We start from the raw sequence: 285,361 nt of genomic DNA on the forward strand, positions 1-285,361 counted from the left end.
CCATGACCGTGGGTGGTGCAATGGACTGAACGTTTGTGTCCCTCCCTGAATCCATATGTTAAAGCCCTAACTCCCCCTGTGTGGCGGTACTTGAAGGTGGGACCTTTGGGAAGTGATTAGGCTGAGATGAGGTCACAATGGGATTAGAAGTCATGTGAGGACACGGCAAGAAGATGGCCGTCCGCTAGCCAGGACGCGGGTCCTCACCAGGGACCAAAGAGGCCAGCACCTCCATCTTGGGCTCCCAACCCCCAGAACTGAGAAATAACTATCTGCTGTCTTAGTCACCCAGTCTACGATACTTTGTTATCGCAGCCCAAGCTGACTAATACAGATGGGGGTGGGGGGCCAGGGGGATAGGCTTTCCTTTTTTCTCCTTCAACTTTGTTTATTGATGTACTAAACATGAAATAGTACAAAGAATCCAAACACAAAAGAAAACATGTGCAGCCTCTTAAATAAATACTCAACAATATACTTTCTATTCCAACAGGTGCAAATGAAGTCATGCTGTACAACTTCAAATACCAGCCTCACATTTTATTCAACGCTCTGACAGTCACTTTAAAGTGAATCCCAATTCACACGCCATCTCAGCAATGCCTTGCTTTGCTACAGTAGTTGTAGGAACGAAGAAAGTGGCTGCTGTTTTCCTGAGAGGGAAACCTTTTTGTAAAAAAAATTTTTAATGCAGAAGGGTAACTCTGAAACATGCTTCCCCTTAGACCAGGCAATATGCTATGCCTAACATGGTTGTACATTATCTTCACGGTTGTGTTGAGTTTTAATTTTTATTATTTAAAATTGTAGCTATAAAGTCTTTCAGTATAGTATAGTATATGTACTGCAAGGTACGTGCTACAGTGAATAAGCAAGTTCTCATGCTGACCCACTCAGTTCTACTTAGAATCCGTTGGCTTAGCAAAATTACGCCTTTATTTGCACCACCTTTTAGCCAAAATTTATCATTTCCTTCCATTATGACTGTAGGCAACTAAATACAGGAGAATCCACAGGACCTGTGACTCCCCCGCCCCACCTTGAAAATCTCAGATGTGTTTGTATCACATCATACTTGTTGCAGATACCTCACATGTCATGGACCCTCATCACTATGTGGAAACCCTAGTGTTACCAGACTCCTTGCTAGATCTGACTATTAAATATGTTATTAACAAGCACAGGTATTATATCACAAAGTTGGATTTTTATATCTTGATAACTGTATTCAATATAAGTGGTTTGCTCAAGACTTCTTTGAGTTTATTTTTTGCACTTAAAAATATCATTTGGAGAAGAATGACACAGGCATAGGGCCAGAGGAAGCCTGGCGAGCAGACTGCCCTCTTTTTTGTTACATGTCTCAAGGGAAAAATTACTGACAGAACCGGCAAGGTTCTGCTCAAAGCGAGCCATCGAATCCTAAGGGGTAGTTGCACTGAGGAGCTCAGACTCACAGAGGGAGCCACAGGGATGCTAGTCTGAGCTTCCCATGAGCAGGCTGTCCCTCACCGCCAGAGTGACCCCACCTGCGTGAACTGCTCTGTGAGGTAACACGCTCCCCAATGCTGCAGTCACCGACCTCCTCGCTCGCCCCCGACGCCTGCTGTTGCCCCTGCCAATGAGTTAGGCTCACTGTAGCCACAGCAACCTTTTGGAAGATAAATCAGATGGCTTCACCCAGTCACTGTCCATCCCATGGCTCCCCGCTGCCCTCAGAACCCCAGCCGGACGCTGTGCCGCGGCCCTGAGGAGCGCCCCTGCCCAGCCTCACCTTGTTGTCCTTGCCAGCCGTTCGCTCCCTCCCGCTCCACTGGCCTGGGTGCACCTGGAACGCCCCTCGCTCCCTCCAGCCCCCTGCCCTCTGGCCACGCAGGTACCTCTGCCCAGACTGTGCTGCCTTCTTCTTTTGTCCGGCCAACCACCGGTCCCCCCACCATGTCCTTTCGAGTCCTGCCAGGAGACAGGAAGCCGGCTGGTTCTTAGAACAGAGAAAATGTGATGTAAAGAACTGTTGACCAGGTATTGAAAACCAAAAAGGTGACATGGGGACACTAAGGTGCCACGGGTCAATAATGACAGAGCAGCCACCACTCCCAGAGCTTGAGGAACAAGGCAAGCAGGTGGACTATGAAAACTTAGAAGCGTGGGCGCACCAGGCCTCTGAGGAGGGGCTGGCCAGCCCGCCCAGGCCGCCTCCGTGGACAGGCAGGCAGCCCCCGTGGGAGAGCGCCCGGCTTTCCTCCCAGCCGCCCGTGGTCTGCAGCACAGCGTGTGCTCTTCTGGCCTCCGTCCGCCCCTCCCTCCACCAACCACCAAGAGCAGTAATTATGCCACGTTGTACGTCCCTGTGCTAAGGGCCATTTTTGACAGAATCACTTCTCCCTGCCCCGGCTGGACTGGAACTTTGCCAAGTTATCTAAATTCTCCTTGACCTTGAACCTGGGCTGAGACCAAGAGAGGCCCCAGGGGTGCAGGACTTAATGTGGCACTCCCTCTCGGGCCATGCAAGTGAGGGGGCAACCCTGAGAGTGAGCCCCCCCTTAAATGCTGCACCCCGAGCCCCTGGTCGTCTCGCCGTGAGCACTGGCTGGCACCCAGAAGGTGCTCAGTAAATGCACTGAGTGAGTGAACCGTAGCTTCTCTCTTTTCCAGTGGCACTGGCCCACTTGGAGTGATGACTGCTCTAGGTCATCTTTTGTCTGAGAAGGGCTGTTCTGCCTTTAAAAATCCACCCCCCTTTTAATGGTAAATTTTATGTGTTTTTTACAATTAAAAATTTTTTAATTGAAAAAGAAACAAATCCCTGCAGGTAATAAGCCACTTGGTACAGTGGGAAGTGCCCCTGCTTTGGAATCAGACCGCCCGAGTTCAAGGTGAAGTGATTCTACTTCCTGGCTGTGTGGCCTTGGGCAAGTCACTGTACCTCTCGAAGTGTAGTTTGCTCACCTATAAAATGCAACTAAAATAACAGCAAAGCCCCATCCAGTACCTGGCACGTGACAGGAATTTCACACAAGTTTGTCTCCTCTTGCTGTGCGCCCGGATCACAGCTCAAACCCAGAGGCCCTGCCTGCCTGAGTGGGTCAGGGAGGCGGCATGGGACTGGATCGAGGCGGAAGCCGAGGGTTCAGTCCCTGGGAGAGCGGGACGGCCTTAGGGGCACCCCCATGCTCTATGGGGCAAAGAGTGTGTATGATTAGAACTCTGCTCAAACTCCTTAAGCAAAATGGGAGATTGAGTCTCACGCATCGAGAATCCCTCAGAGGCAGAACACTGGCTCTGGCTAGGCTGGACCCAAGGGCTCAGTAAGACCTTCGCCAGGTTGGTCTCACTTCCTGGCCCAGAGACTGACTGGTCAGGGCAACAGGGGGCAGTGATGGGCCTGGCCTGTCTCTGAAGCTGCTTCCGGGAGGGCAGGGTTAGTGACTGTGATTGACAGCCCCACTGAACCAGCTCCCCAGGGAGAAGGTGTCACCAGAGAAGGGAGGAAAGAAGGGTAAATAGTAAACCTTACTACCTGCCACACCGCGTCCTAAGCACTCCTACGTGTTAAATCATTGAATCCTTGTAACCACCCTACAAGGCAGGTATAATTTTCACCACTCCCCTTTTACAGATTGAAAAAACGCCTCGGATCAGAGCTGGTGAGGGGCAGGGCCAATATTCGACCGCAGAGTGTCCAGCACCAAGTCCAAGAGCTTCCCCACTTCCCCAGGTAGCCTCCCCTCATGGAACAGAAACAAGAGCAGGCAGTCTTCGGGGGTAGCCCCGGAGGAAGGGATCCCGGCTCCCCGGGGCTTGTATGGCCAGCCTCAGCGGGAAGCCTGCCTGAAGCGCCTCTGTGTCCGGAAAATGCAGGGGTCTCCCAGAGAACTTTCCAGAAATTGAGAACACTCCCAGGCTCCACCCCAGGAGCAAAAGTCCTGGCCTGAAGACTCAGACAAGCCCGCTGTGTGACTCCAGGCTAGTCTCTACCCTTCTCTGGGCCTGTTTTTTCCTTTTGCAAATGAGCAAGTTGCGCCAAATCCCCGTCACTCGGGGCCTGAGTCCTCTCTTGGGAAAAGCTGGGGTTGAACTGCTCCAAATTGTGGTCACCCACAAACTGCTCTGTCCCCAACAGCCCCAGGTGCTGGGAAAACAAGGGGGCCCCTCCCCCAGCCTGGCCCTGAGCACATCACCCAGAAGGCCCAACTGGGAACCCAGCTTCCGCCCCGACAGCGGCCCCCAGTTCAGCGCCCCAGACGGCACCTCCGGCGGCGCCCGCCCCTGCTGCCCTGTCCCCATCTGGCATCTTCGCCTCCTCAGCAGGGTCAGCTCACCAGGGCCGGGGCTCTGGGTCAGGGTGACTTCCTCCCCCAGGCAGGGTCTCCAGATGTAACAAATAAAAATGCAATCTCTGGGACATAATTATACTAAGAAGTTATGAACTGCTTACCTGAAATGCAAATTTTAACAGTGAAACCTTCCACCCAGGGGACATCTGTCCATGTCTGGAGACACTTTTGACTGTCACAGTTGAGGGGTTCTATTGGTATCTAGTGGGTCACAGGGACACAGCTCAACACCCTACAACGCATAGGCCGGCTCTACCACAGGGAACGAGCCTGCCCCAAAGTCAACAGCGCCTGAGCGTGAGAAGCCCCGCCCGCGTCCTCCCCGAGGCCAACACACACTGGCTTGCCATCTCTGGGACTCGTCAGAGGGAGGGGCGGTTATCCTTGCGTGAGAGCCAGGAAAACTAAGGCATAGGTTTAAGGGCTTGTTCAAGGTCTCCCGCCTGTCCATGCCTTCTCCTCCCTAATAAACTCATCTGTTCTTCTAGACACGGAGCCAAGCAGGGTCAGTCAGGAAGTACAATGGGGGGCGGGAGACAAGTAGAGCCTTGCAGGCTCCCCAGATTCCCGGGATCAGCTGTTTTGAAATCCCTGTGGGCCAGTCCCCAGAGGGAAGATCTCAGGTATTGCTCGCAGGGCTGTTGTCGGTTGGGCCACAAGAGGGCAGCAGAGACTTTGAAATAAGTCTGTACGGGACTCCCGGGCCCAGGCCCAGAAATATTGATTGGGTGGGTCTGGGACAGGCGCCAGGCCTTTTTTCTTTTTTTTCTTTTTTTCTTTTTTTAACAGTTCCCATGGGATTCTACTGCATGACCCGGATTGAAAACCGCTGGTCTAAGGCTTCTGATTTTATCCCTAACTGCCCATCAGAATTACCCGGGAGTTTTGAACATACCAATGTGAAAACAATCTGAATGTCTGTCAACACATCAGTAGATAAACAAAATATGGTATATACAAACAATATTACTTAGCCATAAGAGGAGTGAACTTCTGACACATGCTTCAACATGGATGAACTCTGAAAGTCACCGTGCTAAGTGAAATGAGCGAGTCACAAAATGACAAATGCTGTATGATTCCACTTACATGAGGAAGCCAGAGTAGGCAAACTCGGAGGTAGACAGAATAGAGGATACTGGGATGTGGGGAGGGAGGAATAGGAAGAAGTTAGTATTTCGTGGGTCCAGAGTTTCTGTTTTGAGGGATGGAAAAAATCTGGAGGAGACGGTTGCATCACAGTGTGAATGTACTAAATGCCACTGAACTGTACACTCAAAAATGACAAAATGGTAAATTTTACGTTATGTATATTTTACTATAATTTTTTAAGGTAGTAAAAACAAATGCTGCATTTTACAATTAAAGTTTCAGATCTTCCACAAAACAAAACGCAAATGTCCAAAGGTCTCCCTAGGCCAATTACATAAAACTGTCTAGGGTTTGAGCCCCGGCCTCTGGTAACTCCTAGAAGTGCCCCGGCTGAACTTCACACGCAGCCATGGTCGGAGTCCCTCTCTAAGACTGTTCTCCTGCGACCGGGAAGACTAGTGAGCGTGCTACCCATTTCTCTATTGTGACTGTTTTAAATCTGTTCACCAAATCTTTCCTGTTCTTCCTTCAGGAGGTGGAGCCTCATTTCCCTCCCAGTGCATGTGAGCCAGACTTAGTGACTTGCTTCTAACAAAAGAGAAGAGCTGAAGGGCCCGTGATGGAGAAAGGAGGCCTCCCACCAACAGCTGCGTCGGGGAGCCATGGGCGTGGGGCCCCAGTGCCAGCTGACATTTGATGGCAACCAAGAGAGACCTTGAACAGGACGTATCGAGCTAAGTCACTCCTGGATTCCTGCCCCACAGAAATGAAGAGATGATCAATGTTTGTTGCTTTACGCTGCTAAATTTCGGGGTGATTTGTTCCACAGCAATAGAAAACTAATACATGAATTTCTGAGTCACTGAGCCATACATTCATCCCCATCACACCCGCCCACCACCCATCCACCCACCCATCCGCTCGCCTGCCTACCCATTTGTTTATCCCCTCATTTATCCACTGATCTACCCATGTGGCCAGCCAGCCACCCATCCCAGAACACAAGGCCTAGCACGTAGTAGACCCATGTAAAAGTTGTCAAATGAATGAACAAACATTTTCCAAATGTCTCCTCTTTGTTACTGGCTGAGACAGGCTAGGGGACTCACCAAGAAACATGGCCCCCAGATCGGTGGGGAAAGGGACTGTGCCCAGTCCTGCTGGACAAGCCTGGGTGGCCCCAGAACACACTCTGGCCTACAGACTGTGGGCCGCCCCAGCAGTAGCTTCCCCACCTGAGCCCAAGCAGCCTCCTGTCCTCCAGCTGGGAACCACGCCCATCCCTCCCGCAAGCTTTCGGTCCCGCCTGGTAAAATACACCTGGTTCTGTCTCTCCACCTTCCCCTGCCCTCCCACCCCCGGGGGCAAATGCGAAGGCTGCTGGCTGTGACCCCGAGGGCCAGGAGGCCAACCTGGAGAAGGGAAGCCTGGGGGACAGCAGGGGCCTCACTGTCTCTTCCCAGAGAACATTAGAGGCCTGGGACACCTCCCCACACAAAGCCCACGCGTGTCCTGCCCAGTCCCTTCTGGTCCCTCGAGGTCTACTGTAGTGCTAGGGCCCCAGGTTTCTCGTCTGTGCAGTGGGAATAATGAGGGTCCAGGGTGGGGGCATAAGTAGGTTTACAGTTGTGAGCACACAAAGCACAGACTTTATGAGTGTATTGTTTTCCATATGAACAGCTGTAAGCCTGCTTTTGCCCCACACTCTATTTTGGAGGTAAGACGACACAGTGCTCCAGAGGACCCTCGGCAAAGGGCAGGGGGCAGTGGACCCTGCAGTGTGCCTGCTGAGCCTCTGTGAAAAGAGCACAGAGTGACAGTAGAGCCGAAGCCCTCCCAGCAGCTGGCAGGACCCACCGGAGGCGACAGGCCTCTCCCGCCCTCCCCACTTGGCTCACTCTGCTGGGCGGCCGCATCCCCTCTCATCCCTCCAACGCTCCGTGCACGCGCCTGCCTCGGCCTTAGCGGCGAGGCCTTCCCCGCCCCCTTCCTCCTCGCCTCCATGTCTCCTATGGATACAGAGGTTTGGTCTTCACTTCTGGGTCCCCGCACTACCAGAGCGACCAGCATATAGCAGGTGATGGAGAATGGATGATGACGACGGGTGAGAGACAGATGGGCAGATGAATAAATGGTTGAAGTAAGATGTTCAGTGGTACTTCTCCAATAGTCCTGAAAGCAACCTCTAGGTGTGAGTTCCCCACACTCTCTAGTGAAAGCCCCAAAAGTGGGGACCAGACCCGTGGGCTTACTAAGAAGTGGCTGCAAAGGCTCTGTTCTCCTGGTGAATCATCCCGGTGCCAAGAACAGACTGGACAGGGTAAGCATGGAAAGAGGAGGGGGAGCTCCCCTCCCTAGGTCCCAGGTTCACCCCCGCCCTGCACCCACCCTCAGGTTAAGGCCTTTGGTGCCTTACTTCCTGCTACCCGTGCCAGAACTACAGAAAAGGGGACTAGGGAGAGGGGCCGGGCTGGGGATGAGGCAAGTTGGTAGGAAGCTGGGAAAATTCCTTGGCAAGTGGAAAGGGGAAGCTGAGACAGACAGATGAACAAGTCACAGCCCGATACACAAGCCCAGGGCAAAACTGGTGCTGGGCCTCCCCCCTCGGGTGGCCTTTCCTTCCGAGGCTTATCACTGGTCCCGCGGTGTAGACCTGGCGCTGACCCGTCAGTGGGGACCCAGGCCCCGAGAGGGCACACCTGGGAAAGCTGATGAAGAGTCTATTAGATCCTCCCCTAAACTCCCAGCCTTTACAAACCACCCTCAAACCACATGCAAGAATCAACCAATGAATGTATAAATAAGTAGAACAGCAACTATATCTCTCTCATCAATCAATTAATAAATAGATGATAGATAGATAGATAAACAAATAAATCCCAGTTCGCGCTCTCCCTCCTGGGAGCACACCCACACCTTTCCCTTCGCCCTCTCCTTCCCCCACCGGCAAGCACCTCCTAAACTGAGGAAGCCTATGGAGACTCGCAACCAGGGAGCACTGGGCAGGAGTAGCTCGTCCCGGGCTAACCCCCTGAACCTGTCCCAAGGCCCCCTTTCCTCCGACTCTCCAGGGAGCTGGCGGCAGCCCCGCCTTGGCCCACTGCTTTCCCGTAACGTTTCTGGAGAGCCGACCAGAGCACCGCCTGGTCTCCCTCCTGTGCTTCTTCCGTCCTCGTCCCTTCCTCATTTCACTGTCCCCAGCTTTAACAAACGTCCTCTCAGAATCACCTGGACTCGTGTTGTGAAATCTTTCCTGCAAGAAGCCAGAACGCACACACTACTGGCCGGCCCTGGGCAGACCCGTTCCAGGCCCCGCTCCCTTTGCAGTAACAGGGAGAGGTGACCAGGGCATGTCAGAGAGCTGGGAGTTTCTGGGAGTCACATGGACACCAGGAAGGAAGCAGGCCCTGAAGCGGCTTCCTGCTGTCCCACTCGGTGGGGCTGGCTCCAGGGTGAGGCGGCCGCAGCAGGGGGCTGTGGGAGGTGGGCCATGAGCCACGGGCGGAGGGTGTTGGGGAGGGGGACCGTGCATGGGGCCCCTCATGTCCTCCCTAACCTCGCACGGCCTCCCCAAATTGCACACTTGGGTGAATATTTGACATGCCCGTGGCCAGCCAGAGAAGGAGTTTTGACCAAACAAGGACAAGGACAACACCAGTGAAGTACCAGACACATGTCCCTTTCTATCTTCACCCGCCACCAGAGTAGGAAGGGACTCAGAAAAGGGTGGGGGCGTGAAACAAACCTGAAATTGGATGTGAGCCTGAAGTTTTGGAGCGGCCTGCACATGGTGCTACTGCAGGTGTCCTTCTTAAAAGTGGAAAGAAAGATTTTAGAGAATAAGGTTTAGAGACAAAGGAAACCTCATTCCACACACGTGCTCCACCCAGTCCGCTGGCGGCAGCCCAGCGACAGCATCAGGTTGCCCTTCTTCCTCGCTGGGCCGCTGGGGCTCTGGGGGTACCTGAGCTCGGAGAAGCCTTTGAGACACCGCCTGGCACCAGGAGGGTCACAGTAACTGTTTGTCTAAGGAAGGGGCGTTGGAAACAAAACAATGGAGCAGGGAGTGTGGGGTGGGAGAGGTCAGTTAGAGGGAGGCTGCCCCCCTTGGTGCCACTGTGGGGGAGGGCCATGGAAGAAGCTGGGGCTGTTTTACAACAAGGATCTCCCAGGCTGCGCAAGAGAGGAGCTGTGTCTGGGGGACAGAGGTGGCGCCTGGCTGGAGGGGTCCTCTGCCGTCCCCGTCCCCTGCCCTGTAGCTGGGTTGGGCTCTGGAGCAGAGCCAGGCCTGCAGGACCCAACTCAGTGTTTTCTGCTTCTCTCCACCCTGCACAGCGCTCCCAGCCTGGGGGTCTCCAACAGCTGCAACACGTGCTGAGGGAAGCCAGGGTTTCCGTGGCAACGTTGACGTCACAGACCTGGGGTCCCGGAACGCTGCCTCCCGCCCCCGTCCGCCGGCCTGGCGCAGCCCCAGCGGGAATCTACAGCAGCGGGGACCTCAGGGGCGTTGGGGCTGCCAACCTGCCCTCCGATTTGTCCTGTCCGGACACCAGGAGCAGACAGGTGTGAGCCAGGCCAGCCAGGTCTCACCTGCTTGCCACCCCCGCGATGCCCTTCCTCCAGCCCCTTCGTCCTCAAATTGTTCTCAGCTGGTCGCTTGCTAAACGGACCTTTCTTCCTGTTTCATTAACAGGAAGCCCCCTCCCAAGGAGAATGCGCATTTAATGGGAACGTGGGAGGTGACCTGCTGCCCTCTCCCTTCTACCACCCACCTGCCTCCCTCCGGTCCATTCCACAACAAAGCCAGGGGATTATTTTAAAAAAACTCCCAAATTATCACAGAGCCACCCCACCCCCGCCCCCCGCGACACACACACTGCGCCTCGGCCGCTTCAGGACTTTCCACGGCGCGCGGGCAGAGACTGAGGCCCGTGCCTCTCTCTGCCGAGGCTCCCGGCCTCACACTCCTCGACCCCGCTCCCCCACCTGGTAGTCTAACACCCGAGTGCCAGGCGCGGCCTCGGCCTTCGGCACCTGCTCTTCCCGCGGCCTGGAAGGCTGTTCCCTTCCCTCCCCTCCCGCCGCGCGGCTCCTTCTCGGCTCCTTGTCGGCTCTTTCTCCCGGCCTCGGCCCGCGAGCTCGCGCTCCCTCCCGGAGGCAGGCGGCACTCCAGCCCGCACTGCCCTTTAGCTCCCCACCGCAGCCAAGAGGAGCGGTGAGTGGGGTTATCTGTCTCGGGGCCGCCTCCTCCCCCAGACGCTAGGTGGCGGAGGATGGCATTTGTTTTACTGGTATTCACTCCTGAGTCTCCAGTAGGTGCTCAATACGCTTTTTAAAAACAGCCTATTGAGGTGTAATTCACATACCCTACGATCCACCCGAGTGCGCAATGGCATGGTTTTTTTAGTATATTTGCAGACGGGACCACAGTCGATTTTAGAACATTTCCATCACTCCAAAAAGAAACCGATGCCCTTTAGCTATCACCTCCCTATCCTCCACCCCCTCCGCCCTAAGCAACAATTGATCAGCCTTCTGTCTCCACAGAGCTCCCTTTCAGATGACTGGAGAAACTTTTGTGACTTACTCCTTTCACTTAGTGTTTTCAAGGGTTAGCCAACAGAATTTGGCCCAATGAATGAATGGGTGATTTAATGAATGAAGGGCTATGGGAAGCAAAAGACGGTGCTTTCCTGAGGGGCCACGGGCCACAGGACTACAGACCCTGGGCGATTGCAGGATCCAAATCTGGTCAAGCACCAAGCTCTGAGTGAGGCTGTGCACAGGTACACACGTGATTGTCTTCAGCTCCAAGTCATGAATCGGGTCTCGCTGCCCAACCCCTGAGGTCAGATGCAGGCCAGATGCCCAACTCACTGCCCTCATTCGTGCCATCAGAGAGGCCGCTTTCCCTTCTCCACATCAGTTTTTCTTTCTTCCATTCATTCATTCATTCATTGTCCACAGAAATGCATGGTTATGACCTGTCTTTCTCTAGGAAATGAATACATGGTGAAGCAAAATTAGATTTACAGTTGCAAAAACAAAAAACACAAATTTATTCTTGTATTATTTATAAATTAGTGCATTATTTTCCATACGAACTGTAAACCTAATTTTCCCTACCCTGTATACCCTTCTTTTTAAAAATTCCATTAAAATAGATATTTGCTTTCGAGCAGCTCTGCTCCTCAGGTCTGAGACCGCAGCACCCCGCCCTCCCCCACCCACAGGGAGTCAGGCCAGGGAGCCTTTCCTGCTTGGGGTCTCCCTTGCTCAGCTCTGAGCGGCCTCCCAGTACCAGCCGCCTAAGTAAAAACCGCTCTGTAGGTGTGCAAGTGCCACCTCAGGTCGGGTCCCTTTGCGGCTTCCCATGCCGTACCATGCTGCCAGTGCCCTGGCTCTGGGCTTACAGAAAGTCTAGCATTGCGCCGTCCACACGAGAGCGGCTGGCCACCTGCGGCTGCTCCTGAGCGCTGGAGATGGGCTGGAAGTACAAAATACGCACCGGGTTTCAAAGACTTCATACGAACTAAAGAGAAAGAATGTAACATATCTCAATAATTTTTGTACTGATTAGATATTGAAATGATAATATTTTGGGTATGTTACATTAAAAAGAATGTATTCTCCAAATTAGGGTCACCTGTTTATTTTTACTTTTTAAGACGTGGCTAGTCGAACATTTCACATTATATATGCAGCTTGTGTTCTATTTCTACGTGAGCTCTGGTCTCAATCAGCCACCCATCAGGAGAGAGCCATCAATCCCGTGCCCATGATGGGTGCTGCTGGGACTCCAGGGCTGTGAGGAACCTAAGAAGCATTACGGCAGCCCGTGGGGACGGGCCCCTGAGAGGAGCTGCTGTGAGGGGTCTCCTGTGCCTTGGAAGCCGCTGAGATTACAGCATCTCACTTTCTGAGCCTCCTTCCCACCGAGCCCCGCTCCCTGGCAAATCAGAGAGGAGATACAAGCCTGACGGTTGAGAATAGCTTGCTGTTTCCACCATTTTGTTCAGAAGGAAAACAGCCAAGAGGTCTCTTGCCAGGAGCTTGGTGGGGAAATTTCCAGGCCATCCTCAGCCTCTGGCTCCTGTGAGGTGACCGAAAGTGCTTCATTTCTGGAGCTGGTTCCTAAGGGCAGGATTCAATACACAGATAGGTAGGCCAGAGGGGCAGGGCGGATGTCCTCTCCCTGCAAATCCGAGGCAGGCGGGCTAGCCCAGGCTGGCCTCCCTCAACACTAGAATGAGAGCAGGAGGGAAGGCCAGCAAGAAGTTCTTCAAGGCCCCATCCAGAGCAGGGTAGAGTGCACTGAAAAAGGAAGTCACACCTCCCACCACGGACGGCCGTGCAGGTTGTGTGTTGCACAAGGGTGCCTGCCACACGGAAGGGAGTTTGTATATTTATTATGTCAATGTTCCAGCAGATGGCAGCATAGTGTTTTGAGGAGGGGATGTGCACACACAACCAGTTCCCTGAGGCTGCTGTGTGAGGGCCGAGAATGGCTCAGGTGGAAGTCATGGTGTCGCTGGCACCACACCCTCCAAAGCCCAGACAAAGAGCAGCAGCAACCAACTTGTCATTAAGAAAATTCTTGTTTGATGCCACTTCAAAATCAAGGCCAAATTACAAGATAGAAACCAATTTACTGTGGTGTTTACAGCACTGACAATGTGCAATCACCTCTAGTTCCAACAATTTTTCATCTAAAATTCTAAACTAAAACCCCACTCTCATTAAGCAGTTACCCCCTGGCCCCTGGTAAACATCAATCTGCTTTCTCTCTATATATATTCTAGACATTATTTTTTATAGAGGAAATCATACAGTATATGGTCTTTTGTGTCTGGCTTATTTCACTTAGTATAGGTAGGGTTTTCAAGGTTCACCCATGTTGGAGCTGTGTCTGTACTTTATTCCTTGGATGGATGGATAATAGTTCATTGTCTATTTGTACCACTTTTATTTTGTACCATTGCTGGCGATATTTGGGTTGTTTCCACTGGATGCCACTTAAAAAAAAAGTTGATGCATAAACATATGCTGTAAATTACTCAGATCTTAAGTGTGGAATTCTAGAGTGCGTAAACACCATGTATCCACAGACCATGATGAAGGGCATTTTCATCACCTGGAAGGTTCCCTCCTACCTTTTCCCAGCCATTAACAACGCCCCCTCACAGAGATAACCACTACCGTGACCTCTATAATCATAGATGACGTGTGCCGTTTTGTGGACTTCATATAAATGGAATCGTACGGCAAACCCTCATTTATGTCTGGCTTCTCTCATACAACGTAATGTCTAGCTAATTAGTTCACGTCATTATGTGCACCAGCCAGTTCCTTCTCGCTGGATCTGCAGGACTCTGTCACGTGAGTATGTCACTGTGTGTGCATTCACACTCCTGTTGATGGAGACATTTGCATTGTCCCACTGTATGACTATCCCACAGTGTGTTTATTCATTCTCGTTAGTGGGCTTTTGGGTTTCCACTTTTTAGCTATTATGAATAATGCTGCTATAAACATCCCAGCTGGTGTCTTTTGCTGGACACGTGAGCGTAGATGCGCAGGGTCACAGGGTGGGCAGAGGTTTAGCTTTAGTGGATGTTTTCCAAAACAGCTGAACCAATTTCTACTCCCACCAGGAATGTTGGAGAGCGTCTCAGTCACCACCCCCACCTCTGAAAATGGGTGCAAGCTGAATCTCGCCCCACTCCCCCGCCATGCAGAGCCCTGTCGGCTCGGCTGGGCGGTGCCCCCCATGGCTAAGGCCAGGGCAGGGATACCTGCTGACCACAGTGTCCCTGAGGGTTTTCCCAGCCTGTCGTAGAAGGCCTCCCTTTCCAACCTGTCCCTCTGCCCCCTAGCATGATTATTAGTCACTGTCTTCGTCTGGACTTCCCCAGAAGCAGGCTCTGAGATTCCCGTACAGGTAGCTTAGGTGGGAAGTGGTCCCAGGAAACGTGAAGGACCACAGGAAGGTGAGGGGTAGGAAGGGAAGGGCGGAAGTTCAACAAGCAAAGGAGCCCTGGGGGGCAGCTAGAGGTTGGTCCCAGGGAGGCGGCTCCAGGCGCCAGAGGCAGGGGCGGGGCAGTGGCGCACCAGCCCTGCGGCTCCTCCTGGGGCTCCCAGCCTGCCTCCTGGGTAGGCCTAGAAACCGAGGGCTCCCCCGACCCCGCCCCGCGCCCGCCCTCCTTTCATCCCAGTCACCACGTTCTGCTATTTCACTCTTAAGCTTCTTTGAATCTGATTGTGCACGTGGTCCCCGTCCTGGTCCCAGCTCAGTGCATCCGTTCACCGGCCAGCAGCCAAGAGATCTTCCCATAATGCCTGGTTATCAGATTTTGCCTTCATTCCTTTGCTGACCTTGACCAAGAGATGGAGCCTCTCCCCGCCTCCTCTTCCTCATTCTTTTTGACACCTTGAGTTTGCTTCCTGGGAACATCTGGGGGAGGGGGGTAGCTGGATGGATGGTTCTAGGCTTCTGAACTTGGAGAGCCCCCTATGAACCAGTCTGAAGCTCCTAGGAAATGAGAGCCTTGGGCCCACCCAGGCCTTAACAATCAGAACTTGCACGTTCAAGTCCCACAGGTGGGGAAAAGGCACGTTCACCTGAGAAGCTGACATGAGGCCTTGCTGCACAGCAGTCCAGATCCACGGCAGGGCTTCTCCCCTGGGGGGCGATTTTGTCCCCTGGAGATAGTGGGTGACATCTGGGGACATTTCTGGTTACAGTTGGGGATGAGCGCTACTGGCAACTAGTGGGTTGAAGCCAGGGTGCTGCTCAACATCCCACAATGCCCAGATCAGCCCTACACAAAGGCAGGCCTGGCCCCGAATGTCAACAGCGCTGAGGAGCCATGGGCCCCCAGGAGAGAGCAACCAGCCTGTGGTGAGCCCCGACTCTCGGTCTAGGTCTTAACCCCCCCACCCCCCGCGAGACCCCCTGGAAGCCACACAGAAAGGCCAAATGTCAATGAGTCACTTACAGTTTATTTTTGCCTGAAAGTATTTCACATCTCTGAACACAGCTACGTGACAGTAGTATAACCATCAGGGAAAGCAACAGTGCGAAGGGAAAAGGTGGCATATCTCAGCTCTTCTGTTTTCCTTTAAAAAAATTTTTTTTTTTTTTTTTTTTTTGCTTCTGCTTCTTCCCGCACCAGAGTGCTGTAAAGTATGGGACTGGAGGGGAGAGAATAAACCAAACAACAGAAAACAACAACAACAAAAACAAAACACAAAACAGAACACTCACACGCACACGAAATAAAACCTGGCACATAAAATGAATTAAGACTGAAACCCAATTTCTTTTTTTTTTTCCTTTTTTAAAAAAATGAGGGCATAGTCGGGGGGTAATAAAGTCTACCTAGCAAAGTATAAAACGACAAAAGCATGGTTTCCATTGAATAAGATTAAATATATATAAAACAATTACATTGACTGGGGGTTAGGTCTGGAGATGCCGGAGGGGGCGTATTTGTGCTAAAACAACAGAAAAACGGGCTTGGGGGAGAGGGACCCCAAGTAAACTGTAAGGGGGCTGTTCTGTACAGTGAGGGCTTGTTAAGAAAAAGCCGACTGTTTATAAAAGAAATGGGGGTTGTTGTCCTCAGGGCAGGTGGGGGACAGAAAGGTGTCTGCGCAGCAGTGGTCACATTCGGGGGAGGGGGGCAGTCAGGGGGTGGAGGCGACGTCTCTCTCTTCTCCCAGGAGACCATGCAAGGAGGCGGCATGCGTGAGGAGACCACAGGGAGCACAGGAGGGCGGGGAGGCCACAGGTCGCAGTGTCGGTGATCAAGGACAGGGACAGCGGAGGCCACCAGAGGTGGGAGCTCTCTGGGGAAACGGCAGGGGCAGCTCTTCTCCAGGGATGGTGGGGGACGACAGGTTAGCACCCCCCACTCCAAATGTGTGAAAGGGGTGGAGAGGAGGCTGGGCCTCGGAGGAGCAAAACTATATAATGTGGGGGTGCCACATTTCCTCCCCCAGCCCAACCCCACCCCGTGAGGGAGTTGGAGACAACTGGGAAATGCGCAGTGGTAGGTGGGCAGACAGACAGACAGAGAGACGAGGAGAGAGCATTAGCATACAGAATCCATTACTAAAAAGTAATTAATTTTCCAAGGAGGTTCTTTTTTTTGTCTGTTTCCTTTAAAAAAATAACAATACTACTACCACTGCCCCGAAAGCCGACTGGGCTATACAGTACTAAACGCCAGGGGCGGCGGCGGGTGGGAGGGCGGGCGGGCGGGCCAGAGACTTCATAAATAAGAGGCAGGTCCCAGACCTGCAATTTGTCGACATTTCTTAAATAGGCGCATTATTTAAATCTTATGTACAACAAGAATCACTTTGCATAGCAATGGCGAGGACACAGGACGGGTGCGATGACGGGACTGGACCTTCTTCTGGTCCCAACGGCAGGGAGCCCTCAGCAGGAGCCTTGGGGGAAGGGAGCACCCTCCTCGGCCCTGGAGGCCCATCGGGTCGTGTGATGGTGGCATTGGAGTTGACTTTCCCCACACGGCATTAAACACAAAGGCAAAGAAAATCCACAAAGGGTCCCCCTCCCCAAGCCCCCCACCCACCCCCTCCCCGACCCGCTGATGCTCCTCTGGTTGCTACAAAGTCCATTTTAGATCAGGTCAAGGTTCCAATTATGAAGCTAAGAGAATTAGGCGGGGGCTGGGCGTGCTCATGAACCCCCTCCCCACCCCCTCCCCCAGCGCCCTCTGCCCCCAGAAAGACTCCCCCATCTATCTCACAGCCAGGATGCTGGGGTGGGACCCCAGGACTGGCCGCTCTACAGCTAATTAGTCAAGAGTTGTGTGTTGCGGTTGCAAACTCCTTCCTGCCGAGTGGAGCTTCACCAGGCCTCCGTGTAGCGGACGTCCACCTCCTTCAGGTTGGGGAGCTTGGCCTGCGAGGGAGCAAGAAGGATCCGGTCCCTTCCAGAACCTGGCTGAGCCCTCCCCACTGCCACTCCCTGGAGTTCAGAGCTGGGTGACTTCAGAAAGAACACAGAACAAGTGGCGTGTTCCTGGCCCCAGGGAAAGCAGGCTGCTGGGGACTCATGTCTCTGCCTCTGCGTGGCCTTGGACAGCCCTCCCCACATGCCTCTCAGAGCCTTGGTTTCCTCATCTGCGGAGCAAATCCGAGTCCAGTCCCAGGCCCACAGCGCGATGCCAGGGACTGCACACTGACTGATGGAGACCCCGGAGCGCCCTGCCCGACACAACGCTGTGTGCTCTACAGAAGAGCCCTAGTCTCACTTTTACTACTGCTCTTATCCTCATCGTTTTCAGAAACAGGGTGAACAAAGTGGGGTCCCATAAAATGTAGGCACTGGGGGAATCGGTCTCCCACTGCCTATTCCTCAGGGCAGCTTCCTGCTCTCCACCCCTGCCACCCAGGTGCACTTCCTCTCTTCCTTCTGCTATAAACAGTTGGCTTTTTCCTAACAAGCCTGCGCTGTGCAGAGAGGCTGCTGACCAGTCTCCTGCCTTGACTTCCCCGACTTTCCAACTTCCCTGCGTACTGGCCAGTGAGCTCTTTTCCCACACACAGTCCCTCTCTGCTTCTCTGCTGTGCTCAACAGCCCTCAGCGGCTCCCCGCTGCCCGGGCAGAGGCCGCGCACCGGGGCCTGCCCTCACCAGGACGGCACCTTAACGAACATTCGGGCCAACCTTTCAAAATTAGGAGGCTGCACAGGAGAAACTAGATTTCCAGGTTCTCTTGAAAACGGGGAGCTGGGCTGGGCAGTGCACCACCTGGCCTCCCCCACAGCAGGCGTCCCCAGTCCGCCCCGAGTCCTTGCCACACAGAGGCTGGTCATCGCTGGCCAGTATCAGAGCTGGTGCCATGTGTCTCCAAAATGTTTGAAAATAAAACGTCTACTGAAAGTGACTTCAGACGTGGCGGACAAGAGCCGCTTCCGGCTTGGTCTCAGCAACGTTTAGCTCTCTGGCGTGCTGGACTCAGGGCTACTCGAAAACAGTGCTTCTCCAACTGCTGTGAGCACAGGATCCTTGGGGGCGTGTTCAAACGCCTGTTTGGAAGCGGCAGGCCTGGGGGCCCTGGAGTTGGCATTCCTGACAAGCACCCAAGTGAGGCTGATGGAGCTGAACTCTGAACCCCGTGGGTGGGCACCCAGGCCGGCTCTGCCCTGGCCCATCCTGCACCCTTGTCTCCCCTCTGTGTGCCCCTCAGCACCTCGTGGCCAGCTGTCTCTCCAGTCTGCCTGGCAAACTCACTTCTCAAGGCTCCCTTTTGTGAAGATTCTTCTGCCTCGGTGAGTGGAGGTGGCTCTCTCCTTCCTGCCGGCCCCCAAGCCCTGTCCCGCCTCTGTTAGCTGTGCTTCCTCCTGGCCACAGATCAGCCAGTTGCACCTCAATGTCCCTGTCCCCGGCATGGGCCTGACACACAGCAGGTGCTCCGAAGGCATCTGGAGACTTGGCCAGGGAGCAAGCCCCAGGCTGCAGGTCTGGCTGAGCTGGAGGTGGGAGGTGGGACAGGGGAGGCCTCGCTGAAGGTGGGCCTCAGCCACGAGCTGCCAAAGGGTCCGCTCCAAGCAGCCTCCAGGGGCACAGGTGCCGGTGTGTTCCTGGCCCCTCTGTGCCGCCTGGCCCAGCCCTGCCTTCCCAGCGCGCTGGCTCCTCTACAGCCCCGTGTACTCCTTTTGGGGCACTGGTACTGAGCCCAGGATGACAGGGTGACAGGAGGCTGCTGAAGGCCCAGGCCTCCAACCCCCCACTCCCAAGACACAATTCCGCTCCTCACGGTCTCATTCTTTCCCCAGTTTCATCGCTCCAGCCTGGCTCCTACTGCGTGGCTGCACCAGTCCTGCTTCTCCTCTTGCTCCTACTCTCCCTCCAAGAATCTATTTTCCATCTAACAGCCAGAACAAGCTTCACACAGCGTAGCTTGCTACCCTGCGTAGAGCCTCTCAAGCTCTCTTCTGGACCTGGGTGAGTTCCAGGGTCCTTCCAGGACCAAGGTGGGTCTACGGGGTCTGCCCCAGTCTATGCTCTGTCTCACTTTCCAGTCATACTTGCTACAGGGTCAGTTCTTACAGCCCTCCCTGCCTTAGGACCGCTGCACTAGGGCTTCCTCTTGCCCCCGCCTCCTTGGCTTCTTACTCTGGGGTCTCAGCGAGAGACCGGGGCCCCAGTCACCCCATGCCAGACGGGCCCTGTTGTAATACACCAGTCCCCTGCTGGCTCGCTCTTTATCACTTCTTTCCACCTGCCCTTCTTTTCTTTACTGGCTTATCTGCTGGTGTAATACCTTTCCTCCTGGAGAGCAAGCTCTGTGCATCTAGCACCCCTATCTGGATGTTGGCCGGAGAAAGGAAGGACGGAATGAATTACCTTCAGGTCTTCATAGGTGTCAGCAGAGAGCTTGGTGCTGTTCATGTTTAAACTGCAGAGACTCTTCATGGCTGGGCGAGAAGAGACAGTCATTAGGTTGGGGAGACCCCGCAAGGGGCAGCTACAGGCAAGAGAAGGTCAAGCTGGGGGACCAATTGCAAATGCCAAGGTCCTTGCTTAGGAGATGGGGAGGAAGAGGCTCACTAGGGGCCATGTGGTACACAAAGTCTGCTTCAGGCACATGCGGGTCTAGATTGGGCCCCTGCTCTCTCCCGGCCCTCTGAGCCTCCATCTCTTCTGGTCCTCTGGCCTGTCCCTCCACTGCCCGGACCAGATGTCCGCAGAACTCGAGATGCCTTGCCCCAGACCAGCCCGGATGGAGCGGGCCTGGCCCTCCCCTCAAGGGAAGCCGGAAGCTGACTCAAGCCCTTGGCTTCTCACAAGCAGGCCTCAAAATCCTCTGTTTGTATCAAGAGTTGCAAGAGGAGGCTGTTAAAGATGTGACTGTCCTGTCCCACTTTCAGAGACGTGAAGGGGCTGGAGCAAGGCCCAGGAATCTGCATTGTTACCCAGGGCCCCCAACCACACTGTGTGACTCCAATGTCAGTAACAGAGAAGTGATTCCAAATCTCATCCTCCCTGCCTCCCATTTACCCTGTCGCCTGTCCCCACGCCCCCTCCCGAGCCATCCCAAATTTGCCAACAACTTTGGAGAAGTCATGGCCACTGCCCAGCAGGCCTCGCTCTTGGCCAACCCCTACGCATCTATCTTTCACACCCAGGTCCGATCGAGCACCTCTCTGGACACCTTCCTCGCGTCCTCCCAGCTGAGGCAGGCGGCCTCCCTCTAAACCAGTGGGTCTGACACAGGACATGCGGGTCGCAGGCTCAACATCACCCAGGATTTTCATTCAGTAGATCAGGGTTCAGAAAGTGTCATTTTGAGGTTCCCTGAGTGACTCCTGTGTGGCTCTATTAGGGCAGCGCTCCTCAAACGTTAATGTGCCAGGAATCACCCAGGCGTTTTTTAAAATGCCATCTCCGAGTCAGCAGGTCTGGGGCAGGAGTTGAGACTCTGCATTTCTAACCAGCCCCCAGGTGATGGCTCAGGTGGACTGGGGAGCACAGCAGCAATGTCCTGGAGCACTTGCCTTGAATTTGGTCCCTCGGGGCTGTGACAGCATCAGGAGGGTACTGGCTTGGCTGTACTCATTTGTTGTTTTTACATTAAAATTTAAGCTCCATGAGGGCAGGGGTATTTTCCCCATTTTGTTCCCAGCACCTACGATGGTGCCAGGCACAGAGTAGGCGCTCAATAAACACCTGTGACTGAGTGAATCTATCCCAGCACATAGCACAGCGCATGTGCCAAGGTGAACAAATGAATGAGTAAATGAATGACAGAACGGAAGGGGCCCTCCCCAACCCGGGCGGTCGCATCAGTACTCACAGCTGAGGGCCAGCAGGCCAGCATCGGTGACAGGCGTCTCGCACAGGTTCAGCACCTGGAGCATGGTGAGGTGTTCCGACAGGAGGCGCAGGCCGGCGTCTCCGAACTGTGGGGCACAGAAACTCTCAGCCCTGGAGGCTGACTCTGGCCCCTTGCGGCACCCTAGGAAAGGACCCTGAGGCGGGGCAGCTGTGGAGGGAGGGGACGGGGACAGGGTCCAGCTCCGAGGCCCACAACCCGCCCAGCCTTGGGGTCTGGGCTGTTCTCACTTCTCTCCAAAGACTCAAATGCCTCTCCTGACCTGGTTTCCAATCTAGCGTCTGCTGGTGGGACAAGGGTCTGGCAAGGGCCCTCCCTGCAAGCTAGTGTAGCCACCTGCCAAGGAGGGCTGCGAATGGGGAGCAAAGTGGCCTTTCCCTGGGCAGCACAGGGAGATAGAGTAGGGAGGGCTGGGCCCAGAAGACAAACCGATGGGAATGCCGATTTTTATTCTGTACAATGTGAGTGAGAGTGGGGCCGACGCAACACAGGTGTGAAGTGGAGGCCACATGTGCTAATCCATGCTCAGTGCTTAACAGCTCAGTCAGCACTGAGCACTGGCAGTGAGCATCCTTGTGCTGTGGTCATTGTTACAAGAGACCCACAGCCGCCAGCAAGCACAGGAGGCCCTACCTCTCAGCTCTGCCTGGCACGTCTCTGCCCTGGGCCTCAGCAACTCCAACTGTGACATGGGCTACTGGGCTTCATGAGGTTCTCTGCCTGCTCTGACCTCTGGGAAGTGGCCGCTGAGCCAGGGAGGGGGTATGGTAATCAAGGGACTGGGCCGTGGGCTCTGGGCAGAAAGGCCAGGCCGGCCACGGAGAAGGTGCAAGGGACATGGCGGAGGGAGCAGGGAGCAGGGGGCAAGGGGAGGGTGCAGGGGACAGAGAGCACGGAAGAGAATACACGGAGCAGGGCGCAGAGTGGGCAGTGTGTACCTGAGTGGACCACAGGTTCAGCTGCTTGAGAGAAGGCAGTTTGATGAGGTGCTCAGCGCAGGCACTGGTTACATTGGTGAAGGCCAAACTGAGGTTCTCCAGGTTTCCGAAGGAGCCAGAGCTCAGCAAACGAGCCAAGTCTGCGTCCTGTCAACAGAGGGGCAGGCAGGGTCTTAGGGGCTGCCAGGAACTCCCCAAGACCTGGAGCCATTCCACCCCCTCTCCCCATCTCCTTTCCCTCCCCCGCAGAGAGCTGCTTCTGGGGGCAGCAAATCCCCAGGAGCTGAGGTGACGACATGGCTTGGTGGGCTGGGCCAATAGGAGTGTCAGGGAGGGAGGGGTTGTCCCTGTGGGTGGCAGCTGCCAGGTGGGGTAAGAGCCTTCAGTGCTGTGATTCTCACCCTGAGTCACTAACTGGGGTGTCCCTAGGCCAAGTCCTTCCCACAGGTGTGTGTGTTGCAAAGGCACCCCATTCTCCCAGGCAGCAGCCTGTACCTGTTTCCCACATGGGAACACTGAGGCACCCCCTCAACTCTCAGGACTGTGGAGGGTGACGGATATGAGCCCTAGACTGTGGAGCTGCTGAGGCTAATATCCGTTCTCCCTTCCATCTTCGTGATGGAATTCCTGAGTTACAGCTGCCACCTGGCTGTCCTAAATTAAGGCTAATTTTTCAGCTGGCTGGAGCCATGTGCTAAATCTGGACAATGATCTATAAGTATATGTGTCAAGTGGCACTTCCATGAAGGCCCTTAAAGGGAAGGGTCATGTTAATCTCTGCCTCTTCTTTCTTCCTCCTGGCTGGTGTATAGACAAGATGGCTGGAGCCTGAGCAGCCTTTTTTAGACCATGAAGTAGAGGCCATGTGGCAAGGATGATGGGCCACCAGGATATAAGAAACTAAGATCCCTTGCAAAATGGGGATGGCAAGAGGCACCAACCTAAGTGGGTTGTTGTGACGATAAAACAACTTAACACAGTGTCTGGTACATAAATGCTCAATGCATATTAGCTCTTACCATTCTTATTGATAATAACTGGTAACATACTAACATTAATAAACAATAATCTTTTTCATAATGTTTGGTTCCCTCCTTAACAAGCCGGCCACTCAAGTACTGCGGGGTTTGAGTTCACCTCCCCCGTCACCTCCCACAGACAGTTACGCCATTGCCCAGCAGGGAGGACCAACCCACCTTCTTCCCTCCACCTGGCCCCGCAGAGAGAACAAAACCAACTCACTGTGGACTTGGAGGGCAGTGTTAGCCTGGTGGGCCCGCCTTTCCTTTGCTGCAACAGAGACCAGGCTGATTATGACCCCTCCTTTCCCGAGTCTCCTCCCTATGCCCCCACCTGGGTTAACATCACTCATGGTGCCGTTTTTATTTCTTGGTTGTAGAAGGCAACACGGTGGTCTTGGTCCCAGGGGCAGACCCCAAGACTAGGTTTGAGCACAGGTGGTTTATTCAAGAGGTGACGCCAAGAATCAGGGGAACAGGGAGGTAAGGCCATGAAGGCCCCTAATGGAAGGCAGCGCTATCAGCCCAGCTGCCCCTGGGACCTCTGGGAAGTGGCGGAGGAGTCACGTCTCAGAGCGACCCCTCCTGAGTGTTGAGGGAGCTGCAGTGTTCACGGACCCTCTCCCAATAGTCAGGGGCTACAGGACTGCCCCAGGAGACCAGAGGGCGTGAATTCCCTACCACATCCGTTTTGCTGTCCACGCATGCGGACAGAGAAAGGCCTTTGGCCAAGAGGTGTGCCGGCATTTGGAAGTCAAGGCCCCACGCACTGAAATGGGATGTGGAGATGTGGGGCAGGGCGGGGGGCCACAGACAGTGACTGCCATGCATGGCTCTGGGGCTGAGACCTGGCCAGGATGCAATCTCTGGCCAGGACCTGAATGAGCTGTGTGACTTTGGGCCACTGACTTGACCTCTCTGTGCCTCTCTTTGAGGATCTGGAAAGTGGTGGATGCTCATCTTGACCTCTTTGGGTCTAGACGGGACTCAGTGAGACAGAGGTCCCCGCCACTCTCCCTGGCCGCGGACTCACCAGCTCCTTCAGCTCCCGCTGCCGCTCGCACAGCTGCTCATACATGCGCTTCCCCACGCCGGTGCTCTCCAGGGTTGAGATGATCTGCAGCTGCGTGTCATTGTTGTCGATGATGTTGTACTCCAGCATCAAGCACAGGATCTGCCGGGAGCACGGGAGGCGCGTTACCACCAGAAGCATGGGCACGGGAGGAACAACTCGGGGCGGAGGCCAAGAGCCCATCCCAGCAGCCCCACACGCCCTGGAAAGGGGGCCCATGAACCCTAACGGGCTTATTTTGAAAATCAGCAGCCCCACTCTCCTGCCTCTGAATTTCTGGCTGTGTGGCATCGTGCAAATCACCTACCCTTGCTTCCTGAATCTGTACAATGGCGGCACTGGTGTATGCCCAGGTGAGCGCACAGAAAGCAGGCTTTTTAGTAGAAATGATGCACACCAGGCCCAAAGACAAGACACCTCTTTCTATCCCTGGTTCCTCCCCCAGTGCCTGGTATACAGCAGGTACTCAGATATGCCCAGTGAACTGCACCCGGGGAACATGAGCACTGTGCTGCCTCCTGCAGGGCCGGGGCCTTGGGCAGCTGCACGGGCAGACTCCCCTTCCCAGCCATGCCTGCCTGGGAGCCACAGGCTGACAGCTCTGCCTCCGAGGTCGCCTTTCCCTTCTCACTGCCCCCGAAGAGCCGGCCCGGCCCTCACACCACTGCCCCTGCTCACGCCTCTCCCCCGAAGTCCCCAAACAAGGCACTCAGAACGAGCACATGGACTAGACTCCAAACTCCTCACCAGGACCTTTGGGCGCCAGTAGGCTCTTCACACATGTCCACCCGCATCCTGAGCCTCTTGCCCCTGGACTCACTATGTGCTAGTGCCCTGGCCTCCCCCGTCTTCTTCCACCAAGCCCCCCGCAGCGGGGCCTTGGCGGGAGCAGTCTCCACAGCCTGCAAGGCTCTGCTCCTGCCTCTTGCTAACTCCTCCTCCGTCCGCAAGTCTCACCACCCCTCCCACTTGCATGGGGATCTCTGGTGCTTTGACGCTCTTCCTGCTGAGAGGCATGTCTACTGCTGTCCCCCAGTCCACAGCCCAACCCTGGGGGTTGAGTTTTAACGGGTGGAAGGGGCAGTGAGGCTAGTTAGGGAGAGCAATGTGGCGCCTGGCTGGCCTCTCTTTGCACAGTGGCTCTGGAAACTTTGGGAGGAGGGGACAGAGGAGCAGGGAGAGGGGGCGTGAGGACTGGGCCGGCGTGTGCTCCTTGGTGAGCGGGAGCACTACTACCCCAGGCTGCTGTGTGGAGAGAGGCCCGGGAGCTCCGCTGGTTAAGACCCCTCAGGCCAGTGCCGGACACTCGAGTGAAGTCTTGGGGGTCACCCAGCCCAGCTCCCATCTGACAGTGACCCCACGAGAGACCCAGGGTGAGAGCTGGGGCAGCTGAGCCCAGAATGGGCAGTCACCCCAAGCTCTGTGAGCAAAATAAGTGAGAATTATTGTCTGACACCGCCATTTGGGTTGGTCTGTTACACAGCAACACCCAGGACAGAAACCTCCCCTGAGCATTAGGACGCAGGTCACAAAGGAAATAAACCTGGCTGACAAAGGCCTCCTGGCCCGACCGCTGCCATGTCTTCGGTTCTTACGATGGCTCTGGGCTTAGAGCTCACTCAACAGGGCCCAGGGACCGGGCGAGCCGGCAGCCCTGCCAGGGACTCGGGACAGCCCCTTACCTCCACCATGGTCTGGTTGCCCCTCAGCGCCAGGAGCATGCAGGGTCCCAGCTTGTTTTCTGCCAGGGAGAGCAGGAATTTTTTGGTCTTGTAACAGGAGCCCATGAGGATGTGCACCTGTGAGGAGAGATGGCCCAGATGAAGTGGGGTGCCCGCGTTCCGTGTGTGGAAGGTTTGCAAAACCAGAAGACGTGGATCAGACCACGCCCTGTCTGGACAGAGAGACCTGACATGACCACCAGCCCCCGGGGGATTCCAAAGACCCCTCCCTGACATGCTCCCCTGAGCATGAACTTCGAGGACATTGTGCTAAGTCACAAAAGGACAAATCCGGTAGGATTGCTCTCGTGTGACAGACCTAGAGCAGTCAGAGTCAGAGACGGAAAGGAGAATGGCAGGGGCCAGGACTGGGTCGGGGGAGCAGCGCTTGGCGGGGACAGTCCCAGTTTGGGATGACGAAAATTCTGGAGATGGACGACGGTGGTGGCGACTGCAGTGCCATGTCCACGCACTTAATGCCTCTCAACGGCGCAGAAAAATGGCTGAGATGGTAAACTTTACGTTCTGTACATTTCATTATCACCACCACCCCCGCCTCCCCGAGACTCTGCTGACATCCGGCCCTCTGCGTTCTCAGCCCTGCTGAACCTGGCGGAGACTTCCGGACCGCCCTCGCCTCAGTCAGGGCGCAGGGGCCCAGGCCACGGGGCACGGAATGGCATGGAACCCTGCCTCCCCTCCCCAAGCCCTCTGTAAGCTCCAAAGGTACTCTGAGTGATCACCTGCCCAGAAACCCAATAGGCAAATTCTGCTCCATCCTGGGTTAGATGTGGGGCAGCCACTAAGGTACCTGCTTCTTTCTGGTATTTGAAGACGGGGCCTAAGCGCTGGGGGCCCCGTCACCTCATCTGCTCTCCCCGACTTCACCGCCCATGGTTGGAAACAGGGGCCTAACCAAGGGGACCTCTTCCTCCACGCGTCCCCACGGAAATGACGCACTGCCATCCCAGGGGCTGCCGGCTTCCTCCATGGATATTTTTTCTGTTCCATCATGAACAGCTCTGGCACACAAATGCGGTCTCTCTGGCTATGAAGCTGCCAGCTCCCTGAAGTCTCTCTCACACGGGGGTTGGGGGGACTACTGGGCGTTGCCATGGTGAAGCTGTGACATCAGAGGAGCTGGCAGAGGTGAGAGAGGAGGTGCAGGCAGGCAGGGCCTGCACTTCCAGGATGCAGGGGGCACTCAAAAGGGACTGTCAGGCAGCAGGTGAGGAACGGAGAGAGTGCGTAAGAAAAAGGACCTAAAAATAAGCCCCTTTTCAAGAAAGGTTCCAGAGGCAGCGCCTCGAAGTGTCGTCACCGCAGAAACAATGCTGTTAAGGTCACGGTAGGGAGCTTCACGAGCAGCTCTCCCCGCTGAAAGGCCACCAGCACAGATGAGAATAACCACAGTCGTCACTTCCGAGCACTGATGTGTGCTGGACCCTGCATCTATCATCGCACGTAATCCCTGTGGTAACCCCGAGAAGCCAACAGTATACTCCCCGTGGTACACATGTGGAAACTGAAGGCCAGAGAGGCAGGTTATCAGCCCAAGGTCACCGAGCCAGTGCGTAGCAGAGCGGCCACCTGACCCAGGTCTGGCTGACTGACACTTTTGCTTTGTCTGGCTGGAGAACCGGGGTGATCACGGAACTGAGTTGGTTCTGTCAGTAGGTGGGATACCTGAGGCCGCCGGCCACCTGGAAGAGCATCAGGCCTGGGAGGTGGGAGCCTGGCTCCCTTCAGCAGACAGACACTCTGCTATTGGATGGAGTGGCCGGCTCTGGACAACCTGGGCCTGGGTCAAGGGAGGAACGAGGAGCCGGAAGGCCTGTGTGACCTCCGGCAAGCCTCTGCACCTCTCTGGGCCGATTTCAAAAACACAGATGCAATTAAGACGTAGGGTTGCTGCGAGGATTAAGAGAATGGTGCACATGAAGAGTTTGACGCAATGCGCAAAGAAAGTACCGAAGTCACCATGGTGCAGCTAACGGTCTGGTGACCTCACGCCCCTCACCTCCACGGTGGGACGAATATCCTGACCGTGGCTTCTCACTGCTGGGCTGAGAGGAGCGGTGGCTCCACAGTGCCTCCTAGGATCCCTGTGCACATCAGGCACTTAGTCCCTTGGACCTAATGTTGCCACTACAACTAACTGTGTGAGCTTGGGCAGTTAACGTCCCACTCTGCAGCCTCCTCGTCTGTAAAATGTAATAGTGTCACCTTCTCACAGGGCTGAGTGAGACTGAGGGAGGGAGAATTCAAGCCCCTGGCCCAGTGCCTGCTCGGGTAAGAAATGAGAAAGCGTCACTGTGGACATCATCACTGCCATCTTCATCACCAGCGTCCTTTTAGCCTGGAAATTCCCAGGCTGCCGCAGTGGCCCAGGACAGTTCTCTCCTACTGTGAAGGGAGGTGACCCCAGCGCAGGAAGCTCCAGCTGAGGGGCCGCGCCCCACATACCATGCTGGCGAACAGCTCCCCGTCATCGTCACAGGCCACCCCTCCGGGGCTGTAGAGCTGAAACCAGCCGTCCTTGCCAGCCCGCACGCTCAGCAGGCAGGAGTGGACCTGCGCAGAGGAAAGGCACATCGGTCAGGGCCTCTCAGACCTTCGGCAGCGGTGACCCGTACTCCACACGCACAGCATGGAAGGCTTGGGTGAGTCCCACAGTTGAGAAACCTGTTTAACTCGGTTTAGTCTAGCGACCCCAGCCTTATACCAAATCCCATGGAAGGCCCTTTGCGAAAACTAGTATCCACAACTGAGGGGCTCTAGCCATCAGCATCCGCCGTGAGGGACAGAGGGCCCAGCCCTGCTTGGTTAGTGGCCCTGGAAATTCTGTGGCCAAATCCAGAGGCTGGAAGCAACTGCTAGACTCAGCCGCCTTTACTCCTGTGCCTTTGGGGGGCAGGGGGGTGAGAGGCACTTCTTCCTTCTCTCTTCTCTGTCCTCTCTGTATCTCTTTCTCTGCCCCACCTGATCTTTGGGTTTTTGCTTCCCCCATTACTGACCCTCACTTCTGGGCTATCTCTCTGTCCTTCTACTTCTATTTTCTTCCCTCCCTGACTTTACTACTTCACCCTCCTGGGTGCTGTCCCTTTGCTGGTCTCTGGCCTGCTCATCTCTTTCTCTCTCTCGCTGGGACTCTGCCACCCCCTCAGTAGGTCCCATCTGCACTTCTTTCTCAGTCTCTGTGCCTCTCCCTAGAAGGATCTCTCTCCAGGGTGGGGGAGACTTTAGTGTCCAAAGCACAGCTCTCGCTGTGGCTGTTAACCTCCTTCCCAGAGCAACATGTGTCACTGTGGCTGGGCGTGGGTGTGCATGTGTGCAAACACGCGTGTATGTTTGGGAGGAACAGTTCCACATCCACCCCGGCATTGCTGTAACTGCAGAGAGAGAGAGAGAGAGAGAGAGAGAGACAAAGGCCTTTATTTCCCCCTCCTCCTCCTCCCCATCCTCAGAAGAAAGCTGAGAGAAGTGCCCCATCGTTTCCTTCAGGAGTGAAGGACAGCCTGCTGCCAAGAGTCACTTGCTCACAGATACTCAATTGATCGCAACCCACACACAAGCAAACAGAAAACAGAGGGGGTGGGGCTTTGATTTTTCCCTGAGTTGGAGGAATGTCAAATGTTTCTGACTTCAAAGAAATAAGGAATCAGGAGTATGAAACTCTATTTGACAGATATAGTAAAGAATTTATAGGAAAACAACTCTGGCTTCATTTAGGAAGGAGAAAGCAGGAGTAGGGAGTGAAGGGAGAGAGAGGAAGAGCAACAGGACAGGAAGTCGAAGGCAGCGGCCAGCAGGAGGAGGGCGCGGCGCCTGCCGGGCGGGGCTCCGCTCTGCTCTGAGCGGCCCCGGGGCCTACGGATGTCATCCTGGTTTGGAAATTTCCCTCCCAGCCCATGGCTCTGCCTCTCTGCTCTGGGAAGCAGCTGGTGCCACTTTTATTCTTCGAACTTCAAAGTCTGTGTCTGAAATAAAGGCTCACTTTCCAGAGGAATTCTGAGAATCCTGAGAACAATGGAGACCATCACTGGTCCCCATGAGTTAGAAGCTTCCTATCCACCAGTTCTGCTTTTTCCCATTAGGCCTGAGAACTGTTTCTGGAATCAGGGTTTAGAATCACGGTGTTTCAGAACTAGATCCTTCTGGATCCTCCTAGAACTAGGCTTTCCACCATGGCCTGAAGAGACTATATTCTGCCTTCATGGACAATAACTCGCTCTCTCCTCTGCCCATCCTTATCCTCCCTCTCTGGTTGGTGCTCCCCCCGCCCCTGGGGCCAGACCCCCTCTCGTCCTGGAACCCATGAGCAGAGAGGAGACAGACCACCCACGTCCAGGAACCATGTGCACAGAGAAGGAGACAGACCACCCACATCCAGGAACCGTGTGCACAGAGAAGGGGGTCTGAGCTCCTCAGGGCAGGGCCAGCATCCTGCTGTCTCCGCGCCCTGGCTGGCAGAATGTGCAAGCTGCAGAGCTGGTTACCGCAGAGGCTCCACAGCCAGACTCCCTGGGTTCGAATCCAGCCTCACTATATACCAGCTGTGCAACCCTGGGGATGTCGCTCAACTTCAGTTTTTTCAACTCTGAAAGGAGGGTAATTTTGATGCTCAACAGGGGATAAACAGAACCTACTCATAGGAGGGTTAAATGGGAAAAAACATATGCCTGACACAGGTTGAGCATGTGATAGTCACGCTGACGCAACGGAGGACAGCTGAGGGGGCTCCTGGCTCACTCTGCACCCTGCTCACACACACAGGCTCTGGCTGAAGGGCTGCCCTCTCCCAAGGCCCAACTATCCAAGGGACAGCAGAGCCCCTCAGGGAGGCTCTTGGCCACCCTGTTCAGATTCCTCCTTGCCGGTTCTCAGGACAGCAGGACCCCAGAGGATGCAGTGCTGTCTCAGAACTGGTGGAGACCCCGTGCCAGCCTGCCCCAACTCATGGCCTGTGTTCTGAGAACTGTCAGCTGGGGGAAACCGCCGCTGGTGAGCCGGAGTTTACAGTAAAACACTGACATCATGGATCAGGCCCAGGCTCGGGCGGGGCTGTTTACGCACAAGGCAAGGAGCCTTTGTAAACTGTTCCGAATGTCCGTGGGTGATGAGGAGGCCCTAACAGAGCCACAGAGAGGCCCACACGTGTCCTGCTAAAGAGAGCAGGCCTTCGAGGAGAAAGAGAGGCCTCACCTCTTGTCGCGGGTCTTCAGCAAACCTCTGAATCACGTACTTCAGTTCCCTGGAAGAGATGGGTGGGGACAGAGTCATTCCCAGAGGCCTCACTTCTGTGAACCAGGACAGGGGCTGAGGGGAGGGGAGCCCGGGTGAGCTGGCAGGATGAGGAAACTCCTGGATGGGCCTGGACGTGTGTGGCAGAACTTCCCAAGGAGCCATGGCCGCCTCCCAGAATGCACATGACAGACAATGGGCTGGAAGGGGGGCTGGCCGCTGGGGATGACTTCAGGACAGAGGACATTTGCACCAGAAGAAGGTAACAAGGGCGTTGCCTGAATACTCACTTGGTGAACTTCTCGTGTGCGAGAGCTCTGTAACAAAGACAAAGGGAAGGGTGCAGTTAGCAGGGTGCTTGTGAAACAGCACAATGGTCCAGAGACGTTCCTCTGGGGACAGCTAGGCTTTATGTCGGACTCAAAGCCTCGAAGAATGAGGAGCAAGCTGAGAATGAAACACTGACATTTTGTCCCTACTTCAAGCTGCAAAACAAAGGCCTCCTTTGATGAGCGAGCAGGCTGAGCCCCCACACCCCCAAACCACCCCAGGGCCCATACCTGTAAACAGGAGGGCGCTAACTGGGTGCGTGTGAGCATATGTGCCTGCATGTGGACACCAGGGACCCAGGTGTGTTTGTTAATTGTTCCACAATTAAGGTACAGCTACACTCATTAAGGCTGCACATCAGGGCAACATTCAGGGACGATCCTCCAAGTGAATTGCATCATGGGCCCACCGTCAAGTGTGTCCCCAGGGTTGTGGAGACAGTGGCTGCAGCCAATGACACCACTGCTCTTTGGAGAGGGCAGCGGCTCTCAGGAGTCAGATTTCTCCAGTCTCAGATCCTGGGGGCCCCAGGGACCAGCCAAGCCAGCAAATGGGGCGATTACCGAGTGTAATGTCCCCCTCTGAGAGCCACATTTCATAAACACAGGCTCGTTAATGGGCTCCTGTGGGACCGGCTGCCTCCTGAGGCCTGGCCGCTTCGCATCGATTAAAATAGAGACCTGGAGGCATTTTAGGGCCTGGTTTAGACAAATCTTCTCCTCAGATGCACCATAATGATGTACCAGGCAGTTTTATCCCTATTTTACTGTGATAAATTCAATATTGGGGTAAAGGCCAGCAAGAGAGAGACAAAAAGTCCATTTCTGGCCAACTCGCTATGGAACATGAGCTAATAATAATTATAATGGACATAATAAGACAGCCTTCAGCATATTACTGTATGACATAGGGAGTGATTCCATATGCTTTTTTTTTTTTTTTTAATTTAACCGTAGCCTCAGAGAGAGTAGGAGCAAGTATTCCTGTCCCCATCTGATGCATAGTAAAAACCACTAGCTTGACTACACGGTGGGGAGAGCTCGGTTTGCATTCTCAACTCAGTGAACCCTAAGGATGTGATGAGGTGATTTCCCCATTTTTCAGAGAGGGGTGCCTCTCAAGGGGCCCCAGAGCTGAGAACCGCATCTCCACCTTCCGTGGTCATCCACGGTGTTTCCATGGGGGCCCGTGGCATGACTGGTCCCCCGGTTAAGGACTCAGTAGGTGACTGAGGTTTTTCTCTCAGGTCAGAGGCATGTGTGGGACTTACTCTTTGGGGAATGGAATGGGCTGAAGCAAGCTGGCCAGAGACGGTCTCCAGTCATCGTAGTCCGACCTAGAAAGAGAAGAAAAGATGGTCACATTTGGTCAGGACGAGGAGAGGTTTACAGCGGGCAGTCACAGACGGCCAAAGATGGGGCAAGAGTCTGGCAGAGACTCACATGGCACCAACTCTGCTCTAACCATTTCAGCATCCAGTGAGTTGAGAGGACAAGCAGCTGGTGTCTACAAGCGCGGCCACAAGGCCTGATGGGCAGAGGCTTCCATATGGCAGCTGCAGGGGCCGGTACCAGGCTCCCCAGAATTTCATCCCTCCTGGCCTCTGAACCCAGGCTACAGGGGTCACTGTTCCTTCCATCTTTTGAACCATCGGGGTGTTATGGGCTGAAATGTCTCATACCCCCCACATTCATATGTTGAAGTCCTGATACCCCAGTGCCTCAGAATGGGACAGCATTTGGAGAGAGGACCCTAAAAGAGGTGATTAAGGTGAAATGAGGTCACATGGGTAGGTCCTGATCCAACGTGACCAGTGCCCTTATAAGAGGAGGACGTAAGGACACGGACACACTCAAAGGGACGACCATGTGAGAGCGCAGACAGAAGGTGGCCGTCAACAGGCTGCAGAGAACGGTCTGAGGAAACCAGCCCTGACCGTAGCTCGATTTCATACCTTGATCCCAGCCTCCAGAAAATAAAATTCTATGTTTAAGCTGCCCAGTCTGTGTAATTTTGTTATGGAAACCCAAGAAGACAATATGAGGCGGGGTGAGGCTGGGAATGCAAAGCCATTCTCATCTTTCATTGACCAGAACTGAGTCATTACAAATAAAAATTACAGCCTATTTCTTTGTACAATAGTTTGGGTCAACTCTTCTGATTTACTGGATACCTCTCTTCTGTGTCCAGATAACTTTTTTTTTTTACAGTCACTGCTAATGGCAGTAATAACTCCAATTGTGGTAATAGCAATAATACTGAAAAAAAATAGCAGCTACAATTTTGTCAACACATTGTGCATGCACTGTATTATGCTAAAGCTTTACCTCTGTTCATTTACTCTTCACAATGAAGATTATTATATGTTTATATAATTAATATCATATTATATAGAGTGTGATTATGTGATGGCCTCACTTAACAGAGGGGGAAATCAAAGCTAATGCAGCCATGGCTCATGAGAAATCAAAGCCCGGCTTGTCTGACAACCGACCCTTGGCGGTCGCCGCCCTGCCAGACCGCAGCCGAGGCCTCCAGGGGGGCCGAGCACAGGCGTGCCCCCTCCCGCCTGTGCGACACCAGGAACAATGTGGGCACAAAGGATAATGGTAACTCCACTGGCGGAGCAGCCACTGTGCGTCGGGACCTGCCGGCTCATGGAGTCGGCGCTCTCATGGACGGGAGTCCCTATTACAAGCGAGAAGTGGTTAAGTGGACGCGGTGACCAGAGCTGCACCACTGAAGAGGCACAGGGCGGGTGGGGAGCAACAGCCTGTGAGGCCGCCGTGGAGCCCACAGGGCTGCTCCGCCCCTCCCACCAGCACCGCTTCTTAAAGAAGCAGCGTCTTCTGCCAACTGCACCCTGAGAAGCTAGGAGGGTCCGGAAATGGGAAAGAACACGAGGCACGGCCCGCGCCTCAGCCTGAGGACACACAGGCCTTCGGCAGGCACCGAGCATTCACACACATCCAGGTTAACCCACACACCGGATTCTTGGTCCCACGGCCCCGGAACTCGTTCACGTTTAGAACTCAGTGTCTCTCAGGCTTCATCATCTGGTACCATTCTGCCCCCTGCCCCAAGGAGTTTTCTTGACATATTTTAATAATTGTTCACCCAACATACCGTACGTGTTTATGCACCATATGTCTGTCTATGCTTTAGACCAAAAAAGAGTAGATAGGATCTTCCCACCCCTAGAACCTGTATTCGCCTCCGAACAATGGACAGCTCAGATAACTCCTGGGTGACAGCTTTCCCACCCCACCTTCCTCCAAATACATGGTCATTCAGTGGCAGCCTTTGGAATCCAGCTCGCAGCCTGGAGGGTTCTGAGGAGAGACTCAAACGCCAGACATACAGAAGAGAATTCCCAGGAAAGCCTAGTGGCCTGAGCTAAGTTCTACAGTTCTAATGGCTGAGCTGTACTGAGCACTTACTAGGCTGTGTGCTGGGCATGAACTTACTCGCTTAATCCTCAGAACAGCCACTAAAGGAAAAGAGGGAATCACACCTACCTTACAGGTGAGACAGTGAGGCCCCAAGCACCTCAGTGACCCATGCCTGCAGGCAGCTAGGAAGTGCGGAGCAAGGATTCTGTGGACCCCTGTGCCCAATGCTGGGCACATGCTCTATGCCACCCATGGGTGGCTGGTTGCAGGGTGCTCAGAGGCCTGTTGGATGAACATTAGGACACAGAGACTCTTTTTGACCCAATATCTATATGCTTTCTAGGGATAGGGGAGTCATACACTTTTGAAGCTAGCTTGTCTTCCTCCTAAGCCCCTCCCCTCCCACATCCCCACCTGTTACTGACTCTGACTCTTGGCTTCCAGAAAACCTGAAAGTAATAGCAAACATTCAGGACAGTGTTTGTCTTGTTCCACATACACACATGGATTGGCTCAGGTGTCCCTCCCAGAAACGCATCCCTGTTCTACAGGCAAGGACATGCTGGCCCAAGCTCGAGGGCCTGGCTCCCACGCCTGTGCTCCTACCCACTGAACTACATGACATCTCGTGTCTCCTGCCTCTGCCTGTGAGGAAAGGACAGTTCCCTTGATCAAAAAGGGTACGTACTAGTTTTTCTTTTGCTTTTAAATAATAAATGTTACTTGTAAAAATGCCATTAATGCAGAAAGCCCCCAGGAGACTTTAAATCGCCCGTCATCACAGGGGGTGTTAAGCCCAGTGTGCGGGCACACGCTGGGTCCCTCAGGGCAGTGACATGCCCGGCCCAGAGTTCGCTCCTCAATGGAGGGGGATGTTGACAAGCCTGTTCTGTCCCCCCGGGTGCTAAGCTCAGTGTGGGGCTGAGGCCACGTCCAGGGCAAGGGTCTGGGGGAAGCTCTCTCCCTCCCATGTTTCTCCAGCCTGGAGCTTGGCAGCCTGTCGGCTCCATTACGGCAGCTCACACAGGACCAAGAAAGAGGCCATGGGGGTGAAGAAAGGAAGAGGCAGACAAACTTCCTTTCTTGCCTCTGCCCAGCCCAGCTCTGTCTGTGGCTGGCTCCTGGCCCTGCTCCAAACGCCCAGTCCGACCAGTTTGCGCATGCGCAGAGGGTGTGCTGGGCAGAGTGTGGGAGGCCAGGTGCCCAGGGACTGGCCAGGTGGCCAGGCCCAAGGGACAGGGCGAGGGAACCCCATGGCCAGCAGAGCACCTGCCATGAAAATCTGGAGAGCAGCACCAGCCCCAGGGCTGGCGAGCCAGGCAGGCCTGGTGGGTAGAACAGCAGGCCCGGCTATGAGCGGCCTAGCCGCCCACCCCCAGGAAGGAGACAAGGCAGTCAGGCCTTCCCTGGGCTCAGCAAGGAAAAGGAGAGTAGGTGAGGCACCTCAAGCATTCTGTTTATGGGGCCAGGGTAGCTCTAGAACCCCAATTTATGGATTAGAAATGGATGCCCAGAGAGGTCCGGACACCTGCTACAGGCCGCAGACAGGATTCCCAAGCCCCCAATCAGCCTCTTTTCCCTGCACCAAACTCCTGGTGTTTCTTCTCAATGGAGCGGTGGCATCTGGCTGGGGCGGTTCATCACTGGACAGGACTGTACTGGGCAACGTACCACGCTTCCCACGTCCCCTCCTGGCGTCTGCCTTCTGCATTCTAGTTACACCTCCAGGTCATTAGGACAAATCCATGTCCATCTGAGTTTTCCCTAACAGCCCTTGGTGGCTGGGGCATCTTCCAACTGACCTCCAGCTCATCAGGCTTCTTTTAAAATCTGGGTTTTTGCAAAAATAACAAGTAGCCGGATTCAAGCTGATCAGAATGAGTAGATGTGCTTGCATCTCCCTCACAAAGGCTGCTTTCTCCTCTTCCTGGACAGAAGAGCATCCCCTTACCTGTGGCCTCACACGTGGCCAGCGGTTTCCCACACTCCATCCCACTGGGCAGGCAATGTCTCTGCCTCCAGCAGCTGGTGCTACTAGATTCAGAGGGATTGGGAGCAGGAGATCAGTTGGGACCCCCAGCATCTGGCAGAGAGCCTGGCCCAGCCGAGGTGCGCAGTAAATGTTTGATAAAGGCATGTATAAATAGATGGATAAACAAATACATGAATCACACGCAGGTGCCCAGCAGACTACGAGCTGGACTCCAAACTACCACAGACCCAAGTCTGCTCTGTCCAGCTCCCAAGTCCAGGTTCTTTCCACCAGACCACCCAGCCTGGGCCTCACAAGGCGATGTGTGCAGCGGCAACCCTGACCTGCACTGGGAATGGCCTTCCTTTTCAAGGGTCTCCGGGGAACTTTTTGAGGCTTACGTTCCTTTCAGAGGTGTGAAATTCTAATGATGTGCGGGCCTTGCTTGAGAACGTGTGACTAGGAGCCTGGGTGTTTCAGGACCCTGGCTGTGGGCTAGGCCGCGATATGCACACTCAGGGACCAGTGGGGCCTGCTCGGACAGACAGGGTCAGCACGCTGGGCTGACGCACTAAACCTGGCTTCGTCTGCCCCCTACAACATCCTCTTAAGATTCCTCAATGACGCATTAGAGCCTTTGTTCTTTCATCCTTCACACGTAACTCTCATTTACAGAGCACTTTGACCAACAGCAGTCCACTCTTGTTAAGAATCACCACTGGACCAGCCTGGAAAGGTCCCATGTCATTAAATTCCCACAGCAGCCCTCAGAGGAAGACACCCATTTTACAGACAAGAAAACTGAGGGCAAGAGGAACCAAGAATGCTGCCTACAATTACACAGCAAATTGCCATATAGTTGCATTCCCTAAATTTCCAGATGCATGCTTATTGCCCTCTGAGTGTGCTTTGAATGTCATATTTGTCTTTTATTTCCTCTCTGGTATTGTTATTACATCAATGAAGCATCTTACTCTCAATGGTGTCTTAAAATAGAGGAAACATAGTTGTGATCAGGGAGTGCAGTAAGTCTCATTTGCCCAGTATCTACGCCTGTGAGGCACCCAGAGCCATGTCCTCTGCCCCACTCTAATGCCCGGAGGCGGCCGTGACTCAGAAAAGACAAGTAACTCGCCCGAGGTCACAGGCCAGCACTGATATATCTGTGGCCTTTGAACCCTGAAGTCTGGCTCCAAAACTGTGTTTTTTCCAATGTATCATGTACTGAAGTGCTTTGCGCTCCTGGGGTTTTGGGGACAAACATGTCCTGGGCCCTCTAATGGGCCAGCGACTCATGCGGGCAGCAGAGCTGGAGAAGGAAAGTTGCTAGGAAGAGAAGTTATCAGGCCCAAGGTGTATTCTGGGCTCTGTGCGTCCGTCAGAACACCTCCGGCTCCCAGCGGGCGGCCCCTGACCGGGCCCCTGACCCCTGCCGGGGCCCTGGCAGCTGGGTGATGCGGGCAGGCAGGAGGTCTGGAAGCAGATCAGGAAGAACAGAGTCCTCATTCATGAGCATGTTTATGAAGAAGGAAAAAAAATGTGTGTGAACTGCATGATGAAACTCAAACCCTTAGTGTTTAATGAGAAATATGAGCCAGGGCCCAAGCCAGCAGGAGGCCGAGGAGCTCCAGGTGTCTGCGGAAAACAGCCAGAGCCCAGGCCCGAGGTGGAGAACAGGGCCACCTCCAGCCTGGTGGCCCTGCTGCAATCAGGGCGGGGAGGCTATGAGGGCCACGGCTGACCACCACTCCTGGGAGAAACTGGGGACACCCCAGTGCCTTGGAGAGACAGAGGCGTGTCCCAGGAGACGCTCTCGGACCATAATTTGGAATTTCCTTTGGCAAGTGTGAAGGGGTGGAGCAGGGCGGGGCGTCACTAAATGCAGTTGTGCCCTCAGCTGGCCTCCGCTGCGAGAACCATGGGCGAGGCTGAACCTGACCCCCAGGAGGCCTCGCTCTCCTCTCAGGGCCTGAACAGGCCAGAGGAAGTGTGTGCAGATGCTGCACCCACATTCTCCTGTTAAAACACGAGAAGCCACTGAGTGATGTGTGGGTACGCGCGCACGTGTTCATTTTCACAGACAACATAAGCCCTGCTTTGAGGGTGTGGGGGCACCCTTAGGTGCCTCCCAGGCTTATTCGCCGGCTCCCAGCGCCAGCAGGTTGCCTTCACCCCTCTGGGTGCTGAGCGCACTCTGGGCAGCAACATGCTGATGACAGAGGCAGAACAAGTGCCACAACGTGTTCAACAGACTCGGAGATTTAGTAAAACCCTGGCAACACCGATGAGCCCCTGGAGCCAGGCCTCCCCCTGGATCCAGGGGCCCTGGTACCCAGACTTCGGACAGTCACCCTAAGTCAGATGTGACCGTGCCGCCATCCCCCAATCCCTCTGAAAAGCCCACCGCCCACCTCGGACTGCAATGCCAACCTCGGGGCCTGGTCCTGAGGGCGGGGCCGAGCTCTGTTCTGAAGGACAAGACTTGTGGGAGTGAGTGCAGACGGCATGCGCTGGGTTCTCCAGACCAAGCTGGTCTGCGGGACCGCAGAGCTCAGCACAGGTCTCCCACCTGGGCTCTAGGAACCAGGTGCATGACTTTGGGATGAGTGTGAGTGGCACAAGTGTGAATGGCAGAACTAGGAAGACCCTCAGGGGTCTAAGGTTAATACTCATTCCATTCCCGAGTTACAAAACTGAGGCGCAGGCCGGTGGAGGGACAGGCCCAAAACACCCAGCTCAGAGTGGACCTCCTGGCTCCTTCCCAGAGCTCTGCCCACCAGCCAGGACTGCATGGGGCCCGGTCCGCACACACCTCCCTCCCTGCCCATCGGAGGGCTCACGAGGGAGAGGCAGGGGGCCTGGTACTCACAACAATCCGGGGGGCCGCTTTCCAAAGATACTCCCTTTACAGACAACCACACAGACACTCACAGGCGCGCACACACACACACACACACTAAAATGGACGTGTACACAGACAACCACATTAAGCACACACGGCATGTACAGATCATACAACACAAACACACTCACATGCTGGCTCACAGGAGTACCTGCCCACATACACAGGGAAACATGCACACACACTCCAACTCTTGTGTATAAACGCTCCTATCTACACATGTGTACTCATAGCGACTATGCACAAAATCAGCACAGTGCTCATACATCCACCCTTGTACACTTACACACGTGCACACTCAGGCAATCCCACATGCACTGTCATACCACACACTCACAGCCATTCACACATATAATGTTCATAAACTCAGAAAGCCCACACCCCACACAGTATGCAAAGGTTCACAGACTCACAGACACACCTGGGCACCCGTATGCTCAGGAACACATTTACACAAATATATTCTCAAGCTTATACATACATGTATGCTTGTGTACATACCTACGCATGAGCCCAGATACTGCAGCATACATGTATGCACACCCAACATGTGTGCCCTCATACCTTGCATCTCTGCACCCACACTCACATGTTTCCCCGCCCCAACTCAAGTGTGCACACTCAGCACACCCACCCTTGCATGCCTCAAACTAGCGAATACGGACAGCAAGGCCAAGCCCCTCCCACACTCCACTGGTGACAGGCACATAGAAGGGACACTCACAGCAGCTTGAGGATTTCCACGTAGCAGCCGAGCGTGCGGTCAGCCTGGGGGCCCAGCTCGATGCTCATGGTGCTGCAGGCAGGGCTGACCATGAGGCAGTCGATGAGGTTGGGCTCGCTGTCGTTGCCCGCGCTGGCCGTCAGCGCCGGCTTGGCAGTGCTGGTGTGCTCCACCTCCACGTGGATCTCGCTGGAGGCCACGACCACCGACTTGAGCCGCGCCTCGGACAGCGTGGCTTCCTGAGACACCAGGTCCGGGCTGGGGTGCAGAAGGCGCAGAGGTAAGGTGGGCTTCCGGTCGCAGGGCTGCTGGCAGCCGTTCCGGATCTCCTTCAGGCTTGGGGAGTTGTCGCGGCTGGGGGAAGAGGCAGGGGGGCCCGTGAGTGCAGGCAGCAGCACGTGGCCCTGAGGGCCCTGACAGCCGGGAGCTACAAGACCCAGGGAGCGCTTCCGAGAAGCCAGGCTCCACTGTGCTAAATGCCTCCCTGAACCCCTATGGCATCTGTGCTACAGGCTAGTGCCTTTCGTTCCCAGTCCCCAAGTGAGGAAATTGAAGCTCAGTCTGGGGAAGTGCCTTGTTCATGGTCTTAAGCCAGGGAGGGGTTGAAACGGCATCCAGTCCTAGTCACTTGTCCCTAAAGCACATGCCGTAGTGCCTGCACACAGTAGGTGCTCAACACATATTTGTTGAATAAATGCGTGAATGTTAATCTCTATGAGGTACCTCCATCAAGATGTCTCCCCTGTTCCCCTTCCTGACACACCTACGAGACCTACGATCCAGGGACGCCCAACCTTTTGGTGTCTCTGGGCCACACTGGAGGAAGAATTGTCTTGTGCCACACATCAAATACACTGCGACATATAATTACAAAACAAATCTCGTAATGTTTTAAGTAAATTTATGATTTTGTGTTGGGCTGCATTCATAGCCATTTTGAGCTGCATGTGGCCCATGGGCTGCAGGTTGGACACCCCTGCAGTCTAAGTGACCCCCTTCTCCTCCTGAAGCCACCATGTCCTTCAGGGCAAAGCCCAGGCCCCACCTCTACTGCCCCCTCCCCAGCCAGGTGAGAAAGCTCAGCCTCCACTCTCCATCTGGGAATCCACTTAAGGGGATCCCAAACCCCAGAATCCCAAACTCCTAGAGCCCGCAGGTCTCTCCTGTCCGCAGCAGCCCGCCCCCTCCTTCACAGCACCTCCAGCCACCTGGAGGAATGATGACTGTGCAGGGTGTTAACTGAGAAAGGGCTCTATGCATCACTGATGCCAAATTTGTTTGGGAAATGCTGGGCTGGAACACAATGAAATTAGTGCCTTGAGGCTGGTTAAAGCACCTCCTCACTGGGCACTTCCAAACATTACCAGGACGGACATCGACTGAAGGTAACCCTAGCGGTGAGCTTCCATAGCTGGTGCCCCTGGGTTGGCACAGGGCTAAGTGCTATGACACAGACTTCTCACATATCTCTGAATGGCAATATTACCATTTCCATGTTAGGGGTGAGAGAAGAAACACCCAGAGGTCAAATGACCTGCCCCTAATCACAGGGCTTGTAAGTGGAAGGGTATGGGATTTACCAAGAGGTTTCTGACTGCGAAGCCCAGGCTCCTCACCACCATTATGGCTTCCAAGATCCAATATGATCCTGTGCAGGTCCTCCTCCTCCATGAAATCTGCTCTGATTTCTCTTACCTGCCACCCTCACCCTGCCTCTGCACCAGAGCTTCCCCTTCCTGGCTGGACACCAGTGTCCCTTGTGGCATGTCTAAACATCCTGAAGCTCACTTGGCAACACAATGGTATGATCACAAAGAGCTCGCTCAGTCTCTCCCTAAATGTGGCACATGCATGTGCCCTGTGCTTCCAAAGATGCACGCCCTCATTGTGCACAAGGATTCGACTGAGCACAGAACTAGGACTCAACACACACAGACGGCCTGAATTTATCAAGCACGTGCCACAACCAGGCCTGAGCTGAGCCCACCAAGGATGTTTGATAAATACACTTTAAACTTTGCTGGGGAAAAACAAAAGCCATGGGCTACAGTCCGAAAATTCTATAGTTGATGGAAAATTGTGTGTGTGGTCCATGGGGGAAGGGCTATGGGTTCAGAGCTAATTTGCTGCTGAAATGCTCAACACTCCATTTCCCTTTGTTTGCCTTTGCTGGGATTTAGGAGTGGATTTTCAAGGCTGTTTGGCTCAGCACGAGTGATTTTCCAGTGAGCCATGCTAACCTGGGTCAAGTTGTCTGCTCTTTTGTGTGCGAGAACATCATGTACCACGGAGAGCACAGCGAATGGGCCCTGAGGACAACATGCGGCTTTATCTTCCAGGGACTGCTCAACGGAGTGGGATGGACCTGGGCCTGGGAAAGGTCTCGCGAGACTGCAGCCCTTGCGTGATTTTCTGGAGGAACTAATGGCATCGCTTGGAACTCAAGCTGCTGTGGGCTCCGAGGGGGTCTGCAGGAAGCAACAAGACCTGCCATAACCTCTTCGTGCCGCCACCTGGGGCACCTGGTTACAACCATGGTGGCTTACAATTCCTCCAAGGTCATGCTTGCCCCCTCTAGTCCATCCTCCATGCAGCAGCTGCCAGAGGGGAATGTGGAAATTGACACCTTCAAGTCCCTTCCTTACTTAAAACCCAACACTCTCCCAATAAAAACTCCCCAGTTGAAACCGAGGCAAAGTTCTACAACTCAAAGTGTGGTCCCTGACCAGCAGCATTTGTATTACTGGGAGTTGTCTGCTAAACAAGCGGAGTCTCAGGCCTGCTGAATCTGAACCTGCATTTAACACACACTCCCAGGAGCAAGCAGCTCAGCACAGGAGGTTTGAACAGCTCAGTAGGGCAAGTCTGTCCACAGTCAGCTCTCTTGTCCAACATCACCTTTCGCTTCTCTCTCTCTCTCTCTCTCTGCTGCAGTCAGTTCCTCCCCCGTGGTGGCCCTTCATCTTCAGGAGGGAGATCACCTGAGGAGCTTGCCAAACAGGCAGATTCCTGGGCTCACCCCAGAGGTATGGCATCAAGGAGTCTGCTCTATAAAGCAGCAGCTCAGAGGATCCTGAGGCAGGTGGTTAAGGCCATCGATAGAAAAATGTGACTAATGGCAACTCCTGTCCTGCCAGGCCTTTGTACATTCTGTTCTCTCTGCCTGGATCACCTCATCCTGTCTCTTACTGCACTGACAGCTAGAAGGTCTCAGCTTAAATATCACCTCCCTGAAGGATCCCTTCCTCATTTCCCCCAAGAGAAGGGGTTCTCAACTCTGGCCATGAACTCGACTTGCCTGGGGAGTTAGAACAAAACAGAACAATCCAATGCTAGGGCCATCCCAGTTCAATCAGAATTGCGATGGGTGGGGCCCCAGAATCACTTTTTCAACTTTTCATGAAGATACAACCAGCAGTAAGCTGAAAAAGCCCTGCTTTGTAATGTTGGCTGATTTCCTTGGTGTAAATACTGTCACTGTGACCAAATTCAAGCCCCCAGTGTGCCATCACTGACCGTGGAATTGGGAAGAGGTGTGATTCCAAACGGAACAGGGCTCCAGCATACCGTGGGTGTAATTTAAACACAGCATATCAAGGGTGTAAATCTTAGGTGCAGAGATCCATGAGTTTTTCCCACACATGCCTGTCCAATAACCATCCACCAGGGCAGGATCCCTCCACCTTGGCACCACCGTCATTTAGGGCCAGGTAATTCTGGTCATTCCTGTGGGGGGCTGCCCTGCACCTGGTAGCATGTTCAGCGCATCTTGATTTCCACCCACTGGATGTCAGCAGCACCCCTCCTTTTGCTCACGTGGTGGCAACCCTAGATGTCTCCAGACATTGCCAAGTATCCCCAGGAGGTAAAAATTGACCCCAGCTAGGAATCACTGGCCCAGGTCAAGATGTGAAACATTTCTGGAAGCCCAGAAGCTTCTCTCATGCCTTTCTACCTAGCTCCCCACCCTAAAGGTGGCCACTATTCTGGCCTCTATCACCACAGATTGGTTTTGCCTGTTCTTGAACTTGAAGGAAAAAGAATCACACTGTATGGATCTTCTGGGTCTGACTTCTTTTACTATTACACCTGCGGGATTTATTCATTGTTGTACAGGTTTAATCCCTGCTGCTATATAGTGTGGCTTTTGAGAAGAGACCACAACTTATTTACCCATTCTGCTGTTGTAGGACATTGGTATTGAGGCAGATTTCAGTTTTGGGCCTATTAGAAATAATGCAGAAACAACCATTCTTGTATATACCTTCTGATGAACATACCAAAAACTATAGAGAGTTGGGTCATAGAGTAGGTGTGTGCTTAGTTTTACGCTCTCATTTTGTAAAGCCTCCCCAGGGGACTCCGGTATGCAGCCAGGGTTGAGACTCCCTGCTGGAGACCATGTTAGTGACGCCTCTGGCTTCTGCCATTACAGCCCTGACCAAACTGTCCTGTAATCTCTTGCTTATTCACTCCCCTCCCCTCCACCCGCTGCTACACCGCCCGCTCTGGGAGCGCAGGGGGTCCCATCTGGCTGGTTCACTTGTACTTTCAACACCTGGCACTTAATGGGCCCTCACTAAACAAGTACTGAGTGAACGAGAGGAGGAGGAACGCTGGCTCTTGCCGTCCCCTGTGTGACAGTATGCACAGTTGCTAATCCTAGTTCTTTCCACCTCCCTTCCCCTGGGATGGGAACTGGGAAAGAGATTTCCAGCATCCTCATCTTCCTGCCTCCTGCTTCTGAGTCAGGGAAGCCCTGCTCCAGGGCCCCCTGGCAGGGCTGTGGAGATGCAAAGGGAAAACTCTTGGGTGTGCGGATTCCCGCTCCTGCCCCTGCCCCGCCGTTGAGTCCTAGCTCAGCATCCAGGGAGAGGGCCCAAGGAGGCTGAGAAGAGTCAGAGGCTTCAGGAGGAAAAGGAGCCTGAGAGTATGTGTGTGCGCATGCCCTCCTCATGCTCTTCCTGCTTTCTGGGGTGGCCCCCGTTTGAAATGCATGCAGATCAGACGGGCTCCTGAGCTAGAGCATATGAGGTCAAGGGCAAGCAACCACCGCTGTACACAGGGATGCTGGGATGGCTACCTGGGCCGTGTGCTACCCTCAGACCTTCTTCTTTTTCTCTTAAATATAACATGTTACAGGGTGTACTACAGGCACTGGGGAGTGTTCAGCATGACATTTGCATGTTCTGGCCTCAAGGGCACTTTCAGCTTTCCTGAACAGGGAAATGATTCAAGATGGACATGGTCCCTTTGGCTTTCAGGGCTCGGGGCTGAGGACATTAAAAATAATCATCCTCCCTTCTCAAACCCTGTCATAAGAAAATACCCCCTTATCAAGGTTCATTCATGGTCCTTTCCCCAAGAACCCAGAGTACAGTATTTGTTTTAGAAGCCCCGTTTGCAGAGGTTTTCAGTGACTCAGAATGTTCCACTGCCCTTTCTTTAAGGTCTGAAATACACTCTTGCTGTATCCCTAGCTCTAGTGGCACCTGGGATTGTGCAGTGCACCACCTGAACCACTGGACAGGGCGGCCACAGCAGATGCCATCTCTGCCTTGTGCGTCGTATCCTCTCCAATGACCCCAGAGGTCACTGTCGAAAGTTCTACGCAAACTAACGGCATCTGCGTCACTGTATCCCAGGAGCAATCCTCAATTAGGGCAGGATGGGAGCTGGTAAGCAACCACCCCGGCGTCATCGTCCCTCAGAGGAGTAACTGAGACGTGTTCCGCAGTCTCCCAAGGATGGCCCGCAGGGGATGCAGAGGTGCCCACAGCGGTCACCCGATCACTAACACAGGCTCCAGTTTTTATTATCTGTCCTTCCCAGTACTCTCTAGGGTTACTTTCCTAATAAGGCTCGTATCCAAACCCTGGGGGACCCAAGGCAGTGGCCCTGCCATGCCTGCTTTCTGGTCACTGCTCCATTTTATTGTTTTCACAGTACTTCCCACCATCTGACATGGTCCTGCACATGTACTTGTATGTTTTCTCCCCCAGGAGAGAACAAGCTCCAATAGGGAACCTGGGGTCTTTACCCCTAGTACCTACAACTACACCTGGCACACAGTGGGCACTGAAGAAATACACAGGCAAAACCCATTTCTCTGTTTACAAAGGTAGGCACAGAAGGAGTAAACCTTCTAGCCACCCCTTGGGGAGATGCCTGCACATGCACACATGGGGGCAACACCCACACCTACATGTCACTTACACATGTGCATACACACATGCACATCCAGTGTACACACGTCCTATGTGGCATACCCACATGTGTGCACATTCTCTCACACATACATGCACACACACCCAGGCCCCAACGTGTCCCATGCACCAGGTGGTGAGAAACCTTCAGAATAAAACTCTTGCTCCTGAAGCCAGGTCAACAAAAAAGCCTCGCAGCTGCCAGTGCTGATTCACAGTGTTTGCTTTTCCAGTAACATCCCTGGGTTCTGGGCCCTGGACTCAGCGAGCACGTGGACGTAGCAAACGCACCGGAGGCCGGCCTCGCGAAGGCCACTCCACCTCCTGTGCTTGGAGAGTCGGCCTCTCACTGTCCCCACCCGGGGTGGTGCCGTGGCCCCGCCCAGGCCCTCCCAGTGGCAGTGGAGACTGACCTGTTGATGAACTCTTCATAGCAGGAGTAGATGGCAGCCAGGCACACGGCCACCAGGTTGGGCAGGACCCGGGGGTGAGGGCAGTGCCCCGTGGGGCCGTGCATGCTGGAAAAGAGCAGAGGGCAGGGTGAGAGGCAGCCGCAGGAGCAGCACCACGGCGGGGCGGTGGGGGGAGGCTAGGGCACAGCCTGCGGGAGTCACCAGCGGGGGCGCGCTGAGCCTTTTGAGGGGGGCTGGCAGCACAGGGATTGCGGTCCTGGCCCCACCATGTCCAGCTGAGCAGCCTTGGCACACTGCTCAAACATTCCACTCTCAGTTTACTTAGTTGTAAAATGGGGACAACAGCTCCCTCCTTAATGAGGAACAATAAACACCCAATTTTCTAACTTATGGGAAGACTTAGCATATGGTGGCCATATGGCCTGGGACAGTCACATTTATGGCCGGGGGTTCTGAAATAATTATTGTAAACACCTCATTTTACTCTCACAAGTGCCCTGCTTTGGAAGAAAAATTATTATGGTCCCCTTGACCTAGCACAGGGTCTGGAATACAGCTGCTAAGGCTGCCATAAATGCAGCTCTTGTTAATAATCTTGAGCTATCTTTATGCCTCAGTTTTCTTATCTGTAAAATGGGGTAGTTTGGGGCCTGGGGATAATATCTGTAACATTCCTGGAAAAACCACTGGGACTAAGAGAGGCCTGACCTAAAGAATTTTACAAACATGGACTAGATATTTTAAAGGGACCCAGGGTCACCCAGACTCTGGTAGAAGGACATACCACTTGGGTTTGGAAATGCTTTGTGAGTTGCAGGTGAGTACGTTTAGGAAGCACATAGCTTCGAAACTGGCTTAATCAGGCTATTTTGATTTTCTTCAAAAATATGAAGTCATGACAATGACCACTGATGCTCCCATCACATTAATGCGTTATTCTGCGTGTGTATGTGCATTAGATCACCAAACCTCTCACTGAATGAAGTGGGTATTACAATTCTCAGTTACAGATGAGGAAACCAAGACACAGAGAAAAGTATTTAAAAATCAAAGCAAAAGTATTTCCCCGACCCAAACACCGGAAGGGAGTAAGAACCAGGATATTTGGCTTCTTTTTGGCCAAGTTTGAAAGATGGCTGTTAAAAGTCCCCAGTGGTGACTGTCCGGGGCGATGGGGGATCGTGTCCTGTGCACCTGGCACCCACAGCCCAAGGATGTACGCCTATTATGCAGACCTATTACCATTTCCTGAGTTCCTGCTGAGCCAGGGGCTGTCTCATACACCATCTCACATAATCACACAACAACCCCTGTGAGGAGGGAAACGGATCAGACGTACAGCAACTGGCTCAGCATCACACAGTGTGTAAGCGCCTCAGACATATGTCAGGAGGATCCAGGAGACCCTACAGAAGAGGAGGCGCTCACGGCCTTTGAACACTGGAGGCTCCTCTCTGGGCATCAGTGGAGAGCGTGGTTCTGGAAGGGAAGGAAAGCCAGCTCACAGGCAGGGGTGGGGAGGGGGTCAGCTGGGAGACCCACCTCTGAATGAACTTCTTCACCACTTCCATCCCCGCATTGAGCTCGTTCAAGGCAAGGATGTACTCCTGAGTAAACAGCCTCAGTCGCGGGCACTTCCCAAAGTCCTACAGAGAGAGCAGAGAGGAGTTGGGGCACACTTGCACAGAAGGCCAGGAGACTGGTGAGGAACTGGTGTGGAAGACAACGGGAGACACCAGCCATCTCCTCTTTAGAAAGCACACATATTTTCACTTCAAAACACTGGCCCTGTAATGCTCTTGCTTACACCCTTTGATGGCTGCCAGCAGAGAGCAAGAAATGTCCTGTCACAGAGGGGTTTCTGGCGTGCGTAGCCAAACCCTTGGCACAGTACCAACCCACCCGTGGTTGGGCGGGGTCCACATGCCACACAGACGTGCTCAGAAAACAGACACACTGCGGCCTCCCTTCTGCACAGCGACGAGGGGCCTGCCAGGTATCAAGCCAGGCCTCCAGCAAGGCCTGGCAGGGCTACAAGCTTTTCTTCTGAAGCCACCTGAGAAATTTTGGGCCCCCTCCTTTCTATGAGCTATTATCTGACGCCACTCAGAAGAGCAAAGTCAGAGGGTGCCCCAATCCGAGGCCATCTATTTGGGGTGTTGCTTTGGGACTTGCTGGGAGTATGAAGGAGGCAAAGGCGGTACAATGGACAAACATAACGCCCTGTTTCCCAAACATTTTTAGTGAGGAGATGCCTGCTCCTCTAGAATGAGAGGGCCGAGGCGGCCCGAGAGCCAGGTGCAATGGTTCCCAGTCTAGGGCTCCTCGGGCGGCTCCTTCCTCCTCTCGGCTGACCACTGCCACCCACTGCGCTCCACAACTAAACTTAGGGAGCATTCGACGACTTGAACTGTATAAAAAGCCACCCTCAAAGGGCACAGGGGACCAAAAAAGACCACTGAAAATGATGCATGAGCTCAAAAAAGGCTGACTGGACAAGTATGGGCATGTCTGTGTGTGTGTGAAAAATGTGGGATGAGGCGTGTGTGAAAAATGTGGAGTGTGGAAGGGGGTGTGTGTGAAAAATGTGGAGTGTGGAAGGGGGCGTGTGTGAAAAATGTGGTGTGGAAGGGGGCGTGTGTGAAAAATGTGGAGTGTGGAAGGGGGCGTGTGTGAAAAATGTGGAGTGTGGAAGGGGGTGTGTGAAAAATGTGGTGTGGAAGGGGGCGTGTGTGAAAAATGTGGAGTGTGGAAGGGGGCGTGTGTGAAAAATGTGGAGTGTGGAAGGGGGCGTGTGTGAAAAATGTGGAGTGTGGAAGGGGGCGTGTGTGAAAAATGTGGGTTGTGTGAGGAAGTGTGTGCGCAGACAGACTCTAAGACATGAAGAGTAAGTGTGTAAAGACGCGCTATGTGTGTGACATGGGGTGTGAGAGAAGGTGTGTGTGAAAAATGTGGAGTGTGGAAGGGGGTGTGGGTGAGACGTGGGCTGTGGGAGGAGGAGTGTGAGGAGACTCAGACTCTAAGACACGAAATGTAGAAGGTGTGTGTGAAGGTATGGTGTGTGTGTGACACGGGGTGCGGGAGGAGGCGTGGGTGAAAGGCGCCGAGTGCGGGGTTCTGTGCACGCGGCAGAGTGGTGGCCTGGGAGGGGAGGTCTGTGTGCTGGGCAGTGAGCGGGCGCAGAGGGACAGTCGCTGGTGCATGGGTGTCAGTGACAGGGCGCAGGCAGGCGGCGGGGGGGGGGGGGGGGGGACAGGGGCGGGAGGAAGAAGAGGGATGTTAGGAAAAGGCCAAGCTCCCAGCCCTGGGGGGAAAGATGCTCTCTGTCTCCATCGACCGGCTCAGCCCACAGGTGCCTGCATCTCACCTCAGCTGAAGCCTACTTAAGGGGCACTGTGTAAGGACAGAGGGACCCTGCCTGCTCTAATGAGTGATTATTAGAGACGGACATTTTCTCAGCTTCCCCAATGTAGCACGTCAATGGGGCGGGTGATAGAGCTCAGCTAAGAGCAGAAAGGCTGTTGGCTCCGGGACTTGTTAGAAGAAACACAGCGCGGGAGAGGGAAGCGCTACCCAGGGCAGGACCTCGTGTCCATTCCCAGGTGCACAGTTAGGGACCCGGAGGCTTCGTCACTGGACATCTAAAGCTGCGGGCTGGGTTTTGAATAGTCAGGAGGGGCAAGTCACAGTGTGGTCATGAGGCTGACTAGCACGACAGAGGGCAGCCTGGTGGTCTCCAAACTCATCTGTCCCTCCTATTGTCCCACTCAGTGAAACTCATTTAATAAAAAGGAACCTGAATCAGGACCCTAACCTAAAACAAAACCAGTGGAGACCCTCCTCAGGGATCTAACTGGTGCCGCGGGCCTTCCTGAAAGCTGAGTAAACTGTGTCCCTCCCACTCCCCGTGGCCAGCACACAGGGGCGTTCCTAGAGCTCCCCAGTGCTTCCTCACCTGGAGTTCAAAGGGCTGAACTAGGGTCCTCAAGGCCATGTGGGGCTCATCTGGCTGTGTCCTGTCTACTAGGATTATAGTTTTGAATCAGGAGGGCAGCAGTAGGCCCAGAGAAAGCTCAGAAGGAACATACACATGTATGCATACATACACCCCTAACATGCAGTCACACACACATATGCACAATACACATACATGCACACACACAGAACACTGAGCTAGAAGGTGAGGCCCCTGCAGGATGAAAAGACTGAAGCTTGATTATGGTTTCAAATTGAGGAAGACGCTCAGAGTCCCCTAATCCCCTGGAAATGAGTGACAGGAAACTGTGACCTTGGGCTGCCAGGCACTCCCTGTGTCCCTACCATAGAATAAGGGTTGAAGGAGCTATTCTCTAAGCACCCTTCTACCTCTAAGGTTTTATGATGTTATGAAAACTGCTTCACCTGAACCCTGCTAAAAAGTAGTTATCTTTGCCATTAGATTTCTGGATAGTCAAGGCCATTTCCTTGGGAATGAACATTACATACGGGCCTCATGGCCTTCCGAAATGTTGGTTGAGGGACATTTTGCCTCTTTGGAAAAGTCAAACATGCGTCCGTTGGAAAGCAGGTTAGATCACCCACGCTGGGGACCAGAGCCACATCTTCTTGCCACCCCTGCCACAATAAGAACACCCCACTGAATGGTGTGTGGACACAGGGACCATGGTTATTCTTGGAGATACAGTTTAATGAAGTGTTGAGAATCTACAGAGGAACATAGCAAAGGACTGCTTCCATTTGTATCTAATTATCATTTCTGCCAATGGGTAACCCTCTCTGAGACTCTTAACCTAAGATTCAGTTTGCCTGCCCATGAAATTGGAGCACATGATATATTTGCAAAAGATGCACTCTGGGAATAGGCGAAGCTCTGAACCCCCAGAGCACTACGATGGTGTATGATTTCCCCCATTTCCCAAATGCCTCCTTAACAAGAAACACTACGTGCAGAATGAAGAGAAGTCACTGGCCACACTATGTGACAGGCATGTGGCTGGTGGCAGGCGAGGCACACTCACTAACTGGTGACTGGACTCCCACACCAGCATCAGCAGAGAGTCCAGCTCCAAAATGGGGCATCTGGCCCACAGCCAATCATGAAACTTAAGGAGCATTAAATGAGTGACACCAAAAGTCTGCCACCTGGTCCGAGCCACAGTCCCTGCTTCACACACGTCTGTTCTTCTGCAGGGGGGACTGCTCTGCCTCGGTCCTGTCCACCAGTTCTCTTCCGACAGCGTAATTGGTAGATGCTGTACAGCAGCCCCAGACTCTGGGATCACTTTGGGGAAGTCCTTTAGTAGTAAAGTGAGAATTCACGCCTGAAGGTCCCTGAACTCTGCCAGGCCACAACAGAACTGTAAATTCTGGATGTGCCCTGTAGCTGTTCTGATTTTTATCCAGAAAATTATTGCATGGTCAACACTCCAGGCCCATAAAACTAGCCAAGTGCAAGGGAGTGTTGTATGGTTAAGCCATGGGAGCCTGCCTGAATTTTGACATTTTTCCCCTTTGAAGTCAGATGTCCCAAAAGAACCCTTATTAAAGTCCACTGCTGACCACGGAATATGCCAAAGTGCTTATGTGCCTGGGGAGGCAGGGGCCAGGCCAAGCAGGACCTGGGGTGTGGCTCTGTCACTGACAAGTGGTGATGGGAGAAGCTCCTTTGCAAGAGAAACTCCAGAACCTTTGCTTTGGACTCTGAAAAGGTACACCCTCTACTCACCCCTCATCCACAGTGGTTGTAAAGGGAACAATCAGAGACCCTTTTCTCCCCAGTGGCCGAAGCCAGAGAGTGCCTTTGAAACTCTGAAAGCCCAAATTAAGGCAGAACCTCTCCTGGACCCAAAAATGGGGTTTCCTTGTTAGTCCTGGAGAAAACATAGGATCCCTCTCCACTGTGTTCAGAAAACAAGAAATGCGTTTGTCTTAAAGCAAGAAAGATTTTGGAAACAAGCAAGCGCTCAGTGACGCTGTGCGATCGCTCGGGGCAGAGCACAGTGAACAGCACCCAGTGCCCGCAGGGCGCCGACACGATTCAGCGGGCAGGGGCTGCCTGGAACGCTGGGTTGGGAGAGATTCTTAAGTTGTCCCTGGGCTCTGCGGGCAGAGTGCTGCCGTCGATCAATGATGTCTGCCCTGAGTGGGCGAGGGGACAGCAGCGTCACGCATTTCCATTCTTGACTGGCATGGGGGGTAGGTTAGGTAATATCCTTTAGGGCCATGTTGTACTAGACAGGAGAGCTACTTCACAAGGTAACCTGCTTGCAGGCCACCCTTTTGCAGAACTGTTTCCAGCACGCCGAATCTTGACAGGGCCGGGGCCGCAGTCGCGGGCACCTTACAGTGAACCAGTGCAGTGATTCAGCGGCCCGACCTGCCCTGTGACCACACAGATGCCTCCATGGCATCGAGGCGCCCTTCAGTCTGCGCTGGGAGCTGGCCTGGCCGAGCACGTTGGGGCACCGGCCCTGGCTTTGGGCTGCCTGCTCCTCGGCGCCGCCCAGGACGCACCGCTGCCCATTGGCTCCCCGGGTTACCCAGGGGGCCTTCCTGGTCTCAGCTGTAAAGGGCGGCCATGGGTGGTCCTAAGGGCTGAGTGGCAATACACTTGAGTGTCACTCTCTGCCAGGCTCTAAAAAGGTGTGAGTAGATGTTAGTTATGCTTATTCCTCAGTCCCCATGAGTAATATGGAGAAAACAGTGATCTGCTGCTCTCACTGGCCTGACCAGAGGATGAAAGCGGCCACACCGACTGTAAGTGCCTGGCCCATGGTAAATGTGCCATTAAATTCTGCCACTGTTTTTTTTTTAATTGACTAAAAGTTTGTACTTTATTCCAATTTCTCAGGTTTTTCGCTAATACCCTTCCCTGTTCCAGGATCCCACCCAGGATACTACATTACACTTAGTTGTCATGTACGTCCTCTGGGCTATGGCAGTGTCTCAGACCTGAACAGTTCTGAGGAGCGCCGCATGTCCCCCCACTGGGGCTGGTCTGATGCCTGCCTCCTCATTAGACCAGGGCTGTGGGTTGCAGCGAGGGACAGACCCCAGAGGTAGAAAATGTACAAACCATCACCACGCCTGATCCCTGTTGGTATTGACCTTGATCACCTGGCCAAGGTGGTGACGGTCAGATTTCTTCCCTGTGCAATCACTCTGCTCTCCCTCTCCAGGCTGTGTGCACTGGAAAGATGTCACTAGGGACAGCGCCCAGCGAAGGAGTGAGAAGTTCCGCATCCCTGCCCCACCCCGAGGATGGAGGGCCTTACGGACATGATGTGTGACTTTACACACAGGAGACTCATGTCTTCTCCCCGAGCCAGGCTATTTTTTTTATTCTTACCTCCTGTAGAAAGATGCTCCCTGTTGCCTGAATACAAAAACATAGAACCAAGGGGGACAGGCTGCATGAAAACCCAAACTTAGAATCTCAGCCCCAGTCCCTGGCTGTCACGGTGGCCAACCCCACCCCAAAACCTTTGTAAAAGTGAAAGGCTGGAAAGGCCTTGCGCCCACCTCCTCCGGCTCTGTGGTCAGGGAGTTGGGGGGACTCACCATGTTATGCTTGAGGATTCTCTGGACCACGGGAGTGAACACTTCGATGACCACCATGGACCGGGGCCGCTCTCTGCAGTGCTGGGGAGACAGGAGGGCACGGTCAGCATGGAGCCTGCGGCCCCTCCCAGGGCTCGGGGGCAGGGGGCTCGGCACTGCTGCCTGGGCCCCGTGCTGAATACTGCTGCGTAGCTTTTTGCTTCTTTGTTTGATTAAGAGAAGTGGGGTGAGGATGGAGCTTCCATTTGCCTTTTATTCTGACCTTAAAGTCTGAGGTTGTTTCAGATGGTACAGAAGGGCATGTGCCTGACAGGGCCCTTATTTACTACAGCGAGACTTCTGCAGCACCGAGACCCAGAACGCTGCCTAACAGAGGAGTCTCCCAATAATCAGTGCAAGGATACCAGGGGTTTAATGTTTGGACAGCAGAATCTTGAAAATTCTGTGACTTTTCAACTGTTGGCTTTGCTAAGCGGTAACAGTTAACTGGCAGGCCAAATGTAGCTCTCAGATTTATTTTATCTCATTGACATGGTGTTTTGTTTTCACATCAAAACAGAAGGACCTCAGGTAGAGCAGACATGACCCCATCAATCCAACACATGTACAACCTGCCCGGGCCCGAAGTTGCTGAGTTTCCCTGCCATGGATGAGGACACTGTCCTTGGGATATTAGAAATCAGAACTTTTCCTCAGATCTTGGGGTCCTGGTTTTAAAGTCTGGCAGAAGAGGCATGGCCGGTGTGTCCAGAGAGCCGGCCCAGCGTGGACCCAGTAGAGGCTTTGTTCCCCTCAAGCTCCCCTCTCTGGAGGGCCGCCTGGTGGGTGAGGCACTGAGGCGATGGCTTTGACCCTACCCCCCGAGGGACAGCGGCCAGGAGGCTCACAGGCACTCTAGCTGGGACTCCTCCCTCCAAGGGGGAGGGCAGCCCGCTGTTCTATCAGGTAGTGTCCAAAAGGATGGTTTGGTCTATATTGTTGTTTTTTCTTTTTAACCCTTACCCAAGGATATGTTTATTGATTTGGGGGAGAGGGGGGAGGAGAAACATGGATGTGAGAGAAACACTGATTGGTTGCCTCCCATATGTGCCCTGGCTGGGGATCAAACTGCAACCTTTTGGGTGTATAGTTCGATGCTCCAACCAACTGAGCCACCTGACCAGAGCTGTATCACTGGGGTTTAAACTGTGCTACAGTTTAGTTTGAAGAGGTCCACTGCTCTAGAACAAGTTTGTAAACCACGAGATCTGGGAGAAAACATACAGCTGAAAGGAGAAAGAGAAGCACAGCTGGATTAAACTGGACCAAGTATCGAGAGGAGATGACATGCTGCGACAGGTGAAGGAGCAGCGGGCCATTTTCTCAGGAGCCTGAACACTGGGTTATCTGACCCCACCCTGCTTGGGGGCACAGAGGCCCATCTTGTCCTCAGTCTCACCAAGCTGTCACTTCCTCTCCTGGTGTGCTCCAAGCGGGTGGCGGGGCCTGGGTACAGCACAGGAGCCTGCCGCCTGTATGTGGGCATGCTCTCGCATGCACACGTGCACAGGTACAACCGTGAAGTCGGGCGCTCACCCACTGGAACCCACTTTACCTGCTTGGACTGGAAGGCACACACTGGCACATGCCCACATTAACAATGTACCCTGGGCACTTCGGGCCAGCAGGCTGGGCTCACCCTCTGCTCTGTGGGTTGCTGAAAAAGGTCTCCTGATGGAGAGATAGGGCCAAAGAGGATAACACAATCCTGTCTCCCTAAAATTCGTGTCACCTGACAGACATGCAGAGAGAGCATGCTCCCTAGGCTGCAGGGCGGGGGTGGGGGCGAAGGGCAAGGGGTGGAGGCAGTAAGTATACCCCAGTCTCCTTTCCTCCAGGAACCATCAGGCCTCCCAGGTGGCTTTGCCATGCCACATGGGAGGAAGGAAATACAAGTGAGGTGAGTCATCAGGAATGAGACCAGGGGAGTGCTAGGCCCTTGTCTTCCCAAGGACAAATCATTACATTAAAAAGTCAGACAGCAAAGAACAAAACTGGATTGTGCGCTGGTTCAGCCCTGGGGCCGACGCAGTGAGCTGGCAGAATGAGGGATGCCTGGTCCTCAACGTGCCCTGGACCTGTTCCGTGTAAATCCCACTGAGAGGCTGGCGCCGCATCCCTGGGAGCGGGTGTCCCACTCCATGGCTCCTCCAGGCTCTCTTGGCATCCTCTGACTGCTTTTCCTCCTCAGGAAAGCCCCACGGCTGGGCCCCCACTGTGGGCCAGCTGGTACTCAGAGAAGCCCTGGCAAAAATAACCCAGCTCTGACGTCAGGAGCCCAGAAAATCGGCTATGAACTTCTCCCAAGACAGCCACAAAGATATTTCAAGGAAAAGCTTGACACGCCTCCCTGACCCACTGGTTTGGACACTGGGCCTCAATGATCACCTGCCAGAGAGGGGACTGTAATTTTATGAACAGTGCACCTGGATTGCCTGCAGGCTGTGTCCAGGGCCCTGACCCCCACTGGCAGGGCCTGAGTTTTCAGCAAATTGTGCAAAGCCAACCCCCAGCATGCGTGCACATGCACACCTGCGCGCGCACACACACCTGCGCGCACCCAGCATGCGTGCACACACAAATTGTGCAAAGCCAACCCCCAGCATGTGTGCACACGCACACATGCGTGCACACGCACACCTGCGCGCACCCAGCATGCGTGCACACACACACCCTGCAGGTGCAGCCCCGCTGCAGCCATGCCATACCTTGCAGAAGAATTCACAGAGATCTGGTGGTGGGTGGTTGTTTTCCAGCAAAGGGGCGATTGCCTGAAAGACAATGAACTGAATGTCAGTCTGCATCTAAAGGAATCATACAGGGGATGTGTGTCTACACGAGAGGGTCGACTCGCGATGGAAGGCACATCTCCCTGTCACTCTCTGGGCAAAAAGGGCTCACTCCCTAATTTGCAGGCCAGGGCTCCTAAATTTGGGAGTGCATGGCTCCCTTGGAGAAGCTGATAAAAGCTCTGGGTTGCCTGCCAGAAAAACACACATAGAATAATGCATGTAGCTTTAGGGGTTTCATGACCTGCTGACGCCCTCCTCTGATCGACAGTCCCTGACGATGAGGCACGATAGTGGGTTTCTCAGCCGTGTACTGCTGACACCTGGGGCCAGCTGCTCCTATGGTGGCAGCTGCCCTGTGTGCTGTGGGATGTCTAGCAGCAGCCTGTTCTCAACCCACTGGATGCCAGGAGCGACCCCTAACCCAGTGGTGACAACCAAAAACGCCTCCAGATACACTCCATTTTAATATTTAATGCCCCTTGAATTAATTTCTCACCAAACCTTCTTAAGCCAGTTGGACAATAATCACTGGTTCCACTGTCATTCCTATGCCAGGGTCCCATGGACTGAGTGGTATTTGATTCTCGATTTTTCTGTCTCTTTCATAATTTGTTTTATGCTAAATTTCAAATTCAAATAAAAATTCTGAACAATTAAAAAAGTGTGTCCAGACACTGCCAAATGCCCTTGGTGGGGGGAGGGGAAGGGCGGGCAAAACTGGCCCCAACTGGTCCTGGTGCAAGTGTCTCTTACAGAGCCTGCAACAGGCCAGCTCTTGGTCAGTGTTAGTTACTAGATGGTTAACAGCAATGTGAAGTTCACACTTTTTCCTGTTTGCCACCCTGAGCACATGATTAGGAAACAGGAGACCCAGGACCCAGCAATGAGACTGCCAGGCTGTGTGACCTTGGGCGGGCAACTCAACATCTCTGGGCATTAGTCTTCTAGTCCATAAAATGGGGGAAACTAGAGTTACTGATTCACAGGGTTGTTGGGAGGATTTGGTGAGAGAAAACTCTAGAAGCTTTGGCACCTCAAGCTTGGTATAAGCTCACTGCCTAGAGCATGGCATGTCGCTGACACCACCAAAAGGAGACCGTCCTCGTCTGTACTGGCACGGCAGCAAGGGGTGACAATTTTGCCCGACTCCCCAGGGAGGCTCCGTGATGCCAGGGTCTCCCCATGACCACCTGCCACAGCTCCGACCCTGCCTGCTTGGTTTCAGGGGGTCTCCTCGACCTGCCCACTACAGCGATGCCCTTGGCTGTGGGTAGAGACCTCTCAGTAAGGCCTTCTGCTAGTCTCAGGACCATTAGGGAAAGAAAAGTATAACCGGACACGAGGAAAAGATGACCTCTGGTTGACCAGTTGTGTAGGTGAGGGCATCTAGGTAAAAGCTGAAGTCACTGAAATGGAGATGAGGTTCTGTAGCACCAACGAACAGGTTGATGAGAGCTGGAGACCAGGCCCAGGGTCATATTTGCCCAGGGCAGTGCATGTGCCTATTCAAAATTTAACTGATATGAAACAAAATGATTTTAAATGAAATAAAATTAAGAATGCAGTTCCTCAGTCCTGCTAACCACATTTCAGATGCTCAGAAGTCAGTCACATGAAGCCAGTGGCCACCACATGGGACAGTGCAGAGAACGTGTCCACTTTGTAGGAAGCTCTACTGGACAGTGAGGCTCAGTGTCTGGCCACTGGCTGGGGACTCTGCTGGCCTTAGTGACGTCACAGCAGGGGCAGGGGGACAAGGGGCCTCTGTCTGGCCTGTGGCTCTGCTCCTCAGGTCCAGCCCTGGGAGGAGGGATCACGCGCAGGGGGCGTCCCCCTGGCTTGAGCCCCTTTAATCACACTGAGCCCCTCTTTCATGGGCATGAGTCAAGGAACAGAGGAGTGGGAACACATTAGCACCCGGAGTGGGCGTCAGGCGTGGGCTCTGTGCTTCCGCAGCAGTTATCTCATTTGACCGTCGTCACAACTTGCTGAGGTAAAGCTGCAGTTACTTCCACTGACACAGGTGAAGAGACAACGGGTCAGGGGAGTTACGAGGCCTGCCTTGGTCACGGAATGATGGTAATTTTAAAACGAGTAATTAATAAAAAGGCTTATATTTTTGTGGAATCTTTCTATGAGCTAAACGCATTAGGTATATTAGCATTCTTAACCATCCCAGCAGCCTTGCAGGAAAGGCTCTGTTGTCACACACATTTCACAGAGGAGAAGACTGAGGCCTCGAGTGTCAAGCTGGCTATCTGAGTGGTTGTCTGACTAAATAAAAATATCCTGGAGCCAGTAGAAGGAAGAGGGGCAGACCAGTGGTTCTTGACTGGGGTGACTTTGCCCCCAGGGGAAATCAGCATGCGCGGAAATGGTTTTGTCACCACGGTGGGGGGTGGAGGACTACTGGCATCTAGTGGGCGGAGGCCAGGGATGGTGCTCAGCCTCCTACAGTGCACAGGACAGCCCTCGCCACAAAGGATTATCCATCCCCAAATGTCACTGGTGTCAAGGGTGAGGAACCTTGGGGTAGATATGCATGAAAAGACTGGAAAGAATTTCCAAGACATTTTATTAAGTAAAAAGACAAACACAGAACAACACACCCAGCACGTCATCACTGATGTTAAAAACAAAAAGCAAAAACACAACCGTGTGTGTCTGTGTGGTTTCGTTACTGCTGGGAACCCCTGGGACTGTCTCTGAAGAGGCTGCTGGAATGGGATGAATTTTTTCTTTTTTAACAATTAAAATACATTCATGAAATACTTGCAAAATAGAAGACAATTTTAATAAAATTAAGTAAAAGTTAAAGTTCTTCCATTATTCACCCAAGGTCACTGCTAGTATGAGGTGGGCCCAGGGTCTGCATCTGGCTCTGAACTTGAACCCACATTCAGCTTTAAACCCACTTTCTTGGCCAGCATGGGGGAGGGCAGCCGGCATTTGGCCTCCCAGTCCGTCCTCATTCAGTGATATTTCAGCTGTTACGAACCAACAATCACCTATTGCACGGATGCCAACTCCAGTTACTTGTTAAAGTGCTTATGAAATATAAGTACATTAAAAAAAAAAAAGCCCCATTGGGAGAGAACTAATCGCCAACAGGTCAAATCAGATAGTGTTAATTGCTGGAATGAAAGGAGGCTACTGAAGGCTTCACAATAATGAACACAGCATCGGGAATAAAGAATACTGAAGGGGAGGCATGGGGGGTGGCTAAGGGCAGGATCCTTACATCAAAATCTTCCCTGTTCTCAGGCATCCTTGCTGAGTAGCAAAGTTCAGCCCGGCCCAATTAAGGGGCCAGCCCAGCCAAATTAGCTGGCTAAATGCAGCCTAGATTTCTGGGACAAAATTTTTTTTTCCCAGTTGTTTTTTTTTAAATTATATTTTATTAATTCTGCTATTACAGTTGTCCTCAATTTGCCCCCCTCCACCTCATACCCCCCACACCTTTGTTCATGTCCATGGATCATGTGTGTCAGTAAGTTCTTTCCTTACCAAAGTTTCTTTCCCAGGCTTGTCCTAGGTCCAAAGCCCTTGCCTCTCCTTTCCGGGGCCAAGGCTCACAGTGGGACCCACGGGCGTTGTCAGAGGGAGAGGAAGATGCCAATCCCTTCCCTGGCATCCACATTCCCTCTGCTTCTCCACTACCCAGTCTCGCCCCTTTGCCCTTCCTGGCGCTGGGCCCCCTGCATGGACAGCCTTCCCTGGGAGCGCTCCCATCCGACTCTTAAGACTGAGTTTGCTCACCTCCTCCTGGACGCCCTCTGTCATTTTCCTCCCTGACAGAGGAGGTTTGGTGTCTGTCCTTTGTGTTCCTCTAACACCCTGAACAAATGTCAGCTTCTGACCATTATTTCTTGGTTATCCCTTGACTTGCCAGGTTCTCCCAATACACAGTGAATCCCTCAGTGGCAGCTTTGTGTCTATGGAACACAGACTAGTGTCTGACACATACCTGTGCTCACATGCCAACAAACATGTGTCAAGTTACTGTGTTAATTAATAGTACACCAGAGGATGGTAGTGACAGGTGATCAGGGATGCCCCAGGTGATGCTCCCCCGTGCTGGCCGGAGACAGCAATGGGTGGTCGGGCTGGAGCACAGGAAAAACCTCTGTATTTTTAACAAGTTCCCACTTAGTACCTACTATGTACCAGACACTGTGGTTGGGGCTCTGCAGAAGCTGCTACCTTTACTCTCTGCAATAAGAGGCCTCGGGGCTTATCTCCTGTGGTGCCAACGGCACCCAGCTGGGGCAAGGAGGGCGATTCTCTAGGCTGGGCAATGGCCAAGTTGGTGGGCGCCCAAAGCCCTAATTCAGTGCCAAGAGGCACAGTGTCTGGGATGTTGCCCTCGTTTCAAAGGCTGCAGCCATGGGACCTCTTGGGCAGGTGAGTGTTCCAGGTCCTTTCCCAGGCACACAAGCCTCTGCCTCTCACTTCCATTTCTAGTTCTGCCTCCCTGCTTTCCACTTCCTTAGGCTTCTTGCTCCTGGAATGTTAAAGTTTCCAAAAACTACCGCGTTGCTTTAAATCTCTGTTCATATTTTATTTCCTCTCTCTGGAATGCCTTTACTCTGGCAAACTCCTATTGATCCTTCAAAACCCAGTGCAGACATCACTGCCCCCAGGAAGCTCTCTGGCTTCTTACCCAGGTGAGTTTTTCACTCCACTCTCTACACAACATGCCTCTATTTTTGCAGTGATTTCATTTGTCTTCCTACAATAGATGATGAACTCTTTAGTAGCAGGGGCTATCTTATTTATCAGTGGATTCAAATACACAGCAGCACAGTGCGTGGCATCCAGCAGGTGCAACTTCATATCTTTCTTCTCTCTAGTGAGAGTTATGTTTCATGACTTAAAAAAACTCAGGAAGCTATTTTACCCCACAGATGCTTACATCATAGTCAAATCCCAGAAAATATCATCTCACTTTGCATATCAGAGGGGATTAAGTCCAGGTTCTATCTGTGGATTAATTAGGAGATATGGCCTGGGGCAAGAAAGAAGCCGGTCACTGCCAAGGGTTTTGCCTCTGAGTAAGTTATAAAGGTCTCCGCTGTCTCCTGCCTTCAACTCCCTCAGCAGACTCAGGAAGAAAGAGGCAGTTAAGACACATTTGCTATAAACCTCAAAGATAATTACATCTCCCCCAAAATCAATGTGTGAAATGTGCCAAAGCAGGAGGGAGACATGTCTGGCTTGAGAGGGAAGAGAAAGCTGAGTGAGGTGGCTGCGCTGCTGATGACGCGGGCGCCTCCAGGGTCAGCTCAGAGCCCGGAAGAGCGGTGGGTCCCGGGAGCGGGCAGAGGGGAGAGGCAGTGAGAGACTTACCACAATGATGTTCTCATGCTCCTGCGTGGTCAAGTTTGTGTTCTAAAGGATGGAACGCAGAAAGCAGGAAGAAAACAAAACAAAAATGCAAATGTTAACAAAATGGAACACTGTATCTCAAAGGTTCGCCCAGTTTCACAAAGCTTTCAGCCTCTCATGGCACTACTGTTGCTTTTTCGTAATTACACAGACCCGAAGACCCCCAAAGGCATAATTGGGACAGGAGAAAAGTACAAATTGGGGCAGGAGGAATCATGTTTCCAGTGTCTGTTTTGCAGCTTTTGGGTTACGTGACCTTGGACAGATCACTTCCCACCGAGACCCAGTTTCTTCTGCTGTAAATGGGATCCTCTTTGGGCTGCTGGGAGAGGATATAGGGACAGGGCTTAAAACTGTGGTTGGCACTTGCCATGGCGATGCCGCTTGGAAGCCAGAAGACAGGTTCATGATAAACATGTGAAGAATAGACTTTTAAGTTTTGACTCTGTGCCGGAGTCTTTTAGGAGCAGCATGTGCATCATCTCAGCAGTTTGCAAACTAGGTTCCTAAGGAACACTGGTGTTCTATGAGTTGGCCCAAGATGTTTTAGCTAAATTCAAATTCTAACAATAAACTTTCAAAAACAGTGTTAAGTTGAATGGATTAAACTTGCTTAATTGTAGTTCCCCACCCCCAATCTGGAATTTTCTTACACAATTGGGACCTGTACAGCCATCCTGTGAGTAAGCAAATGAGGAAAGGGATAAATAGGCAGTAAATGAGAAACCGTGGCAAAACTCAGAAATAGCCACTACTGTCTTGCTAGTTTCAGGGTGTGTTCTGTTTTGTCTGTCTTGGTGGACACAGGCTCTCTTGGTGTCAATTCACATTTTCTAACAGTCACAGATGCTGCTTGTAAGGTGCCTCTTCACTGGAGAGCGAACTGGAAAGGCTGATTGTTCTGGGTTCTGGAAAAAGCCTCCAGCGCCCACCACCTGGACAGGTTTAAGGAGCACTGGGGTATCTAATGTGCTTAACGCAGCTGAAGTGGAAGAAAAGCTAGTACCTGTTTTTGTCTGGTGTCAAGAGATGAAGGTATACACAGAACCAGGGTCAGTATCTGAGCTGCGCAAGTCTCCAGGTTCCCATGGAGGCAGCCTGACCCGTGATGCTTCGAATCAGGGAACTTTCAGGAGCGTGTTTTATGGATTCCAACACCATTTTCTTTTTGTGACTGTTGCAGTTTGAGCGGCGCACTTAGGGCAGGCTATTAAACATCAGTCGTTTTTCAGCTCAGGGTAGATGAAAGCCTGGCTTTGGTCTTTCTTCCCTTATGACTGACTGACGAGTTCACTAAGCTGCAGGCACTGTGTCAGAGCTTTGTAATACCAATCCCACCCATTTCTCTTTCTCATGGAGGTTTTCCTGCTATTTCCCACTATCCCCTCAACAGTGAGCTACCTGAGACTCAGAGGAGCAGTTGCCCACCGGGGAACACTCCTAACAGCTGGCGGATTCCAAAGCCTGTATCTCCCACCACTGAGCTGTGGTGCTCAGCCTGTGCAAATGGCAGGTCCATCTTTCAGGCTGAACGGGACTAGCCTGTCCCTCACTGCACTTGGGCCACTTTCCAGGAAGAGCCTTCAGTGAGCACACAGACCATTTCCTTTGTCAGTCACTGGTGGCAGCCCATGCCACTCTGCAGGATCACTTTTCTCCACCAAGGCCATTTTCAACCCTGGGGTAGAGAGCACTCATTAAGAGCCATTGCTCAGAGGGGACACCTGAACCCCAAGCTGAATGGCCACTCCACATACTCAACTCAACAAAGGCCCGGGAGGTCAGGGATGCCGGCTTCACTTGGCTGGTGGGATGGATGGTTCTTTCTCAGAACTGTTTTGCCACCAATCAGTCCCCTCTTTCCCCCCTGTCCCTTGGGCTCCTCCTCACCTTCTAGTTGCTTAGGTGGGGGCTGAAGACTCTTAGCAGTAGGCCTCAGAAACAACTTGAGTACAAAGAACAGATAAAGAGTCTAGTCCATATATTCTAAACACAAAAGGGTGAGGAGGGAGGATCCGATTGTTCTTCCGCCCATGCCATCCAGACATGCAGCTGCTGGTGCCTGAGGTCAAGACCTCAAACATCTCCCAGGGCAATAAAAGTGTGACCATTCATCAAATGCCCCCTGTCTGTGAGGCACAATGCTGACGCTGTTTCTATATTAGAACATGGACCCTCAGGTCCATGAAATGGGTGCTAATCTTAGCCTCAGCTCATGGACGAAAACTGGGTACTGAGCCTAGGAGCCTGTCGAAGGCCAGTAAGCTCCCGAGGACAAAACTAGGTGTTTCTGATTCCGCACATTTGCTTTTAACCACTGTCCCACACAGGTGGGTCTCCCCCTCACTAAAAAGGCTCTACCAATGCAGGTGCATGTCACACCTATGCACAAGAGCATGAGCTTCACCATCAGGCAGACCTGGGCACGACCTGGGCACGGTCTCCCCCTGAGGACACATCCTCTGCTCTTCTGCTTGTGACTGCCATTGCCCCTTTCCACCTTCGCCCCTACCTCCTCTCCGGGGGAGGGACCCTCTCCAGTCTGCCGACACACAGGGCCTGGGCCAGCCTCCTGGACCGCCAGGAGTGAGCAGTCCCGGCCCGCAGAGAGAGGGCCAGGCCGAGGCAGCAGGGAGCTTGTGTGGGAGTCCAGAGGCCACCCCTGAGGGAGGGGGACAGAAAGAACGGGACAGAAATGTCACTCTGGTGGCCACGCATAATTTAAATCAGGAGTCATCAACTCTAATGTCCCCAGTGGCCAGGCAGGCAAGTAAACGAGGAGCATTATTAATATTTGTAAAGTGCTTAGAATAGCGCCTGGAACAGAGTAAACAGAAGTGTGTCTCTTAGCACCCCTTGCCTTCTGACGAAAGAGCAACTAACTCCCTGATTAAGTCTTACTTGCCTGCCCCCTGCCAGGGCGCAAGCTCCAGCAGGGCAGGGGCTTGTCCTCGCCTGGGCACCCAGGATGGCGCCTGGCACACGGCACACACTCAGAGCGTGGGGCCGCCTGGCAAAGCAGACGGCTCGGACGGGTGGCACTAAGCAGCGCCAGCTGCAAACTGCTGCCGAATTTTTTGACTCCTTTTTAAAGAGCACTAGGAAATTCCCATTTTGTTGTGAAATCTCCCAATTTAAAAAATTCTGTGTGAGATAAACAAAATACAGCTGTAGCCTGTAGGGGGTATTAGGGCAGAAAACCATGTTGCCTGGCCCACCAGAGCTGAGGTGCTGGGATGAGAGGGAGGCAGCCCAGGACCACCAGCCCCAGCGCCAGGAGGGCAGAGAGGAAGGGCAGTCTGGGTGCTTCCCCGATGCGCTCCCACTGGGAACGAACCAGAGGCCTCTGAAGTCAGCTATCACCACCACTACCAACCCGGCCTCAGGCCTGCGACCATAATCAAACCACCACCATGTGCCGCCCCCAGTTTGGTCATGGGGCATGGCAGGGTAGTGACAACCGTGCCTTCGTCCTGGCCACAAGCCCTGGACAGCTCAGTGGGAAGCAGTGGGCAAAACTTCTCAACATCTTCAAAGAGCTGGGGGGAGCTACTCACTTCCTTAAGCAACAGGGAGACAGTATAAACTCAGATTCAATTCTGGTCATGCGTTGGTGTGCAGGGGAGGTAAAGGGAAATAAAATAACTTAAATGGGAGCAATGAGGTAAAAAATCCAGCAAGGGGAGGTGTCTTACCTCTGAGAGCAGTTTTGAGACAATTTCCAGTGGGGCTTGGTTGATGGAGTCATCTTGCAGGGGCGACGTCAGGGCCATGTCCACCAGAGTTCGAATCTCTTTCAAGACAACTTCCCAACGGCTTGGGTTACTCAGGACTTTCTTGTATTTGTAAATCTTTTTCTGGTCAGAAGAAAGAGACACAAACATGTTATTGATATGTCGAGGTCAGAAGATACAAGGTGATCGAAGAATCAGATACATTAAGCTATAAAAGGCCCCAAGAAAGTGTCGGTGTGGCCACTCTCTGCCATAAGAAACTGACACCTGAAAAAGGAAGGAGAGTCTTGCCCTAAGTCACAGGTACATTTGTAGCCAGGCCTCCTGAATACAGAAGAGTAATTTCCATATGACTTCCAGTGACTTCCAGAAAAAAAAAGAGAGAGAGAGATTTCTCTTTCCGATCCTATCTTCTGCCAAACTTCCTCCCCGAGCATTCAAAGGCAATAGGCGCAGAAACATCCATGGGTCCACAAAGGGACTTTCTTTGAGTCGGAAGCACTACTTCTGTTCATCCGATCCCAAGAGGTCCCCCTGGAGAGTGGGGTTTAGCTAAGAAACAGGACAGGCAGACCAGAGGCAGAGAATTCAACTCCAGCCATGTGTGGACAGAGCCCAGAATGGCCCCCAGGAAATGTGAGGCCATCTTCAGCTTCCACCCGGTGAGTAAGACGGAGCATTCTCACCTTGGCTCAGGCGCTCCTTGCAAAACTGAAACCCGGGGCTGCTGCCTCCCTGGATTTGAGGTTGAGGTAGTTCCGCCTCTCTGACATCATGGAAAAAGGAGCCCTGCCTCGGGAGGCGAAAGGCAGAGGTCCCAGCCAAATCCCCACCCCCAACCCCAGACCCAGCTTTCTGGGGAGCCTCTCTTTCTAACAGGATGGACTGCTTCATTAAGTGCACTGCTCTATGGGGAAAACCTAATTTTAGCGTCACTATGCCAGCAGCTAGCTTGAGTGACATGTCACAATCTCCGAGCCAAAGTCTGAATGAGGGAAAGGAGGAGGAGGAGGAGGTGGTCATTGTCTCCCACTGGCCCCTGGGGCCACCAGAGTCTCCCTGACCACTGAGCTTCTGAGTTAAGAATGGCAAAGTGATCTTGGAACCCAACGCCTTAAAGTATTTGGGGGCACAGTCCTTATCAAACTGAGTAGTAGATTGCGCTGAGTGAGGCACTGGTAGGATCCAGACTCAGACTCACCTGACTCTTCTTATAAAGTATTTCCTCCACAGAGCCTACTTCCTCTTTTTGTAAATTAGGCGTGGAAATACCTTGCAGCCTCTTGAAATATGTAACCTTTAAAAACCCTGGACCCACATGGTCCACTCTCTGTATGGCGTTACATTTGAAAGCATGGTCCAAACAAAACAGCCACCAGTAACAAAAAGGGTATTCTGGATACTTAACTAGTCCCTTTTGAAAAACTTTAGAAAGAGAAAATGTGTAAGCCACAGCAATACAAAAAAGTATCCCATTTCCTTTCTCCTATTTTTTTTTCACACTCCACGATGCCCTGGAGCCTCTTCCTTGCTAACCACGCCCCTATCACCACCACCGGCACCCACACAGTTAACTCACAAAGCTTACTCGCCCCTCATCGCCCCCAGTCTTTCCTGTGTAAGTCAACTTGTTTCTCCCCGTACACACACAACATTCATTCTCTCTGTCCCTCACCCTTTTCTCTCTGTCTCTGTCTTACTGTTCTCTGCCCAGTCACCTGTCCCCATCAAGAACTAGAGAGGGGACCAGATCGTCCCCATGTCCATCATTTTGGATGCGATTCGGACTGGAAGGAAGGCAAGGCAAGTTCTGTCGGGGTGGGCAGTTAGTGAACAGTAAATATGTCGTTGATCCAGAGGATGGTGACAGTGAGTGCCTGCTGAAATCTAGGATGTTAATGACAAGACACACCCGGTTCCGTGAGCTTCCCTGGGGCAGTCACCAGACTCGGTCCTAGTAACTGTCAGCTGAGCCTCCCTGACTGATCTAAGCAAACACAAACTGCCCGAAGCTTAGTGTAGTGGAGACAGTTCTCAAGGCAGAACTCAATCCGTCCCAGGGATGAATGCTCCTCTGAGTCCTGGACATTGTGGTTTTGCTTTGTACCGAGAGAACTGCTTAATTTTTAAGTGACTACGAAATGGTCCAGAAGCTTGCCATATATTAAGCCCCAAAGAAAACCACAATGATACACACCCATGTCTTCCCACAGTAGATTCTAGATTTGAACATGGTCTGAGCTTTAAGTGCCTCCTCTTCTGATCACCTGCAAGTTATTTACTTTTGAAAGAATAATGACTTCATTTTTTTTGTTGAAAATGATGCATGCTTATTGCAAGAATTTTGAACCATGCTGAAAAGCGCACAGAAAGGATAAATTAAAAGGCCTCAAAAAGCCCACATCTTAGAAATAGCCACCATTAACGTTTGATGAGCATTGCTCCAGCCAACTCTCATTTAAATTTAACTGAATACAGCCAGCCCACCGGATGGGTGGTCGTGAGTAGAGTCTCCTGCTGGCCACACTCAGACTCTAGAGACTCTAGAGCAGCAAGACCTTGGCAGAAGGGTCCACTGGGTGCCACCAGCCCCAGTGCAGCTTCCAAGGAGCCCCTTCACAGCAGCGCTTACTGGCAACAGCTCTCCCACGAGCGCCTCTGGGGCCCAGACCCTTACCTAGGCAGCAGCCCAGCACAGTGATCACAGAGGCTGCATTCAAAACCAGAAGGGCCCAGGGGCTGTAACAAGGGCTAGCATTCAATGAGCACATACTACTACACACCAGGCACTGTACTGGGCACTTACGAGCATCGTCTCGTTTAGTCCTCACAGTAACTACAGCAGCTGGGGGCCTGCCACAGGCAGAGCAGCCCTGGGAGCAGGATCTGAGGCAAGGACCCAAGTGCAAATGGTTTAATCATTTTAGAGGTGCTGAAGGCCACATCAATGCGTGGTGGGGAAGAGAGGCTGGGATGAGAAGGCAGTAAATTAACAGGGCATCATAAAGCATTCGGATGGGACAACTGGCAATGTTACCCACTGTGGGAATGGGGGCTAAATGCCATGCAGGACTCTAGGAGACAGTGGAGATATGCATTAGAGCTGACCCACTCAAGGAGCAAGGAAGCTGCGGCGTTTATCCAACGATCTCCTAGACGCTCCAGGACTTGTGGCTGCCCCATGCCCCAGCCAAAGTGCTTCCATAGCCAGAAATGCATATGCTCCTGGCAGAGTCACAGGTGTTCCCAGCAACCAGCCCTCAGAGCAAAGCAATGCTGAGAGGGCTCCTGCTGTAGGGTGCTAGTATCCTGTTTACATGTAAGACTATCATGGCCGGAGAGGTGACATGACTTGCCCAAGGTCACGCAGGTAGAAAGGGCAACTGAGAGTCAAAACTGTCTTTGGTAGACTGCAGAGGTTCCCTTCTTTCTATTACATCAGTCAGGGCCAGCACAGATGGTGGAAAGGAGGGGCAGATTCATTAAGAGACACTGTGAAGAAGGGTTCAAGAATGCTTGGTGGCATGGGATGAAGGCCAGGACAAGTTCACAAGGCTCTGAGAGCCAGAGCCCAGGTGACCAGGGGGTGGAGGGTCTGTGGGAGGGGCTGGTGGGAGCCGCTGGTGGACACGCAGCTGTGACATCATGGTCATGGGTGTGGGCAGGCCAGTGGTTGCCAGGGAGGCTCTGAACTCTGGGACAGGGCAGCTACAGGAAAGGGAGGCCTGTTCAGGACCGCAGAGGCCCAGTCGCTCTGCCTTGGGTGACATTAGTAGGTTTCACCCCAGGAACTCCAGTGAACTCATCTAGTAATGCGTCACAGTGGGGCTGGGAACCCAGACTGCCTGGCTCCCGGGAGCCTAGCCCTCAGCTTTGCAGTATTGTCCTCCCACCGAGTCCACTTCATAAAGAGGGCTGGGCGACTTCTTGCCATGTCCAGAATGGATGGACTGCTGGAATTCTTTGACAGGGGCCTTCAAACTGTCTCCTTGCTTATTTCTGTGCAAGGGAGCCAAGAATGGGCTTCAATTTTTTAAGAGTCATGCAAAAATATATGCGACAAAAGTCAATGTGGCCCACAAAGCCCCAAGTATTTACTATCTGGCCCTTTAAAGGAAAAGTTTGCTAACCCCTGCCTGAAAAGGTGACACCCCAGCCTCGCAGTAAATGCATGATGCTCCTCAACATTATGAGCCATCAAAGTCATGCAGGTTCAAACCATAAAGAGACACCACTCCATACCCACCAGGCTGCTGCACCTAAAAAGACAGGTGATACCAAGTGCTGGTGAGAATGTGGAAAAACTGGGATCCTTGTGCACTGCTGGTGGGAATGTAAATTAGTATAGCATCATGGGAAAACAGTTTGATAGTTGCTTAAAACATTAAACATAAATTTATCATGTCAATGCCCCAGCAATTCTGTTCCTAGAAATCTACTCAAGAGAACTAAAAATAGGCTCTGCATGAAGACATGTGCAGGAAAGTCCACAGCAGCATTATTCATAATAGCCTCAAACTGGAAACGACCCAGATGTCCATCCACTGATGAATGGATAAGCCAGATGTGGTCTCTCCAGATGATGGAACAGTATTTGGTAGTAAAAAGGATGGAACTACTCATACATCCTACAATATGGATGAACCTCACAAATATCATGCCAAGCAAAGAAGCCAGATAGAAAAGACATACTATATGATTCCTCTTATATGAAATGTCTGAAAAGGCAAACTTTAATCACAGAAAGTGGAACAGTCATTGCCTAAGGATTGTGGATGGCAACAGAGATTAATTAGACTGCAAATAGACCTGAGGACACCTTTGAGGAGGATAGAAATATTCTAAAACTACGTTAGTGATGGTTGCACAACTCTATCAATCTAGTAAAATCATTAAATCACACACTTACAATAGATGAATTTTACTGTATGTAAATTATACCTCACATAAGGTGTGTAAAGAAAATCCCAACCCAGGCAGGTAGAGGAGGACTTCAGACAAAGCCAGAGGCAGTGTGGCTTAACGGTTATGCAGGCAGGTTTGCCATCAGCAGACTTCATTCAGTTCAATTCCAAGCTTTACTTCATCCATCCACCCACCTACCCAGCCACCCACCCATCCATCCACTCATTCATCCATCATCCTTGCATGCACCACCTGTCCAACCAATCAAACAGCAAAAATTACTGGGAACCATCTACTATGATGTGCCAAACACTGTGTTAAGTACTAAGGTGAGCAAAATAGACAGGCCGGTGCTCATGGAACTCAGTCTATTACTGACTTGCACCCTACTTTCCTTATTTGTAACATGAGATGAGAATAACTAGCGTCCAAGGTTTGCCATGGCTATACCATGAAATAATATATAGAAAGCACCCAGCACCAATCCTGGCTAAAGAGCAGCTCACATCCTTATCACCTGCCAAGCCTTGGGAATGAATGGTCCAAAGCAGGACTTAGGAGGGCTCCCGCATCCATGACTAAGCCCTACCAGCTCCTGAAACAACAGAGCCAGCAGGAGGAGCCTGCTGCCTCCCATGAGGAAGAGTCACTCACTCTATTGCAGTTCTCACACTCTGCTTGTCAGGGAGGGGACGTTACCTGGGCAACATCCGCCATCTCTCCGGCAACTGCTCCCACAGCAGAGGCAATGACAGATGCCCGGGTTCCTGGGCCTGGGACAGCAGAGACTGCTGGCTCCTCCACAGGAGACGAGCTGTTACTGGGAACGTGTCCCTCGCCAGGGAAGGCGTGACTCAGAATGTGCTGGAAGCACGCCTCCCAATGGTAGGGGCTGCTGCTCCGCTGCTTGCCGCAGCCTCAGAGGCTGGGGCTCACATAAGCACGCATGCTCCCACCACCTGACATTAAAGGAAAGGCTTCATGGGTACTCCTGAAGCCACAGCGAAAAACAAGCCAGGGAGGCTTTTAGAATTTCTTTTCAGTGAGATCCCAAAGCTGTGTTGCCAGCAGGAAAGCCACCAGCCCCACGTGGCTACTTACATTTAACTTAATCAAAATGAACTACAACTAAATAATCAGCCCCACCAGCCACGTTTCAGCTGCTCAACGGTCACGTGTGGCTAGTAGCTGCCACATACCCGAACATGCAGATACAGAACATTTTCATCACCGCAGGAAGTTCTACTGAGCAATGCTGTCCTACAGTGTTGGAGTCCCTTCTGTCACCTGGCCCCCATTGGACCAGCAGTGTGCTCGTTGCTTCTTCCCATCACCCAGGCAATGCTTGTCTGCTGGGGCCAGGATGTGAGCAGCACCCTGCCCACCGGCCCAGCCCCTCCGACTTTCCCTCCAGGTCTGCAGGCTGCTGTCCCAAATGTCCCTTGCACAACCAGGGGGAATGACTGGTTGGGTGAGTGAATTCTCTGGCCTCCCTGATTCCTAGACAGGGGCCATTGACCTGCTCACACTCTCTGGGGCTGTGGATGCTGATGATGCCAGGCAACTCACATCCCTGCCAAGCCACTGTGCTTCTGAGGGCCCCAAAACTTAGGCAGGAGGACATTTTTGCCTTCTCTTTAGACCCCAGAATGGCTTCCCCTAAATGCTTTTAGCATCGAAGATCATCACTTTGCCTTTAGATGCAGTCCATGCTTGTGAGTGACCCACATGTGTCATCCACAAACTGCCCATTTGGCCCTCAGGTCTCGATCATCAACCTCAGACCAGATCACAGCCTCTCGGCTTACCTTGTAGCCAGTAGAGTTACTCGGCTGTTACCTGCTGGCCTAACGACTGACAGATGGACTAATCAGTGATTACCCTCCAGGGACTCAAGGTTTTCGGGATAAGTGTGCGGACACCTGCTCTGGGCACTGGCTCTACAAAGGGGAAAGGAGTGGAGGAAACAACATGAAATGAGACAGAGCCCAGCCCTTTCAGCTGGAGCATAAGGCACGGCTCAACTCACTCTAAGCAAGCCGCTAACTTCAGCAACACCGCCTACCGCTCATCCGGGGCTTACCGTGTTCCAGGAACAGCCTTAACGTGTTGTGACAAGCGACACGAGAACGTAATTGTTAACACTTTTGGAGGGCTTGCTATAGGCTGGGCCCTGTGCTGAGCACTTCATATAAAATAATTTTCTTAATCCTTACAACCAGTCAGCAAGGTGAGTGGAATAATTAGCCCCATTTTACAGACAAGAAAACTGAGGCTGAGAAAGCTTAAGTCATGTTGCCAGTAAGAGCCAGAGCTACCACGCCACTCTGAGAGGCACAGCTGCGCGCTTGCTTTCTTGGCCCGGTCACTGCTGCAGCTTCCTGCTGAGACAAACGAGAACTCCCTTAAACCGGAGAATGGAGCCTCGCCTCCCTGGCTGCCAGGTGCAGTTCCAGACTGGCTGCAGCTGGGTGTCCAGCTGATAGGTGCCTGGGGACACAAGCAATTTGTTTGAAAGAGGGAGAGTGCCTGGGCACCCAGCCCCTTCGGTGCCCACCAGAGGCCGTCTCCCTGCCGTCATTACCGCTCCCGAGGGAACAGCAGGAACTCGGGCACAGTGTACTGCTCACCACCTCTGGGGCATCGGCTGGTTGCCCGAAAGACCATGCCTCTGGCTGGTGAGATGGACTGGCCTTGATGCCAGTCTCCTAGCTGAGCACCACATCCTACCAGGCGCTTAGGGCCTGCTGCACTCTTGGCAGCGTCCTATCACCACACGCATCCATTTGACTACATTTTAAAAATTGTATGTGACTGTTTTTTTCACTCAGCTCTGGGCTCCTTGGGGCCTTGTCTCTTTCTTTACTGTTCTGTGCAGTGACTGGAACCACTTGGGGCACATGGAAGGTGCTCTCAGTGTTTGTAAAGGGAGAATAAAAATCGGAAATAAAGGCTAACATGTATAAAGTGCTTCCTTCCACTGTGCCAGGCACTACACCAAACCCTCTAACCACCCCTGCCCCCCAGAGCTCCTCAAACGCTCCTGTGTGCAGGAATCACTGGTGGGGGATGGGGGGACTCTTGTTAAAAGGCACGTTCCAACTCAGAGTTGCGGGGGGGGGTGCCTGGGAGCCTGCACTTTTAAGTAGATTCCAGATAAGAATGAGGCTCTTGAACCCTACCCCGCATGCCTCGTTTACTACTCCCTACGAGGCACTCTCTTCCTCGTTCCACGTGACACAGGGAAGGGCATACCGAGGGATTGACACCTTGCTTGAGGTCACACAGCTGGTGTTATGGGTTGAACTATGTCCCCCAAAATGATATGTCCAAGTCCTAAACTCTGGTATCTGTGAACATAACCTTATTTGGAAATAGTTCTTTGCAGATGCCATCAAGTTAAAATGAGGTCATGCTCAATTAGGGTGGACTCTATATCTAACCACGGGCACCTTATAAAAAGGCCATGTGAAGACACACACATACGCAAGGGGGAGAAGGTCATGGGAAGATGGAGGCAGAGACTGGAGTGATACATCTGCAAGCGCAGGAATGCCAAGGTTTGTAGCAGCCACCAGAAGCCACCATGCGGACGATGCTTTACAGCAGCCGCGGGGATCTCATACAGCTGGTGAGCCACCAAGGACAGAAGGACCTGAGGAAACCTGGCTCCTAATCGCTCTACTGCTCTGCTTCAGCCATTTGCGGGGACGCTTCCGACTCTTTTACCTGACGAAGGTGACAGCTGGGGCCCCTCTGGGACTGTGCGGAGAGGGCAGTAGCGCACAGGTAGCCTTGCTCTCAGCAGCCTCCCCCAGCTTATCCTCAGTTTGGAATTTGTTCAGAGTATTGTCTTCCTGGAGAAGACCTGACACCTTCCCCCACCGCCCGCCCCCATCTCTTTCCCGCTCCCCTCAGTGGATAGAAATGCTGGTGTCACTTCCTCATGCCTATAACCAGAATGCACAGGCCCCGGTCCTTCGCTGCCTCAGGAAAGGCTGGGCAGGGACACCGGAACACCACCAGCACCATCAATGCTGTCGGGAGTAGCCACTTGGTCACCCAGGGAAGCTGCAGGGGTTCTCCCAGGGCAATTCAGGCAGGATGTCAGGGCTGGCTTAGGGTCCTCGGCAAAGAGGGGTCATGAGGGAGACTCCAGCTCAGAGTAACGGGAGCTCCCTTTCCTTTGACGAGGGTCACACATCAGCCAATGGCAATCCCCGCCACACCAGTTGACATCCTAGGGTGCGGGGGTGTCCAAGCTTTTGGCGTCTCTGCGCCACGCTGGAAGAAGAAGAGTTGTCTTGGGCCACACGTTAAATATGCTGAGACATGTAATCACAAAAAAAAAAATCTCGTAATGTTTTAAGTAAACATGATTTTGTGTTGGGTTGCATTCACAGCCATCCTGGGCGGCCGCAGGTTGGACACCCCTGATAGGGCTTCCTACAGCTGGGCGCTGAGCTGGGTCCTCATCCCAAACAACTATTTCGGCGTTCTCAAACCTGGCTATGCATCAAAGCCACTTGAGGGGGCTTAACGATATTCCATTAACAGAGTCCAACCCCAGGCCAATTTCATCAGGTGAGTATTGGGGGTGGAGTAGAGCCTAGGCATCTGTATTTTGGGGGGCACTGGTATATTTTAAAATATATTTAAACACCAATGTGCAGAGCAGCATTATTCACAAGAGTCAAAATGTGGAAGCAACTTAAGTATCCACTGCTGAATGAATGGATGAATAGATGTGGTCTATCCATGTGGTGAAGTGTTTTTCAGCCATGAACATTACAACATGGGTGAACCCTGAGGACATTATGCTGAGTGAAATAAGCCAGTCACAAAAGACAAGTACTGTATGATGCCACTCATACGAGGGACCTAGAGGAGCCAGATTTATAGAGACAGAAAGTAGGACGGCAGGCGCTGGGAGCTGGGGGAGGGGGATGGGGATTTTATGTTTAATGTGGACAGAGTTTCAGTTTGGGAACATGGAAAAGTTCTGGAGATGATGGTGCTGGTTGCACAACAATGTGAATGCTGTGAAACTTAATGCTACTTAAATGTGAATAAAACGGTAAACTTCATGTTATGTATATTCTACCACATTCAATGAAGTATATTCCAAATCCCCAGGTGACTTGAGTGTGCAGCCAGGGGTCAGCACTGCTGGTACAGCCTAAGGGGGCAGGTACAACCCCCAGCGCACAGATGAGGAGATTATAGCAGCACAGAGGGGGACAGCAATGTGCTCTGGGTCAAAACTGCCCATCTGAGCCAGGACCCCTTCTAAGGGCCACCTCATTGTCCCGAGTCATGTACAGCCCCGGACCGGCTCTCAGCATCTGGAAATGCTCTCCTGCCTCCACATGGCTCTACCCCATGGAATACCATCGACAGTGCCGGGAGTGGGCGGCACGCGCCTTCCAGCCCGGTCACAACGCTGAAGGGAAGCCGGAAGGCCGGGGCTCCCAGTCCTATGTTCACCACACCCAACGCTACACCCTCACTGCCCTTTGCTCACTCACCTCCCCCACCAGCCTGTCAACACCTGGGAACAAAGAGGCTCCGGCAAGGTCCTGTTTTGGCTCCGAGGTGTGCAGTATAATAAACTGAGAGTGGGACGCATCTACAGTCAAATTTCTATTCTGCTACTTATAAGCTCTGCAGCCTCCGGCAAATGATATCACCTCTCTGAACCTCAGTTTTCTCATCTGTAAATGGGCTAATAGCAGCACCTGGCTCTTGCAGCTGTTGACAAGGTTAAATGTGGTATTTCATGTTGAATGAATGCCTTGCCCTTTGTAGGTGCTCAAGAAATGGTGGCAACTGAGTTCAGTAGGACATTGACTAAAGATAGTTAACCTCTGAGAAACAGTAAGGATGACTAGAGAACCACTAACTGCCCATCAATAGAGAAATGCTTAAATAAACTGTGGTCCCAGTGTACAGTGTAATACTAAAGAGAAAAAGAATGAAGGGTAAGAAGATCTGCCATGGATTCCATCCCCATGATACATGAAGTGTAGAAGCAAAACCTCACACATGCATGTGTGTATATATATACACTCATATGCATGGCCTGCACATACATGGATCTAACACACATCTAACACACAGGGTGGGGGGAGGGCAGGACACATGTCAGGCTGATGACGGCTGTCTTCCTGGGAGAGGGAAGTAGCTTGAGGTGGGGCGAGGTGGGGCAAGAGGAGCTTCAGCTTTATCTAAACCGTTTCACACTATTGTGGGAAACTATATCCATGTACTATGCATTTAATTAAAAAGAAATGAAGACACAGATCCCCAAAGATTCCAGAAATTGGAATCAATCCCTGTCACTTCCACAGAATTACCAAATTGGTCAAAATCCCACCTCCTTAGAAAGGGCTGGAGGGCAGCTGAGCTCTTATCACTTCTGACGCCTCAGTGTTCTAGTAGATTACCTGGTTTTTGAAATAATACATTTACTGATAAACTAGAATGGTACAGAGCAGTGTCAGGGAAGAGAGTAAAGGGCACAAGAACTCTGTCATGAGGGTTCACAGCCCGCACATGTGCATGGTGGCACCACCACTGCAGGGCCTCTCCTCCTACACACACACGTGCACACACACGTACTCATACACTACTGGCCTGCCTCATACATGTTGGCTTTTTTTAACTGCACCTCCGAAAATATCAGGGTTCCACAAACATTTTCTGTGAAGGGCTAGAAAATAAATACCTTAGGCTTTCCCAGTCACGCTCTGCTGTTGTGGCATGAACGGGTGGGGCTGTGTTCCCATGAAACCCCTTATTTAGAAAACCAGGCGGTGGCTGAAGAGCTAGCTGGCCCCTGGCGTCTGTCAGTTCAGACCCTTCTCCACTGCTGCATATAATGAAACACAAATGCACAGAGATTTATTTTGCCCTCAGTTTTTGTTGCTGTGCTCCTCATCTTGTTTTACCAAAAGGGCATCACATTATGCCTAGGTCACTTCCTCTTGTTTTTGTTCTCTAACACATGGTGGAAGTAGATCCGTATCGATTAGTGTAGATTTCCCCACACTGTATTTCCCCACACCTTAAATACCACAAGGCAAAAGGAACATATACATTTAGAAAATGAAAACAAAACAAGCAGATGTCCTCCTGTCTGCCCTCGGTACTCTGTGCAAACTCTCGCAAAGGTCTTTCTGGCCCCTGCCTTTAGACCGCTGTGAGCGCCATACCTCAGTGACCAGGAGGCCACTGCCTGCCCTGCATCAGCCCCCTAGGTCCAGCGTATACCTCCAGGGTCCCCAAGAACACAGCCCACACGTCTTCCCCAGTCTTTCAAATGTCCAGAAACATGCCCTGCCTTGCCTTAATCGCAAATGCAACACAGTTACTCCACACCTAAGGCATGGGTGAGACTCCACTTTTTAAACATTCTGTTTGAGAAGATTCTATTCTATTATTTTCCAATGACATTACTGGGGCCAGGAGCCCCATGCAGAACCTGAACCTCATACTAAAGACTGCAGTGGAGGCCTCTCATGAATCATTCACAGGAGATGCCATTTTCTGAAGAACCCCTCCCCAACCCCGGTCACAGCCACCCACCAAATAAATTTAAAAATGCAAATACTGTACCAGAGGCTGCTCTTCGTCTGCCATGTGGGAGGCGTAGGCCCCTAGTGAGTTTCACTCTCCTGAAACGCAAAGACCAGCACAAGGCTGTTTCTTCTGGGCCGCATAAAGGGAACCCTCTATCCCAAATAAGGAGTTCCCTGCTCTGCCTCAGGACGGTAGCATCTCAACAGGAGCCTCCACTGTTTATTTGACTGAGAACTTTATCTAGCGCTTCCAGTGCTTCAAAGAACATCTGATCTGTTCATTCCTTTGTTTGGGCTCCACTCCTTGTTGGGCTGTCTCCTCTGGGCTGCAGCCAAGGCTCCTTCTACAGAGGGCCTTAATTTATGAGCACCCTGGAAGAGAATCCAGTTCCATGATCAACAAATTTAAGGTTGATCTCCAACATGCACAGCCAGGCAGGCAGTGATGGCGCCCTTGAATCTAGGGTAAGGTGTACTCCCACCTTCCCAGGTAGGGGCCTTGTGAAGAGGCAGGAGTGACACGGGGGCTGCTCCTTCCTTGTGAGGAAGGCCCCTTGGTCCCACTGAGAGCTCTCCTTGGCCACGGAAAGTCCAAGGTGGAGCCTGGGAGCAGGACCGGGGGGTGTTCATTGTGGTGAAGTCTAAGTTACCTGCATAAGTGGAGGAGATGCTGGCAGAGTGACTGCAGGGCTACAGATGCACTCAGCCATTTATGCTCGATCTCAGGTCAAGAGGGGACCCAGCAACAGGGCCTACTGGACATAGGAGGCTCTGGGCTGGGTCTGAATTCTGGTTCAGACACATGGGAAATCATTTAACCTCAGAGTCAGTTTTCTAGTCTGTAAAATGGGGATATAACCCCCACCTCCCAGGGACACTGTATGGCCTAAATAAGATAACATGAATGGAAAACAGTAGGAGCTCAATTAATGTCTATTGCTCTTCAAACTATTGGAATGGTTTTTCACCTGTGGTGTGTATCAGAATCACCCAGAGGGCACATAAAACACAACTGCTGAACTCTTCTCCCCCACCTTCAAGTTCATGAGACAAAGATGTGTGTTTCTAGGAGGTTCCGAAGCCATGCAGAAGCTACCGGTCTGGGAACCCCACTGTGGAAACCGCTGAGCTGTCTGTTCAAAACCCCTAAAACCCCTAGGTCCATTGTGGCGGGGAGGCTTGGGTGGGGATGAAGACCATCCCGGATGGATGGAGAGTTTAATGCAGATGTTGGCAAAGGCCTCAAGAGCAAACACATGCCAACAGGCGGCTCGAGCCCACCACCTCTGGCCAATGCTGAGCTGGCCCCTGAACCTCTTAGGTGTGCTTTTTGGGCCCTACACACTCAGTCCTGGACATCTGCTCTAGCCCAGAAATCAGATTCAGCCCATTCTGCCAAAGGGTCTTTTTCAAACACCTGACTGCCTAGCCCCCACCCAGCAACAAACAACCTCGGCTTCCTGCCACCAGTCAGAAGGCGTGGTCAGGGGTTGCTTCAGTCCCCTCAAAAGGGGCTCTCTGTCCATTTCAGGGCTTTCTGTGAAACTCTGTTGGTTCTAAGAAGGCACCAGGGTTGCCTGGCAAGCGGGACTATAGTAGTTCTGCCCTGGTCTCCTAGTCAATTAGCCTCGCTCCCAAACACCTCTGCCCCGGGAGAGTTGAGCTGGGTGCACACTGGGTATTTTCTCACCACTGGGTGAGGCGACAAGGACCTAACTCCTCTGTGGGGACAGGCACTGCTCTTTTTGGAGTCTGTTTGGCCTCATTTCTGAGCCAACAGGTGGGCAGGGGCCTCAGTACAAACACAGAAGGGCAGGCCACCTTCCCCTCTGAGGCTGGTCCCCGCCACAGCCCCGCCCAAACACTGACCAGCACTCCCTTCTCAAGGCTGCACGGCCCGCCACCTACCCCGAAAGGGACCCGCTGCAGGCTTCTGTAGAACTACAGGTTTTGCTAGCCAAGATTTTGCCTCATATTTATGTTTTAAAAACTTCTTTAGAGAGAGAGAAAGAGAGAAAAAAAAAATCTGCCTTAAAGGGCAGAAAACAAGTTCACCCTCAAACCGTTTACGTGAAAAAACTTCCTTGTATGGTTCAGTGATTCATCAGGCCCCATCAAAGCATGCGTGGGATGACACATGGACTCTCTGCCCCCCCCTTCCTTGTTTAGAAAAAAAGCAACTACCACAATGCACTTCTTTCTTGGCCGTCTGAAGAGCCAGCTGTCATGTGCCATTCCTGAGGCCCTGGGAAGGCCCTTACACAGAAGGGGATGCGGTGTCTAGGATGTCCCAAAGCCCAAGGCTGGCCCTCTGGTGGGGGCTGGGGCAGGAGGGTGGAGGGAAAGGTTTGGGGTCCCAGGGACAGAGCATAGACCCAGCTCCACCACTGTGTCCTGGGGCAGTTCATTCCACCAGGGTTCCCTGGCTCCAGGTTCTTGACCTTTCAGGCAGGGATGGTTAGAGGAGGGACTCAAAGGGTAAGGATTAGGTAGTAAAGCACCTTGCACTGTCTCTGGCTCATTGATGGTGGCTGCTCAACAAATGCTTGTCCTTTCCCTCAAAAACTGAGTTTCCCCAGCTGGACAACAGTTTTCCTGAAAGGTCTAAAGTTCCATCCAGCTCTACCCTTTTCTGAATGGAATGCTACAAAAGCGTAAAAGGGAACGAAGGCAATCTGTACATGCTGCTACGCAGGGCTTGCCGCCGAATGTAATTCATGGGGGGAGGAAGCAAGGAACACAACAGTGTGGGTAATAAACTCTGTGTGGTGTTGAAAAAGGGATATTCATAAAAACCATAGGAAAGGCCCCCTGGGATGCTATCAGCATTGCCTTTGGGAAATAGACTTGGGGGCAGGGGGAACTGTGCATTGTATACCTTTCTATACTTTTTAGAAACATACATGCTTAGCATTCACCTGTCTTACATGCTAACAAAGGTCATCGAGGAGGAAGGAGGGACTGATTGGAAAGAGGTCATGAGGGAATTTTCTGGGGTGATGGGAATTTGGGTGGTAGTTTTTCAGGTGACTATAATAGTCAAAACTCACCACACCCAACTGTAAAGATGTGTGCATTTTGTTATATGTAAATTCCAGATCAATGTTTTAACACTTAAAAAACGTTAACAGAGGTTTATAGACAGTGGGAATTATTTTCGTTCTCTTGGTTCTTTTCAGTATTAAAAGATGGCCTAAATAAATGTGATTTTTAAATACCCTGTGCTTTAGGACTCTTATACACTGCTGGCAGGCATATAAAGTAGTATGACCACTTTGGAAAACTGTTGGGTAGCGTCCATTAAAGGGGACCCTATGCCAGCCTTAGGGTCTATACTCATTGGGGTGTGGACCTATGCTCAACTAAAGGTATGTTTATAATCGTTCTATTGGTAATAGTCAACCTGGAAGTATCTCTCCAAAACAGAATGGACAAATTAATAACCTATTCATTCAACAGAACACCTTCCAGGCAAGGCAAATGAGTAACTTACAGAAGACAGCATAGATAAATCTTATAAACATAACTTTGAGCCAAAGGAGCCATGCACAAGAGTTTGGCTTGTATGATTCTATTTATACAAGGTCCAGATATAGGAAAACTGGTCTATGCTGCTGGAAGGCAGGGTCCCGGTTTCTTGTGGGGGCTGGGACAGAAGCATAGGGACAGGAGGGGCAAGGGGGTTCCTCAGAGGTAATCATGCTCTGTTTCTCGATCTGGGTGCCAGTTACACTGGTTCAGTTCTGTGAGAATTTGTGAGAACTGACCCAGCAGTATTCTCTGGATCTATGCACTCTTCTCTATATATGTTATCCTTTAACGAAAAGTTTATTTAATAAACAGATCAAAATGTCCTATGTCTATTCCAAAAAGAGAGCCGGCTGCGGAAAGTGGAGATGGCTGCAAGGGCTTGATCTTGCCTGAGGCTTCTCTGCCTCTGTGTGGCTCCTACAGGGGCCTCCACGCCTTTGTCCCCACCTTCTCCAGATCCACAGCGGTGCCGCCTCCTGCCAGCAGGAGGAGGCTGGGTTCAGAGACCCACCACCCTGGATTCAAATCCCAGCTTTGCCTGGTTCTAGCTGTGCAACATGGACAAGCCCTCTGCCCTCTCAGCTATTCCTTCAAGGTGACTCTAACCAACCTTTGACAAGGTTGCCAGAAAACACATATGAGAACCCCTGCACGGCACCTGGCATCTGTAAGCACCTAATTACCATTCTCTATGTCTACAGTAAAGAAAGCACAGGCGAGCGTGAGCTCTGCTTCCCAGGCTGCCCTGCCACTTGTTAGTTTCGGTCCCTGCAGCCTCCCTTGTTATTAGTTACAGGGTCCCTGATGACGCACCAAGGGGCATGAGCTGTGGCTGGGAGTCACTGAAGACTATGGCCTTCCCAGGGGACCGGAAGCCTGGCCCCCCACGGCCTCCCCTTGGTGCCATCGACCATAAGTGCTGATGGGGCCTGGCTGGACTGGCTTCTGTAAGGGCCTGTGCCTTCTGGGGCTCAGTGCCACCACCCACTGTACCTCCCACTGAGGCCCCTCCCAAAGTCTTGGACTGTGCTGGGCCCCCTGCCTTGAGGGGAAGCCCCTCCTTTCACAGTGCCCCACTGAATCCCTTGATCCCCTCTTAGGCGGTCACAAAGCCCTCTTTGACCAAGTGCCAGAAATTAATCTCAATGGAATTCCTGCCTTTTCGACCTGGATGAAGCCGACCTGTGACTGGGCCAGGGAGAGCACTGAGGCCATCTCCCGTCCATCCTTGTCCTGCTTCCCTGTTCACCTTCTCTCTCAGAGGCAGGAGAGTTGACATCCATGACCACAGGACTAGGAGGTCATGAGAGTCGGGATGGTGGCAAGCCTTCACTCCCCTTGTCAGCTCAGCTGGGCCAGCAGGGGGCCATGCTGAGCAGAGTTCTGTCTCGGGGACAGAGGGCCATGACTGGTTAGTGATGCCTGCAATGGGCTCCCTTGGGGCTGGTGGCCCAGGTGCTATGCCTGTGCCCTTCTTCTACAGCTGGCCGCTAGAGCCCTTCTTCACAGAGGGAAACAGGGTCCTTAATCATTAAAGCAGAGCAGGATTAATTAACACTGATCCAATACATACTCACATGGCAGGTGGTGTTCTAAGTTCTTTACAGCTATTGACCCATTTAATCATCACAAGAACCTAATGAGCTTGGTCTATTGTAATCCCATTTTATTTAGGACGAAAAAGAGACCCAGAGAAGAACATAACTGGTCCAGGGTTGCACAGCCAGTAGTGGTAGTGGAGCCAGGATTTGAACCCAGGCGGTGTGGTCCACAGCCCTCACCCTTAGGCATTGCAAAGTTACTCTTTGGGAGCAAACTGGCAAGACAAGGTACAAGTCACCAAAAGATACCCCAACTTTGCCCAGTAACCACTGTTTTGGAAACCTGCCCTAAAAAAGTGGTCCAAAAAAGGTAAAAGCTTTGATACAGGGGGACAGTCATGTCTGCAATACCTATAGAAAACCAGGAACAGGTCAAGTGCCCAACCAGTGTGAGTCCGTAGAGGCCTGTACAAAGGTGGACGAACCTGAAGGACAAGTGTGAGAGTGAAATCAGTCACTGGGTGGGGACTGGTAGGAACACTGTGACTGTTGTCCTTGATGTGGCTGTGAAGATGGTTTCATGATCACTGTGAAAGGCAAAGGAAGAGAGCAGGAGACAGAGAGGAAGGCGGTGGGGCAGAGGCCACCTCGGAAGTAACTGACGGGTGAAATAGGGGCCATTGTCTTCCCTCCAGGCAAAGGGACATCCTGGCCAGAGCAGGTGAGCTCAGCCTGGAGCCACACAGGAGGGCGGTGGCTCCATGTCAAGGGGAGTTCAGAAACAAGGCTAGGTCCAGGCCCACAGAGCCCTGATGCTGGAATCTGGGGACACAGGTGACGCAGTATGTTTGGGGCAGATGTGGAACTGGGTTGTTCCTGAGCTTGGCATTCTCAGGCTGAAGACAGGTGGTCTGAGAGTGTGCTGTGCCACAAGCAGGATGGGTTAGGGCAATCAGCCATCACCCATGACAAGCAGGGGATCGCCAAGTCAGAGGTTGATTCACATAATCCTCATGGTGACGCCTGTGAGACTTAGAGAAAAATATAAAGCCCTCATGAAATGCCTCTCAAAATAAAACTACCCAGGCCATAAACAGGCAAGTCACAGGAAATGGAAGGCGCCAAGGGAATAGTCAGGAAGTGCAAACTCACAGGTATGAGAAACAGTGTGGGGTGTGTGTGCTTGTGGGCGCTCACATATGTGTGCAGGTGGGAGCCATGTTCTCAGTGGATAAGATCCCAGGTTCTGGAATCAGTTGAACTTGTGTTCAAACTCCAGCTCTGCCATCTAATAGTTGTGTGACCTGTGTGAATGGCTTAACCTTTCAGCCTCAGTCTCCACATCTGTGAATGGAGAAATGGGAGGACAAGGCCCTTCCTTAAGAGTTGTGAGGATTCAACAGGAAGGCACACGCTTGGCACAGGAGCGACTGCCCCCAAGGGCAGTGGTGGCCACCTGCTGTTAGTGTTGAGGGTGGGCTGGAGGAAGTCTCAGGGTACGTGTGCCGGGGCACGTGAGCTTGGGGGGTGGCAGTTGGGCAGAGAAAGTCATCTAGGGGATATGGCGGCAGGACTAGAAGTGGCTCCTCCCCAGAGGGGAAACGGGGGTGGGTCCGAAAGGAAGGTCAGGGCTGGACGTGACGGCTCAAGGGCCTTTGTCCCTCTGACCTGTTCCCCAGGAATCCTGACACCAGCTGGGGCCTCTCTCCCTGCGTGGGAATGGGGATGAGGGGTTCAGCCTTCCCGAGGGGGTGGCCCCATGAGAGAGGAGAACCTAGGCTTCCTGCCGCCATGGTCTTTGCCTCCAAGCCTCTGGTTCTTCACCAGCCCACTGGAGACCCTGGCGGTTGCTGAGCCTCAGCAGGGGCTCCGGTATAGGAGGGCTCACCCAAGGCCTGATGTGAAAGCGAGATTGTGACATCCTTAGAAGCCTCTGTCCTTTGCAGTATCCTTTGTTCCCTTAGATTCTTGGTCTCCTCGTCTGTGAGATGGGGTAGCAAAGACCTTGCAGAACCATTATGAGATTAAGGGAGCTAATGCACCTTAAGAGCCAGGCAAAAGCGGCGCTCAAAAACCTGAGGGACACCCCACAGCCCACACCGGGCAGAGCCCTTCAGATTAGACTTCCCACCACCCTCAGTTCTTGCAGGAGGCCGCTCTCGCCACCGATGCAAAGGAGACACCCGATAAAGGTGTATGCGATGTTGCTCCCACTGCACTGGTCCTGCGCGGCTCTTTTCAAAATGCTTCACAAATAACAGAGCATCCACTCTTCACAATGACCCAATGAGCGAGGTACCAGTATTATCCCCATTTCACCAAGGAGAAAACTGAGGCCCAAATAAACATACATTCCATACCCAATGCACTCATAACACGGCCACCCCCTCACACACACACAGACATGAACCCCACATTCTTTTTCACCCTCCTACTCTGTACAGAGGACAGACAGCCCTGGACAGAGATGACCTGTGGCTGCCCCAGGAGCTGGGGAAACCTTTCCGGGGAGAAGGAGGCAGTGTGGCCCGGGGCAGATGGCCAGAGGGGATGCACACCTAGGCTGGGATTCTCCCAGAGCCAAGTGCATTCCTCTGTCTGGCAGCCTTGGGCCAGCTTCTTGTCTCTCACAAAGTCTGCTCCTTGTCCCCTGCACTTGAGCTCAACCCCTGGGGCTGTTCAGGGTGACCCAGATCCCCCAGGGGATAAAGTCAGTTTAATTTTCAAGACTCCTGTGCAATGGCCTGAAGAACCCCCTTCAGGAAGTGAAATGGCTCTTCTTCAGGGCTGGAGGCAGCAGAGGTGCCGGCTGGCCGACTCGGCAGGGGAGGTGTATCCGCTTCCCAGGGCTCTCTATGAGCCCGGTGCATGTTTCCTCCCAGCTGGTAGCCAGGGCCTGTTGCCTTCATCCTTGGACACTGAAACAGGACAGTGTTCCCATAGCTTTACCGACACACGCCCTGCCCTCACAGCCTGGAACACACTCTTGGCCTTGTCACACAAACCAGGCTGTTCCCTCGTGGTCTTTATACACTGACAGGCCCATCTCCTCACAGCCTCCTGAGCACGCACAGGCCCGTCCCCTCACAGCCTCCTGAGCACGCACAGGCCCGTCCCCTCACAGCCTCCTGGGCACGCACAGGCCCGTCCCCTCACAGCCTCCTGCGCACGCACAGGCCCGTCCCCTCACAGCCTCCTGCGCACACACAGGCCCGTCCCCTCACAGCCTCGTGTGCACGCACAGGCCCATTTCCTCACAGCCTTGTGTACACAGAGCCCTGTCCCCTCACAGCCTCATGTACCCTCACAGGCCCATCCCTTCACAGCCTCGTGTGCACACACAGGCCCGTCCCCTCACAGCCTTGTGTACAGACAGGCCTGTCCCCTCACAGATGTATATACCTGGGCTTCTCGCCTCAAACCTTTGATACAGAAATAGGCTTGTCTTCTCATAGCTCTGTACACACAGAGCCTGCCCTGAAAGCCTGGAACACACTCTTGGCCTTTTCACACAAACCAGCTGTCCCCCATGGCCTTGTACACATAGACAGGCCTGTCTCCACAGGACCTGGCCTCCAAGGGGCATCTGAGTCAGAAATGAGGCCTCATTAACTCAGTACAACTGTTTATGCTTCCATACGCTCAGGAATTGGCCTCAGGGGCTGAACCGCCCAAACCAAACAGGGCTGGCCTCCCCAAGGAGTCTCAGGACAGCGTGCTCTGCTCCAGGGGATGCTGGGAGGGCTGGAGCTGCCATCACAGTGCCCAGAGTAACCTCATCCACACTCCTTCCTGGGACCAGACAGGCTGGTTTTCCGCCTGCAGGGCTCTGAGGGCAGGAGGCTAGGAGGAAGGGCAGAGCTGCTGAGGGCGGAGGCAGGGAAGGGCGTCCCGGGGGCTGGGATGCTGTAGGTCAAACCTCACTTCCCTTTCAGGGTGGCCTTGGGCAAATGACTCAAGATTTCCTCACACTGAGAGGAGATGATACAATGCTTAAAACATAGTGCAGGGCGCTAAGGAAACGCTCCGAATGGACTGGGATGGCAGGTGAGGGCATGTGAACACACTGGCACTCAGAGCTGCAGCCATTAAAACAATGGGCTCACCAGGATGGAGCAGAGATTAGTAAGAATATTACACAGCTATTTTATCTACACTCTTCCTTGTTTTAGAACACAATATGAGGTAGATCCATAGCAGCGTTGCTCAACCTTTTTTCATTAGTGTCCCCCTAAGGAGCCTTTTTAGACATCCTATACCCCATATGCCCTCCTGCCTTTGAAATTAAATACTAAAAAACAAAATTTTGTTGAACAGAGCTGAACTTTGGAGGGCCACATATAACTGTAATAACTTAAGGTTTTTAAAGCCCCAAACAACAAGTTTTGGTCCTCTTGGGGCCCCCTTGTTGAGAATACCCAAGAGGTACCAGTACGACTTTAGTTGATAAAAACTACAGTGATGGGAACACAGTATATAAGAGGTAACATTCTTTACAAATAGGAAAATGTATTCTCTATGTGAACTGCAGCTACAACATGCAAATACATATTGGTGTGGGGGGAAAAGACAAAAATAACATTTAGAAAATTTAAAAACACAAGCTGAGGTTGTAGGATTTCTGAAGTCCCTCATTTTCATGTTCTATTGATTTTTTAAGTTAAAAATACAGAAAAGAAGAAGAGTAAAGAAAAGAAAAAAACAAATGGCTGACTATAAAAACAGTGGTTATATCAAGAGAAGCAGGAGGTCGTATCTTGAGTGGGCTGAAGAGTCCAAAGCTCAGAATCAGACACAGTTGGATTAAGCCGGAGGCTGGATGGACCCACAGATCTGTACTGAAATCTGCTGTGTGACTATGGGTAAGTCACTAGACCTCTCTGAGCCTTGGTTCCCTCATTTGCTGAAGGACAACAAACAGGGAAGCACCTAGCGATGCTTGGTTCACTGTAGGTACTCAGTAACTGCATCTCAATTAATGAACACTTGCTAGAACCTAGGCAGACCATAGGACAAGGAAGCCACAGAACCAGGATTTGAATCTAGGCCTTTAAGTTCATTTTGCTAGCCAGAAGGACCTCCAAACAACCTTATATTTCTTTGCCATTTTAAAAGAAAGGAAAGCAGGCCTCCTCCAATCTCATCAAAACTAGGTGGCCAGAGCCACAGGAATGAAATCAAGTTGTTGACACTGAGATACCACTGCCACCTGGTGGCAGCATACCTAAAACATGGGGGCCAGGGGCGGGTAGGGGCAATTACCAAAGGGGAACATCCTGTATCTTATGCGTGCCTAAGACACAATCAAATGCCTATATAGTGAGAACAAAAGTCATCGTATACCAACCACCACCTGGCAAAAGGGGCACGCACTGCCAGATGCCCGGTGGTTCCCTGACACTTTGACTTGGGTTTCCTGGATGTTCTTTCTTTTTTTAAAAATTTAACTGATTAAATTCAACAACCATAAACAAACCAAACACCACCAGAATTGAATGCAGACATCCAGGTCTTCATGAGACCTGCTAGGAGCCCAGGGATCCTGAATTCTGTACTTGCTACCTCAGTTGTCTGAACTCCACCTGGAATCCTTGATGCCCGAAAGTGTACGTTTCAAGCCTGTCACTTTCAGATCATCTTTCTAGCCAGTCAGTCTCCTGAACTGCAATTGTCTGTGCCCACCATCTTAGCCTTCCCTTGAGCTGTATAATATTCGTAAGTTTCACAAGCACTGCTTTTTAGGAGTCGATATAAATCACTGTTGGAAAAAGTGTTGACCAGGGCAAGACAGAGAACAGAGATCTGTGGACTACCACTAAGACGGCCTCTCTCTTAACATTGATCTTGGCCACCTTTCCACTGAGGTGTTTTCCCAACCTGTCAGGTAGGCTGTATATCTCTAAGTACTTTCTGTCCTGCCCTGAGCTAAGGAAAAGCAAGGTGATCCTTCGCGAGGGCTCACATGGGAAACACGCACTGAGAATAAAGAGGGGGAGACTGTGGCAGTAAAACAGCCTCCTCCTTCAGGGAGCGCTCCCCCCTACCCCATCCATCTTCCCTCCCTCTCACCTGCTCTGGCATTTAACTCTCAGGTGGCCCCTCGTAGGTCCTGATGCATGCCCTGCCTGTCTTGGGACATGCCTGGCCGCAGAGAGCCAGGCCTTAGGGACACTCTCCCTGTGGAAATAAGCCCTCGGCAGTACCTATTGACTCTGTGAGCTGGCATGTGCCTCCTTGCCTTTTTAGCTGCCACCTCGTACTGTCCACCTCCATTCAGACACCTACAGGTATGGGGAAAATGTAGGTTTGAACCCTGCCTCAGGCCCTTAATAACTGTGGAAGCGGGGCTCCAGTCTAGCGTCACCTTTCCCATACATGAAACGGCAGCAGTGACACTAATCAGCCTTATATGGTCGTGGCAAGGGTGAAATGGACATGATGGGCCTGGCCACACGTTCCCGCCACACGGCTGGTGCTCGGCAGACACCAGTCCTTCCCCTTAGCAGCCCCAGCTTGGAGGCTCAGGCTCAGCCTCTGAGACGGCCGTACAGGCACCAAGGCGAGAAGGCCTGCCTGCAGCTGTCGGGGAGACGGAGAGGAGTGGCCCTCTTTGGGACCAGGAATGTAATTTTCCGGGGTCGTATTTCCGTCCTCTGCTTGGCTGTGACAGCAGCCCCTCCAGAGGCACGAGAGGAATTCTGAGTGTTCCCTGGGTCGTCCCATGGCCTTAAACCCTGCGCAGGGCCAGCTGCTCATCCCCCGCAGCTCTCCAGCTTACAGGACAGCCTCTCCAGCCATCCCCACAGGCTCCATGGGACCACAGACCCATCACAGCTCCTTCTGAAGTAAAAGCTCAGAAGGCAGGAAAGACACGGAGGCACGGCATGGGGGGAAGCTGCCTGAGCCAGGGAGCAGGACACAGACTCCCCACCGGGCGGGGAGGACCTCCTCAGCAGATCTGGCCCCTGGGTTTTGTAAGTGACCAGTAGAGGACCAATTTCCCTCATATGCTGGGGGCTCTGGACCATCCCATGCAGAGCCAGAACTGGGAAATTAGCCCAAAGAACCAGAAGTTAAGATTATGAAAACTCAGTTGTGCTTTTGAATGTCTGGGAAATTCAGCTTTGGTGCTACCTTTAGAAGCTACTTTCAAGACAGCCTCTTGAGCCCCGAAAGCCCTGCCTCCCCCAACGTCTCAGGTGAGCCCCTGTTCTTCCAGCAAGCAGTCCCACATCCTTTTGAAAGCAGGAGCAGCACTATAAGGCTATGAGCAAAGTCAAGGGCCAATGGGACAAGAATGCTGCATCGGTATTGCAGGGAGAAGGTAACGACAAATGACAGGGGGTGATGGGGGAAAGGCTTTAGACAACGGAGCAGGCTCTGCCGCGGAGCCACCTGGAAGGCAAGAGACAAATCTCCGCCTTCCTGCCTCTGGGTAACAGAGCCACGCCCAAAATAGAGGGGCTGCCAGGAATGAGCAATTGAGTCAGGACTTACCTTCCACTGCAGAGAATGGAACCACTGGTCCCGCAGGTAGCTGTTGGCAGCCTGCAACGACAAGAACAGGAGAGCAAGGTCCAGTCACAGACTTGCAGCATTCAGAGCATTTTACACCACACCCGAGCCTCAGCCTGTCTGTCCAACAGGGTCTGCTCTGTGACCCTAACAACCTTTGCAGGGATACAAGCTGAACCCTTTGGGTACAAAACCAAAATAGATGTGATAACCAGGGTGACTTTTCTGAAGTAAGACCTAACTGCCATTGTGTGCTTATTTTGCTGGGTAGGAGTGACTTCAGACATGGTGGCTGGAAGAGCTTTAGTGCACATGTGTCTTATTTATTTAGGATCACGGGAGGGGCCCAGATGCAGGGAAGGAGGCACGGGTGGTGGGGTGATGATGGCGGGAGCTGTTTGGGTGGCTCCTGCGTACCAAGCCCTGCTCAGGCACCTGCCGGTTATTATCTGCATAGTCTGTCATCAGCTCTCGCAACAGCTCTGTGAGGACGGTGACACTATGTCCATTTCACAGAGGGAAAAACTGAGACCCTGAGATCTTACATCAATTAAGTACATTCAAACCCAAGCAGCCTTTCTTCCAAGCCTATGGGTTTAAGCACTGTACCTCCCGCCAACTGCAGAAAGTCAGGGTAGAAAGCAGCCAGCTTTGAACTTGCGCAGACCTGGGTTAAAAATCACTGTGCGGAGAGCAAAATCTTCCTTGATCTACACCACCCTAGTTCAGAGACCCAGGGCGGCTCTGCCTCAATTTACTCATCCATAAGATGGGGAATATAACACTGATCCTGCAGAAATGTCAGGAGGCTTGAGAATGATTTTTGTGAAGCATCTAGAAGCATGCTGGGCATATAGTAGGTAGTCAAACAGAAATGCAGCCATTGTTATTATTATTGTTACCATCAATTCCTCTGAAATAAAACGTGGCCTGAGAAAGGCCCTGCCGACTCCTGCTCTCACCCCTGTTCTCGCACATGTGCTGATGGGGAAGCAACACTGACGCCGGCAGGGCCGCGTGCGGCCCAGGATGGCTGTGAATGTGGCCCAACACAAAATCATCAATTTACTCAAAACATTTTTTTTGCTCCTCAGTTTTCGTTAGTGTTTGTGTATTGCATGTGTGGCCCAAGACAACTCTTCTTCATCCTCCAGTGTGGCCCAGAGGCGCCAAAAGGTTAAACGCCCCTGGATTTTATGGCATGGTTAACACAAGCCGGATCCAGCACTAAGTCCTACATATGGATTGGCTCGTTCAGTCCGTGCAAGTCTACCGTGAGAAACTGGTACTGGCCGCAGCTCATCCCTATAGTTACAGATGAGGAAGCTGAGGCTTGAAGGTTAAAAACTTTTCCATGGGCTCACAGGCAGCAGGCGTGGGGCCAGGACCGGAAGTCAGGCAGTTGGGCTCACGCTGTAAACCAGTGTGATGGCAGTCCCCTTTTCCACTGAGCGCTCTCAAAGGCAGAAACGCAACGTTGGGTCCCACCTGACCCCACAGCCCCGTACCAAGTGACCCTGACCCATTGAAGGACTCTCACAAAGGCCAGAGCCTCCCTCCAAACATGAAAATCTACCTTTTCCCCCCGACCCGTCCACGTCCATGCCCAAGCGTGTATAACGCTGGGTCTCCCTCAGTCAAGGAGAGCCAGGTCTCCCCACCTCCTCACCCTAACTGCCTGTCAGGGCAGCGGCTGGGGAAATCCCTGGGCTTGAATAAAGGAACCAGTGCAGTGGCAGGGCAGAGGGGGATCAGGCTCAGAGACTCATTCCAAACCCTGAGCAGATTCACGCCACACCTGGAGGCAAGGTGAGTTGCTCTGATGCATTTTCCCTGCACCTGTTTCTCTGGAGGAGCCAGCCAGCCCCCAGAGCCTCAGCTGCCCCCGGTTACGCCATGACCCTCCTGGCACCCCCCAGCTCCAATCTCACACTCCAAGTGAGTCTGGCCCTGCCCAGCAGATTTCCTCTCCTGCCCCCGCACCCGGCTGGATCTGCTGTGCCCTGCCTTTCACAGGGGCACTCACTGTCTAGAAGGGGCAGAGGGTCTCTTCAGTGAAATCATCTCACCCGCCCTTGTCACACAAACCCCGCCTCTCTCTCTCTCTCTCACACACACACACACACACACACGCCTAACCTTTCAGGCATACCCTGAGTTTTCCAAATCTTTCCTCTTGGGGGAGACTGCAAGCCCGCTGGCCCAGCCACACCCAGCTTCCAGACCAGTTCCACCCTCCCCGTGACTGTCCAGCATGGCGACCAGGACAGAAGGCAGGTTTGACTTCAACAGAGTGGTTTGTGGGTCCCAGCTGAAAACATCTGTGAGACCTGGTACTTCCCCATCTATGACAGAGGCACAGGAAGCCTGCTCTGTGGGGGACTGACCAAGATCCCGCAGGTCAGTAACAGCAGCCTGATGTTGCTGACTAGGTAGGCATCACACAAAATGCCTTACCCGCCTCACGATGGGGGGAAGGCATGTATACTGCCACCGCAGAGATGAGGAAACTGAGGCTCAGAGCAGGCCGTAGGGCCCTGCCCACGCAGGAGTCTGACCCAGCCCCTGACCACACATCACCCTCACTGCCTGCCCCTCCTTGTCTGGCATGTGCCCGCCTTTCTCTGCTTTTGAAACTCCTCGTCTTCCCCAATGCCTGGGCCAGGACCAGCCTTCCTCCGCCACCTCCCTGCAGTTCTTCCCGCCACTTGCCGCTCACAGAGCCCCTCTCCCAGCCCTGCAGTCTATCCGTGTGCGCACAGGATTGGAAAAGGAGACAGGATCCAGTATCATTCACTGTGCCCTCTCCAGCGAGGCCGGTGTTAAAAGTTCACTGAATGAAATAACTACACATAAAGCAAAGCCCAAAGACACTGGCTGAGGAACAGTCATTCCACCTGGCTCTCCTGCGCCTCCTACCCCGGGGAGCAAGGGCAGCCTCCTGGACAGCAGGGGGACAGCAAATGTCGCCCACCCCACCCACCGGGCTCATTATTTCCCAGGACAATTTGGGGAACAGGTGGCCATACTCTCCCCTTCTCCCCTCCAGGCTGGCTGCTCTTCCGAAGCCCCAGATGCGATCGTCTGTTATAGGGGATGAGGGCCTCTGAATCAGGCTCAAAGGGATTCAAGGAGCCCTCACGCAGGGGTTCTCGGTCTTCTGGGGATTTATGGGAACCTGAAACCCTGTGAAAACCTGCAACAAGCTATGGGCTCCCACCTAATGTACACATTCGTACACCACACACACACACACACACACACACACACACACGCAATTGTTCAGGCAATGCCGGATTATACCATGGACCACAGGTTAAGGACAAGACTCTAACCCAAGCTTTCGCCTCCTGCAAAGCTTCTGATGAGGAATCTAAGGCCTGGGCTTGCTGTGGTCTTATCAGTGTCCATCCCTGGTGTTTTCAGCTCCCTTCAAGCACGTGGTAGGTACTCACAGCCAGGTGACTTGCTTTGGCCAGAGAAACATGAGCTGACGTGACCCGTGTCACTTCCAGTGGGAGACTTGAAGAGCTAGTACAGTATTTAGTAGTTCCCTGGTAACCAGAAACATTGCAGATAGTATGTGCTCCACTAGCAAGCTCGCAGCCGACCCACCATGAGTAAAAAATAACCCTTTGCTGTTTAAAGCCACTTAGAATCTGGGGCTGCTTGTCACTGTAGCATAACCCAGCATAACCTGGCTTGTTTCCCCCCCCCACTCTGGCTTTCATACAGAGTATACATCCCACTCACTCTGCCTTCACCCCTCCCTTACTGTCTGCTCAATTATTTACCCTTCAGGTCTCACCTGAATTGCCAATTGTCCAGAATACCTGTCCTAATGGTGACTTGCCCCTCCCTATCCCCAACCCATCAGGTGGTGACACCTCATCTCACATATCACACTATCCTGTAATTGCTAGTTTCTTTGTTCTTTTTCCTCTCCAGGCTATGGGTTCTGTGAGGTCAAGGACCACGTCTGACTTATTCACCCCATGTCCACAAAACCCAGAGAAATCTTTTTAAATAAAAGACTGGCTGACCTGTTGAATAAATGAATGACTGGATAGGGGAATACATGGGTAGATGGATGGACAGGTGGATGGATGGGTGGATGTGTGAATGGATAGAAAATCACTATACACATTCTACTTATTGAAGAAGTGTCATGCAGAGTAGACTTTCAAAAGAACTATTCATCCTTGATATCCTCTCTTTCCCAAACTGTATTTGACTAAGGCTCTAGAAATAATCATGGCAGTTTTCTCCCAAATACCTACTATGTGCCAGATACAGGGTGAAGCATTATATACGTAATATTGCTCATCCTCACCATACCCAAGGTCCAGTATTATGGGGCCAGTTCACAGATAAATTAGAGGTCCAGAGAGGTCCTTCCTGCTGCCCAAGGTTACACGGGTAGAGCACGGTAGAGCTGGGCCAGGACGCAGGTCTGTCTGACCCCTCAGACCCCTCAGCCTGCTCTCTCTGTCCACCCCAACATGAGGGATAGCGATGCACCTGGGCTCCACTTGGCTCCAGGAGTCGGGCTGGGAAATCTCAAAGTATGATGCTGATGGCAGGGGAGGGGGAAGGACTCGGCACCTGCTCCCACTGCCAGGAGTCCATACCTCCCGAACAAGAGGGCGGGCCAGGACTTCCTCCAGAAGAGGGGAGGTGACTTGTGGTGCAGCCACTGCACTCTCATGGCCACTTCCCCTTTCGCTGATGGAGTCAGAGGCTGCAACAAGGGTGGGCCACGCACAGCTTCTTCCTTTGGCTTGTCCAGTTTCACAGAAGACAGAGGTTGCCGGGGGGACATCTGCAATCCCTGCGCGAGCATCTCTAAGTGCCTTCCAAGGATAGGGAGAGAGAGGACTGGGCTGCGCCCGGCCTGGTGGGGAGGGCGAGTTTCTGCACAGAGTCCCAACACTGCCCTGTGGACAGCTGAGTTGGGACAACCTGGTCCCCTGGGACACAGGGCACAACTCAGAGTCCTGAGGCTCACTCTGCGGAGACGCGGTTCGAGCATGGGAACGAGGCCCTAGAAGAGGTAGGTCTGCTCAGGTCCGCGCAGACTTTTCCCAGTGATAAATCTTTCGAATACTGAAAGGGCCTGGTTCCAGGCAAATTCTGCTTAATTTCCTCTTCAAAAGTTGCCAAGTTCTCTCATTGTTGTATTGTCTCAAGAGGTGAGAAAAACAGCCAAGGGTGCGCTGGGGGTGACTGTTTCCAAGTCCTCCTTCCCCACCTCAACTTCTTAGGGAAAAAACAGCACGTGATCTTCAGACCGGAAAGGTCTTTCTCTCCAGCTTCCAGTAAGAAGGGAACCCGCCCTGTCCCTGCCCCTGCTGCCAGCGTTTGGGGTAAACAGTTGCCCGGAACGTCCGTGGAAAGAGCAGGTTTTGGAAACCATTCCAGGAGGAAGCAGCAGCTCTCGGGGAAAAAGGTTCTCCTGGGTCTTGTCTCACCAGCAACCTTGTTTTAAGAGCAGTGGGCCCTGTCCACTTCTCATGTAGAAGCAGACACCCAACTGCGAGGCGGAAATCCCCAAAGATGATCTGCCGCCACACAGCTCTTCGATGCCAGCCACCCCACGCCACCCCACCCCACGGGCCACACCCCATGGATGCTTTCACAGCACCATTTATGTGTTTAGCAGTTCCCTCCTCACAGTGAAACACCAGCAGAAAGGGCATTAAGGGAGGAAAGAAGATAAATAGGTCCTTTCTGCACCGGGGGATTCTAATAACATGGCATTAGGGAGCTCATGCTGAAAATCACAAAGCATCAAGAAACACACCAATTGGACCCAGCCGGGAAGGCTGGCGCCTTTGTCTGGGGCCCCAACCTGCTGGCAGACTGCTTGGCATCTCCGAGCTGGGGAGAGGGCATGTTTGCCTAAGAACATCTCTTAACCTTCCTTGAACTCAGATAGGTCAGCTCCCTGAGGTCTGGTGAAGCACAGATTCAAATTCCAACAAAGCAGCTTTGTAAGGAGGTCCCTTGGGAGAGGGACAGTGAGAAGAGAGGGAGGAAAATTGAGAGAGGAGAGAGAGACAGAAAATTAAGATACCCAGAGAGAAGGGCTGGGGTAGAGAGATGTGCCTGAAGAAAGACACCAGAGAAAAAGAAACTCTAAGATCGTGAAACAGAGTAAGAGAGAGAGAAGGGGAGGGAAAAGGAGGGAAGACATGGAGGAAAAGTATCAGAGAGATAGAGGAAAACTAATAACTAATACTCACATGGATATGGAGTGCCAGAGAAAGGAGAGAGGGGAGACTAAAAGGTACCAGGTAGGACCCTGCAAACCCCTACCTCGCCCCTATGTAGAGAACAGCTGTGCTACGTATAGCAGGAGGGGACGCCGTTCAGGGATGCAGGGATGCTAAACATTACAGACCTGCCTGCATCCCGAGGCTTTTTCCCCTGGGAGCGGGCCCAAAGCATGGAGCATGGGTCAAAATGAAAAGTTCTAAAGTCCAGCCTGTCCAGCAAAACTTTGGGTGATGATGCCAATGTTCGTTATCTGCCCTGTCCAATACAGTAGCCACTAACTATATGCGGCTATTGAGCACTCGAAATGTACCTAGTGGATCAAGAAACTGCATTCTTAATTTGATAAATTAAATTTAAATGCAAACAATCCTGTTTGGCTAATGGCATCTGCAGGGACAATGCTGTCTGAGGCATTGTCATCCTCTGATGACCAGAAGCACCCAGATAAAACTCTACAAGTCAGCCTTGCCTCTGAGCACTCCTGGCTGCTTCACAAACCTCCTTTCCACCTGAGCAGGGAAGACTGCTGTGTCATCCCATGGCTTTGGGTCCTGTCATGTAAATGGAGATAACCCCAAAGCAAAGGATCCTGCTGACTGTCACCACGATATGTAAGGAGCACCCTGCCCTTCACCTGGGGCCACCACCCTGGAGCTCCAAGTGCCCCTGGCTACCCCATAACTACATGGACTGGATCCTCTCAGCCTGGAGCCTATGTTCAAGATGACTTGAAACCCATTTACATAACAAGAAGGCCACACAACCCCATGAATCATGGGAAGGAAGGCAGGAGGGTGACAATAAGGAAGCAAGGTAGGAGCCAATGGAAATGACAGCGAGAGAGACCAAGGCGGGCAAGGGCGAGGTGCACCCACCTGGGATACCCTGGATGATGGGTGGAGGCTGCGTCTGCTTCCCCTGCTCTAGCCGAGTCTAGCTCTGGATCCCATGAGCTGCCGGCTGCCTCCTCCTCTTCCCCCTCTCCCCACACTCCTGCTCCAGCCTCTGGCTACAGGGCTGTGCAGGCTGCACTGTCCACTGGAGCAGGGGGGCAGTGAGCTAGGGGGATGCTGGAGCAGCCGCAGGCCAACCCGTCTGTCAGCACAGCGGGGAGGGCTCTGCGTGAGGCCGCTGCCAGGTGCAGCCCCAGCCAGGCGAGTCATCACAGCCGGCCCACAGCCATGGCCTGGGTTAAAGGGACATTCCAGGCACTGCCCAGTGACCCACACCCCTCCAAGCCTCACTGCCCCTCTGTCCCAGGGCACTCTGGGTACTTACTTGGTGGGGGTACTTGCTGCCTCTCCAGCTCCAGAAGCGATAAGTCCCCCTGCTGCTCCCACTGGCAGCATCATGACCACTATGCCCAGGGTGCTGGGGGCTCAGGGCCTCTGTTCTCTAGCTGGACTATTTATTTATTTATTTATTTATTTAAAAGATTGTTTTTTTGTGTGTGTGTGTTTTTTTTTAGAGACAGGGAAGGGAGGGAGAAAGGGAGGGGGAGGAATATGGATGTGCGAGAGATACACAGATCAGTTGCCTCTCACACGCCCCCAGTGGGGGGCCAGGGCATGTGCCCTGACTGGGAATTGAACTGGTGACCTTTCGGTTGGCAGGCTGGTGCTGAATCCACTGAGCCACACCTCTTACTGGACTATTTAAAGGGCTCCTTCTGGCCTGCCTCCCTCTAGCACTCACATATCCAGCCCCCTCTGCCATGCAACTGGATTAACCCCTTTATTGTCTGCCTCACCCCTTAGGAGCTTTCAATAGCTCCCCATTGCCCTCAGCCTCTTCGTTCAGCTAACAAGATTTATAGGATCTGGTGGCAACCGAACAGCTCTAGACGCATCCGCAGGGACCTGAATGCCCCCCTTGCCTTTCCTGCAAGGGAGCAAACACCCTCTCCCCTAAACTCACACTTTGCTGCCAAGTTCCCTCTGCCCAGAGTGTGTGCCCCGCATCCTGGCACACTCCTCCTCATCCCTCAGCGCCCAGCTCTAATGCCCCCGTTCCCAGAGAGCTTGCTCTGGCACCCGCAGGCTGAGTGAGTGACTCCCTGCTCCAGGACTCCAGTCCTCTGGGACACGCCTCTATTTTAGCTGTAATCTCTGCAGTCATTTGTTTATGGCTCTGTCTCCCCAGAGGGCCCAGGGGGCTTATTCACCTTCCTCCCTTGGCTCAGTGTTCTGTGGTTCCAACGGGATGTTCTTGGCACCCATCTTTTCTCAGCTTTCCACAGAGCCTGCTATTGCCTCCCTCATCTTCCTCTGCTGCTCTTCCCCGTCCCAGTCCAAGAGAGCTGGAACTGGCCACTTCTTTCATAGACTCAACAGAGAGGCGGGCATGGTTTTGGTGTCTTCCAAGAAATAACAGTAAAGAAGAGAATTTTTCTAAAGGATGTTTAGCCACTAACTTGTCTTGTTGAGCTCAGCATTCCTCAGAGGCCTCACTGCGTGCCTTCTGGCTCCACTGTTTGTTACACAGCCCAGTGGCCACTTAGGAAATGGGCTTTAGGGAACATGTCTTTGGCCTCACAGCAGGTCTCCCGGGAGTGACAGAGTTAGAGAGAAAATGCCTGTCAAAGAAAGGCCAAGGCAGGCTGTTCTCCCAACGATGACAGAGTGCATTCTCTCTAAATGAGGGGCGCCTGACTTGGGGGTGGCTCCCCCTGAAATGATATAGAACACATCACATGTATGTACTACAGCAGCCATGTTATTTTTTCTGCCACAACTCCTTCTATGGTGGACTGAACTCTCACAGTCCCACGAGGTCCTGGGAGGGTTACCAGAGCCTACAGCTGCCTGTGGTCAAGGGTGGGCGTGTAATGCAGGCAGGGCATTCCCCAGGGTGCAGGGCTATAGCAGAACCCATCAGAGCCCTCCATGAGATTTTACAGACAGATACGGGAGGAAAACCAGGCTTTCACATTATTAAGGCTGACAAGCTCCAAGAGCATAACTTGAGGCTGCCAGAGTCCATCTTTCCCACCACATGGAGACGCAGCCTGGCAATGTCGCCAACACAATGAAGCAGAGTGAGGAGACAGACAGAGAGGCACTGAATGTTAATGATGGCACTGAACTCCTGGATTCAGCTATGCCTGAAGTTCTCTTAGACTTCCCAGTTACAGCATCAAATTCTCTTTATGCCTCGGATAGTCTGAATATTGTTTGCATCATTTTCATCAAACGGCTCTAACCAATACACACAAGGTATGCACATTTCCAAGAGCACAGCTCACACTTCCATCAGAGTCTCAAAAGATTTAGATCAACAAGAAGTAAGAAATATCCTCACTCGAGCAAAAGGTGATGCCTGCTGCTTACTAGTTTCTTACAACCCCTTAAAGGCCTAACAACTGTGCCCATGTGTCTCAGTTTCCTCATCTGTAAAATGGGCATCAGAAAATCCATTTTTCAGGTTTGTTTAGAGAAGTAAGAGTACAATATGTAAAGCTTCCAGGCTGTGGCAAGCATTCGGTAGGAGCTCAATTTGCATGCATTCCATCTTCCATTTGCCCAGGGAGCTTCGGTTTACACTTTTCTTCTACTTGGAGAAAAAAATACCCTAGGTTAAACAACCTTTCCCCCTGAAAGTTGGCTGTCTCCCTCCAAGAGAACAGAGGAGGGCGAATGAGTAGGGCTGGGAGAAGAAACTGCTGGTTCATGTTTATTTCTCCTACCTGCAGTAAAACAGTTCCCCCAGGAATTGTGAGCTGTAAACAGTACTTCGGGGCATTCTCCCAGGACAGCAGCTGAACGTCTTCAATAGCGCTGTAGGAGACTGAGTTTTCCATGTACCCAGTTGGCTGCAGCAAAAAAAAGAAAAGAAAAAGAAAAAGAAAAGATATGCATTGGTTACAAGATCAGACATAACATCTGTGCCTCAGAAGAAGGTTCTGGAAAACATCCCCACTGCGGCAACAAGCTAACTTAGCTGGTGCAGACAAGCTAACCTAGCTAGTGCAGACACCTGGCACCTCTAGGGACCAAAGGCACCTTGTCTTTCCTAGCTGGCAGGATCCAGCCACAGCCACAGAGGAAACTTGGCCGTGTGTTTTGTTTGGGGATGTAGTTGGGACTAGACGGGGGGGCACCCTGAAGGCAGGTGCACTTTCCTCTTAGCACTGGCACGGCCCAGCACAGGTGGAGTCATGACCCTCTCCTTCCCAGAAAGCAGTCACAGCCCACCACGGGTCTCCCTGCCTTGTCTTTCCCCATAGATATGCCTTCTCCACTCAGCACCCGAGGCCACGCACCACGTTGGCATATCAGTCCCCCTACTCTCCTGCTCAGCATCCTTCAATGACTCCCAGTGGTCTGACCACAAAATAGAAGCTCCCATCCGCCACTGCCAGGCCCCGCAGGCCTGGTCCCACTTCCTCCTTGGACCCACCCTGTGTCTTCTCTCCCTTCCCAAGCTCCCACACAGGCCTGCTGACCCTTTGTCCCAGAAAGGCCATGGCCCCACCCTGTCATCTCCTCTTCTACTCTCCAAGTCTCAGCTCAACAGATTTTTGGGCGGAGCCTGTGATTCCCCCAACGCCACAGCCCACCCAGTCACATCCTCGTTTGAGACCTCTGTGCTCACCACACCTGGGTTCATTACTGTGGACTTATATGGTTTGTTATCTGTTTGATCTCTGCCTTCTGGCCGGGCGGCAGCTCTGCCAGGCCAGGCCCGTGTCTGCCTGAGTCCCTGTTCTCTCTCTCCAGAGCCTGACGTGTGGCGAGCACACAACAATTTGTGTTTATAGGAAGAACGATAAAGGCCATCATCGGTCAGCGCTGATGTGAGGGTGGGACAAGAGAAATTCACAGTCACTGCCTTCTGAGTGATTTCTGCTATCACGAAGAGAAGGCACCAGGTGAATGAACTGGCCGCCACGTACCCGTAATGTCCCTGTTCCTCTGACCCCAGGGAGCCAGACTTCAGCAGACTTAGAGGTGAGTACAGCACCGCTGAAAATAATGGCCCGCATCGCCCAAGCCCTGACACGCCCCCAGCACTCCCGGGCACGTGGCAAGCGCTGCCTGCCTCCTATAATCCTCACCACAGGCCCACGCAGCAGATGCAGCACCACCTCCACTGCACAGATGAGAAAGCTGGGGTTGCGGCCGTCACACCACTCAGCCGGGAAGGGGCTGGCCAGCACTGAACTCAGCTGCTGACTCAGAATCAGCACCCTGGCCACTAAGCTGTGCTATAACAGAAGCGCAATTTAAAATCTATGGCTTAACAAGGTGATTTTACCGGGATGACTGAGGACCTCCATGAGGTTTTTAAATTTCAATTTCTACCTGCCAAAGTTGAGGCGTGGCGGTGGTGGAGAAAGTGGAGAAGGCTGAAGGCTTAAGCTGCCTCAGATTTCCCTTGATATGATCAGTCACCAGGCTCTGGAAGTTACAGTGATTGATCAAGTGATTTGTTCATTCATTCACCTGATGTCACTGAGCACCTGTGTTGTTCCAGGCCCCACACCAGGTGCTGTGGATACAGCAGTGAATAGACAGGAGCCCAACGGGGCAAAGAGAAAACAAACAAAATAATAGATAAGCTACTGGAGAACAGCAGTGCTGTACCATGAATCAAAATGGGGTGCAGTGAGAGTGGCTCAGAGCTGGAGCACTGTGGGAGGATGGAGGGGAAGTACCATATTTTGCCATGGATAATGTGTACTTTTTGCACCGATTTTTGAGGGAAAAATAAGGATGTGCATTATACATGGGTAGTACTTGAAATACCTTATAACCGTTTTTGTGTTTTGTTATGTTACATAAAATTTCTTGTACCTTAATATGTTCAAAAATAAATGCTAAAATTCCTTTATAGTACAAAAAACAAGTCTCCATAAATAAGTAAATAACAATTAAAAAATTAAAACGAAAGTTTTTTTCCTGGAAGTTTGGGCCAAAAACACAGGTGCGCATTATCCATGGCTAAATACGGTACATCCCAGAGCTCACAGCCAGTGTGAAGGGCCCAGGGGCAGGCACAAGTTGGGGGTGTTAGGGAGAGCGGGGTAAGAAGTGCCTCGGAGAGATGGAGAGGCCCCTCTAGGAGGGTCTGGCAAGCGGAGCTGGGGTCCAGGTAGTACTGCCCCTGCTGGGGTGGAGGAGCGCAGGGGCCTTGGGTTGGGCAAGTTTTCACGGCATTGCCGAGACCGCTGCAGGAAGGACAGACTCAGGGAGGGGGGGCGCGGAAGCAGGGAGGGACAGCCTGGAGGCTGCTGCACAGGTCCAGGTGAGCAACCCAGCTGCTCAGACCCCCATGGAGAGACAGCCACATCCATCCTGCTGCTCTCACCAGCACACGGCCCACCCAGGGCACCAATCCAGAGTCCATGTGTCCACGTACCCCAGAGCAAACACGGGGGCTCCCCTTCACTTTCTACCCTATTCCAGCATCCCCTCCAAGTTTATGTTTTCAATATTCTGCAATAAATGACTCAGCACTCACTGAACACCTTGTCCCAAGCCTATCAGTAAAACCAAGGGTTTGGGGGCTGGTTATATGCTCATTTCTAAACCTACATTCAAATATTTACTGTGTTTGGTGCTGTCTGTTTCCCCAGCTCATGTTGCAGCACCATGAGAGCAGGAGTTTTCACCTGTTCCTCGCAAGTACCCCAAACAGTGCCTGGCACTGAGGAGGTGATTATTTTCTTAATAAATGAAGCAGTATTTTCCTACATAAAAAAAAATGTTCATCCACATATTACTAATAATCATTACACATAACACACTTGGGAAGATGCTTCTTTGGTTATTATTTTTAAAAATTTTTTAAAAATTAATTTTTTTAAAAACAGCTTTACTAAGCAATGACACCTGGGTGCCCACACCCACCTCTCTCCCTTCTGAAGGTCCAGTCAGCCTCCAAACTCCAAACGTTGACATGCACAGAGGCCAGAGGACGTGGGATAGGACGTGGCTGCTAGTGCATCTGGAGAACCGTGGACCACACCAAACAATAGAGAGACGTAAAAACCCATTCTGAAAATCCCAACAAAGGCCCAGTGTGACCATACCGATGTGGACTTCATTACCAGACCAAGTGAATGGCTGGCCTCGTTTCTTCAGAATCCCACCTTGGGCACACAAAGAGAAGGCCTTGAGACTTCTGTTTCCCACCACGGCCTCCTCGGAGACCCTGAGGCGCGATGAGACACTGCCCAGGCCCACGCCAAGCCCCTGGCAGCACTGTCCAGAAGTCCACCGTGGAGACGTGCGATGGGAATGAGGGAGGGCCTGCCAACTGCCTGTGTCTGCCTTTCTCATGACCCTGCTTTTGCTGTCTCAACGTGGCCTTGATTAGAAGTTGCAACACAGGCAGACTCTAGGGGAAAGGTTGGGTATAAATAAATACATACTGGTTTTTAATAGCAGATGGGTTCCCACTATTTGAAGCAGTGTTGGCTACAAGCAGAATCTGCATAATCAACAGGACCTATGTTTGAGCCATTTACTGTGTGTCTTTACACAAGTTACTGTACCTCTCTGAGCCTGTTTCCTCTAATGGTACAATGAGAATTTAATGGAGAGAATGATTAGGAGCCTTAAAGGAGATCCAATTTGTCAAGGGCTTAGCATAGCATCTGGAACATACAGAAAAGCTCTACAGAGTCAATTATTATGAAAAAGACTGAACTTTATCTCTGGGGACTTCCTCCTCCAAACACATAATTCTGGTTAACCATTAGAAAAACATCAGAAAAAACCCAGTTGAGGGACATGCCTCAAAACACCTGACCAGTACTCATCAAAAATAAGGAAAGGCTGAGCAACTGTCCCAGCCAAGAGAAGTCTACAGAGATACCATAACCAAGTTGTACTGTGATATCCCAGATGGGACCTTGGGACAGAAAAAGGACATTAGGTAAAACCTAAGGAAATCAAAGTATGAAGGTAAATAACAGCACATCAATATCGGTCCATTAGTTGTGACAAATGTATCACGCTGATGTAAGATGTTAAGAATAGGGAAAATAGGGTATGGGGTATATGGGAACTCTCCGTACCATCTTTGTAACTTTTCTGTACATCTCTAAATGTTCTAAAATAAAATGTTTAGTAAGAAAAATTAACTGCTGCCACTACCACTATGGTTACTATTTTCATCATCGTTGGCAGAGCCCTTGAGGTTTACAAGGGAAGGGGAGAGCTCGGTATCAAAAGCCCCCACACGGTGCTCTTTGGGGAAGGCATGAGCTGCTGCTACCGCCCGAGTGCGCCCTTTGTCGGAGGTACTTTCACACCCTTGGGCATATTTTACAGATAACTGATAATTCCCTGGTAATTTGAACACGAAGATCAGTACTACAGTGGAGGAGATTCCTGCATGGGGTGAAGGCTGAGTTAGAAAAAAGAAAAATTAAATTCTCTGGGGGAAGCTAGGAAATCCAGCTCTAAGAAGTACTTTTAAGAGAATAATAAGCAGATGAAGTTATTTCTACACATAAAAGCAGTGCAAAACGTACTGTAATTCCGTTTAAATGACATCCCAGAATTAGCAAAACTACGGGGACAAGGGGTGGAGATCAGTTACAGAGGGGGATGGACGGGAAATGCTTTGGGATGATGGAAATGTTCTGTATCTTGCTTGCGGTGGTAGTTACTTGAGTGCATATGTTTGTCAAAACTCACAGGTCTGCACACTAAAACAGTTATTTTCACTAAATGCAAACTACAACTCAAACCAGACTAAGAAAGGCAAATGCATGAATATTCCAGAGAATTTGGGAGATGATGAATAGACTAAAATCTTTCAGATAAAATCTTACCAGAATTACTCATTAGTACTTTGGTATGTATTACCTTCTTGGTTATTTTATTTTATTTTTATTTTTCGTGCGGTTACAGTTCCCACTTTTTCTCTCCTGATTATTGTTTATACATAATCTTTTTTTTTACAGAGCCTAAGTCATGCAGTATATATGATTTTTTAACTCACCCTTTTTCACGTAATGCTATGTCATGTACACAATCCACAAACCATCCTTTTATCACCGCTGTTTATCACCACTCCTACCGCCCCCCATGGACAGTGCAGTGGTTGAATCTCCTCCTACTCTAAACAATTCCACAATGAACATCCTTAAGAAACATGTTTTTCTATTCTATATTTAGGATTTTTTTTTTAGGCCAGATTCCCAGAAATGGAATTAATGGGACAAAGGGTAAGAGCATATTTTACATCGTTGCCAAATTGCTCTCATCAAAGAGATATTAATGAGAACTGGGATCCCTGGCTAAGACTGGGCGCCTTTACCCTGGGCCCCTGGGTGGGTCCTGCTAGAAGCCAGGCTCTGACTGGCTGAGTTCAGTGTGACCACCTGGTAGCTGAGTGCCTGCAGCGTGACTGCACCGCAAGGGTGTTGGAGTGGCACGAGTCTGCAAGCCCGGGTCCTGGCTCCTGGAGACACTGCTTCCCCACACGAGTCCGGACCAGGTCGGGGATGCCTTTGTCCTTCTGCTCTCAGGGACTGGTGGGAGCTAGTCTAGGAGCCTGCGTATTTGCCAGACCAGGAAGAGAATACTCTCCCCCTGCTCATTTCTGAGATGAGTGTCTTCCCTGGTATCCCCTAGCCCCTGGATCTGGGCTACAGAAAGCAAGACCTAAAGGGACCTCATCAAGGGCCCCCTAGGATCCCACAAAGCCGGCAGAGCTGACTTTCCAAAATGGGAAACTTCTTGGACTTTCTACACGTCAGGTGGACATGGAGTGGGGTGACCAAATGCCCCTGAAACAGCCCCCCACTGAGCCCCTCATGCCCCCTGCCCTAGCCTTTGCTTCCCCTGTCTTTCGGGGAAGACAGCTCCCCCTGCCCAAACCTGCCTGCTGGTTTCCATGGGGATTTCTCTAAAAGTGAGTATGAATCATGACGTCAGAGGCCCCTAAGACAAGGCTTCAGGCTGACTCAAGGCACATGTGAACAAGACACTGGCACAGTTCCTCGGGAGGAGGCTCTGGATCCCAAAAGGAAAAGCTGGTCTGCAAACACCCTCAAAGAGCGCGCTCTGGAGCAGGAGGATATGGGAGGCTGGGAAACCTTGGTCAGCTAGAGGCCTGGCTGAGGCCAGCCGGCTGCGTGTTGTGGGGGAGGGCTGCTGCGCTGGCAGCCTGCTGGGGGTGCCTCGCGGTGGACGCGTCTCCTCTCTCCACGAGTGGAGTCATCACACAGGGGAACCCACACTGCACAGCCTGATTCTACAGGGCCCTGCCCCCAACTAATGAGGCAGGATGTGCTCCTGACTGCCCCCCGCAACCCCACACACACCCTGGCCTCCAAGGAGAGATATCAGTCAGGTCAGAGGGCAAGGGAGCCCCTGCCAGCCCCACCCTGGATAGTCAACAAAAACAACGGCAATAACAATAATGATGGAGCGATAACGTGACGTGGGTGCTGGTGTGGCTCATATTGGGGGAGTGGGGGTGGCTCAGCTGCTGTTTTTTTTTAAACTGAGGTAAAATTCACAACATAAAAATTAGACATTAACCATTTAAAAATGCACAATTCAGCGGCATTTAGTGCATTCACAATGCTGTGTCATCTTTGCCTCAATTTACTTCTAAGATACTTTCATGACCCCAAAAGGAAACTCGTATCCATTGAGGGAGCACTCCCTGTAACCAGTCCCTGGCTACCACTAGTCTGCTCTCTGTCTCTATGGATTTGCCTGACCTGGAGAATTCCTATCTACAGAATCTACATTATGTGGTCCTTTCTAGCTGACTAACTCCTTTTACTTAATGTTTTCAAGGTTTACCCACGTTGTGGCATGTATCAGTACTTTGTTCCTTTTCATTGCTGAATAATGTTTCATTCAGTGGACATTATATCATATTTTGTTTACCCATCTATCAGGTGATGGACATTTGGGCTGTTTCTACCTTTTGGCAATTCTGAACAGACTGGCACATATTTTTTTCAGTGACAAGGAAAGACACAGGCTCTAGAAACACAACCCTCACCAAGCCCCTCCGACAGAGAAAGGCCCAGGTGCCCCTGCGTAACATTTATCCAGCAGTCACCACGTGGCCAGCGCCGCGCTGAGGGCTTTACTGTACTATCTCATTTAACGATGCAGCAACAATGGGGAAAGGGACACTGTATTGACCCCTATTTATCCAGGCTACAGAAGAAGAAATTGCACCACAGAGAGGTGATGACATGTCACAGGCCCTGCTTTTAAGAGACTGATCCAGGATTCAATCTGAAAACCCCTGAGAATGCAATCAATCTCCACCCCCACATTCTGCCTAACTCCAAAATGCGTCATTGTGTGCATGCACATCGAAAGCGTGTGCTAAGCAACAAAGGAGCCAGGACCAGATAAGATGGAGCCAGACCCGGCACAGTGAGGGCCGGGGAGTGGTCCTCAGAATCTGCCTGCCTGCCGCCACCCAGCCCTGCAGGACCCCTGGCCAGCGACAGCTCCGCTGGGCCTTGAGGGCAGAAACCCACACATCTCATTTGGGAAAGGCCTGTCAAAATGTTGTGATGTTCTTTTTAATCCCACAGAGGAAGTCATACAGCAAAAACAAAGTGGCAGGTAACAGTTTGCTGCTAGCCTGGGCCCCAGTCCCAGAGGAATCTTCTCAAATACCTTTCACACTCTTGCTTCCCCTTGTTTCCATAATGGAGCATAATTTAACCTCTTCCAGTTGCCCCAGGGCCATGGTTATTATTGCACCCCCCACTGGTGAGCGGTGCAGCCCAGCAATGCTCCTGGTGTCACCAGGACAGAGAGCTGCTGGCTGCTACACTCACTGGCCTCAGCTGAGGAGACTGTGTCTGTTTTGTATGGCGTCTCCAATTATTCTCTTGATGCCAAATGACTACTCCCTATTGCTGCCAGTGGACCTTCCCCCACACCCTACCCTCAAAAGATTACTGCTTTTCTGTCGTAGCCTGTGACACCAGAGCACCATGCTTGTTAGAATTATGGGTAAAGTAGCCCTGGCTGGTGTGACGCAGTGGACTGAATGTCAGCCTGTGAAGCAAAAGGTCACCGGTTCGATTCCCAGTCAGAGCACATGTCTGGGTTGCGGGCCAGGTCCCTGGTAGGCATGTGTAAGAGGCAACCACACATTGATGTTTTTCTCCCTCCCTTTCTCTCTAGAAATATATAAAATCATTTTAAAAAATGTGTAAAATAAAAGTAACTGGGTTTTGGGCAAGGAAAACCTCATTAAAAAAATACATGAGTGTTGTGTTTTATGTTGTTTTGTTTGAGTTTATCTTGGTGGTGGGTGTAATTATTCTTACTTCTTCATAGCATGAATAAGTCTCAGTAGCCCTCAGGTGGCTGCTGAGTGCCTGAAATGTGGCCAGTGCAATCGTCCCTCGGAACTGAATTCATGTAGTCGTTCAACAAGCGGAACCTCTACCATGTGCAACCCAGTGCCAGGGCCTGGGGACAAGGCAGTGAAGGGGAGGGACATATCCCTGTAGACATGGAGCTGGCCAGTGAGGAAGGAGACAGATGACCCACGAAAACAGCAGGTCGGAAGGACAGAGTCCACGTCCTCAGGACACATCACTTTCATCTCTGCTACTGGCACCTCCGACAGCTGGGATCGAGGCTGAGAGGGACTCTGGAACGGGCCCTAGATGGAGGGACTGGCCCGGCCCCTACTCAGGACCCTAAGAGCACCTCCCTCTGAGTCTCTCCCAGGCTGGAAGCACCCCTGCTGGCTCCCCTCACCCACCTCCCACCTCTGCACGAACCCTTCCCCACCTCCACCAGTCCCCCACCCCGAAGCCCACAGCTTTTGGAGGAGGGTTGACTGCCATCAACCCCCGACAAACATGAGGCTTTGAGCAGGTATACACGGTGACCAACTGCACACAGCTATGCAGGACAGACTGGAAAGAGGAGTGAGACCCTCAGACTATAAGAGTTTGAAAGTCAGGGGTCTGCTCTGGTGTGATACCACCACACCATCCGCCAGCAGAACTGGTGACCCTGCTGGCTGGTTACCCCAGGATGGGGACAGTGCTGAAGAGGTGCAGAGGAAACTTCTGGAGGCCTGGTATTGTTCTAGGTCTTGATTCCAGTTGGTAGTGACAAAGGGTGTTCATTTTGTTAAAATGCATCAAGCAGGACATGGCGTGTGTATGTTATGCTTCAATAAAAAGATGTTTAAAAGCATCAGAAGTTCTAGAGTTAAATCCAGCTCTACCACTTGCTGGCAGTGTGGCCTTAGGCAAGTCACTTGGCCTCTGAGTCCATTTTCTCCCTTGTGAAAATGAGATCATATTCACACCCGCTAGGATGGTCATTATTTTTAAAAAGACATTACCAAGTGTTGGAGAAGATGTGAAGAAATTGGAATCCTCATACACTGCTGGCAGGAATGTGAAATGCAGCTGCTTGGGAAAACAGTCTGGCAGTTCTTCAAAAAGTTAAACAGTTTCCATATGACCCATGTGGGGAATTTTACGGTATGCCAATTACGTGCAATAAAAGAAGGTAACAGTATACCTGTCTTAAGGGTGTTTGTGGAGAGCACTTAAGTATGTAAGGCTCAGCACCTCGTAAGAACTTGATAATAAGTAACTACTTTCATGCTGTTACCCCAAGAGAGTGGGTGGCCTGAGAAAAGGCCAGGAGGGGCCTGCACGCGGGCAGGGATGCAATGAAAGAGTTCAAATCCCAGCATGGAGCCAGGTGCTAAGTAGAAACTCATTATATACCCAGGCAGTTAGTTTGAAAAAGCCTCAACGAGAAGGAAGAAGAGGCTTTACACTAACATGTTCTCCAGGTTCCTCCAGCACCACTGATTACTCCAGAAAGTTAGGGGAGAGAGGACTGCTTCGCCTCAGAGTCAGCCCGGGGCGCAGGAGGTGATCGCACAGCCCTGGATGACCGATGACAAGTAGGTCCCTACCAGTTATGGATGGTGTACGGTCAGGCCCTCGGATGGCACCCCAGGAGCTCGGGGCCACGCAGCATTGCCTGCCTCCGGCTTGCCCACCCCATCTCGTCCCATCTCAGCCAAGTCCTGCCACAGCTCGGTCCTCCTTGGGGCCCCGGATGGGCCACCTGAGGGGCTGTGAAGAGCCACCAACGCCTTCCCGGCTGCACAGACCTTGGCATGGCAGCGCCCAGAAGCTGGGCCACGATAGTGTCTGGCACAGAGCAAAGCTGCTCATGGACCACACTCGGTAGAGACGGTCAGGAGGCACGTCCTGGCTCATTAATCATGAGTCCAGCCATGGCAGCTTCCCCCTTTTATGGCCAAATGGCTCAAGAGGTTTAATAATAGAGCAAAGGGCTGATTTTTCCACATTCAGACCCTTCCAACCCCGGTCACCATCATAGGCATGGGAAGATAGATCAAACCTCTGGGTCCCCACGCGGCGCTTGTCATCTGTGCCACCGGGCACCTGTATCATCAGAGCAGCTGATTGAGGCCCTTAAGGGCCATGACCTGAAGTCAGCACACTTCCAACCACTGAGTCAGCCAACATTTCTAAGGACCCTAGTAGCCCACACGGGTCAAGCATACCCTAGGCGCAGACCCTCAGGTAAGCAGTCCATAGGCACAATCTCATGCTTCCTCACAAGGATTCAGGAGGACCCGATCTAGTAAAGGAAGAAAGGGAGGCTCCGGACAGCTAAACTGGTCACAGCTGGTCAGCAGAAAGACAATTCAGTAGACTTAGATGCCAGGTCCATATCCACTGCACTATATCCCCTGCCCATCCTGGGAGACACTGGCCTGCAAGCCCCAAGATGACAGGGCCCTCAGCTACCAGTTTGGGCCTTGGGGAAAGGAGGAGGGGTGTGGGGACAGAAATTTACAAAGGTGAGGACAACACGACGTGATAAGCACTATAATTGGAAGGTCAAGGTACAAAGGGCAAGGAGGGGCAGGGGAGGAACACTCCAGACGTTGAGGAAGGCTTCCCAGAAGCGACCTTTGAGCTGGGTCTTCAGCGGGCAGGAGAGAGCCAGGCACGCCCAGGGCAGGAAAGCGAGAGCACCGGGAGTCCGCAGTGTCTAGGGCCCGAGTCTGAGGATAGGACCCTGTCAGATGTGCTATGCAAGGACTCCCCAGAGAGGCCTCAGACAGGACCCAGACCAGGGCACAGCCCTCGACTGCCCAACCTTCTCAAATTCTTGAATCCTCTCTCCTTTCCGATTTTTTTCCCTAAATTAAGGTATACTATATAAATAATACATAGCGCGTAAAGTGCAGAAGTCTTAAGTGTTCAGCTGGATTTATTTTTGCACATGCACAGCCCTGTGTGACTACTGCCCAGGTGGAGAACGGAACGCCTCCACACCGCCACTGCATAAGACGCCCCCGTGCCCCTGCCCAGTCCCTGCTGCCCAGAGGTGTCCGCTATTCAGGCATCCAAGGCTACAGGGTGGTTCTTGGCTTTCTTTTACAAGTGGAAGCACACAGAAGACATGTTTTGTGTCTGGCTCTTTTGTTCTGCCTAGTGACTGCAAGGTACATATATATGTCTGTAGTTCTTTCTTCTCTTAATTTTTGAGAAGTGTTCCCTCCTGTCTGCCGCCGTTGTTTATATGGACCTTTGGTTGTTTCCAGTTTGGGGCCATGCTGCAGAAAGCTGCTATGAACATTGTTGTACTTACTTGGGGGGAAGGAGGACTACAGCACTCTTTTGGGTTACTACCCAGGCATGGGATTTTCCTAGACCACAGGGTGAAAGCTTATATTAAAGCCTGAGAAATACTTGTTTGCAAGGAATTCCAGGGCAGGCTTATATAAAAAGTAGTGGGCCCCCTTTGTGGGGCCCACTATTTCTCAGGTCCCTATGCCTTTGGGAGAGCAAGGATTCCTGAGTTTGGGGGAAGGAATCTGGCCAGCGATGGAGCTCAATTTTCTCAACAGGTGGGTGCATCTTTCACACTGAAAACTTCTGGGACCCGCAGGAGAGGCAGCGCCCTCCTCAAAACTGGACTCAGAGCCACAGAGGGGGTGGCAGCAAAATAAAAACTTTTTCATGGCGAATGTGGCAGAAAGGGACACCTCTGTTCTCCTTCACACTCTCCTTGCCACACGCAGCACAGGGGCTTCTGCAAAAGGAAAGGGAATGTATGCTCAAGAGTAGAGCTCCAAGTTAAAGGCTGGGAACAGCAACTATATTTTTGTTAATACTAATATTAATTTAACTCCAAGATGACATGCTTCATTTGGTGTCCCAGATGTGAGGATACTGGCAGGGATCAGATGGTGAATTTTGGGGTCTTCAAAAACATATGCTAGTTGATGGTGTAATTCAGCCAGGGTCGGGGGGTGGGGGCAGTACCACTGTGGCCTAGGACAGCCTGCAAACAGGGGCCCCTGCCTCTGCGTTCTCATAGGTCAGGGCACCCCTCAACCCTGCTACCTTCCTAGGCCACTGATGTCAGCTGTGTGTGTGCCACGAGCCCCTGAAAACAGGGACCACGCATTGCAGTCTGCCACCTTAGTCTGTGTCCAGAGTAACTGTCTTGACCAAGAACCATACATGTGATTCCAATGTATGTTGGCTGCTTGCAGGGATCTTCCCACTGACTACCTACAACAACCCCTGAGAGGGGGGCCATTATGATCCCATTTACAGCTCAGAGAACCAGGCCCGGAGAAGAGAAATAATTTGCCCTAAACCACGGAGCCATCCCTAAATGAAAGCAAATGACCCAGAAGCCAGGAGAGGTGGGTAATCTCTCCCAGAGCCACCCACACCCACTGGGGACATATGGACGTCATGACGTTTTCCTGTTCTGGAAACCAGCCTCTGTCATTGGACAGGCCAGCCAAGAGCCCACTCGGGAATCTGCTGAAGCCGCCCAGAGTCTGTGTCTGTCAGCACAACAAACAAGTAGACAAAGGATAAAAACTCTAATTAAAAATAAAATCAGTACACAGGAAAAATGAGTGGCTGGCTGCTGGCCTGAACTCGCTGTGAGACCAAGGCAGCCACAGACAACGCTGAGCCTGGGGCCACGTGAACCATGTGGGCGCAGGCCCGGCCCGGACCAGACGCAGGCCCCATGCAGTTGAGCCCTTGTATCCATTGCTTCACAATTTCCAGAAGGTGCCACCCTGCACTAATTACAGCAAACAGATGTGGCCATATATGGTCAGAGCTTCAAGCCTGGCCTTTCATATGCCACTTAGGAGGGAATGTTGTCATTTCAAGGCTCCTGGGGGCCACATGGAGGTCACAGAGGGCAGCTGTTTCTGCCCCGAACATGTTTTTGGCTACTGTCCTCCCACTCTATGAGACACAGAATTGGAGGCTGTGATCCAATATGGGGACAAGAACTTGGGAAGGTGAGCTCTCTTCTTGCAAAAAAAATACTGGTGTCCCTGCAGCTACACATCACTCTCACCAGTAAATTCAACTCAACAAACTATGTACTGAGCACCTACTGTGTACTAACAACCTAGAATAAAATAACCAATATTCAAGGCAGATATCCAGACAAGTACAATAAAATTTCATTCGTCTGAAATCAAGTCAAAACGATCACGTAATCACTATACCTGTAAGAATGGCGCACACACACACACCAACACCTTACACACATAGGATAGCCACTATCAAAACAAAAATAAAAATCACAAAACAACTGTTCGTAAGGATATGAAGAATATGGAACCACTGTGCACTACTGGTAGGAATACAAAATGTTGCAACTGCTACAGAAACAGTTGGGGGTTCCTCAAAATATTAAATACAGAATTGTCGTATGATCCAGTGATTCTACTTCTGGACGTAAACATCCAAAAAAACTGAAAGTAGTGACTCATGCAGGTATTTGTACCCCTGTGTTCACAGTAGCATTATTTGCAATAACTAAAATGTGGAAGCAACCCAACTGTCCATTGATGAGTGAATGAATAAACAAAATGTGGCACATAGACAGCAAAGTATTATTCAGACATAAAAAGAAAATCCTGATACACGCTATAACATGGGTGAACCTTGAGGACATTATACTTAGTGAAATAAAAAAAGGCAAATACTGCATGATTCCATTTACATGAGCACTTAGAGCGGCCAGATTCATACAGACAGAAAGCAGAATGGGGGTGCCAGGGATTGGAAGGAGGGTAGGGGAATAGGGACAGTTTCATTTCGCGAAATGAAGGATTCTGGAGACGAATGGCTCATGAAGGTTGCACAACGATGTGAATGTACCTAATGCCACTGAACTGTAGTGTAAAAATTGTTAAAATGGTAAATTCTGTGCTATGTGGTATTTTACCACAATAAAAAAACTGGGAAAAAATGACACTGTCCAGCGATGAGCAGGACACGGAGGAAGCAGAGCGCTCCTGTATTGCTAGTGGGAGCGTGAACTGGTACAGCGCTTTGGAAAGCGACCTGGACAGCATCTGCCAAAACTGACTCTACCCCGCCCTCTACATCCCAGGATCTCCACTGCTAGATACCCCCCACAGGAATGTGTGCATTTGGTAACCACGTCCCCAAGAGTCACAGCTGCACCCACAAGCACCCATTGGTAGTAAAATGCATAAACAAATTACGGCATAGTCACCAAAGGAAACTATATAGCAGCGAGAGTGAATAAACTACAATTCTATGCAGCAATATGATGAATCTCACCTACAAAAGAGTACATACCTGTGGGTCCATTTATATGAGGTACAGATACTGGCAAAGGTCAGGGGAGTGGTGACTTTTGGAGGAGTGGTGACTTCTGGGGGAGTGGTGGCTGGAAGAGGACCAAGGAGGGTCTTGGGGTGGTCTTCATCTGGGCACAGGTTTACAAGGACATGTCCAATTTGTGCAAATTCACCAAAGCATACACTTAAGATTTGTGTACTTTTCTGTGGGCGTTTCATTCAATTCAACAAAGTTTCTTTTGGAAAGGTGGTCTTCCTCTGGGAAAGGAAGGATGTGGGGAGGAAGAAGAAGATAAAGGCGGGGGGAAACGGTGATGGAAGAAGACTTAACTTGAGGTTGCAAACACACAATACAATTAAATATGATGTGTTGTAGAATTGTATACCTGAAACCCATATAATTTTATTAATCAATGTCACCCCAATAAATTCAATTTAAAAAAAAAGCTTTCTGCCAGCACTTATCTGTATGCTATTTCAGCTATTAAAAAAAAAAAGTGCTCATTAAAATTTTCATGTAAAGGGAAAAAAAAGGTGACATTCCTCTGGATCAACGGTTGCTGATCTATGAGCACAAACAACAGTGGGCACCTGCAGAATTACACAGTGATTTTTTTCGCACCGTGCATGCCTGCATCATTCAACAGACAGAGCCTACATGTACCAGTCACAGGCCGGGCTGCAGGGATGCCAGTGTGTGCAAGACTAATCCCTGCCCACAAGCACAGCCTATAGCTGGAAATATCGTATGTCTGCATATACCTATACATACAAGTTGGAAGATGCTATTGCTATGAATTTGCTGAAAAGCAAGACTGAGCCCAAAAATATCTTTATGGCATTTTATATGTTTCTCAAATTGTAATGGTAAAGAACCCAGGCTTGGGAGTCAGAAGCCCTGAGTTCATACCCCAGCTCTCCCTCTTACAGGCTATGGGCCCAGGCCAGACAGCAGGTTAGTCTTCTGGTAGCTCAGTTTCCCCATCTGAGAAGTCGGGGTGATAACAGAGCCCAGCTGATCGGGTCACTATGACGATGAAACGAGAGGATGCACACAATTCACTTAGCACAGTGTCCAGCACATGGTGACTAATGTCAGTGCATGTAGCTCTGAGGACCTATTGTGTGCTGTGAATGAACATCCGTACTTTTCATAGGATTTTCCTTGCAGTGAGAAAGAAAGAAAACAGGATAAATAAGACAAATAAATAGGCAATGAAATAAGTTCAAGTAAAATAAGTAAGAGCAGATAGAGCAAAGGGATGTTGGGCTTTGGCATGGCTTAACAGTTTCACAGGAAAACAAGAGGATAATTTAACCATCACACAGAGCTAACACTGGGGAAGTACAGGCGATATTCCCCAAGGTAAATTACCCCTGGCCTGAAATGAGACTGCTGATGATAACATAATGGGACCAGGCTAACAAGCCTCTCTTAGCAAAGGATCAGACTTTACAGAGGCAGCTGTGACTGACAAGTCTACCCAAAATCTCTTAGAGCGGTTTAATCCGTCATGGGGAAGAAGAGAGAGAAAAGAAAGGTAGGGGCAGGAAAGAATCTATCCCATAAGATAAATCTGTGTGCTTTTCCTAATCAGAAAATAAAAACCCTATAAGCTGTGTTTCCCTCTTATCACCTTCACAAAAAGCTCTGAGCAGCTAGACAAGGCCTAAGGTATGCGCCTGTCTCTGGGCACTGAGGGGGGCTGTTCTGTGAGATCTAGTTGCCTCAGTTCACATGGTATCTTAGCTCTGAGAAGCCGCAGTCCTCTTGGAGGCAGGCATGGTGTAATCTTAGACAAATAAACACAATAGTTCTTGGGGAAGCAAGTGCTGGCAGCCATCACCGGTGACTTTCAAGTAAGAAATGGGAAATCCCTGACTGTTCTTGGCTCAGCTCTTGCCTGGGGGCTGCAGGCTTCCGTCAAGGACTCCAGGACAGGGGAATTCTGACATGCTGGCTGCTACGCACAGACCGCAGACCTGGTGATCTTTCTGCAGGGAAGCAGGCTGCGGGGCCATCTCCAAGGCCCATGCAACCTCCTGCTCACCATCCAGAGGTGGAACTTCTAGAATCATCATTAAAAATCTGCTCCTGAAAACCCAGGTCCACATAAAAACCCACCCACAAATGTTTAGAGCAGTTTTATTTGTAACTGCCAACACCTGGAAGCAACCAAGATGTCCTTCACTAGGTGAATGAATAGATAACTGTTCTAATCCAGACAATGGAATATTATTCCGTGCTACAAAGAACTGAGCTATGAAGCCATTAAAAGACTGGAGAAACCATAAGTGCATATTACTTACTAAACAAAGAATCCAATCTGAAAAGGTTACATACTGTATGATTCAAACTATGACATTCTGAAAAAGGCAAACCTATGGAGAAAGTGAAAGATCAATGGTTGCCAGGGTTAGGGGGGTGGGAGGGATGAACAGGCGGAGCGCAGAGGGTTGTCAGGGAAGTGAAACTCTTCCGTGTATTACTAGAGTGGTGGGCACATGTCATTAAACATTTGCCCTGACCTACCAAATATACGCCACCAAGAGGGAAGCCTAAGGTAAGCTGTGGGCTTTGGGAGACAATGATGTGTCATTGTAGGCCATTAATTTTAACAAATATACCACACTCTCGTGGGGGTGGATGGGAATGTGTGAAGATAAAGAGTTTATGGGGATCCTGTGCTTTCCCCTCAATTTTGATGTGAACCTAAAACTGCTCTAAAAACTGAAGTAAAAAAAAAAAAGGCCCCTCCTCCCCCGACCCAGGCAGGAGAGGAAAGGCATAGGCTCAGTCACTTCAGGAAACCAGGAGGGTAGAGGAAAGTTCTGGAATGTCCCGGCAAGGCACCTCACTAACAGGGAAGCCGTGGGTGGCCGCCTCGCCTCCGGGTGCCTCAGTTTTGTCACTGGTGGAACAAGGCAGGGACTGTGATGGCTACGATGATATTCACGGAAGCTTGGCTGGGAAGCCAAGGGCTTTCTAAGTACTGTCTCTGGGCACTTGCAGGTGAAACAAGCCTCTGAGTCAAGGTCCCCACGTGTGCCTACGTGACACAGATCAACCACCTCACTGATCCTACCCACAGGCATTCCACTGTTTGAAATTCTGCCTACCAAACAAAATATACTTACGGCATAATAAGCAGAAGTGAGAGTAAAAATACAGCCTAAGACGGACAGATCAGAATGGACACCAGTTGTAAACAGCTGGCCCACCCAGCCAGGTGCATCCCACAGGACCCTGCTCGCGGCAATGAGTCACACATGTCCCCTTTTTCATGAACAAAAGACCCTCTGTCCCTGTCCACCAGCATTCCAGATCAATGCCAAATTGAACTGAGTATGTTGTATTAAAAAACAAAAACCAACCACCCCCGTAGAATTTATCTCACACAGCCTGCTCTTTACACTTTTCAAAATTCGGAAAATAGCTTATGGGTCCCAACAGTTTTATGTGAAACCCAGGAATTCTGGAAACCCCCAGGTTTGAACGCAGAGGTCGCTCCTCTTTGAGTTCTCCACTTCCTTGCCTCCTTTTCCAGCTTTACACACGTACACAGACACCTCCTCACCCCCCGGCCAGCATATGATCCAAGAAAAAGCATAGTCCAGAATCCCTGCCCTTACGGACCCCGCAGGTCAGTGGGGGAGTCAGACGCGTCCGTAGGTTATTAGAATTCTGGGTGTAGGGCGCCTGCAGATGCAGAGACGTGGCCCTCCTAGGGAAGGTGGACTACCCAACTGCTTTTGGGTCATTCAGGAAGCCTTCACAAAGTATGTGATGTTTGAGTTGGGTTTTGAAGGGTAAGGGTTTACCAAATAGAGAGACATAGGTTAGGGGAGATGAATCAGAAAAACAGGTTCGATCCAGCTAATGAAAAGCCTTGAATGCAACACTGGATGTTTAGATTTTCACTGGATAACCGAGGAATGCTGGGGCTCACAGGGATTTGGTGCCCCCCTCCCCCATGCACAAGACATCAAGCAAGCCAATGTGTGTGAGCAGGCCTCGCAAGAGTGACTTGGGGGCCACCGCCAAGGTTTACTGCTGCTGTGTGTCTCTACAACTAGGTGAGCCTGGAACCCCTTTCCGTTATGGGTGTTACTATCATCATAGCACAACAAGCCATCATCTCAACGAAGGAAAAGACACATTAGAGCTCCCTTGGATCTTTCCTCTCAAGGACACAGGCCACAGCGTGATTTCTGCCATGTCTATAAAAAGCATTTCTAAACACTGTGTTAGCAAGATAGCGGTATAAACATTGCTTTGTTCATTTCAGCACCCCATTTACCCACTGGGCCCCCAAATCCCATCTCTAAACAAGGCTGGATGAGTTAGGAAGGCTGGGTGTGAGGCAACACCATTCTAAGTAGCTCTTCGGACCCGAACACACTCAAATTCCTCCTGGAAAAAGATAGGAGCACATATAAATGACGAGACCAGTAAGAGGAAACAATGAAGTCCGAGTGAGAGAATGCCATTTTTTTTATTCACTGGATCCTTTGTTCACTCCACAAGCATTCACAGGCAGTGCCCCGTACTCCATAACATGAGATGAGGTGAACTGCTACAGGAAGGGAGACCATGGGGATAAAGGAGAGAAACACTGATTCTGCTCAAAGCGGGCTCTGGAGAAACGGGTGGAAGTTTGCTGGGCCAAGGAAATGGAAAGGCATCCAGGGGCAATAGGACACGTCTGGGAATGGTGGGAAGCGGGTGTGCACAAGGAAGAAGGTTGGGCGATGAGATCAGAGGGCTAGACTGGTTTGGGAAGAACTGGGAAAGCCACACTGCAGGTGTGGGTTTTGTCACGTGGCATGGCCAGGCCATGGGGTGGGCTGGAGAGCTGGGCACAGGAAGAGGACAGGTGGGGTGCTCCTCCAGGCAGTGCCTTGCAAAGGAAGTGCCAAGGTCCAGGGAAGAGGGCTGAAAGGTACTACCTCATGGGGCATCTGCAAATTCTGCGGTTTGACACGAACTTCTCTGTAAAATGGGATGAATTTATACTGAACATGCCACAACCTGGATTAACCTCAGAAACGTGCCAGACACAGTGGCCTCACAATGTATGATTCCACTTACATAAAACATGCAGAATAGATAAATCCAGAGGGACAGAAAGCAGGCTGGTGGGCTGGGGTATGGGGACAGGGAATGGCTGCTAATGGGCCCGAGTAGCCCTCGGAGGTAATGAGAGTATTTTGGACACAGCTGCATGACTTTGGAAAGGCACTGAAGGCCTCTGAACTGTATACTCAAAAATGGCTAATTTCCCGTTATGTGAATTTCATCTCAATAAAATTCAAAATAAACATAATGAACTCTGAGACTTTTACAGACCCGAGGATAACAGTGGGTGGAGTGGCTGGCTCACCCAAGGGCAGGGCTATCAGAGATCATCTCCCATGCACGTGTCCGGGCCCAGCGAGACTCCAGCACAGCCAGCCAATGGCAGCCTCCCTTCGCTGGACAGGGCGGGGGAAGAGAACTAGTGTCTCAGGGGACTCCTTCAGGGGCCATTGCAAGGGCTGGAAATCATCTCCTGGCATCTAATCATGTGCTGGTAATTCAGATGATGGATGATACCGGGCTGGTCTGTATAGGATGAAGCAGTTTATTTCCAAGATTATTGGCCTCCCTTGTAAGATGAACCACGCCATTGTGTGTTGCTGCAATCAATAGATGTCCGCATGCTCTTAACACCAAATCGATGGCCTCATCAATTTCCATGGAAAACTCTATGACCAGTTCAGGTAAAAACAGGGCCATTCTTCTGGCAGACTGGGTGGTTTTACATGCACACACCCTTGTGCTCAGCTTGAAATAATTAATCTAAAGCCTGGATTAAGAGTCTGTTTCCTGAGCTTCAAACTCACAGTTTATTCAGTCATCAAATATTTATTGAGCCCTTCCTGTGTACATGAAACTGCTTCCAGCGTGTTCTAGGTGTTGGGGACACGTCACCAAACAAAACAAAGCTCTGGCCTTCATGGAGGGCTCACACTCTGGTGACTACCTGCTGGGCGCCACCATCCGATGCCCTCCAGGTCCCTCCAGAGCACCACCCAAGTTGCACCCACCCAGTGGGTCCTTCCCGCTGTCTCCTCCAGCCCGGTTTGTGGCAACCACATGTACTAGTTGACCACATGGAAAGCCTGACTGTTAGTCGCACTCAGCAGCCCCAACCCTTGAATTCAGTTAGTCACCAGGGTCAGATCCAGCTGCTACTTGCCCCTTCAATTCACCCACGCTTTGCTACACCCTCTGCTCCAGTTTCGGCCCCTCTCCTTTTACTTTAGAATATGCGGAGGCTTCTCGTCTGGATTTCCTGCTTCCAGTCTTACTCTCTTCATCTCTCTCTAACCAGAACTTTGATACCAGTTTTCCTCCTGAAACACAACTCACTTGTCTAGTTCCTCTGCCCAATGTCTCTGGATAGCTCTGCTTTGCCTTTAGAGATAAATCCAGCCCCTCTGCCCTGTATTCAGGGCTTCTGTGAGGTTTCTCAGATGCTCTGATCCTTCCCAGAGCCCATGTGGGAAGGGCGTACATGAAATACCTGTGCAAAGACAGACAGGAGAGAGGAGCTTGGGTCCAAAAAAAAAAGTATCTCCAGTAAGCCCAAATTGGGGGTAAGAGTGAAAAGAAGGAATGCTGAGACAATGGGCCTTTTGGGGGCCTCGACCACTCCCCTCCATATCTTTGACCCGGCGGGTAAGCTCTACTGACAGCTTTCACTGCGTGCTGGTCGTTCACTCTGCCCAGGGACAAGTACTACCAATGATTTATTTTTAAAAAGCAAAATTGGGCACTGATTGAGAAAGAATTCAGATTTAGCCCAGGACAGTTGCTCCACAAACAACAAGAATAGACTGGTGGCCGATCTCAGCCAGGGTCAAAGAACAGAGCCTCTTTTGCTGCCGTCTGGGACCACAGCTGTATGAGAGGCACACAGCGCGACCTCGGGGCCGTACTCGTGACATGGTGGGACATTCACACAGACATGAGGCCCAGGACTTTCCCAACGCTGCCCGCCATCAGTGGGGAGACAAAGGGGCCAGGCAGCCCAGATGTTGGCAGGATCCCATTTGCAGCCCCAGGAACAATTCCTTCTTTCACTGCCCGGTCAGGCGGCCAAGGTCAGAGGCAATGGCAGCCAGAGCTTACCCTGCAAGTGCCAAGACCCTTTAGAAAAATTTTAATACTTCCAGATAGAAATGTCTCCTTTTTTCCTTGCTTTAAACAGACCATTCGGAATATCCTTAGCCTTTTTCTTGGTGACATAATCATCATTCAGAGCATCTGTTACTACACACTGCCACCATCAGGACCTCCTGAAGCAGTGGCACCCTGCTGGCCCCTGCATGAATTGTCCCCAACTGCTGTGCCCTTTGCATCTCCACTTCCTTCCTATCACTCTCCCCTCTTTCCTTCTAGAATTCAGGCTGCCAGGTGTCTCTGCTCTGTAAGGACAGCATGTCAGTCCATGAAAATCCCCCTTCTCCTGATTCGCTGCTTCTAGTTCTGTGGTCCTGGAAACCTAAGCAACACACCTGTCACGGCTGTGCCCAGGGTGTGAAAGAATAAACCTGGGAGCTCAGTGTGCCGCAGGTGCCACCTCGCAGGAAGCTGCCTCCCGGGGCTCTGGGCTGTGTTTGTGACTGGTGTACCTGTTGGGAAGTGGCCTCGAAATAAGTGGCCTCTCCACTGACACCAAAGCAGGGGCCCCTGCAGCTGAAAAGCGCTTCCCTTGAACACCAGGAAGTAACTAAAGGCCACACGCTCTGCCCTTTGGGGCAGGCCTGTGATTCTGAGAGGAACCCTTCTCAGTCCCCACCCCTCGGGCCCGGCCTGCCCTCTCAAGCCCAATCCACGAAGTGACTTTTTGAAGAATCGCCCTGGCCTCATCAGGCTCAGGCAGATAGGGGCTGAACTGGCAAAATGACGAACAAACAGTGCAGGAATGGCCCCTCGGTTCCCAGGCCCTCCGGGGAGGAGGCAGAGAACTGGGGCTAAAGGCCCTGGGCTCTGGGGACCAGGTTCCCTTGGTTCAGATCCCAGCTCTTCCACGTTGGAACTGCGTGATGTGAGGCAAGTGAGTCTATCACTCTGGGCCTCAGTTTCCCCATCAGCACCTACTTCAGCATGGTACTGTGAGGATTAAAGAAGACAGTGTTCCTAAATCCGCTAAACTCAGCAATTCCCCTCCTAGGTATTTAGGCAAAAAACAAAAACAAAAACAAAACCTGGAAACACAGACGCAAACCAGTACTTGTACAACAGTGCCCACAGCAGCTTACTCAAAGTAGTCAAAAGGGAGAAATAATCCAAACGTCCATCAGTGGATGAGGAGATACACCAAATGTGGTCTAGCCATTATTTAGCCATAAAAAGAAATGTAGCACTGAAACACACCACAACATGGATGAATCTTGAAGACATCATGCTGAGTAAAAGAAGCCGTCATGAAAGACCACAAAGCATATGATTCCATTTATATGACATGTCCAGAACAGGTAAAGTTATTGGGACACAGCACAGGCTGGTGTTGAGGCTGCCTGGAGGAGGGGAGCTGGGAGAGGTGAGGAGCAACTGCTAACAGATCCGAATTTCCTTTGAGGGTGAGTGAAAATGTTCTGGAAGTAGATAAAGGTGGTGGGTGCCCAACATAGTGAATATAATAAATGCCACCGAATTCTTCACTTAAAAATGGTTAATTTCTTACAATGTGCATTTTATACCTGAATTTATTAAAAAGCCTTAGCTTAGTGCCCAGCACACTGCTCACTATGTCAAAGGCTCTGATACCAAGAGACCTGGGCCCCTCCCTTCGCTGAGCTTCAGATTCCCTGTCCGTCCACGAAATGCCTGTGACATGGCCATGCCCTCAAGGGGTTGCTGAGGTGATGAAATGAGACAATGCATGTGTATTCTTAACACAGTGCCCGGGACATGAGTCAAAATACTCAGCGCATGAGGTGAGGGCAGAGTGAGAACCCCCACCTGCTAATGGGTCTGGAGAGGTGGGCGGGGTGGGGAGGGGCTCAGCAGCTGCAAAGACTGGGTGTGTGAGCTGATAGCGCAGGTGAGTCGAGGCAGGTCAGGAGCCCCTCCCTGATCCCCACCCTTCCTTGTTTATAAGGATCCTAAGAAAAGGGACTCTGGAGCCCAGACACTGGTTCAGTTCTACTGGAAATAGCTGTTCCTCAGCAGGACAACCTGGGCCACAGCTATCGTAACTTAGTGCTATGAAAACCTGGCGTATCGTTTTATTTTATTAAAGTGGCAAAACACTTTTTTCAAAGGAAACCTTTGCTCAGAGCCGCAGCAGGTAAAACATAAGGCAGGTGCCAGGCAGGGAGAAGCGGTGCTCCGGAGGGCCCGGGCCCTGGCCCTCAGCCTCCCCCCAGCCTGCTGTGGTTCAGGAACAATTTCCTTCCATCTTCCTTGTGAGACACCCAAGAACTGGCAAGTTTCTGCTAATTCTTTCAAGCAGGCGGCTCAAGGTGAACCATTTTCACTATGGGACACAACTGCTTTTGAGTCAGAAACTGCCTTCCAAAGTCTAGAGGGCTGTTGTGCGGCAAGGAGAAGGGAAGGGGCTTGTGGGGTGGCTCAAGAGAGCAGAGCGGGGTCCAAAGGGTACGAGGTAGAGGGCGGGATGTGAGGGTCGCTGGACCCTGAGAGCTGCCTGGTGGGCGAGGAGCCCCCGGAGGCCCAGCCGCCACCCTCATCTCGCCGACTTCCACTAGCCCTGCATCCTTGCTAAGAGGTGACCCCTGCAACAGCCTTATGCGCCAAGTGGTACCATCCCCACTTCCCTGCAGAGAAAACTAAGGCACAGAGAGGTCAGGATGCTTGCCCCATGCATGGTCAACTGGAATTCTTATCTGAATCCAAGAGGAAAACAGAGACTCAAGGCGGGGGGTGGGGGGGGGGGGGACGACATTGCTTTCCTGAGCTGACAGGGCTGAGCAAACCTGGAACAGTTGTCTCCTGACTCTTAGCCAAGAGCTCCTCCTACCCTATCCCACCATCCAGCAAGAGGGGAGAAAGGTGTAGCTGGAGGGGCCAGCTGACACCAAAGGATGGGACCTTGCAGGTCAGGGCAAGAGTGGATGACCCCAGGGCAGCAGGTGGCTTGGGCTCATTTCTGCCATCAACCCCTGAGGACCCGTGGGCAGGGACGTCTGGCTGACATGCAATGGCACCTCCCTACAGCCCGTGTAGGCAGGGAGCAGATGTTGCTGCTTCCAGGTCACGGTCCCCAGGGATGACAGCCATCCATGCCTGCACACAGCCTTCTGTGACATCTCCCACATGGAAAAGCCCAAAGGGTCCTCATCAAACTGGTCAGGAAAAACACCCTGACCATCAGCCCATCCATGAAGATTTCATACGTTCTGGGCTGAAGGGACCAGGGGAAGGGAGTGTGAAATTCACAAGAACCAGCTCTCTCTAATGTGGGTTCCAGGATGAGATCATTTGTTGGACAAAAGAAGAAGGAAGGGAGGGTGGGAAGGAGGGAGGGAAGGAAGGAGGGGAAAAGGGGTAGACAAAAACACTGGGAGAACCGCCTCTTTTATCTCCCTCAACTGAGGTTCACAATTCACAATAACATATTAAAGAAACTGAAAAGTCCTGCAGCCAAGAAGCCTGCCTCTACCTCTTCACCATCTACATCGTGGAGCCTCTGGTTTTCGTTTTGTCATTGTGACGACTGTTATTCTTACTTTTTGCCAACATACCTATTAACATCATAGAACAAAACTCATTTTAGGAAATGCTAGGCTAAGACATTCCTGGCACCACCAGGAAGGCGGAGGCTGGAGATGAGCGTGGCAAGCTTCTTAATTTGGGAAGTCCTTCTCAATGGCAAGGAGAAGATCATTGCCCCTCTTAAGGAACTCTGGTGACACCTCCTTCATTCTCGGAAAATATCCGAGTCCCTCAGGGTGGCATTTGAGGCTGCCAACACCTCGGTGCTGGCCTCCCTTTCAGTCTTGCCTACTACCGCCCAGGACCTGACTGGTCTCCTGGCATTCCAAGCTCAGGATCCACCGTGCCGCTAGCAACATCCTTCCAGAAAAGCCCTGGCAACAATCACCTAAGCCTACGAGGCAGGGGAAATTTTCAGAGACGAAAAATCACACATTTATTTCCCAAGAGTGTACCAGAAAGAGGAAGTGTGGTGAGGGAGGGAACAAGGCATGGGCACTGTGAGGGAGATCCGTGTTACGGTGCCCGTCTCAGATGAAAACAGAGGCTGACACCCCACCCCACCCCAGGGCTCTCCTGAGCTGTCCTGGCCCCTGAGTGGAACCCATGGGCTTGTTGTCAGGTCAAATGGAAGGCTCTGCCTTGGTGCTCGAGAAAGAATCCGTCGAGTGGTTTCTCCTGCTCCTTCCCAGCACTCACAAAACTCCAAACTCTCTCATTTTCCAAATAAAAGTTTATGGCCTGTTATTCCCAGCAAGGGGGTTGAACACTTAAAATATTCTCCTCATTTCCTTTCTGAAGACAGGAGGTTACATGGTAGGAAAGACCCAGAACTCACAGGACCCCGGGCTGGGACTGTCATTGACTAGATGAGACTCAAGCAAGCTGTACCCAGTGTGACAGCGTCCCCGGGGAGGGCAGGGAAGAGACCATACCCTGCTCTGAATGAAATGATGGTGGTGGTGACGGGGTGGTGATGGCGATGATGATGGGGTGATGATGACGGTGACGGTGAGGATGATGGTGGTGGTGATGTCAGTGGGGATAATGGCAGCGGGCATGGTGTTACGGTGACGGTGGTGATGGTGGTCACAGCCTCAGTGGAGAACATCCTCCACTTGGGCCAAGCGCTTCTTAAACTTCACCAAACTTAAGCCCTGCTATGACCCTTCCATTTTCCGGCTGAGAACACCAAGGCTGAGAGGTGCTGGGACATCTCAGAGCCCACGGCTAGAAAGTCACGGAAGTGGGATCCGCAGCTGGATCTGTCTAAATCTACACCTGGGCTCTTACCCGCTGTTCTACACTAGGCTTAGTTCACATGACTCCATAGCACACTGTACTGACACCAGGCTCTTGTAAATAGGCTGCTAGGGTTTGAATCCTGCCTCTGCCTCTCACAGGCTGTGTGTCCCTAAGCAAGTTACTGAACCTCTCTGTGCCTTGACTTCTTCATCTAAAATGACCATAGTAATACCGTATTTCATCAATTCAAAGATGCACAGTTCAACTTCCCTTAAAGCTGATTGGATAGTAAACCTCTAGCTTTTCTAAGAAAATGGGGTATCTTACAACCAATGGGGTCTCAGATCTGATGAAAGATGGTAGCACCTACTGAGTGCTGAGAACAAGCCCAGGCATAAAGTAGGCTTTTATAAGCACTTGCTCTCATTTCAAATGTTTTAGAGTTTAAACAGCGTACAAAATTTACTCAGGTGGTCATTAAGGGATCAAAATGTTCAGCCTTGAACCAGGCCCTGTGCCAGAAGCATGCCCCTCCCCTGAGATACCATCACGGACCCCTGCCCACACACACCCCTCTCAGAACCCAGGCGCACATGGTTAGGAAGGGCCAGGGGCAAGATTTCAGCTCGGAACTGCTAAATGCCCACACCCGGGCCCAAAGCACTCTGGCGTGGGGCTCTACCACCGTCATGCTGGCAGTGGTCCAAGTATCCCAGAGGGCCAGGGAAGTAAAGGAGGGGAGCACGGTGGTGTGTCCTGGTCCCAGGCTGCAGCCTCCAGGGCTCGTCATCTTGGTGTTTACTCTGCACTAAAGGATGAAGTCAGCCTCCGTCCACATGGGACCTTCCTTCCTGGGACCGAGATCATCACTGTGGAGATCCGCCGGCTTGACTAGGGGAGAAGTTTTCCGTTCCCTGCATCCTTGCCTGGCCCCTGCTAAGCCCTCTAGAGTAGCTGGGCCAGCGAGAGTGTTGGAGCCACCTCCGCCGGTGGCATGGGTGGGGAGGGCAAGTGAGAGTGCCAGGGCCAATTCAGTCCAAATCGGCTTCTCAGGAATGTTCTGAGCCTGGCACAGCCTCAGAGGTGGCCCGGAGATCCCCATTCCACTGCTGCACGACTTGGGCTCAACTGCCTACGCTTTCTGTGCCTCAGTTTCCTCCCCAATAACGTGGGATGATAGTAATAAGCCCCTTGGCACCTTGGTTGTAAAGGTTAAGTGAGATAATCAGGATAAAGTGTGTAGCAAGTGCCTGGCATGTAGTAAGTATTCAGTTCATCTTAGTTACATATTCCAAGTAACTTTTCTCAAGTACTTTTTGGAAGTAACAAGAGATACCTTTTGAACTCCATAAAATAGGGGTGATGAATACCCCTCTCTGAGGACAAAATGAAACAGGTATGGCAAAGATCTCAGAAATACCCTATACAAACATTCCTCCAGCAACCACTACATGAGCTCCTATTGTGTTTCAGGCCCTGGGGACAACACAGTCCTTGCCCACATGACCTTACATTTGATCTTTTCTAATACTCAGTATGAGCAATATAAGCACCAACCGAACTGAAATGGGACTGTTTACTCATCGGTCTGTCTCTCCCCTGGGTCTGTGAACCCCTGAGAGCAGGGAGGGTGACCTGTCCCCAGAGGTCACCCACGTAACCCTGGCACCAAACAGAGAGACTAGTATATCAAACCAGTTCACAGATGGGAGAAAAAAAATGAGCAAAGGTGAGGGACTATTTCAGGTCAAAATCAAAGCCTCTTTCTTACAGAACCAGCACAATTTCCCTCCCTCTATTTTTTAGTGACTAACAATGTCCCAATTTGTCCCATACGAAAGCTCCCAGTTTTCAGCAAACCACCACCTTTTCCTGATGGATTACGCAGACACCATGAGCCCAGGAGAGGCCCGCCCAGTCCCACTGGGCCAGCAGGGCCTGGTGCCGAGCCTGACACCCCCTCCACTCCCTCCTGCCTGCCAGCAGGAAGACTCCCGGGGCTGGGAAGGTTGTCACGGCCAGGTGACGGGCAGCCCCGGGCTGGGCCAGAAGGCAGCAGGCTGGGGTTCAGAGGGTGTTGAGGGGGTGGCTGGCAGCATGGACAGGGGGTTGAGGGGTTACCAGAAGACCTGCAGATGAAGGAGGATTTGCAGCCCGCAGGAGGGCATGGAACATGGGAAGTAAGGCAGGTGGGCTCCCCGGGCTCTTGCTGGGCAGCCCAGCAGTGCCAACCCTCTAGTCCCGTGCGGCTCAACTGACCTTTCTGTGGTGATGGAAATGTTCTTTGCCTGCACCGTCCAAGCAATACATGGGCCACACATGTGGCTACTGCACACTTGAAATGTGGCTAGTGCGCCTGAGGACTGAATGGTTAAGTTGACTTAATTTCTATTGTAGCAGACAGCACAGGTATAGGCTCTAGAGGTCAAATCCAGAATGCGGAGGTTAAACTGCCCCAGGAAATCAATAGAGAGTGAAATGGAAGGCAGTTGAAGAAAAGCACGTCAGGGTCCTGCTCTCGGACACATGGTCTCCTGTTTTCTCAAGAGGCTCAGAATACTAAAGCTCAATCCACAACCCTGTGCTGCACTCTGGGCTGAGCACTGAAAACTGCTTTACTTACATTAACTCACTTAGCTGGCACAACCCGCAGGAAGGTGAGCATTACTACAACGCCAACTTTATAGATGAGGAAACTGAGGTTTGTGTTGCTTGAGGGACACAGGATTTGAACTTGGGTCTGAGTATTCCAGAACTTCAGCCATGATCCTGTATTGCCCCATTCTCTGCCCCACCACCACCATCAGAGACTCACACACCCTGCTCCCAGGGCAGGGCTGCCTGCCTGCCTTCCTCCTGCCCAGGAGAGGTGGGCTAGTTCCTGTCTGTGCACCTAAAAAGTGGAGTGCAGAGTAACTTGGGGGGCAGGTGGTGAAGGCCTCTGCGGGCGTCCACGGTTCCTCTTGGATGGCCCATTAGCTGCAGGAAGAAGGTTTTGCCAAAACAAGAGAGAAATCCCATCCACAATTTGCTTCCTTCAACTTAACAAGGCGAATTTCTGACTCCTCATCTCCCCTTCAGGTCCTCAGTCCTGCCGGGAGAAGCAAGCCTCAGCTTTTTGTTGGATGGGGGCTGTAGGCCTATGTTTCTCTGATTTCTGGGGGCTGCCCCGACCTGAACCTGAACCTCCCCATCTCGCTCCTCCCACCCCTGGGCCCCCAGCCCACAAGGCTATTTTCAATAAAATTAACAAATATATTGCGCTGACTTAAAACATAACCCTCTTTTCAATAATGACTTTGAATCTTGGCATCCCTGTTCTGACACTGAAGCCAACAGTCTCAGTCCCTACTGCTTCTTCCCTATGCCTGGAAGAACGAAATAGCAGGTGCGCCTGCCTAAAAGAAAGTTCTTGCCCTGTGGCTTCATTTTAAATCCTGGCTGTTCCTAAGGAGTGGAAAGACAAGTTAGGTTTGTTTTTGTTTTTGTTCTTTACTTCTCTTTATAGCTCTGATATACGGACAAGAGGTCCTCTCATTCTGTTATTTTATATTTGTATTTCTGACTCTGAAACTTGCTGATGCTTGAAGAAACTTGGATGGGAGGCGGGGCCATGCTGGTTTGCCCAGAACCTTGGGGCTTTCAAGAAAGAGGGCCTTCCAGTGCTGGAAGAGGGGAGTCCCAGGCAAACAAGGACAAGTTGATCACCTACCTCAATCGTGAGGAGCTCAATCAGAGGACCCTGTCCAAACAGATATTTTCACAAGGAGCTAGATATATTATTATACCTAACAATCATGAGGAGCCAGTAGTATGTCACTTCCTAAGAGAAATCAAGTCAATTTCACAACCGACACCAGGGACCTTGGGCACCTCTGGCTGTGGGGTTGTTAACCAGCAGGGAAGCAAGGATAATCGAGAAGGAAGTGTGGATTTGAAATCAGATAGATTCAGGTTTGAGATCCCAACTCAAGCACTTAGTGCTAGGACCCTGAGCAAGTGGCTTCTCAGAGCCTTAGTTTCCTTACCTATGAAATAACAGTAAGACTCCCCTTCCATGGCTGTTGTGGGGAGAACAAAGAAGTAAACATGCCTGCACACAGTAGGTGCTCAACAAACACTGGCTCCTAACTCCTCTTTGCTATTAAAGGCCCAAAAGAAGACCAAGCAACCCTTCTGAATAATTCCAAGAAGGAACTCAAAATATCTTTTAATTAACATTTCACACTCCCACCCCACCCCATGAAATTTGCAGGGAAGAGGGCTCTTTCCAAGACTGACACCCTGAATCCCACCCTGAAAAGTAGGGCGGGGTTTGTCCCATAGCCCATCGTCCACAGAAAGAGCTGCCAGGGGCCACATGCTACTCCAAGCAGGTTCAGAGAGGACACCGCAGCCTAGCGAAAGGCCAATTTGATGGACAGAAATGAGAAGTTCAAATGGTGAGCTCAAGGTCTATGAAGCCTTGGGAAGAACATGCAATAAAGCTCTGGGCAGAGAAGGAGGGGAATTGGCCCAAGGACTGGCCAGAACACTACATCAAAGTGTCCTGGGCTGGTGCCCAGGGTCAGGGCCAAGGACTTCCTGGTGAGCAAGTCCACCAAGGGTCGGATGGTGGAATGCTCTTCCCAATGCCCTTCCTCCCATGAGAGGAAGGCTGAGGGGGCCTGGGGTGCAGGGTACCAGAGAAGAGGTCTTTTAAGTTCAGGTCCACCTGCTAGTACAGGAGGCTGGGGTTTTTCTCTGGGCGCCGAAGGAAGGCTGAAGCCTTGGGAAGCACTCCTGGCTTGGAGGCAGGGCGGCCCTCCACAGCCGCCAGTTGGGGCAGGGTGTGACCAGCCAAGGAGACGAATGGGGACCGTACCAGTCCACGCTGTGCTCACTGAACTCTGTGCTGTGGTTTTCCAAGGAGGGGCCCATGTGAGCCCGCATCTCTCCGATGGCCTTTTCTTTCTTTAATGAGTTTTACTTTTTAGAACAGTTTCAGGTTCACAGAAAAATGGGGAAGACAGCACAGAGTTCTCACTGACCCCACACTCAGTTTCTTCTATTGACAGTGGTGTGGTGCATTTACTACAACCAATGAAATAATACTGACATATTATTATACCTAACAGCCATGCTTTATTCTAATTTCTTTAGTTTTTACCTAATGGTCCTCTGCTGCTCCAGGACCCCACATTATATTTGGCCATCGCGTCTCCTTAGTCAGGCTCCCTTTGTGACAGTTCCTCAGACTTCCCTTGGACGGAAAGACCTTGACAGTTTTGAGGGGCTGTCGGGAGTCTGTCCTCCATTTTTTCATGCTTAGACTGGGGTCGTGGTTTTGGGAAGAAGACTCCTAAGGTAAAGCGCCCTTTTCATCACATGATATCGAGGGTATATGCCATCACCTGGACTCATCCGTGTGGGTCCTGACCTTGATCCCTGGCAGAAGGATGTCTGTCACGTTTCCCCACTGTAGTCCCTCCTTTCCCTTCCCCATGCTGTGCTCCTTGGCAGGAGGTCACTTCCAGAAGCCTCTTAAGATAGGACCAACACCATTCCTAGCTCTTTACCAAACAGACTGCACCGAGGCTGGGGTAACAGGTCAGGGGATGGGAGGGTGGGGTGAGGGGAACTCAGGACCTGGAAGGAGCCAAATAGAGCTGCTGATCCAAGTTCACCAAGTCCCCGTGAGCAGGAGAGATATCACCATGAGACCTCTGCTGCCACCCCCAAGACAGGAATCCTAAGAACCAAGCTGCACCGTGGTTGCAGAGTGGCAGGGAGCAGCAGCGATGCCTGCAATGCACCTGGCCCCAGACAGGGCTCAGGGGATGTGGTCCTGACTATAGGCGGCCGTGGGCGGGGGGCGGGGGTCGCAGGGGGTGCTGACGACCTGAGGCCTGGAAGGTGGGGTACACAGGGCCTGGGAACCAGGGACATCCAGAAACGATGAGCAGTGTCTTCTTGTGCCATAGTCACAGGACCCTGTCCAAACAGGTATTTTCACAAGGGAAAGCCCTTCCTTCATCCCTCCTCACTTCTCCTCCAGGGGCTGCTGGAGCCTAAAGGAAGACGGGGGGCCACACAGAGACTGTCAAGTCCCCTACACAGGGCCCAGTCCTGAGGCAGCAATTTGGCAGAATCCCTGATGCTACAACAAACTATGAAAAAATTTCTCTCAGCATCAGCCTCTTTAAAACCACCCCCTAATTTACAGATGAGGAAATGGGTTCAGAATGAGGCATCACCAGCAAATGGCCAGGCTGGATTCAAGCCCAAGCAACAGTCGCATCTGAAGCACTAAGCCATGTCCTCAGTACTGATGGCATGAGGCTCTCCGATTGGCTGTTGGAATAAATGAAGCTCAGAGATACACCTGGGCTTTCTCAACCCCCTCGTCTGCCACCAAGTCAGGGAGCCACGCAAACTGACTCTTAATCAGGTGGAAAACTTGGCTGTCTTGGCTCAAATCGCAAAAATGAGGGTCAGGCCAAGCTCCGCTGCAGACAGGGTTCAGATGCCCCTCTGCTGGTTCTCTAAGAGAGGGGCAAAGGAAGATTCCAGCACAGGGCTGGTGCACAGCAGGCCCTGAATGAGCAGATACTGACGGACTAAAGGACTGAGTGACTGAAAGCTGAATGAACGAAAAGGGTGTGCACATAATACACTTTAAAGCACCTACTAAGCGCGGGCACAATCCCAAGCACCTTACACATTTTCCCCCATTTATTCCATACAGCAACGCTATAAAGTAGATATTATTCCCATTTCACAGATGAGGAAACTGAGTCTTAGAGAGAGTAAGTGACTTGACCAAGGTCACCCACCTAGGGCCTCATGGAGAAACTGTGATGTGTGCTAGGGCCAGCTCTTGCTGGCTCCTAAGGGCCAACTGTGCACATCTCTTCCCAATCTGTACTCTGTGTTCTTCCTTAGGCCACCGCGGGAGGATTTACACTGTGGAAACTGGCAAACACTGAGAATCAAGGCTTCCCCCAAGAAAATCCACCACTCCCCAGAGAGCAGATTCACTAGCACACCACTGAGCCTAACCCCAGTAGTCTGACTCCTCATCTGTGTTCTCCACCATCAAGCCACACTGCTCTCTCTACACGGAGGTTTCAGGTATTTATGGGATGATTTTCGTCCAAATGAGCCAAAGCAGCAACAAACACATGGCCAAGATATGGACGTGCTTCTGTGACCCACTGGCCCGCCTGGCAGGACTGTCCTGCCCAATCAGCCCCTGTAGGCCATGGCTGTTCATAGTCAAAGTGAAGACCAGAGAAGCCAGGGCTACCGGGGTCCCAACCAGTGTCATCTCCGTCTGAGAGCCAGGGGCAAACAGTGGTATAACAAGAGAGGCAGAAAGAAGGAGACTAGTGGGTTCAAACTCCAGCTCCACTACCCACTATGGCACCTCACCCAAATCACTTTATCATTATGAGCCTCAGTTTTCTCATCTGCAAAACAGCGCAATAAGCCATCCCACACATGTTATCCAGAATGAGAATATGTGCAGAATGCCTGACACAGCGGTAGGTGCTCATGAGCAGTGGCTACAGACATTCTCAGCGGATGCAGCATGAGGACGAGAGCTCAGAGGATGAGGCCAGCCAAAGAGTGACTAACCGAGGAGGGGACCGCAGGCCCGGAGGGGAGAGGGCCCACGGCAGCGCTGCAGGCACACCTCTTTATCGGGAGATGTAGTAGTATAGCGAAATCTTTGCTAGTTTTCCAGGTGAAAAATTGTATCACATTTTCTTTTGAATTTACCTCCTTTTGACAATTTGGAGGTTGCTGGTTTTTTATACCATTATTGACCACTGCATTTCTCCTTTCGTTCTTTGTACATTTTTCCCTGCAGGTGGTCTCGGTTTCTTATTGATTCACATACACTTTTTGCATATTAAGGTTACTTAGCCCTTTATTTGTCAAATAAGCAGCAACTGTGTTTTTCCAGGTCATAATTTGCCTTCCAAATTGGTTTATGGTGAAGTTGATTCGCTTGTCTATTTTTCCACGCTCAAGGGTCACTTTTTTATTTAGCCAAATCCAGCACTCCTTTCCTTTGTGGTTTCTCGAACAGAAACAGCCAAAGTTCAGGGCTGCTGTTGATCTGTGAGGTTGATCCCCACTAACTGGCTTGAAAGCAAGAAACAAATGTAAAAGTTTCCACTCTCCTCCCTCCTGCCCCAGGAAGCCAAGGGCTGTGCCTGGGCCTCCTCCCTGCCAGGCCTCCACTCTGTGGGGTCACTCCCCTGTCCCCTAGAGCTCCTGCCTGGCACGCAGAGAGAGTGACTCACTCCTGAGGCACGGTGCCCTCACCCTGGGCCCCAGCCGTGCCAAGACAGGAACGTGTGCCCCACAGGCTACAAAGTTTTCACTGAGTAGCCCCTCACACTGAGGGTAGGAGCAAAGCTCCCTTCTCATGTCCCACTTCCAGCAGGCAGAGGGCAGGCATGTGGCCGGAGGCAGAGGGCGAGAAGGAGCTGGAAGTCAGGGGGAAAGGCAGGGCTGACACACCACGCCACGGTCCACAGTCAATGCCACAGGGCGAGGCCAGGGGTTTCCTCTCTCCCCCTCTCTGTCAAAGCTGCCCTTCTGGGCCTTGGTCTCCACATCTGCAAAATGGACCTCCTTCTCTATACGGTCACTTCCAGCTTTAAAAAAAATCTAATTTAACACTAAGCAACCCAGTCTGTTCAGCTGTAAGCTCCTGGCACCCCTGAGTGAGTATATTGAGGTTTTCTAGCCTCAATTCCACCCAAAAGAAAGCCTGGGACAGGAAAAGATTGGGTGAACCTTCTAACAGCAACTAACACGTTAGTGCCAAACTAACAATTACTTACTAAGCGCCTACCATTTGCCAAGGCCTAAGTTACAGTAGTGAACAAAAGAGCACACATCCCTGCCTTCAGGGAGCTGACAGGCAGCAGTGAGTGATAACTTGCACTTTAGAAAGCGGTCGACTCTATGGAGGAAATGTGCAGAGGAGGGGTGAGGTATGGCCCTAATGGCAAAGCGGCACTGGAGCAACAAAGGGAATTTCAACTTTGCTCAAAGTCTGCCAAGGGGCTGGCACTTCACACGCATTGTCTGTGGGGTGATACTCATGCACCCCTTCAGCGCCCTTGTTCTTAGAGAAGCAGACAGGCCCAGAGAGGTGACGGCCCTTACCCACAGCTGCACAATGAGATTTCCAACTCAAGTCTGTCTTCCTCCTCCAACCACAGGGCTAGGACTTCAAGGTAAGAAGATGCTCCTGAGGCCATGCTATTTTCCCGATGTGAATGCCACACGCAAGGAAGGAAAGAAGAGGGTCCCATCCTGTACCAACAGCACTGCCTCATTGGACACAACGCACTTAAGGACAATTAGGTCCCTCAAGAGACTGCGGCTACAGCAAGTACAGTACAGCCGCCACAAGCACTTCCTTGGCAGGTCCTCCCACCAGGTGGCAAAACCCCAGGACTGTACTTCGGGATTCCTCCCAGTGGGCACCTACAGAACAGTTATGGCTATAGGATCCTTCCCTCTTGGGGCAGGTGGTCGACCGGAAGAGTTCCTTCCATTTGGTCATGTGTACTGATGACATGGGCAAGCCTGATGCATGTTCACATATGTACACACTTGTGTGACCACCATCCTGCAGCCAGAAGGCTCCCTCATGCCCCTTTCCTGGTCAACACTCCCTTCTGACCTCTATCACTATAGACTAGTTAGCCTCGCCTTGAACCTCTCATCAATAGAATCATGCAGCCCTGACCAGTATGGCTCAGTTGTTGGGGGCATCATCCCACAAAGCAAAAGGGTACTGGTTCAATCCCTTATTGGGCCACACGCCTGGGTTGTGGGTTCAGTCCCCAGTCGGGGCATGTACGAGAGGCAACCAAACTCTCACAATGATGTTTCTCTCCCTCTCTTTCTCCCTCCCTTCCCCTGTCTCAAAAATAAATAAAATCTTTTTAGAAAATGGAATCATGCAGTATATACTCATTTGTGTCTGGCTGCTCAAAATATTGTCTGAAATTCGTCTGCACTGTGCTGTTTTTCATTGCTGTATAGTATTCTACTGAGTGCTTATGCTACAATTTGTTTATCTGTTTTACTCTATCAGTTCTGGGGTTGTTTCCAAGTTTTAGGCTATTATTATGGAGGCCACTCTGAACATTCTTGTACATGCTTTTTGGTGGACAGAGCACTTGATTCTTTGAGAATATAACTGGCAATAGAATCGCTGGGTCCTAGGAGAAGCAGGAATGAATGCATCAGAGCATTGTCAAGACCTGGTAGGCAGGAAAAATGAGCCTCATTGCATAGAAGATGGAACAGAGAGGTCAAACAAAGTGCCCAGGGTCACACAGCTAGAGAGGAGCAGAGGCAGGACACCAACCCAGCTGTGTGTTACCCCAGCTCTGCGCCTCCTCTCTCAGCCTCCCCTGGGTGGGTGCCCTAAGTAGGACCTGCAGGATAATGAGATGACAGAGAAAGGGAACTCGAAGGAGGATAATGCTCCTTCACTCCCTGGAATAACAGTAAGGCCCCAATCTGTCCCCAGGAGGCTGGGAGACCAGGTACGAGGCCTGGCAGGCTGAGCAAACAGAGATGCATGAATGAGGCCTAAGTCCACCCAAACCCCAAGCACATAATTTCATCTGGAAGCAAATGCATCCAGCCACCCCGGCGCGCCCTCCTTCTTGGGGATAGGGCAGCCTCCAGTCTGAAGCGCCTTTGTTTGTCTCCCCTGGAGTGTCTGAGACAGATTGGGAGAAGCCTTGCTTGTCCAAACAAATGACAGTCAACAGTCCCACCATGTCCCCTGCTGCCCAATTTCAGCCTCAAAGGGCCAACTATTTCCCCCAGCCTCTCAAATTTCTTGCCTGCAGTTTCCCATTGGTTGTGAGTGCCCAGAGAGGACACGCTCTGGTCCTAGTCCTGAAACCTGGAGGTGGGGGTGAAGTGGCATGTACTCTTGTGTGACATCTGTGCATGAGCCCCGACACAGGGCTGGGAAAAGACGATGGGCCAGCATGTCCTGAAGGGGCTCACGGTCTCCGAGGAGGAGAGAAACAACAGGTAAGACATGAGTGAAATGCTACCTTCCCACTGACAGAACGGACAAAGGGCTGAAGAATCAGAGAGGCAAGGAGGCAACTGAATTCTTCCTGGCGTGAGGCCCGGGTTGCACAGCTACATCCCTGTGTCACTTCCTCTTCTTTAGAAAACTAAATTTCCTCTCTGGATGTCCCTGCCTCCACTGGCCGTGGAGTTCCCATAGGAGGCTGTCATGTGTACACTATGACTCCCCGGCTTGGAAGCTGTGGTGACTGGTCCAGAGGTCATACCTGCTCTAAGCCCAGCCATGTGGGGTCTTTCCTTGAGAACCTGGAGACCGGGAGTGAGAAAGAACAGAAAGTCTCCCTGCCAATGGGGGGCCTCGAAGTCTAAGCTGGGCGCAGTGGAGGCCATGTTTTAGTGTGGGAGGTTCAGAGGAAGGAAGCAGAAGCACACAGAGAAGTGGAAGTAAAGGTGCTGGGGGCTTCCAGTCTCTTCCCCAATGGCTTTCTCACATGGTCCCTTGAGTTGGGCTTCTGAGATCTGCAGATGGGAATGGGAAGGTTATTTGGATGTGGCCCATGTCAGCGGGTCTGGGAGTAGTTTACAGGGTGAAGACTAGGGGGAAAAAGCCTCCTCTTCTCTGAGTAAGTCAAGTGGCACCCAAAGAGCCCGACTTCCCTTTGGGAGGTTGGCCATGGCCAGCTGAGGCGCAGACTCTGGGCTAAAGTTCACAGCACTGCCCTGACCTTGGTCCAAGTAGGCACTCGCTGTAGATTCCAGGGTAACCATCCCATTTCCGCCTTGCTCCCAGAACTGAGCCTGCCATCAGCCAGAATGCCTTGAGCTCTGTCCTGGAGCACCCAGGCCCTCACAAGGCACACCTAAGCACCAACCCTTCATTCACCCCACTCCAGAGGTCCCTGCTCCACCTCACTATCCTAGAACCTCAACCCACGCACACGCGCCTCGGCACGCGTGCACTCACTGCTTCACGACGCTCCCCCTTGTTGCATTCTCTGTTGCAAGCTCATTCTCGGCACATTCATCCATTAGCTCATGCATGTTTTATTCATTTCTTCATACGTGCCTCTACTCATCAAATATTTACTGAGAACCTATTATGCGCCTGACTTGCTGATTCTTCCCCCGGTACCCACTTTATAACATTGTGATCTGCAGGGTCACTAGCAGAGTCACTCGAAATACAGAGCAGCCCAACCCTCTGCCGCCATCACCCGCTGGCTCTGCACTGCCAGTGTGCACTCAGGGTTCAGAACTGCTGGCCTCAGGGTGCTGAGGTAGCCAGCGCTGCTCCTTTTCATCCTCATTATTCATGTCCGCCCCCCACCCCTGCCCAATTGACCCTCAGGGATTCTGTAAGGTGCTTAGAACCACATTATATGGAGACTAGATTCCTCTCTAATAGCACTGTGGTTTTACTTCTGCTCCAAGAACATTAACTATGTAACACACAACAAAGACAGATACATACACATACTTTTAAGTTGAGTCTCTGGAGGTCTTCATGAACACATCTTAGAAAATCTCCCCCATGAAAGGTGACTTAAGTGGGGGTGTACAGGGCAACGCTGATGAGGGTCCCAAGGCAAACAAATTCTTTATTCTTGGCACCTCCTGGGCCACCCGACTCCCTTGTCTGTGTGAGGGCTGCATTCCTTCCTCCCCTGGGAGATATATTTGGCCAATTAAAACCTGGGCTCCACTGTGATGTAACAGCTGCCTGCTTCTCCCCCACCCACCCAGGGCTCTCTCAGACAACATGTATCAATTGGCCCTGAAACGGCAGGGTAAAAGGGAGGAAGAATGGTTGGGTAGCTAGCCTTGGGGCCTGGGCTTGGATTCTGCAGCTCTTTTGGCCTCACGATGCTGGGCTCTGCTCTGAAGGCCAGGCCCAGACACCACCAGCAGGAGCCAGAGAAGCCACCCTGGTCCCCAGCTTGCGGTCTGTGATGCAAGTTTGACTCCTCAAGGCTCCATAAATAGCAGGATAGCACTGACCTGCAGCAGGAGCAGGGCCAAAGGCAGAAGCTTTTCTAAGTATTGATCTGTTTTCCAAGGCATCTCATCTCCACACCATGAATCACCATAATAACAAGAGTTCAGAGTATGAGAGGGGCGGCCGACCACACAGATAATGAGTGCAGCGCCTACCAACAGCGGTCTACTGCCCGGGCTCAGCGGTGCCTGGGTTACCTTGAACTTCTCACTTTAATGTGCGCATGAATCACCTGGGGAGCTGTGAAAATCCAGATTATAATGCAGCAAGTCGGGCAGGGTTTGAGAGTCTGCATTTCTAACAAGCCCAGGGAGCACCCCTTGAATGGAGAGCTACCCTGCCAGACGCAGGAACTTATCATTCCCATTTTCACAACAGAAAGGGAACCGCAGCTTACAGAATTCACGACCTGCAAGGACTCACAGAGGCAGAGCAGGCAGAGCAAGGGTTTCAACTTGGGACTGTGGGCTCCAAGGGACGAGCTCATGACCACAGAGCCAAGATGCCTCCCCCAGTCGCATCCAGGCTTCGCTGCAGTCTCGCTGTTCCTGCGTCTGCCATCACAGGTGCCAGCCGGACAGTGGGAATAAGAAAACGAAACGCCCTCTTGGCCATTGCTGGCCATGGCCCGGCGAGATGGCGGAGCCTTTGTGCAAAGGACAAGAGGCCCCTTTCCCCCGGTGGGTCAGCGCCCTGCAGGGTACAAGGTCCGGCCCACTCAATCCTTGACCATGGTGAGGTCTGAAATTAAAGCTGCACAACCCTCTGCAGGAGGCCCTGCTCGCCAGTGTTTCAGCATGAGGTGGATCCTAGCACTGAAGGGCAAGGGCTCTGGATTCGAACAGACCTGAGTTTAAATTCCACAATTACTACTTAGTCACTGTGTGACCCTGAGCAAGTGACTACACCTCTTTGAGCCTGTTTCCGCATTTGGCAAATGGGAAAATGCCCACCTCCCTCACAGGACCGTTGTGAAATACAAACTCGGAGCCCTTCGATGCTGGCAGATTCAGCACTGGATAGACAAGTGAGCCAGGCAGGGTGCCAGGGATGGTGGAAGAAAGAGGAGGACATCCTGATAGCCCTGCTTTGCTACATGACCCAATCTCACAGGCCACAGCCCAGGGAGCACTGTCCTGGCCCAAGTGACCTGCACTGGGCACCTGCCAAGCGTGGCCAGAGTTACAGGTCAATCCCAAATGAATTTACTTGGGGGCAGGAGGGTCTGGCAGCCAGTAGGTGGTTTCCGGGAAGACAGAACTGACAATGATGCCTTCCCTGCGGACAGCACCAGAGCTGAGAAGATGCAAGTTTGCATCCTGGCACTCTGAACCCCGAGCTGGGGGAGCCTGGCCAGCCATGCCCCTCCATGGAGCCTCACTTGTCATGAGGCTGTTAAACGGGGCTGTCGTGATTCCAAGAGACCCATGTATGGCACTCCGTCCGTGCCTGGCACAGACCACGTGCTCAGTCGCAGTGAGTTAAATCACCATCTGCGTTTCCACCTCCCAAATGGCCTCTCCCCGTAACAACTACTGAGCGGCCCTCAGCTGGTCTCCCCCACACATTTATTACACACCCCACCCATGGGCAAGTGCTGTCCTCTTCACCTCCAAAATAGATCCTGAGTCCGACCACTTTTCGCAGCCTCCACCAACACTACCAAGTGGCCAAGGGTCAGCATCGTCTCACCTGGATTATTGCCATGGCCCCCAGGAGGTGCCCAGCGTGCACCCCCCTTAGACAGTGCTGGCCAAGAGAGTTTCTTTAATGGTGGAAATATTCTGTATCCGCATTGGCTAGTGAGTGCTTGAAATGTGGCTATTGTGACTCAAGAACTAAATTTTCAACGTTATGCCTTTGCAATTAATTTAGATTTAAATGGCCACACATGGCCAGTGGTGCTGGCTTGGAGGTTTAGACTATTCTCCATCTAACAGCGGAGGGATGCTTTTCAAAGCCAAGTCAGACTGCATCCCTCCTCGGCTCAGGGCCTCCACTGGCTCTCTTCTCACTCAGGAGCAAGTGAAGAGCCTGGGCAATGGCCTAAAACCCTGCCCCTACGACCTGCAGCCTCCAATCTCTCCAGCCTTTGCTCGCTCTGTCCCGGGCCCACTGGCTTCTTTGCGGCTGTGTAACCCTGCCAATCCCATCCTGCCACAGGGCCTTCGCATGTGCTGTGCCCACCACATAAACTGCCCCTAAATATCTAGTGGGTTCCCTTAACTCAAGACTCTGTTCAAATGTCTTCCTTGATCCAGGAAATGACACCTTAGCCCCCTTGCCTTACTTCCCCCTGCCTTGTTTCTTTAAAACACCTGTGGCCACCTGAAATCTTATGTACAATATTTGTTACATCTTTATTCTCTTTCCTCACCAGAAATCAGGACTCACGGGAACAAAGAGTTTGCCTATCACGCTCACTGCAGTATCTCCTGTGCCTGGAACAGCCCTAGCCAGGCCCATAGCAGGCCCTCAATAAAGACAAATGAAAAAATCATGAGTAAGACACCGAGGGCACAGCAGGTGCCTAATAAATGACCACTGTTGCTGCTGCTACAATACATTTTCATTATTATTCCTGTCTCAGCCCCAGCCAGCCCATGTTCAGAGCCTGCTATCACATCACCTGGCCCACGCAGCCAGGCCTGGTGTTCTCTTTAATTAAAAAACAACAAAGGAACGGCACCCTCTCCTCTGCCTGGCATGTCCTGCCCCTGGGTGCCAGGAAGGTGGAAGCCCCACACCAAAGAAGGAAGTCCTGGTGGCAGCTGGGCAGCAGGTGGGACTCGCTGGCCTGGTTGCCGGGTAACCCCGCCCCATCACTCACAAACATGGACAGCACAGGTTCCGCCGGGAGGGGTGTTGTATTTTACACGGCAACCTTCTCGGCTGGCCTGACCTCCAGTGTTTGTGCCTTGCTTTCAAAAAGGATAAAGTAGCTGGAGGAGCAAAGCTGACAGGAATCAGAGTCACGATCCACAGGCCTCAACCTGCAAGGGGGAGGGAGAGCGAGTGCAGGTTCCTGAGGGCCTCCTGGGCATGGCCCACTTTCAACAAGCTTTTGGCCACCTTGCGGTGACGTGGGTTTAAATGAGATAATGCGAGAGAGGCACTTCCTGTGGAGCCTGGCACGCTGAGAGACACTCTGTAAGTCTGAACTGCTGCTGTTCAGTGGTTATTATTTCTACTCTTCTGAGAGATACGTATCACCATTTTCAGGGCAGCCTGCCTGGCCGGGCCTGCCTCCACCTCTACACCCTCATCCCGTGTCCTTCTCTCTTTCCCTCACTCACTCAAATCCAGGGCTTCTCCGCCCCAGCACTGTTGACATTTGTGGCCAGATCATTCTTTGGGGTGAGGACTGTCCTGCGCCTTGCATGGTGCTGCACAGCATCCCTGGCCTCAGCCCCTGCTTCCCCACTCCCCTCCATGCAAGGTTGGCCCCACCCACCCTCAAGTCCCAACTCAAGAGACAACTTCCTGGGGAGATGCTCACCCTAGTGCACAACGCAGAGCCCACACAACCTGGAGCCCTAGAAAGTTCCCTGGGTTTTAGCACAATGAGGATTATTCAGGAAGATGACAGATCTTCCAGGGATAAAAAGAAAGGCTAATGATGAAAAAAAAAAGTGAAAGAATATACCCCAAAATATTAACAATACTATTGCTGGGTTGTGGGTATCCAAGTAATTCCTGTTTACTTTGTTTTGCTTTATCTCCTATAAACAGGTATTTTATTTGTTTTTGCTGTAAAAGTTAAACTTTTAAAAAACAAATAAAGGCGTTTCATTCACAAAGGAAAAAAGCTAGTATTATTATTAAAAGCCCAGTGAAGTGGTAGCCCACTTGGAAAACAAAAAACAAAAAAACAAGCTCCAAATGAAGGCAGTGCAAATTCAGTTCTTTTCAGGATCTTAGGTGTGCCAAGACCGCACAGAGCTCTTGGCCGTCTCAGGCGCTGTTCCTTCTGCCACACACTCTTCCCTCCCAGCAGGCCCTGACTTCCCTCAAGCCTCAATTTAACCAGCACTTCCTCCTGAACTTTTTAAATGCAAACTTTTATATTTAAAATTGTTTTAGATTTACAGAGAAGTTGCAAAGATAGTTAAGGGAATTCCAGTGAACTCTGGTGTATCTCTCCCCAGCTTCCCTTACTGTTAACATCTTCATAACCGTGGACCGTTGGTCACAAGCAAGAAACGGGCACTGATTCAGGACTATGAACTCCACTCCACACTTCGCTCGGACTTCACTGCTTCCCTGCAATGTCCTTTTCCTGTCCCAGAATCCCAGCACCCCGGGTTACACCGGTCACCGTATCACCCTAGCCTCGTTGGATCCCTACTAGTTTCTCACACTTCCCTTGTCTTTAAAGACCCAGGCAGTTTTGAGGAACACCGCTCAGGTGTTTTACAGGATGTCCTTCAATGTGGATTTCTCTAATGTGGCACCTCTTGTTTTAAAAGAAGCTGTGATAAAATATATATAACAGAATGTATGGTTTTAACTATTTTTAAGTGTACACTTCAGCAGCATTAAATTCATCCACACTGTTGTGCAACCATCACCACCATCTGTCTAGAAATGTTCCTTCTTCCTCAGCTGAAACCCTGTCCCCATTAAACACTAACTCCCCAGTCACCCCGCCCCTGCCCCAGAGTAACCAGTACTCTACCTTCCGTTTCTATGAGTGCAAATCAAAACCACCACCAGACACCACTTTTATACCCTTACAATGGCTATTATCAAAACACCAGAAAACAACAAGTGCTGACGAGGCTGGGGAGGAACGGGAGCCTTTGTGCACTGCTGGTGAGAATGGAAAATGGTGCAGCTTCTGTGGAAAACAGTTTGGCGGTTTCTCAAAAAATTAAACACAGAATTACCACATGACCCAGCAGTTCCATTCCTAGGTATGGACATAAAGGAATTCACAGCAGGGGCTTGAATGAATATCAGTACACCCATGTTCAGAGCAGCATTATTCATAACAGTCAAAACGGCGGGAGCAACCCAAGTCCATAGATAGGGCCTTTTAAAACAGGCGTTCCCTTGTAGCAACCAGTTCAATGCGGTCTGCCTGTCCCCACCCCAATCTCCCACCTCTCCGCACCTGGGTCTCTTTGCTCCCTGTGGCATCCTGGCCTTACAGGTGTCCAGCATGTAGAACAAGTCCCATAGGGCACACTGAGGTGACCTGTGGCCAGGTGAGGGGCCTGCTCCACTCTTGGAAGTCTGGCCCGGGTTGCATCAGAAGGCAGGGCCATGGCGGAGATGCCACAGCAGGGTGTTCCTGGCCCCAGGGCAGCTGCTGCCTCCCTGGAAGAGCCAGGACTCAGTGGCGCTCGGCAGCACTGGGCTGGGCCCACACCTTCCCGACCCTCTCCAAGCTGCCTCGAAAACTGCTGACACCACCCAGCGGCTCTGGCAAAATGGGGAGCCTCGGAGCAAAGGCAGAAGAGCAAGGCTCCCTTCGCGGAGGAGGGCTCTAGCAAGGAGCCCCTCTCTCCCCAGCATGAACATCACCCGCCAAGACAACAGGGACAACCTGTTAATAGTGGTCCTCACTGGGCACCCACAGTGTGCTGAGCACTGGGCTAGATAAGCACTTGAGGAGGTTTCGTTCAGACTTCAAAATAAACTGCGAGACTGATATAATAATCCCCCCCATTCTACCACAGGGAAACTGAGGCTTGGCAAGGGATATGACTCGCCCAAGGTCACACAGGTATCAGAATCAACCTGGTCAGTGCGACTCTGGAACTCAAGTCTGACCCCAACATGATGCCCCTCCCCTCTGGGGGCAGCAGGAGTTAAGGGAGCACCTCAGCATGATTTCCAGCTCCTCACCAGGTCTGCATTTTTAGGGAAACAAAGGCTAAGAACAAAGATGGTGGTGATTTGACTTGGTGGAGGGACTGTACTCAAGTTTTAAGAGAAGTGAATAACACTACAAAGAAGTCCCTATTTATTAAGCACTTACTGTATAAGAAGGTTTACCTCCTAGCTGTCATCTTCACAAATGATAGCATCTCCCAAGTGGTAGGCATTTTTACTGGCCTGTTTTAGAGATGAGGAAACTGAGGTTCAGGGAGAACAATCGCTTGCCAGGAATCTGGCCCCCCCAGGGAGGATGGACTGTAAACAGCCCCAGTGGCAATGACAGGCGCCGGGGAGTTTCTTCTGCTCTGCAGTGCGTGGTCAGAAGTGTTAGGGCGGAGGCGGCTGGGGACTTCTGCAGCACAGGGGAAGCGGGTGTGCGAGGTAGAGACAGCTGTTCTACGACCCTGGGGCTGGAGGGAACGGTCAGGAAGGCAGCCCTTCTTTCAACACTGACCCACATCAAAACTCCCTCCTGCATTTCACATTTCTTGTCTCTTAATTTTTGAGTTTCTTCCCTACCACTAGTTTTATTTACTCATCCGTGGAAAGTTCCAGCAAAGGTCCAATGTGCGTTCCAAGGAGGCGACACAGCCCCACTGTACATGCACCGGAATCGGAGCAGTTGTATGACCTTGGGCAAGTTGCTTCAGCCCTCTAAGCGTCAGTCTCAGCAATGTAGAATGGAAGGAATGTATGTGCTGCCAGGCTACTGTGCTCCTTAAATGACACCGTGGCTTGGGGGCACCTGGAGCAACATCAGGCACGAGTGGCTATGGGGAAAGCTGGGGGGAATCTGAGCCAGTGGACAAATCAGAGGGAAAGGTTTCATGCTCCCGACAGCGGGCAGGGAAGATGGAACACACCTGCCCACGTATCACACCCAATAAGCTACATGTAACGGCAGCGTGAACCACAGAGTGGCCCAGGCCTTGTTCCCAGCTCAGTGCTCTCTCCACACTCCCTGCCTGACAGGCCCTTCCATGCAGGTGATCTGGGGCCTGCAGGCATCTGCGCAGATATGCCTGGGACAACTCTACCCAGGGCAGCCTGGCGGTGATGTTCGTAAGTCTGCGAACATGGGGTCATCAGCTCCATGTGTCCACCGCCAGGTTTGAGGTCTGCTCCTCAAAGCTACCCCGGGAAGGAAAAGAATGTTCCCATCTAAACCCAGGGGAACTTTGATTTCTGCACAGCTATGTCAATCACTCTGGAGAAAAAGGAACTCAGGGTATTTTTTTCCATGTTGCTCCATCACGTTTTCCCCTCCCTGGGTGATTCCTGCTGCTGATTATAACTGTGACAACGTCAGAAATATTTCTTGTGGATTTCTGCAAGAGGGGAAATGACAGGCTTTCTTCTCCCTCTGGCTTTGTGTTGGATGCTGCAGAGATGCTCTCACAGTGCGGGGTGGGGAGCAAGGCTGGAGTAAGGCACCAAGCTGCCAGAATGCAGGGGCGAGGCACCGAGGTGCGAGAAGGCTGGAGTAAGGCCTCCTCCCGCTGCCGCAGTGTGAGGAGGGCATGTCAGGGACTGGGGAATACCCAGTGCCACCTGCTGCTGGGCCTTCAATCTGCTGAGGCTTTGGGGGAATGCAAATGTATTTTTAAATTACTATCATTTCTTGAGTTCCCAACAGGTGCTAGCAGGCACCATGGTAAGCAAATACTCTATGTCTGGTAGGGTCTCACAGAGCCTTGCCACATTACAATTCTCTCCATTCTACAGACAAGGAACTGAGCCTAGAGTAAGGAGAAAAATAAAGTGGCCTGACCAGGGTCAAATGGCCAGTGAAGTGGCCACAGGAAGAAATACCTATTGATGCTGGTGATTGAAGTAAATGAGAATGTGCAGTGCCCATCCTGAGTCAGAGGGCACACATTTGGAAGTAAGGCATGAGATACATTAGATTGAATGTAGGTAGTTGCCCATTTGGGACTTTGCAAATCACGTCTCACGCACCTGAAGTGTGTTGTGAAGAATTCTGTAGCTGCATCTGGGCTCAACAGGAAAGAGTGGTGATTGATTATTGATGTCTGCCCTGGACACAGTTGTGGAAGTTGTGGAAGTGGTAGAACAGATGCCACATTTATCATCACTCATCTACTGTACATCTTCCTGATGCAGGATGTTACTCTGAATCTTCCTGCTCCTTAACATCTCCTTGCATTCAAGGAGCTCAGGTGCAGAATAATAGGCAGAAATACCTTTTGAAGAGGAAGATATTTTCTCTGAATGTTAAACTAGTTAGATACCCGGCATTTGTTAATTTAGAGGTAAAAGTTAATTCTTATAGGAAACTTAGTTCCACTAACTAATAAGTCGGTGTATTTATTAGGCACTGACTATGTCTCTGTTCTCACTTAGCAGGGAGACAAACAATTAACTTAACAATTACTTAATATGGTTGCTGGAAATGCCTCGAGTAGAAAGCACAGGAGGCCCCATCGCACTGCCAATGGAGCACTCTCTGTCTCCCTGGCAAGGATTTGCCTCTGACGTGGAAAATTACCTTTCTGTCCACAGCCCACTGGACACGCTTGCACAGTGGCTCTGGTGCCCAGGAGGGTGTTGAGCGCTGAGGAATGTGTGCCCAAGATACAAAGGAAACCTTGGGAGGCTGCAGCACCCGAAGCCAAGGGTGGTCCCTCCGCCAGTGATTTGTCTCTCTTTGCTAATTAGAAGCTCATGCCACGTTCTTTGATTTTTCTACCCCAGACAGGAATCTTGGCCGTGCTGCCTATAGCTTTTGGCAAGGGGTGACAGCACAGGAAAGCGAAAACGTAAATGGCATCTCAAGGGCTGAGAGGGAAGGTGTGTTTGAAGCCGGCAGAGTAGGCCCAGCTTTTATCTCTAGGCTGTACTTAGAGGTCTCGCTCTCCCCTTGGCCTGAGCAACCTCACCCACCGCCGTGGGGGGGCCACAGTGTGTGACAGTCACCTCCCCTGTTCGAGGTTGGCACCAGGACCGGCAGCAGGGTTTGTTTGGACTATATGTTCTTCATCAGAGGAGTCTGAGACAATCTCCCTTTCTGGCCAGAGGAGGAGGAAGGCATCTCTGAGGCCGGCACTTCCCCCAGTGCAAACAGCTGAGCCCAGCCTGCCAGGCCCAGCTTTCAACTTTGTTGCTTTTGCAAATATGGTCCTGGGTCCTATTTCCCACATCTCCCCAGCCAAGTCCAGCCAACCTCCTGGAGGCATGGCCCGCTCCAGGGCCAAAAACCAGGGGAGACCAAGATGAGGAGGAAGTTGATCCCTCCCACCTTCTAGAAAAACAGCAGGCAAAGGGATGGAGAACAGAGTAGGTGTAATCAGGGCAGACAAAATGGGGAGTAACTATTAGAAGTAGAGGGAGCTCAGGCCTCAGGTCCTGGGGTCAAGTGGCTGAACAACCCATCTTTATCTTTTATTCCCAGGTTCCCTTCCCTAACATCTCCTCATCCCATGGATCACAGCTGACAAGTCACTCCTTGTCTCCCCAGAGGAGAGAGGGCCACCTGATATTATAAAATGTACTCATGAAACTCCTGCTGAACATCAATCTCCCCTCTGAATGGACTGGCAGCTCCATGAGAACAGAGACTTCATCATCCCCAAACCCCAGCACAGTATCTGGTGCAAACAAGGGGCAATGAAGGAACAAGGGAGGGAGGGAGGGCAGGAGGGAAGGAGAGAGGAAGGGAGGACACTTGGTTTCTCATATTAGGGCTGGCCCACTGTAGGCCCCCAGAATGTCCTCATCCTAATCCCGAGACCTTTGCACATGTGACCTTACCTGGACAAAGGGACTTTGTAGTGTGATTAAGTTGAGGGCCTTGAGATGGGAAGATAATCCTGGGTTATCCATGTGGCCCCATGTCATCACAAGGTCCTTTTTTAAGAGGGAGGCAGGAAGGTCAGAGGCAGAGGAGGAGATGTGACCACAGGAGCAGAGGTCAGAGTGATGCCACCAATAGCCAAGACGTGCAGGTGGCCTCAAGATGCTGGAAAAGGCAATGGACTAGATTCTCCTCTAGAGCCTCCAGAAGAAACCCAGCCCTGCTGACATCCTGATTTTAGTCCAGGGAACCCATGTTGGACTAAAGAACCCATAGTTCTGACCTCTAGAACTATGAGATAATAAATGTGTGTGGTTTTAAGCCACATAATTAGTGGGAATTTGTCAGAGCAGCCATAGGAAATTAAAACGCCTACACACAACACTCGTGGTACCTCTAATCAGCGATTATCAGCCCCACTGAACCCAAGTTAGTGATATGGCAGACATTACTAACAGCCACAGAGTCCTGGTCTCATCCTATTTCCTGGTACATGAAGGACAAAGATTCCTGCCCCCTTGAAGCCAAGCCATGGCAACATGACAGGTTCTGGCCAATCAAATGTGAGAGGAAGTGACAGGAGTCACTTCTGAGAACGAAAGACTGCACGGCCAGTGCTGAGCTCCAGCCCTCCACTTCCACCGCCCTAGAGACCCCTGAAGCTTCATGTGGAGGTAGCACCACCATCAGGTGGGAGAACCTCCACCAGCCCAGCCCCCTGGCTGTGGCCAGTGTGGAGCAGGTGCCTGCTGACCTTCCGTGGACACGATGGACATGCTGACCAAGCCAGAGGAAACCTGCTAAGCCCCTGAGATTGGGGTCATTTTACAGCAGCACAACCTCCCTGTCCTGATAAGGGATCCATCTATGAAAGCAGCAGCTGCCACCCACATGTATCTGGTGGACCTGTCCACTTGAGACCATCTCAGCATCTTTGGAAACAGATGCCACCTTGGCCACAGACCCCTGGAATGTTCCCAGGGTCCCCTGACAATTTCTATCTCGGATGGAGGAAGTCCACCTTAGTCACGAATGACCATGAAGTGAAATCACTTCTTCCACACAGTAGAGAAGAAAAGCGGAAGATGGAGAGAAAAGCTTCTCGCACCTCCCACACATGTTCCGCACATGTCTCTGAGGTACATGCCCACAGCCACTTGCCGCTACCCGCCAGCATACCCAGTGCGACTTGGTTTTCTGTGCCTCCCTCCTGGGGACCCACAAATGTCTTCTCATCTCTCAGTTTCTCTGCCAGGCTCTCTACCATGTCTGTGGCTGGGATTCTAGTAAGCCAATGGGTATTTTCAGAGCTTTATTATTCCATTTGTCACTTGCTAATTAGCTAGGAGTGACTGATCAGAAAACAGTGGTGAGACAGAGAAAATACTCCCATTTCCTTGGTTTTTAGTTGCCTGTGGTTACTGAGAACCCTCTGGATTACTGATGGAGCTAGGGGCTGAGTGTAAAATATGAGGGTGGGATTTTCTTTGTCCTCTCCTGGGCAAACACAGGGGACACCTTGGGTGCTGTCACCAGGGAAAAGGGCAGTAGTCCCACATAAGAATGACAGTGTTGTGGTCACCTGTGGGCAAAGTCAGGGTCTCTGGAACCTCTGACCTCAGCCTTCTAGTAATTCTCAACTCCGACCAAGTAGGCTATGGAAGCATGCAGAGCCCCAGTGAGCTCTGGCCTCTCTGGGCACCGTAGGCCACATGACTGGGCCATGCCAGGAATGCAGAGGGTGTTATGAGACCTGTCGACGCAGTTCTGCCCGAGGCTGCCAAAGGTTTCAGAACCAAGTTTGGGAGAAGCAACTAAAGTCCCTGTGGCTCTCCCAAACCCCCACTGGCAAGGCCACATCTCCCCAAAGCTGGGAGGACATGTCCCCTACCAACTCCCAGCCACGCCCCCAGCCACGCCCCCAGCTACACACACACATCCATCACTCGTGATCCTCATCTGAATTCCTCGAAGTTCCTGTCTTTTATTCTCCAATATCACAGACGTGAATGCCGAGGCATGACTAGCCTTGGGTCATGCAATGAGTACTTGGCAAAACTATTTTATCAAATCCAGGTCTCTCTGTATCCACCATGTGTGGGAACAGGAAAAGGTGAAGGGCTAACAATGGCAAGGGCCACATGCTTAGCATATATTATCTCAGTCTTATGACCACATTATGGAGTGAGGCCATATCACACACATGTTCAACACACGTGCATGTACACAGGCACATGTGTCAACAGATAGCATTTACACATGCACATATGCACGCACACATTTCAGTACACACGTGGGCACACAGGCATGGATATGTGTGTGCATGCACACACCCATGCATCCATACATGTGGGCATATGTTATTGCATGCACACATACACATAGTTTCTCAACACGGAGGGGCATGAGGACACAGTCACCCACAAGGGAGCCAGCCAGCACCCTGTGACCGGCTGGCGCCCAGGACCTGCTCCAGCTCTGTCGGCCCAGACCGCCAGGTTTAACAAAGGCCAGTCCTTGCCACCTCTGCCCTTTGGGGGTAGTTTCATCACTGACCATGATTTCCAAAGACAATAAATAAACAAGGAGGCCTCAGTCCTGCCTCTCAGGGCTGCTTCGTCAGCATCCCTACCACCCCCCAACACAAATCCCAGCCCTGAGAGTCCCCCAGGTGTGACAGTTTCTTTGGGCGGGGAGGCGGGGCGCACAGCAGACCGGGGCTAGCAAAGAAAAGAGGAAGCGCTTGAGAAGAATTTCCCAACGGCCCTCAGCGCAGCTCCTGACCTCGTGGGTAATTAAAGTCCAATGAAGAAAGAGCAGATGTGAAACCAACAGCCCCAAATTTGCAAGGCTGGCATTTTCCAGGGTAAAGTTCTGACTATTGAAGGACTGACCAGCTCAGCCAGGTTAATCATTGCCTAAGAAGTACAAATGGCTCCTTCAAACCCTCATGCTGGTGCCCCACTGCTACTACAGGTCGAGCAAGTCGGGCACCAGCTAGGGGCCAGAGGTCCTGCCCTCCCCATCTTCTGGTCTCCAGGGTCTGGTCTAACCATTGTTAGCCCTGGTCTGGATTGAACAGGCCCATGATCAATCATCAAAAGAGCCTTTTTCATTGACCACCTCCTATGCACTCAGCCTTGGGCTGGGCCCTTTCCATCAAGGCCAACAGTAAAACAGAGTTAATGGCCAAGCACCCAGGCCAATGCAGATAGATGTGGGTTCAAATACCAGAGATGACAGTTCAGCTCTGATACCAGCTGGTTCCTCATCTATAAAACGGATTGCTATTAGAAAGAATGGAACAATGTGTGTAAAACAGGATTTCCCAGTTGTGGGCATTTGGCAATGTCCAGAGACATTTTTGGTGGTCACGACGTAGGAGGCTGCTGTTGGCATGTAGTAGGCCGAGGCCAAGGATGCTGCTAATATCACACCATGCACACGATGGCCCCACCACAGAGAGTGATCCAGCCTCACATGCCTGCACTGAAGGTAAGAGATCCTGGTATAAAGCAACAGGCCCCAACATTTTTGGCACCAGGGACCAGTTTCGTGGAAGACAATTTTCCCACGGACTGGGGTTGTGGTGGAGGGGAATGTTTTCAGGACGATTCAAGCACATTACATCCAAGCTCACCTCCTGCTACGCAGCCCAGTTCCTAAGAGGCCTGGACTGGTACCAATCCGAGGCCCAGAGGTTCGGGACACCTGGTGTAAAGGATGTAATAATGCCTGGCTCAAGGTAAGCCCTCGATAAACGTCAGCTGCTATGGTTATCTCTAAATTGACCCAGCAGACCCAGAGCATGACATTATAGTTGCCAGATTACAGCGAAGGAATTTGGGATCAGGGAGGCTGTGGCTTACTCAGGCGACAGGAAAGAGCACAGCTGACCAAGCTGCCTGACTTCACCTCAATTCCTTTGCCTCCCTTCTCTCCCATGACCCTTGGCACTGGGGCCCAAGCTGGTGCCAGGCCTGAGGCCCCATGGCCCAGTGGAGATGCCAAATTCCCCTTTGCTGCCCCAGAATCACAAGAAGCCTCTCTGCTTCTCCTTTCCTCTGCAGGTTGCAAAGGGAAGGGGGGCTGTTTCCTGAATTGCTTCCTTTGAGCTCTGAATGGACAGACGACCTTGTCTTGACCCTGCAGACAACTCAGAACAGATACCTCCTTCCCTTTCTTCCTCCCCCTCCCGTCTCCTACCCGTTACCCCAGCTTTTGCCCAAGAGGGCAGCCTGTCTCCAAGGCCCACCCCGTTCCTAGGAGAAAGATGCTCTCCTGGGCCCTGCAAACCAGACCCTCCTCTGAGCTGGCTGTCCCTGGCTGTGGGACCCTCCACCCACACACCCAGGGAGGGGCCTGTCTTGAGAGGTAGCAGAGGATCCTGTAAGAGCCTTGTCTCTGTCTACCTCCCTGCGCACACACCCCACTCATGCCATGTAAACACACACAAGGTCTACAACCAGCCACACTGAACACCTTCTGCCTCTCCAGCCTCTTCCCAGAGGCCAGTCCTTGACACATGTTCCTCCATCTTCCCAGGGCACTCTGCCCTTCCCTTTGCCCATGCCCTCTTCACGTGCCTTAGACTTGGCTGGAACAGCCCTGCCTCTGGGGGCCAGGCCCAGCTGCCCTGCTGCTGCGCGCCCACATCTCAGAGCATGCCGCCCTCTATGTGATGGAACACACGCTGGTCTTCGTCCATTACTGTGAGGCTCTGGACTCCAAGGGCAGTGAGACTTTCTGAGCACCTCACATTGACAGCCTAGAGCGGCGCTATCCCTACGACTTTCCGCAATGACAGAAACAGTCTGTGTCTGAGCTGTCTGATACGGGAACCACTACCCACATGAGGCTATGAAGCATTTGAACTGTGATGTGTGCAGTGAAAGAACTGAATTTTTAGTTTTGTTTAACTAAATTTGAAGAGCCCCATGTGACTCCTGGCTACCATACTGGACAGTGAGGATCTAGAACAATGCCTAGCACAAAGTGCTCAAGGTCCACTGGCTAAATAAATGAATGATGTTAATTTCCCAACTTTACTAGCCTGCATTAAAGTGCCTGATATCAATCCTCTCCAGCAAGCTGAGCTTCCTGAGGGCAGGATACAGCTCGTTTTTAATCATCACTATACTCCCCGTGTTTTGTATGGTTCTAAGGACACTGGGCCTTAATAAATATTTGAATAAATATTCAAATTTATTTATATGCAAAAGTCATTCTGTGCCCTCAAATTAAATAAGTGAATGAGTGGCTTGCAACTTGGACCCCTATTCCTTGTCTACCAAGTCTAAGGAAAACTGATGAAAAGGAAAACAGTCCACTGGGCTAGTTTCTGACTATATTTCTAGCCCATTTCCTCCTCACTAGAGTGACTGTCTGTCTCCCTCACCTGGTGTGAGCAGTCGGCCTCTGCTGCTAGCGAGCAAGGCATCCTTTCCTCAAGTGTCCTTCCTTCTCCCCCGATGCTGTGCCAGAAACAGGGAGAGTCTGTTTGTTCTAGACTCAGAGGAAAGGACTGGGGCTCTTCACTCCCCTGGGGCTGTCGTTCCCCTACCTCTCTGCTCAGGCAGCAGGGTCCCCCTGGGGATTTCTGGGAAAATTATAACTCATAAGAAGGAGGATGATGTGAGATTCTATTATAAATCAAATGCCTTTCTTCCCTGACTGTTGGCTGTGATGTTCTCTTTAACACTGTGATTCACTGAGAGCGTCATCTGCGCTTCTCCCCGCACCACCCGACCCACTTCCTTCCAATGTAGGTCATGGTGGACTCTCCCCGCGTTCCCCGGGTAGGCCTCCTGTGAGGGGGGTGCCACCACGTAAAGCAAATTTAGGATTCTCTTACAAGCATGTAGGGACCCCGTGCTCTCTCGTGCAACTGAGACCCAGACTTGCAAATGCATGTGGAAATCCTGTGCGAGGTCCTGGGCACGTGGGCGGGCAGGCGGGCAGGGTGGTTCCTGTGCCCAAGCAAACTGGGCCACTGGAGCTGGAAAGCCATCATCCTATGGAAACAGGGCCGAGGAGAGTCTGATGTCCAGAACAGAAGCAGATCAGTCAAGTGGTAACCAGCTCTGCTTTTTCGCAAGCATCCTGGGCCTACCACGTAAGAACTGTGTGTAACCTGGGGCAAGCTGCTTCTCCTCTCTGAGCCTCATTTTTCCATCTGTAAATGGGGCAATAAAGCCAGCATCCACATCACAGACTGGTGCGCATTAAATGTGTTCACAGAGGCAGAGTGGCATGGGGCCTAGCACAGATGAACCTAAGTTTTCGCTCCTTCACTCTGACAAGCGCTGAGTGTGCAGCCCCTGCAAGGCCCTGGGCTGGGTGCTGGTGATGGGTCAAACGCTGCGCCTACTCTCAGGGAGCAGGGCACCGGACAGGATGAGGGATGCATGAAATGAACACAATGGTGCATGTGGGAAGTGTGTGTCACAGGACGGGAAGGCTAAGGAGCCCAGCGGAGGGAGGACTCGGTCTGGGTTGGCCTGGGCGGTTTCACACCATGGGAGCTGGGCCGGGAAAGAGGAAAGGAAGGGGATCCTGGCCGTGGGCCTGGCATCTTCAAAGGTCTAGAAGTGCACAAGATTATGGGCTTCTGGGCAACAACAAAAGGCTGTTTGTGGCTGGGGCAGAGGGTGCCTGGTAAGGAACTGGCAGGAGATGAAAATGAAAAGATTGAGTTTGGGCCAAATCTGGCCTTCTCTGCCAGGAAAATAAGGAGTTGAACTTTGTCCTGTGTATGACAGAAGGGTTTTCAGGACCATTCATAAAGTTACTCAACTGTGGAGATAGGGACCACGTCCCCTACACACACACACACACACACTCCCCCCCCCCCCCCCCCCGCCAATCTCTCTCGTAGACCTGGCTCCCTGCACTAAACCCAGAGCAGAAATGGGAGCCCCGAGGCTCCAAGGTACAGTAAAGAAGATGTGTTCTGAGAGCCACGTAGAGGCCTGGGAGGCCAGGCTCAGGCTGCCAGGAGGAGGATATGTTTATATATGAGAGGTTTCCTGCTCGTGCATGTGCGCACACACAGATGCACACGCACACACATTTACCCCTTGAGGACGGGACGGCTCTATGGGTTAACTCTTTCAAAATACTGCCTTCACAGGTCAGGTCCAAAGAGACTTTGCCCTAAAAACCTAGTATTCTTCACTTGCACAACTTTCTAGTTTGGGCCTCATTTTAAAACAAAACCGTCCCCTCTCCATCATGCACATTTAAAAGGGAAGTGTGGGTCTGTCTCCAGGAACCCAGAGCCACGGTGCAGGAGGTGGAAGTGATTCAGGAGCCCCAGGGAGGACGGCGCAATCGGGGTGGGGGACAGCTTCACGTGGCGGTGCCTGCACTGCTCTCTCCTTCCTCCCACTCCTGGCCTGTTTTCTAAGGAGAATGGTTACCCCAAGGAGACACTTTCACAATGATGTCTTGTGGCAGGTGCATGCAAATAAAAATCAGCTAAATTTCCTTAAAAGAATTGCACTGCAAGAGAAACCTTTTCCTCTGCAACATGGTTCATACCAGCAATTAGCTCAGCAAACCCTTCTCCTTACAACTCAGAAGTTGAAACGGAAGGGACTTCAGGGGTCACGGCTGGATTGGAGGGGGTCCATTTTTAACCAATGAATTCAAACTTAGTTATTTCCCCGGAAAGAGAGAATGCTTAAGCCAAATAAGGATTTTTCTTTGTCCTAGAGGATTAAACCCCATCTTTGTTAGGCCAGGTACCAGAAGCCAGGTGCTGTTCTAAAATAATAGCTTGTTTCATCCTCACACTAACTCTAGATAAGAGAAACTGAGGCACAGGGGAGAGAGTGACTTGACCGAGGTCAGAGAGGAAAAGCCAAAACTCGAACCCAAGCCACGTAGCTCCAAGGGTCAGACTGTAACCCCATGATCCTGACCTCTCTCTTGGCACATTCAGGCCTACCGTGCTGTTAGGACAAGGAAGGGCCACACGCACACACTCAGCAGGGCCCAGGACAGCGGCCTTGAACTTTCACATGAGGTGGCAGGCCAAAGCAATGTCTTAGCAATAAGCAGCAATCTATGGGGGTGGATGTGATTGTTTCCAAATGTTCTCATGGGGCCAAGAAAGAGGGCTCTCCAGCTGTCGGGTGGCCTTGGCCACGACGGAGAAGGGGAGGGGAGCGCATCAGGGCAAGACAGACATGAAGCTTAGCCACAGGTGGCACTCTGTGCCATCTCAGAACCATACTGTCTTCAGACTCCCCAAGCCTGACCCAGCCATCTATCAGATGAGTACACTGAGAGCCAGAGAGGTAAAGCAACTTCTCCAAGGCCACACAGCAAGCAATAGGTTGAACCAGGAAAGACATGTGGTCCCATGACGCCATACCTGTGTCTCCCCATCTCACAGAGTCCAAGTCAGTGAGGAGCATAAAAACACCCTTTGGAATGACCCCTGAACCTATCCTTCTCTAGACCTAGCACAGAAAATTTACCCTACCACCTCCAAAGAGCCAGACCAGAAGTCAACCTATATATTCTGCCCTATTATGAAACATTCCTTCTCTGCTCGTTCATGCTGTGGATGGTTATGGGCTGAATGTTTGTGTCCCCCCGGAAAAAAAATTCGTATGTTGAAGGTCTAACCCCACAATGTGACAATATTGGGAAGTGGGGCCTTTGAGACGATCTTAGGTTTAGATGAGGTCATAAGGATGGGGGCCCCCATGATGGGATCAGTGCCCTTATAAGAGGAGGAGGAAGAGACCAATGCTCACCCTCTCAGCCACATGAAGACACAGAGAGAAGGCAGCCACCTGCGAGCCAGAAAAAGGGCCCTTACCAGGAGCCAGCTGTGCTGGCGCTCTGCGCTTGGACTTCTAGCCCCCAGAACTGCGGGAAAGAGATGTCTGCTGTTTAAGCCACACGGCCTGTGGTATTCTGTTATGGCAGCCCAAGCACACTAAGATAGATGGAGAATATTACCCTCTAACTAAGGCCCAGAAAAATCACACTCTTGCAGTCGGCCCTCGCAAATACAAAATAAGTTTTCCTGCTTCTCAAGCCGAGGCACCCCATGCTGGGACTCTGCCACCCCCAGTGCCTACATGCCCCTGGCACACGAGCGGGGCTTGAGAAATGCTTGATGAACAAACAGGCCTAAGTCCTGGGTGAATATCTGTGCAATTAATAGCTGGCCTCTGTGCAATTAATAGCTGGCCTCTGTTATAACCCTTATTCACAGATAAAAGACTGTTCCTGCCTTCACGGAGCTCTGAGCCTGGAAGTCTTCAACCTCAAAATCAACGAGCGCCAGCCTCCTTCAAAATGAAGAATGCCCACCCCAGTAATTCTTCACCTCCGCATCAACCCATAACTGACTGATGCACAAGGATCTCAGATGAGGCCATTTGCTCCTTCACCGTGTTTAAAAGTGAAAAATCGAGAAATGACCTTCACATCCATTCAAGGGGGTGGGGTTGGAGGAAGGACCATTTTATGGAATTTTGATGCAACAGCAGACTGAGCTAGGTCCACAGCTATCAGAACCAGTGGTGGGGTGATGAACCCAAAATAAGTTAATAATCACAAAAGCAAACAGACATGCTTTTTTACTGAAAACATGTAAAGCGTGTATTTGTGCCTCATCTTTCATGGCTAGGCCAACGCCGTTTCCTGAAGGATGACCCCACACCTCTGAAGTCTCCTCCGTCTTTCTCACATAAACCCCAAGCAATTTGTGATTCGCAATTTGCAGTTCCGGTTTCCTTAAAGACCTTCACAAGACCACCTGGTCATTATGGCTTTTCCCCACTCTTTCCCGGTCTCTCTCCCACAACAGCTACCGTTTTCTAGCGGCACTCTACTGAGACTTTCCTAAGCATTCCACTGGTTTTCATAAAAAGAACCACTCTCTTTTCACACTCGTATTTCATAAGTTGATGTAATCTTCAAGTAAACTGTGTAATTACAGTAACACCTATAACCAGCATAATCAGGCTGGGGAGCAGACGCCACCGGCTCTTGGTAACACGCAGCACGCAATACAACTCCCCAGAAAAACAGTGCAGAGGTTTCCTGGAGCAGACAGTGCCCCAGCCTGAGCCTCAGCCCAAGTGACTTGCAAAGGGCATGGAGAGTAGGGTGTCAGCGTCCTAGCCAGTCTGTTACAGAAGTCAGAGCAGTGTGCCCAGGGAGCACCATTTATAAGGCTCTGCTGAACTAACATGGACACATTTCCAAAAGGTCTTAAGTGAGAAGGTAAACTGCAGAAGCATACATACACTATAATTCCTTTCATGTTTAAGTAAACACACTCATGTAAAATTACATATATGCACTTTCTATAGAACCACCTGTTTGAATATAGACATATAGAAGACTAGAAAGATGGAATGTGGGGTAGAAACAGGATTGGTGGTGGAGGAAAGGGAATGTGACCCTTTTCTGTAAGGCAACATTTTTCACAAGAATATATGTTTATTAAGTATATAACTGTTTCATTTTTTTAATCAACAAGATTTAGTTCAGCATATAAAACCAATAAGCCCAGAGCCTGACAAGTATGCCACTTTAAAAAAAAAAAAAAGAAAGAAAGAAAGAAAATAACACTGGAAATAAGAAACATTTACCGGCAACTGGCTTCAAAGAACAGCTGTCTGCCTGTCAGCCAGGGTTAGCAAGGCATCCATGGGCTGGAGCTCTTCAATGGGCAGAACTAAAAACAGTCAGTGAATTCATCAAACCTGCATGTTCTGACCAGACACCAAGGTCAGTGTGCGCACTAAGCTGCCACAGCGACCAACTGCTTTTGGCCCTTGATTTGTTTCTCCATTTAGCCGGATATGCTGTACGTCTGACAAATTCACCAAGCAGCAGCACTCAAAGGGACCTTTCAAGGTGGCTGAGATTATTCTGCAAATTAGACAACTACTTTCAGCCTCATTCACTGCAAATGTTTGTTTCTATCATTCATTCGCCAATGATTTAGTGGGTCCCCAGAGCATTCTAACCACAGCGCCTAGAGCTAGGAACAGAGTTGTGAACTAGAAGCTGGTGACCTAGCGTATTGGGACACAAAACCACCAATAGACAAATCATGATTTCATGTGAATTGCATTCATGCTAAAGCACACAAAGAGAATTACTATCCTATTCCAGGCAGGCAGGAAGTCGGGGAGGACCAAGAAAGGTCCCCTGTGAAGGTGCCACTGAGGCTGAGACCTGGAGACGGATCAGGAGAGAGGGAGTGACGGCAGGAGAGAAGGTGGGTCTTTGCAAAGAGAACGCTGCAGTCTGAGGTGGCTGGAAGGCTGGCTGGCTGAGCAAAGGCAATGGACTCCCTGGGTGGAGCTGGATGGTGCCTGAAGAGGTGGGAGAGACAGGTCTGCATGGAATCGTACCTAGCCCTGAGGCTCAGGTCAAGAATCATGAGTGTTTCCTAAAAGCAATAAAGAACCATTACAGGATTCTTGGGCAGGAGAGTGGAATTTCATCATGCAACTGCCTTTCATGCCCAGCTGAAAACACTGATTTTGCAGCCTGTGCTTCCAAAATGCCTCTCATTTTCTCCCATCACTGTGAGCTCTGGAAACATTTGTGTGAGCCCGCCCAGGACAGCCAAGCACTGTGCAGCTGCCCCCACCCGTCACCACCAGCCCCCACAGCCACCCTGGGTAGAAGTCTTCCATCGTTCTGCACAAACCCTCGGACTGCAGGGCTTATGGAAACATTCCCAGAATGTCCATTCTGTGCAGTCCGAGACACCTGCTTGGAAAATCCTGGCTGCAAGCATTTCTCTCCCCCAGGCGGCTACACCCAACTGCTTTGCTGCAAGATTCTGCGTCACAAAAGGGATATCCCCAGCTAATGTGACATGCGAACAAACTGCAGAATCTGAGCTGCCTGCATTCAGGGCAATCACGTCCCATCAGCGTGTGTGTCCTTCCTCTGAGTTCTCTAATCGAATTTCCTGTGTGTATGAATATAAATACTATTGTTCTGACCCATGATGAACTTGTAAACAGGCTGATTATATCAGCTTTCATAGATTAAGGTTTCCAAAAACAGGCGGACACCATTACTTTTATTTTAATTTAAAATGAACACAATTTCCACTGGATACAGATCAAATTAATGACCTTAGAAAGTACCACCTTGTCTGTGAAAATAAAAATCAGATCATTGTACCACTACCCGAGATCATAACACAGTCTTAGTCTGAGATGTTGCATGCTATTTCTACCTTCATGCCTTTCTCTATTTTCTTGGAACAAGGCTATGCTAACACATTCTTTTGAGTGCACCGAACGTCAGTGTGAGTTGGCTTAAATGGCAGGGGATAGATCACCACCCGAAAATTACTGAAACCAAGAGAAATCCACAGGATCAAGACCAGACCAAGAAAATCTTATAAAACGGTAATCAAATCAACTTCCTACCAAAACCAGGCTCTTCTTAAATTGCAGATATCAACTTACTCAGCTTATGAAGTAAGAATATGGAGATATACGCCGGACTCAAGAAAATCCACTGAATAAACTCCAGCTAACCCACAGCACATTCACTAATGATGATGAAACCAGTTTCGACCGTGTTTCCACTTTGTTCCAACAACCCCATGTAGTCAGATACGGCAGCCTTTTCTCTATGTTTATACCACTCAGGCTCCTAGCAGCAGGGGACGCATCGTGGCTCCCTATTCCGTGGCTATCTTGACTCCGCAGTTCCCATGGGCAGACCATAGAGTGTGGCGGTTATGGATGAGGTTCTAAGGGTGAGACTGCCCAATCCCACCTGTCCTGCTTCAAGACCCAACATAGGACAAGTCATTTCACCCACTGAGCCTCGGTTTTACCATGTAGAAATGGGTACAGTGGTAGTGCCTACCTCACAGGGTTATGGCAGGGGTGCAATGAGATATGCAATGTGGGCACAGGATCCAGCACAGGGCAAGCCCCTGGCACCTGTCAGTTATCACTGTCATTGTTCCATCCAGAACACCCAGGCTCTTCCTCGGACTCCCCCCAACTCCCACAGGCACTCTACGCCCCAGCCTGCCCAAGACTGCTCCCAGGGTTTTGTTCCTCTCTCTGTGAATCCTCGCTCACCCTCTGGCTGACCTTGGCGCTGGACCACCCAGTCATCTCTGACCACCCCAGCGTCTCACTGTCACTTAGAACACTGCAGGTCATTTCCCTGCTCTGTGGGACTCACTCCTGGCACACCCACGCCTAACGCCTCTCCTGAACGTTCATGAAACCCCTCATCTGGCCATTTCCAGCCAACTTTATTTCTCAAGATCCCTGCTACGCCCAGGCCAACTCGCATCTCACGCACCCCCGAAAGGCAGGACAGGAGCAGACGGGGCAGAACCGGGTCTGCATCCTGCGTCTGCCTCCGACGGGCTTTGAGGCCTCCCGCAAGTTATGCGCAAAGTTGTACAAACATCACCTCTGCAAAAGGCACCAGACAAAAATCACACGTGCTCAAAGACTGAAGCTCTGTGACACTCAGAGACAGGCAAACACAAGTCAGGAGAGGATTAGCCCTGGGTGTGAGGCATGAGGCAGGAGCAGGAGGGCTGGTCAGTATATTGTTTCTTGATTTGGGTACTGGTTACACGTGTTTAGTTGGCAAAAATTCACTGAACTGGATGTATGTTGTTTCATTAACATTTACCAAAAAAAAAAAAAAAAGAAAAAAAGGAAATGACAGTCTGTGTCCCAGCTTCATCATCTCTAAAATGGGACCTACTGGGGAGGAAATCACACCTACTGCTAAGGTCTCTGTTTGTGCTGTTTTTACCCCTGACCTCCTGCCCTGAATTCTATATACATCACCCAAAGGTCATGAATCAGGTCCCCAGGACTTCGTTTAAGATGAACTAGAATTCTGGAGGTTGGTTGCACAACAATGAATATACATAACAGTACTGAACTATACACTTAAAAATGGTTGAAGTGGTAAATTTTATCTTACGTGTATTTTACTACAATTGAAAAAGGAAAAGATACACTACACGGAAACACTCTGATCTTGGAGATCCACTTACAATGCCCTGGAGTTAATGACGGGTGAGAAAGGCACCAAGGTGTGCCCTTGGGCTTATATTTTTTAAAACTCTTGCCTTAAGGCATAGGAAGATGAATAAATAGCAAAAGCTGTCAAAAGAGAAGGCAAGATATAAAATTTTATGTATTTGGAACAACACATTAAAATGTGCAGGGATTTAGATAAAGACTAAGAAAAATAGCCACGAATAACAGGATTTATTATTCTGGATAGCAGAATTCCTAATGATTTTCTTCTTCTATTTTTCTACACTGTGAATATTTTACATTCATATTTCTTAACCGTAAAACTACAAGAAAATGGGTAACTTTTACCTACTCTTCATGGTCTAGCTCCTCCCTTTTGTAAGGTGTCTTTTTAGCCCCCAGTTTTATTTTGGGTCTCTATAGGCTCCTGCGTGCCATATCTCAGCGACATCACTGGCCCTCTCCTATTCGTGAAAACCGATCTCAGCCCTCTTTCCCACTGAGCTCCAATCCAGCCAGGGAATCCTTCTCAACACAGGAGTCCAGTCAGCCCCCGCAATGAAACGTACCTGCCATGACTAACTATACTTGCCCTCTCTCCTCCTTTTCTCTGATCATTGCCTGGCATTGTCCTAAACCCCAATGCAAACGCAGGGTCCTGGGGAAGAGGAGCAGAGGTTTTTCCTTATTCTCCTCATCTCAGTTCCAGGCAGAGGCAACAAGAAGCTCAACAATCACACTTGTGCTTGACCACCTCTCACATAACACAACACCTCTCCCGTCAGCTGAAAGCTCACTTTTGACTTATTTCCAAATCAAGACCACCTATTTCCAAGGCAAGAAACCATCAAGCACAGACTCCTACAGAGCACAATGAAGGATGGTTTCAACCTGACAATTAAATGTGAACACAACCTAGGCTCATCTCCCCACAGTCAAGATTCTAGGCCTGCAAAAGGGACGCAGCCCTGCCCATGTGCGTGCCATGAGACGGCGATGTCTGCTTTCAGCAGCGAGGATGGACAGCACTCCCAAGTCCCTTTGGGCATCAGCCTCCAAATGGGTTCGTGGAACCTGTTATTAGCTTTCACAGCAACCAGGGCTGCCCTCGGGTAATTTTCTAGTATTTAATACCCATCTGATTTTGAAGTTTTTAAAGGGAAATTAATCTGTATGTTAGCTGGTTATGGCTACTTTGCAGACCTTGGGTAGGGGGGTGCTTTGGGTACCTGCTTATGAGCTTATACTGCAGATGGAATCGGGCTAGATCAGAAGTGCACGCTCTAGGACACTGCAGGTATGAGGTCCCTCTTCAATGAGGTTCTCTAGGTCCTTGGGTGGCATGACTCTCCAGGGGAGACCCAAGATGCTCTTACCTTGACATTAGAGTGGACAATTTTCTCCAAAAGCCAAGGACATGTGAACTGACCTAGCATCCTCATATTTCATGGGAATGTTCAAGTGTATTAACTTTTATTACCATAACAGCTTATCAGCTCTTTAGATTTTTGAGGCTATCTCAATAATTTATTGGGTGGAGGGGGAGGTGGGCAACAGAGTCAAATATCTGCCACTGGGAATATCCTGAAAATTCAAGGACATATAACTGCAGTAAGGATGTACCTTACAGAAAGGCAATAACATCGATGGAGATAATTGTGTTATTATTAATAGATTAAGGACTTCATGTGTCAGGCATGGCACTATGAAATTCACATGTGTCAAATATTTATGACTAGTTACCTCTCTTTAGAGATGGAACTTAGTAGGGCTGTTAAAAAAATAAAAATAAAAATAAAAAGCATCCCAGTGACAGGCCATAAGCAAAAGTGATAATAATGTAAGCAAAACAAAGAAGCATCATGAAACATGACGTATAAGGTCAAATACACTGGCAATTTTATATGTATATGTATACATATACACATACACATACACATAAAAGATTTGGAGACCCCCATCTAGCTGTGTGACTTTGGGACTTAGTTTCTTCATCTTTAAAATGAAGGGATTCAACTTTGAAACACTGTGAATCCAAATAACTAAAACAACACAGTGATAGAACAAGCATAGTAAATCAGAACTAACAAAAAGCCTAAAAGAGACTTTAGCACATATCTGAAAATTTTAGAATATGATAATAGTGATATTTTAAAGCAGTGGAAAAAGAGAGCATATTCATTCAGTGAATAATACTGGACAATTAGTTAATTATTAGGAGGGAAAGAACAATATTATGCCCACCTCACATCTGGTATCAAATATTAATTCTAGATTACATTTAAAGCTATATGTTGAAAAAGGGAAATGTTTGCTTAATCTTAAAATCTGGAAGCACTTTTTAAACCACCAAGATATTACATTAAGAAGCCACTAATTAAGACACTCAGATCTGAACACGGAAAACATATAAAAACTTGTACATATCAAAAAAATACCTCATACAAAGTTGAGAAACTGGAGGGGAAAAAAAGTGGGAAGGGGTAACAATATTACATATATGATTTGAAAAAGGATTAATTTTTCTATATTAAAGCTAAAACCTACAAGCTCCTTTTTTAAAAAGGCACATACCCCAATTAAATATAAAGCACACAAAGAATCTAAACAACGTGTGAAAGAAACATAAACAGTTAATGAACCCATAAAGTGAGGGGAGTAAATGAAATTTAGGATAACAAATCCTTACTGAGGATACCAGGCAAGGTTCACATGCCTTCGAAGAGTTCGGAGTTCACTACAATTGGGCATGTGTGGCCTTGCTTGTGTGGTCAAAGGGCGCATTCCCAAAAGTACTGGTCATGAGATGCAACCTGACCACAGGCTGCCCAGACGTGCCCGTGTGCAGGAACCCCAACAGAGCCAAGTGCCCCAGCCAGGTGGAGCGGCACGGACCCAACCCCGGCGAGGGCAGCGGAGCTGTGAGCAGGAATCAAACAGCAGGAAAAAGAAAACATTAGTCTCCCTGATCTTCCCCATCTGAGGCTCCCTGGCTGCCCAAAGGATGCTCAAGGTTGAGGCACAGGGGAGGCACCGGGAGGGTTCCACCTGCCGCCTCCTTCACACTAGCACTTTCCACCACCCTGAACTGACTGTGGTCCTGCTCGTGTTCTGCAGAACCTTCAGATGCAGCCCCTTGATTTTAAGGATAAAGCATATAATAATAATAATAATAATAATAATAATAATAATAATAATAACCAAAGTATCATTTAGTGAGTGCCTATTACACACTTACCAGGTGGACTTCACTCCAATGAGCAAAGTAAGGCTCTGTGAAGCTCAGTTAATTCATTTATTCATTCACTCACTCACTCAAAAAGTATTTATTGAGCACGCACACGTACCAGGCCCTATTCTAAATGCTGGGGACATAGTACAGGGGGACAGAAAACAAATAAAAACCCCTGTCTTTCTAGCAGGAGGGCGCAATCAACTAAATAAATAAATAAATAAATACAGTCTGTTAAACCATGGTAAGTGCTAAGGAGAAAACTAAGGCAGGGAAAGAGAAATAAAGCAGAGGGGAGGATGCCAGTGTTTTAGATGAAACAGCCAAGAAAAGTTCATTAGGTAACTTCTGAGTAAAGATCAAAAAGAAGTGAGGGAGTGGGCGGTGTGGATATCTGGGCAGAGACACCCAGGCAGGGGATGAGTCAGGGCCAAGGCCTCTAGGCACAGCGCCGGTAATGTCCAAGGATGGGCCCCAGGTCACAGCGCGTGTAAGCAATGAGGTGAGCCCCAGTGGGCCACGTTGCCTTTGTAGCAGGCCCAGAAGGCAATGTGGTCACAGAAGTCACGCAGTTAATCATTGACAGCACTGTGGGAAAAGGGCACACAGACCCACACTGAATGCCGCACCTCTGCCTTCCTCTGGGGGATGGTGGAGAAAAGGCCTGGGTCCCACTGTTCCACTGCACGGCGCCGAATCTCATAGCTCCACCTCTGGCCCCCACAGAGCTTTCCGGGCTCAGCCACTGGAGAAGAGAAGGGAGCCTCCTGCAGCCTGCAGGACCTAGCTGAGGACAGCCAGTCCCGGTCCCTGGGGAAGTGCAGAGCTATCTGCGGGATTTAAAAGGTACTTGAAGAGACAGCTAATAAGCCCAGTGATTTATCTGTTGGGCTCAATTTATTGGCCTGGCAGGAGAGGTTGTTTAGGACATTTTTCAAAATTAGTGATAGTCAACGTTCCTGAAGACAGTTATATATGCATAGGCCTCCTGCATAAGCACATGCACGCACACTCTCTTCTACCAAACGCATCTTTAAACATGAACACTGTATTTGTTTTCCTCTGCCATCTAATTGTGAAATTGTTGGCATCATGAGGAGTAGCAAAGCAGACTAGAATCTTGAGTCCAAAAACTGCAGTTTGAAAGCCAGCTTGCATGTATATGAGCTGTGTGATCCTTGGGCACCTACAGCCTCAGTTTTCTCATCTATAAAATGGAGCCCCCACTGAATTATTGTGAAAACAACAGATAATATAAGTAAAGCACCCAACTCAGTGCCTGACAGCCAGAGCTCCATAAAAATGGAAGCTATCAAATCACAGTACGGTTTTACAACTATGTGCAGTGCAATCATTTTTAGAGGACAAACCAGACCCACGTAAGCAAATTTATGAGCCATTTCTAAATACAAATGGCAACAGAGGTGAGATAATCAACAACTAGCCCCAACTAGTCATTTGCAACAGAAATTAATGTTTCTTAGTCAATAATCTCATTCTCTCTCTCTCTCTCTCTCTTTCTGGCTATGGCATGGTTTGAATCAGCCAGCCTGGGAAAGGCCACGATACGTGATTTGATCTCTTGAAATTTAACCGTAACTTGGAAGCCATGGGAATGATTCGTGAACCCAGCGAACCCAGTTCTCTAGGCAAAGGTTGAACAGTGTATCTGGGTTTGACTACACTTGCCAAGCCCCTATTTCTATATAAGGTCACGTTTCCAGGTACTGGAACATACCTTTTGGCGGCACACAATTCAACCCACAGCAGCGACCATTCAAAACAAGCTAGAAGGGAAGTGGGCAGTGAGTGGATTAAAGTGCTGGGTGCTGGGTTTCGCTTTTCCAGTTATTACCTCTGGGATGTTTGGAGAAAAAGTGTTTTCCATGAAGGGGTTGTCGTGATCAAATAAGATAATGTATGTAAAGGAGAGCACGGAGCCTACACACTAGGCCGCTTATGGTACCACCACCGTGGATAGTGTCTGGAGGAGGCGCACGGTTCCATCACTCGGTGATATTTCCATTTCCCAGTGACACAGAAGCCTTGGAGGTAGCAGTCACACAGGCCCCCAGCTAAGGGAGAGACGTGGGAGGGGGGCGGGAGAGGCTCCACTCTGCTTTGAGGGAGGGTGGGGAGCTGAATAACGAAGCAGGCTTTTGTGAGCAGGAGGCAGGAGATTCAAGGGAATTGTCAAGTGTGTCAGCTGCAGAGGGTGCTGGGTGAGTCGCTGAGTCAGACGGGCTGCACCGATCCCATAAAAGACGAATACTCCCACCAGGAGGAATCTGTTTGACTTTAGAAAAGTACAGGTTACAGTGATACTCACTAAACACCCCACCTTCCTGCTCCACAGACAGGAGGAATGAGTAATGGGAAATCCATCAAGGTCCCTGAGGGATCCGCTACTTTTCCTGGGATTTTTCCACCCAAAGTTGTGCTCTATTCACCTGGTATTTGCCTGGGATGACATATTATCAGAATCCCCTGATAAAACGATTCAGTGGTCATCACACATGGGATCCGGGTAAGAATGGACCAGGATCAGTGAGCTTCCTTCATCCTAAATGAGGTTAATTTTCCCCTGGCCTTCATTGCAACGATAGTTTATCTACAAAGAAAACCACTTAGAGTTGCCTGATTGGAAGATGAACTCTAAGGTGGTTTTCAGGTAATGACAATGGTCTGACTGTTCCCGGCCAAAAGTCCCCCATCGCCCCCGTAATGCAGACCGGGGGACAAAGGTTTTCGGGTGACTTTGCACTTAGCCAATGTTTTCGTTTCCTATGTCTGCTGTAACAATTGCCTACAGCTTAGTGGCTTAAAACGACACAAATTTATTCTCTAACAGTTCTAGAGATTAGAGGTCCAAAATGGGCCTCATTGGGCCAAAATCAAGGTATTAACAGGGCCACATTCCTGCTGGAAGCCCCAGGGGAGAATCTGCTCCTGTGCCTCTCTCAGCACCCAGAGGCTGCTGGCATCCCTGGTCTTGTGGCTCCTCCCTCCTTCAAAGCCCACAACAGCATCACTCCCATCTCTGCCTCTGTCTTCCCATCCTCTCTGTCTCTTCTGCCTCCCCCTTTCTCTTTTAGGAATGCCTGTAACTACATGGGGCCCACTCAGATAACCCAAGATAATCTCCCTATCCCAGGATCCTTACCTCAACCACATCTGCACAGTCTCTTCTGCCATGTCAGGTCACACAGTCACAGGTTCTGGGAATTAGGGTGCGGCATCTTCAGGGGGCCCTTGGTTTTGCCCACCACACTCCACAGAAAAGCCATCCCAGCGTCCCGCAGCTTCACGGCCCATGCTCCCTGGAAGGCCCACAGGCCCCGCCTCATCTGCCCTGCCGCCCTCTCCAGGGCCGGACCTCCCAGCTGAGCCACACTTGGTGAGTGTCCCGGCACTGCTCACCTGTGTCTCCCTCCATCCAACAGGGAAACCAGCTGCGCACTCTACCCCTTCCCCTCCCCACTGGGCTGTCCCAAGACATCCCTCAGACACAGCTTCAACATCATTACCTCCAGGGAGCTTTGCCTGTTCTTCCTAACCTGGCCTAGATACCTCTTTTTCCCCCTTACTTACTCCCTCTTAAGTGTCACATTGTATTATGAGTATCTACTTACTCATTTGTCTTCTCCAAAAGGGGATATTTCTGGGAGAACCTCAAAGGCAAGAACCACAGTTCATTCATCTGTGTCTAGCCCAGGCCTGACTCACCCATTCTCCTTCCCTCCCTCTCTCCTTCTGTCTGTTGACCCATCCATCTACCCACCCACTCACACAGCTCTGTAAGTGTATTACATTTATAATACAAGTAAATAATACAGTAATTAATAAATAATAACATAAGAATAAACCATTTTGTGTACTCGCAACTGTAAACCTACTTTTGTCCACACCTGTATCATGAGCACTTTCAAACATAAAGCTGAATGCTGCTATACAGCTGCTAAAATTTTTAAAAGATTAACATTAACAAGTATTGGCATGAATGTGAAGCAACCAGAAATCTCATATACTGCTCCTGGGCGTGTAAGCCGGGACAACCACTTTGGCAAAGTGCCTGGCATAATCTATAAAAGCAGAATCGACGTATACCCTGTGACCACCAACTCCTTCCTCACTATCAGCCAATAGCACTTCATGCAGTTACTGCTCAAGAGGTGTAGACAAGTGTTATTCACAGAAACCTAGCAATATTATTCACAGAAACCAAAGAATGGGTATATTCTTAAGATACGTTATCTAGCAACAAAAATGGATAACCTTCGGTGATACACAAAATATGGACAAATCTCACAAAAGTATTATTGTGCCAAAGAAGGCAGACATGAAAGAGTACACATTGTGATTTCCTTTCTATAAAGCTGAAACCTAGGAAAAACTATAGACATAGAGCAGTCAGGAAAGTTACCTTTGGGGAGGAGCAAGAGGAGGTTATTCAGAAGGGCCTAAGGGTGGCTTCTGGGGATGCAAACAACGTTCTTAACCAACAGTCTGGCCCACAGGCAGATGAGCTGTAATAATTCATGGGTCTGCTCCTTTCAGTTGTGTACCTTTGCAAATAAGTAATGCAGCAATAAAAAGAAAGAAGAAAAAAGTCGAAATGACCTTACAGTGGGTCAACCCAAACATTCATCGCCTAAATCTACAAGGAACATTTTACTATTCTTCTTCAGCTATCTATCCATTCCTTCAGCCATCCATCAGGCATCATCATTATTATTATTATTATTATTATTATTATTATTATTATTATTGATAATAAATGACCTTTTGACATGCTGGCTATGAAGGCAGTTTTTCCAACAACTCGGCTTGGCCTTTCCCGCCACACCTCTTTGCATGGCCCCGCCACCTGCTTCCCAGCACCTGCCTCCCTGTCTCATTTGGGCAGGAGAGTTGGAGAGTGGAGATTTTCTGAAGTGGGTGAACACCAAGGAAACGCATTCCTCTTCGGGTTTAGACGCGTCTGGCTGCGCATTGTTAGCTGCAGCATCACCACACACCTGCCTCCTCCAGTGAAACCAGCTCCACAACTGCAGAGCTCACGCCCCCATGTGCTCACTCCTGGGGGGCCAGACGGCCTTCAAAACACGTCCAAAGTCATCCCAGAAACAGAGAAGATTCCTGGTAATTAAAGGAAATTTCTCTTCTTATTTCGGGGGTGGGGAAAGGCTAAAAAGCAACGAAGGCCCAGGACCCAGGCCCATACCTCCAAAGAAACTAGGTTCCCTCCTCAGAGCAGCCCGGAAGGGGTGATGCGACCCTGCTGTGGTGCTGGTTCCTGCTCTGGGCCCCACAGGGGTGCCTGGAGGGGACCAGGGAGCACGCGTGCACCTGAGTGGCGGGAAAAATGACGCAGTCTTCCCAACCTTTTTTGGGCCTTGGAGTCTTTGGCTGTCTGGTGAAGAATCTGGACCCCTTCTGGGAGTATCTTTTTAAATGTATAAAATAAATTCATAGGGTCGCAAAGGAAACCACTCACACAGAAATATTTCACAAGATCTAGCTGTAGGTCTGATAACTACCCTAACTTTGGAGTAATGACTGATATTCCAAAGTATCTACAATGAAAGGAGAGAAATATGAACAAATCTGTGACTTCCATTGGTGGCCAAGCCACAAGTGCTGGTAATACCACTGCAGTACTATCTACAACCGTCACTGAAAGAGATGCTACATTGCAGTTATAGGTTAGTGACCATAAAGATGCCATTTATTTTTTTCACACCCAAGTTCACAGATGCCCTGAATTCTATCTATAGATCTGATGCTAAGAACTCCTGGAAATCTGGAGCTTTCTTTTTGTCCCCTTTATTTTTTGTCCTACTGATAAAATGCTCCCTGCTCCTAGGTATATGCCCAAATACACCGAAAATTGTAAGCAGGGGCTCCAATAGACATTGTCTACAACCATTCAGAGCAGCACTACTCGCAGTAGGCAACAGGTGGAAACAACCCAAATACCCATCAAAAGTGCACAGATGAACAAAATACGGCGTGCATACTATTACGGAATATTATTCGTGACAAGGAAGGAAATTCTGACATAGGCTACGACATGGGTGAACCCTGAGGACATTACACTCAGTGAAACAAGCCAGTCACAAAAAGACAAACAGTGTATGACGCCACTCATACAAGGGACCTAGGGGAGTCAGATTAAGAGACAGAAAGGATGGCGGGCGCCAGGAGCTGGGGGCGGGGGGTGGGGAGTTTGTTTAATGGGGACAGAGTTTCAGTTTGGGAAGATGGAAAAGTTCTGGAGATGATGATGGAGGTGGTTGCACAACAATATGAATGTACTTAATGCCATTGAACTGTGCACTTAAAAATGGCTAAAATGGTAAACTTTATGTTCTGTATATTTGACCACGATAAAAATAAGTAAATAAAACCATTCCTTGCAGAACACACGCGTGGTGTGGAAGGCTCCACAAATACCTCTGAGTGACTGAAAGAATCAAGTTCTGTCTGACCCTAAAACTGGCTTCCCATATAAGCAATGGGTGGTGGCATTTAGAGGGCCTGGTGTTTCAGGTGTCTATGTGATGTTGTGATAACCCCCCAGATCGCAGGTCAATGATCTCCAAGGAGCCACTGACAGAATAGGGATCGCAAGGGGCCACAGCTTGAGGGACAGAAAAGTATCTCTACCCCATGGCAGATGCCTACACACCCACATGACGTGTACACACACACACGCCCGGTGAAAACACTGATGACTCAGGAACGAGTGGCGGCGAGTCTCTGCCACTGTGCAGGGCAGGAGGCTCGCTTTTGGTCCCGGAGGCTGAGAGCGAGCCGGGAGGTGAGGTCCACCTCACGCCCGAGCTCTAGGGTGAGAAAGCTATGCCTGAGCTACAGCTGAGGGTTACCTGATGTGACTTGGCTCAGGAGACAGCTCAGGGCACTCCTCTGAGTGACGCTGATGCCCAAGTGGCTGTTGCAATCCTCCACCCAGGGGCTCCGCCCAGGAGCTGAGAGTGGTCAGGGAAATGGGCACAGCACTCTCCAAACAAAAGCACTGTCATCGTGTTTCCTTTTCAGACAGTGTTCTAGGCCACAGTGCCCTTTGTGGGGAGGCAGCGTTGGCAGTGACCTAAATTAGGCAACTGTGGCTAGTCTGGGTACTGGGGAACCTGGATTCACCAGACTGGATTACTCAGCTGTTTGGTCAGGACCAGGTAGGCCTGAGGCGCCATGAGAGGCGTCCTGCCTTTGAAGTCCAACCAAAATGGGGGTGGGGTGGAGTAGTGAGCCCACCTTGCATCCATGTGACCATGGGCTCCAGGACCCCATCTATAAGACAGGGTAAATCTGTCCCCCATTGGGGGCCACCACCCTGGCAGAACAAGAGGCCAAACACAAAGTTACTCTCTATCAATGAACAGAAATGAACTAGATCTGCACCAACCAACAGAGGCAGATCTCAAACCCAGGAGCACACAGTGTAGAGTGGAAAAGCCAAGTTGTAAGCACATTTTAGAAACATACACCAAGCAATGCTATGTGTCGTTTACAGTCAAGTGGAGGTGTATGTAAGACTATTTAAAATCTAATGGAAAGATCCACACCAAATTTATCATAAAGGGCACCTGGGGGGCAGGTTGTAAACTAGAAGTGACTGTCGAGGTAACTATAACTTCTCCAATAATGCTTTATTCCTTTTACTTACAAAGGCAAAGAGAACAAAACACTAACAATAGTGGATTCTGGGTAGTAGAAATGTGAGTTTCTGATATGTCTTCATTGTTTCTGTTTGTTTATTGGCTAACCTGAAAGTCACCTTGACACCTGTATGTGGTCAAGTGCAAACCCTGCTGATTAGGTATGTCTCCTAAACTGTGTGTGTGTGTGTGTGTTGGTTGGTTGGTTTTGTTTGTTTGTTTGTTCATTTATATTCTCAAAATTCAAAAAGGAAGTGTCTCAGGGCATGGAGTGCTCACTCCAAGTGCATTCCTCCCCACTGGAATCCCGAGTCAGGCACCCGGAGCTCCGCCTAAAGGCACTCTCCTGCCCTGTGCCCTGCCACTGACTCGCCCTCCCGAGGACAGGCACTTGAGTTCCGGGTGTCCTGTAGTGGACGCACCAGCACTAAGTGTCCAGAGGGCTCTCCGGCCCTCCTGTTTCAATCCAGGTATAGCTACCTGCCTAGCATACAGCTCTGACGACAGGGTCCAATACACCAATGACAGTTCAGGAAAGCCAGTGACATCACCAACTACCAATCAGAGCGCCTGGCCAGCATGAGCGAATCATGTTGCCACACTGGGTTGACAGGATTTCAGCCAGAGGCAAAAACACTTGACATTTCCTTTCTCTTGGGCAGCCTTATCAAGTATAAATGTATGACTTAGGGATGACACTGCTCAACACTGAAACCAGCCAGCAGCCTCCATGTCCACTGACCCTCAGCTCCTAAATTTCAGATTTACTCTTAAATTGTAACAATGTCCCTTGAATTCTGCTTATACACTCCCTCCTTCATTTCTAGGTAAAAAAAAAAGAAATAACATTCTGTACACTACATTTTCACTGTATCATATGCTGGCCTTTCTACGGAGAAATTTGATCTGTGAGATTCTAGATGCTTCCAACAAAAATTCGATCTGAAAGACTTTGGGTGCCAAAAAGGGAAAGAAACACTAAGGATACTTTTTTTCCTTTCCCTGATTTCAGCTAATCCCCAACTGAAGGAAAATATCATGCCTGAAAACCCAAGTGACCCCCCAGACTATGCCATTTTGAAATCTGGATGCAAAGTATGAAAGGAGTTTTAAAAATGACTTGGTTCCTCTTATCAGTCCACCATTCCACATCTGCCTGCAAATAGAGGCAGCCTTGGACAAGAAAGAAATTCACTCTAGGACCGTGCAGAGGGGCTTTAGTGGGGAGCTACTCACAGACCCTGCCTGCTGCTTTCAGGGGCTGTACAAAGCCCCTCCCCAGCTGAGGTGTCCCTGAAGACACTCAGGCCCCTCCTCTTCCAGAAGCAGTATAGCCCATTCTTTCCAAGAAACAACAGTGGCATTTCAGGGAGGCGGTGACCGCAGCAGTCACCATTTTACAGAGCAGAGCGACAGTGGGGGCAGCTTGTGTTGTGCTGCTCAGGGGGGCGGTAAATGCAGAGCCACCAGATAACTAAAACCTCTGCTGTCTTCCTGCGGTGCCGACCATCACCATAGGAACCACATCCTGCTGCTACCATGGCAACTGCACAGTACCATCCGCTCAGTTAGCAATGATGCAGACGGCACTCAAGAAGGCTTGCTGCAAGGCCTTAGAACTGACAGGGTCCTGCAGTCCACAGTCACAGGGAACGGAAAGTGACAAAAGAGAAGCCTTCTGAAGCAATTAGTTTTTTGGTTTGAAAGCCCTCCTCCTGCTCCTCAAGAATTCATTTACTCCAAAATTAAATCCTTTCTAAAGTACATTCCTGTTTCTGGACTGCAAAAATCTCCAGGGCGAAACATGTCAGATAAGAGCCCAGTGTGTACTTCTTTCAACACATGGCCACTGCTCGAAGGGAGAGGGCAGGAGACGACACCAAAGGGTTCACACAGTAAAACCACAAGCTCACTATGGCTGGCCCTACGGCAGGCCAGGTACTGGGCGAAGCCCCTCCAGAAGCAGCACCTGATTTCCATCCTCGAAACCCTAGTTGCAAATCTAATTCCCCACTGCCTACCCTCATTTTACAGAGGACTGAGGCTCAAAGAGGTTAAATAACCTGTCCAAAGTCACACAGCACATTGGGCAACGCTGCCTGAATCTCTGACTCATGGGCACTGAGAAATTCTGGTCAGCAGGCAAGAGGCAGACCTGGGGTTCAAACTCGGCGAGTGGGAGTCCAGAACCTGGCTCTTAGCCACCCACTGCAATGCTTCTACACTACATGAAACACAAACATTAGACCCCAGCCCCCTAGTACAGCTTCCCAAAGCCTCCAACCCCTCTGGGATGTGCCGGTCACCCCACGACACTGTTTGAAACGACCCTGCCTGGCCACACAGCAGCATCTGCGTCAGCACCACAATTGCGTCCCTGCAGCTCCCGCCACACATCTGGCCTGTGACAGCCTTGGTTAACGGCCCCCTTCTGTGCCGACAGGACCTTTCAGGGAGGCATGACTCCAATGCTCCCTCTTCATACTGAGGCAGTGATTCCAGAACTCACTTCCCATTCATCATGGTCCAGGACAACCAAGCCCTCATCACTGAGGGCTCCATGGGAAGAGACGAGAGCCTAGCAGTCCCAGCACCTCACAAGGGCATCTTCACTATACAGATTCGGCGGAGCCACGTGAAATTGCCATTTTGTAGGGTAACAGTGTCCAAATGCTGGCAGTCTCATATGGCTTATCTTACTGCCTGAGCCTCAGAGCAACTCCATTTACAGATGAGGAAACTGAGGCTCAGAGAGGTTAAAAGACTTACCAAGATCACAGAGACAGAAAGTAGGAGCCAGGCCTGCTGGGGAAGGGGCGTTCCCAGTCGAAGTCCTTCCCGGCACCACGCTGTGTGCTCTTTGCCTGACTGCCCTGGGGGCTGGAAAGCCCAGCCAGGGTGTGACTAAGTGGGAAACAGACCAGAGAAACCACTTCCTGTGCTGTCTAAGGTTCAAGTTAGGGGGCTAGGGGCTAGGTCTCTCTCTGGGCGCAAGCTCTGCTCTCTAACAGAAGCAGGCCTGGTGCAGTAGTAAGACCAGCAACCACAGGGGTATGGAGACAGTTAATCGGTTTGAGCCCAGCTGGCTAGTGTGCCAGGTAGGATGCTAAGACCTGCTGCACAGGGCCAGCTGAGAAATAAACGCAGTTGTGTGAGCCAAGGGCCCAGCCCCATGCCTGGTACACAGGCAGTGCTCAGCATACAGCATTACCCTCGGCCACAGCTGGTCTGGACCTCTCACCAAGCTAGAGGCTGCAACTCAGTCTGGTCCCTCTAGGGACTTCAGTAGAGAGCTCTTCCCGGGCCTATCCCCTCCTTCTTCCCCAGACAGGTCTGGGTTTCCTGTATTCTGGCCATGAGAGGGCCACTGTTTTTATTTGAGACCCTGACACCCCTCTCCACTTCCCAACTCCACAGCATCAACAAATTCAGAGGACATCTAGGGGGCCAGGTGAGCTGACATCGCCCTTAGCAGAGGGCAGGCCATGCTTTCAAAATCATGACAGATTTTCTACGCTCAGCTTTCTTTTGACCAAAGAGAGAGCCAAAGAGGAAATGGAGGGATGAGATAATCCATAGGCTTTAGCCATGGGGTTTCAAAAGGGCTTCAGGAAATAGCATCATTGGCTCAAGCCTTCCAAAGAATGGAGAATCCTCAAACAGCTGCATTACCCACTCTCCCCTGCACTACACACACACACACACACACACACACAAAATTAACCACGGTGAGTGGGGGTGGGGGTCACTCAAAGGGAATACTTTTATTTACTTTGCCCGCACAGAAATTCCACAAATCCACTGGCGTCCATTTTCCTAGAAAATCCACAAACTATATAAGGTTCCCATTGTTGTGGCAGGAGGTCAATGCTGAAAACAGATGTTTTAAGCCACTGCCAACTTTGTGCCATGACTGTATCTTCCAGGCCTCCAGAGAGTATCTCACTCCAAAAACGGCATTCCCAAAGGGTGGGATTGTTTCCGACACCCTCCCAGGAGAGGCGCCACCACTCCGAGCTGCTTCTGGAGAAAACGCTGCCAGCCTTCCTGGTGTCCTTAGGACACACTGGCTTAAATCTGGGGGTTTTCCTTCCCTTGATAGCCAATTATTTATTTAGCAATTACACCGCTAATACGTAACACAGCATTGTCACAAAAACTCGAACAATAATGGAAATATGAAGGGCAAAAAGCAACAGTTCCCTTCACCTGGATTCAATCTCACTCACTTCCCAGGGGCGATCCCTCCCGCCAGTCTGGGATGTTTCCTTGGAGTCACAGGCCTTTACGTAAATGTAAAACAAAAATTCTTGTTTTATACTTTATGTAAAAATGTGTCTCAAACAATAACAAGTCTTGGGCATCTTTCCACAGCAATGCATTTTATATTTACCTCCTACTTTTTCATTGTTGCATCATATTCCACACAATAAATGTACTAAAACGTATTGACCTAGTTCATTGATGAACTTAAGACACCGCCTCTAGTTGTTTATTCAACTTTCTTACACATCCTTGGCCGTGCCTCTAGATGCAGAAGGGAAAACTTCTTTAGGTGCCTTCACATCTATAGTCAGGCCCCTGGACTCAGCAGTGCAGAGCCAGATCTGGTCCCCGCCCCCACAGAGCCATGAGCCCCAAGGGAGCTCAAAGTGACCGTGAGACACCCAGGCTGGGGGAGGCAGTCTGGCTTCTGTGAGTGGGGACATCTGAGCTGAGTTCTGAGGCAGAGCTGGCTGACAGAAAGGTACAGGCGTTAAGAGTGTCCAGGGTGGGGTGCTGGGGAGAGACTCCAAGCCTAGTAAGAGCGCATGCCTGCAAAAGGCACGAAGTGAGCCAGAGTGTGGTGCTTTGGGAAGAGAAAGCTGTCCGGTGTGATGGGGGCCCTAGGAGGAGGACGGTGGGAAAGAGCAGTCTCAAAGCAGGGGAGACTGAGAGTCCATCTGTACTTCAACAACGGCTGAGAGGGTGGGGGCTGGAGGAGAGGCGGGGTGGTGTTTCTCCATGCAAGGAAATCTAAAGGGAAGAGCGTCTGGCCTTGACCTGAACTCAAGTGATGGGACTGGAAATCATGCAGAAGTCAGGACTGCATCATTTGGAATCTAACAAATACAGAGAAGCATCTGGAATATTTGAGCTGAGGGGCTTTAACGCAGGGCAATGGGTGCACAGGAATGGGAGAGTTGAGAAACCAAATGGGGACAATTAGGCGACCAGAGCTCAGCACCAGGAGGAAACTGCTACCACCCCTAGACCAGAGGGATAGAGGGAGCGGGTGCAGGTCTAAAGCCCAGGGGACAGGGACAGAACATGGGCGGTCCAGTGGGAGCTGGAGCCATGGGGCAGTCGCAGCTGCTGTCAGCGACCTCCAGAGTCAGAGATGGAGAGAAAACCTCCAGCCCCCTACTGGCTCCTCTCACTGGCTGAACTAGCAACAGGGGCACCTGGGACACGAAGCCTGCAGGGGTCACTCCCTTTCCCCCAGACCCAGCAGAGCAGAGGAAGGGCAAGGAATGGACCCGGGGAGAGAAGGCCCAGCCCAGCAGAGTGAACTCCGGTACCTGGAACAGCGCCTGGAGCAGGAGACACGTTTGCTAAAAGAACAAATAAAGCCTGGGATGGCTTCAGAGCCCCTCCCCTCCCACGCCTAGGACTGATTTCCTGAGAACTATGGAGGCTGCTCTCAGACTGACAAAATGTGCCTCTCATTAACCCCGACCCAGGCTGTGCACTGCCAAGCACTCAATAGTAAATCAATACTGTGTTCTCTGAAACAGCAGCCAAGTGGTGCCTGCCTGCCGGCCCTCAAAGCCAGGATGGGGTGTGCCCAGGCCCTCACGTCCCCACACGTGGTTGTACCACCCAACCCAGACCGATTTCCACACTTTAAAGCAAGAGGGACCCCAAAGGTTTAAGGACAAGAATGAGGCGGCCACGGGCTCTGTTCCGCTGTGAGTCACATGGAGGCCTCCGAGCACAGGTGAGATGATTCAGCCTCACCTGCCCAGTAAATCCTGAAATCCTGGTCAGGATCTTTGGCATGTCCTGGCACAGAATAAAGGCTGGGGGCCAGAATGGTTCTCTTTGCTGGAGTCCAGCTTCGGCCCCGCTGGGAGAAAGCACAGGGAAAAGGCTGAGGGCTCTGGGCTGCCTGGCTCTGCCAGGAACCAGCCGTGGGTAGGATCACCACCTCCAGCTCTGGGGGATTGGAAGGCCACGCCCTCCCTTCAGGGCTGCTGGGAGATTTAGTGAGATAGTACCTTGTCCTCAAATGATGACGCTTTGGTGAGCTGTTCTCACACTTCTGTCATTGGGGCAAAGGCCCCATTCTGGGTCCTTGGGAGCCTCATCTAACAGGTATTTGCATTAATATTAACTAGAGTGAAAATGTCTAGCACTGACCCAGCACATATAGTGCCAAGCGTTATTATCCTAAGTACCTATTAAGTCACTTAACCTTCATAAATTTGGGAAGTACAAAATATTATTAGGCCCATTTTACAGGTGAGGAGAAGGAGGCACAGGGAACTTGGGAAACGAACACACAGATGCACAGTTAGTTTATACGTGGCGGGGCCAGAGCAGAGCCAGAACTCACTCCCAGGCGCGCAGGCTCCAGAGCCCACACAAATTACCACTGAGCCAGTGCTCTCCATTATGCCGCGCCCACCGTGTGCCAGGGGCTACGCCAAAGGCTCTGCGTGGGCCTTCCCATTTAATTCCCACAGCATCTACACTTGGTGAATGAAGAAATGGCGGCTGAGTGAGGTCAAGCCACTTGTCCAAGGTCACAGAGCAGCACGTGGCTAGGTGGGTTGGAACCTAGGTGGTCTCATTCCAGAATCACACTCCTGACCCCCAGAGTCAGGCTTGTTCTTAAGGTCAAGTTAGGCTGTCCCTTCCTCCCTCCTCATGCCATTTCTGGAAACTCCTCTCACCCTGATCCTCTGGCGGTGGTCACATGCACCCCAAAGAGGAAGCTTTCTTGGTCACCCTGCTCCTCCCTACCCACCCCACCTCCAACTGCAGGGGCTGGAACACCTGCCCTCCTCAAAACAGATCCAGACACAAATCCACCCCTCAAATAGACCAGGAGTGTCACCGGATTCTAGCCTCTTATAGAGGAAATACATGAAGTCATTCTCCATAAACAAACACATTATTTTGGGGATGAAGATTCTCTGGACATCAACAAAGCTGGCAGTGCTTTTTGTTTTGTTTTTTAAACTAAGATCAGCAACCAGAACAGAAGCCCTGTGGTCCATTTCGGGGCCAAATCACAAAGCCATCCCTTAGCCCATGATTGTGCTGGGCCTTGGAGACAAGAATGTGCAGCTAGGGGTAAGGAGAGCAAAGCAAATATTGTTGGAGCAAAGACAACAGGGCAAAGGCTGCAAGTCAGTGGAGGGAAAACCAAGCCGGAGGTTCCGACAGCTGGAATTTTAAAAATTCACACCTGGAAGGAATACAGCTATTGAGTCAGGGGCCAGCTCAAGCTATGTCTGCACCCCCTGCAGGACAGTTCGGCCTGGTAAGAAGGTGGCTGCACTCTGGGAAGTGTCCTGATCCCACCCTCGCCCCCTGCCTGTGCCCCACACGTCTGCACCCAGCCAGGCAGGAGGACGGGTGCTCCCCCGGCAGCACCCTCAGAGTGACCCTGGGGCCTTAATCCCCTGTTCCACACACACTCAGCCCTGGAAGGGTGTCCTGACGCTGCCGAGAAGCAAAGGCCAGCTCCATTTGCAAGCTGGCCTCTCCAGAGAATCCCAGAGTGGAGAGGAACCCAATCCCACCAGGTGGTGTGACAGATCAGCTTTCCATCCCTTCATTCACCAGACAGCCATTTCCGGGACACCTACTATGCATGGGGCCCGAGCCAGCAGTGCTGGACTCCAGCCTCTGGCTGGGACCTTGGCAATGAGTCCAGAGAGAAAAGGTGGCACCTATGAATAGCCCATTGGCAGAAAGCCCCCATATCCTGGGCCTGGTTAGCAGCGATAAATGCAGACACAGGCCCCACTCTAAGAAGACTCCATCTAGAAGCGGGGAATCTTCTGACCAGCTAAAAAGAGGAAAGGACTTAGAGACTCACTCACAAAAGGTTTAGGTGAGGAAACAAAATCAGAGTAAAAGGCTGGTCAAAGATCAAAAAGAAGAATAAGTGCATGGGATCCAAACTCATCAAGCATAACTTTAAATCCATGAAGTCACACAGAGTAAAAATGTTTAAAATAAACCTTTGGAAGATACTACAGAATCAGCTCATTACTCTAAAGCTTGGTGAAAAGGGAAAGAATTAAGTTTTTTCCCCATGTCTTTCCTATGTATCCTAAACATCAGAACAACCAAGTATCGACTTCCTCATGAAGGGAAGCCCTTTTTCTAATAATCCATCTAAGAAATGAAGGCGGAAAGGTAAACTTAAAATGCCTTCACTTTGCAACCCTGATGAAATAACGGGCCTGAGCAACGATCGCTGGTGACGTCTCAAACATCAGCAGAAACACTGACAGATGGGGTCGGGTGGCAGCACCTGAACCCGCTAGCGAGTGACACCCAGAGACGGGACCCCAGGCAGAAGAGACCCCTGGAGTGAGGCAACAGGGAGTGCCTAGGCCACCGAGAAAGGATGTATTTAACACAATATATTCAACATATTTACCTAACCCAATTTAACCCAATATAGTCAACACATTAACATTTCCACATGCAATCAATATAAGAAATTATTAGTGAGATATTTCATATTCTTTTTTTATTCTGAGTCTTCCAAATCATATGTCTTTTACACTTAGAACACATTTCAATTCAGATCAGTCACTTTGTGGCTGCACTCAGTGGCTTGTGGCTGTTGTAGTGGACGGCACAGATCTAGAACTAACTGGACAGTCACACGTCATATAGGAATATAGGGCACATACGAACATGATCCATGACACCATGAGGAAGCCATTAGCAAAACTGGGAATATGGAAAATTCCATGGGACAGATGACCTGATTCAAAAAGAAATTTAAAAACCCTTAAGGACATAATGAAGCAAACACAATGTACAGACCATGTTTGGATTTTCTTATTTGAACAAATCAATAAAAATCATTTATGAGATAATTGAGGAAACGTGAATATTGAAAGCACATCTGAAATCAAGAAATCATTGTTAATTTCTTAGGCATGAGAACGGTATTGGCATATATATTTATTTTTTAAAGATACCTTATTTTTTAGTGATACCCACTTGAGTAATGTCCAATAAAATGATGAGATGTCCAGGATTTGCCTCCAGGTAATTCAGTGGTTGGAAGAGGGGAGTGGTTGGGGCAGTTACAGGACCAGATTGGCTGAGAGTTGGTAATGGCTACATCTGGTGATGGAGACACAGGTTCCATTTTACTCTTCTCTGTTGTCAGTATATGTTTTCAAATTTCCCAAAATAAAGATTTGGTTTCTTTTTTTAAGTAAAGAAAAAAGCCACCAGTCCCAGGCTGGTCTGATGCAGTAGCAGCGAATGGTGGTAGAGAAGTGCCATTTTGAAGAGAGCCAGCGCTGGGATCACACCTCCAGGACATAAATCCTGGTGTTGTCGCTGGCTACTTGTGTGACTGCTCATGTCCTTTTAGTTGCTAAATCTCTCTGCTAAGTAGAGCTAAGTGTAATAGTGTGTCCTTACTGGACTGTTGTAATGATTAAATAAAATAATACGAGCTAAGTGCTTAGCCATGGGTCCACAATGTTAGGTGGTAATATCTCTATCATTATTGATTTCATCATCATTATCTTTAGAAAGAATACTGGAGACAAGGTATCCCTAATGGACATGTTTCCAACGTGAGCTGATACTGGGAAATGGAGACTCTGATACCTGGTCTGCATAGCTCTCAGGCAGCAAATGTCTCTTTAATCCCCGATCGAACCTTCAGAGTCATAAATCACAGGAGGAAGGAGTAGGCACGATAGGAAGGACAATGATGATCGTCACAGATGCCTTGACAGGGCACTCACAGGGGCAAGAAGTCAAAGTCAAAGTCACTAGGGTTTTGCCAAATGCCCCATCGAAGATACAAGAAAAGCATCCCACCTGCAAGTACAATAAAAACTGACTGGAAAACAAGGTCCCATTGTCAGCCTATCTGGTTAGGCACAGTTCTCCGGGGCAGGACTTCTAGGTGGAGAAAAGGCTGCCTGGAGTCCCAGACAAGGGTCCGCATCCCAGGGAGGGCAGAGAGGCCACCCACTCTGTCCCACCAGTCACACTTCCATGCTCCAGCGCCCCCGGAGAGCCAGCTGTTCCTGCCCACCTGCTTAGGACAACAGTCTCGGGATCCTGGGTCCAAGGTATGACCCAGCACATACACCCAAACGATGGTTGGTCAGCCCATGCCCTTGGGTGGTCCAGACAGTGTTGCAGAGCCATCCTGAAAGCTGCCCGCTCCCTAACTCAAGGGAAGAGCTTAGGATGAGCTGTTCAGGATGACCAGAGGGCGATGGATGAACAGGGCAGGAGGGAAAGGTAGCCAGACCACGACTCCCTGGGCACCCACCCTATCATGAAGGCCGTTCCCATTCTTGGTGCTGAAGGTGACACAGGCAGCAAGCAGGGCGCCTCTGTTTGAAACCCAGTGACCATCCCCAATGCCACGCTCCCTCCACTGCATGCTGCACTGAGCCTGGGTGACAGGGCTTACACCCCAGAGGCAGCCAGGAGGGCAGGCCAAGGGCTTACACTCTGGGTGGTCCTGCCTGGGCGGTCCTGCCTGAGTCACTCCTCCCTTAGTGGCACTTGCTCTTCGGTAGGATGGACCTAACAGGAGGCCACTGTAGTGAGGATGACGACCGGGGATGCAGGAAGAGGGCCTGCATGTGGGAAGCCCATTTCACCTTCAGAAACTAGTTATGAACCTGCTCTTCAACAGGATTTGCTGGCTTTTCTCCATCAAGAGTGACCTCTTTGAAAGACAATAAATGATTCCCTTCACGCTGCTGCTCTTGAGACAAAGTGAAAGGGGACCTGAACTGCATTAAAGAGTCCATTCTGGGAGTGGGGGGACTTTACTAAGCAAGAAGGGGGCTTTGGACTCCAAATATCCAAATTCCGCTTCCTCCAAATGAATGCATCACGTGCTTAATTTTGTAAAAGGCTGTCCAGCAGGGCCAAAAGAGGCTAGATCTGTGTACAGCTGACGAAGCACAGGTCACAAAAGGCCCAAGGATACGATGACAATCCCTGTCCTGGCACCCGCTCAGTATGCATGCCATCCCAGGCCTCTGCGAGCTGTCCCGAGACCTTTCTCAGTGGGCACCTTATCAGGGCGATTTTGTTTGGAAATATCTATCAATATTTCAAAGGTACCTAACCTTTGACCTAGCTATTCCACTTCTAGGAATTTATCCCAGAGACACCGTCGCATATCTCAAAGATGCATGTAGCATTACTTGAAAGAGCAAAAGGCTGAAACACACCATCAAAAGGGAATGATTACACAAATCCATACAGCAGAATATTCTGTAGCCACAAAGAGAAAATGAGGAAACTGTACTGATATGTAACAATCCCTCATTATTATTCAGTGAAAAACAATACAGGAACGTGTGAGATTCTGTCATTTGTTTAAACAAACAAAAAAGGAAATAAAAATATGCATGCATTTGCTTGTGTATACCTAGACTGTCTTTGAAAATGAGATGACTTTGTCCTTCAAAGACCCGCAAGGCTGGCCTGGTGTTCCTGGCGGCAACAGGACACACGCTCCCAGCACCGCCGGCTCTGTCACTACGAACCCTCCCCAGAACTGGGCCTCTTGTCCCTCCAAGAACCCCAGATAAAGAAGGGCAAAGACTCAGTGATGCGCACCCAGCCCACCAGGAAAGTTCACTCAAGTCTTGTGCTTAATCTCAGTAAGCCGTGTGAATTTTTACTTTCCACTCCACATCTGCGTCAGCTCTAATAGCAAAATAATATTTTAAGTGACTCCCTAGTTAGACCGTTTAACCTTTCCTCCCTCACCATATCTTCTTCTAAGATGGGAGCTTCCAGAAAGCGGCGTCTTATTATAAACTACACACTAGTTAAATTACTTAACCTTTCCACCCCTCAAGTAAAATGCTCATTCCAAGAGGATGAGCCATGTTGTATACATCCTAGCTAAATGACTTAACCTTTTCCCTCTGAAACAAGTTAAACAGATGGGTGGAGAAGATATGACAAGTCAGCCTATGGTTTCTGGAACTCCTGACTCCCTGTAGGCTTCAATGACCCTTAGCATCTGCAGAGGTGGGCACCCAAGACCTCCAGAGAGCCAGAGCTGGCCCAATGGCCTTCCCTTAGGGCACATTTAGGAAATAGGCTTTAAGCCATTTCAACTTCAAAGATCCACTTTATTTTCCTCCCACTTAGTAATCTTTATAGTTGGAAAACATTTCCCCCCATCGAACTAGTGTTCTTAAGCCATTACTAATTTTTATTTCTATTTTCCATTTTCCAATGTTATTTCCATAACACAAGGACAGTTTTTTAAAAACAGTAAATATCAATAAAAGGAAGGATCAGGTTTCCCTGTGCAATAACATGGCTGGACTTTGCTAGGATCTGTCTCTCAAAAATAAATGTCAAAATTCCACTGGGCTTTTGGAAGGGTTGAAAATTTCTCCAGGAAGCCTTTGTCTTTACTACTTTCTCTGACCCCAACTCAGTAAGTACCACCAAAACGGTTCAGAGTGCAAGCTCAGAGTCCCATTGACCTGGATCCCACCCTCGTTCAGCCAGTGTCTAGCTGTGTGACCTCAAGAAAGTTCCCTGAACCTCTCTAAGACTTGGTTTCCTCATCTATAAAATGAGCCTAAGAACAGTCTCACCTGCTGGGGTTGCAGCAGGTTGAGTCAAGATAAGATGTGTAAACTGCTCAGCATGGTTACAGCCCAGCACATAGCGCACACTCCATACACACCGGTTTGTGTTATTCCTGCCTTCAATCAGCCACTGTTTCACTGAGGAGAGCTCTGAGATCCGGGAGGGGAAATTATCTTGGCCAAAGTTTCAGAGCAGTTTCCTGACTCTGCTCATAATTTTTTCCTTCGCACAGCCTGACGGAAGTACACAAGACTTTCAGTTCCCAAACCAAGAAAGCACTACAGCTATCCTCTAATAGGAACCAGAAAACTAGCGCAGAGGGTCCCGCCAGCAGCTCAGGGCCCACAGACTGTGCTGCCCTAGAAAACCGGCATGTAGATCAGTAGCCCTGAGACCGAGAGAGCCCATCCTGGCCTGGAGGATCCGTCACACCTGGGGGTAGGAACAGGCGTAGGTGTAACAGTGCAGCTGTTCCCAAATGGTCTCAATCTCCTCCTTTTTCTGGGCACATGGCAGGATTCCACTTCTGCCTTCTCCCCACCCATCCCCTCAAGTCATAGGTGTGGCTCTGGTGACTTGAGAAAAATGATGCGTGTCACTTGCATGCCCATGTACAAGTGTGCCTTTACCTTCATGATGGTGGAGGCACAGGTCGTGATGGGATCTCCATCAGCCAGAGCTGAGCAAGATCCCCTGTTGGAGTGCCCTGGACATTGAGTATAAAAAAAATAAACAAATAAATTTCAGTTGTGTGAGGCTACTGCTGGGCGGGACTGTTGGTGCAGCATAAGCAAGATGGACTGGCTGATACAAGGGGCTAAAGAGCGCAGGCCAAGGCAGCAGTGTTCAGTCTACAATATTAATGGTAAAAGGCCAGTTTTGACTTTTATTTTCAATAGCTAATCCACTGCAGATCAAGACTTCTGAAAAATATAACAAAAATGTCCTTGCAATGTTAAGTTACTAGAGAGAAGTTTCTACACCCTTCCTCTTGCCCTCTGTACTTCGTCTTCACAGACCGGCACAGGTCGCTGGACCGCGCTTGCGTTGCACCGCTCACCCACTGCGGAGGGGGACAGGGCAGGCTCACGCCCCAGCTCTGCTGTTTTCTAACGTGGGGGAGATAATGTAACCTTTTCAAGTCTCAACTCTCCGATTGCAAAGGGAGGGTTTTAAAGCACATAGATCACAATGCCAGGTGTGAAGAAGGCGCTCAATGAATGCCAGCTATTCATATATGTCCTGTCCTGTTCCCAAGTGACGATGGCTCTTAGCACAAGGATCTGAAGCAGGAACACAGGCTTCAGGCAACCTCAGAACACAAAGCAGCAGATTGAGTTCGGAATTCACTTCTAGACACCCACCCTGAGATAAAGTGACCAGACTGACACCTAAAGGAGGCCGGGATGTCTGGGACCTGGCAGACAGCCTGGTGGTCCACGGAGATCGGAGGATAACATAGGCTGCCTTAGTACCGTGGAGAGAATCTTAGAATAATTTAAAGCCATTATGAAGCCAAAGCTTACTGCCATTTCTGAGGTGCCTCTGTGCTGGACTCTTCTCATAAATTATCAAAACTCACAATGATCCTGTGAAATAGGTAGCATTAAAGCTATTTAGAGGCACAGTGTGGCTAAGTAATGTACCTGCAGTCACACAGCAGAACTGGATATGGTGATCCAGACCTGGCTTCACTCCAGAGTAGGGTAACCAACTGTCCAGTTTCCCTGTGACTTGGGATTTTCGGCTTTAAAACCAGGAGAGTCCTGGGCAAACCAGGACAAGCTGGTCACCTACTCCACAGCCAGTGTTCTTTAGCCACCGTACTTAGCACGTGCTGAACTAGGGCAGGTCTTTAATAAAACATCAGTCAGGAGGCCAAAGAAGATCTTTGGCTGCTCAGTCCTCTCCCTGGGAAAGCTATGTCCCACAATAGCTTAGGCAGGCAAGATGGACACGACCGAGGATAAACCGATCACCTGGCATCTGCGGGACAGCAATGGCTCCACACAGCCAGGGGACTGGCCCTGCCCTGAGACCTTTCAGGAATGGAAACTTCTAAATACCAGTCACACAACCAGAAGCCTTTGAAGCCTTTGTTTTACTTGCTTCTTTTTTTTTTTTTTTAATTCAAACAATAGGCAATCAGAATGTGCTCCTTAGTGACATATTGCTGTAATTTGCCAAACAAAGAATGGGAGTATGATCCTAACAGTAATACTTAAGCTTTCCTTGGAAGGGCAGGTCTCCATTTCCCAGAGCTGCTAGCTGTGTCTTGTCTCCCTCTTCCTCTTCCTCAGGTGCCCTACCCCCGGCATGACAGCCCTGATGCCTGATACACGAGAAATGCCGGGGAAGGCTGGCGAATGAGCTGACGGAGGAGCGCATCTCCTGGCACGCCCGCGCTACACAAACTGTGTCCCCTGTGGCCATGTCCCCTCCCCCTCCACCACTGCCAGGGGTCCAGGGTCCATGATGCTCCTGGGCATGTATGTCCTCAGTGTTTCACACAGAAGCTGACTATGTAGTACATCCTCTAAAATGGCAGATTTTTAGAATGAAATGAAATGGGGCACGACTGGTAAGTTTACCAAGTCTACAAGTGTAAACAGGGATTGTCCCAGGCAACACCGGACAAGTGGTCACCCCTGTTTCTGTATAGCACCTCATCTAATCCTATCTAGAGAGGCAAGTCCAGACACTAGGGCCAGACCTCCCGGTCTAAAGCCCCAGGCCTGCCACCTACTAGCTGCGCAAGTCCCTTAACCTCTCCGAGTCTTGGTGTCCTCATCTGTAAATAGGGTAGGTAGTGGATGCCTCACAGGGCTACTGTGAAGATTACACTAGTCAGTATCTGCAAAGCTTTAGCACAGGGCCTACCTAGCATGTGGTGAGTCTATCATATGTATGTTTATTGAATAAAAGAGTCCTCCCGCCATCCCCAGGGGAGTACTAGAATCATCACTGCTTTAAGGAAACTAAAGCACAGAGGGGTTATGTTAACTTGCTAGTTAAGTGTCTTAACTACCTGCAGTTCTGCCCCCCTCCCCCACCCTCTGAACAGCAGATCACTCTGAATGGGGAGCTAGATCCTCCGTCCCCAACCTTCAGGGATTCAGGACACGGCTCAAGTGAGAAGGGCAAGGCACCCATGGCACAGGCACTTCCAGAGCTTGATCTGGGCCCAGAAAGGTGGCTGACTCAGAGCAGGGGGTCTGGGTCCCCTGAGGCTGTGCAGCATTTGCAAAACCAAGAGGCGCAGGCCCCAGAGGAAGAGCACTGCTGCCTGCGTCACAAGCCAAAGTTCCCTTTTTCTCTCTCGCCAAATTACTCGATTTCAGAAATTCCCTTGCAAGACAAGACTGAAATGCAATCTCCAACCCCACTGGGCCCAGTGGAATTTCACCAACAAAAATTGCCGAGTTCTCCAGGAAAATGAAGGAAGCCTGCTTGAAGTTTCAGTTTCTTGGTAGGTCTTAGAAAGCTCAGGCACTTGAGTGGCTTCTGGAGGTGGCAGGAAGTGGTTGGTCTTTGCTTATTTTCCAAAGGATAACCACCAGATTTGCTCATAAAAACTTTTTAACCAATTGGCAGAGGGCACCTGCACAATCAAGTGTTTTCTCATCTGCTTGACATTTTCCTTTTGTTAGTTCAATTTGTAGGGCTTCAAAGAAGCCTGTGCTCAGGGCTTGACACAGGGATAGGAAGGAAGGGAGGGAGGGAGGGAGGGAGGGAGGGAGGGAGGGAGGGAGGGAGGGGAAATTTTGATAAAGAAGCAAAATTCACCAAAAGAAAAGGTACAAGAGTTCTATCAAAGCCCCTCGCTCCATAGCCAGTGGTACTCACATAGCACTGACCATGAACTCTAACAGGGGTCAGGGGCTGAGGCTGGTACATACAGGGAGGAAGAGGAAAAGGAGGAGGAGCAGGGACAAGGAATGACTGACAATGGCTGGGTGAAAAAGGAAGACTGGGTTCCTCTCTGGAGACATTTTTGGAAAAGGAAAGATGGGGCTCCTCCCGAGGGGACAGCCAAGCAAGGCACAGAGACAGGTAAAAGCCAGAATGCGCTAAGGAGCCCAGTGGGTGAGGGACAAGCCAAGGACACTGGAGGACCTGGCCCAGAAATCTGGATGCTTCTGATGAGGCCAAAATAGGAGACAGTCTCGCCCAGGCCAACAAGCCCAGACTTGAATCTGAAAGCAGCGGGTGACAACTGCAGGCCCTGGGTAGGACTGGGAGACACTGAAGCGGACAGGGTTCAGATTCAGAGGGCCCTGCCGGGGCGGCGGCGGGGGTGGATGGGTCAGAAGGGACCCAGGTGACAAGGAGGGCTGCCAGGAAATGAAGGCCTAGGAGGAGGAAACATGAGTTTTCTGCTGCTGACTTGTGGGAAGCCTTTGGACCAATCACTTTTGCTCCCTGTGATGTGGCTATGTCGCCAGCCCAGTCCAGCATGATGTTCCCAGGTCCTGGGAGGATGGGGGCTGAGGCCCTGTGCCAGCCATGAAGATGCATGAGAAGGAAGTCAAGTGGGGGCTCTGGCAGAGAGAAGAGCTGTGGGGTGCTGGGAGGCAGCTTGGTCAGGGCCACCTCCCACACGGAGGCCACAAACCAGGGACAGGCTGAGCCTGGGTGGCCCTGGTGGGCGAGTAACTTCCCTTTCTAACCGGTGAGGGTAAGGAAACAGAGAACGATCTAGAAGAATTCTCAGAAAGAGAGCTAGAGACTGTGGCGAGTGTTGGGACAGGGATGCAGGATACGGTGAGTGGTGTTCCCAGGTCCTGTGTGTGAATGGTGTGTGCATAAAGACACAAGCATGACCCTGACTGGTGGCGCTCAGTTGGCTGGGAGCCCTCCCACAAACTGAAGGGTTGCTGGTTCAATGCCTGGTCAGGGTGCGTGCCTGGGTTGCGGGTTCCTCCCTTGTCAGGGCAGGTACAGGAGGCAATTGATCAATGTTTTTCTCCCTCTCTCTCCCTCTCTAAAAATAAATAAATCTTTTTAAAAAGGCACAAGCATGTTCTCCAGCATGTGTGCTGTGTGTCCCTCCATACACATGTGTGAGGCTTGTGCATCTGTGATCCTGAGGAGTGCGCGGTGATCACATCCGCCCACTGAGAGAGGCGGACACCATGCTCACACACATTCACATGGCGAGGCTGGTGCGTGCATACGCACATTCACAAGGAGACACACCACCAAGTCAGGGTTCAGAGCCTGGACTGGAGCCAGGCTGGGACTGATTCTTGGCCCTGGCCTCTACTAACATGTGACCTTGAGCAAGTGACCTAACTGCTCCAACCTCAGTTTCCCCATCTGGAAGATGAACCTAATAGCAGTTACTACCTTATGGTGTTAAGTGAATCTGTATTTGTAAAGTACTTAAATGGGGCCATAGTAAATGGTATGTATGTGCGTTAAAAAATTACATACATGAGTGTAGGTGGGTGGGCACAGACCTGGGCACGGTGCCTGTATACATCTGAAAAAGTGTATGCTGCATGGAATAAATGGGAGCGTGTGCACACAAAGGGGTGGGGGGCTCATGGATGTGCCAAGAGTGAGGTATATTCAGCCATTCACAAATGTGTGTGCTGCATGTAACCATGATGCCTGGAGCAGGAAGTGCATGTGAGTGCCCAAGACACATGTTGCTCATGGGTCAGTGTACATGTGAATACAGGTGTGTGCAGGCATGTTCTGGGAGCATGCATGTGTGTAGGATGGACCCATTCGGAGCAAATCACAGTGATATGGGCCTAACAACCCAGGTGGGAAAGGCAGCTCTGAGGAGCCTGGGCAATCAATGGCCAGATGCCCAGATGGTCCCCTCAGAGCTTCCAGGAGACTGGGGCAGGCAGACTTTTAGTGGAGGAGGTCAGGGAAAGAACCCAGGCCAGCAAGGCTGGGGACATGCGCCACATCTGACTCACCCATGTGCCTCAGCAAGTCGTAGAGGAAGGAAGGAAAGAGCGCGCATGAGCAAGGGAGGGACACAGACACACACCGTGACAGGGACCACCCACTGGTCATGCTTGTGCCAGGGGCTCCCCATATGTCATTTCATTTAACCCTCTCAGCCGCCCTGGGAAGAGTGCCATGCCCATTTCTTCAAACAAGGAAACTGCGAGGTTAAATAATTTGCCCACAGGCCCACAACTAGGAGCAGGGTGTTCCAAGCCAGCTTTGTCCGACTCTGTCACTGTCCTCTCAGTCACTGCTCTGTTCTGAGAATGAATGAATGAACATGAATAACTAATGAATAAACAAACAAAGGACAATGAAAGGAAACTGAAAGTTAGTACCCAGAAAAGGGATTAAACGAGGGAAGTGCGGATGTAGCATTTGAGAAGCTTCTTGAGAGGCAGGGCCCATTTCCTGAGGTGGACTCAGGACCCCACTGCGCACAGGCAGAAGGAGCCTCCTACATGAGCCCGGAGGCTGCTGGGCAGAGGAGACAGTCTGGGTGTGGGTCACGGCCTACAGGCCGGCCCCCATGAGCCCAGAGTCAGAGCGCAGGCCCGGCGGCTTCACAGCAGGGCCCTCAGTGTAAATTCTGAAAACTGGCATTCGGAGCTCCACTCAAGTCCTGTGGGATTCTGGATTAGCCAGATCCCAGCTGCCAAGACCTGGGCACTCCTGGGGAGCCAGCATGCTGAGGCTGCATGTCACCACCAGGATGAGTTATCACTGTGACTTAAAGCTGGCTGTGTCGTAAGGCCCTATAGGGCTCAAGCTAATGACAGTGAAAGTCCCCTTGCCCCACTGGACACCCCTCCCAAAGCTGTCAGCAGGTCCAGGAGCTCTTTGGAAGTGGTTCCCTGAGCCCCCAGATTGCCATGTTAGCAGTCCTGAGCTTTAACTTGGCAGCTCTGGACGGCCTTGGGCAAGTGGTTCAACGTAAGCCAGTTCCGAGCTTTTCCTCCAGGGCAGGGAGCCAACATCTAGGGGTTATGGGTGGGGACAACCCCCTACAAGGTTGAAAATGTGTCTCGTAAAACATACAGCAAGTCCTCCCACGCGATGGGAGTTCTTACAAATGGCAACCACCACGAGCCCGTAGCTACCAGACAGACGGGAGCCGCAGGCTGCTGGACCCCACAGCTCTGCTTGGCAAGGAGTGACCTCAGCGTGGGCACCGAGGGCTCTGCCCGCCTGCCTCTTCTCTGTATCCAGGAGGCCCAGTGTCCCTGCCTCCCTCTATACCGATACCTTCCCACAGACTCAGACACCCCGTGAGGGGTCAGACATTCCAACACATTTCTGCAACTCACAGGGTGAGCAAAGGACCCCACGACCAGGCTGCGTGCAGTTACCCTCGGCACTGCCTTCCAACTGTGGCCCTGGTTTCCCGCTCTTAAACCTGCCTTTTGCCCCTTCCCCCATTCTGAATTTTTCAGAGTTGGATCATTTTAAGTGGGAAGAGATGGAGTATCAGTTTTCAAACTGTGTTCCCTTGGGCCTTTTTAAATAGGTGCAGGGGTCCCCATGGGGGCTGGCCCCCACCTCAGCCTAGACAGCATGCCTTCTTCTCTTCGTGATGGTCTTTGAGGAGACACCGAAATCACAGAACGCACATGCCCTAAAGTTCACCCAATTTAACACTGCAGAACCCTTCCCTGCAGAACCCCCTGCCCGCCTCCAACTGCACTCTTGGTTTACTCACCCACTTCCTGTCTCCCCCACTAGGAAGGCCCATACAGGCAGGGGGTTGTCTTTTTTGTTCACTGTTATATCCTCAGCACAACAGTAGGCACAACAAATGTTGATTTGGCATTTACTCTTTAATTAGCTAAATGCAACAATAACCATAGTACTTAACTGTGGGCCAGGCTCCGTGCATGATACCCGTGTTAACTCACCCACTGCTCCCATCACCCCTTCGACTGGGTACTATTATTATCCCCATTTTATAGGTGAGAAAACTAAGGCACAGTTGAGCTTCCAACCCCAGATCTACAATGTCTTCCAGGCACCCCCCTTGGTCACTGGCTCTCCTGCTCCCCTGAGCCTGGAACAGGACCCCTGCTCCCTGCATTTCTCCCCATTCGGTCACTCTGCTCTTGCAAACCTCACAGTCGGAAGGAGCTGGGTGATTATCTCAAAAACATGCACATTTCAGAGAGGAGGAGGCTGAGGACTAAGAATCTCCTGTCTAGGTGGGAGAATAAGGTAGAATGAAAATAAAAGATAGCCAACAGCAAATTAGCTGAGTGGGGTGAGCAGACCTCCCAGGAGGGATGGTTCCTGTGGCCGTGCATCAATCAGGGTGGACTTGCAGGAGGAGGTGACAGCTCTCAAAAATGTGAGGTTGGGACTCTCCAAATGAGAGGCCTTTGGGTCTCTGGGGTCTCAGCCATTACTCCCACAAAAATCAGAGGAGGGGCCCAGGATATCTCAGAGTAGGGGACATACCTGTCCACCCTCCACTATGCGGGTCTGGACACAGTCCCCGGCTGGGCAGAGCCACGCCAGCAGTAGACCACAGAGGGCGAGCGTCCCCTCTGGCCTCCCCAAGCAGACCGCACCCAAGCGGGCAGTCCCACTTTCCCCTGGACAGAGCAGAAATCCCTAACTTCCCTCCTCGAGGGAAATGGAGCGCCAGGCCGGGTTTGTCTGTTCTGCAGGTCCCTCCGCCTACCCACTCCGGCAGCTGCTCCTCTCCAAGTCCATGCCCACATCTGGACCCCACCAAAGAGCCTGCCTGGCTCCCACCTACCACTGTGCCCAGCCTGCGTGTGGTCTCACCCATGGGGGCTCCTCCTCTGCTTCCCCCAGGCCTAGAAGTTCCACTCTCATATCAGCATCTGTTCCTCGTAAGACCCTGGGTTATGGTGGTGATGGTGATGATGACGACGATACCTAACATTGTGCCAGGCACTTTCCAGTTATTAGTTCACAAAATTCAAACCTCTACCATATGGAACATGATTAGGTCCATGTACAGAAGAAACTGAAGTTCAGAGAGGTCACCCAACTTGCCAAAAGCCTTAGAGTGTCCAGGTATAAGGCTTTAGTCACCAGACTCAGTGCAAGTCCCACCTCTGACTGTCAGTTCCACAATAGACACTAGTTACATAACTACGCTGTGCCTTGGTGTCTTCGTCTGTAAAGTGGGGACAATGGTGCCCCTGGTCAGAGGCTTCTTTCGCAGGCCAAACAAGATGATACAGGCAAACGCCTGACACCTAGAGCCTCTCAATATGTGGCAGCTATTATTAGTTACTCTTATTAACAATATTCACAATAAAATAAATCCTGTGTTGTTTGGGGACAAGAATACCAAGTACCCAGAGGAACTTGGGCACCCCTAGGGAGTCAAAGGAGCCCAGGATTTGGAGTCTGAATCCTGGCCACACCACTTCTGACCACGTGTCCCTGGGCATCACGAGCAAGGTAAGGAGGGCCTCCCCTCCAGTCACGATGTGAGAGAAACAGACGCAGCACCTGGCACAAGGAGCTGCCCTGAAAGCAGTCCCAGGAGAGGAACCAGCCAGCACTCCTCTCTAATCCTCTCTTTTGATGTCAGCTTGCTGTGGGAAGCGTGTCCTGTTCCATTTCCTCCCCAAGGTGAAAGGAGGGCTGTCTTGCCTTCCCTTGGAAAGTTCCTAAAAAGGCCCAGCCCAGTTCCAGGCGGGGAGAAGAAGGCCCGCCCTCTCCTGGGGCAGCCACGTGGCTCCTTTCCCACCCTTTGGGTCAATAAAGGCTGATTCTGGAGAACCTTCCACCCCTGCATCTGCTCTGTTCTCAGCACACGTCTGGAAACACCCTCAGCTGACTGGGACCCGCTCTGCGTGCCTCCACCCACGCTGGGACAGAGCGGAGTGACACTGCAGTCAGTGGGGAGGTGCTGCGAGCAGGGCCAAGGTTGGGGTGACACACGCTGCCCTCCTGCAGAGACACGGGTGGCCCAGAGCCTGCCGCAGGCTAGGTGCCCAGGAAGACACAGCTCCAACAGCCTGATGCCGACCTAACCGTTGCCCCTACTTCCCCAGGGGACTGGTCCGTGGGCAAGGATGGTGCCCGGAGGCAAGCTACTACTGGAACATTCCTCACCCAGGTGGGCGTGGCTGTTACTTTTGAGCCAGGGACTCCAGCTTCTCCCTGTCAGATCACATACGGGTTCATGCTTCCACACTCATAACTTTTTATTTTTTAAAATAAAGAGATGAAAAACAGCTAACAAGTATCTAAAGCATCTTTCCTGAGACTTCCTGAAAATGAAACAAAAGAAACGTCCCACGGATCCATATTCAACCTGTTTCCGTCCCTGTTTCCGTGTGGCCCCAGAAGCTCACTCCTCTTTGAGCTTCAGTTGCCTTATCTGTTCGTTCTACTGTTTGGAGGACCACAGGCGGCACATGTGTCTTGTGCATATAGGGCCCTCAAAAGCAGTTTGTTGCATTGTTACTACTTTTATCATTACACCGACACGCTGACCCTCAATAACACTGTGTGAAGTGGGAGCAATCAGACGTTAACTAGCCATGCCACTGGGGGATTAACAAGGCAAGGCCCTTGCTCCGGACTCACACCACGCTGGCTGCTGTTCTGCTGCCACTGTCTTCGTCACTGCACGGCGGGCAGCCCCTCGGGTCCCACAGTAATGTACACCCTGGGCTAGCCTTGCTCCAAGTGCCTTATAGAGCAAACTTCATTTAATCCTCACGACAACCTGTGGAAATGGACAATGTTATTAGCATCTGCACGTGATAGACTGGACACCCGATAAGGACTGGCCAGGTGCTGCCCAGGGCCTCCTGGCTCACAGGGCGGCGCCAGCTGTGGACCTGGGCATCCTGGCCCCTAACCACCCCAAGGACAGCCGTGGTCATGCCCACGGCTGACTGGTGTCCCTGTGGGAGGACCTGGTGAGGTTGCTTCTTCACTTTGTGTTTACCAGTGCTCTGCAGGGACACTGCTATCACTGGAAGTAGAACCCAAGTCACAGGCTAGGAAGGGGCAGTGCTGGGGCAGAAACCCGGGTCCCAGCTACAGCCCATGTGCTTTACTTCTCATTCAAGTTTCAGATGAACAACACAGTCTGCTGACTCCCTTCCCTCGTGCCCACCCTGGTCCCACCAGGTTCAGAAGCCCTTCCACCCCCCCAGAGAAAGTAATGACATCATACAAACAGCATTTATTCATCTCCCCACTCACCTCTCCCATTTCCTTCCCTTCTCATTCTCTCCTTCTCTTTCCTTTTCTCTCTTCATCCCCTGTGGTCTCTTCATCTCTCTCTGTTTCTCTTCGTCTCTGACTCTCTTCCTCCGTCTCCCCCTCTCTCTGCCTCTCTGTGACTCGGTCTGTTTCTGCCTCTCCCTCTCGCTCTCTGTCTTTGTGTCTCTCTGTCAGTCTGTCTCACATGCACACACACAGCCCACACAGACACCTACTTCCCCTGGCAACCCTTTTCTCTGTCACCTATCTCTGCCTCCATCCTCTGAAACAACTTCCCGTCTGTCCTCTGCCACATCCTGCCTCTCATCAGTGGTTCTCCTTTCTCCTTATCCTCACTGAGTTTCCGGGGTCTATTTTTGCATCTTTGTCTCTGCTTCTCCCTCCTGTTTTCCTCCACTGCCCTCATTTCCCTTCCCCTTTGCCCGATGCTCCCCAGACCCTCCCCATGCCAGATTCCTGCAGGGCCCCTCTTCTCTGCTCTCCCCCCAGCCTGCCCCTTGCTCTATAGTCAGAGGAGGGGTGAGTCCTGGTTGGAGGGGACACTGTATCATCTTTGTTGCTAACAGGAGCGCTAACGGCTGAGTGACAAGCGACAAAAGGAGAGAGAACACAGCATGGGCTTGAAACACCAGGGCATGTGTCTCAAAGCCAATTGTTGATTAACAACACTCAACACTGCACCATTTTCAACCCACAAAGTTACTTTAAGGAAAAAAAGAAAAGAAAAGGAAAGGAAAGGAAAGAAAAGGAAAAGAAAGAAAGAAAGAAAGAAAGAAAGAAAGAAAGAAAGAAAGAAAGAAAGAAAGAAAGAAAGAAAGAAAAACAATGACACGCAGAGTTGACTAGGCTGCGTTAAAATGGGGACATACGCGCACTGCGGATGCCATTACAAATGGGCTCGACTCTTTTGGAAAGCAATATAGCCTCATCGGTATCAAAAGCCATCAAAATGTTCATACTCCTTTGACCAACTAATCTCCTTCCTGGGAATTTTTCCAAACAATTATTCACTGTCCCAGGAAAGGGGAGGAAAAGCTACGAGCACACAGATATTTGCTGTGGCATACTCTGTTGAAGAAGAAAGGCTAGAAATGGCCTTACTACCTAACCAAAGGGAGACAGGTTCATCAAACATGGTGCGACCACTACCAGGTAGCCAGCAAAAATGCTGATTGTGAAGACTGTGCGAAACATGATCCATGCTGATGACAGCAGAGGAAACAGTGAAAAAGAACCCGGCATGTTCCCCCGTAATGATATAAAAATATGTGCATATATGGACAAAAACCAAGAGAACAATTAGAAAATCAATAAAAATAACTCTCAGTAGCCAAATCCATTTAGTTCCTGAGTTCAGACACCGAAGGATGACGTTTAGGATAGGCAGTAGCAAGAATTTATCTGAATTTAGCTGAATTTATCTGAAGGCACAGCCAAGTCTACTCAGCTGGTGCATGTTTAGGTAGGATGGGATATCCATGGTTACGTTAAAGGTGATAAAATTGCAAGAAAAGGGTTTTTCTTCCCTTTTCTTTTTAAATTCTAACGTTCCTTTGATGCTGGTTTTGCAATTAAATAAAGGGAAAACCAGGGTGCTCGTGTACCGGGTTTTGGAGCTGACGAAGGGCTTTCGTGTATGTAATCTTACCTGATCCTCACAAAATCTCAGGAAGGAAGGTAGAGCAGGGAGTTTTACTGGTCCCAGTTTCCCCAAGATGAAAATTAGGAATCAGAAAGTGGGGTGACTTCCTTGGTGTCACACATGTGGTGGCAGAGATAGGACTCAAACCAGGCCTTCAGGAGGGCACCGGGTCGCGCACAGGGCCATCTGGGCCCGGCCTCACTGGCTTCCGTGAGGCCAACATCAGACAGCGGAGCTCCAACCCCCTAGACATCTCTAACCACAGCCGCCTGCCCCGTGACTCATGAGGCAGCTCCAGTTCACCTCGTGCATTAGCCCCCACTGCTGCCAGCAGAGAGCCCCCCCGAAGGTAACATCTCTGACCTGCAAATGACCCAATGCCACACTCCACACATGATTCAGGACTGAGGGACGCAAAGATAAAAACCCCTGCCACTGGCCTCCAACCTAAGCCTACAGCCAGGTGAGGACGACAGCAAAAACACACAAGCCGAGGCTGTGCAGTCAGCCACAGCAAGTTCGAATACGGACACCCGCACTGAGTGGTGGTGTGCGGAATCACCCTGAGCCTCAACAGGACCAGTCGGCAAAATGGGAAGTACAACAGAGTTCCAACCTCTCAGGGTTACGGGGTAAAAGGGAACAGTGCATGTCATGCCCCCCGTTCAATGCCTGCCAGAGCCAGCGCTCCTCTGTGCCCACCATGTGCTCCCTTGGGCCCTGGCACCAGCTCTCTGTCTAAACATTCTACCCCAGATATCCAAGTGGCTCACCCTGTACTTCCTTCGATCTCAGCTCCTGTCTTCTCCTGGCGGAGTCTACCCTGTTCATATCGTCGGGATTCCTGCCTCCTTACCCTGCTCTGGCCATCTTCATGGCCCTTGTCCATACCAACATGCTATGTATTCATTAGGTTAGTCTCGCCACCCCGACCCCGCACCGCTGCCATGAGAACAGGGACTTTGGTCACCATGGTGCTCTATTCCTAGCTCGTATCGTAGCAGGAGCACAATAAATGTTGAACTCATTAATTAATAAGTGGTGGTGATGATTTTTCCTGAGGAGCAGGAACCTTTGGCCACACTTAGCCAAGGGCCAATTCGGCCTTTTACAGCCCCCAAGGGGAATCAGACTCCCGGGACACTGAGGGCCGCTGGCCAGACCACTACGGCATCTACAAGCCCCACACCCTCTCTGCTTCCCTGCCTGCTCCCCAGGGACCCAAAAGGCACCAGACCAAAGGCTGGCACTGGGGAAATATCAAGAATCCTGCTGCCCAGACACATGACAAATCGCCTTGCCACAGACTGGAACTAAAAATGGCAGTACATCTGCCGGATTCTGGAGCCCCTGGAGGAGGCCACAGTCCAATTCCTGGTGCTGGATGCCTGGGGAAGTTCCTTAGGTCTCTCCTTCCCCACAACTCCTCCTGTCAGGGGACCCAACTGGCCAGAACCGGGACCCCAGAAACCTGTCAGAAATTCCCCTGTGCTGGGCCCTTCGCACACCGCACAGCTGCGCTGTCTCCCCCGCCCTGAGCTAGGCTGCTGGGCCATTCCAGAAAGGAGGATGAGGGTTCCGAAAACCCAGGTGTGTGAGCCAAGGCCTCCCCTGGGGCTGGGTCCAGGGGGAAACGGCAGCCACATGGGTCACTTGGTAGTAATGTGTGCAGGGTCCCTGCCCATACCAAGGAGCTTTCAGACTTCCAAGCACAGTGGCACTTTTGGAACAAGGAACCCACAAACGAAACCTCTCCTGCTGGTTTCTGACCTAAGCCCTTCCATCCAAATGGCGTGACTCACTATGGGAAACTGGAAAGCATAACCCCACCAGAGGTCTGGAAGCCTAGTCTTTGTCGTAGGGACCCTGAGCCTTTGCAGCTAAGGTTCCCTCTACAGAGAACAAGTGCCACTTCGCCCAACTGACTCCATCTCTCTCCCAGATGTCCACTTAGATGTCACCTCCTCCAGGAAGCCTTCCCTGACCCCTCAAGTCAGCCCCCAAGAGCCGCACCAGCATCTGCATGGGGCATCAGCAGCTCATGGCTACATCTCCCACGCCCAAGAGTGAGGCTAAGACACAGGAGACACTCAATAAACTAAAAAAATGAAGGAATGACAAAGAATGAATAAAGAGGATGAATTAAATCAATGAACTGAAACAGATGGAATGAAAAAACTGAATGAATGAAACATCCATGAAGCATCCAAGAATGACTGAGAGGTGGGCTCTGTCTCCCAGTGACCACCCAGAGTCAGAGTCAAAGTCAAACGTCAAATGACGGTCGTATGCATCTAACTTTACTGTCGCAACTTCATTGCCACGCTGGTCATTATTCCTTGTCCCATCAAGGCCACGCGGGGTCTCAAGACCACAGAGTGAGTCAAGGGCCAGAGCAAGAATTCCCAGAATGGGTTTGGAGACTCCAGGGCCCTCCTGAGGTGCTCCTGGAAGTCCAGGAGCCATGCTGGGGCTGGGGTACAGTGAAGGGAGCTGGTGAACCCCCAGGGTGAAGGGGGCCACCAAGGGGGAGGAACTGCATATCACACTTAACAGCAGTCCCAGTCAACTGGCACTTACCAATGTTCCCCTAGAGAGAACCAGGCATATCATCGAGACTTGCTGAAGAACAGAGGAACGACTATAGCACTTAAAACTAACACACACTCCTCTGTGCACCAGGCCCTGCTCCAAGGACTTTACACCCATCATCCCACCTACTCCGCACAACAATCCCATGAGATGGACAGTATTATCTCCATTTTCAAGGCTGGGGAACTGAGGCACAGAGACTCTCAGTAAGTGGTCCAAGGTCACAACAGCTAGTAAGTGGAGAACCAGGAATTTAAAACCCATGCAGACTGGCTCCGGAATCTGAACCTTTAACCAATATGGTTAATGTCACTTGCTTTCAAGTGCTTTGGTCATGTAGCCAATAATAATAATAATAATAATAATAATAATAGTGCTCTCACCTTTAGTATGGAAAGGTAATATAGCCAACAACAGTCATAATACACAGGGTGTACCATTGGCCCCTCCAGATTTGTACAGAGGAGGGGCCAGGGCAGTAATTCAGTGAAACAAGGGGTATAGGCAGATGGTCTAGCAGCTGTTGGCAGAAGAAGCCCAATTTTTTGTTTGCATTGTGTGTCAATGGAGGTACGATGGCTCTGAGGTAATGCTGGGGCCATCCCATCCCAAAACTGCTGTTTGGTACCGCTCAAACTTTGGAGCCAGTCACCAGGCTAATCATTTCACAGATCCTCTCCTCTGGTCCTCACACAGACCCTCTGAAAGAAGTGCAAGAATGCCCCAGTTTGCAGAGGAAGCAAGCTGAGGCTCAGAGACCACTGACTTGCCCAAGATCACACAGCTAGGAAGTGACACTTGAATTCAGCCTCTTCTGACCCCCACGCACAGACCCTTGTCCTCTGGCTCCCTTCGCCTTCACAGGACAGGAGCTGCCCGGAAGCCAAGTGGGACAAGCCTGCCCGCCTGCCCATTCCCGCCAAGTCGGCTCCCTAGGCCTGCCACAGGCCCCAGAACCCCACACTTCAAAGTGATTCACCTTCCAGGGCTGTGTGGTTTGGTCTGGGCCTGGGGGGTTGGAGAAGTCAGCGCCATGCTCACCCCGACCACCCAGGTTTGAACCGGCTTCCCCAGGACCTCAGGAATCCAGGTGCAGCTCCTGTCGACCGCCCAGTGGGAGAGGCCCTCCGCAGAGATGCCCACAGTGCTCAGGAAGTCCAGATTTGTACCGTTAGGGCTCCCGGGCACCGCAGAGATGCTGAGGGGACAGAGAGGTGCCCCACATCAGCCCCAGCCGCTCTGGCCAGTCTCGCCTCTCTGTTCCCAGCAGGGCCTGGACCCCCCACAGGCTGGAGGCCAGCCCCCACCCAGCAGGAGTCCCCTCTGTTTCTCCAAGGGCTGGTGTGTGGAGGAATGCAGTTGCTTCAGCTGCCCCACCCCCGTGTCCCACGCTCCCTCCCAAACAATTCCCTTGTCCTGCTCAAGACCCCCAGCGCGACCATCTCCTGCCCGGTGCCCTGGAACCCCAGGAGGCCGCGGGAACACCGGAATGCGCGATGCCTGAGGTCAGAGCCCAAGTTTGATTTGAGTTGGGTTGAGATGAGGGGAAAATGGCCAAGAACAACTCACTCATTTACTTCATTTCCAGACTTGGCGGCTGCCGGGGCTGGGCTTCCAAACCAAGCTGGCTTTGGCCAGGACATCTGCAGCAGTGCCGGCCACAAGGCACATCTGGATCCGCTTAGGGAGTTAAGAGCCATAAAGTTCCCTTAAGAAATTAGTTCCTGGGAAGCCCAGGTCTCTCTGGGGAGTGGGTGAGGGGCCTCCTTGGGCTAAGGACACCTGGAAACTGACTGGAGGCGGGAGACTTCCTGGTCTTACAGAGTCACCCTGTATGCTCAAATGCAAAATGGCTCAGGAGGACACACAGGCCCAGCCCTGGCACTTCCCGGCTGTGTGGCCTCGGGCACCCCTCCTGACTTCTCTGGGCTGTGGGACAAATCATATCACTGCTCCTGGAGGACAGTGAACTCCAGTAAGACCTCAAAGTGCAATTTCCTAATCTGCCACTGTGCCTGGGAGTCTAGAATGTATCTGGCCCACACAAGGTAAATAAGTGAAAGAACCCAAGAATAAATGAATGAACCTTGGTTTCTCCATCTGTCAAATGGGGATGACAGCATCTACTCCCCAAGACTGTTCTGAGGACTTGCTGGTAGAACAGATGGGAGGCCTTGGCACAGAGTGTGTGCACACTTGTCCCTTGATGTTTAAGTCCACCAACTAGATCTCACAGCCAGGATCTTGGGAACTGAACATCCCTAAAAGAGCCGCACTGTGGGAGATTTGCCTCATTTTCTTCCCCTAAACACACTCATGTGAAATCTGACACGCGACTCACTCACTCTGACCAAGCAGGTGACAAGCATGCAAACCAACATGCAAAGAACACAGGGCGACAGCCTAGGGCCCAGCCTTCACTGCGCCCCTCTCAGCCTGTGCTCTCCTCTACCCTCTCCCCACTCAGCAGCACATCTGGAAGCTCTGGGTCATCAGCCGCACGACACAGGCTCAGAGCAGCTAAGTGACTCAGTGAAGAAAGCGGGGGACACCAGACGAGACCCCAGGGCGCCTACTTCCCGAGGGGACATGAGCAGGCCGTGCAGGTCAAGCCCCAGCCCTTTCACCTGAGCAGCATTACCCCCAGCAACTTCTCTGGCCTCAACTTCCCCTTCTGCACAGGGGAATAATAAGCGTTCCTATTCCATAGGATTGTTTCTTATCTGCATGAAATGGCACCTACATTATAATACCAAAAATTCTCCAAAAAAACTGTCTGGTATATTATATGTCAGTGCTCAGTGTATGTTAGCTCTAACTATTATTTCCACTGGGCTGTCTAAACATACAACTAAAAAAAATAAGCCATCGGTTCCCAGAGTCCAGAAGGACAAGAGACTGGGTTTAGAAGTCACCTAGAATCTTCTAAGTTGAGGTCCCCTGGCTGCACATGATAGCCACCTGGGGAGTGACTGGACGACCTCTGGTGTCTGGCGGCAGCCAACTACATTCCACAGGCACAAATAGTTGGCATTTCAATGGATAAGAATCATGTACGTTATTATCAGCTTTCCACAATTGGAGTTGTAAAACAGCTCAAAGACAATGAAAGGCAGAAATAGCTCAGATGGGTGAGCCAGACAAGACACCCAGGAATCTTTTCCCACCCATTTCAAAGTCATTTACAATTTTTCTTGACAGACGAGATCTTACAAAAAGATGGGTATAGACTGTATTACAGTCACAAAATCTGAAACAACTCAAATGCCTGCCGTGGGAAACAGTCCTGGTACACATGTGCAGTAGAATGCTCTGCGGCCAGCACAGCAGACGATGTCAAGGTAAGAAAGGACGCCTGGGCCCACCAAACATCGAATGCATCCCAGCTTCTGGGTGGGGCCCAGCGATGAGCCTATTTTTTTAAGCCCCCAGACGATACTTCCGTGCAGCCCCGTATAGAAACTGCTGCTCAAAACTCCCCAAGTGAGCCTTGGACAGAAAAGAGAGATATTAAGGGCGACCTGCAGGCCAGACAGGTGGGAAGAGGAGGAACCTGAGCAGATCGCATGCCCAGGAGGGGACAGAGGAATAAGGAAGCCAAGAGTCAACCTAAGACAGCCCGATGGCTGAGGAGCAGGAGAGGGGGACTAAAGTCCACACTTGTTCCAGAGGCCACCTGGCGTCTTCCAGACCTGGCCAATACGTCCACTGTCGGCAGAAGTCTGATCCATGGTCCTTACCAAACCAGGTCTGTGCACACGCCCCGCAGTCCCACTCCTGCCTCTGGACCAAGGGGAAGAGGAGACGGTTTTTACTGCGGGAAGCAGGCAGGAGGTCAGTAATTGGGGAATCTTTCTCCATCAGTCAAGATGGAGATCGACCCGCACCCCTTCTGACTCCTCAGGGAGGCAGACGGCCGTGGCAACCGACCCCCAAAACCCTGGCCCAGGCTGGGGCCACTGAGTGGCCGCCAGGGTCCTGCTCAGGCAGCTTTTGCTTCTTGCACCTCCCAGAACTCAGCTTCAGGCTAGCAAGTGAAACTCCACCGTGGCCATGGCTTTTTCACCAAAACCAACTTTTCCAGAAGAAAGGTGGACCAACAGGGTCCAAGAGGGAAGGATGGCTTCTACCAGGTGGGCCTCCAAGCTGCTCTGGGGTGATTTGTGGAAAAGGGTAATTTCAAAGCACGTCTGAAATTATTTCATCAATTTGTATTCTTGCTTTCTGTAAAGCTATATAGGAGAGGGCAGAAAAGGTACCTGCTTTGTTGACCATCAAACTTCACATCTAGCAGAAAAACCCCAACACAGTAGTTTTTCAACAAACATTAACTAATTCAGTAACCCTAAAATGATTGACTATGGAATTGAGCTAAACAGGATGCTACCTTACACAAGATTCCAGTGGAAGTTGAAAGTTGAAGTAAAAATATAATGGGTGGGGAGATATGAAAGGCAGACAATCCTGTCTACAGCCCTAATTTTTGTCCTTTGATTTGGATAAAGATCACCATTATTGGCCTGGGGAGATAATGTACTGCGGGAGAGACTGCAAAATTCCAGCAGCAGAATTTGTAAATCACTGTGTTGTATAAATAGCAAAAGCCATATCGTGACGCTGGCTCTCCGAGGAAGGGACGGCTCAGTAAAGTCCCCAGACCAGGCTGCTGGTGAGGCTGAACCCTGGGCTTAATCAGTAGGCCCTGAAGGGCCACCCATTCCCCCAGAGTGGGCAACAGAGAAAGGGAAGGAGAGGGGACAACAGGAGAGAAGGAGGGAGGGAGGAACAGGAGGAGGGAAGGATGGGTGGGGAGAGGTAGGGTGGGAGGGAGGGAGGAGTTTAGGACTTTTAGAGCTGCCATCTTCTCATGTCCACTCTAGCACAGCTCCCTTTTCCCTCAAAGTCAAAGCCAAAGTTCCTACAAGGCCCTACGTCACCTGGACTCCCAACAGACTCAACTGACTTCAACTCCTGCCACCCTCCTTCAAGTTGGCCAACTCTGCTCTGGCCACATTCACCTCCTTGCCTTCCTAGGAAATGCCAAACTCCTGCCCTCAGGCCTTTGCACCTGCTGAGATAACTGCGTGGCCAGCCTCCTTTACCTCCATCAGGTCTCTGTTCAACCATCATCTTCTTATCCAGATCTTCCTGACCACCTGACTTAAAGTGCCACCGCACACAGACACTGCCCTCTCTCCACCTATAGCAGCTCTCCAGTCCTCCTTATCTGCTATGTTTTTCTCCATCACATTTATCAACAGCTGACAAGATTCTCTATTTTCTTGTTTCTTTTTCTTCTTCCCTCAGTGGAAAGGGGGCTCCGAGAGGGTCGGGACCTTGTCTGTTACACTCTGTGTCTCAAACAGTGCCTGGCACACAGCAGGCATTCCAGCAACCCCTGCTGAGTGAATGTGCGAGCGATCCCGCTCTGCACCAGGCACATCCCATGGTTTGCCTCATCCGGTGCCTCCTAACAGGTGCCCCTGTGAGACAGGCACTGTCTCGCTCCCATATTACAGTTGAAGACGGGCTCAGCTTAGGATGTGGGGGAGCCTGGACTCACCGAGCTACAGGGACTCCAGAGCCCAGGTGTGCCACACGCCACAGAAGGCAGAAGATGTAGCGAGTGGGGCCTGCAGACCCGAGAGCCAAACTCCCTCCTGTCTTGGAGACTGAAGGACGCCAGTGCTCCCAGCTCTCTGCCTTCCTGTTTAAAGGCAGCAGGAGGAGGGCTCCTGTGCGGGGGCGGAGGGGTGTGGTTCTCCACCAGGCCATCCTCCTGGGATGCACAGGTCCTCACAGGCTCAGGCAGGAGCAGAGGTACTGTCTCCAGAAGCCATTTAGCAGGTGCCCAGCTCCCAGTCTGCACCATGACTCATCAGGCCCCACCACACACCCCGCTGGCCACTCCTGCCCACTGTGCACCTCTCCTGGTCCTCCCCCAGGCGCTCGGGCAGCCGGCAGCCCCTCCCGCTTCCTCCAGGCCCCCCGCCAGCCCCACTCTCCCCTGCTCAGGAAGGCACAATCACAGCCCCCAAAGACGTCCTTGTCCTACTCCCTGGAACCTGGCCATGTTACCTTACATGGTACATGGGACTGTGCGGGTGTGGTCAGAGCAAGGATTCTGAGATGGGGAGACTGTCCTGGATTATTTAGGTGGGCCCAGTGTCATCACAAGGGTCCTCAGAAGAAGCAGGCAGGGGGGTCAGAGCCAGAGAGGCAGATGTGACAATGGAAGTAGGAGCTGGAGTGATACAGCCATAAGCCGAAGAATTCGAGCAGCCTCTAAAAAATGGAAGAGGTAAGGAAACATATTCTTCCCGACTAAAAGGAACACAGCACCTCAATTTTATTCCCACAACACATATTTTTGGACTTCTGACCTCCAGAAATACAGGATAATAAATGTATTTTGTTTTAAGCCACTAAATTTATGGTAATCTGTTATAGCAGCCATAGGAAATTAATACCACCCACCTACCCATGCCCTCAGCTCAAGAGGGGCCTGCCCTGGCCTCAGCGTGGCCCAACCCCATGCAGATGCTCCCAAACCTTCCTCTTTCATAATTATCTGTAAGTGATTAGGAGCTTGTCCTCTGAGACCAGGCAGCCCCATTCAACTTCAGCACAAGATGCACAGCCTTGGAAATGTTTCCCACCCCGCCCCCCATGTTGCCTCTTCTTCGTCTCTTGCGTAGACTACAAAAGGGCCCATCTTCTACAACTGCTGTGAGGCTGGCACGAGAGAAGTCACACAGAGACTGGGCCTGGCACGCTCAAACAAGGGTTTGTCACGATGACCTGTACCCTCGGCCGCACCTCAGGACTATGGAGCATGGAGCCTGTGCCTGTCTCGTCCACCACACATTTGCAGAGCCCAAACAGGGCCAGGCTATCAGGTCTAAGGAATATTTGTTGAATGGATGAGTTCCACATATTAAAGATCTCGGGCACATCCATGAGAGACAAACCATATGACAATGCTCCTGAAGAAAGCCAACAGCCAAGACACAGCCCTGGGCTTCTCCTGGGTCGACTCCAGCAGCCCCCAACTATTTCAAGCTAGGCAGAGGGAGCACTGACCACTGCCAAGGCCCTCCTGTGAAAACGCCATGTCCAGCTTCAAACCTGGCCCTCAGACCAACATCCCATTGGCCAACCTTTGCCCTCCCTTCTGCTGTGGGTGAGGCCCCCCCACCATAATGGCTGAGGGGAGACCTTTGCATGATGCTAATGGAGCCCCACCTGTCTTTCCCCAGGAATGTCTGAGCAGATCATGTCCCCTTAGTGTCTGTTCATGGGGAAACACTGCACTATGATAGTCCCCCATCCCCCGACCCCTGCACAGGGTTCCTGTAGAAGTAAAACAAGAAAAGGCAAACGGCATGCATAGTGCCTGGCATACAGTTAGCACTCCATAAATGCTATAAGCCAAGGAATTTGAGCCATGACACAGTTTAAGTATTTTACCCCATAGCGTACATTTGATCCCTTTCGAGATCACATACAACAGAACTAATTAGGGGAGGGCGGGCAGCAGAAAGAGTCAGGTCAGGGCTCTGGACTCTGACAAAGATTTGAAGCTGTATGAGTCTGGGTAAGTTGCTCAACCTCTCTGAGCCAGTTTGCCTATCTATAAGACGAAGGTAGTGTTAACCACCCCAGAGGAGTGCTACAGCATAATGGAATGATGCATAGCGGTCATTCTCACACTGGAATCAAGTCAGGGACTGTATGAAAGAAGGCCAGTGCCCAGGCCTCCCCTAGACCAAAGCAATCAGCATCCGCAGGCTGGGGTTGGAGCTCAGGGTCATGAAGATCACGCACGGTGATTCCCCAGTACAACCAGGGTAGAAACATGGATACTTACATGGAGCTGGCACATAGCAGATGCTCAGGAAATCCAAGCTTTTATCATTATCTCATCAACTGGAAAGGATTTTCTTTCATTCATTCAACGTATGATTTGTAGAATGCCTAGCATATGCAAATTCACAGGTTTATAGCCACATGCTGGTTGCTGAGGGCTGGGGTAAGCGGGGGATGGGGAGTAACTGTTAATGGGTACAGGGTTTCATTTTGGGGTGACAAAGTATTTTGGAAGTAGATAGAGGCAGTGGTTGCACAACACTGAGAATATATTAAATGCAACTGAACTGTTCACTTTAAAATGACTGATTTTATGTTATATGATTCTCACTTCAATTTAGAAAAGCAAAGAAATCATAATCCAGACATAAAAGTACAAATGCTATATGATTCTACTTTTACGAGAGGCCCAGAGCAGTCAAATTCTGAGAGACAGTAAGCAGAGTGGTGGGTGCCACAGGTTGGAGGTGGGAGAGAGAATGAGGAGACAGTGCTTCATGAGCACCGAGGACGATGAGAAAGTTCTGGAGATGGAGGCTAGTGATGTCTGCACAACTGAGTGTACTTCAAACTGCACACTTAAAAATGGTTAAAACAGTAAAATTTTATGTTATTGTGTATTTTTACCACAATAAAAAAAGTCTTATGTTGACAGTCCAAAGACATCATCACCACAATAAATGAAGTTGCCTGGTCCCACCTGAGCTGCCCCAGCGCCAACCTCGACCCCACTTCTATTGGAAATGACCTCTTCCCAGTTTTTCAAGGCAAGCAACCTCGAGTAACTGAACACCCTCTTTACAAACAGGATGGAGACTGTATGAGTTTTCTCTCTGGGGCAAGGCCAGATTAAGTAAAGAAAACAAAGCAGATTCCTCCCCCTCCCCCCAGGAAAAACCCTGCCAGGTCAATAGCAGAACAGGGTTAGTGCACACTTTCACTTCCCATTGGCCCCTATCTCCCAGCTTCTTCTGGGTGTCCAGCAAAGCCCAGACTTGGGATGGCAGGTGCTGCCCTCTCAGCCTGCTCTGGAAGGACTTGCCCACACTGAGCTCCAGTAAACAAGACACAGCCACACCAGCTCTGCAGCTCTGGGTTTCCTTGCAGGGAGATGAAGGACCCATAGGAGGGGCACTGGGATGGCTGAGAGGGACCTGACTCTCAGAACCCTGGGTCTGCTGCCAGCCTCAATGTGCACCTCTGGGAACAACACCTCCCTATCTGGCCCTTCGTGTCCTCACCTGTAGAAATGAGAGAAATGGGTTCACGGAGGAAAGGTGAGTAGGTTTACCTCGTGAGCCAATCTCTATCAAAATGGAGGCCATGCGGAGGTTTCTCAGGTGGCACTTGGGTTCAGTGGGGCACCAGGGTGAGCTGATGATGTCTGCCATTGCTGGGACAGGGGAGGGTGGTGATAACTCAAGGCCCATGACTTGCCACCCCTGGATGAGGCTCCATGAATCTTCCACTCAGATCTGAGTGACCTCCCTGAGTGACACCTGTTCATTCAACCTCTGCTCACACGTTTCCTTTCTCAGAAAGCTTACAGCCTCCTCCGGCAGCCCATTCCTCCATGTACAAGAAGCCAAAATCTTTACCCTCCACTCTTACCCAGGGACCAGCTCTGGTATCACAGAGAATAAGCCAGTTTTTTGTTCTGCTTTACACCCTTGCTGAAGAAAACTTACTCTACATCTTGGCTCCTGTTAAAGACTTAGCTCCTTCCACATGTGAGCAGGTTTCCAAAGAATGATCTGTTCTAGAAACACGATGGTATGTCTGTGCCTTACTTACAGCGTGTGTCCCTGACTACATTTCCCTGACTACCTTGCAGCCAGGAGCTGCCATGTGATTCAGTCTGACCAGTGAGATAAAAACAGAAGTCTCCTTAAAAGGGTGTAAATCATTCTCCATTCTCCCTCCCACTCCCACTACCTGCTAACTGGAATGTAGATGTGATGGCAGGAGCCCAATTCCCACTAACTGGAATACATACGCAACTGCAGGAACTTGAACAGCTACTTGGACCATGAGGCAAGGTACTAAGAACAGTGAAACAGCAAGATAGAAGCAGCGTGGGTCCATGAAGAACACAGACCAACCATACCAGTCCTAATGTAATAGCCTATACGCTGGGCTTTTTTTATATAAGAGAACGAACAAACTTCTACTGTGTTTAAGTTGCTGGTTTTTTAAAAAATATTGTATGAACATTGAACCTAAATGCAAGATAAGTCAAGTCTAATTACAGATGACGAGAGAGCTTGGATACCTTCACACAAAGCAGGGAACCCTGCCATTTGCGGTGGGAAAGAAGGTAACCCGAGTTTCTAGGCCCTGGGATTTCAATACACAGTTCATAGTATGTCCTAATATCTGCCTCTAAGACAGTTGGGGCCCACATTTTCAAGGTGGCTGTACTTCTGCAATACCAGTGGATGGACTGATAATACCAGTGGATGAATACAACTGGCCACCATTTATCAAGCACCTACTATATGCCTCAAGTGCTCAGTTCAATCCTGCAGTTATTATTTTAGCCCAAGTTGGAAATAGCCCCATTACAGATGGAGTCCAAAGACTACACTGTACACTGGGAGTACACTGGGGCTAAAACTCAGGACTCCAATCCTTGGGCCCCACGTTCTTTCCATATTCTTCACTGCCTCCTGAAGAGTCTCAGGAAGTTGAATGGACTGAACTTGACTGCCCCTGGGAAGTGAAGAAAAGAGGAAGGGAAGAAGGAGGAGTGAAGAGACAGTAAGTAGAGGAAAGAGGGGGAGGGAGGAAGAGGGGAAATTCTGGCACTTCTGCAAGGGAGATGTTTATACAGGACTCAGGGAAGAGAGAAAAAGGCAGGGGGTGAAATCCAAGAGGGGCATCCATGAGAACATCAGGAACTGCAGCTGAAATGGTTTATTTCTTATACCAGTGGTTATATTTTTATATTATTTTATATACTGCTTTGAGCAGCTGAACTCATTCAGCATTTTAAAAAGAGAGAACGTGCAGTTTATTGTTTGTCAATCACACCTCAATAAAGGTTTTTTAAAAATGCACCCAAAAGGAGAGAGGAGGGCGGAAAGGGTTAAGGCTCTAACACCGCGGCTTCTCATCACAGCCCACGCTCCTCTCTGCCACAGGGCAGGCCAGCCACGCTGACCACAGGAGCTCCATCCACGAAGCCGCAAGCCTTCTGTGAAAAGGGCCACTTCACCTCCACGTTGCTGAAGTCTCCTTAGGTGAAATGACGTCTGAAAGCTTCCAAAATGAGTCACCCTCAAGCCTGGCCACCCCAGAACCATGTTCCGCCCACCAGCAGTTTCAACAAAGAAAAGTAGTTGCTATACACCCCCTCCCTGCTCTCCCCACGGCGGGACGCAGGGCAGCCAGGCTGGCGGGGCCTCGGGACGGACACCATCCTGGGCTTGCTCCCTGCACGGAGGTGGGCAACCACAGGCGGAAGGGGAGCCCCACAAGGAGGGTGCCTTAGGCACAGTGCCCTCTGCAGCTCCTTCGGTGGGTGGGCCATGGATTCTCTGCCTCCTCCACTGAGTTCTGCCCACAGAAGTGTGGTTGACACAGGACAGGTGGGGGTCCCGCTTCTCCTGCGGCCTGACTCAGTTCACCCCTGAGATGCTCACAATGTACCCTCTGGACTGAAACCAGGGAGCCTGAAACAAATCCTCATGCAGATTAAAAGTGGTGTGGGCTCTGCCTGGCCCAGGTGGGCTTTGGGCGACCCCATCCTGACCTCTCCAAAGCTGGATGCCCCCAGGCCCAGACCACAGAGGTCATGATCCTGAATACAGTGGTCCAGGTGAGGCTGGGGTGAACATGTGCCCAGCCCGAAGGGAACAGCCACTACCAGCTCTAGCCCAAGGCTGCCACGCAGGAATGGGGGTACAGCCAGGAGCAAGCCGGTTCTCTGCCTGCCTCATTTTCCCCTGCTGTGTAATGGGCACAATAACAAAGATACCTGCACCACAGAACTGTTCTGAGGATTAAAGAAGCAGATAAATAGACAGACAGGCAGACAGGCAGACAGGCAGACAGATAGGTGTCAGGACAGTGCCAGGCACGTAGTGACACGGAAGTGTTTGCTCTCGTTGTTATTATTAGAAAATGAAAATTCGGACTTTTTTTAGGGAAACCCTCCTGATTTTTAAATGTGGCCAACTTACTAAAGCATTTTTTTCAAAATCACCATGTGGGCCAAAGAAAATATATCGGCAGACTGGCCTTGGTCTGTGGGTCACAAGCCTGCGACCTCTGCTCGGCATGTTCCCCACTTCCCTCTAAGGCAGACCCAAGTCCTACAGGCCTTACAATCGCCAGTCGGGACCTGCCGTCGTCGCACTTCTGACGCCAGCTTCTAAGTCCATGAATCTCTTAATGGGAAATAAATGTTTAAATCAACCTCCACCCAACTCCCACACCAAAAGGATGAGAACTACTAATTCTTACCCACCACATCCAAGTCGCCAGTTTTATTTCATAGCGGGGTGGGGAGGGCACATATTAAAGAAAAAGAAAAAGAAAAAGGAAAACCAACAAAGGCAAACTCGAAAATGTACCGCTATTGACTTGGGCAACAGCCCTGCCGGTCAGAGAGGAAAACAGCTCAGTTCTGAAACCCGTCCCAGACACGAAAATTATAGAGCAGCGTCGCTGACATACCCCTGCCCTTTCTGTGTCATTCACTCATGAGGAATGCAATTAAATACCCCTCCCCCACCACAAACAAGAAAGACAGAAACGTCAGCACTGGAGCTGAAAGGGGCTGACCTCAGAGAAGGACATGGGGGAGGCAGGGCCACCAGGCGGGGGGCAGGGAGGGGGGAGGTTAGGGCTTCCATAGTCATGCCCATTGAACAGATCAGGACAGAGGGCACACAGAGGAGACAGGACGTAAGCCTGGGCCACTGGACTCAAGGGGCACGGCTGTCCTCACACCCTCACAGAGAGCAATTCAACACTCTGCCCCTTACACCCACAGTGTGGCTGAGCTCAGGGCAGGTTCAAAGAGACAAGAAGAACAGGACACACAGTCCATCCTTGGTGTCTTTCTCACCAGCCTTAGTAAAAGGTCATCAGATCTCACATTGTCCCTGCTTCCCAAGGTGCTCAATAAAATCCAAGCTCCTTGCTGGTGCTGCATGGCAGTCATAGCCAGCCATTGCTTTCCCACCTCAGGTCCTTTGTCCTTACTGTACCCACTCCTAAAATGGTCTTTCCCATTTCCCCACAGGGCTAACTGCTCCGTCAGTGTCCCCTCCCCCAAGAGGCCCTCCGTGACTGCACTGTCTAAAGCATGTCCCCACCCAACTCTCTCTGCTGCCTCGCCCTGTCCCATTTTCATCCCTAGCACTTGTGTTACCTCTAAAGGGGCTTTGGTGATTGCTGGCTTGTTTATTTACTGTCAACATCCCCCCGCCCCCCACCAGTGAATTCCAAGCTTCTTGAGAGCAGAGGCAGCGTAGAAATCCCCTAGAACAGTCTGTGGCACAGGTCAACACTCAGCAGCAAGGAACAGGTCATGGAGTCCACGATCTACCCTAATGAGGAGAACCACGGGCAGATGGACCAAATCCTGCACCTACGGGCAAACCAGGTGCTGTGGGAACAGCACAGAGGGTGGGCCCCAGGGGACATCCTAAAGAACACTGAAAATCAGAAGAGGTTGTCTTAAACACTCTGGAGGTCCTGGACCTTGTGCTAGGCCTGTTCCATGCATTTTTTCATTGCATCCTGACCACAATCCCAGGTCATAAATATTACTACTGATCTTATCGTAGAGGTAAGGAAACGGAGGCAGGGGTTATATAACATGCCCAAAGTCACACATACACCTAGTAAATCTGAATGCAAGAAGTGAAATGACAAAGATGACCTTTGAAGATGTCCATATATGCATATGTGTGTTTGTGCACACGTAGTATATTCCATGTATATTTATGTATGCATGTGTACGATGTATCTATATGCATGCATGTATGTATGTTTTATGTGTGTAAGTGTATGCATACCAATCATTATATTTCTCTTTCCTCCTCAAGAAAGGGTTTCTTTTGGTCCTAATCATAGTAGTCTAAGGGCTACAGCAAAGAGATAACACCAGGAAGTCAGGAACTGTGTTTACTTACAAACTAGTAGGTCAACCTATGTGAAACCAGTATTTACTTATTTTGACTTATGAAATCGCAGTTCCTTCCCTATGGTTCCACCCAGTCTAACCTAAGAGTCACCATCTGTGCGGGGTCTTAACAGGCAAGCAGGTGGGGGGAGAGCACCCAGGCCAGAGTTTCCAGGTGGCCGGCAGGCACTTCAGTTCAGGCCCAGCCTTATTTTCAGCACTTTCTCCAGGCACACCAACGGGCAAGGAAACTGCTCTGAGGTCAAACTACTGAAGCCTCTGTCTCTGCGACCCAGCCTCTGTGTGCAGACACCACGACGTACAGGACAGGAAACACCAGGCAGTACGTGGCCTGGAAGCCCAGCCTCTGAGCCAGCAGCCTGGCTGTGCGAAGAAAGCTCTGAACATCAGCTGTCTCTTAAACCTAGACCCATCTGCCCCCTCCCCGCCCACATCCCAGAGGTCCCCAGAGACACCTTGTCCGACCATAGATACAGCAAAGAGCAGAGGTGCAAGGTCACTTTGTTTATCCCACTCTCTCAATTTCTTTCTCTTTTTTTAAAATTCTCTTCAAACTGAAACTGTCAGAAGTTGTGCCTGATAAATCTGAAGGCTGTAAAGGAAGTGGTTTGTCCTTCCTCCTGTTCATGACTTCTGCAAAAGATAACACATAGTCTTGGGGGTGAACTGTCAGGCAAAGCCAGGGCTCCCACCAGGGCTCGAGCAAACAAACCTCTTTTACCTGAGAATGGCTGCCAGCCTCTGGACAAGGTCATGGGTGCAGGCTCCTGAAGTTCTCTGCCCCGCACCCATCTGCTGGGGCTGCACAGAGCAGGAGGAGCTCAGAGAAAACCCTTGCCCTCCCAGGTCCCCCAAAGTCTTTCGGGAAACTGGATTCAAGTACAGCTTTGACCCAGCAGCTCTTACACCCCTACAGCAGCCTGGAAATTGAGCTCTACTGTCCCGTTTTCCAGGTTGGACAACTATGGGGGGTGGGTTATAATGTACATAACATGCTCAGTTTAATCACAATAACTTGCCCAATGTCATAGCGACAGACTGGCAGAGCCTGAACTCAAGAATGCCTGACTCCAACCTTGGTAACAGCAATAGTAATAAAAGTAATAATAAGGGCTCTCTCTTTTTCATGGGTGCTTCTCTGTGCTGAGCACACAGCTAACACTGGACATGCATTAGCCCACCAAATCCTTTCAGAAGCCCAGGGGACTGAGACTACTACCCACCCCATTCTACCACAGAGAAACAAGAGCTCAAAGAGGCTAAGCCACTTGCCCAAGGTCACACAGCGAGCTGGCAAGTGGTAGAGCCCAGGGTGAACTCCTATGTCGCTGCTCCGATCACTAGCCCAGGGAGTCTTTTCTCCATGGAAGACTGATCCTAGTACTTCCAATACCAGTTCTTTCCACTGTCTTTTGTCTAAGTGTTCCTGGTCCAGAATGACCTCAAGGGCCAGCCCCTTTGAGTGTCTCCTCCAATCCCACAGGTTGAGGGAGTGGCCATTTCCTCATTGGCAATGAACTAAGCCCCACCCTAGTCACCAGCTCAGCCTGTCCCAGGTTCTCAGGCCTACAGATGATCCAGAGTCAGGGCAAAGAATGAGGTGTTTTCAAGGCTGAGAAGGAAGGAACTAAACATTCAGGGGCATTCCAGGGACTCAGCTTCCAAGTTCAAGTCCAAAGTCCTGGGCCCAGTACACAAGAGAGCTCACCGGGGCCCACCCCACTCAACACATTCCTGGTGCAAGTAGCATTTCCCTCCCCAGGTCTGCCACGCCTCCGGGTTCTGCCACTGCCACTCTCCGCCTCAAATACTGTTCCCTGTGTTCTCTACCTCGCCCGAGTCCACCCCTTCTGATCAGCAGCTTTCTCCTGGGGAATCCTGGTGCCTCACACAAGCTCCCATCACCCTTGTTTATGTCAGAGTCACACGGGGCACTAGATCTGACCATCCACAGCTCTCCCTCCTCCAGCTATCTCTGTATTCCAAACCTTTGGCACAACTACTGGTTGGCACCCAGTAGGTGCTCTGTAAGTGCATGCTTCAGACACAACGCCTGAACACCAAGTGAGAAGCCCTGGACACAGAAGGAGGAGGCAGCACACAGGCACTGGGTACGTTTCCTCGCTATGTTCCTACCCTGCCTTGTGCAGAAGGCTCCATACTGGGAGGAAACTGAGGCCAGGCCTAGGACTGGAGGCCAGGCCGGTGCCCGTGTATTCTTTACTTCCAGGGCACGGCACATCACCAGAGTGTGCGAGTGGGTGGGCGGGTGAGGGTGTGAACCCACTGTAGCTCATTCCAGACACTGGAGCTAAACTGACCTGGGGCGGGGCGGGGGCCGGGGGAGAATTATGGCCTCGCCCCACCCCCAGCCGCTGCCCAGACTCTCCTTGTCACCTCAGACTCCAGGGAGCCATGGAGTGCCCTCGATTATGCACATCACAGTCTTGGTCACCAGGTCCCAGGCCCACAGAAGCAAAAAGGAAGGCCCCGGAAAGGTAAAACACTGAATACCCAGACCTGAACCTGGGTAGAAACGGCATTTTGAGGGAACAGCGTTCAAATCCTCCTGCCTTCTCATGGGGCAGGAGGCGGACACCTGTGTCAAGGGGCAGCGCTGTTGGGGCCGCTGTGTGGTAAGCCCCAGCACTGCATGTGCTCCCCCGTCCCCCTCCCCCAACGGGGCCGGGGTTGCCGTGTGCTTCTTCCACAGGTGGAACCCAAGGCCTGGCACACACACACACACTGAGACCCACCCAGGCCCCATGATGAGTGGCCAGGACAGGAAGCAAACATGGGTCCAAATCCAACACCCACACTGGGGCTGGGCCGCACGGGCCAGGCAGCACCACGCAGTCTTACCAAGCCCGCTGCCTGACAGACTGGAAACTCGTTCAATTAAAGAAACTCTCTGTGCCCGAGGAGGTCCCCGTCCCTGCCCTTCAAGGACAAGTATGCCTCAGAGGGCAGTTCGGGGACTTCTGCCTCTGTTTATTTTCCTGTATGATCCAGTCATCTCAGCTCACCAGAGACTGGCCCCAAAGAGGCACAGGAAAAAGGGAAGAGCCGCCCTGCCGCGGAGCTCCTGAACTGGCTGCAGACACTCGCCTTGGCTTTCCCGAGCTGGGTGAGGGAACAAGGGCCTCTTTCAGAGCTGGCCCCTTTTGTTCCTGTTCCCAGGAGGAGACAATCTGACGCAGGGAGGGCGTTCTGAACAAATTCAATTCGGCCAAAGAATCAGGAAAGTGATGCTGTGTCAAGTCTACCCGCTCGACACCGTACTAGCCCTTCTCCAGTGAATCAATCCATTGGATGGGGCCAGTTTTGTCACTTTAAAACCATGCAGCCAGCAGCCTCATTATTCAACGATGGCAGCGGGTTCATAAAGACAATAGCAGCAAGCACTGAGACCTTGCGATGTGCCAGGCACAGTGCTTCATAGGCAACGTCACCGTTAAACCTAATCATAACCCCAGGAAGCAGATGCACCACTATCTTTTGCATACAGACAAGAAAACTAAGGCTCACAAAGCCTTAGTTTTAACTTGCCAATGATCTTAACATCATTGCCAAGATCACTACTAGTAAGCAGCGGAGTTGGGATACAAACCCTGTAACTGTACATACATCCCTGCCTGCCAGTCAACAAAAAAACAGCCAACTGGACTGCTTTTTTATAAAACAGAAAGAGAGAAATGAATAAAAGGAGACAAGAAAAAGAAATTTAAGTATTTTTCTTCATCACACTTATTTACTATATGAAATTACCACTGTCTTTTGTGCAAGGGTATCTCCCCTTCTGGAATGTAAAAGGTCCTTTAGGGGGGACCCTGTTTTGGTCACCCCACAGGCCAGCCCCAGCCAAGCACCCAACACACAGGACACACTCAGCAAGCATCTATGCAGTGAAGGAACATGCATAGCCCCACTGCTGGGAGTAAACTGTACTGTGTGAAAGCTGCTCAGGGACAGATGTGAACAAGGACTAGCGAGAGGGACAATTCACTGAGCTAGGGCTACTCTTCCCAATGTGCCTGCTACAGGCGTGAGCAAAAGGGTCTAGCCCAAGAGGACCTCATTGCTACTCATCAACCTCACTTGTTAATTTCACTCCTTCATTCATTCAGCCATTTCTTTATTCACTCATTGAACAAGTAGTTATTGAGTGCCAACCACCACCAGGCACTGTGCTGAGCAGTACTCCCAGGACTCAGTCCATGTAGGGGGCAGATAACAGGAGAGAGAACCGACAAAGCAGCACATAGCAGTCACAGACAGGAGGATGCGTCCTGCACCCACAAGGGATGCTTCCTGGCGATGGTGAACATTCAGCTGGGTCACAAAGACCAAGCGGCACCTCCTCCCTCTGTTCCAGTGCCTTACAGAAAGGTTTTTATATTTCTAAATGAAGATCCATCCTATACTACCAAAGACTGTGCATATACAACAGAACGCTATGTAAATGGGGAAAACAGCACACACAAAAGAACGTCCTAGAAAAATAATTAGTGCTAGCACTTGGGGAAACTTTATTTTCTTCTTTTATTTGTATTTTCTAATTATTCTATGATGTACCTGAGTTCACAACGTAATGGGGGAGAGGGAGATGAACGTCTTTAAAAAATAAATGTCTACTCCTAGGTATATGTCCAAAAGAACTGAAAGCAGGAACCCTGACAGAAATTCGCCCCCAGATTCATGGCAGCAGTAATCACAGAGCCAAAAGTTTCATGGAAACAACCCAACTGTCTATGAATGGATGAATGGCTAAACAAAATGTGGTCTAGCCATACAATGGAACACTCTTCAGCCATAAAGAAGGAATGAAGTTTTGATTAATGCTACAACATGGGTGGATCTTGAAAACATTATGCTAAGTGACATAAGCCAGTATGATTCCACTTACATGAGGTACCTAGAATAGAGGTAGCCAGGGGCTGAGGGAGTGGGGAAGAGGGGGTTAGTGTTTAATGGGCACAGAGTTATGTTGGGGATGTTGACAAGTGTTGGGTGTAGGCAGTGAGGATAGCAATGTAATATTGTGAATGTATTTAATGCCAGTGAATCATACACCTACATATGGTTAAAATGATCAATGTTATGTATATTTTACCACAATAAAAAAAAAACCACTCAAGATCTCAAATGCCTAAATAAATAAATAAGACTGTGGTACCAAGTAGCAGATAAAGTGGGAAAACCAGAAGCTCTCCTGGGGGAGGGATGATAACCAGGGCAGCCTTCCTCCCTGGGCCTCAGTTTGCCCAACTACAAAATAAAGACACCAACCTAGATATTCTCAAAAGGCCCCACCACATGGGACATGGATTCAGTGACGGGATCTGGTCTTCAATGCCCCGACACAAAGCTGATCCTAGGAGGGCGCTGGCAGGTGTACACCTCCAGCGTATCACACCAACCCCTGAGATGTTCCTCCTCCAGGTCAACAGGCTATAAGCACCTGCCAGGAATAGCCCGGGCCCAGCCTGGCTCCTCCTCTCATTGTCTAAGTGACCATGCCCCGGCTACCCTCCCCTTGGAGCCTCGGTTTTCTCACCTGTGAAACAGACTGATAAGAAAGGTGCCTTCTCTGTACTCCCCCTTCCTTTACATACTGGTCAGGGCTGTCCTGGAAGGTCACAGGGATAAAGCAGACAGAGCCTTAACTTCATCCCATAGCTGACAGCCGGGAGAAGGCCACCCTAAGCAGTGACCAGGAGGGCTGAGGCAATCCTGAGCCCGCCTGAGCTCAGCAGGGAGGCTGCTGAGCTGCAGAAGCAGAACTTTCCAGGCTTTTCCTTGTCATCCAAACAACACCTACCCTTTTTTCCTTAAGTGGAATCTTGTAAGGGTGGGGACATAAAGAACACTTAAGAAGTCCCTCGAGATCACAGGGGAAGCGTGGCGCTCAGGATAAAGGACATGGGCTCTGGCCAGAATGATCTGGGTATTATTGCAGCTCCCATGACCTACAGCTGCATGGCCCTGGAGGCCAGAGGCTGTCCCCAAACCAGTAACATGGGTACACTACCCAGCCCAGGGGATTGCTGCAAGGATGAGATGAGATACGTAAGTGCCTAGCATGTAGTAGGTACTCAAGAAATGGTGGATTCCATTATTTCACCCAGCCAGCCTTTGGCAACCCATCTTCAAGAAAGGGAGAAGCCTCCATGAGGACAGCACACTTTAAAAACAAAGTTAAGAGTCATACACACACACACACACACGTGCGCGCGCACACACACGCAACACCACACAACCACATCACGCCAAACTGACAAAAGTGGTGGGAGTAATGAAGCAAACAAAAGGGCAAGTTCACCTCCTTTTTTTGGCTTAAGAACACACAAATGCAAAATTCGGCGACGAAGAACTCATACCAGCAAAATTTCATGTTTAAATTTGAAATGGTCCCACAGAACCCTCTCTCTCTAGTCATTTAAATCATGTTTCATTCCAGGGAGTGGCTAAAGATGATGGCTGGCTGATGTTGGAAGAGTCAAAGGCAAGAAGGGAACTCATCCTTTATAGGCTACCAACCAAGGAGAAGACCCTTGATTTCTCTTAACTCTGCTGGTCAGCCTCCTTATAGTCTTCTGTATCCAGGGGGAAGAAGCGCGTTAGAACTGCACGTGTCCTGCACCTCACACAGGACCTTGGCTCACTTCAACTGAGTCTGCCAGGCAGCCTCCATAATACAGACTCAGTAAAAACACCAGCCTCTTATGGTGCAAAGGATCCATACTTCTGAGTCAAATTCAAGGCAATCAAATTCAAAATCCACCATGTCCTTTTGGAATATTCTTCGGGCCTTTTTTTCCACACTGACTATTCTTTAACCCTGGACCACCAGGGGTTTGAGGTCGCTCTGTCTCCCAGCTTTACAGGTCAGGGAGGTGAAGGGGCCAAACACCTCCCTGTGTGCTTGGCAGGGCTGAGCGCCGAGCCACCATCTGGGATGCCGGCGGAACCTCCCTGTGCTCCACCACAGCACATCTGCAGGGGTGTACTCTGTGCTATCAAAGAGGGAAGAGCTGCTCTAAATCTTAAACATTTTAGGGGCCAAGAAGTGCCAACCTTGAAACCCCAGACTAGGATAAAAGAAAAAAATATTGCACCATAACCAAGAAGACTAAACATAGCTCAACAAGCATTAGAAAATGCTATGTGGACAAATCGACTTGCCCAGCCAAAGGAGAACTCTGAATAAAAACCTTGATACTTCATACCTAATGAAACATTTAAACATTTTTTAAAATCATTTATGTGTTTATTTCTAAGCAAAGTTCCATTTCCTGCTAGTGAAGTATCACAGGCCCCCAGACTGGTTTATAACCTGCAAGGGGAGGTAGAATCCATTAAGAACGCCTATATTACAAGTCTGCCATCTTACTGTTTTGCGAGCAGAAGGGAACACAGCTTTCATCAAATTTTCTAAAGGAGCATGTCACTCCAAAACAGCCTAAGATCCAATGTCCTGGCACATCTATTTGGTAGAGAAGGTTCTGTCGCTTTGATTGTTTGTGACTGACAGACTCACTGACCAACTGCCCTGATATGAGAGTGGAAAAAGACCAGGAATAAAAGAAAAAATCAATCACTTCCCAAAGCAAGTCATGGGAAGCATAAATAGGCCAAAATGTAAGTGGATGAAACAGGAGTCCTTAAAAAAAGAAAAAAAAATTCAAAAGCCTCCCCCCGCCCCAAAATGATGATAATAGTACAATTTCATAGGCCTATAAGAAGGGAAGAGGAAGAAAACCAGCATTGCTTGACTCAGGCCCTGTCCCCAGGAGGGCAATGAGCTCCCTGAGGGTGGAGCCTCGTCTGCACAGACAGCTTCCCCATCACGTGCCAGACCTAGAGTAGTGCCCCCACACCAGACCTGGATCAGTATCTACTGGATGCCAAATAAACATTCTACATCACTGATTCCTCACAACCCTGGCATGTGCAGATTATAATTTTCAGTTTCACAGACCAAGCTCCAAGAAGTCAATGACTTGCCTGAAGCTACAACCAGTAAAAGGCAAAACTGGGATTTAAACCCAGATCCATGACCTGCTATGCTAAATGCAGGTCCTTCCCTACACCACACTTTATTTAGATGTCAGACTTTTAACCCAAAGTCATCTTTCAATAGAGAACTCCCTGATGTGGGGTAGGCTCCACAACCCCATTGGCTTTCTTGAGAGTCACTTAACTTCTTCTAGACTCCAGTTCTTCCTAACCTACACTGTGGGAGAAGTATTACATGCCAACAGCGATTGATTAGTAGTGCCTGTCTCCAGGTTCACAGGGAAGGATTGATTATGCCAGAATTGATTAGCAATGTCTACACTGGGCAAGGCTATAAGGAATGGTAGCACCCATGTCATATATTTCCTATCCCAGAACTAGATGACCTGCAGGTTCTCTTCCAACTCTACCTGACTCGGATTCTAATGATAAAAATTGTAAAGGGGGAGGAGTGTAAAAAGGAAAGAACGGACTAATGTTTGTCCAATACTGGCCACAGCTGCGTTCAGCAAAGCCAAAACTGGCTGCTCCACGTACACAATCCTGCCTTGCCACATGGGAGGAGGTGGGAAATTTCAGATCTGCCGCCTGCACACTCAATAAGACGCCCCATCCAAGCCAGAAGCAGCAAAAGTGTGAGTTTTGTCTGGCTTGGCCTGGGTTGTAAAACGCCTCGTCAGTAAGCATAGTAAGCTCACAGGGAGCTACATCAGGGTTCATACCCTGGCCTGACCTCTTGCACATCCTGAGCCTTGGGCAAATCATTCCACCTCGATAAGCCTCTGTTTCCTCATCTTGGAAAATCGTCATAGGATTGTCATAATAATTAAACTTAATAGTACATCACAGTTCTTAACATAGTAAGTGGGCAAATAAAGGGCCACTGCTAGCATCATCATCATCATCACTACCATCATTGTCATCACGTTAGTCTTTCACGGGGACATATTTTCAGAAAAGAGTTCAAGTACAAGAGGTTAATTTCTGTTTCCCATGTTTAGCATTATGGCCTGTTTGATTACTATAAATTCTGAAAGAGGCTCTGAAAGCAGTTCCATCCCCCTGAAGATCCTGGTATATCAGCCAGGGCCCCGGGAAGAAACAGATGGCAGACACAAGATGGTCTCATTTGAAGAAATTGTAACAAAAGGACAACAGAGCAAGGTGTGGGCAGAGCACAGCGAAAGCACATGGGATGGTTTCTCTACCTAGGGTGACCAACTGTCCCAGTTTGCCTGGAACTGAGGGGCTTCCTGGAACACAGAACTTGACTGCAAACACCTGGGACAGTCCCAGGCAAGCCAGGACAGTTGGTTACCCCATTTCTACCCCACGTTTTCCCACCTCTAGGCCTAAAGGGACACGGGGAAGGAGCAGAAGCCCTGACAGGGGTGACAGGACCACCAGGATGGCCAGGGTCACTGCCTGCCCACAGCAGCCCTGAGGAAAGGCCTCCATTTCCCTCCACGGTCCCCACTGGCCACAGGGCACCGAGAAGAGCAGACAAGAATGGGACGGTCATCCTTCCTGGACAGCCAGGAGGCTAGGCCTCACTCTCAGAAAGCTCCACAGGGGGCCTGTCCACAGGAAGGAGAGAGACCTCCGCCTGCACTGGGATGGAACAACCGGACTCAAGCTCCATGAAGCCAGCTGTCAATGGGCTTAGCTCTCGGCATTCAGGGCTCCGAGGGAGGAGCCTCCTCCCCTGGCAACAGCATCACCGCCAGCAGTGTGCGTGAGGCCAATACAGCACAGTGAGCTGCCCCCCAAAAAGGGGGCCTTCCTGGGCTCTGCCTAAACTGGGGGCTCTGCCACCAAAGGCAGGAAGCCCGCTCGAGAGCAAAGGGCTATGATATATACACACGTGTGCCTCCTGGAAGGTTCCTGAGTGGTGTCCTCAATGGCCTGCTCAGGCTGGCCACCACCATTCAGGCCCTGTGCGTGTGTCAGGGGCAATATCGTTGAGAAAATAAAAGCAACTTTCAATTCTGTTTTTAAATCATATTTTCCAAGATCAAATCTTATTTCCCAAGCACTGCTGCTGAAAGCTGAGTGAAAACTACCAATGATCTCAAGCCTCCCAACCGCAGGTTTCTGTCTTGCTCAAGTTGGGGTTGTAGCAGCTGGGGTTGGGGCCAGGGTTGGGGGTCCATTCCAAGTCTCGGTGCCCAAGGTGCCTAAGGTCACTCCCTGGAAGGCCTCCCAACAGGACAGCTCTGAAGGCACCAGACAGAGGCAGGGTTTCCAAGAAAGCTTTAGAGGCCTTCCTGTCCCTTCAAAGACTGCAATGCCTGGGGCATGAGATGCCCCATATAAGCAACTATACAGTCGTCCCTCAGGATCTGCAGGGGATTGGTTCCAGAACCCTCAAAAGATACCAAAATCCAAGGATACTCAAGTCCCTTATATAAAATGGTATAGTATTTGCATATTACGGACACACATCATCTGATATACTTTAAGTCATCTCTAGGTTATTTGTAATGACTAATACAATGTAAATGCAACATGGTGGTTATATTATACTGTTTAGGAAATAATGATGGGGAAGAAAGTCTACATGTTCAATACAGACTGAACCACTGCAACCATGGTAGGCCTAACTACACAGTAACGTCAACAACAGTGCAATTTTTTTTAAAGATTTTATTTATTTATTTTTACAGAGAGGGGAAAGGAAGGAGAAAGAGAGGGAAACATCAATGTGTGGTTGCCTCCTGCATACCCCCCGCAATGGGGGCCTGGCCTACAACCCAGTCTTGTGCCCAGACTGGGAATCAAACAGGCGACCCTTTAGTTTGCAGGCCGGCACTCAATCCACTGAGCCACACCAGCCAGGGCAACAAGGTAATTTTTTTTTTTAATATTTTTTTATCCGTGGTTGGTTGAACCCACAGATGCAGAACCCACGGATATAGAGGGCAGACTGTATTCGGCCACAGTCTTTTACTGACATCAGGTATGCCTGGATGAAAAGGACCCTGCCTTCAAGAAGTTCAGTTGAGTCCTGGCTGGGTAGCTCAGTTGATTAGAGTGTCATCCTGATAAGGCAAGGTTTGTGGGTTTGATTCCTGATAAGGGCACATACAAGAAGCAACCAATGAATGCATAAATTATAAGTGGAACAACAAATTGATGTTTCTCTCCCCCTCCCCTTCCTCCCTCTCTCTAAAATCAATAAATTTTTTTTAAAAAGTTTTTTAAAAAAGAAGTTCAGTTAAGCAAGAAGCACAAATGTGGGTGGGCAGAGGCAGCGGCCATGGTGAAATCAGTGGTGAGGACTAAGGGGGCATTGGTGAGCACTGACCATATGCCTGGCACTCGACTTTCTAGATCTTATCTCCTCTACACTTAGGGCAACCTTGGAAGGTGGCTACTACTATCCTCCCCTTGCAGATGAAGACACAGAGAGCTGGATCACACCGCTGGTTACCTGGCCTAATATGAAGTGTCAGAATCCAAAATCACTGGCCAGACTCCGTTAGAAAAGGACTGACCTGGGGAGACAGGGTCTTTAGCATCTCTACCTCCACCCAGGGGTTTCAAAGTGTTTGCTGCTCCCCCATCTGCAGCGCAGACCCTTTCAAGAAAGACTGCCCCGAACGCTGATCCCGGTGTGTCCTACACAAGAGCACCCAGCCAGGGCTCAGCTCTCCGGGCTCCGAGGGCACTCTGCTTACCCCTGGGGCATTACAAGAGCCCCCAGACCTCTGCTCTTTGCCACAGTCTCTGGCATAAGACCCACACCCCTTCACTGCACCTGCTGGCAGGACCCACACATACTTCAGAAGCTTTTTTATATCTTTTTTTTGTGGTGTGGTTCCACTAGCTCAAAAGGGAGGAGGACTCAATGCACTGCCCTGCATGGGGCTTGAATCAAGCCGATGGCCTCTTTAGAAGAGCCAGGCAGGCAAGTCACCCGCCCCAGCCCACCCCCTCTCTTCACGGCACCCTTCCCCCAAACCCCCCAAAATGCTTTAATTCCAGACAGGATGCAAGGAGCAGGTTTCAGAGTCATTTTCCTCACATCATAACTTTCTAATGCTGGCTTTCTTCCCCTTTTTTATTGGCATGATGCAACTCCCCTTCCAACCATCCAGGTCTAGGTCTCTGAAGTCCTGAGTCACCAGGTGAAGGCAGCAACAGCAGGGGATCCACCTGAGCGATCAAAAGTGTGGGGAGCTTGCTAATGCCCTGGCCAGTGGGACTTCCTTCCAGGGTCCCTGCTGGCTCTCAGCCCCACCAGACGCAGAGATCAGGACTCCTGCAGCCCCCACACACTTCCTGGTTCCTCCCTCTGTGCCAGTTTCCAAAGAAGCAAGGTGACAGCAGGGCAGGAGCATGAGCCCCAAGCTCTGCCACAGGCCAGCCCACAGCCAGGCCACTCTGTCCAGTAGAACCTCTCCGGGTAGGTGGACTATTAAATGAGTTACCACAGGGGTTCTAAGCTGGCGACGTTGCCCCCCAGGGGATGCGTATAGTGATGTCTGTGGGCATTTTTGGCTGTTACAACTGACGGGTACAGTGTGTGGGCATCTGGTGGGTTGAGGCCAGGGATGCTGCTCATCCTATGATGCCCAGGATGGTCCCCAATATCAACTGGGCCAAAGTTAAAACTCAAGAGATAATGCATAAAAATGACTTAGCATTTCTGAATAAGGCCTCATCCCATGTGTGCCAAATGTACTCATCTAAGCAAAAGGCATAGATGACTGTACCCTAAAATATTCACATGGGGGATTTCTGGGTATGCTCTGTTATTTTATAAAATCATCATTATCCCTATGATTATTTTGGTTTTAATGTATAAGTGTGGACGCAAAGAGCTAGTAGAGAAGACAACTGTCACCCAGCTGGGGAAGTACTACGCTGCAGGGAGCGAGGGGGTCAGGGGAGACTCCCGGGCCATTGGCCAGCATCGCATCAGAGGGAGGAGGTGCTGTGCCAAAGCTCCAGGTGTGGGGCTGAGTCAGGCGGCAGGCGGGGCAAGGTGCGCGCTCTGTGGCGGACTCTGGACTTCAAGCTCACCACGGTCAAGTCATCACAGCCGACTCTGACGGGCAGCTCCTCAGGGTTAGGCCATCTCAGGCAAGTAAACCGGGGCTCCAAGAGGCCAAGCTCACTACCCCAAGATCAACAAAGGCAGGCGAGGAACAAACCTCTGCCACAGCCCTTCCGGAGGTGGGTGTGCAGCGAGATGGCTGAACCCCGCAGTGTGAAACACACCGCTCTGTCCATACACTCCTCCTCATGCAAGGCCCGCCTTTCAGAGCAGAGCCAGCCCTGGCCACTTGGGGCGTTTCTGACCCTCTGCTCTTGAGCCCTGCTCACAGGCCACATCCAGGCATACTCTGGAGCAAGATGGCTTGGATTTAAATCCCAGCCCCAGCATTAATAGCTGGGTAAGATGTGGCCTCTTCACTCTGGGCCTCAGTTTACTTATCTGGAAAATGGGGCAATGGCAACAATGCCTCACAGAGGCATTATGAGGATGAAACGGTGCGAAGGACTTGGAAATCTACACAAAGGGCTCGGAAGAGTAAGCCCTATGTAAGCGTCCACTGTTGTTGCCACTGTCCTGCTGGGGATGAGTCCTTACTGCCCAAGCTCCTGCGTTCCAGCTCCAGCCAGGGGGCATCAGGGCGTTGTGGAGAGCTCTGGCTCTGGAGCCTGGTGGTCCGGGTTCCAGTTATGCAGCCTGAAACTCTCAGGGCCTCCATCTTCCCACCTGCAAGTTGGAATCCTGGGGCAGGTGTGAGGATGAAATGCACAAATATGCCCAAGGACTCAGCACGGTTGGAGGAAATTACACCACTGTCCTGCAGTGACCCCCAACCCATTTGACCCTGCAGGCCGACCCTGCCTGGATCCCCAAGCCCAGTAGCCACCGGACTGCTGAGACAGTTGAAGCTCTTTCGTTTTCCCTGCCCCAAGCAAGCCTCAGTCACAAGGTCACGAAACACAAGCCAATAGGAGCAACAAACAGACGTCACAAGTCATTTCCCCTTTTCAGTGGGACAGCCCTGCCCCCGCCACTCCACAGCTGCCAGTACAAGACCTCACTGCAGCACAAAGCGAAGCACCACTCCTGCCCTGGGCCATGGCCCAATGGTGCCACCTTCTCCAGGGACAGAGGGCCAGCTGGGCCTTCCCACCAGACCTCCAGCAAAGAAGGTTCCAGACGGCGAGCCTTTTGAGCCAAAACTCACAGCAAACACATCAGGCCCAGAATTCAGAAAGTACCAGAAGTCTCTGATGGCAACCCATCAGGAGCTCCAAACTGGCAGGCCAGGACCAGCAGCTTCACGGGCACAGCACTGGGCCAGGAGCTCTGCTATGTCCACCCTGTGTCCACCCTGAGGTTGGCTGCGGGCACCACGTGCCCAGCAACACGTGGGGTCTGCTGCACATGCTCTCTTTTGGCCTCAGCTGCCCTGGAGAAGGAGGTGATGTGACATGCTTGGCACACGGAGGGGCAGAGACATGCAGGGTTACAAGGAGGTGGCAGGCAGAGGTCTGAATGTGGCTCTTCCCTCTCCCCTTTTAACAGGAGGTGCCTCCCTACTAGACACCTGCAACAGCCTCATTTCTTCATTCATCCATCCATTCATTCAGTCAAAGAATGTCTGCTGAAAGGGAGCCTCAGTGTCTCCATCTGTAAAACGGAGAGTGCCAGCACATTGGCGGGTTGTTGTTGGGACCACTTGGCACAGCCCCTGGCAAAAAGAATGCTCGTGAGTGGCTGCTGCACTGGTCACTATTGTGACTAACGCCTGGCCCTGGTGACTTAGATCCCTAAACTTCCAAAGTTTCCATTCAGGGGTACCCCAGGCTCCCACCTGGCCGCTCCCCCGTCCCTCTGCCTCACGAGCAAGGCCCTCCAAATGCAACCATGCCTTAGGGAATCTGACACTAACTTCACCTGGACTCGCACCCGACTCTGGGACACAACCCTACCTCCACCTGTGCCTCCTACACTATCTTATGCTGCCCCGGTGCCCACCACTCAGGGGCAATGCCACGAGCCACCTGGAACGTGCCCCAGATGCTCTGGCCTCTCTCCCTCTGCTCACTGCTCTCCCTCTGCCCGTTCCCATCCCCACCTCTGCCCGTCTCAACCCTACCTCCGTCTGCCCAGATGTGTCTCCCTTATGAAGTCCTTCCTAAAACCACCTGCCCCCATGAGAGTGCTTCTTCCTTCCTCCAAATAGCAGGCAAGGCATATGTGCTTTGCTCTACAGTGTATCGTAGTTTACAGTGTACCCCTTTTTAACTGTAAGCCTTTGGGGAGAAAAGATTATGTCTGACTTTGCAAATGTAGTACCTGGAAGCACTCATTTTGTAAGCGCAGTACCTGGAGTACTCACTTTATAAATGCAGTACCTGGGCGCATTCATTTGCAAATACAGGGTACCTGAGAGCACCCCCTTTCCAAACACAGTACCTGGGGAACTCCATTTGCACACATGGTATCTGATACTCGATTCACAAACTAGTACAGCACTAGTACCTGGTGCTTACCCTTGACAAATACTTGGCATTCACTTTCCAACACCAGCTCCCTGAACTCACTTGACAAATTCACAAAGGAATGTCTGCCAAACAATGACAAACAGTGAACTAAGTCCACTGGTTTTCAACTAAGATGTTTCTGCAAGAGGCTGAAATCATTTATGTACGGTATGTCCAACACTTGTATATACATCCATGGACACACACACACACACACACACACACACACTCAAGCATGGGGCAGACCTCCCTTTGCTTCTGAGCTCTACCTACTCCCAATTCCCGCTGCAGCATCTGTAAAATGGGGATATGAATACCTACGCCATAGGATTGCATGGAAAAGTAAATGAGCACTATGCTGGCACACAACAGATGGACAATAAATATCACTGTAACGAGGGGTTCAATGCCCCACCCCTTGCAATAGGTTCGTTTATTCTATTTAGTCCCCACCAGAAAAGACCGCAAATTTCCTGACCTGCCACCAAGCTCAAACCCAGAAGCCAGAAGAGACCATGTCATTTGAATGTCCTTTCCAGGGAAACAGCTCTGCTGCTGATACCTTAGAGACCTCCCGACTACTGGGGTGTCCCCCCTGTCCTGGGTGAGAATTGTCATCAGGCCACGGTCTCCTTTGTCCTGGACACAGCTCACCCCTCCGCAGCCTCCTCTGCACTTGGGAGAGCTAAATGACCGAGCTGTGTGGTCAAGGGACCAGCCAGACCCACAAAAGGCTCGGCCTGGTGCTCGCTCCCTCTCCCCACCCCCATCTCAATGAGGCCTTGCAGGAGTCAGAAGCTCAGACTGGACTGTGACGTGAGCAAGAAGGAAACCACGTTGTGTGAAGCCATCCAGGTGTGGGGTCTGGCTGTTAGAGCAGATAGCTTGCCCTGGCTACACCCAGCCCTGTCCACACAGAGAACACCCCCACCCCGCTAAGCCCCACACGAGCGCATGCCGGCAATGAGACTGACGTGGGCTGAACAGTGAGTCAAAACCAGAGGTAGTGGGCTTTTCCAGACTGTGCACTCCCGTTTGCAGCTTTTCTGGGCCTCCAAGAGCTTGGGGCTGGCCCAGGAAACTACTATCCCTTCAAATGTTATCTCCAGTCTCCCGAGATCCCATCTGAGCCAGCCCAGCCCCAGGGAAATATTAGCTGCCCTGCCTCAGTCCTCACCCACCTGGGGATGGGAGAATTCAGCTCTTCTGCTTCCCTCCCAAGTGAGTTTACTCAGCCCAATCTGTTTATATGCTTTCGTGATCCTATTTCTGATAGCACTTGAAAGGAGGAGAGCCAATGACAAAGGCAGGCACTGGAAGGTGCTGGGAGGCAGGAGTCCGGGGTGTGAATCCCAGCCCTGCTGCCGAGTCTTTTGTAAGGGTCTTTGGACAACACACGTCCCCTTGCCTCTCCCCTGGAGGCAATTTGAAGATTAATGTGTCTGGATCCTGGGACCCTTGCAACGCAGTATGGACAAAAAGAGCTGGTTTTTTAAAGTTTTACTGGGCTTTGTAATTTAAGAATCTCTTAAAAGCATTGCTCCAACGCAAATCTTCACTATTCATTGGGGGGGAGCTGGGTTAAACAGGCATACACACACTCACACAGGAAGCACTGAAAGCTCCATGGGACAAGGAGCTGCCTGTACACCCAGTACCTGGCATATTCTAGATACTCCTGTATATTTTTTTAACAGATAATAGCAGCTGCTGGAAAGCAGGATGATGACAACTGTAGAGCCTTTGCTCAGTGCCAGCCACTTTACTGGGTGATTTCCCAGTACGGGCCAGCCTCAGGACCTTTGCACTAGCCATTCTCTCTACCCGGAATGCTCTCCCTCCAGATATCGCCTCCTTCCCTTCCCTGACTGCCACATGTAAAGCAACAAGGCTCCCAGTTCCCAAACCCCGAACATGCCACTTGCCTGACTGCTTTCTTTTCTCCTGGGCCCCTGTCACCCCCCACCAGACAAACTGCATATTTGCTTGCTTAGTGGCTTTTTGTCTGTCACCCACGTCAGCAACACAAGTTCCAGGAGGATAGGGACTGGTTGTCTTCAAAGTGTCCAGAACAGTGATATTCATCTGTTGAATGAACTGCCCTGCCTTACCTCACCTAACCCTGGGGTCAATGCTAAAAGGAAGTCCCATTTTCCGAATTTTGCAGATAAGGACAAAGGTTAGGAGACCTGCCCAAGGTCACCCACCAGCTAGGAAGTTGCAGGGGCGGGATCCCAGCTTACTTATCTGACCACTCTGCTGGGTACGGCTGTTCTCTGTATAAACCTTTCTGACCGGAACAGGCAAAAAGAAATGGCAACTAAACATGGGAACCAATTTCAGCACCAGAAATATTTTCCCTGCGGTTCCCTTTGTCTCAACAGACACCGACACCTCCTCCATGCACGCGCACACGCACGCACGCATACACACACGCCTCGTCACCCTTTGGAAGGCTCTGCTAATGGCCGCAAAGGTTCCTTTCCAATGTGCCTGTAACGGGACTCCCTCGGTGCCCTGTTGAATGCACTGGGCGCCTTGTCACCAGAGCCAAGAGCTGGGAAAAGACATTCTCACTTCCTCCCTTTCTCTAACCCAGGGCCACAAGGACAGGCTTCCCTCCTGGGGAAGCAGGAAGTGTCTGGAGACAAAAATGATGCTCTCAGGTGGAGCAGGAAACAGCTGTCCTGGGCCACATAGACCCTTGCCCTTGGGGCAGAGGTCAGTGCGATGGGCAGAGCCCCTTGCTCACCTGTATTCAGTGCCTAGTGGGCCCGGTGGCCAGACCCTCCATGGGGGCTCCCTGACTGGTGACACTCAGCCGGGCTGGAGCACGACTCCAGGCAGCAGTGACCCCGGACAATGCATTCTGAGGGAGGGTCAGCTCGCCCTCACAAAGCAACTCTGGGACGAAATATTTTAACACCCACCAAGGAAGCAAGCAAAAACGTTCAAATTACCAAAACAGAAACAAGTCAACTGAATAAAAATGGCAAGCATCTTGTTTAAAACAGCAAAAGATGGGGAGTAACCTAAATGTCCAGCTATAGGGAACAGTCTGCCACGTTACTTTAGTGCCCCTCTACAATGGAACACTACGCAGCAGCAAAAAAGAACAAGGCAGCTGCGTCTGCACTGATCCAGAATGATCTCTAAAATGCACTGTTCAGTGAGAAACAATGGCTCATAACTGTGTGTAAATGCCAGACGGTCAGCAAGGATACACAGGAATGAGTAACAGAGCTTACCTCGGAGAACTGGGGGCTGTGGGGACATGAATAAGGGAGATGCTTCATTTTCCCTTACGTACTATCTGAATTTATTTGATGTATGCATCATTGTTTCAATTTTCACAAAAAAAAAAAAAAGGTTATGTGTTTTGTTTTTTTAAGAAACTCGACTGTGCCCACTGAGGAATTTTTCTTAGACTACTTTCAACAATTTCTGGCCTCCCTGCATACCAGATCTGCTAAATACCCCTAACTTTCCCAAAGGCACTGCTCATCTCAGGAGGCTTTTCTCTGGAGAATGCCCATTCTTAAACAGCAATAACCCCTTCCACTTGCACACAGTTTCACAAAGCTCTCTCAGGGCAATTAGGAAAACATGAATTGGAATAACTGTCACACCCTTATTCTGTGCTGTCCACCCTAATCTGAATTCTTTCCAATCCTTACAGCAATCCTATCAATGAGGTAGGACTGCCCCACCCTCCAGGAGAAAAAGGCCCAGCAAGGGAAAGCACGTGCCAAAAGTCGCACAGCCAGGAAGTCATAACCTCAGCATCCAGACCCAGAGCCAAGATATGCCAAACCCGGAGTCTGTTCTGCCTCTCTCCCGACCCTGGTGGAGGCACCCTAAACCACTGCTGATTAAGGCTGCCCTGCTTAACCTCATGGAATCCCTTAATCAAAGGCATAACTCAGCCATCTCAAAGGTCCATTCTGCCAAAACACCACCTGCATGGGCCAAGCTTGGCTGGCCTGGAAAGAGGCGGCCCGGCTGCCTTGAGGCTGGCAGCGAGGCACCCAAGACAGCTTTGGTGACACGGCCACCAGGCTCTCCCTAGCCTTGCCGTACACAGTACCCCAAAAATGTCCTCCCTCTCTTGCTGCCGGGGGAGTCAGCGGGCCCTGTACAGAAGCCACCTGTGGGCCACGGAACCCAAGCCAGAGGCACGCGCCTGCCTCGCCGCCTCCATCGCCAGCTCGGCAGCAAAGCCCAGCCATGCACAGTGAATCCCCTTCTGCCTGGACTGGCACAATTTTGCCCGTAGCCAGAAAGGGCATCTCAGATTGCACCAGGCAAATGAATGGCAGCATCAAAACACACTCCCTCCTTAAAACATACTTACTTACCACAACCTGGGGAAGGCAGACCACATTTGCTGTTTACAGAGAATTTATATTTTTTTCTCCTCTGTCTCTGCCCCTCCCCTCCACAACCTCCAATCAGACAAGTTATCTGGGAAACAAATTTGATATATTAAAAAATCTTATGACAAATGACACTGAAAGAAAAAAAATTTGTTGTGTGTACTAAGTGCCACAATAAACACATAAATCAAAGGCAGGACGCAGTGCACGCTACAAAGTGGAAAAAATGAACACACATGCACACGCATGTGCGCATGCAGACGCATCTCCATGGGACACGTGACTACTCTGGAGGACACAAACTTTAATTCCCAGGTGGAAACCACACCTGTGGGGTGAACTCTCTGCTCAGCACTTGATACCTAGATGCTTAGTAAGCATCAGAGCTAGTTCAAAAGAGGGCTGTGCTCCCCCAGAGAACACCAACCTAAAGAAACCCAGTGAGAATTAAGATGACTTCTCTGTTCCTCTCTGTGACAAGAGGGCCAGAAACATTTGAGTCAGAGCAGCAGAGTGGTGAATATTTAAAAACAAGTCGTAGGTGAATTAAGGCTTGAGAATAAAGAACACTGCTTCTTCACCTGTGCTCTGACCCCTGTTGGGTCAATGAATAAAAGACTTTTCGAACCGGATCCACCATGAGATGCTGTGTGATGTATGCACAAAATTAGGTGAAATAATGCAAGCAGCTTATCTGCGCTTCTTCGGTGCTGAGGAAACAAAGCACACGGACAAAACCCTCTTCCAGTGGACAAACATGTCTAGCAGGTGATCAAATTCAACCCCAACACAGAACAGCAAAATGGATCCTGGTCTCACCGGACCTGGCTGCTTATGCAGAACTCCTGGCCCCCACCACGAAAGCCCAGGGAGGCCCAGGGACTGGGAAGTCTGGATGCAAAAGGGGAATGAAGTGCCAGACCCAGGCCGCAGCCTGGGCAGGCGGGCCCTTCCCCCACAAGGTGTGGTCATGTATACCCCAGGAAAGGGGCGGATGCCTCCCAGTCACCCCTCACACGTCAGCCAGGTCACTGTCGCCTTTGTGTTTCCTTCTTTGTTTATGAGCTTTCCGGATCCAAAGTCTCAGGCACAGAGTGCATCAGGCCCGGCGCTGTCACGGCCACGTCAGGCACACTGTTGGCTCTGAGAGGATTTAATCAGTAACTGGCCCAGGAGACGGGCGCAGGGCAAGCTCCAACCTGACCCCACACAAGGCAAAGTTTATAGCCAGGCCAGGGAGTGAGGCTGCCTGTCCCTGGGGCCCCTGGCTGAGCCCATCTCCCCAGCAGGGACACAAGAGAGGTCCACCTGAGGGGCACAGCCACCTGGAATTGCCACCAAGGTGAGCCTGGGAGCCCCACAGGCTCCCACCTCTGCCTGAGACAGCTATGATCCTAGAAGCCTGGTCTTTATCTCTGACAACAATTCAGTTAATTGGATCAGTGTAGACAGATGCCAAAGACAGTTTGGGCAAAGAGTGTATTTGGTTTGTTTATTCATTTGATTCCAGATCAATCACCCTGACTCTCTTCCTGAAACCTACGTAATTAACCAGATAATTACCAAATGGTTCTGAGTTGGGCCATAGAGATGGTTTACTATACTGATAATATATATTTCACGAAAAGATATGAAACATACTTGATATATCTGCAGCTTGTGGCTGAGCCAGGGAACTCTGCAAAGCCACAGGGCTGACAGGGCTTGTTATAGTGAACTGCGCTCAAATTCACCTTTGTTTCATTTGGGCTAATATTTCCCAATACACTGCTTGGGCCACACTATAAAATGCAGACAGATTACATAATGCCCAGACCTCAGAAAAACCCCTCAGGGTGCTTTGTTTCCTAGGGCCTAGAACCAACCAGGAGTCTCCTGATGAGACAAGGTCCCCCTTGATGAGACAAGGTCCCCCGTAGCAATCCCAACCCCACCTCTGCCCTGGAGGCAACCGCTTCGATCAGGGCTGCTCTGGGCAGCCCCCCCCCCCCACACACACACTCATAGGCCCTGGCACAGAGAGCCATGCACCCCACTGGAGCCCATGATGGGGAGATTTAAGGACGCCCCCTGCCCTGCCCGAGGGCCTGGGTGACAGCAGGCAGAGGAAGAGGAATTATGCCAGCTCCTTGGACACTTGCTCAGAGTTCCTCATTCCACATCTCCCAAAGCCAGAGCAAGGCTCTGCTGAGACAAATCTGGTTCCATGGATAGCCCTCAGTCCCCAGTCGTGAAAATCGCAGACCCAAGCTACATAAGTGTCACCCACCTCATCTGGTGAAGGTGGGGCCAGGGCCTCTGGCTGCTTAAGAAACCAGCGCCTGGCTTCCGCCTTTCCTCCTTTCCCCTCTCTCACATATACATCTTGAGCAATCAGAGGTAAGTCTGGGGCCTTGAGCCTCCAAAGCTGGCTTCCCTTAGACCATGGCCAGCAGCGGCAGAAGACACACTCCTGGCTTCTCCCAAGGGAGCACAGGAGAGCTCAGCCAGTCCTTCCCACAGAGGATCACCGTTTTCCCATCCACCTGCCTCTCAACCATTTTCTTCCCCCCAACTCCCCATCATTTTGAGGGGTGGCAGAAAAAATAAAACCCCCCTGAACCAGGAGATAATTTTGAAGCCAGAATTAGAAGCTCCAGATCCTAGGCAGGAAACTACTAAGGACACTAGTTCCTCCCTGGATCTGAAATCCTGTGTGAGGATAAATTTTCTGAGGCTCTCCCTCCATCAAATGAAAGCCAAACGCTGAGGCCTGTGGCTTGCAACGAGTTTAAGAACATGCATGAGCCTGAAACTGGGCCTGGGCTGCTTCTCAACAACTGGTGATCCTTCCTGAGAAAGCAGCCTTTGCAGACATTGCACCAACGTGCCCACAGGAAAGAAAAAATAGGTGTTCTCAGCACGTCGGACCCAAAATTCAGAATAAAAGTCCTCGAGTGCTTCAGTGCTCTCAGGAGGGGGAAGCTGTTTCGAGGAGTATGGTTTCTTCTAACTTTTCCCTCTCCCCATTCCTTGGAGCATGTGTCACGCACGGCCTGTGACACACTGCCAAGGGAACATGGATGCCGGGGAAATGTCTACACACGCTACACGTTTGTGACATGCCATGTAAACGACACCCTGTTTCCTGGCTGGGTTTTCTTGGCACAGGTGTGGGCAGGCAGTGTATTCTGCACCACCCCCCCCTCACTGTGCTTAGTAAACAGACTCACAGTGGCCCCAGGGGGGAGTGTGCATTCTGGGGAAGACCTGTCGCCTTTCCACAGAAGAAGGAACCCCCTAAGCAAGGCTCAGGCCCCAAGCAGATACGGTGTTTTAAACTGTCCTTGTTTCAAAACACAAAGCATCCTGTTCAGGTTCCTGCTCCCCACCCCCGCCCTGCGACCCACCACAGCTGTCTCTCTCCACCTTGCAGATTTGATTTCAGAAACAGATCAATGACTTCTCCTCTCCCTCTCACCCAACTGACCCAGTCCCAGCCATATATTTAAAAACAATAACAGTAACAAAATAAAACCGCCAGCAACGAAGCAGACGTCTACACACACTTCACAGACAATACAAGACCAGAGCCCCACAGGCCAGCTTCCACACTAGAACTTGACCCTCAGCCCTGGGTGGGGAGGAGATAGTCCAGGACCCCTGCCCCCTCCCCCTCCACTCTCAACCTCTCAACGTGCGAAAGAGATTTTTCAGACAGGAAAGCGAGCACCCAGTTTTGCCTGCCACCCCGGGCAGAAAAAAAGAATAAAAGACGGGCACAGCAAAGAAAGGAATTGGTTTCTGGAAATTCTTTGGGTTTGGGGGTTTTGAGGTTGTTGGGTGTTTGGGGTTTGGGGTTTTTTGTTTGGTTGTTTTATTTTTTGGTTGTTTTGCTTTCCCGTCCACCGCAGGCTTTCAGAAAGGGAACCCTCACCACCATCAGGGCCCAGTCTCGGGTCTATCCCACGGTCCTATCCGTAAGAAACCCAAGCGCTGTGCCCAAGAGGTCACTAAATGCTCAGCCTGGGGGCGGCGGCGGGGCGGGGAGGGGAGCAGAGGGGGTCAGATCTTCTACAGAATTTTGAGGATCTCCCCGAGCCGCCGGCTGGGCAGAGCTGCGGTTTCCACAACCCAGTCCGAGCCCAGGCCAGGAGAGAGGCGCCGGGTTCTCCCCGCCCGCGGCGCCCCGCGGCGCCCCCCGGCGCGCGCAGCAGGCCCGGGGCTCCAGGTGCAGCGGTGGGAGGGGGCGCCTCCCCGGCCCCGAGGGGAGGCGCGGGGGTGCAGTATCGCGCCGCGCGGAGACTCACCGTGGCGGACGCCAGGCTGTTGTCGGCCAGCGTTAGGTGGTGCGGCTCCCAGCGCCTCAGGAATTTCGAGGTGAGGATCTTGCTGAGAAAGGTCCGCGGGTGCCGGATGACACAGACCTGGATGTCGCCCTCCTGCAGCAGTTTGTACCTCATCCCGTTGCACAGCAGAAGGGCCCGGCGGCAGGGCACGGCGCCCATCTTCGTGCCCTCGGGGGCCGGCACGTCACCCCCCAGCAGCGGTTTGGTCTCCTCGATCTGCCGGGGGTCGCCGCCGCCGCCCGCGCTGCTGGTCAGATCCATGGCCGGCCGGGCCGGGGAGGGGGCCGGGGGCGGGGAGAGGGGCTGTCCCGGCTGCGGGGCGGCGGGGCCCCCGTTCGGCAGCCCGCACCCCCCCACCGCTCAGGAAGGTGGGGGGGTGTGGGGCTGGGGGCGCCCACAGGGGAGGGGCCCGCGGCGGGCGAGCGGCTGGCGCGGCCGGCTCTCGGTCCTTCCCGTGGGGCTCGGCTTCCTCCTAGCTCGTCGGGTGCATGCTCGCGGCGGCCGGACCAGCTCGGCGGGCAGACGGGCGGGTGGGGACGCGGGCAGCGCCGGGGGGCGGCGGCGAGCGGGGGCCGCGCGGCGGGCGTGTCTCGGCCCCGCCACCCGCTCGTGTGTACAGTACGTGTGTCTGGGCGGCCGTCCGCGGGCAAGTGTGCGGCGGGGGCCGCGGGGGCCGGCTCAGTTGAGAGATTGCAGAAGCCGCTCCGCGCCCGCGCGATTGGTCCCCACGGGGTCATGTGCCCGCCCCTCTGACGTCAATGGCGGCAACGGCGGCCGCCGCCGCGGCTTCGGCCTCTCGCAGGCGGAGTCGGCCGCCGGGCGGGGACGCGAGGGGCAGAGGCGCGGCCCGACCGGAGGGGGCGGCCCCTGGGGAGGGGGCTGCGGCGGGCGAGCCCCGGCAGGCCCCGGCCAGGCCCCTCCCGGAATGTGAGGGTGGGCGGGGGCCGTGGGGGCGGGGCGTGACGTCACGCCCAGCCGCGCCCCCGCCGGTGCCCAGGCCCGTGCTGAGCCGCGAGGCCCGCGGGCGGGACCTGCTCACGGACCAGTCGTGGCCCCCGGAACCCGTGGTCCGCATCCCAGCGGCCCTGATCAGAAACGTAAGCACCCCGAAACGTGTCAACGCGGACGGCTGGCAGAGGTGCGGCCAGGTGCAAACCGGAGGGACTGGGCCTGGGCTGGGCTGGGCTGGGCTAGAGGCGAGGGTGGGGAGGGGGGGCGGGATGGGGCTGGACCGCTTGACCTCTGATACCCCCGCCACAGCTCAGGCTGCCCCTCTGGCCGGCCAGATGGGGCAATCAGACAGGGATGTGTCCTCGAATTGAAAATGTCCCCTCTATTACACCGCTAAGGAGCCCACACTGCTCTGTCTCACACTACCAGACTCTGGAGACCCCTTGCCTTTTGCAGATGTCTATCCGCCTTGGCATTTGGGGTCCTCCAGGGCCTTGGCGAAAGGGACAAGCTCCTCAGTCCCCCTCCTTTTTCCTGCCCCTGGAGTCTGGCCCCTTCTAGGAACGTAGACAACAAAGTCTCCCCCAAAGTTACTGGATTGCCCCCTCCCCTCTTCTTCCAGCACTTCAGGAACTCCAGCTTCTTTATCTCTCCCCTCAGACCAGGATCTGGCCGTTCAGCTCTGCATCCCTAGACCCAGCACCAAGCAGAGAAGAGAATTATATTGGAAGCACCTTAGTGGAATGAATCGCAGTGCCACTCAGGAACCAGAACTGAACCAAAACATTTCCCTTCTGCCATCAGGAGACACCTAACACCAACGAGCAAATGCTCTGCCCCTCCATCAGCCTTCCTCATGTCCACCAAAAACCCCAGATTTGTGTCCTTTTGTTAAGTGAAGGTGCCCTGTAGTGAGCACATGTGTGTGTGAGCGTGTGTGGAATCTCATCACGAATGCCGCAGTTAGTGCACAGAGTCCCTGCGGTGGGATTATCTCCTCCCCTCCCTCTCCCAGAACCGACAAGACGGATAGGCTCCCCAAAGACCCTCTCCCCTGAGCCTGACCAGGGCTGGGGGCAGGGGTAGAAGGCAGGGCCCTGTCCCTCACAGAATAAGACTCATGTCTAGGCTGCGCAGGAGAGGGGCAGAGCTGTCCTCTCCTCGTGCACCCTGAGGGAGACACAGTTAAGTAAGAGAATGCAGTATACAACATCTCCCCACAATTTGCTGGCATTTCATTCAAGTTCTAAGCCACAATGGGCCTTGAGAAAACCACCAAGCAAGAAAGGAGCAGACCCAAGCCCCCACCTCATGCTGTATGTGTGGGTGCAAGGGATGGTTGTGACCAAGAACCACCCAGGTTGTTAAGGGGTGGCGTTAAGTCAGTCGTTGAAACCTTTATTGAGCCCCTGCTGTACGTTGTCACAGGAGTAGTTCCTGTAATAGGCACAGTATCCAAAGCACTTCCTATGGGCTATGAGTTGCACATGCATGCACCTTTCCTTTGTCACAGCAACCTTATGACATAGCTGCCATCATCCTCTCTTGCAGATGAGGGTACAGAGTGGCTGAGCTACATGCCCCGGCTCACTTAGCTGGTCAGGACTGGGCCCAGGTATGGAGTTCAGATAAAGGATGATAGAGACAATGACCAACCATGCTGTGCTTCAGCTCTAGGAACAGAGAGAGAACACTAACCCAACGGGTGCTGGGTGCACATTCTGACTTCAGGAGGTCTTTAGGAACCAGGTAAAGAAGGGGAAACCAGGAACCAACTCCTGGAAGCGGCAGAGGGAGGAGGGGCACATACAAAGAAGTGGGAGATTGTTTGGCCTGTGCAGGAAACTAGCTCATTTGCCAAGGCACACATGGTACCCCAAGAATGCAGGGCAGAGGCCTAAGAGATGAAAGCATTGAATTTGATCAGTTATCTTTAAATAATTTTTTTTTAAATTTTAATTTGAAATCAGTGTCTTGGAGCCCCCAAGACACTGTAAGAAGAAAAGTTCCTTGAGGCAGAAATCAGGAGTTCCTGTTTGGCAGCAGGGCTGGCTCAGGGCCCACATGTGGTCGGGGCTCAACAAATAGGCAATGACTGATTGTCACACTTACATATTCCCTGGTACTTCAAAACATGCAGGCCATAGGACCAGGTCAGTAAGTTGAGACATGAGGAGGTGGGATGGCACTGGTGTTCGGCCTTCTAGTCTGGGACTCATGTAATTTGTTGCACAGCCCCTCGCCTCCCACTATCCCAGGTTCCTGGCCTAGAAATAATGTGACTAATTTCAGCTGTCATATTCTATCAGAAAGCCCCTCCCTGCAGACCCCCAACCTCTGCAGGAGACACAAGCCCCTAGAGTTTCCATGGATAGATCACGTACCCAAGTCATCCTCAATGCCATGGGAACCCAGATTCTCCAAAGACATGGCCCCAGCCCCTTAGAGTTCACCCTCCTGGCATTGAACTTGACAGGTTTACAGAGCAGCAGAGAGAACACGGAAATTCACAAACCCTTTGCTCTCCTTGAGCTCCCACAGGCCAGTTCATTCAGCCAGGTCACCAGACAAACCTGTCATTTTCTGCCTTCTTTGCTGGTGGTCCCTCCTTGTTTGAGTCAGGTCCCAAAGGACCGTAACGTGCTCTCACCTGCTCACTGCGTCACTTGAACTCAGCAACCCAGTATGGTTCACCCCTGGGCCTCATTGGTGGAGAACCTACACTGTGTCAAGTGCAGTGCTGGGAGCTGGGGTGGTAGTGAGCAGGCAGTAAACTGCCCGCATGAGCTCACACCTCAACTCCCAAGTCCCTGAAGTCTCCCCTTGAGCTAACTCAGAGGGGAAAGACAGACCTGCTGCCCTGGATGCCCACAAAGGAATTTGATGACGTGAAGTCCCTGGTTAGGATGGGGGGCATCTCTGTGGATGGCCAGCCCCCGGAAAGGCCCACCTGAGCACCCTCTTCTAGCAGCCCTGCCGCTTCTGGCAGACACTCCTGTAGACGAGCGTCCTCCTCCTCGGGGTGGCCTCCAGTGGAGAGCCTCACCAGACTTTGCAGGGCTCCCTCCTTGCCCCGCCCCACCACGAAATGGTGCACAAACTCAACTCTCCACCCTCCAAAAGGGCAGGGTTCATTCCAGTTTTGCCCATCATGGTGTCCAGTGGTGTGCTGGTAAATGTTTTAACAATCAGCTTGCTGCAGAAAAAAGAAAGGCCCTGATGCACAGCATTTGATAATTTCCGTGGTATGAGTATTCCCACCATGACCGATTTCAAGCTACCAACATGCATAACTGAACATGGAGCTGGAAAGAGATGCACCCCATTATTGAGTATTTCCACCCTGCAGACACAGCAGACCAGGAAACAGCGAACAATAGCTAAAGGGCCAGATTCAGCTCTTGGCCTGCAACGCCTGAAATATTTACTCTCTGGCCCTTGTACAGAAAAGATTTGGCGACCCCTGCCTTAGACATAAATAACCTCTGGAACAAAGATACTAGTAAAATATAGTAAAATAATTAGGAAGTGATGTGTTTTATTACCTTTTAAAATATATAATTTATTTATTGGTAACTTTACCTAATTTAATTGTATTTAATGTCTGTTTGACAATCAGCTTGCATGCTTCCTGATAGATGAACAATCGGCTCCCATGAGCCAGCAGGTTCACCCCAGCAGCCACTCCCTGTTTCTCCAGAGCCAGGCCCATAGCAGGTGCACAGTGGTTCTCTGTTGAAAGGCTGGAAATCTAACTGCAATGCCTACGTTCTAACCAGTAGGGAACAATTGCCCTGCTCCTTCGTTCTTTCACTCCGTTCCATGAAACACCTGTTAGCTCCTACTGAGTTCCAGACACTTTGTCAGGTGCTACAAATCCAGTTTACCCAAGACTTTCCCATCTTGGAGCTCACAGTTGAGTTGGGGGAACCAGACAGTGCCCCCCACAAAAATCACCACCAACCCCTAAAAAATTATGCCAAGAAGAAAACAGCCTCTTCCCTTTTCCCACTGTGTATGTCATCAGTTGATTTATTATAAAGTGGGTCATAACTGTACCTTTTCCCAGAGCTGAAGAAATTAAATGCGGTAATCAACATCAAGCTCACAGCCTGGCACAGAATAAGCACTTTGAATAAGCTTTAGCTAGTTCACGTCCCCAACATCGTTTTAGAACCCACGTTTACATGGCCCTAATATGGACTCTCCATCCAGTCCACTTCTCTGAACCTTTCCCATTTGCCCAACAACTGGAGTGCAGACATTCCAGATGCAACATCTGTGCAGGGTTTCCAGCCTTCACACTATTGACTTTTGGGGCTAGATAATACTTGATGGCAGGCAGCTGTCCTATGCATTGGAGGACATTTAGCAGCATTCCAGGCCTCTACCCACAGATATCGGTAGCATCCCCAATTTGTGACAACCACATTGTCCTAAGACACTGTCACATGTCACCTGGGAGCCAAAATCACTGTTGGCTGAGAACCCGTGGTGTTAAGAGAAGATGTTTTCCCTGCCCTTTCAGCAGGTACAGTCTGCTCCCCAGCCATCCTGTGGTTTGCAGTCTGGGGGAGATTATATTGCTCACACTCAAGCAACAGCACGTTCCCCCTCAGACGCCACTTCTGGGGGCTGGAGCAAACTTATTGCCGGCTTTGTCAGACTGCCAAGGAACACGGGGACCCATAGGATGGAATAAGGTGCACCCTCTTTTAAGTCCTGTTTTTTGAACGGCATGAGACCACACTCATAATAAAATGCCAAGCACCAAAAGCAGGCAACAAAACTGTGTATTCCGAAGGGCTCCCAGTTTCATAGCTGCCCACAGTGCTATTGCTTTTGGGGAACTCTCCTGAAGCTCCGTCTGAAAACTGATTCAAAATTACATCAGCCAGGAGTTCATTCCCAAACCTCATTTTTAACAGGCATGAGACACCAGTATAACGGGGCACACATTTTGTACTGATGGCATTTAACGTGCTGATCACATAATAAAATGTGCTATTTTTCCGGTATAAGGAGAGGAGTCGTGTTTTCATCCTGAAGGTGATGAACATCTTCCTCCCTCTTCTGAGCCGAGGTGAAGTCAGCCCATTTTCTAGGCTCATCAGCAGGAAGGGGCGAGGGGTGGAGGCACCTTTCTACTTGTCAGCCTGTGGCACGGGGTGGCTGATTACTCTGCCACTCTGCCACCGGCTCTGCTTTCAGGGGGCAGGAGGAGGCATCAAAAGAACATGAAGCACCATCCTCTCCCCCTCTCTGTCTCACTTTCACCAAATTATTAAGTCTAAGGTTAATTTTTAAAAGTATTACAGAGAAATAATAGTTTACCTGGAACTAGTATTTCTCACATACAGTCGATTGATTGATTGAGTTACATTCACACACCAAAACCTTAATAGCAGTCAGCTCCAGATGACCAAGATCAAGGCAACCAAGGCGAGAGGGAGGGCTTTTCTAAGACCCCACAGCAGGACAGTGGAATTGCCGGTCACGTTCTCCCCTTTTTAAACCAATGTTATTGAAGTATAATTTACATGAAATAAAATGTGCCCATTTTCAAAGAACAGGTTGGTAAGTGTTGATGAATGTATTCACCCACCTTGCTGCCTCCTGGGTCAAGACATCGGAATAGAACATCCCCACAGTCCAGAAGCTTCCCAGTGCTCCTTGTGGCCCCAGCAACCCCTGACCCACTGTCTGTCACGAGAGACAGTTTTGCCTCTTCTTGAATTTCATACAAATAGAGTCAAAAGTTGTGTACTTTGAGGGGCCTGACTTCTTTGACTCTGCATAAGTTTTCGAGATGTATCCACGTCAGTGTCCTTTTGTTGCTAATACATCCACTGTGTTGATGTAACACTTCTGGGTAAATTTTGTGTTCTTTATGCCATCCCCAAAGTTTCTATAATGAGCATGTATTAATTTGTTTTAATTGTTACAAAGACAAATACCATTCATTTTTTAAAAACCCACAGGGATCTTAATGAACAGCCCAAATGCGGAGCCGCTGCTGACTAGTGGAAATGACGCCTGGCACAACCACACGGAGGACTGAAGACCATGGATCATATTTTTTAAATAAAAACCACTGTGTGTTTCAGATTAATTGCATCTCTCTCCCCCACCAGCCTTTGGGGTGCGCTGCTCAAATTGACCAATTTAAATGTGACTTCTTTCTTTACCCTCCATCCGTTCTGAGTCAGTCGCTAAGAAGCAATGAAAGGAAGTAGAGGTTGATGTGTTACATGTGTGGGGAACCTGTGGCTCTGCCAAAACTTAGCCTCGCCTCCCTTTGCGTCAGCCACTGCAGACAACCTTCGGATGGGCAAGGGTGGTGGTATTGCCCCATTCCACAGATTAGGAAGCTGAGGCAGGGTGGCGGGTTCATCTGAGATCTCACAGCAGGAGAGTGGGAAGATGCTATCCAGCGGCCCCAGGCTGGGTGGCAAAGAGCTTGACAGCACAAACTTTAGATTTAGATCTCAGCTGTCCACCTTCCCTAGCTGAGTTACTATGCTAATAAAATCATTTAATCATTCTGAACCTCAGTCTCTTCACCTAAGAAACAGGATCCAATCATGAAATTCACATTGGAGCTAATGAGAGAATGCATATATAAGTGCTTAGTACAAGGTTTAGAAGAAGTTGGGGTTCAATAAATGGAAGGGAAAAATGGTTTCATAATTCCTGCCCTCTTCTTTCTTCAACCACAGCATAAATGAACTGATTCCAACCTGCCAGAGTTGAAAAGAAGAAAGAGGGCATTTTCTTACAACTCCAGGAAGATCAGAGTCTCGCAGATACAGAGAAATGAGAAGGCGGGCCCCAGCGTCCAGGTGTTAGCCAAGACACCTTGGTTGCAACAGAAACCAGTTGGAGTAGCTTCAACAGAGTAGAGACAGGTTATAAGGAGTCAAGGTGGCCTCATTAGCACTCCAATGGTGTAAAGATTCCCAGGATTAAGAAAGGGCCAGAAACCAGCAACCCAGGGACCTTCTCTCTGCTCCATGGTCTGCCCCTCTCTGCAACATCCTTCCACACATCCTGGCTTTCTCTGTCATGTCTCTTCAACCTGACAGAAGAGGCCATCTGGGATCAAACTAGGATACGTTTGGCCCAGTTCCAAGGGAAGGACGTGGTTGGCTCAGCTTGGGCCAAATGCCCAGCCCAGCCAGTGTCAGAGCCAAGTCATACAAACATGGCGACCATTCCCTAGCGGTGCGAAGGACGGTCAAGAGGGTCATTGTGAGCTGGGCAGGCCCCCTAGGAAATGTCTTACTACAAATAACCACTTCTTTCATTGTGCTCCCCAACTTCATGCATTTTTTCCTTAATAATAAGAGCAAATGTCCACGGAGGGCTGCCTGTGTGTCAGCCACTGGCGTGAGCACTTCACATATGGTAACTCCTTTAAATTCATCCACACAAATTTGCAGTGAGGTTTATTTTGTCCATTGTACAGATAAGGAAAATTGTACAAAGGGGTTAAACAACTTGCTTAAGAGGTTAAACAATATGAACTCCGCCAGTCTGTTACCAGACCTGCTCTCTCTTAGCCACCAAGCCATGTTGCCTGTTTTAGCCCCAGTTATGCATTCTACATTTCCTCTGTTAGCCCATGTCTCTCAAAATGGATGAAAAAAATGAGGAAGGGGAAGAATGTGATAGCTGACATTTCACAATAGCATTTAACAGTCGACAGTGGAAAAAGCTGGAACTTGGCTGGCTGACCCCACGATTTCATTTTGACCTGGAGTTGGGGCGGGGGTTGGGGGCCAGGCATGGCAGCACACGTGTCCCCCTGGACACTCCCCTTGGCCAGGGACAACCTAGGGCAGGACCCGGAGCTGCTTTACCTCCTACCCTGCACCCGCACACAGTAGGCACAAGGGAGGGTTTGTGGTTGCTGAGAAAGTGTGTTCCTCACTTTACAGTTCTCAAAGCCTTCCCAGAGACAGGCAAAGAGATATGTTAAAACATTGCCCCTGTGATTCCACAAGGAAGGGGAGCCCGTGGAAACAGTATGTGCCTGAGAAACTGGCCTGCGCTCCCCAGCCAGGCCTGGGGAGGCGCAGGGGCCCAGCATCCGCACGAAGGCGCCTCTCTCCCCTCTGCCTTTTGTCCTGGTCTCCCTTGGAGTCTGTTACAGCGCCTCCTGGAGCACTGGCGGCCTCTGCTTGTATACCTGGCACTGGGCCCAAAACGGAGTCCTCGGCCCCATCCCCCAGGGCCCAGTGTTCACCGCCGCCTAGCGTCCCACCTCCAAATGTCCAGGGAAGGGATCGGATTGACCCGGCCAGTCTTTGTCCAGCCAGGCCCCAGAGTTCTGGTTCCGCGCCCCAGGCCCCAGGCTCAAAGGAAGAAAGTGCGATGCCCAAGGTCTCCCAGGCAGAAGGCGTTGGAGCCAGGGTTCTGGCCTGCCAGCCCCTGAAGGGGTGTCCTGGGGCTGCTGTGACAAAGCATCCCGAACCGGAGCAGCTTAGACAACAGAAATTTACTTCCTCACAGCTCTGGAGCCTGGAAGCTCAAGATCAAGGTGTCAGCTGGGTTGGTGCCTTCTGAGGGCCGAGAAAAGGATCCGTTCCAGGCCTTCACCCGGCTTCTGGTGGTTTGCTGGCAATCTTTGGCTTTCCTTGGCTTGTAGACAGATGTATCACCCCAATCTCTGCCTTCATGTTCCAGGCATTCTCCCTGTGTGTAGCTGTGTCCAGACTTCCTCTTTTTATAAGGACAGAGTCATATTGGATCAGGGGCCCACCCTATTCCAGCATGACCTCATCTTAACTTACTCCATCTGCAGCAACCCGATTTCCAAATACGGTCACGGTCTGAGGTACTGGGGGCTAGGACCACAACATCTTTTTGAGGGATGTAATTCAACCCGTTCCAGAGCCCAAGACCTGCCACAGAAGTGCCACCCGGTTCTGCCCCCAGGTAGCTCTCACCGCAGTGCACCCCAGTCCCCAGGCCTCCTTTCAGCCCCAGAGGGTGTCATCGCTCTTTCCGTTTTCTCCAGAACTGTCCCTCACGCTTACACCAGAGTGTTCACAGGGAGCAGGTGTGATTCAGGAGGGCCCCCTGCAGGTTCCCCAGGCGGCACAGGGCTCGGCTCTGGGGGAAGCTCGCAGGGAGGCTCCATGTGGATGGGCGGCCCATTGTGGCCCATTGCTGGCGCATCTCCACCACGCTCTGGTTTCACAGGCAATTTTAGAGGCATTAAACCTGAACAGCTCACAATGGGCTAATGAATTTCATTCAGCACAGACAACAATAGCCCAGGAATCAAAGCCGGCTAGTGGGACCACCGGCCATGTGGTCGCACAATGGCGGTGGTTGGCAGGCACCTGGGTCCTGGGCCAGGGAGGCAGGTAAGTGGTTTATTTTTACATTTATTCACTTTTCCATTTTGTTTGGCTAAAAATGTTAATAAAGCAGATTTCACTCGGAGGTTAAATAGCCAAGTTTACCTGGAGGATTAGATTTGGAAGCCTTGGATCTAGGTTCCGGGTGAGCAAGCCCACCCTGCCCATTTCTTGAGCCACGACAGACATTCCCAATACATCGTGAAGCGCTACTTAAGATCGCAGGCCAGGAAGCGGCAGGGTGGGGACTAGACGGTATACACTGGAGCCTGTGCATTTCTTACTTTGATTTGGTGACTCATACTTGTGAGCCTTTACCTGGTGTTTGACATCTTCAAAGGAAAAGTGCTAAAGGGAGCAACCTACACATTCAAGTCCGGCAACCTTGACCCTCTCCTGCAACCCCAGGGAGCAATGGGATAGAGCGTTTGCCTTGCCAGACCTAGAACAAACTCCTAGGGGGCTTCCAGGCCACCATCCTATTTTGCAGCTGAGGTTGAAAGAAGGGAAGGACCTTTACCCAAGACCACACAGGTGATGAGTGGCAAAACCAGGCTCAGAGCTCCCAACCCCTCAACCCAGAGCTCCTCCTACCCGTCTCCAGCCTTTCTTCTGTATCAGCTGATGGGAGACGCCAAGCACCTGTGTATTTCTCATCTGCTGTCCAAGTCTGTGCTGTTGTATCCCCTGGGAGGCACATCTTTCTCTTGCTCCATTGCCCCAGCCCCTGGAACCAGGCTGTGCGTTCTGGCTCATCCCTAATGATACGCGCATTGCTTCTGCCCTCTCCTGGGACTTCTGCAGCTTTTCACACCTTGTCCAGGCTTCCTCTGGGCCTCCCTCCTGGTGTCTCCAGCCTCAGCCCCAGGGGAGGGGCTGATCCTGGTTCCTGGTCCAGAACCCCCTCCCACCATTCCCACTGAGCCCCCCAGCTCTTGTTCCCACCCCCACACCCTCTTATTCTGCCACCAGCAACTGCCCGGTGCTGGTGGCCCTTCCTGAGGATCTAAGACATGGGGGTGGACCCAGCAAACAAAGTGAAGACCCCCATGTGTGGCTGCAAACCAAGGTGGCTGTGAAAAGTTGTAGCAGTCAGGGACTTTTTAAGCTTTTTTTGTTGTTACAAAAATGATATATTTTCACTGGGTAAAATATAGATAAAAAAGATATAAGGTATAGGTATCTTATAGAAGATATAGAGAAATAAAAAGCAAATAATAAATATTAATTAGATACCTACTATATTCTAAGCACCAGGTACATATTAGTTCATTTAATCCTCAAATGAGAAATTCTACAGGACAAATGACACAGTTTCTTCAGCAAGTAAATAGTAAGGAGAAAAGGTGTGAGGGAGATAGTATTTAAATTGAGAGACTTAAAAGTGTCACTGTAGAGAGACAGATGGTATACATGTTGCAAAGAAAGTACAGTAACCTGTTAACGGTTGAACGAAGAGGTTATGCAGGAGCTCACTGCAAATTCTTCCACCTTCACTGGATGTTTGAAAATTGTCCCAACAAAATGCTGGGGTTGGGGGGAGGCTGTATCAGCCAAAAGTAATGCGTGGATCCTAATTCAAGCATATTAAATCAAAAATACATTTATGGGACAATCAAGGATGGTTAAATATTCAATGATTTGATATTAGATGATTTTAAGAAATTATTTTCAAAAAAATTTAGGTGTGATAGTAGTATTGTGATTTTTTTTTAAGACTCTGCCTATTTGGCCCTGGTCAGGTGGCTCAGTTGATTGGAGCGTCATCCTGTACAACAAAAGGCTTCGGGTTCAATTCCCAGTCAGGGCACACACCTAGGTTGCAAATTCGATCCCTGGCCGGAATGCGTATGGGAGGCAACCGATTGGTGTTTCTCTCTCTCTCTCTCTCTCTCTCTCTCTCTCTCTCTCTCTCATCAATAAACATATCCTCAGGTGAGGGTTTTAAAAATAAACAAATAAAAGAGTCTCTCTATTTGGGATTTACTTTAAAATAACCAGCAGGGGAAATAGAGATGAAACAAAATCAGCAATTTATTGCTAATTGTTGAAGCTGGTTCATGGAGGTTCATTAGACTATCCCTTTTTTTGTGAAGGTTTGAAACATCCCATAATAAAAAGTTTATTTAAGGGAGTAACCACTATGCCAGTAGATGCTATTATCTTATAGTGGAGGAAACTGTTCACACATGTCAGGTTATTTGCCCAAGATCATCCAGCCGGGAGGTCTCTTAATAGGGATTTAAAAAATTCCGGCCTGACATCCCATGACCCACTCTTCACACTTCGGTGAATGTCCTTCTAGATCTTTTATGCATATTAAAGGATTTTGAATTTTTTTTTTTAAAAAAAGGACTCTGAATGACTTAGAAGTATATATGTTGCCTGACTCCATCCCTGCGCACCGCAAATTCTGTTAGTGTGTCCTTGAGCACGTGTTTCTGACACATCACTAGGAAAGGGAATGAACGAACACAGGTGGAGCGCCGTCCAAGCCACGCCCGCTCGCCTGGCGATTCAGAGGATGTCCCTTCATCCTGCGGCATTATCATCAGGTCACATCATTGTCCCCATTTATACAGAGAAGGAAACAAACTCAGAACGGAGAGGTGGCTTGTCCAAGGTCACAGAGCTAGTAACTGCGAGAAAACTCGGGCAAGCCTTTGGCGGTGTGACTTGATGGAGGCCCACCTGCCCCTCCGGCCTGCGACCTCCAGGAGGGCAGCAGCCTGCCTGCTTCCCACACCCCCGCCACCCCCGAGCCACACCTGGGCGGGCGCCAGAACGGCGCCCTGCGCGGACAGAGGAACACGCAAGAGGCATGGCTGGGATCGGAGACTCCTCACGTAACATCTACTATACTAGGCACCCTTTTTGAAGAAAGACTGTGGTAAAATACATATAATATAAAATTTACCGTTTTGACCATTTTCAAGTGCACAGTTCAGGGGCATTAAGTACACTCACACTTGTACAACCACCACCACCACCACCACCTTGAGAACTTCTCCATCTTGCCCGACTGAAACGCTGTCGCCGCTGAACGCGAACTCCCCACGTCCCTCCCCCAGCCCCCGGGCCGCCATCCTACTTTCTGGCCCTCTGGGTCTGACTCCTCTGGGTCCCTCTTGTGAGTGGCATCATACACTATTTGTCCTTCTGTGACTGGCTAGTTTCACTGAACGTAACATCCCTAAGGTCTATCCATGCTGTAATGTGTCAGGAAGTCCTTCCTTTCTAAGGCTGAATAATATTTCATTGTACATAAAGGGGTGAGCCAAAGGGGGTTTACAACTGTTCTTATGGAAAAATATATAATGCAAGTATAAATAATCATACAAGATAAACTCTGTTTCAAGTACTTGCAACTGTAAGCCTACTTTTGCCCACCCCTGTAAATATACCATATTTTGTTTACCTATTTATCCATCGATAAACATTTGGGTTGTTTCTGCTTTCCACTATTGCAAATAATACTGCCAGGAACGTGGGTGCACGTACAAATCTTTGAATCCCTGTTGATGTTGTTTTGAATGGGTATATGCCCAGAAGTAGGATTGCTGGCTCATACAGCAATTCTCTTTTTCACTCTTCTGAATTATTGTTTATGCTATGCTGTATTTTTTCCCTAATTCTAAGCCTTTCCATGTGGCCCATGATTTTGTAATTTCGGTGCCTACTCACGGGTCCCACAGAGACAGGGGTTCCTGCCGACTTTACGTAGGGTGCCTCGTCCTGACACCTCGCCCCCCGATCCCCCTCTCTGCCTGATCCACCTGAGTCAGCTCATCCCACATGACTCAGTGTCAGGGACTCAGACTAGCTTAGGGCCCTTGGGTAATTCCTGAGATTCCCTTCCATGCCCAGTCCCTAATTTGCATCAGGTAATCTGTGGGTCATCACCTGTGGCACATCCCACCACCCACCCACCCTCCTGTTCTCTGCTCTCTCCTTCCCAAGTCCCCTTCTCGGGCTCTGGGTGAGGTTGCATGAATGAATGTTATTGAAGTAATTAAGTAATTACCTCCTCTCCTGGGGGTTTCCAACTTTTCAATATTATTAACAAAGCAACAACAAAGAGAGGATTTTCTTCATGTTATTGATTCAGCTCCATAAGACATATTTCCCAGGAGTGGGACAACTCAACCTTGGATTGGGGAGTGGGGGCAGGAAATGAAAGGAAAAGGCGGGTTGGGAGCCGTTCACTGAGCAAGGGAGCCGAAAAGGAGTGTATGTTGGTGAGGGAGCCGGTGGTTGAAGAATTGCTCCTTTCCCACCCCCTGTGATTGGAAACTCTTCTCCCATTTCACACGTAGTCCTTGTAGGGGGCTGAACGGTGGCCCCAAAAGATATGTCTACCCAGAACCTGTGAATGTGACCTTACTCGGGAAAAATTCCTGGCAAATATAACTAAGGATTCAAAATGAGCACATCCTGGAGTGCGGTGGGCCCTGAATCCAATGGCAAGGCCTTAGAAGAGAACAGAAGAGTGAACGGACACAGAGGGGAAGCCACAGGAAGGTGGAGGCGGAGGCTGAAGGGAGGCAGCTCCAAGCCGAGGAGTGCCAAGGCCTGCTGGCAGCCCGCAGAAGCTGAGAGGCACGGAGCAGATTCTCCCTCGCAGTCTCCAGAGGGAACTGACCCTGTTGGTACCTTGGCTTCAGACATCCAGCTCCTGAACTATGAGAATACGTTTCCGTTATTTTTAGGCACCAAGTCTGTGGCAATTTGTTACAGCAGCACAGGTAACTAATACCATCCCCACCTCTGCAGCCCTTTCAGAAGGACAGAGCCACAGCCACAGGCTCTGGCTGGGCTCATCCCTGAAACAGGCTAGGGCGTCACTGCTGAGTGCTCAGCCCTTCCAGAGGGAAGTCGCTGGGTGTGCAGAAGGTGTTGATGTTGGGGGACAGGATAGCCAGGCCTCAGCCCACCGGGAAAGCCAGACCATGACGGGGGCTGGTGGACTAGCTGGGAAAACGAGATTAGATTCTTTTCATGCATCATACACACAAATAATCCCCAGGGGACTGAAGCCAAGATGTGAGAAACAAAACGTGAAATGATTTAGAAAACATAAAAGAGTATTTCCATGACCTTGGTGTAGGTAGAGATCTCTTGAACAAGATAAACTTTGGTGCTTGAAGCATTTGACTACGTTCAAATGAAAAACCTCTGTACATCAAAGGACACCATACATTAGTGTGAAGACAAGCTATGGACCAGCAGAAAAATCTTGCGGTGCAAGTCAGTATCTAGGTTTTATAAAGAATTCCTACGAATCATTATGAAAAGATACTCTCAACTCCAACTGAAAAAAATGGGCAAAGGTAGACACAGAAAATTCCCCAAGGCAGAAGCAAAACATATAAAGAGATGCTCAATTAAACTAAAAAGTTAGGGGGAGGGTGCAAATTAAATGAGAGCCTGCTGGCAAATGTGAGTTGGTACCACCGCGTTGGAAAGCAACCGCCTCACTTTATGTTGTGGGATGAAATGAGTACCCCCATTCGTATGTTAAAGCACTAACCCAGCACCTCAGAATGTGACTATGTTTGGAGTCAGGGTCTTTAAAGAAATAATTAAGATAAAACGAGGTCACAGGGGTTGGCCCTAATCCAATACGCCTGGTGGCTTTATGAGAAGAGGAGATTAGGACACAGACACACAGAGGAAACACCATGCGAGGAGGACACATGGAGGAGATGCCGTCTGCAAGCCAAGGAGAGAGATCTCAGAAGGAACCAGCCCTTCAGACACTTTGATCTTGGACTTTCAGCCTCCAGAACTGTGAGAAAATACATTTCTGTTGTTTAAGCCACCCCATCTGTGGTATTTTGTTATGTGTCAGCCCTGGGAAATTAACGCACCTGATAAAGTTAAATATACTTAATGCTCCTCCAGCAGTTTAATGGTTAGGTATAAATCCTTGTCCTTTCTTACTCAAAGTGTGGTCCCTGGACCAGCATCAGCATCATCTGGGAGTTTGTTAGAAACGCAGAAGAATCTTGTCCCGACCCCAGACCTCCTGGATCGGAATTTGCGCTTTGACTTGTAACTAGGCGTCCTTCTCAAGCTTTTTGGTGCACACAGTTCCCCCGGGATCTTGTCACAATATAGATTCTGGTTCAGAAGCTCTGCATTTCTAACAAGCTCCAGGGATGCTGCGGGTAGCGGACTGAGAAGCACACTTTGGGGAACCAGGAGACAACCCAGTGGCTCCCAACCTGCCTGCACATGCCCATCATCTCCTAGGGGGCGGGAGGAACAGTACCTGCCTCTTCCCCCAGCCAATCAAATCCGAGTCTCTGTGTTGGGGCCTGGGCATTGGTATTCCTTAAAGCTCCCAGACAGTGCTGCCGAGATTGAGAAGCACTGTCCTGGAGCCAGTGCACCCGCTGGGAAGCTGCAGAAGGACATCTCAAAGTAGACTAGCGCATGCAGTTCCCCAGGTACCTCAGTCTGCCTACAGCCACCCACCCGAGGGCAGTAGTTCTCAGACACGAGCACAATCAGAATCCCCTAAAGGGCTCCTGAAAACACAGATGGCAGGGCCCCCGCCCAGAGTGCCTGACCCAGGAGGGCTGAGGTGGGCCCAGACACGGGCATTTGTAGCGAATTCCCAAAGGAGCTGATACTGCTGCTCCCCTAGGGAACTACTTGTACCTGTTCACCAAGAGACAGGTTAGAAGAGTCACTGAAGCATTTTTGAATACTGCAAAGTCATGCATCATCTACTTGGCCACTGCTATGGGCTGAACGGTGTTCCCCCAAAGATGAAGGCCTAACCCCGAGGACCTGCGGCCGTGACCGTACTAGGAAACAGGGTCTTTACAGACAATCGAGTTCAAATGAGGTCATTAGGGTGGCCCTAATCCAATATGACTGGGGCCCTTATATAAAGGAGATAATTTGGACACCGAGACAGAAATGCATGGAGAGAAAATGATGGGAAGGCTGGTGGAGGAGGCCCAGGGATGTCTCCGGCTACCAGCAGCTGGGAGGGAGCCCAGAACAGACCCTCCCAGGGTCCTCAGGAGGAACCAGCCCTGCAGACACCTTGATTTTGGACTTCCAGCCTCCAGCACCGAGACAATAAAGTTTTGTTGTTTAAGCCTCTCAGTGATATTTTTGTTACGGTTCCCTAGCAAACTAATATAGCCATCAGCCCAAAAACGACTCATCAATTGTGGTATATCCATCCAAGAAAATACTGTAAGAGAGTGAACACTATGAACAAAAGCAAGTTACAGAGTGCCGTATAATACCATTTATATAAAGTCTGAAAACATAACAACACTAGTCTCTTTTTTGTAAACAGCAATGAATAGTAATAGTCTAAAAACATGCCTGGGAAGAAAAACACCAAGTTTTATCCCAGGAGGGGTAATATATCCAGGGGGAGAAAAGAGAAGGCCTGGATACAAGAGTCCCCTGACATGGGGGCCTCAGAAGTATCTAGAATGCTATGCTTCTTTAAAAGTATTGAAAGAAATAAAGTAAAATTCATGCATTCAACAAATATGAGTGCCCGCTAGGTGAGGGGCAGGGGTAGAATCCATGCCAAAAAAAGCACCCAACAGTCTAAGCCAGGGCTTGTTAATTCCCCACCCCCTCTGGACACATCTCACCCCTCACCCAGCCGCCGCGACAGCATTTCTCCGCTCGCAAGGTGAGGTTCAGGAGGCAGCATTTACCCAAGGTGTGCCAGCACGCGCACGCACGCACACATGCACAGACTTCAAAAGAACAGCACAACATAGCAATTTTCTCTATTTTTTTCATAAAGAAACAAAAGTCATCCTTCACATCGTGGTAATAGAAAAGAACAAAAACATGCCAGGAAAGAAGCTGACAGCGAGACAACACAAACCCAGTTTCCAGTGAAGAAGGCTTGCAAATATATCCCAGAGCCTGTGTACTCGCAAAGGCCTGGGAGGAAATGCAAAGACTGAATAAATTGATGGAAAACATTCAGCCTCAGGAATGGCCAGAACCCCCTACTCCCACCCCACCACCACCTGCACACATCATGGAGCTCTGGGGGCAGAGGGCTTCTGGGAGCTGAGGCGGGGTGTGGGGGTTCCCACCTGAGCTGGCCAACCCAGAAAGCACCGCAAATGACAGGGAGCAAGAGCTGTTCAGAGGGTGTCTGCAGAATGGGAGGGGGGACTCAGTGGAAGAAGTTGGGGACACCAGGGCCATGTGGGCGAGGCCGGGGGATTCCTGTGATGTTCGGAAGCACAGACCGTTGCTGACTGCCTCTGCCTTGGAGCAGCTGACTAATCGTCCACGAAACTACGATCCATTTTAGTCTGTTTCCAGTTGTTGAAATAATGCCCGTTCTGAGAAGAGGAGGCGAACTAGGAAAGGAGTGCCTGTGTGTGAGCAGGATCAGAGCCATCTGTGAATTCGCTGAGGGCCTATTCAGTGAGCACCCACTGTGTGCAGACCGACTCTGGGCACTGGGGTGCTGCCTGGAGTGTCTGTGGAGAGGGGTGGGGTTCTTGGTATCTGACAAGCAGTTGGATTGCGCCATCCCCGCTCCCCACCCCCCGCCCCCAGCTTTAGCAGCAGTGGGTCAGGAGGGACCAACGGTCGGTAGAGCCAGCTGTTCACGGGCTCAGCTCCTTTTCCACTCCCAAAAAGTCCCAAGAGACAATAGCACCATCTGACTTTAACCAGGCTGACCGACTCGTCCCAGTGTGCCCAGACATGCCTGGCTTTAGTGCTGACTGCTCAGTATCCTGGGAACCCAAAGCTGGGTCCCTCAGAATCCACAGCACATGGGTGGGGCAGATAGAGAAGTCAAAGGCATCCAGATCAAAGCACTCTGAGGAAGTCCCCAGACGGGTTCTTTTTGATAACAGCAGCTAATCCTCAATGCTGGGTCAGGGCCAGTGAGTTAGGCAGGCTCCGCTACCCCTGCGTCAGTATCAAGCAAACTGTCTCCTTGGAAAAGCAATCTGGTGACGTGTAGTTAAGCCGTGAAATTGTTCATCGCCTTTGACTGAGAATACTATGCTTGAAAATCTATCCTAAGGAAATTATCCTTTTTTTTAATTACTGAAAATTTTGGAAAGAAAATGTTCTCTGCAGCATTATCTGGAAAAGAAAAATAAACCTAAAGAGCCCACGTAGGGCAATGGCTTCGTATGCATGACCCATCTGCCCAGAGACATGGCCACACAGCCATGAAAAAGTAACTGGTGACTGTGTAGCAACACTGAAAACTCTCACCATGCAAGTAGTATCTTATGGAACAGAATAAAAATTATGGGTGTCTTCTGCCTCCAGTTTTGCAAAATGTTTTTGATCAAGGACAAGGCCGCAAAGAAATATGCAGAGTGGAGGGTACACTGGAAATAAGAAAAGATTTTTAAAATTAAAGATTTTTTTAAACTCTTCATATTGTCTTCTAAAAATCAAGGAAGGGAAGCTTGGAATTTACTGCACAGATAAACTCGTGCACATGAACAAAGAAATCACTTGCAAAGACGGTCTCCGTGGCATTAGCGCAAATAGCAAATGACTAGAAAGAATCCAAATATCCCTAAGAAGGGCATGGTTAAATAAAAAACTGGTCCATCCATACAATGGAGTATACGTAGCTGTTAAAAAGAATGATGCCGCTCTACAGTTATGGGATGCTAATTAAGATACATTAAGAAAGGCCAAGTGCTGCTCTGACTGGTACAGTTGGTTGGAGTGTCGTCCCATAACCGAAAGATCCCCAGTTCTAATTCCTGGTCAGAGCACATGCCCAGGTTGCTGGTTCAGTCCCCATAGGAGTGCATGTAGGAAGTGGCCAATGGGTGTTTTTCACATTGATGTTTCTCTCTCCCCTACACCCCACTCTCTTGAATGAGAACAAAATAAACATTAAAAAAAAGAAGAAGAAAAAAAAAAAAGAAAGGCCAACTGCAGAAGTGTGTAGAGAATGTTATTATTTGTGTAAAAATGATATGATACACATAACCCTGGCCGGTGTGGCCCAGTGGATTGAGCACCGGCCTGGGAATCGGAAGGTTGCCGGTTTGATTCCCGGTCGGTGAACATGCCTGGGTTGTGGGCCAGGTCCCCAGTAGGGCACCTGTGAAAGGCAACTGATCAGTGTATCTCTCACACATTGATATTTCTGTACCTCTCTTTCTCTCTCCCTTCTCCTCTCTCTATAAAGTAAATAAATAAAATCTTTTAAAAAATGGTATGCATGTACATATGTACCTATATTCCTATACATGAAGGGGTTTTCTCTGGAAGACCCCGTGGAGCTCTGTGGAGGGCTCTGGGTGCCTGGGAGACAGGGAAGGAGGGCATTTACCTCCACGCCGCGCATTTGGTACCTGGAGTGGGTTAAATGGTGCCCCTCCCCAAATTTATGTCCATGTCCTAATTCCCAAAACCTGTGAATGGTACTTTATTGGGGAGAAAAGAAGTCTCTGCAGATAAATTCCTGCTGTTTTAAGGCCCCCCGATTGTGATAATTTGTTACAATAACTCTAGAAAATGAATGCAGTATTTTTTTTTTGGATGTTGGGGGTAACATATGATTATACTACCTAGTCAAAATAAATTTAATGTATACAAAAACATTCATAGCAAGTTGCAAACAACCTACACATCTGCTACAAGCAGAGTGGAAACAAAACGACTGTGGCATACACTTAAGACTTTTTTTATTTTTGGTGTATTTATACCTTGATTTTTAATAATTAAAAATAGCCATAACCAGTGTGGTTCAGTGGTTGGAGCGTGGCTCTGTAACCAAAAGGTTGAGGGTTCGATTCCCAGTCGGGGTGAATACCTGGGTTGTGGGTTTGGTTCCCAGTCCTGGCGCATGTGATCCCCAGTCCAGACGCCTACAGGAGGCAGTTGATCAACACTTCTATCTTGCGTCGATGTTTCTCTCTCTTTCTCACTCTCTAAAAGCAATGAAAAAAAATGTCCTCGGGTGAGAAAGAAAAAATAACGGTGGGGTTAGGAGATGCCCTACAAAGAACTAGATACCTCATTTTAGAATGCTTTGACATGGATTAAATCCGAAAATATAAAGGGCACAAAAGACTTTGAAGATCATCAGCTTCCAAATTCTCAGTTCACAGAAGAAGAAACTGAGGCTCAGAGAAGCTACAAGATCAGCCACATGTCACTGTAGCTATGGAGTGGACCAGCAAGGGCGATACCTGGGCTGTCTGCTCCCTGATGCTGCAGCTCCGCCAGTGTCCCTCCCTGCTCCTCATGCATTGCAACCAGCGCGGGGTGGCTCCACAGCCACGTGTGGCTGGAAGCAAGTGAAGCCAGTGTAGCCAACCCTGTCCTTGATGAGCAGACAAAGAGAGCTCGGTGTTGACACTGGACACTGAGCCGGGTGGACATCAGCAGCCCTCCCAGGAATCTCAGACATGCTCCTGCCGCTCCACTCCTCCTGGGTGTGGGCCTTACAGAGCCCAGCCAGGTGTGGGGACCAGGCACGTGGTCATGGGTGGGCTACGGGCCCAGCTCTGTGCTGTCGCCCCAGGGAGGCGCTTGTGAGCAAGTAAGGGAGTCAGGCATAGGCACCACCCTCGAAACTCCACCATCAGAGGCAGCCTGCACAGCCCGCAGAGCAGGGACGGGGGGCAGAGCCCTGGGGACTGCGATGGGGAGAGGGCACGAGATGGGGTGAGGGAGCAGCTGGGGACAGTGCGGGGCGAGAGAAGGGAAGGCGGGGAGGAGGGCGGTGGCCATGCTTGGGGGCAGGGACAGGTGTCCAGGACAGGCTGGAGTCCCGGGGCGCCACGCTCCCCAGGGCAGGGCCATTACTGAGTCTGATGGAAAGTGCTGGGGGTGTTGAGAGGGCAGCGAGGGAGAACGGAAGATGCTTCTCTAAAGGAAGCGAAGTTCCACATTTGTAGCCTAGTTCTTTCTGTGACCTTGGGCATGTCACCTGCATTCTCTGAGCCTCCATTTCCTCATCTAAAACATGGGAGTAAGAACACCTCCTGGACTGATGTGAGGATCAAGGGAGCCACTACGAGGAATCGTGTCTTTGGCAAACATTTATTGAGTGCCTGCTGTGTGCCAGGCGCTGAGGATGATCTGGGGTTTGATGGTGAAGGGGGTCGGCTCCAGGCTTCCTGGGGAGAGATGGACAAGTTACCAAGGCTCTCAACACATGGTGGGTGGGGTCCTGGAGGAAGGATGAGTGTGTGAAGACCCTCAGAAAGAGCAGGTGCTCCCTCGAGGAGAACAAGGGAGAAAACAGCATTGAGCCAAGACCTGGGTGGGGGGATGGCCTGACCCACTAGCCCACTGGTCTCCTGAGGGCAGAAGGGCCCGGGGCTGGAATTTGTCTCAATAACGTGTGTGGGAGCCACTGGCATTTGGCGGTGGCAGTGGGCAGGGAGGCTAGACTTCCTGCAATGTACCGGCCAGTCCCCTAGGACAAAAAACAAACCTACATCCCACATGACAGTCTGACGGCTCACCCGGGCGATCACGTAGGCGAAAATAATTCCCTGCTGGGAATTATTTGCATTTAGAATCTAACGTCATTTCACATATAAATGCAAATTTTCTTTTTCCTGGCCAGTATTAAGAGTCACTGAATTCTCTAGGAGTGCAACCACTATGTCAGTTGAGGGAAGGTTGTTCTTGTTTCGTTTGGACAGTAACCAAGAGCTGGTCACCATTTCGGAAAATGACGTCACCAGTGGCCTCGCCCACAGGGCATACCTGTGACCATCTGCACTGTGGCCGTTGCCTGCCTGGGGCTCCTGGAATCTGAGCACGAATCTGATTCCTTCTTGATTTCTTTGAGGGGGTCTAGTGTTCCCACAGATGGTTTTATGCAAATCTCCTTCCTTTTACTCCTCTTTTCTATTATAATTGGGCATTAGATTGATGTTTTCAAAATCACCGGTACAGGTGAATTATATATGTATAAATGCAACTTCAGGATGGAAAGCCATGTTACAGAATACTAGTTTTACAGAAGCAGTGCCAGGTCTGAACGTGTGCGAGCCGCTGAGTCGGGAGGTGGGGGAGCTCTCCTGATGTTGGGGGAGGGGTCGGAGGGTGCAGGGCCCTGTCCGCCCAGGGCCCACCCACCTCATGAATGAATCAGGAGGGGCGACCTGAAGGTCATACCACCCCTTCCAAAGCCGTGCCCTCAGGTGGAAGCCTGCAAAGCACCTTTGCCTGCTGCTGAGCCTCCTGTGTGGGTCCTGGGTGAGGATAGCCGCTGCGTGAGCAGCCCACAGCCACTCTGGTCTGGTCAGAAGGGTGGAGGCTCTTTCTGGCAAAGAAGCCTTTGAAGCAGGATCCACCTAAAATGCAGTCAGTCTCGAAGGAGTGTGAGTGACCAATGTTACCTGTGGCGGGGGGGCAGGGAAATGTCAAATGAAAGGCACTTCCAGACCAACTGGCAGGTCACCTGAGTAGAGGGCATGTTCTAAAGCCCTTGAGTTCACCGAGAGAGAAAGGGCTGGCCTTTATATTAATAAAAATGTAGTTTCCTGTTGGATAAATGTGAAAATATTTAAAAACTATGAAGGGACTGTCAGATTTCCAACCTGCCTGGAATCCCCTGCTTGGACCCTGGCTGTCCCTTGGCGGGATGAAGATGCAGAGCCAGCCAGGCATTGGCCAGGTGACCAAAGCCCCATAAATCACCTCAAGAAGCTGGAACTTAATCCTAGAGTTAATGGGAAGTGGTTGGTGAATGCTGAGCAGAGAGCTACGTGACCAGATTTGCATTTTAGAAAGTCAGTCTGGCTACAGGGTGGACGATGGACAGGAGGGGCTAAGATTAGAGGCAGGGAGGCCAAAGAGCCTGGCTGCCGGTGTCTGGGGGGTGGGGTGGGGGAACAGAGGTGGCCTGGATTGTCCAGGGGAGAGACGACGACAGGGCCGGGGCGAGCAAACCAGCATCGGGGAAAATGGTCCTGGGCTGCCGGGAGTCAGGCACCGTTCAGCGAGCCGCAGAACGCGCGCCCGCGTGGATGTGGGGCGCCCTCTGCCGGACGTTTGCATCGCCCGCCGTGTGATGCGGCTCTGCCTCCGGAATCGAATTTTGCGCGTTTGTGACACGAGGGTGGGCAGCGTGCAGGGAAGGGTCTCCGTTCTCCTCACGTAGTCAGGGGGCGGCAGTCGCAAGCAGAAGATGGCCGGTCCCCAGCCGATAAGGAAGGAGACACAGGAGAGGACTGCACGCTTTTCATTTGAATGTTTGCATCCCATCGATAGGGGTCTGCCCTGCAGACAGGCACCACCGGGCCATGCTCCTACGAGGATTCACAGGAACCCACGATAAGCACAGTATTAAAACTACTTCATTGGATATAACTGCTAATTGTACTTATTTATCAGATAGTATTTAAATGGCTATAACCACTACATATTATGAGTATGTTATTGAATATTATGTTAGATATTGGCTATTATTTACTAGATACTGAATTCGCAGTAGCCCACGATAATCATAGTATTAAAACACTTAGTGCCTAGAACTACTTTTACTTATTGGGTGTATGACTAGACATTGCCTAGTTTAATCCTCACTTCTACTATCAAGTCTGTTTTCCAGATGACAGAACTGAGGTTCTCAAAGTTTAAGTCCCAAGCCCCAAAGGGCTCCACAGGTGCAGGCCCTTGTCAAACCCTGGGCTGGACTCTGAGACCACTAATCTCTCTCCTTGGCCTCCCTGGTCCCTCTGCTGAGCCAGAGCACAGGCCCCCCTAACACATGGGAACCCCTCGTGGCCCCCGGAGGCGGTGGGAATGTCCTCACTGGGCTCGTGTGCTTGTGGACGGCGAGCAGAGGGGAGACGCCTACCTTCCGCTGTCCCCCGAGCAGCTTTGCAGGTAGTTCTTCACTTGAGTAGCAGCTGGAGTGGGGTTGGTGCCAAAGGCAAGGAGCCTGGGCCCATGCGCACCCTGAGTTCCTGCGTGGCCTTCAGGGCTGTGGGGTGGGCTGTCGGGGGATCCCTAGACGTCCTGGAGCCCATCTCTGCCTCTGGAGGAAAACAGGACTTTGTAGAAGTGAGAGGCTTTGGACAAATCTCATCTGTGTGATCAGGACTACTGATTAAAGAAAGGTCATTTCTTGCTTGGGGAAGAACAGCCTCTTCCAGTAACATCTTTTCAAAGCATATCTTCTGAACTCTGGGGTGAGTCCCAGGCTGCCGGAGCTTCATGAAGATGCAGCAGGTCTGATGGCTTTCTCTCGGGAGGCATATCCAAGAGAGACAGGAGGCAGTGGGGGAGGAGGGGCCGGTGTAGAACGAGCCCCCACCGAACACCCCCTCCCCCGTTTGCCAGGCCCTGACCTGGGTGTTTTCCATTCGCTGCCTCGCCAGCTCTGTCTGAGGTGGGCACTCCCTGTTCGGCCACCGGGAGACGGAAGCTCAGACGTGTTAGACACCTTCCTTGCCCAGGGCCATGCGGCTGGGGAGTGACAGGCCTAGGACATGAGCTGACTTTTCCCGCTCCCAAACCCCCAAGATTTCCCCCAGAGAGTGACATTGGTATTTGGCCTGTGGCCCACTTTGACTTTCAGATCTTCTTCTCCCCGCTCTGTGCACTAGGCCAGTCCGATCCCACCTGGCAGGAACATGTGGTGTTGAAGGGCACTTGCTCAGGGATATGCCTGTCTGGATGTAATCCTGGGCACCTGGGCACTCGCTAGCACTGGGGAAATGACTTCATTGCTCTGTGCCTGTTTCCTCACCTGTAAAATACGGATAATGAGAACAGTACCTACCTCCAGATGATCACATGAAGAAAAGATTCTTAGAACATGGTCCAAGTAAGTGCGCAACAAATGCGGGCTTTTGTCCACAGGGGGAGCACTTCTCAGCCCGGGGAGCTTTAGAAGGATACCAAGGCGTGGGCCCCACCCAAGAGGCCCTGATTTAATTGGCCTCAGGTGAAGGCCATGTGTAGGCGGTTGTCGGAGGGCCCCCCGTGATTCCAATACTCAAGCAAAGGGGAGATGCACCCAGCCAGGGTTTCCATGGCTGGCGTGTGCCCTGGGTCCCCTGGGACAGTGGGCAGCAGCCGGCAGGTGTCAGGAAATGCTGGCATGTGCTCAGGTGCCCGTTGGGTCTATGCCACTCTTCATTCAGCATCTAAATCACTGTGAGTTTGGATCTCATCTCCCATCAGTGAGAAGGGAGGTCACCCCCTCAGACCAAGGTCATTGGTCCTGAAACACAGACAAGCTTTGTCCCATCCTGAAAGTCCTTAGTCCAAACATGAAGTCATCCCAGCCCTGCCCTCTGCCAAGGAAGTTCTGCCCGGGACTGACTGAGCAGAGTCCCTGCGAATTCCCAAGAAGGGACCCGCCCGTTTCATTCTAAGTCACGTGCTGCTGTCCCCTGGCTTCCCGGGGAGGTGCAAGAGAAATTCAGGTCCATCGGGATGCGGGCTCTTCATTACTTCAGCTCCCTTGGTCATTGTTTTCTCATCTGAAAACACTTCCCAGGTTTTGTGGGGATTCAAACGACGGAAAACAGAGCAGGGCCATGTTAAGCAGAGGCTACACTTCAACAGCCCTGCTGGTTGGTGTGCTGGGGTGGCCCGGAGCACCCTCCCGGAGGGTGGGCTGCCACGGCACTGATGAGGGGCGGCCGGCAGCGCTGGTGGGGGTGTCAGAGAGGAGGGGCTCTGCGGGGGCTTGAGGCCTGGGCCTCCCCAAGAGGAAGGATTAGAGGCTGACAGACAGCAGACAAAGTGCAGCTGGCACCGGCCAGACCCGTCCCCTGCTCTCTAAAATGCAGGCATTTTCCCCAAACACATAAAGGGACCAACATTTCCTGAGTTCCTCGGGCCAGGCATGGAGCGAAATGCGTCACAGATGTGACGTGCGTCTGGTGTAAGCCTCCCTGCGGCCCTTCCAGCAGGCGTCAGCCTCTGTTCCCATTTAAAGGAAGCCGCGGCTTGGAGCAGGTAGGGAAGCTTGGAGTCACGCCCAAACTCGCCCAGGTGTAAAGCCAGACCTCTCCCACTTCGTTTGCAATGCGGCGTGGCTGGCGGTCTAAGGCCCCTCCCTAAATTATCTATTTACAATAACATGCTGGAAGATGGACCACAAGTCCAGGAAGCTGAGTTCCCTTCAACACTCATTTACTCATTCTTTCAAAAAATATTTACTGAGCACCCACTGGGTATTGTGTAAGGCACTGGGAGCCCAACAAAGAACAAGCCAGACTTGGTCTGTGGGTTAATGGAGCTGGCATTCCAGGAAGTCTGTGGGGAGTGAGGTGAGCAGGGAAGAGAGACAGAAAGTAAACAAATCAACAAAGATGATGAGAAATTATAATAAGGGCTATGTATCAGTTATCTTTTGCTGCAAAACAAACACCCCAAGCGTATAGCTCAAAAGAAACATTGTTATTTCCTCACAGTTCGGCAATTTGGGCTGGGCTTAGCTGGGTGGTTTTTCTGCTGGTCTTGTCTGAGGTCATTTGTAGCCTCAACTGTCACCAAGTGGCTCAACCAGGGCGGGAGGGTTTAAGAGGCCAAATGGCAAAGGCCATCTGAGGCCCAGCTTTGGTACTACCACAATGTCACTTCTGTGCATTCTATTGACACAGTGAGTCACAAGACTGGCCCGGTTCAGGAGGTGGGAAAGTGAACTTCCCAGTGGCCATGTTTTCCAAGCTACCCTGGCCAGGGAAGATCCCAACAGGGTGGTGAGTAGGACAGAAGTCAGGAATCAGGCCCATGTAGTATTTGCTCGGTCTGAACAGTAATACTTTTTCTGAAAAATCGAATTAACTTAAATAAATGTGGAACCACAGCATTTCATGTAAAACTAAAGATTTTCCAGCGTTTTGGGGAAAATCAGGCCTGGCAACACGGGGCCCACATTTCCAAATGACAGCAGAGCATCTGCTGAGCCGTGCTGCCTCTGCTAGACGGACGTCACTCCTCAGTCTGTCACCATCCTAGCCTCTCCCTGTTGATTCCTAACTCTGAGGCTAAGGGTGCTGCTGTTCTGACAGTTGCGTCCAGAGGGAAGTGAAACATCTCTCCCACCTGGACCTCCGTGAGAGTGGAAAAATGAAAGGCGAACTGGGAAGAGCCCATCCATGTTTGGTTATTTCCATTGTGTATGTTATTTGTATCTGTAGCGATTCAGCAGTTGATTCTCTACACCGCTTCACCCCTTTGGAACTTCTTAGGCCTTTTCAGCATTTTCAATGCTGCTGACACAAAGCTGGGGGAGAGGAGCAGAGAAGTCCCCTACAGTGAGGTGCCAGTGATGCTTCGCTCTGAAGGACGAGAAGCTGGCGGCCAAGATGAGTGTTAGGTGAAGAGGCACCGTGGGTGCCAATATCCTGTGGTCACAGGAGCCCCTGGGGCTGGAGGATGAAGTGTCAAGTGGCACAAAAGTGAAGGTGGAGCAGTGGGTGAAAAACCACTTTGCAGAGGTTCAGAGGTGGCAGCACACAGGCTGGGCTTCACCCGAGGCGCTGGGACGGCGGCCAAGGGGCTCTGAGCTGCGGAGCGACAGGGCGGGGTCTCCAAACCCGGGGACAGCAGGCTGCGAAGGGAGGGGCTCGGGTTTGGGGGGATGGGTTTTTAGAGAAGTTGAGAGGAATCAACAGAGATTGCTGGTGAAGACAGGAGGGTCTGTCTGTCGAGATTCCTTGTCCTGGCTGCTTTCTAAAGGAAGCCTGAGCAAAAAGTGGCCTCCAGGATCTCAGGTGGGCCCAAGGACTTCAGCTGTGGCCTCTGCAGGTAGAATGAGGGAGTGGCTCAGATCTAGAGAAAAGCAGCACCGGTGAGCTCTAGCTTGTGAAAGCCGTGGCAATGTCCCCCCTGCCCTGGAAGCAAGATGTCTGGCATGTGGATGGTTCTCAGCTCTGGCTGCACACCATCACCCGGGTCCTATTCCTGGGCCCTTCTAGACCAATCCAATTCGAACTTCTGTAGGGTCGGGTAATGTTTCCTGTGGCTGATGTGACAAATCACCATAAACTCAGTGGCTTAAAACAACACGCATTTATTATCTTACAGTTATGGAGGTCAGAAGTCTAACATGGGTCACACTGGGCTAAACTCAAGGTGTTGGCAGGGCTGTTTCCCTCCTCGAGGCTCCAGGGGAGAATCCGTTTCCTTGTCTTTTCTGACTTCCAGAGGCGCCTGCACTCCTTGGCCTCTGGCCCTGCATCGCTCCCAGCCTGCCGCTGCTCTCGCATCTTGTGAAGACATTGGGCCCGCCTGGATGGCCCAGGATCATCTCCCCATCTCAAGATCCTTAACCTAATGGCATCTGCAAATTCCCTTTTGCCACGTCAGGTGACAGACTCACTGGGTCTGGGATTAGGACATGGATGTGTGGTGGGTGGAGATGGGCATCATTCTATCTACTAAGGGTTTAAGGCATCAAGGTTTTTTCCTGCAGAGTGAGTAGCTGAAGGGAGTTCCCCAGCACAGCGGGCTCTTCCGGCCATGTCTCCAGGGCCTGGTGCTGCGGGGACCCTCAAATCAGAGGAAACTCTGTTAGTGCCGGTCCCACCACATTGTGCTCAATCACACAGAGATGGCGTAAAGGCAGAAGGACAGTTGTAGAAAGAACTGTCCTTCCTTCTATAGGGCCAAGGTATCACACAGACCTAGGTCCAATTCCAAGCTCTGCCTTAGATGAGCGATGTGACTTGGAGCAAGTGACTTAATGCCTTGTGCTTTTCTCATCTGTTAAGGGTGGGTCCTAATGATCTCGTAGGAATGTTCTGAGAATGACAATTAATTAGCAAAGGACCCATCACGGGGCCTAGGACATTGTGTTAGGATGCAAGGAGAGAGGCCTAAGGAGAGCTGACACCCCAGGCAGATGACACCCCCGTTCCGCCCCCCTCCCTCCCTGCCTCCTAGCTGCGCTGGGGAAGCAGCAGCTACAGCGGCTGGAGGATCTGGCCAGCCTGGAATTGTTAGTCAGTTTCCCCTTTCCTGGCCGTAGCTGATAAGTATATCCTGCTGGATAAAAATACATCCACCCTTACGGTAAGATTCCCAGGCTGGGAATTCTCTCAGCACCAGGGAGTCTTGCCCTACAAACGGTTTAGGAGTGGCTGTGGTTCCCGGGCAGCACCAGGGGGCCGGGGACTTCGCTGCCCCGCCGGGCTCTGGGATGGTGTGCAAAGCAAGGCTCCTGTCAGCCCTGTCTAGAACCAGCAGCCCTGACGGACCTGAAACAAAAGCCTAATAACCAGCACAGGTCTTAATGTGTGCCAGCCATATTCTTGGTACCAAGGCAGCTCATTTATTTCTCACCACAACCCTGTGGCCTGAGGTCCTGCTACCATCCCCAGGAGACTGAGATACAGGGGGTAAGGAACTAGCCAAAGAATGAGTGGGTGGTGGAGACTGGATTTGAACTCAGCAGTCTGGCACTGAATGGGTAGGTTGAGTCCTCTTGAATCTTATTTAGAAACGTAGTTCAAAAGGCTCCTTTCAATTTCCTGATGGTTGAAGGAGACCTGCAGTCCCCCCCACCCCGCCCTGCAACCCTGACAGACACACATCTAAGTGGTCGATGCCGAGAACCCCTCCCGGCACACACCAGACCCGTGGCCCCCTCCGGCCTGAATCTCGTTACCCCAGGGATGTCTACACAACACACCACTTGGGAGATGAAAGAGGATTCCCCAGTTCCTCAGTCTTCCCAAACACACAGCATTCGGAGCGTTGATTTTTTTTCATTTGCTCCTTATGTTCTATTCCTCCTTTTATTATTGAAATAAACATCACAGAACACAAACCATTTCTAAGGGTGTATGTTCGGTGGCCTTTAGCACACGCCCAATGTTGTGCAAACATCGTTTTCTCACCCCCAGGGAAACCCTGTGCCCTCAGCAGCCACTCCCCGCCGCTCCCTGCCCTCGGCCCTGGCAACCCCTCACCTACGGCCTCTCTGCATTTGCTTATTCTGGACACTACGGAACCCTACACTGCATGGCCCTTTGTGGCTGGCTTCTTTCCCTCTGCATCAGTTTTTCAAGGCTCAAGCGTGTGTCAGTGCCTCGTTCTTTTTAATGAGTAACAGTCCACTGCATGGATGGACCACACTTTGTGTATCCATTCAGTCACCGACGGGTATTTACAGGGCTGTTTCTTCCTTTCGGCTAGTGTGAAGACTGCGGCTATGAACATTCGCGTACTAGTATTTGAGTCTGTTTTCCTTTCCCTTGGGTTCGCACATCTAGGACTGGAAGGACTGGGTTGCATGGTAACTCTTGTTTAACTTGTTGAGGAACCGCCTATCCGTTTTCCACAGTGACCGCGCCATCTTACATTCCCACCAGTCCAAAATTTCTGCCGAAGCCGTGATTATTTTTTGATGATCGTCACAGTTCCCAAATGGTATGATTCAAAACAAAATGAGTACAACTATGTCACTGTGTTCCAACTTCTCCACATCCTTGGCTACACTTATTTTCTATTGTTGTATTATTATTGTTGTTGTGTGCTATGTATTTAACGTTCACTTTGAAAGTGCTGGTTTTATATAATGAAGAATCACTACCTTCAACCTCAAGAAAATCTAGGGGTTTGGTCTCACTTTAGAGACAAGAAACGCAGCGCTGAGAGGTTTCCTGGTGGGTGAGGGACACAGTCACGGCTCCTCGGTGCTGCTGGTGGGGGGCCTGGGCATCTCAGGGCAGAGCTTCGGGCTCTCCCGTAACTCTGACCACGCCCTTCCGCATCCAGCCGTCTGGGCACTGGTTTCTGGCTAAGACTTTGTTTAAAGGAAGTGTTCCAAGGCAACCCTCACACTCCCCAATGACAGAAAGGTTTGCAGACCGTACAATCTTGTTATGGAAGGTAGAAACAAACTAAAACCAACTTCCAAAACAACACTGTGCCCTACGGTTCGACTGGAGATGAATATCCCATTTCTTCTTTTCATGTGATTTTAGGAGTGATTCCAGGGAAGTTTACAGATGTAACTTTGACATTTCTGGTAGGTTCTCCAAGTTCGTTGCCCCTTATCTTTAGTGGAGATCTGCTTTTGAATTTATCTTTTTTTTTTTTTTTTTTTTTAAGTATCACTGGACTTTGTAGGTTTAGTCTCTGGCATGGTAGCAAGAAGAAATGATAGAGAATTCTAGTTCCCCAGATGGAATTTCCAATATATAATTACACCCCTGACATCAAGGTTCTCGACTGCTCTTAAGTTTCATTTCTTTCTTCAAGGAAAGGAAGCTGGAAATTGTTTCATGGGGAAGACAGCGTGGAGACTTTACTCTGACAGGGCAGGAGGGCACTGGGGCAATGGCTGTGGGGCGTGGCTGTCAAGAATCCAGAAAGCTGACACCGACTATTTAAGTTGTGGCGTAAAAAAGGCAGTATTCCAAATTCATAAACCACTGCAAAAATCAGAACCAATTAGCATGCCTTCCCCATCAAATTGTTTTATTAGGTTAATTAAACAGCTTAAAGATGATTCATTTTGTTCGGTACCCTTCTAGAAAATATTTCAAGTTTTAAATGAACTTCCAATACATAAAACAAAATTACTTTACCATACACAAATTTCAGATCAAAATACAACACTCTGTGTCTGTTTTCTTACAGTTATAAAATCCAGTCAATACAAACTACATTAAAAAAGATAAAACACTTTCACTGATCCTTGGTACGAGAGAACAGCACAATGGCAATATGTTCCCAAAGCACAAGTCCTGTGCTCGTGAAAAGGGACCAACCCCATAGTTACCCCACAGTAAACTGAAGCATGTAGACAAAGTACATGCTATGCAATGGAAGAAAGTTAACATATCCTTTTTGCATCAGTTATTACTTGTAAACCATAAAGCAACTTTGTAAGAAAGGTTACTAATTCAAAATTACTTCAACTTTGCTAAATTTCATACAAGCAAAGAAATAGAAAATTACTCCACAGAACAAATACATGTGAACCACAGGATGTCCAAGATGTGACATTTCACTGAAATCACATTAGCACAATTTCTCTACTATACTACTGAAGTTGGGGAGAACAATAGTACAAGTTGCAACTTCCTGGTATTTTGAAGTCTCTGTATAATATCTTTCATTTAGCTCGTCTATTTTTCATTGCAAATCCCTGTTTTTCAGTAGTAGGTGTTTCTTTAAAGATCAGGATATCTTATCACACACAATACAACCTAACCTGAATACATTCTAAGCAGACTTCTCAACTTGGAATCTTACTGGATATTATTAAATATTAATATTAAATTAAAATTTAATTTGTATGTACCATGTAAGAAGATACAGATATGTTCATTAAACAAAGATCTGTGTTTAACAGGATGAATTTTGATGTGGTATTTTGGGAATTTGGTATTTATATGGTATTTATAAAAACTCCCTTAAGGTACAGAATGCAACAAAATGACAAATCAAGAGGGTGCTAAAAACTGGTTTTTGACAAGTGTGACAGTCACACATTTGGCACCTGGCACCACAGAGGCACCAGCCAGTAGGAGCGCCGCTGGCCGTTCACTGGACCCGGGCCTGCTGTGAGGCCCGGCCACGGGTCTGGGAGAGTCAGGCTGAATCTACACCCCTGATTTAAGGAATCCCCCTGATGGCTTTTTCTCCTCGCAGGAGACTGACATTAGTCCTAGAAAACAAATGCGTGTACATGTCTTACGGGCGGATCTCATTCAGAGACAGACGCGACGGGAGAGAGCGCAGTCTGCCGGAGCCTGCTTGAGGTGCTTCTGCAACAGTTTCTGGTGAGACCGGGCGAAAAGGGCCAGGGAAGGGAGGCGCTTTTTTAAGTCTGCGATCACTCCCAGTTCTGTGAATACAAACTGCCGAATTGGCTGCAATAGCAGTCCAAAATTTCTGCCGAGGCCGTGATTATTTTTTGATGATTGTCACAGTTCCCAAATGGTATGATTCAAAACAAAATGCGTACGACTATGTCACTGTGACTTGAAGGGGTACAGAGGTGAGGAACCAAACAAAAGCTGTGTTACGGGTGAGTCAAAATGAAAAGATCCCGTCAGCAGAAAAACCCACTGATTAGTTATTAAGTAAGTTTCCTACATAGCCTGTGCTTTTCTCAACTAAAGGCCACCTGGCATGTTTCCCACCATAAAATTATCTGCCCCATGGATTTGGGGTGATCCGTTTTCATGCAGAACTTAAATTTTGAGGTGCCGCATAGGACAGCGAGGCGGTAAGCCCACACCAGTTGAAGGCTTGTTTTTAAGCTGATGACACCCCTTTGCTCCATGTACTACAGCCTATGTATTTTTTTTTACAAAGCATGAGTCTAATTCACTGAGCATATGCTAGATTAATAATAATAATACATTTATATTCTGGAGTCTCTTCTGCAGCAAAAGCTCCTTTCGAAAAAAAATATGAAAAGGTCTCTCTTATTGTAAACAAGCAATTCTAATTTCTGACTCTATACACAATCTGGAGTGCAGTGTGTTTTCCAGCAAGAGCTAAAGAAGAGAGAAGGAAACAATGGCCTCCCTCTGCTCTGACAAATGCCGGCTAGATTGGTGCAGAACAGAGCCCACATGGGACATCCTGTGCGGGTCTGTGGACGCCGTGGTAGAGCTTGTTTACGCCAGTTTCCAAGAGCTACCCGGGCCTGAGCACAACCCTCTGGACGATTTGGGCCCACACAGTGCCTCCCGGCCGGTGCTGAGGTAGTACGTGTGGCATCTGGAGCCTCTTCTCCTGGCTCACAGAGGAGCCTTGAGGGCTTTCAGGGCAGACGGGGGAGGGGGACCCTCCTGGGCCCCAGAGAGGCTGTCCTAGTCTACAGTTGCTTAAGGAGCCGCAGGTATGGAGTTGGTGATGCCTCAGGCGGGGGGAAGCTCTGGGCCCCGTTCTCACCGGGCAGGGACAGAGCGTGGCAGCCTCTGGGAAGCTGCCGGGGCCTGGGCCACAGGCCTGGCTCTCTTGCAGCCAGGACATGCTGGCTGTGGAAAGAGCTAATCACAAAACCCAGGTCAGGGACTCCCAGAAGAATGCCTTTTTAACAAATATTATTAGGCTAATGATCTGGGGAACTAGAAGAGCCCGCCCCCCTTTACTACATAATTTAAGCAGTTAAAAAATCTGGCTAAGAAAGGTATGGGATGAAGAAGAAGGCAAGGTGGGAACAGGGTCACCAAGAAAAATGTGTGAAATGAGAACTCTCAAACGACCAAAATCACCTCTTGTGCCTTCACAGAGTCCCTGAACTGGCACAGAAAGAAGTGCCAACTGGTAGAAGGGCCCGTTTCCTCACAGAGATGCCCCCTAGCAGTGCCTGTGGATAGGACACAGGGGGAAAACAACACTGGTTCAAATCAAAGGTTATTATTAAGTGAAGATAACTTAGGAAACGCGGAGAGAAAACACACACAAGGAAGAAGAAAAGACGGCCCCCTCCCGGGGACTGGGGTGCCTGTCTCACTCGGTTTGCCTGCTCCCTCTGTCTCCGGGCAGACCTTTCCTAAGGCAGTGGGGTCAGGGCGAGACACACAGTGGGGCGCGCGCCCCTCCCTCCTCAGCTGAGAGTAGGTGGCCCTGTGCCTTCACAGAAGAGGGGGAGACAAACCATGAGAGGAACCAGGTCCTGTGGAAATTGTTCTCAATGGACAGATACAATTTTTACTTATCGGCTTGCTTTCTGAAATCTGCAGAGGTACTAAGCAATTGAAAACAAAAAGTATAGAAAATGCAAGAATCACTATTCTAGTGGACAATATGGTTTTAGGGAAATTTCCAGAAATATACTTGTCCGAGTTCTGCTGAAGACAGCAGGGACGTTGGCTAATTAGGGGCCGCAATCAAGAGAGAGTGAGCTGGGGGGTAGAGGGGAATTGAGGGGCATAAGGAACAGGAGAGAGTACAGCTTAAACAAACCACGACTCTTCTCCTCAGAGACAATATAAAAGTTAAAGTACAAACATTATTATTTTTTCTTTTTCACGAAACTGTTCACAGAACCTCTTGTTTGCAAGGGGCTCTGGAGAGTGTAAGGGGCACCCTGCCACACGCAGGGACTCTCTCGCAGAGCCCGTCAGACCAGCAGGGAGTCCCCCTTGGGAGTCCTTTCAGAGATGAGCTTTCAGGACCCCAGAAAGCACCATTTTATCACAAGGTGATCCCACTTGCAAGTTCTAAGATGGACAACAAAATTCTGCCTCTCTAGGTTCTGCCCGCTGGCCTGAGCCAGGCTCTGCAGCAAGCCCGTCTGTCCTTCCAAGGGCTTCCCCGCAGGCTGGGGCCTTGGGCTTTCAAAGGTTCCCTTTGAAAGGTTTTCAAAGCTACAGCTCCCAGAGTGCCCACCACTGCCGCTGCCGTCCTTGGGGCGGCCTCTAGACTTGCTCGGGTCCCCCGGACTGTGGTGCCGGGAACAGACAGCTAAACGCAGGGGTCCAGGGGCCTAGCCACGCAGCCCATGGCTGGATGAAGGCAGAGGAACAGATTTCCTTTTCCAGTCACTAGCCCCCACACAAGCGCGAGCTGTTATTTTTTTAAACAGTTGGCTTATGTTCAAAATACCAATGATCAGCCCCCCACCCCACCATTTTTCTTTCTTTTCCTATTAGGAACTATCTCCTCTGAACCTAGAGAGAAGACTTTATATGTAGCTACTTTATTAGACTGTAAAGAGCACTGTAGACCCGAACACCCAACACTTAATCCCTCCCAGCACTTTTTCTGCTTTTCAGTTTTTTATGAAAGTGACTAATAAAAATGTTAAAATTGGACACTATTAGAGGACTGCAGTCCACATTGACACAAGGATCCATTCTTACCAACACTGCCTGGGTGTCCAGCCTATTCAATCTATTCCTCAGCGCCTTCAACCCTATTTCTACTTCCTTTTCTCATTCAGAGATATTAAGAATGACTTTATCAAATGCCTTATTGAAATCAAGATGGGCGCATCACATACTGATAAATCTACCAGTCCCATAATCTGAACTGAAAAGTGATACTATAAAAGGATAAAAGGATTAAGTAGCTTACTTTTGTATCTGTTAAATAACCCTTCTTCATTTGAAGGTACAAAAATTCTACTCTTTCTCACACACACACACACACATACACACACACACTCTTTTACACTCACACCAGTAACACAAATTTTGTTTGTCTATTTTTTTTTGCTAGTTTTTAAGTTTTGCATCGCATCCAAGTTAAGAGAAGCATAGTTTAGGTCTACTGATCTCAAATGGAGATCGAGAAAATATCCAGTTTATTTGACCAATATAGTCTACTACTTTTGATATTTTAGGGAAAAAAGAAAAATTCAACTTTGGTAAAGAGTTTTAAGTATTACTACAGGACTTCATTAGGCAAATTCTGAATCAAGGGTTATTCATTACAACTTTACATGTGGTAAACACATATTTTGGGATGTTTCCCAAAGCCATCCAGAATCATCTTAAATTTAAAAATCAGAGAAGTAGAAGGTGTCTAGAAAGTAAATAATCTTATTGACACAAATATACATGTACTGGGGTATGACACGGTGGCAGACGTGAGGAAGACGCACTAAGGCCAGAGACGTTCGGCACAGGGCAGCCCCCAGCCCGCAGCCGCGGACATAATCCTTGGCCAGAGGCTGGGATGAGTGTCAGCGGCAGCCCCGGTCACAACCACCACCGACCGCCCTGGGCCTGCAAGGCACCAGCGAGCCCAAGTTCTCACCATCTCCTCGCCTAATCCGCACAGCAGCCCTAAAAGGTGAACGCCCGTTATCCCACACTTCTGAAGGTAGGAAACCGAGCTTTAGGGTTCAAGGGCTTCCAAAGGTCATGAAGCTGCCAGTGGTGGAAGTTTTCACACCCACATGCACCTGGACCACAAGCCCACACCTGCTTGTAACCATTTGGGCTGCTCAGTAAAGTATGCCAAATGTTTAGAGATGGTTTCCTCACAAAAATAATTACAATGAAGTTTGGAGCTTCCAAGGCGCAAGCCTTGGTTCTCTTGAAAACCGCCTAAGGAAATGTCTCATGGCTGCTGCCAGACCCACGTGGCGCTGACCTGCCGTCTGAGGAGAAACTTTCCACTTTCAGGAGCAAGCCCGGAAAAACCTCTAAGTAGCACAAGCGTAAAAACGAAAACTTATTAATGCATAAGGAGAGTTAAGTTTTTAAATTTTATTTCCTATGTGAAGTTATTCATAGCATGCTAGGTCTTTAGGAATGGGCATTATGCTTCTGGGCACTAGGAGTAGTGGTAATTCGCATAAGAAATTGCTCCTGAAAGGTTAGATCTGTGTACAAGGCCTGATGGGCCTCACAGTTTCCCTCACCGCCCAGGGGAGCTGGCAGGGCCCAGCCTGCGCCACGTGGGGAAGGCGCACACAGGAGGAAGGTAGGGACATTTCACCAACATACAGACCGAATCTCATCACTCACAATTTTAAGGATAACGCAATTCTATGTTGTTCAGCCAGCCTCAACCCTGCGCCTGGGCAACACTTTCAGTGGTGCAGTTTAAAACCCCAGGTTATCAGAACTGAAAGAGAAGAATCTAGTAATGAGCCTATATTTTCATCAACATTAAAGATTTTTGGGAAATAAATTCATGAAAATACATTGAATAGATCCTTAAACTGCTCAAGATAGCACCTTACAGAAAATGAAAAATAGTAGCCCCAGGCATCTAAATTCCAAACAATGGGTCAAATTACAGATAGATAAATTTCCTGTCTGATCCTAACATGGATGGAAATTAAGCTATTTTACACAGCGGTGGTGTTGAAATATACTACTTTTCTATGTTATGAAAACATAGTCTTTTAAAGACTCTTTAAAGTTCAAGTTGAGTTTCAAGTAATCACTTTGCAGCAGCTCTAGGAGAATTACTGTTCCTCCTGATTAAAAGTGCCTATTAAAAAAAAAAAAGCAGTAAAATGGAAAATACGCCTTAGAGAATTGTATTCCTCAAGGCCGCTTACTGCTTGCTTCCAGGCTTTTGTCAAAGGACAGAATGTGTTGAATTCTTCTAAATTGGCAGGGGATCAAGCACAACACCACATAATGAGGTAGCCGAGAACAGAGTTTTTCCTATAAACACGAAGAACAAGGGAATAAGTGCATGTAATTCTCATCTAACTAAACAGGAAACATGATAAAGCAAGCTTCTTAGTCATATTTAAACCAAGTTCATTGGTTTAACTTTAAAATGTATAACTTAAGGTGCTTAGGTACACCCATTCTGATTGTAATTGATGAATAAGAACAATAAAAAAAAGACTTTAAAACTTATGATTTGTACTGAAATGCTCAAAGTAAAATTCTAAAACTGTAATTCACCAATCAGAAAGCAAGATGAACCTGCATGGGCCTGGGATCGGAATCACTGGGAGGGGTCTCTAATTTACCAGGGTCTATCACCTGGCTCGTCTCTTCCCACCTCATCTGGGCAGCGTGCACCCAGAGCCTGGCCTGCCGTCGCCCTCCTACTGGGACCTTCTCTAATTCACATCACAGCGATTTAAGAATTTACAACTTTGTTGGGCTATGAGGACATTAACATCAAAAATCATAACCAGCCCAAATTTCAGTTGAGTAGCAATTTAAAAAGATTAGTTTTTATTTCAAAATAAAAGAGAAGGCTATGGACATTTCCCACTCGATAATTATGCAACATTGTTTTAGATATGTGATTATCTATAACTTTGTTACCAGGTATTTGAAAGAGATGGAATTTAAAAATCTAATCGCTTTAATGAGAACTTTAATGATAGAATTAAGAATGAACAAATTCTCCTAAACTGTAGGCATCAGGCCAGGGGGTACAGTCATAACTGAGTTCCTCAGATGTCACATAAATGGAACCTTTGCAATGAGACAAAGCTGGCATGTTTGGATGTTTAAAAATAACATGATTGCAGATTTACTTCTGAAAAATACAAAAAAATTTAAAAGTTATCAGCTGGCTTGCCAAAAAAAAAAAAAAAAAAAAAAGCCTATAGTTCAATCCTATTGAGACTTCACTGCCAGCAGGCGGGATAAACTCTCAGCCTGAGTTCATGTTCTTCTCAGACATGGACAAGCGGGTTATTCCTCACCTTTACACCATCAATTTCTGTAATTTCTGAACTGGCTATAATGAATATTTAGGGATTACTAAACAACTAGCAAAATACTTTCCTCAACATTCTAAGACACAATTTTCTTTCCCTTACTGATTACCATATATGTGGCAAGAAAGGGAAGTACATATGAAGCTTCAGCTCTTTAAAGTAAAAGCAGCTTCTTTTTTACACGTTATTTCTGCTCTTACAAAATTAGTAAATTCTGTAATTTCCTATAGCTACCTGACAAAGAATACCAAAGATCTTTTATCTTATATCTGTGCAATTTGCAAAAAAAAAAGGGGGGGGGGTTTAATGATATGTAGATGATTACAAAAATTCTATATGCCTAGAAAATTAAGTGGGTCTAATAGGCCGAATGGTGAACGATGGTCCGAAGGCCTGGATCCTGCTTTTGGCGCCTGCTCCTGTGGGCGGTGGCATGAGGCTGCCTCTCCTGGCCTCAAGGGCTGCTCCCTGCCCAGTGGTGAGCCCTGTGCCTTTGCACAGAGGCGAGGATCAAAGCAGCACGTTCTGAAAAAGATTTTGAGCCCCATATAAAAAGCAACAAATAAAACCCAATAGTAAATGTGAAAAGTGTTATTAGGCGTGCTGAGCAGAGGGTCTCACAAACCCTGCAGAATGTACAGAAGCCACAGAGCACTGCGTCATGTGTCAGGCACTGTGCATTTCTTATTCTGTGCACGAACTTTCTCAATGAAAATCCAGCAAAATTCTAAGTCCCCCTCAGAGGGTACTTTTCAATCCCATGAAGAACATCACTTTGATCGCAGCACACCATATCCATTGGTCAAAGCTTCACTTGACTGCCTTCTGTGTGCTGAGCACTGGGATTAGCCGATAGCTAAGGGACGGTCCCTGCCCGCAGGAGCTGACAATCCAGAGAGGGAGGGCAGTGTTACATCTGCCTCACTGTTAAGCTCCCCAGACATCCAAGCAGAAATCTTAGTAGGCGCTCAATAAACATTTGTAGATTAAGCCTAGGGCGGGCTTTTCTACACCAATCAGGGTCTCCCTCACTGGCTCCCACTCACGGCACCCAGGCTCCAGGGGCACCCACCGAACAAGAGCAGCCTCATCTTTCCCTTCCATTGGGTGCTTTTGAAAGGGGGGACGGGAGCGGGGAGGGGGCCCCAGCACTTTTTAAATCGATGCAGTGTTAAATGCACCTAATTCTTTCCCCAAATAATCAAATGTCTTCATTTCACCACAGGAGGTTCCTCTTGAATCAAGAAAGCCAACGTTCTGGAAGGTAATATTGCAGTGTTTTTAGTGGTCCCTGAAAAGCATTCTGGGATCTGGGTTTGGTTTGCTGAAACGGGAACATGTCAAATGGAACCAAGGGACTGCGGCAGCCAACATATTTCTCTAAAAACCAAACTTACTGCCACCGAGTAACTGAGACGCCATGGCAAAGACAGCCCCATCTCCACCATGTCAATATAAAGACTGCATTTCCTGTACATTGCCTAGGGAACCCCCACACTTGGAAATGATTGAAAAAGGCACTTCTAGAGCACCACTGAAGTAAGTTCCATCATTACAGTGGTAGCGCAACAGGACAGCGCACTTCAACGCAGACGCCACACCGTCCAGCATCCCCCAAATGTTCATTTTTGGTCGTTACAGTTTGAAAAGAGCCTACTGTTAGCTATTATCTCCACACAGCAATGAAATAATAAATTAATGAAATACACAATGAATTTAGAAACTTCTTAGGCCAAATCTTTATAGCATACCAGCTACTAGTTGGCAAACGTTGTTAATCCCACTAAAGAAAAGAAATGCAAACACCAAGTAAAACTACAAATACATCAAATATTTACACTCAACATGAGTTTAACACAGTAGTATGAACTGAAGGGCCACAGGCTCAAGAATTTATCTGAAGCACCATAAGACAGTAATATATGTAGTTTGGAACTACAATTCAAAAGTAAACATATACAAACAGACTTACCAAGTCACATCACACACACACACACACACACACACACACACACACACACACTCTCTCTCTCTCTCTCTCTCTCTCTCTCGTTCTCTCTCTCACA

General features: G+C 50.8%; 1 protein-coding gene across 1 annotated transcript; it reads right to left on the reverse strand.

The window, feature by feature from the left end:
* Positions 1-17,185: 17,185 nt before the first annotated feature.
* CMIP (c-Maf inducing protein) lies at positions 17,186-243,535 on the reverse strand. Its single transcript, XM_054579136.1, has 21 exons — positions 242,895-243,535; positions 101,786-101,911; positions 91,804-91,854; positions 66,711-66,872; positions 62,977-63,018; positions 57,544-57,606; positions 54,797-54,877; positions 48,779-48,882; positions 47,237-47,341; positions 40,618-40,971; positions 32,898-32,963; positions 31,588-31,614; positions 31,259-31,307; positions 28,520-28,627; positions 26,015-26,131; positions 24,294-24,434; positions 23,484-23,531; positions 22,242-22,388; positions 21,265-21,370; positions 19,815-19,885; positions 17,186-17,364 (listed from the first exon to the last, which is right to left on the reverse strand). Exons 1-21 carry the CDS (start codon positions 243,192-243,194, stop codon positions 17,311-17,313), a joined length of 2,322 nt encoding a protein of 773 aa, XP_054435111.1. The 5' UTR covers positions 243,195-243,535; the 3' UTR covers positions 17,186-17,310.
* Between the last annotated feature and the right edge of the window lie 41,826 nt (positions 243,536-285,361).

Source organism: Pteronotus mesoamericanus, unplaced genomic scaffold (assembly GCF_021234165.1).
Source record: "Pteronotus mesoamericanus isolate MK-2021 breed Mesoamerican mustached bat unplaced genomic scaffold, CSHL_Meso_final contig_52, whole genome shotgun sequence".
Classification (NCBI taxonomy): domain Eukaryota; kingdom Metazoa; phylum Chordata; class Mammalia; order Chiroptera; family Mormoopidae; genus Pteronotus; species Pteronotus mesoamericanus.

Coding starts and splice junctions, on each gene's coding strand:
- CMIP (XM_054579136.1), bottom strand. CDS start 243,194: ATGGATCTGACCAGCAGCGCGGGCGGCGGCGGCGACCCCCGGCAGATC. Junction 91,855..101,785: donor GGGGAACTGTTTTACTGCAG/GTAGGAGAAATA, acceptor TTGTCGTTGCAG/GCTGCCAACAGCTACCTGCG. Junction 23,532..24,293: donor AGCGGGAGCTGAAGGAGCTG/GTGAGTCCGCGG, acceptor TCTCTGTTGCAG/CAAAGGAAAGGCGGGCCCAC.